A 225,000-nucleotide genomic window follows, 5' to 3' on the forward strand; every position below is an offset into this window, starting at 1 on the left:
GTAGTAGTGAACGCGGGCGTGGTGACTTTGGTTTAACCACTGACAGCGAAGAAGACGATCAGGACAGAGGACAGAAGAACAACGAGTCCCCAACGAGGGGAAAGCAGATCCAGTTAATGACAATGCACTCTGAGTAACGGATCACGCCTCCCGGGTCATCCTGCCTGTTTTCAATTATCAATACGGAGGAGTGGGGAGGAAGAGCCTCGATGCTGCTGGCGTCGGCCTGCCCTCGATTGCCCCTGACCGCTCGTGCGAGTGCTTTATTTTGCTCCGCTGAGTGGAAAAATATCACAGCTGTGCAGAAAATACAAATGCGGCCCACGGTTGTGAGTCACAGGGGGCGTGCATACCTGCCAGAAGACGGTAGATAACAGGGTTTGGTTTGGGAGAAGGAGACCAACAACCTGAAAGAGAGACAACACAATCACAGCAACCGTTTGGCCTCATCAGAAAAGTGGCATCATGTAGAGCAGTGGTCCTACATGATGAGAAAAAAGTCCTGTTACCCTTTATAGTTTAGGCCAGTGTTTCTCAACCGGGGGTCCGCGGACCCCTAGTGGTCCGTGGTGTAATTGCAAGGGGTCCGTGAAAATAAAATATCTTTAAAAAAAAAGATCCTATGACATTTATAGAAATAGGATTATTTTACTCAAATGTGACTGAGACCTTTATCTACCTAAACTATAAAGGGTAACAGGACTTTTTTCTCTAATTGCATCTGTTTCACAAGTGTAATTTGTTGTATTTTAATAAGAGATCTCGCTCCCGTTTGCATTGTTAAAAGTTACTGCATAGAAATTCTGTTTTGTTACATATATCTGAAAGTTACTGAATACATATTCTGTTTTGTTACATATATCTGAAAGTTACTGCATAAGAATTCTGTTTTGTTACATATATCTGAAAGTTACTGCATAAGAATTCTGTTTTGTTACATATATCTGAAAGTTACTGAATACATATTCTGTTTTGTTACACATATCTGAAAGTTACTGAATACATATTCTGTTTTGTTACATATATCTGAAAGTTACTGCATAAGAATTCTGTTTTGTTACATATATCTGAAAGTTACTGCATAAGAATTCTGTTTTGTTAACTATATCTAAGTTACAACTGAAAGCTCTTATTTTTGCCCCAAAGAGTGAATAAATGCTATAATGCAATTTAAAATGAAGTTTCTACTGTTTCTATCAAATTGCAACCCCCCTCCCCCAAGATCAGGTGGAGGGGTCCTCAGGGTAGATCAAAAATACGCAGGGGGTCCAGGACCCCAAAAAGGTTGAGAACCCCTGGTTTAGGTAGATAAAGGTCTCAGTCACATTTGAGTAAAATAATCCTATTTCTATAAATGTCATAGGATCTTTTTTTTTAAAGATATTTTATTTTCACGGACCCCTTGCATTTACACCACGGACCACTAGGGGTCCGCGGACCCCCGGTTGAGAAACACTGATGTAGATCAACTAAGATGTAAATAATTATGAAGGTGGCAGGGGGGTATCTAGGGGTGAAGAAGGTGCTGTTTGTGATGAAGGTGGATGTGAGCTGGCAAGCTTATCCGAGTAATAAGGAGCAAATAGTGCTCGTGCTTCCGGAGAGCTTTGTGTTATTTGCAGGTTTTTCATGTAGTCTCACCACTGGCGTGCCAGTGCTAGCTAAGCTATGAGAGAGCTGCAATCTCCCATCAGCAACACCCTCATCAAACCTGTCACTTTTATTCCATTTATGACAACTCATTTGGGATTAGACATGTTACCATTAACTGTATTCATTTCAGCAAAAAACTGATCTGGGGTAACAACACGTGTTTTGCTATGCTTATTTAGCAATTTCTTAACGTAAGCATGCCAGAGGACGATCCGACTGACCAAGCGAATCTCTCCTCTATGAAAGCTTGGATTTTTTTTCTTTTCATGGGTGTCCAGGTGGGGTGGCGGTCTGTTCCCTCGCCTACCAACGTGGGGATCAGTGGGGATCAAATCCCCGTGTTACCTCCGGCTTGGTTGGGCGTCCCTACAGACACAATTGGCCATGTCTGTGGGTGTGTGTCCTGGTCTGAACTGGCGGCCTGTCCAGGGTGTCTCCCCGCCTGCCGCCCAATGACTGCTGGGATAGGCTCCGGCATCCCCGCCACCCCGACAGCAGGATAAGCGGTTCGGATAATGGCTGGAATGGATGAACGGTAGGTCGCTTAGATCGATAATGACGGTTAAACCTTTCGTCTTTGTGAGCTGGTGAACAAAACCCCTGTTTAACTCTCCCCCCCCCTCTCTCTCTCTCTCGCGTCCTCCCGCTCTCTCCGGTAGCCCGTCTCCCTTCGAGGCGGCCATCGGAGGAGGTGTTTTGATACCGGGCTGAAATACTCCTGTTCCTCCTGAAATACTCCCGGCCCAACAGCGTCGCTCGCTCGCCGCGGGCGACGGGCTTTAATCAGCGCCCAGCTGAGTGTGACCTTTCCCAGGCCTGACACAACCTGAAGGGTGCCGTCGAGCCGTCATGAGCCACCCTGGCGAACGACACCTCCGTGTTGGACCACATAAGTTCTCCTCTAATACCCCCCCCCCACACGGCAGTTCCCCCCCCCCTGCTACTTCACCTGACATGCGAAAGGGCATGATGATCTTCTCCCCGGTGTCAGGGTGGATGATAGCCCGCAATGAAACCCCAATGATCGTAATTACCGAGCAATGAGAACAGGTTTGCGGCTGACGCTGTTCGGTACTTCCCGAGACGGTTTTGCTCAGTGGGTTAAAAAGTGACAGAAACTTTGGTCGTTAACAGAAGCTAGCTAGCACCCGAAGTGCTTGAAAAACGGTCTTGTCGTGGCATCTGGTATAGCGAAAAACATACTCATAGTGTATACACTGATAAGCCAAAACATTATGACCACCTGCCTAATATGCTGCTGGCATGGACTCTACAAGACCCCTGAAGGTGTCCTGTGGTATCTGGCACCAAAACATTAGCAGCAGATCCTTCGAGCCCTGTGAGTTGGGAAATGGAGCCACCGTGGATCCGACTTGTCGGTCCGGCACGTCCCGCAGATGCTCAATTGGGTTGAGATCTGGGGGATTTGTAGGCCAGGGCAACACGTTGAACACCTCATCATGTTCCTCAAACCACTTCCAAACCATGTGTGCAGGGTGGCAGGGCACATCCTGCTGGAGGAGGCCGCTGCCATCGGGGAATACCATTGTCATGAAGGGAAGTACCTGGTCTCCCAACGAGGTTTAGGTAGGCGGCACATGTCAAGTTGACTCCCGCATGAATGTCCATTTCTGCTGCCTCCAACACGTTGACCACGAGAGCTGATTGTTCTCTTACCATCCAATCTACCCAGACCTTGACACGTGCCCTTGTCTGGAGACGACCAACGTCATTTGGTTCGCCTAGTGGGTGGTCATAATGTTTTGGCTCGTCTGTGTAAGTTGAACATTTACCCTCAGATATATTCAATTTGTTGTTAAACTACTCACATTTGATTTTTCACCAACATTTCCCACTTGGCTAGGTGGGACGCTAACGAGCAAATAAAAAGAGGTAGAAATAATAAAAAAAAGACATATCAGAATGTTTTGACTGTATCAAGACCAAGCTTGTATAAGAAAATCTCGAAAAGCGGATCTACGAGTACAACTATCTGCGTATCTAGGAATGTCAAGTACGCAAGGGAAGATATCCCTGGCAACTCCAGGAGGCACAGTAGCAACATACAGGAAGTGACAGGTTGGGACTGCGAGTTCGACAGTGAGATAGTCCACATTTTTTGTATCGTCGTTATCTGATTTATGTGCAGTATGAAACTCAAAATATCCAAAGACAAGGTGTCTCTTCACACACACCTGGTTTCCCCCTAGACAAAATGACACAAAAAACCCCCCGAGACCGGTTAGCCTGCACAGCCGGAGTTTGTCTTTTTCCCTGAGTAGGGACCATGTGTCCGCACTCAAGGCCGCACGGTCCCCAGGGCGATAATTGCCCTTTGCCAAAACTTTCCTGCTGATTTTCAGTTGGCAAATGAGTTCCCTGAAAGGTAATGAGCAGTATTCTGCGGCGGGATCGCCGCCTAATGCTGAGCACAATACAAGGTCATACGGCTCAATTTGTCCCAATTAGTTTGCCATCTGTGAGTGTTGTGTGTCCACGCTAGGCGTGTGTGTGTGTTCACACTCATGTTCATGCTGGTCTCTGCACGTGCACATACATGTGTGTGTGTGTGTGTGCACAAAAGCAAGTGAGTTCATGTTAGAAAAAAAGAGAAAGTGAGCGAGCCTTGTTCCACTCTCATCATTAAGGGCATGTCAGGGCCACGCCTGGCCCGGCAGGGTGCAGCGCAGAGGAGGGTGGGGGGTTCTGACACATGCTCCCTCCAACCCTCTCACAGCTGCCCACCGCCTCCACACCTCCTCGCATCCCAGCAGCCACTGCTGCTATTACTGTCACCAATGAGCTCGCTAACAGCTTCATTACCCATGGCGCCGCGGCGCTGATGACTGCGGTCGCCCCCTGAGCAGATGTACCGGAACAAAACCCAGGAAAGGGAGGAGGAGCCGAGCGGGTGGGGCGGGGCGGGGCGGGGCGGGGGGAGAGATGGGTGTCTTCATTTACGCTCGTCATCTCGTCACACAGGTATCCAGATTGGCTTCTCGGGGCAGATGGACATCAAGTCAAACCCACCGCCCCGGTGCCTTCCTGTACGCCATCAGAATTCCCCTTCCGGGTCGCAGCCCACCAGCGGGGCCGTTAGCTCTCTTTGCTGGGGGGACAACAGGTTTTGGGAGGAGCGAGAGAGAGATGACACGCGTGACTCGGCAAAACACCTCCACTCGGCCGCCACGCAGCCGTGGTGCTTCTCAACACCGCCCCGTCGGTCCCCGTAGTGTCTTAGTTCCCTCACGCCTGGATGGTCGGGCGACTGGCCGACCTCGTGCACTGCTTTAGGTGCGTGGGGCAACCCCCAGATCAGCACGCCGGGCCTCTTCCCTGGTTACCCCCCGCATTCACACGAACGCTCAGATTTGATGTCCCCTCCAAACGGAGCGGTCTGCCTGAGGACCCGGGTCATGCCTCTAAGCGGGCCTCTTCCCAACGCTCACCGAAAGCGCTTCTTCCTCTTTACGACGGCACTGGGCTTGGTCCGGAGCGGCTGGACTTCCCCGCCTTACTCTTGGGTTTCATTTTTACATCCTTTTGCTGTAGTTTTTACTCACGCCCCCCCCCCCTTTTTTTGGTCTCTTTTACGGCTCTTCCTTTGTCTCCGCTTTGCGAAGCGCACTCCGATGCTTTCGGCGTGAAATGTGTCGTAAAGCTAAAGTCTGACGTGGCCTTTCAGCGCAGCCTCTTCTGGATAAGCACGTCCTGAAGGGATAAAGATTACACATCCTTATAATTAGTCCCTCGGCTACAGCGGGGAATATTTAAACACTCGGCTCAGGTGTCCGGGTGGCGTAGCGGGTCTATTCCGTTGGCTACCGACACGAGGGTTCGAATCCCCCATCTTACCTCCGGCTTGGTCGGGCGTCCTCCATCAGCAGGAGGGTTGTGTTCCTGCTCGGCCACCCTGCCACGGCCTACCTGACGCACAACATCACTAGTTACCTTCAAGCTGACTTATGTGACCGAACGCCGGGTACAAGGACTGGCTGGGCCATTACTGGGCCACTCCCCGATGCGGGTTTTTATAAATGTATGAACGAAACGAACAAGATGCCCCAAAAAAAGGTGTCTTTAACAAACCTTCCCCTGGCAAACAAAGGTAGTCCAAAATCAAATAATCAATAATCAAATCAGATGAGGCTTTGTGGTTTTTAGAAGGCTGGGTCTTGTGTGATGATGAAGGCGCCGTACCTCCGTCCCAAAGAGTGTTCTGGGGTCGGTCACATCCAGGAAGAGCCTGAACCGACCAAAGAAGGATTGTTCTGACAGCAAGAGAGAGAGAGAGAGAGAGAGAATAACGGAACATGAGAGAGAGAAATGCGACTCCATCACAAACAGATTCTGAATCTCGGGGCCCTTTTCACACTTGTGTTGCTTCGTCCGGACTTTCAGACTTTCCGGAAAAGTCCGAACCAGACTGCCAGGTGTGAAACCGAAATCCCCCTTCAGTTGGCCTCCTTATTCCCGAGCACGAGGAGGACTTTGGGATATAGGGGGGAGGGGGGGTGACGCGTCACGCGGCCTTCAGTCCCTCCCTCACTTCTACTTAATTGCAGCGACTGCTAACGTGGGTGAAACGCTGGTTGCTGACACCTTGATGTGCCTTGTTTATGTACTATTTAATTAATCTAACTAGTTAATTAAATATTAAATGAATTCTTATTAAAGTTGCTGCAGAAGATGACGGATGCATTGTGCTATTGTTTGAATCTGGCCAATGTCCAACGTCAAGATCATTTTACCTCCCTCCCTGTGTGTGTGTGTGTGTGTGTGTGTTAGCATGCTAGTGTGTGTGCGTGTGTGTGTTAGCATGTTAGTGTGTGTGTTAGTATGTTAGTGTGTGTGTTAGTATGTTAGTGTGTGTGTGTTAGCATGCTAGTGTGTGTGCGTGTGTGTGTTAGTATGTTAGTGTGTGTGTGTTAGTATGTTAGTGTGTGTGCATGTGTGTGTTAGTATGTTAGTGTGTGTGTGTGTGTGTTAGTATGTTAGTGTGTGTGTGTGTTAGTATGTTAGTGTGTGTGCGTGTGTGTGTTAGTATGTTAGTGTGTGTGTGCGTGTGTGTTAGTATGTTAGTGTGTGTGTGTTAGTATGTTAGTGTGTGTGCGTGTGTGTGTTAGTATGTTAGTGTGTGTGTGCGTGTGTGTGTTAGTGTGTTAGTGTGTGTGTGTGTGTTAGTATGTTAGTGTGTGCGTGTGTGTGTGTTAGTATGTTAGTGTGTGTGTGCGTGTGTGTGTTAGTATGTTAGTGTGTGTGTGTGTGTGTGTTAGTATGTTAATGTGTGTGCGTGTGTGTGTTAGTATGTTAGTGTGTGTGTATGTGTATGTGTGTGTGTTAGCATGCTAGTGTGTGTGTGTGTGTGTGTGTGTGTGTGTGTGTGTGTGTGTGTGTGTGTGTGTGTGTGTGTGTGTGTGTGTGTGTGTGTGAGCTGTTAGGACAGGTGACTCCGGCGGACGAGGGGCGCACATCTTCACGCGGAGAGCTCGGACTCCGGAAACGTCAGCGGCTACTTGTGATCTAAAAGCCGTTGAGAAACGGACTCACGTAACCTACAAGGTATTCGGCGAGAAATAAGCAGGTAAACACAAGCCAAGCCCACATCAGAAGTATTTACGAGTCGGGCTCCCGAGTTCTTGGGGGACTGGACTAATGTTTAAACGCGCGAGAGCAAACGCAGCTCCCATCACTTCGTCCTCATGCGTTTAACTGAAACGTGTCAGACGGCTGAGGAAGAGGCGACGAAGGGTGGTAGTTGAAACACACAAATAAACGCTTGTAGAGGATACACTCCGGGTATCTTGAGGGTGACTTCTAGATAACCGCCACCGGTTATAACCGCTGGCACGTTGTAAACAGTCGAAGGAAACAATGTAACCGGTTATTTTCTTGCCCGGTGCGGGATTCGATACGAGGTGTCCCGCATCACAAGGCGACGTCACTGACCGCTCGGCTAAAGCCTTAGACCCGTTAGCTCTTATTAGTAGTTTACAATAATAAACGACCTGGTCGAAACGAGACTTTCCGCACTGATACCTGGGGCATTCTGGCAATCTGCGGAGCGTTATTAACGTGGACGCGGACGCGCAAAACTCTGAACCGCAGACTTTTATTATCCTCCGATAAAGCGGACGGACTCCACGGTAAACGCGCCGCCTTGAACCCGCTTTAAAGTTCCGCGACGTCCCGGCGCGGCGTTGTGTGGGATTTGTCGTTCTTCTGGCGCTTCTCGCCGAGCGGCTCGCTGCTTGAACGCGGCGCAGGCGACTACATTTCCCAGAATCCTAAGCGGCACGTCCGTTTAGTCGCGCTGAGCGGTGGAAGAACTCGCTTGGAGGTGAACCCGCTTACTTCGAGATATCCGACCGATCGATCAGCTCGCGCAGCCCGGCAATAATCTTCGATAACGAGCAATGCTGACGGGGGGGGGGGGGGGGGGGGGGGGGGGGTTGGACGGTTACAGAGTCCTCTAGCGGCAGGCGTGAGTAGTGGCAGGGATTAAACGCAGGCCAAAGGAAAGGTTATTTGTAATGAGGGTATGAAATTACCTCAGCTAGGAAATGAATGAATTGCGCTAACGAGGTTATGATGATGATGGCGCGCGGGGTGCATGCGTTAGACAAGACAGAGAGAGTTCGTTGCAGGTGATGGGGGGGGGAGTTTACTGCATGGACTTGTATTGTGGAGGGCTTATGATGGCACATGGTGATTCTTTTGTATCGTTATTAATGTTATTAAAATAGCTTCATGAGGGCAATTTTCTAAAGCAATGCCCATACGATCTTTATTCAACAGTCTTCCCTTCCAAAACGCGGTACAATCCAGCAAAACATGAAAGGCTGACTGCAAACTCAGCAAGTATTATACGGGCCCATGCAACACACACACACACACACACACACACACACACACACACACACACACACGCACGCACACACACACACACACACACACACACACCGTCAAAGAAATCTACTGCCAGTACAGAAGGTGAGCAGGAAACACAAAATATTCTTTATTAAATATACAAAATTTGTGAAACAGAATTGCATCACGAATTGTAAACTTTCCAGTCTTAAGAACTACCTTATGCACATTCCACCGGCTACACAATCAAGGACAAAATACAATCAAAGTTAAAACTTAAGTTTCAAAATGGAAGACATGGAGAGGATGTTGTTCTGGCGTATGATACGTGCCGAATCACATTTAACACGTCTCTATAAGTCATCTACGCATTTAATAGTGAAATCGCACAGCAAGACTGAGGTGACAAGGCATTTTTTTTTTATTATTATTTTGCATGTATGCTATAAGCTCACTGGCTGACCATCTTCTTTGGGGTGTCAAGGCAGGCCAAGTGTTTAGGTCACAGAGAGCAGTTAGAAAGTGCAGTAAAATGTGAACTAGATAGAACTATACCAATATCAACAAGACTGGTACAGCAGAGATATGGTCTAATGATATAGTAGTGCAAGAACATCCACAAATGCTGTAAAAGTGGCGTCATATCGGAATACTTTACGGTGTATCAAATCTGCTGTGTAGCTCGAGTTTCAAGGCTTGGCTTCGTTTGGCGTTTCACAGGAAATTACTGTAACTGCTCGTTTTCTATTGGTATGCATACACTGTAGTTTTGTGCAATGAGCTAAATAATATTGTAACAGTTTGTGTTTTTTTTTGTAACAAAGCATTAAACAAAAAAAACTCAATTAAACAATGGCTTTTTTTTAAGAACTTGCCCCTAGCCCGAACAAGGAAAATTAAGTGCTATTTAAACGAACCCGACAAACATTGAACATCGTAACAAACAAAAAATAAAAATAAAAATAAGGCAGCATTTGGCATTTCCATACGGCATATATGCTGTAAATACTGTATATATCCCTTTGTAACACGCCTGAAGTACAAGCAATGTGCGTGCTTTAGCAGAAGCAAATGTGACACTCAACATTTGAGGGCAGGGGGCTGAGAAGTCAAGTACCGGCATGTTTTAGGCATTTTCTTAACAGTAAAATTGTGTCAATAATGCACAGAGGGAAGCAGGTAAACGCATAAGTTAAGACAGGCTGCGATGGCTGATCCTGATACTAACCGGATACTGTGTGATACCGTCTCCACCTGATAGCGCCGCCACCCTGACACGTCTCCGCACCACCAATTAAAGAATCACTTAGCTTATGTGACTGAGCAACATGGATCATTTGAAGACATACCCGTGAAGGGAAAAACAAAAAGAAAGAAGCAAAAGATATTCAAGAGCTTGGCGTGCATCAAAAATTAATCCATTTACTTGCTGGATAAGAACACTTTTGAATACTCTTTTATCCTACAATCAGTTCTCAAAACTGTGCACATCACGAGAGTGAGTATTTATACATGTCATTCGACTGGTAGCTTTAAAAATAATAAGTGCACTCAATATTTACGGGGAGGGGTTTGGATGTTTGCAGTCCAAAATGACATAGCCACCAACTGTGGGGAAAAAAACGTCAGCTCTGATTAAATGATCAGCTGAGTGGTAGAACTCATTAATGTGAACACATTGAAGATAGTCAGACCCTCGCCTACAAAAACTAAAACTTCTGAAGATGGAACTGCCCATTTTGAAAAAACGAAACAAAAACAAATATGAATTTCAGCTAATATTTTCTTCATCCCTTAAAGAGGATATGCAGCATTTTGGAGTGAAACCCTATGTGTTTTTGTTGTGATGTGATATGGCGATAAAGTCAAAAGTGAGGTGCAGAAGAGGAGTTAATTTTGTTAATTAACGTTTCAACAATCGAGATCCCCAATAAAATGGAAGCATTTGGGTTTTTGAGCGCTTGGGAGCGGTCAACTCTCTTCCTTACAGAAGCTTTAAACGGACAGGGGCTGACGTGAAAACAACCTGAGGACCCGCTGCGTTTCCTACAGTCACAACCGCATGAAAACGATCCCATCAGCGAGGATGTGTTTCAACACAACAAAGCATGCCAGCTGAAGAACATCGCCTGCATGTCTCTCGGTGCCTAGTTAGTTCTATCAAAAAGGACAGCGTAGCAGTGGAAAGACTAAAGAGCTGTTGTGGAGGTTAAAGTGAACAGATGCATACTGCAATGCAAAAACCCAGTTTGGTCTTTTTTTTTTGTCCCCCCCCCCCCCCAACCCCAACCCCAACCCGCTGCCTCGTTCGTCACTTCAACTTGGAGCGCACTTGCAGCAGAGTGGGTGTCTGCTCCATGATGCGGACGAGGAGTGTGTCAATGTAGTCCTCCAGATCTCTGACTTGTGGCTTCAGCTTCTTTAGTTCCACCTCGCGCTTGGCCAGCAGGACTCTTTGCCGCTCGAACGCGTCTTTCTGCCTCTCGAGCTCCGCCTCCCGCTGCACCAGCAGGGCAACAAGCTCACTGTGGGTCAGGTGGTAGTAAGACCCTGCCCCCTCAGTCAGGGGCTGCACAATGAGGAAGAGAGGGAGAAGATGAGTGAAGCAGAGAAGAAAATGACAGTCGTGCAAATGATGATGATGATGCCCCACTACCTGTAGGAGTCACTATTTGCAATAGTGAGACACATTACTCCTACTTTACTCCCCACCCAGCAGCATTGCCAAATTGTGCTCCCTGCGATGCCCTGTTTGAAACGGGTATCAAGCTGTGAACATCAGTGCTGGGACATTAGGTTATCAGTCCAATGTGCCACCTGAGCACCCTTTGTGCTGCTTTTTGGGGAACAAAGTAATCATTAACAAGTTCTAAAGTGCAAAAAACTGAGTGAATCTAACAATTTCTACAGGACAGTATGTACCACTGACAACTTATTGTAACATACAAATATCTAACTTGGCAATTAAGGAATTAGGGGATGGTAGGTATCTCTCTGTGTGGAGTATAAGAAACAAAAGCCGATAATCACGAATACTAAAAATCTGCAAATGACTGGATTCTTCAATACAGTATTCACATATCGACAAAAGAAACAGGTTAGGGCAAAACAGCATGGCTGTTGTCTGTGGTGATATCTTGGACAACATGTCAACTTTTCTCATAGTTGCAGCACGCTGAGCTAGTTTTTGGTGCAATAAACAAGCTATACAAACAATTATTTCCCAACATTGCATTGATTTTATTTATTTAAATTTTTTTTGGGGGGGGGGGATGTTCCTCTTTTTCTCCCCAATTGTACCTGGCCAATCACCCCGCTCTCCGAGCCGTCCCGGTCGCTACTCCACCCGCTCTGCCAACCCGCGGAGGCCTGCAGACTACCACATGCCTCCTCCGATACACGTGGAGTCGCCAGCCGCTTCTTTTCACCTGACAGTGAGGGGTTTCACCGGGGGGGACGTAGCGCATGGGACAGTCATGCTATTCCCCCCAGTTCCCCCTCGAACAGGCACCCCGACTGACCAGGGGAGGCGCTAATGCAGCGACCAGGACACATACCCACATCCGGCTTCCCACCCGCAGATACGGCCAATTGTGTCTGTAGGGACGCCCGACCAAGCCGGAGGTAACATGGGGATTCAAACCGCTGATCAATGTGTTGGTATGCAACGGACCAGACCACCACACTACCCAGACACCCCAAACAGTGCACTGATTTTATACCATTAGTCAATCTACTTCTGCCACTAGGGGCAATATTTCCTATCCTGATTACTTCGGCTTCAACTGCCTTTCTCAAGTCTTTACAGTACATACTTTTTTACACTGCAACTCCTCACTGAGCTGGCTGCTTCTCCCAGGGCTGATGGTGGACTTGAGCTTCTCCAGCCCACTGGCCAGCACTGACCGGCCCTCCGTTCGTTTCTCCTCAGCCAGCATGGCAGTGGTCAGGGGCTTCACCGGGTGGGGGCTGCATATGGGAAACCAAGAGGTGTTACTAACAGCTGAAGCAGAGGAGCATCAGCAATCCCACTGATATCACAACAACGGCACCGAAATTGACTTGTTTTTCATACTCAAGTCAACCATTGAACCACCTAGAAATAGTTTCACAAATCAAGGGAGAAAGGTGTAAAAGTTCCCTTTCAAAAAAAATGGGTGAAAGTTTTAACGGAATAATGAAACAGAAAAAAAGCTCACGAGTTTGGTACTCTAAACATGTGAATTGTGTTAGGTATGTTAACACCTTAATGTGAGAGGGGAGAACTGGGGAATAGAGTTTATCACCAACACACACAGAAAACGCTTCTCCATTTCTTATACAGAACAGCAGACTAGCTCCTTGTTGAGATGGTCGCTCGGCTGGGCGGTGGCTGTGTGAGAACTTCAGCTGGCTCTGTGGGCAGGCAGATCAGGGAATTGGTTTGTAGGGGGAACAGAGAGAAAGACCGACTGCTAATTGGGCTGAGACCGTTTGCCCGCTGATGGCCACAGAGCCAGGATACACACAGACACCTGCAGTGCAGTGTGATTTACGCCTGTGTGTGTGTGTGTGTGTGTGTGTGTGTGTGTGTGTGTGTGTGTGTGCAGCGTTAAAGAAAGATGATCACCCCATAAAGAAGAAAACCCCTCGAGTTTCAGTGGCACAGAGGAAAGCAGGGGAAGCAGACTGGCAGAAGGAGCCTGAAGAGACAGAAGGAGAGAAAATTCTGGAAGAAGGGAAAAAAAAGTGCTTCCTCTCCATCTTTTCACCGAGCGCTGAGCGTGTGCAACCTCACCTGTTCTGCTGATCGTCCGCCTGCTGTTGTGTCTCCGTGGGCAAAACTGCATGCGATGCATCGGTCTTTGGCTGTGCAGTGCAGAGAGCTGGGGCAGTAGCCAGGGTCGGGCTGGGTGGGGAACTCACCAAGGCAGCATTGGGGAGCAAGCAGGGAGCTAAAGGGGGGCTACTTTCAACAGTTAGCAGAGGAGCAGAGGAGGCTGGAAGAAAAAGATCAGAGCTAGACTGGGCAGAGGGGTCATGCATGACACCTGGGTCACTCCCCAAGGAGGGCATGAGGAGCTCCTTAAAGCTGGTCCTCAGTGCACCCTCAGAGTGGGAGCGGTGTAGTGCAGCATGTTGTGTTGGGCTGTCTGAGAGAGACTTGTCTAACTGAACAAGCCCATCCTCACCAGACCCTTTACAGAGGTTATAGTCTTTTGGATTAAAGCTTATGCAAGAGCCTGTTCGTGCATTGGGAAGTGTTTGTAAACCAACGTAATCCACTATTGAGAAACTTGGCTCAAAAGGTGCTGCCCTGTCCTTCAATAGGCAGACTGCCTCTGGATGGATCAATTCTGACCCTTCTATCTGGTTGATGCCATCATTAGATTGCCCGCATGGATTAATGGGATCTCCTAGGCTCAAAGCAGCACTACACTTAGTATCAACAGCAAACTGAAATTCGCCAGTGTTATCACAAGTCTGTTCCCCACATAGCGTTGAGTTAGCAGAAGGAAGAGCCTCTTCATCTGTCCCTTCTGAAGTGTTGGAGCATTTGGAGGAGAGGTGAGACTGACAGCTTTGATAATACTGTGAGTCAGCACTTAGGTACAGGCTGCAGAGGAAGCTGCTCGGGCTTCGCTGAGACACCACTGTATGCAGCAGGGTATCATCTGGGCTTTGGTCAGGACTGTTCCCAGTAAAACTTGTGTTGAAGGTTTGGCTGAAAAGCCTTTCTGATTTGGGAGATATGTGACCTATTCTATTACTGTCAAGGAGTGACTCAAACTGGGATTGCCTGTCAACAGGCGAGGAACTCATGACACAAAAAGATGGGAGTGTAGAAACTTCTTCAGAGGTAGCTGAAACATAAACTGTCCCAGCGCTGTTATTAGCAGTTATAGTGGAATCATTTACCTCCTCCAGAAAATCCACCACAGACTCTTTGAGATCACAGAGACCCTCTTCTCGCTTCTCAGTATCAGATTGTAAGGAGACTGGGGGGTTTAAATGTTGGTCAGACGACAGTATATCTTGTGTGCTTGATGATCCAATATATGTATTATCAGTTCCCATCTCCTTCATGGTGACCGGGGGCAGCTTTGAAGAAACCACCATCTGCTCGGTTGACAGTACTTCCCACCTCTCAGAAGCTACATCACCTACAGCTGTATCACCAGACCAGTCAATGACCAGTTTCTCAGATTCTGAACCTTTCGGAAATCCTGACTGAGCTGGCTTAGAGGTTTCCTCATGGGCGCCAGGAATATCACCGTCAACACTCTGAGCTCCAGCATGCTGAGATGAAGACACTGAGAACTTCTCCGATTCTGAACAAGGAAATGAACTGGAGGGAGCGCTTTCCTCTGCTGAGTTGCTTACCTCTGAAAAAACAGGATTCACAGAACTGATGAGGTTGTCTCTGTGCTGTGGACATGGAGATGAAGAATTATGGATGTGGCAACAATCATGGTAAGGGGCCTGATGTACATCAGTACTGGCTGCAACATTTGCATTCGTGGAACTGTTAGCCAGCTTACAGTCAACATAAATATTAGGTCCTGAGGTGACAGATGAAAACGGCGTTTTACTGTCACTGTCAACCAATATGTTTGCTGGGATAGAGTCAAGGAACTGTGCAAATGTGGGAAGGTTTGTTGTGACTTCTTCCCCATGGGATAAATTATCTGTGCAAGTATTTGAAATGAAATCTGGAGCTGGGGGATTTTGTGCTTCGCTCAAATTCAGGTTTTGTTTAGTGTCTGTGTTGGATAATCGTGGTATCTCATTAAAACCGTTGTTATTGCTGTCTTCTGGCAGAGGGCAGCTGGACATGTTCTTGCATTCTGAAGAGACGTCATCAGGAGACTGAAGCCTGCCAGCTGCAAACTCCTCAAATGAGTCATCCCACTCTGCATCTGATCCCACAGCCTCGACAGACATGAAAGGGTTGGATGACCGCTTACTAAGAGGCCTCGTTCCCTCCACTGAATGAGGGGGAAGAGGGCAGTGTTTAGTCACATCTCTTTCCTTCATGTGTGTGCCGTCAATGGGGTGCTCCTCTTCCTTAGCTGGCCAGTCTTGGTGCGCCGTGGATTTAGGGGTGCTTGTCTTTGGGAAAAGCCGAGATATAGGGGGTCGGGAACTGGAAAGATAGGGCAGAGGAGGTGGTGAGGGTTTGGGGGCTTCGCTGGTTAGCATGTCCCCATAGAAAGGGTTACGCTGGAGGAAAGGAAAGAAAGGATTACACGGTGATATGGGAGGTGGGGTGGTTTGCGAGTGGTAGAAGGGGTTAGAATGGTGCAGTGAAGAGCCCGAAGAAGCAGGGTCTAGTGGGGTAGTCGGGGAACACCAGCGGTGCTGACTAGGTGGATGGGGTGGGCTGTGAGACTCAGTGCTGGGTGCTAGCTTAGGTGACACCATGGGGCTGTGAAAGGAAGGGAACATGGCCCTTTTGATTAGTTAGGTTTGACCACATAGCTCAACCCAAAGCCCAGGTTTTCATTATTGAATACATTTCCAACCTGTCGTTTTTCATATCTTTTCTCACTAAAAATAACCCCTACATTTTTCCAGGCATTTATAAAGCTTGTAAAATTTTAGGTTTACCCATCTAATATTAATTGTAAAGTCTGTTTTCTTGTGCGGTTACCCTTTTTTTTATTGACATCACATTTATTGTTTAAGTTATTAGTAGTTATCATTTATTCATTTTTATCATATGCTTTTAATTTTCATGAAAATTATTATTATTTTATTAATTATACTTATTAACAACTATGCATATACATGTATTATATTCACTACTGCTGAATTTATTGTTATTCTAAAGGGCTGGTATAATCTCTGAGCTATTTTTTGCATATAAGCAAAATGAAGTTGGCCAAAGCGTCATGCTCTGCTGAAGAAAAGTTATTCCTGTCACAAACCGGCATCTACAACACCCACCCCTGTGACAGTAACATGTTCTGAGAAGGTCAGCAATGCAATGTTCAGCAAGAAAAGTTGATGCTACAGGACACAGTGCTGCTACCACTGCCAACTTGGCATTTTCCCCAAGGTTTTGAAAGTAAGAGAGTGAAGGCTAGGGAAAAAAAAGGCTTGTTATGTATAGCTGATGTCAGTTTAATCAAAATGCGCTGATCAGTTCTCACAAATATTTTGGCTCCACTCAGTGTATGAAAACATTATATGTTGCAAAGCTTCCTGGGTAAATATACCTAATACGATTACTAATACTTATGCTAGTACTTATACTAATATTGAGTCTAATATTTTATCTGTGGAGACCTGATAAAAAAATGTCTCCCCCTTTTTTCTCCCCACTTGTACCCGGCCAATTACCCCACTCTTCCAAGCCATCCCGGTCGCTGCTCCACCCCCTCTGCCGATCCGGGGAGGGTTGCAGACTACCACATGCCTCCTCCGACATATGTGGAGTCGCCAGCCGCTTCTTTTCACCTGACAGTGAGAAGTTTCACCAGGGGGACGTAGAGCATGGGAGGATCATGCTATCCCCCCCAGTTCCTCCTCTCCCCCAAACAGGCGCCCCGACCAACCAGAGGAGGAGCTAGGAGCAGTGACCAGGACACACACCCATATCCGGCTTCCCACCCGCAGACACGGCCAATTATGTCTGTAGGGACGCCCAACCAAGCTGGAGGTAACACAGGGATTCGAAAATTTTGTATCTGCACTTAACGTCTAAACTTAAAATTAAAAGTTTAAATCTAAAGAACCACTGAATTTCTATGACTAGAAAAGCAAGAGCAAGTTCAGCACTACTGGTCACACCACTAAAATAAAGTACCTAGCTATCTTGAGAGTGTGTGTGTATGTGTGTGTGTGTGTGTGTGTGTGTGTGTGTGTGTGTGTGTGTGTGTGTGTGTGTGTGTGTGTGTGTGTGTGTGATAAAAGGGAAAGCAGAAGTGAGGCTATAAGTAAAAAGTACCTAATTTTTTTTTTTTTTAAAAACACATAAATGTTAGTCCAAGACTCACATAAGAACACATACCAACACCCACACCCACATATAAACACACATACCTTTGAGAAAGAAAGCATCATTCAAGCTTACGTCATGCTTTTTAAAATCCTGTTGGGACTGTTAATGAGCTGCAATGTGGAACAAATTGGGATTTAGCTTTAAAAAACTTATTTGACAGGAGCAGCACCCCACCACTATCTGCATTGCAGATAACTGCTGCAATGAGGGCCCGCAAGGCCGAGTCGAGGAAGGATGGGTTCTGTAGATGGACCAGAGATCCAGATCCTTCTGCCTCGAGCAGCCATGATGGTACCAAGGAGGTGGGAAGTAACTAGTTTCACATTCTCCAGTTTTTGTACTCGAGTAGATTTTGTTGAGGGGTAATCTTTTTCTAAGTATTTTTAAAAAACTGTGTTTTTAATATTGTAATATTCTGTAATCTTTGAAAGTGGTTTCTGCTTAAGATTTGTTTTTAGACATCAGAGCACATTGAGATTTGCCATTTACAGTAAAGTAGAAATGTCTTTAAACTGAAAGCTGTGTTGATATGAGCCAACACATTCAGAGAACTAAGGTTTTTTAAGAAACTAAGCCTTCAGTATTTTCATCGTGCTACTCTCTCTTACATATTTCTTTCATTTTTTTGTCAGTCCCCATGCAACTGTTTTATTTCCCTTCATGCATAAAGTTCAAGCAAGGAGGCTAAAAGAAGCGCTGGGGTAAAACGCCTCAGTGCTCTCTCCACCTCCTCTACTTGTACAATATCAGCCTACATAATCAAATTCTTTCATGCCAACGTTTCTGCCAAACACACAGAGTCTAAGTATACGGGCCACAAGCAGCTGAGACACCCAAGCCCGGGTCTAATGATGTGGGTCATTTTAAACAGCACATGCATAATCTGTCAGCTGGCTCATGGCCTGTTGGCTGCTCCTAGCAGTCTAGGGCCCACTGGAAAATGATAATTTATCATCTGTTTAGTGCCGTGAAAAATGAGCGCCTTTTTACAGGGGTTGTCCTTCTGCCTGATCGCCATGTGTTATACGTTTCCTCTCACCTGGGTTTGTTATTGGAGTCCTTTGATCCGAACCATCCTCTGTGTTGTTTGTCCTCAGCAGACAGAGCAAAGGCATGCTCAGACTCAACCTTAGACTGACTCTGCCCCTTCCCCACCAACTCACTCCTTCCATGGGAGAACAAGTTCCTCTTCTGCTTTTTCCCTTGACTCTCTGATGACTCTGACACGGAGGAACCTGGACCTCGCTCTTCTGCTGCCTCGCCCTGCAAGGGGCCACTCTGCTCAAGGGCAGCCACTATGGCTGCCTTCTCTTCCTCGCCAGCCTTGTCGAAAGACCAACGGCGGCCATCTCCTGTGGGGCCCTTGGGGAGCTCCGGGGCCTTTGGCCTGAGGTTCTGCAAGGAAATGGAGAGTGGAAGGGACTTGTGCAGTGGTCCCAGGCCTAACGAACCTGCAGGTTTTCCTGAGCCAGGGTCCTGGGGCTGGACGTTGTACACATAGCTTCCATTAACACACAGCGAGGGCTGAGGCACAGTAATGGTGATCTCCCCTGCCTCCTCGCCAAACTCATACTTTTGGGGAGACAACTTAGGGGACGCAGTCGCCGTGTGATCTGCAAGCGGGTGATAGGAGAGTAAAATTGAAAGAAAGGCGAGAGAGGTGAGAGAGACAGAGAGAGAAACAGTTACAGGTAATCAGTGACTACAGAAAACCAAGTGTATAGTCACTTGTCTGGCGATGTTATCTGTGATGGCTTTGAGCGGATGTTACTCCGGGTGGCACTGGTCAGTCTGAAATGTCTGAAACTGAGTCCTGTTTGAAATGGGTTCCTTTACCCTTCTGTGAAAATGTAATCATTTTAGCACAATGAAACCAAATGCTCTGCCTCTCAAGGCACAGCCGAAAGCTGGGTTAAGTTGCATCTGATCAGAAAGGCCGAATTTCAAACTGTGATGAACATTCATTCATTCATTCTTCAACACTGCTTTAATATTTAACTTTGAGATGGAGTATTTAATGTGGTTGGTGATGCAGAAACTGTGATAAAAAGCAATACTTTTGACTAAAAAAACATGGGTACAGTCCCTTTCCATTTTGCAACCTTAGCCAGACAGAAATCCTATTTACTCACTTATAGCAAACCGAGGGTCACGCGCCAATTTTGCATTTTATTTCACCAACACTTCGATTAAAGTTCCAGTAAATTTTTAGTAAACTTATGAACAAACATTCCTGATAACAGGCTCATGTTTGGCCTGCTGGTCCTACTCACCAGGACTGTTATCTGCTGTCAGGTTACTGCTGTTACTCGGGGAGTTGGAGAGGTCAGAGACCACCACGCTGATGCCCGCCGTAGGGCTGAGGCTGCCGCCCCGCGACGACGACTCGCTGCTCTCTGAGCCCAGCGACGTGCTGGAGCGCGTGTCCGACGACTTCCGCAGCTTCCCTCTTAGGAAAAAGTTCCTCATCTTACTCCGCCGAGCCTCACCGCCCTCGTCGTCCTCGTATTCCTCCTCTCCACCTCCATCACTCGGCAGCCGGTTGCGCATGCGGTAGAGGGCGCCATAGCCTCCCGGCAAGATGGCGGACGACGAGTCCTCGTCACAGGACCGCTTCTTTCCCCTTATACGCTCTTTCAGCTTGCTAAACGTGGAGACGCCTTTGTCCTTCATGACCAGGTCATACATGCTAGCTGTCAGGTTGTTACGGGTGAACTGGACGGTCACCTGAATGTCCCCTCGCTCTTTCTCCTTCTTCCCTGTTTTGGAGTTGAGTTTGTACCACCTACAACAAGAGACGCACCCTCGGTCAGAACAACAGGTGCACTGCAGTACAATTCATACTGTAAGCAAAATAACATAATGAACATAACTGGTTGGCCAGTAACTGATGATCAGGTCTTTGAAACCCCACAAAGGGGCTTTGAGTAATATACCGGTACGCAATATAAAATAAAATGACATGTTTTTTATCTATAGTGTATAGTCCACTGTCTATAGTCTGTCTGAATTGTCCCCTTGCATGACATTTGAGGTCCAGCTGTCCCTGTACAAAGCAAGCTAACATGTAGCTGGGTCACCATGCAAGCTGTCTGCTGCATCAGTGTCACAAAGACAAATTTATGCATACAGTTTGTGTGAGTCCAATTCTGATGTTAATGCGGGTTTCTCTGTTGTTAGTATATTTTTATTTATTGCACAGAAAATCATGAAGGGGCAACAGTGGTGTTGAGGTTGAAGAAGTGGGCTTATAACTTGAAGGTTGCATGTTCGATTCCCTAGAATAACAGAGAAACTTGTGCATCCTCTCTTAATAACTAGCCTTAAGGTATCCTTGGACAAAGCGTTTGAACTTGTCTTGCAGGGATGGGAGTTCTTATTGGGCAGCTCCCCGGTGTGAATATGTTAAAATGTGCAAATGCAGATTAGAGAAAATCTCTTTCCTGGATAGACAAGGTTATCAAAGTCTCCTGGTGGAAGATAATGCCCCCCCCCCTTTTCTCCCCCATTGTATCCAGCCAACTACCCCACTCTTCCAAGCCATCCTGGTCGCTGCTCCACCCCCTCTGCTGATCCGGGGAGGGCTGCAGACTACCACGTGCCTCCTCCGATACATGTGGAGTCGCCAGCCACTTCTTTTCACCTGACAGGGAGGAGTTTCACCAGGGGGACGTAGCACGTGGGAGGATCATGTTATTCCCCCCAGTTCCCCCTCCCCCCTGAATAGACGCCCCGACCAACCAGAGGAGGCGCTAGTGCAGCAACCAGGACACATACCCACATCCGGCTTCCCACCCGTAGACACGGCCAATTGTGTCCGTAGGGACACCCAACCAAGCCGGAGGTAACACGGGGATTCGATCCGCTGATCCCCGTGTTGGTAGGCAACGGAATAGATTGCCACGCCACCCGGACACCTCAGAAGATAATGTTTTATGGATCAAAATCATCCAAGTTAAACACAACAGGTTCAGTAAACAATGCATTTCACCCGGTGAAGCACAAGACCCAAACAGAAACCTGGTATCCCTTGAAAACAAAGCTACAAAAAAACACTATAAATGCATTCCAAAACACTTAACTAAGTGATTAATTAGCGAGTTCTCTGTGTTGAACGGTAACACACATACGCACTACAAACTGGGTCATGTAATAGTGTGACTAGTGTGAATCAGGTTAATCTGTCCTCAGATTTGGGAAGAGTGAATTTGGGTAGAGCGCAAGAGCCAAACAGTTTGTGTGGCTGTTAAGTGTAAGTGTGTGTGTGTGTTGTTTTTGCTGTGAGATACTGGCATGCAATAACAATGGGGTACACAGTGAAGTACACCTCCTCAACTGAACAATGGATGCCCTAATTACAACGTGCTGGGAAAAGTTACCCCAACAGTAAATTCCTTTACAAGCGCAGTCGTACAGGCAAAGAGAGGCAGTTCACAGAAAAGCCTCACATTGCTACCAACGAGTAGAAAAACATCACACTACTTGATCACCCTGTGACTCATGGGAAAATCTCATCTGGTCTGAGATGATTGCTAAAAATGATAAAAACCATAAAAATCCCCCAAGCCTACAAGTGTCTCTCTGACAGGTCACATTGCCACTAGAGAAATAACAGCGTGGGGGAGGCGAGGGCTTGTTGCTGCCAACAGATAACCTTACATGAAAGTGAGACCTGCTCAGCAAAGAGTCCCCACCCGCCTGGCAGGCTTCATTATTTCATTTCCTGTGCCAGTGGGCCTTTTGCACTCACGCCCCAACCACAATTTTGTGCTCGATTGTTGATGTGTACACACTGGAAATTTGAGTTGTCTATGTGGGGAAACAGTTTCATGATTCCCCGAAAGAGCAGTTTTACTCGTGTCACGCCATTCAACAGTCGCCGATGGCTCAATAGCACGCTTAGCCTCCTAATGAAACGATGACCTAGAGAAGATCATCGAAGGCAGAAGGTCACCTTCACAGTCAAGCTGCCCGTAAACCATTACTGAAGAGGGAAGAAAGCCACACACATTTCATAACAGGGCTGCGTATTGGCGAGAATCTGGCGATAAGATACGTATCACGGTACAGGGCTTACGAGTCAATATATCGAAATATATTGCGATACTGCAAGAAAGGTGATATGTTGCGATTTCATGGGCCTGTGTTCTTTGTGCTCATACTACTTCCTGTCTCAGTTTACGTTGTTGTGTTGGGGTGGAAGAGTCAAATGGCTGAAGATAGATTACAACACTGTTGTCTAGTGGTCGTGGGGTTACACACTGCACAAAATGCAGACCACAAACCTTTACATGTAAACAATTAAACATTGATATAGTGGTTTTGAGAATCGATACAGTATCGCAAAAGATAATATCGTGATACTCGAGTGTATCGATATTTTCTTACACCCCTACTTCATAGCAGTTTTTATATTATGTTTTGTGTTGTGAACACTGTTAAAAAGCTGAATGGTGTTATGATTCCTTCAAATTTCACAGCAAAGCTTAACGTATAAACAGAGATTATTGTATTACACACATTGTAGTAGGTTAAAAGGAAGTACTATTTGAACTGAAATAAAGGGCAATTCTGTTAATCTGCAGTTTGAAATTTGCAATAATTGCAAATGCAATTTGTAATCACTCTATAAGGGAGTTTAAAAAACTCAACAAAAAACAATCTCCATTTTGATTTCAGTCTTAATGCACAAATTCAAAAAGGAAACGGAGCTGCTGGATGCAGAGTGACTCAATTTTTTTTACAACACTCATAAAACTAATACTTTGATGTTCAATGAATAGGTGAAAAATGAAATGAAAGCATTGCTCAGGAAATTCGAAACATGCAGTACAGAAGGACAGGAAGTTGAAACATGAAAGGCGATGCTTTAAATGCACCAAGAGGAAATGAGAGTAGATGAAAGCAAACTCACTGATGCGTGACTTGTCACTATTGTCTGCCACACAACCTGCACCGCAACCTTGAAAACCAAAACCTACTGCCTCTTTTTTCCCCAGAAAATTCCCTCAGATGTCTCTGTACTGTACCTATTAGCATGCAAAACCCAGGAAATTAACAATCGATACCAGAAAAATATTCAGAAATATTTGTTTTCTACTCTACCACCAGCTTTTGGCACGTAGACAACCATCATTTGGAGGTTCTGTTCTTTTCAAAATAACCTGACCGAAGAGCGTCCGGGTAGCGTAGCGGTCTATCCCGTTGTCTACCAACACAGGGATTGCTGGTTGAAATCCCTGTGTTACCTCCGGCTTGGTCAGGCGTCCCTACAGACACAATTGGCCATGTCTGCGGGTGGGAAGCTGGATGTGGATATGTGTCGTGGTTGCTGCACTAGTGCCCCCTCCGGTCGGCCGGGGCGCTTGTTCAGGGAGGAGGGGGAACTGGGGGGGAATAGCATGATCCTCGCATGAGCTACGTCCCCCTGGCGAAACTCCTCACTGTCAGGTGAAAAGAAGCGGCTGGCGACTCCACATGTATTGGAGGAGGCACGTGATAGTCTGCAGCCCTCCCTGGATCAGTAGAGGGGGTGGAGCAGTGACTGGGATGGCTCAGAAGAGCAGGGTGATTGCCAAGTACAACTGGGGAGAAAAAGGGGGAAAAATCCCCCCCCAAAAATAAAATAAATAAAATAACCTGACCGGCTAGTAAAATAACGTGCAGCGTATTGGGAAGAAGTGCCCTTTTGCAGTGTCTGCTGCACTACAGCGAAGAAGTGCAGCAGACCGAGGCGTCTTCCAATTCAAAGTCAGTGGCACAGGTTGATGAAATAAGTGATTTAAACATTTGTTTCACCCCGGCTAAACGTTTTACCCCACCAGTAGGACTGCAAAGACTCTTTGGAACATGACTATACCCTCAGTGATGCAATACTTGATTGAAAATAGGTGAAAAGGAGACCTCTTGATTCATTCCTCGTGTCCGTCTATGTTAAGCTAATGTGGCCCCATCTCAGAGCAACAGAAGGTTAAGAACAGATGGGGTCACATATGGGACTAAGTCTCAGACTGACGGCAAAAGGAGCATCACTTAAAGCTGAATAAGGGAATTTCTGCCCAGTAGACGAAGCGGCATGCTGTCTTATTTGACTGAGAGTCCCAAAAATTCTGTTTCATGTCATTTGATGACATAAGAAAATCATGGCTCATGACTCCTAACACTGTGATTTCAATTCAACTGGCGTAGATATAACATACACGTTAGATAAGAGCTAGTCTATGAATACATAAAATGTCCCTTCCTGTGTGCAGTAACGATTTCGTGGAAAAGCACGGGACATGCTCAGCAATCTACAATCAGGCAAACCGGCAAATCCATGTAATAAAGGTTTGTTTCTATTTTCATTGGGGCTTGAGGGAAAATGTTCAACACTTACAGCAATCAAAAGGTAATATTTACCATTAAAACATTTCCTCTTGCAGATTTAATAGATCATGCATTTTACCAAAAAAATCCAACGCAGAATAGAAAAAAGGAATCGGGGCCTTGGTATGGTAAAAATTCCTCTGTGACCAAAGATGCACTGTTTTCGAGTGAAGTGCAAGGAAATAATCAGTAAAATAAGATATAGAGATCTCTTCACTGCAACAACAAAAACAGGCAATTGTATGTCAGAAATAAGAAAAATAATGCAGTCGTTGCACTGCATGTGAGAATTATGTAAGTCTCACCCCGCTGTGACCTCATGTCAAGCCCTGTAAACAGCCAAATAAGTATCCCAGTGAGCACAGCGAGGGGAAAAAATCCTCCTCCGAGAGTAATTTGGAGGAATCCAAACAAAGAGTGGGCGGAGCCCCAAGAACAGGAATGATAATCCTATTTATAACCCAACAGAAACAACAACCGCCCAATTACCCATAAAAAACAAAGACAACAATGGAAATATGTTATAGCGTATGAGCAGACTACAGGAATGACAGTCCTCACTGTAATTTGACAGCAGCAACGAGCGTCTGACTTTTTCACATTCAGCATGGAACCCACAATGGAGACAGGCCTCAGATTGAGCAGCACTCCTATGAAACAGCTGTCGACTGTGTTCACACATAAACCACGGAGGTTTATCTATCCATCCTGACTGAGAAGCACTTGTGTTGTTGTCTTTTAAATTGGTTGTTTTGCCTACACATAAAATCGCTTTGGAGTTTAAAACTTGGAGAAGGGCCATTCAGATTATGCTTATCCATCCAACGTGGTGATCTGAGAGCGTTTCACTTAATGGTAAATTCATCCTATTACTGGATTACCACACTGCCTGTAAACATGCCATTACAAATATACAGGGTATGTCACAACAATCCTTGTGCCATCTTGCATGGAGAGCATTTACACAGGAGCTCAAGCCAGACAACAATCTCGTATATTGGCCCATGTCATGAGCCAGTGAAGTGACCTGTACCTGAATTCTTTTAAACACCGAGCTCTGGGGACATTTCTGACCTTCAAACCAGTTCTTTTAAGCCATCAGATCAACAACAACAGCTTCGGGTGCTGGAAGACAGAGGCGCGAACTCATGTTTACAGCAGCCTCACCCAGTACCGGTGTGGGAAGATGGCGGCATGAATTCACGTTTGCGGCGGCCTCACCCAGTACTGTCTATGCAGTGTCTTTGTCCACGTCTGAGTCTAAGTTGTCTTCGTTTGACAGCTGGGAGAGCTTGGTCTGCTGTGTCTGGTGGGCCCAGGGACCACAGCCCTGCCTGGAGCTGCACCCGAAGAGGAAGCACTGAGGGTGGTCTGACAGAACGCAGAAGCGGGGCAGGCTAAGCTAACTGCTAGCCTATAGAGACCGGCAGTTCCAACAGTCATCCTGGCTGGTGTTCGCTCTCTTGGACAGTGAAAAAAATCTTCTTTTTTTTTTTGGATATGTTGGATATATGTTTTCTAAGTTTTTTTTTTTTTTGTAGTTTGGATATGTGTTTGTCTTTGTGTTACACCGCTGTGGGATGGGGGAAATGAAATGACAAATAAATGTTCCTGATTCCTGAACAAAGATTCGAACAAAATAACAATACAAAAACTTGGAGCAGGCTCTTGCACAAGCATCTCAATTGTTTCAGAGCAGGACTTAAAATTGTACACCGGTTCACCTTAAATGCCTGTTAGGTGTGGAGTCGAGTTTCACACTGATGCTCCAACAATAGTATCAGTCTTCCTGACGTAGCCAAAAACTCCCTGTGGCCAAGGTGGGGTTCACATTCCACACTGTTACACTGGACCGCGGAGGTTCGTGTGTGATTATTCCAATCCTTCCCTTATCACTCACTCCACAGTCGAAGGGCTATAGTTCAGAACAATATTGTGAATGGAAATTTAAGCCATCTGCTTTCAAACGGGATTTGTTATTTAAAGAGAATCTGAAGCAAACGCCATTAAATCGATCGATCCGCTAACCACGTTAGAAGGCTGGTCTTGTCTTGAGAAAGAAACATTTGAGGACACATTCTGCTGACATAATGCATTTATTTATAGAGTTTTCAGTAAGACGTTGCAAAAAAAAAAGTTGCGGGTCTGTTTGTGTGCACCTATGCTCGCTGGTGACTAATTCTGACCCAAATATGGCTTCAAGTGATGAAACCATCGTGTGACCTAAATACAGAAACTGCAACCCCAGACAAAAGTGAACGGCCTACATGTGGAGGGCCACACACCTGCGAGGGGCCAGACAGGACGCCGCCCACGACTGACTAAACTCTTCTACAAAAGTGTAAAGAGGCCACTGAAATGTGACCCCGGCACCCGAGGGTCGAGCTTGATGCCTGATGCTGGAGGTGGAGGCATACTGAGGCAAAACATAATAGAAATGCATTACCCCACATTATTGTAGTGCACCTTGCATAAAAGCTTCCACTAAATGGCAAAAAAAAACTAATGCAAAGACCTTCAACTAAAATCAAAACCAGAATGCTTTTGGCTTGGTCTTAAAAAAAGGAGTAATCTCAGCAAGAGCCTGGGCTTCTGGATGATCCTGCCCCAGGACTGATGGGCAAAAGCTTAACGCTTGGAATCGCACGAGTCTCTAGGAATCTTTTCCCCCACTTTTGTAAACAATCCTGTTCCAGAGCTCTTATCCAATTTCCTATCACCCCAAAACAGGAAATCCCAACACTCCACACCCCACTGCTGTGTGATACAATACCCACCAGCCTCCTCGCTGAGCCACTTAGGAATGGAGAAGGAAAAGAAAAGTCTCCGAGGAGCTGCTGCCTTATTTAAGGGCAACGCTTTTGAGCATGTCTTGTGTGGAAGGACCTGTCCATACAGACACCCATCAAGGAAGGGACGATCTTACCAAACAAGTAGGTTGTCAACCTGCTTTACCCATCATGTGCTCAGACCTTTTCCTAAGGGGTATCGGTGAGCTCATGTGGAATCAGAGGCAGACAGAAGAGGCTGTACGCTTTCAGATGCCATTTCCTTTCAAAAGGATTTTAAAAGCACTTCGAGCACCATTATCAATTTAAAGTCAACAGCTTCCCATCATGCATTTCACCATGGATGTAACATCTGGGGGACAACCAAGAAAGGCACCTCCATAATGTGTGTGTGTGTCTTAGAGTGATACCCCCCTCCTTTTTTTCTGTTTTTCCAGGCTACACGTGCACATTCAACTAAAACATAATAAATGTAGAATTAATTACAAATCTGACTCTTCTTCCTAGGCACAACATTAACGTGAACGCCTGTGCATATCAAATCATTCCGAGTGGTATATTTACACATAGTATCACTTCAATCAGATACTGGCAGAAATATGGGACAATATGCCCCCCACAACCCTAGACCCAACCAACCCATTAACCCACCCCTATAAACCCACACTTCTGAGTCTTAAAATATGAAGGTTTTCACCAGTACTCACATTTTTTAAATAACTACTTCCTTTGGCTTTTTATGACTACATTAATGAAAGGACGTTTGACTGAGGCTTTAAGCTATAAATTGTTGGCTGTTATCGAGTGGGCACCTCCTTTGACGGATTCTCCATTCGATACACCCCTGCAAAACAATCCAGGGGGCTGAAGCCACGTGTTATGATGTTACCGTAGGCCCGAGCACCACCCAGTCTCATAAACCAGCCCGCCAGCACAAACCGCGAAAAGGAATAGAACAGATGAAAAACCACATTCCACATCTGGATACGATAGGGTTTTCCCCACAAAACTGATGTGTCATACAATAAATACTTTTAGACAAGGAGACACTGCAGCTTCAAATGGCACTGACCAGCCCTCCATTACAGCTCACAGCTCATGTTTAGGAGTACCAAAATGGATTTGAAGGAAGTGGGGGGGGGGGGGGCAACTTTTCTGAATGAATAAAGGGGAGTTTAATAGCTGAAAAAAATCTAGCATCTTGAAACATTCTGCAGTGTCACATACCAGTTAAATGCAGTTCAAAATGTATTCAGAAACAGTCACCAAACGAAGCAACAGGCTCATCTCAAGCCAGTTTCCTTGGCCAGCTGCACTGACCATGAGGCAAATCAGTAAAAGTTGGCGAAAGTAGCTCATAGCTCAAGAGTTAAGCATCACGGCTACTATGTTTCCCCGAGATCAAGGCCACGACTGTCCGCTTTGCTTACATTAGAGGCTGCCAGAACAAAACAGTGCAATCAACTTCAAATGAGATCTGCTGGGCCGCATTTACACGAGGCCAACTTGTGTACAATTCAAGGCCAGTTTCTACATTACAGAAGGCCAGCAACTGTAAAACACTGTCCGTGTTTCCAGAGGCTTCTGGGCACTAAGTGAAAAGTGTATCGGGCCAGATGAGACTGTGGCTGCCTTGGTGTGTATCTCTATTTCCAACTCATGAACAGATCTTAATCTAAACTTCCTCATTAAACCACCATCACTTCTGAATTTTATATGAAGTGATCAGTACAAGAGTTACAAACCTATTAAGTGACAGCTAAGGTAGCAAAACAACTTTCACCCTTCCTTTGGGATTGGTGCCTTCATCATTAATTTACCTGTATAAGGAAGGATTCAGATAGCAAAACTGAGCATCTTAACACAGAGACACAGTGACAGAAATTAGCCAACTGAATTTAGGTACTAAACATCACTTTGGGCCTTGGCACCTTTGTGTGACAGTTATGTTGTCCTTAGAGCTACATGTCAGTATGTACTGTTAATATGTCTTCATACCGATGTGATGCCTCAAAGACATGTCCCTGTATATTCAGTGCTATTAATGATGTCCTCACTCTGCAATATCCATCCATCCTTTATCCAAACCGCTTATCCTGCTCTCTGGGCCGCGGGGGATGCTGGAGCCTATCCCAGCAGTCATTGGGCAGCAGGCAAAGAGACACCCTGGACAGGCAGCCAGGACATCACAGGGCCGACACACACGCATTCACACCTAGGGACAATTTAGTACGGCCGATTCACCTGACCTACATGTCTTTGCACTGTGGGAGGAAACCGGAGCACTCGGAGGAAACCCACGCAGACACGGGGAGAACATACAAATTCCACAGAGGACGACCTGGGACGACCCCTAAGGTTGGACTACCCCGTGGCTTGAACCCAGGACCTTTTTGCTGTGAGGCGTCTGCACTAACCACTGCACCACTGCGCCGTCATTCTGCAAAATCAGACTGAGCACTAACATGGGGTTGTTAGTCCTCAGTCTGATTTATGATGGTCAAGGTGTTTATAACTGCCAGCTATAGGCAGCAGCAAAGCTTGCTTTCAGCAAAAGGGTCCGGAAATACATGGTTAAACACACACACACACACACACACACACACACACACACACACACACACACACAATTGTTTTTCTGCATTCAGTGAATCATGGCAATACAGTTCTAAGACCAGCCTCAGTAACATTAACACTTATTATGGGAATCAGGCAAAATAGAAATACTTCAGAGAGGGTGGTGAGTTAGTGAGGGGCAATTACAAATTAGGGCAGTACATCCATCCATTAGCCAAACTGCTTATCCAAATTGGAGTCACGGGATGCTGGAGCCTATCCCAGCAGTCATTGGGCAGCAGGCAGAGCGACACCCTGGACAGGCCGCCAGGCCATCACAGGGCCGAAACATTCACACCTAGGGACAATTTAGTATGGCCGATTCACCTGACCTACATGTCTTCGGACTGTGGGAGGACACCGGAGCACCCGGAGGAAACCCACGGAGACATGGGGAGAACATGCAAACTCCACACAGAGGACGACCCGCAACGTTGGACAACCCCGGGGCTCGAACCCAGGACCTTTTTGCTTTGAGGTGACCGCGCTAACCACTGCGCCACCATGCTGCCCTAAGTACAGTACAGTTAAATAATAATTTCAGTCAGTCATTCATTTTGTATACCAGCTTAATCTGTTGCGGTTTTGTCGGGGTGAGGCACTTTAAAGACAACACTGGAGAACACTGCTCTCTGATGCAGAGTCCCGAACTGACTGCATGTCAGAAAATCTTGGATGACTCTCAAACAAAGTAGCCACTTAGCATTAGTATCTCAATTTGTCCATCTCAAATAAATTTCGTTACTGCTGAAAAATTAGAATTATGCAGATAGCCCACATTCTTTACTCACTGAAGAACAACAAATGGATTTGTTTTGTGAGGATTACACAGCCATGCAGCTACATTAGGTGTGAGTCTGCAGTTCATTCAGGTGGTTGCTCCTATACAAAATAAGTCATGTCAGGATGATAGTACTGGGTAGTAATAAAATCACGGTGAAAGTCATTTATCACCACTACGCTGCAATTATACATAAATAATACCACGATGGAAGAAAATTTAAACCATTGCACTACCATGGCAATGCTCAGTATCAGGGTGGCTTTTGATAACGGAGCGTTATGCAGCTTCCTCCCAGCAGGCCCTGCAGGGGAGTTTACCCAGCGCCCACCTTTCCCGAAATCTGCACCACAGGGGCGGCTCGGCCTGCAACACACATCGAACCTGACGCCTATGTGAGAGGAGGAACGTTCCACCGTATACTCATCTAGAAACCACAGAGCCAAATTTACACAGTTGGAAAATGTTCAACCTAGGTACACAAAATTGTGTTTAATCAAAATGGCACTCTAGTTAACAAAATCATATGAAATGACTGGGCTTCCACTGGGAGCGGCGGTTATTTACTAAGTACATCCATCCATTATCCAAACTGCTTATCCAAACTCTGGTGATCATTCACCAGAGTTGTTAAAGAGGGCTTCACTGACAGAATATGGCAGCAGTGCATGACAATCAAAAAACAAACGACATGCCGACTACAAAAGGCAAGCAAATGACACAAAAATATAATATATCTGCGTGCTGGAGTGATGCTGCATCAGTAGTTACATTTTCTCTATTTTGACCTGAGCTGGCCGTGAAATGCCGCATGTGTGCCTGACAAATAACGGCGTGAAGTCGAAGCATTGCTGAGAAATCTGATGTTACCCAGTTAAGTTGTGACCTCAACCTTTCAGTTTCAGTGTTTGTACGCAGCGAAGCCACTTCTGGGCTAAACTGGCCAGCTCAGAACAAACACTTGAGGGGGAGAAACAAGGTTTCACTGGAAGCTTGGAAAGAAGGGGGCGTTCAAGACCTGCAGCTTTTCACTGTGCTGAAAATGTATGACCTGCAAAACTCTACAACTGGGATGCCTCCATCTTCAGGGACAAGCTTTATGAAGGCGACGTATTCGAAATGGGAACGTGATAAAGCGTCAAGACGAGTCCTCTGTCCTTATCTTCTACATCGATGACCACAGTGCTCGCCATCATGGCAAAACCATGCCGCTGCAATTGAGGTATTCATCTGTACATAGATGGGAAATTCACAGTTATTCAAATGTTGGGTGAATTTCTTTAACCTTGAATTCTTTTTAAAAGGGGCTGAATGACATTCCTAGCAGAGAGCGGATCTCAATCTTTCGGCTTTGTGAATAACAACCCCAAATCAAAGTGAACAGGAAAAGCACATTCAAATAGAAAGCAGCACATTTGCTGACGTCCGACAAAGCACATCTGCTGACAGTCAAGGTTTCCAAATGCCTTCAGCAGATATCAATTAAGGCCATTGCTGCCTAGTTCATTAAGGATTGTGAGTGCAATCCAAGTTTTTAGGAGCACGGGGTTATCACAGGCCTTACAACAATAACAGCAACAACCAGCCAGCACAGCTCCTGTACTTACTGAAGGACGTATATTCACTGTTTCAGTCACCATTCAGCAACCCCTACTGATATTTACCCATCACATTCCATCCATCCATTATCTGAACCGCTTATCCTGCTCTAAGGGTCACGGGGATGCTGGAGCCTATTCCAGCAGTCATTGGGCAGCAGGCGGGGAGACAACCTGGACAGGCCGCCAGGCAATCACAGGGTCGAGACACACACACATACACAAACATTCATAGCTAAGAACAATTTAGTATGGCCGATTCACCTGACCTACATGTCTTTGGACTGTGGGAGGAAACCGGAGCCCCCGGAGGAAACCCACGCAGACACGGGGAAAACATGCAAACTCCACACAGAGGACGACCCGGGACGACTCCCAAGGTTGGACTACCCCAGGACTCGAACCCAGGACCTTCTTGCTGTGAGGCGACCGTGCTAACCACTGCAGCACCGTGCCGCCCAGTACCATCACATTACACTTCAGGAAAACTGAAATATTACACAGAGACCCTTCAATTCCCCATTCTATTGTTTCACATATGCACTGGGAGCCGCTGAGCAAATAATGTGTTTTCGCTCCATACTGTCAAGAACACTGACTGCAAATGAGCGTTTTTTGTTAAACAGCAGTGACATTGGGGAGATGATGGGAGAGTTGTTTAGGACCACAACACTGGTAATGATCAGTGAACCAATTCAGCTCGGTGCTATTTTGTCTTTATAATCTTGATTTTACTGTCTGTTTTATTATGTGTGTGGAATGAAATGATCTTAACAGCCTTTTTTTTTTTTTACCCAAGTGTCGATTCCATCTCTTCTGTTTTTCATTTTACTCCCTCACTTCACTGTGCAAACACCAGGATGTCCTCAAAGACCCCATTATTTCTCCATCCTGGGGCCCATAGAGATGAAATAATATTACCACGCTCTGCTTTGCTTGGCACAATGATGCTGGGAGCAGCCCCACCTCAGTTTCAAATCACCTGAAAGATAAAAAGGTGTCCTGTACGCATGAAATCACTACTGCACCAGTTTACTTAGTCAACATTCGGTCCATCAACTTATCTCCTGACTGGTCTATCAAAAGGTTTTGCATAAATCTATTGACACGATAAACTGTTGTATGATCAAGTGTATGCACAGCACTTCCTCATTTACTTTTTTTTGCCCCCACGAGACACCAACATGAGCGCCCCTAGGTTCTCAATAGCACTCGATACTGTCAGCGACCTTGTCTTAGGCTTCAACACTAGAAAACGCCTCGTCTGTGGGGAATGAGGATTTGCTGGCATAAAGACTTGTATGCTAGATTGTCCTGAATTGTGGGTTGGGTTCTGCTAAGCATTCCTGGCATACCTCAACATTTACTCTTGGGTAAAACGGTCATCTCATGATGGCAGTGGTCTTGAGTTGATTATTGACTTGCCCCAGATTCACTGGATACCACACGGACACACTGAATGTTCCAGAGTTGAGCCCTGCTGACACATCATCACTAACCAACCCCAACCTTCAAATGACCAGTCTCCCACCGGGCTGTCGGGTGGCGACTGGTTCCCCTTTCATCTCGCATTCATGAGTCCATCTTAGGAAAAGCACGGCACGGCGACATTCTAACAACGTGCTGTGAAAGGCCAAGGAGGGAACAGTGAATAGGAGGAATCTTCTCTTTTTTTCCTGTTCAAACTGTTCTGAGTCAACATCATGTCAGGTTGACGAGTTTTCGAGATGAATAATAAGGGGCACGTCTGAGTGAAATGTACAGACACTCATTCACGTACGCTTGAACAACACCCAAGATTTAAAGCAGAGTAAGTGCTCGTTTTTAGCCCATCTGCATCTACTTACATTTTGAAAAAGGTGTATAAAAAGGGGGTGTAGGGGGAAAAGGACCGCAATGGTGGTGTGTGTGTGTGTGTGTGGTGTGTGTGGGGGGGGGGGGGCTGAAAGTGGGAGTCCTGTAGTAAAACACCACGTCCCAACTTCTCAAAAGTAATTTCGTTGGCCAACGCTGGCACGTCACCTTTCTACTTGCCTCATATTTTATTGGTCTAACATGCTGGGCCCCACGCGTCGCCTACATCATGTGCGCCTCAGCAGCTTTGATATGCCTACATTATGTCAGCAATTCAAAGTTGGTTGCTCGTAATGTGTGTTTTCAGCCAGACGCAAGAAAAAGCATAGACCCCCCCCCCTTTAAGTGGCATGTGACGTATCTAGTTTTTCTTCGAATTTGTCATAAGGGCAATCAACATGTTTTCAGCTAGAAAAAAATGTAAAAGGAAAAGTATACGACTCCTTTAACAACTGCGTAGGGTAAAGTTATGCCACATCTAACCATGTGGTCGTCGACGTAACAGCCAAGGGTTGTAAGATGTCATAAAAACGACATGTTATGCTAAAAATACTGTGGGGCTTTTCAGTCATGAAACTGCTAGATAATCCCTTGGAACTGGGACAGAGAATAGCTTAATCCTCCCTTGTACGTCGTGCCTATTGGGGGGGGGGCAATTACAAGAATGGTAATGGAACAAACAAATACACAGCAGACCCTCTCTGAATACACCAAGGTAGTGAAACACGGCGTTCAAATAAGTGAGACGAGGGGGGAGGTGGTCCTCAGTCAGGTCTGTAGTGGGCACTCTCCTGGGTGTCCAACTAGTTTGGTGTATTGGAGAGGAGGGTGTGTCTGCAGAGCCCCGATGCAGCACAACCGACGGGACTGCTGTGTTTATACAACTCCGGCCACATCGGAACTAAGGGAAGAGGCGTTAGAATTTGCGACAGCAGAAACACGTCTTGCGATATGAAGGAAAGACTGAACATGCAGGCTAACCAACACTATGTACGCTATTTATGGCGACGCAGGCCAGAGTTAATGGCACACAAAATAAGCTACAGCTGTAGGGTATACACATACATACACACACGCATACATGCATGCACGCATACATACACACACATACATGCATGCATGCATGCATGCATGCACACATACATACACACACACATACATGCATGCACACATACATACACACACACATACATATGATGAAATCCACCAACGCCAGGATTTGAAGAGCTCTGCGTAAGAGACAGAAGCGGACCTACTCGTTTTTGATGCACATTCTGTCCTGAAAGGCCTTGTCCAGCGGCACCACCGCCTGCCCGAGGAACACATCCAGCCCGATGAGAGCGCGGTGCATCACCGTGAGGACCAGCTCGGTGGTCCCGGGCGGGGGGGCGCCGCGCCCCGCTCCGCTCAGCGCCCCGGGCGGCAACTCGAAGGAGCACTCCTCCCTCCATTCCGGGGAGGTGGTCTTCTCCGCTACGCACGTCGAGTACTTCTCCTTCCCCACCTGGATGATGGTGTAGACGTCGCTGGTGCCGTGCTTGCCCTTGCCGCGTAACCCTCTACCCCGCAGGACCGTCACCTGGACGTGCGTCGGCTCCCACCTCTGGTCGTCCTCCTCCGCCTTTGCCGAGGACATTATCCGGATGAACCCGCCGACGACACGGGGCGGACGGCGCGAGTCGGCGTTGTTGTTGTTGTTGTTGTTGTCGTCGTCGCTACGGTTATTCTTATCAGAAAGAAATAAACCACGGAGAAACCCGCCGGGACGATCTCCTAGAGCGTTCCCTCCCTGGGCGCCGCCGCCTCGGCGTCAAGGCGTCGCGGTGACTCGCACGGCCAACCGTCGGGTGTCACATGACGGCCGCGGGCGGCGTTGCTAAGCTAAGCTAGCGTGCGTTGTGACGCGGAGGGCGCGCGCGGTCGGTCTGCCGCCGGTTGCCGCATACGCGCGCCTGCCTCCGCTTGCGGTCGGGCGAGCGGGACGCACTGCTGTGACGTCACGCCGCCGTCCTCATACTGCAGGATGGAGGGGACACATGGCCTTCAAGGGAGCGGCGAAATGCGAAACGGCCTCATAGGAAGCTCGCGAGGGGCGGATTAAGCGTTATTTGCAGGAGGCAATGCCCTTTAATTCATCCTCATCCCGGGGGGGGGGGAGCCATCCACACTCATCAGAGCACTTTCAACTGCAGTGTTTGGCATTTCTTTTTATTTTTATATGTGGATCCCCGTTGGCTGCTACAGTGGTACCGGCTACTATTCTTGGGGTCCGCAGACATGATAACAGCTAACAAATACAACCCCTCCCCCAAGTCAAGTCAAGTCAAGTCAAGTTTATTTGTATAGCCCAATATCACAAATTACAAATTTGCCTCAAGGGGCTTCACAGCAACCCAACATCCTGTCCTTAGGCCCTCGTATCAAATAAGGAACAACTCCTTAGAAAAAACAAAATTTAACAGGGAGAAAAAATAGAAACCTCAGGAAAAGAAAAGGGCTCTATATTGTCTTCAGCGGTAGGTTTCTTGGGATCAGTGGTTTGAAGAGCCTCAATAGCTATGCTGAGTCAGGAGCTATAATAACCTGAGAGGCATGATTGGAGTAAGTACATCATCAGGGTAAAAGATGGTCAATGTTAGCAAGAGGGGATCCACCGTCCTCGCCCTCAAACATGTGACCAGAGGGTGCGAAGTGTCTATTAAAGGCAGAACAGATCTCAGTATGATCATATCCCCCACGCGGGATAAAATCAACCACATAAGTAAAAGCCACATAAAAAAGAAAAGAAAAAACAAACTGGGCTGATGTAACATCACACACACAATGTAAACCTCTATAAAAAGAACACTATTGTGATCTCTGATATAATTTATTTGTGAATAATTGTGAAAAGATTTGTGATTATTTTTTGATGGTGTGTTTTTGGATTACGTGAGCTGTAATGACGCTTTAATTTCCCTCAGGATCAATAAAATATCTATCTATCTATCTATCTATCTATCTATTGAAACTGTTGGGCTGTTTCCTGATACAGACTTTCCAAACGCAAACAAATAAGCAGCACGCAGCCTCTCATTGACTCGGCCATGACAGTCTGGCATGCACGGCATCGCTATTGGCGGCTTCTCTTAAAGGTCAGTCTCGTGCAAGCCTTTAGCTTTGTGTTGTACTATTTGAAAAAGAAAACGGTGTGAAACACGTGAGTCAGTTTTTCACAGCTGCAATTTTTTGCATGAGAGTTAGCTCTTATACAAGGTCTATCAAGCTCAAATGTACTGATATATTAGACAGAGAGAGAGAGAGAGAGAGAGAGAGAGAGAGAGAGAGAGCGAGAGAGAGAGAGAGAAGAGGAAAAAAAGTAAAAGAAATCTTCCTCTCACCCTTTTTCGGGTGGTGTGTGTCTTCCTCAAGCTCGGGTCCTCTATCAGAGGCCTGGGAGTTTGAGGGTTCTGCACAGTATCTTGGCTGTTCTTAGGACCACACTCTTCTGGACAGTGACCTCAGATGTTGTTCCTCAAATCTGCTGGAGCCACTCTCCCAGTTTGGGGGGGTCACAGCCCCTAGTGCTCCTATTACCACTGGGACTACTGTGAATTTCACCTTCACATCTGATCTAGTTCTTCCCTCAGCCCTTGGTATTTCTCCTTCTCGTGCTCTTTCTTCCGGATGTCGCCGTCGCCCAGGACTGCTGCACCGATCACTACTGCTGTCTTCTGTCCCTTGTCGACCACCACAATGTCTGGCTGGTTAGCCAGCACCTGCTTGTCAGTCTGGAACTGGAAATCCCACAGGATCTTAGCGCTGCCATTCTCAGCCACCTTTGGCAGTGTCACCCATTTGGGCTTAGGGACTTGCAGTCTGTATTCAGTACAGATATTCCTGTACATGACCCCAGCCACTAGGTTATGCCTTTCAGTGTATGCTTTCCCAGCTAGCATTTTACACCCTGCTACTAAGTGTGGACTGTCTCAGGGGCGTCTTTGCACAGCCTGCATCTGGGGTCTTGTCTGGTGTGGTAGACCCCTGCCTCAACTGACCTGGTGCTGAGTGTGTTGCCTCATTTATCACAAACGCTGCCTTCGAAGGGGTCTGAGCATCAGCAGAGATCCCACCCACCCCAGCCATGGACTGTTCTCCCCCCTGCGCTCTGGGAGGCGCTACAGGAGCCTCAGAGCCCGCACTACCAGGCTCAAAAACAGCTTCTTTCCACAAGCTGTTGCCCACCTGAACCTGGCTACCCACTGAATGTCTGTAGATATTTTTAAATATTCTGTACTCCAGCTCTCTTTTAACATATTTTTAGCTTATTTTTAGCTTTTAGCTATTTTTAACATGTGCCTGCACATTGTTTTTAATGACAATAAAATTGAATTGAATTGTGCCGCTATGAGCAGACCACCATCTGTGCTGTCCTTCAGCCCAGCCTTTTCCACCACTGCTAGGATTTCTCGATATCAGCCACGCCTTCTATCTATCGATGGTTTTTGTTTTATAACACAATATTTAAGAAAGTGCTACAATCTCTGTTAACGGACCAGATCCCTTCAGTCAGCCGTATTGAATTTAGATTCTTGAAAATTGTTGCAATGAGCCTTATTTAAAAAACTCTGTCAAAGATTTCATTGCTGTGTGTTTTAATAAAGAAATATGTATTAAAAAAAAAATCCAACAACAGGAGAATTCAACATTTTTTGGTCCATACAGCATGCGCTGAGGAATTTATTGCCTCAGTTGACTACATTTGCGCTCAACACTGATTGGACGGCCACATAAAAACCGGTGAAGTTTCCCTTTAATGTTGACATGGGTCTCCCGGTAGCCTCCCCGACCAGTTTTTTCTTCTTGTCGTCTCGTCAATCTTGGAGGGACATCCTGTTCTAGGTAATGTCACTGTTGTGCCATATTTCCTCCACTAGCCGAGCATCCCATGGTCTATCTAATGCCTTGGGGATTCTTTCGCACCCCTCTCCTGAGCGATACCTTTCAACGATGAGATGCCATTCATGCCGGGTAAGCTCTTTGTGGACCACGGTTTTTGCAATTGGATGCAACCAAGATGTCAGGAAAATGCTACAGGGACAGCTGACCTTTATTTGGGCTTAATCACAAGTCACTTTAATTGATGGCAGGTGTATGTCAACTACTATTCAACATGAGTTTGAATGTGACTGAATGTGACCATTTAAGATGAGTTTGAATATGACTGGTTAATTCTGAACACAGCCCCATCCCCAATTATAAAAGGGTGTGCACATTTATACAACCAGGTTATTCTAAAGTTTTGTTTTCTTCCGTAAAAGGTTTCAGATTTGTATTTTTTTGTTATTTATTTATTTATTTTGTATTTGTCGCATTGTTTTTTCGGCCATGTCCAGCACATTGGGCTACAGCCACTGTAAGACATGGGCTATATAAATAAAGATTGATTGATTTTTACATCGCAATAAATAAATAAATCGATGTTACATCCCATGGAGTCTTAGTTTTCCATGATACTGCCTCTTCTTCTTCTTATATATATGATAAGACACTTCATTGCCATTGTATACATACAACGACATTTCGTTTGGTGACTCTCAGACCAGCTATGACTCTATAATATATATTTTTTTACTTTGTCAGAAGAAACACTCAACGGACAGCCGATGGTTGCTTATGGCATGAAAGAGCTGCCCAGTACAACCAGGTTTATTGTCAGGAGTGGAGATCCTCATTCTGCAGCGTGTTGTGACTACCTGAACCATCCCACCTGTCCACCCCGCAGCCGGCCATGTCTGCAGTCTTTGTTATGTCCCAGCAGGTCTTACAGACCAGTTTCCTGACAAAGCCATCGTTTAAACAATCTAGGAGCCTTGCTCAATGGCATCTCACCAGAGATGTGCAGGCTCTCTTTGGTGCAGGGTAATGAACCATCAACATTTTAGTCTGAAGTCGGCCTCTCATCCTCCATTAAGGCCACCCCCATTGATGTTTAGTACGCACCGACCTGGTGATCTAGATTTGTCTCTCGTGTAAAGACAGACGAAGATATATCCAGTTCACAGTCTTGTCATTTGCCTTTTCAGAGGTTGGGGTCCGCCACAGAGAAGCACCCCTGGAGCAGGTAAGGATTCTGAGTCTTGCTCAAGGACACTTTAAACCATAAAACGGTTGAAAGGAAAAATAAATTCCTATCATGAAACACATTTTTCTGAAAAACGTGCCACAATTATTGGCACTGCTTTATTTAATATTTTGTGCAGCCTCCCTTTGCCACGATAACAGCTCTGAGTTTTCTCCTATAACGCATAATGAGATTGAAGAACACGTGGCAAGGAGTCTGAGACCATTCAGAATCTCTCCAGATCCTTCAGATTCTCAGGTCCTCGCCTGTGGACTGTGCTCTTCAGCTCGTCCAATGGGTTTTCCATGGGGGTTCAGGTTAGGAGACTGGGATGGCCATGGAAAAAACCTTGATTCTGTGGTCAGTGAACCATTTATGTGTCGATTCTGAGGTGCACTTTGGACCATTGTCCTGCAGGAAGATCCAACCAAGGCCCAGTTTGAGCTTCCTGGCAGAGGCAGTCAAGTTCTGATTTTGAGCGGCACGGTTGTCCAGTGGTTAGCAGTATTGCCCACAGCAAGAAGGTCTTGGGTTCGACCCCCAGGCCATCCCAGGTCCTTTCTGTGTGGAGTTTGCATGTTCTCCCCCTATCTGCATGGGATTCCTCCGAGTGCTCTGGTTTCCTCCAACCATCAAAAAGACATGCATGTTAGGGTCAATACTCCTGTCTGTGCCCCTGACCAAGACAATGGAAAGAAATAAGTGGAGTTGGTCCCCGGGCGCTACAGCTGCCCACTGCTCCTAGTTACACAGCTAGGATGGGTTACATGCAGAGAATGAATTTCATTGTATGTATGTACAATGACACATAAAGAGTATTCTGTATTCTTCAGCAGGGCGCAGGCATGCTAACAAGGTAGTTTGAATCTGGCTGTTCTGGTTAAAAGGCAATTTCTCTTACTACTCAGCTACCCCAAATCTCTTATTTGAATAAATCTGAACATTATGGTGGGGGGGGGGGGGCAGGTATGGTTGATATGCACCATGCTACATGGAGCATAACACACAGAGATTTCGCTGTTGCAGAGCAGCTGCAGGATGGAGCAGATGCCAATGCAGGATTTTCAAACGCACGATCCAGTTTTGTCCATTTCCAGCAGTTTGTGCATGCTAAAAAGTTGCCTCGGTAAAATGCATAGCATAAAGTACACAAAGGACATCGACTTTAATGAAATGGAAAACAAGAGTATCCAAGTACATCTATGAGTGTCTTTGTACCTCAGAATATTTACACTGACGAGTAAGAAAATCAATTCAGGAACCACTATGGAAGTACACAACACAATCTGCGTGTAGATTTTTTTTTTTTTGAGGGGCTGAAACTCACTGAAACTCACCCAAAGAGGCTTAAAACCTAGTTTTAAACCTCTTTGGGTGTTTGTTGATGTATTTTAGATTTTGCATTCATCAAACAGTTTTGCCGTCTTGAAATGAAAATAAGCAAGTCTGCAACTCCCACTTCCCCAGCACTTGTCAATACATTTGTGCAGGTAACAAACTGTCTTTGTTCTCCTGGGCCACAGGTTTGTCCTCCACGTTTCAAAGCAAATGAATGATGGTCTGACATGATGGATGAGACTTGGGGGGGGGGGGGAGTTTTGAAATGTTGCAATGTTGGTCTTGATATTGTGAATATATATATACATATATATGTGTGTGTGTGTGTGTGTGTATGCATATATATATTTGTTTTGGGGGGGTTCCCCCCCTTTTCCCTCACTTGTACCCATCCAATTACCCCACTCTTCCGAGCCGTCCTGGTTGCTTCTCCACCCCCCTCTGCCGATCCGGGGGGGGGGGCTGCAGGCTACCACATGTCTCCTCGGACACATGTGGAGTCGCCAGCCACTTCTTTTCACCTGACCGTGAGGAGTTTCACCAGGGGGACGTAGCGCGTGGATCACACTATTCCCCCCGAACAGGCGCCCAGACAGACCAGAGGAGGCGCTAGTGCAGCGACCAGGATACATACCCACATCCGGCTTCCCACCCACAGACATGGCCAATTAAGTTTGCTGGGGCACCTGAACAAGCCGGAGGTAACACGGGGATTTGAACCGGCGATCCCCGTGTTGGTAGGCATGGAATAGACCGCTATGCTACCCGGACGCCCCGATATTGTGCATTTTGATATTGAATTTTTGCAGATATGAACTTGTGTTTGGGTTGAAGAGGTCATGCAGCGGGTTTCTACTGAACAGGATTCACATAAAGACCTGTCATGATATTCAGTCAACCGGACCGGCAGATGTTAATGCTAGAGATTTGTGGCATAGCTTGTTGGTCAACGAGAACATATTTTCACATGCCTGGCTGACGGTCTTGTTATATTCTTTTACGGCACGTCTGTAGTGAAAAATTGAAAAATCTGGATTAAAAACTATGACGTCGAGTTGCCCCCCTCCATTCCCCGCGCCCCTATATAGAAAACTACTTTTGGACCCATTAAGGTTGACAGATGAATGCTTTTCTTTCTTGGGGATAACGATGTGGATCCATTTGGTGGATATTTTGACAGAAGCACTTGAGATTTTCCACTCAGGTAAAGATTGGATAAACAGGCTGGCTCTGAAGTGGAGAAGCATCATGGTCCACTTAACAAATCCTTGTTTCCATGAAATTTAAAGTGCAGTGACTACACTTTCCATCCATATTCGATGATAGCGGCGGTGTGTGTGTGTGTGTGTGGGGGGGGTTGAAGTCTGCAACAGAGGGTGGTCCCCAATCGTCTTGGTTCTCCATGTCATTGGACTCTGGCCACCTCCTGCCAAGGACCGTGTGGTGGCTGCAGGCGTATCAGCCACTCCACGCGCAGGCGTCCTCCCGCAAGGACCTACAATGACGACAGTCATACTCGACCCCGAGTGACCGCTGATGATGATGATGATGTTTTTCTGTCCTCATTAGGACAGCAAAACCTGAAACCACCTACCCTGTGGAGACATTTTATGGGCCCCCATGAGGAAAAGGGCCAATTTTAGGGTTAAGATTTAGGTTTAGGATTAAGGTTAGAATTAGGATTAGGTTAAAGATTAAGGTTAGAATTAGGATTAGGTTAAGGATTAAGGTTAGAATTAGGATACGGTTAAGGTTAGGGTAAGGGTTAAGGTTAGACATGTAGTTATGATGGTAAAGTTTAGGGTTAAGGGCTAGGGAATGAATGTAGTCATTGTGGGGTCCCCACAAGTATGGGGAGACATGGTGTGTGTGTGTGGGGGGGGGGGGCAACTGCCACTTTATACGAGCCAACTCCTGGAGAGTTTCTGTGTTCAGAGGTAGCTGTGGTGGGCAGGTATGTTTGTTGTCTCTGGAATCATTTGTGTGACCAGCTGCATTCAGAATCCAGTCCCACCAGAGCTTTCAATCATTTAATTAATCTATCAACGTTTATATGGAACATGTCCTATTTAGGACAATGCAATGTTAAAAGTGAAATTAAAAGAAGACAAATATTTACAGATACATAGGGAAGGATGAGAGAGCAAGAGAGGGGGGTTGAGTGAGTGAGTATATGTGCATCTGTGTGTGTGTGTGTGTGTGTGTGTACATAAGAGAGGCATGCAGGGTGAATGGTGATGGGCAGCTTCTCTCCCACGTGTTCTTCGCTATTGTTTCAATACACAGTGCAAATACATTAGACCTAACTGGCTACTTTCTCTTTTTGTTCTACCCACCTCTCTCCTGCAGGGTAGGCCGGGTGATGATGTCCGTGTCCAGGGATGTGAGAAAACTGCAAATCTGTCCGCCTACCTGGTGCCTAAAACAGGTAAAAACACAACAGCAACGTCACACCGGAGCTCGGTCTTGCACTGATGGATGGGCATCTTTTAATACCCCAGTAACAGACGGTTACCCTTTGCATCATTCAGGTACTATATGTCAGTGTTTCTCAACCCAGTCCTCAAGGACCCCCTATCCTGTATATTGTCTTTGCAACCCTGAATAGGCACCTGTTTGTAGTTATTCAACCAATCAGCAATGAATTTTGTCAGACGTTGCACACCTTGCATAATGAAGTGCTGCGAGATGATTGGTCGAGTAAGTACAAGCAGGCCTACCTATGCAGGGTTACAATGAAAATCTGCAGGATAGGGGGGGGGGGTCCTTGAGGACTGAGTTGAGAAACACTGGGCTAAGTGACTTTGTTGAGTGTGTATAAGACACGTTTACATGGTTTGTGAAAATTACTCACAGCCGGCGTGCTTTCGCGGAACTTGGAAAATCCGAATATATGGAGAATTATTGTGGTTTTTAATCTAACTGCGCGCCATCTTCTCCCTTCAGTCCGTCAGATCTGAACTTCCTAGGCGAACTCGAGACTTAATTGTTGTTTTTCCGTCGTGTGAACGTGGACTCCGCGGTGGGAAGACTACACTGACACCTGCTGGAGAATATACGTAACTGCAGCCAGGAGGCCGGTTCAGTGGTGGGGCGAGTTTCATTTCAGGCAGTGTTATCGGTCTTCATAACCGACTTAGACTTTTGGTCCCTAAAATGACTCCTCCCCCCCCCCCACAAATCTCTTTCACACAGATAGAGCCGCCTTTCTTACCATTTCTAATACAGCACGAACTTCATGGGCTTGTCTGTCTGCTTGACGCCTCTTGACCCCCCCCCCCACCACCACTATCAAGTCAGGGATAAAACCTATTTTGAAGTCATCAGGGCAATTTACAGGCACTAAACGAGGGAATGAAATCTTTAAAAATATATTTGACAAACTGTTTGTAATCCAATTAAATCTATAGCCCCGCCAATCAAAAGGAGAACGGGGGGGGGGGGAGGCTTTTATAGACGGCTCTGTAAAGACACCGAGCTTAAGCTTAGGACTTGATCAAAGGACATTCCTTATCGGTTCCTCATCTAGTCCTCATCTATTCTCGGTTCAGAGCTGCCAGTCATCGCCTCGTCAGGCCCGAAGATTTAATATGAGATGGCTGAGACCCCAACAGCTGTTACATAACCACGGTTAATCCGCCGTTTAAGATGGAGCACTATGACTGGAACGCACGCGTCTGCACGTATAAACACACGCACACACACACACATAAACATAACCAGACAATAAAGGAAAGCAGCTGCCAGATATAGGGCGCATCACGCGGGGCCAAGAGAAATAGACAGAACCGTCCTGAGGTGGATCCAATTCAAGCACCAGAGTGCAAATGGACTACTTAGAGCCTAAAATGGGTAATTAGATATCTAATCAGAGCTCACATTCTCAACCCCGCTGTACAAAACGAAATGCCTGGCTCCTGCCCCGGTATACATATGTGACGCCCCCATCCACTGCGATTCACACGGGCCTCTGCAGCTGTGACTCTCTTTCCCCGGGCACTCACACCTCCGTCCCAGGGCCCCATCCACGGTATTCAGCGACATATCCACAAGAAGGCACCGATGCCAAGCTGTGTGTTTCTGACGATGAAAATGACTCCTTTGATTTTAATATGCACTCTACTGCAGTATGTGTTGTGAGTTTTATGTTTTCTGTGCAAATCTGTCATTTCTCCTTTCCACATCTAGGCCTACACACTACTCTGTCTGCCATGTTGCCTTGCTTGAAAAAAGCTGTGATGTCTGTGCGCATGTGTGTGGAGGGGTGGGGGTGTTCGATGAACCATGGTACTGGTGTGTGTGCGTGTGTGTGTGTGTGTGTGTGTGTAGGATTGGGGTGAGGGTGTTCTATGAACCATGGTACTGGTGTGTGTGCGTGTGTGTGTGTGTGTGTGTGTGTAGGATTGGGGTGAGGGTGTTCTATGAACCATGGTACTGGTGTGTGTGTGTGTGTGTGTGTGTGTGTGTAGGTTGGGGGGGTGTTCTATGAACCATGGTACTGGTGTGTGTGCATGTGTGTGTGTGTGTGTGTGTGTGTGTGTGTGTGTGTGTGTAGGATGGAGGGGTGTACTGGGGTTTCTGTGTGTGTGTGTGTGTGTGTGTGTGTGTGTGTGTGTGTGTGTGTAGGATGGGTGGGTGGGGGGATGTTCTATGAACCATGGTACTGGGGTTTCTGGGCTTTTGCTCGAATCCAAATATTGAGGCTGTTCAGCACATATCAGGTGTCCCCCCCTGTGCTGGCCCCGAGCCGAAGCTTCCCTAATGAGTTTCTGTCTGGAGGGAAGGGGGATGATCCTCCGGATTTAGCCGAGAGGAGGAGTGGACAATAACAGTGAAATAACCCACAGGTCCCGATTAATCTGCGTATTCAGAAAAATACCAACAACAACAACAACAACAAAAAAGTCGCTTTTGGTTAATGAATAAACACCGCTTGTAAATTAACTTGAATGCCATACTCTGAAGCGGTCTACTGTGTTCTCTGCCTGCCACGTGGCCGGCGTGTTGACGCATGGGTCTGTCCGCATTACGAGGAACGCAACGCGCCGCCATGGGAAGATGGCGGCGCACAAAGATGGCGGCGCACACTCCCGTTTGCGGCGTCTTGGTCCGCGTCTAAGTTTGTGTCATCAAAACAAAACAAAAAAAAAGTTTGTGTCATCGTGTGACGTTTTTATTTTGATCTTCGACGTGTCCTTTTTTTCGTTTAACGGCGAGGAGAGCCGGCGCTGGATCGGCTGAGGGAGCCTGGTCTGCCGCGCCCTGTAGGCCCAAGGACCGCGGCCTTGCCTGGAGCTGCGCCCGAAGAGGAAGCACCGAGGGCGGTCTGACAGGACGCGGAAGCGGGGGCAGGCTAAGCTAACCGGTAGCTCCGGCAGCCATCCTGGCTGGCGTTCCTTCTCCTGGACAGAGGCATTCTTGGACTGTGTTGCACTGAATGGACTGTGCTGTTAACTGTTTGTGTGTTTTGTTTTTGTTTTTGTTTTGTTTATTTTTTTTTGCTTTGTTCTCTCTGTTTTTGCATGTTTTCTGGTGCTGTCGTTTTTGGAAATGTTGACTTTGTGTTTTTATCATTTGTGTTGCAGTGCTGTGGGCTCCCTTACAAATAAAGAGCAGTTTATTCAAGTGTGTTATTAGTATACTTGTCTTAAACTAAAAATCAGCCAGTATGCTTTCACCTGACTGTTTAAGTCCTTATCAGAGATATACTGAACAAAATCATACTTATGTATACTTTGCTTATACTGACAAGTACACGGAAAAGTTTAAGTATTGAAATAGTACACTGACAAGTACACTACTATATAGTATACTAAGTATACTTGAGAAATTTACTCAAGATTACTTGATAAAATTAACTTCAAGTACACTTTTTGTTTGTAAGGGTTGGGTGAAACAAAGTTCTGTTTCTTTTGTGGACACAAGTTACACAATAGAAACGACAATAAATTGTTCCTGATTGATTCTTATTCCAGCTGAGGCCGTCAGCCCATAGTAACACACACGGCTGAGGGGTGTATGGCGATGTGTGTGTGTGTGTGTGTGTGTGTGTGTGTGTGTGTGTGTGTGTGTGTGTGTGTGTGTGTCTGCAGACTCTCCTGTCTAAACAGGGCAGATTAATCCAGCGCCAAGCGGAGCAGCCAGCCGGACACTTGTCCCCAACAGCTGTCAGAGGGAGGCCTGTTTTCCTTTCAGGGCTTAATATGGTCTTGGTTTACCAGCACCAGGGATGTGGACTCTCCTTTGTGACGCTTAACAAGGGACTTACTGGTCTTTGTTCAATTTAGATTTTAATTATCTGCTAAACTGCGGTTGAGGGCCATGTGGGAAAACGCAGCGGTTTGACCCCAGGACATGTCAATCACATACTAACAGGCCGAACATGAGAATATCATGTGTGTGTGTGTGTGTGTGCGCGCGTGTGTGTGTGTGTGACGCCATCTGTTGGTCATCTAATCCAGCCTCAGAACATTACATAGCAGAGAGTTATTCGTCACGTTAAACAAGGCTCATCTTGATAGCTGATTTTATTTGGAAGTGAGACGATTGATTAAAATTTTCCAAATTCACCCGCCGACTGGGCCGACACGTCAGCAGGCCTGGCCTGGTAGCCCCTGAGCCCCTGCTTTCATAAAATGTGGGTTAAGCCAAATTAATTGATCTATCACATTTGGGTGAATGGTAACTCATGAGCGGTGATGATGGTTATCACCATGGAAACCAGGAGGACATTCATCCCTCTTCAACATCGCATCCCTCTGTTCTTCCTCTTCAGCGTCGCGTCCCCCTCTTCTCCCTCTATTCTCCCCTGCTTCATCTGTAAAACACTGGGAGGGCGGAGAGGAAGCTTGTGTTGTGTGTGTGAATATGAAACTCTCCATTCGAGTTTTAAAAAAAACACAAAGCTTAAGAAAACGGGTCCCACCTTACAAAGTTAACAGTAGGCTATTGTATTATTTTATAGATAAAAGAGGAATGAAGTCTTTAGTAGTTAGACTGACTGCCCCTTTATAGATGACGTCACTCAAATGATGATGATGATGATGACACTCTAGATGAAATAATCACACACACACACATGCACACTCGTGCGCACACACACATTATACATTATTTTGGAAGGAAACGGCTCAGTTTTTATTGAAATGGGCTCAGCTAGTTTTGTACTGGTGGTCTGTAGTGGTCCCTATAAGACCCACAGTCATGTCTGTGGCGTGGCACAGGAATCCTGTTAAAGAGCGAGAATGGAAAATTCAAGCACACGCGATGCCAAGCACAGCCTCTCCACCCCCCTGCGGAGGAGCGAGGCGATGCCCTCCCGTTGCCTGAGAGTGTGATGAATATCAAGCGACGGTCAGATGATTTGTCCTTGTGTTTGTCCTGCCCTGATACTTCCTGTCTCAGCGCCATGTCCCGAGCGGCCCCCCGTGAAGAGGCTAATCTGGTCCCAGCGGGGCCCCTGAATGAAGACATTCAGTCACTGCTGAGACCCTCTCAGACGTACGTGCCATTGTCCCTCCCAGCCAGCCTCCACAGCACACAGGCCAGGGGGAGGGGGAGGGGGGGAGACAGAGAGAGGGAGAGAGAGAGAGGGAGGGAGCGCGAGAAAGACAGTGAGAGAGAGAGGGGGGGAGAGACAGACAGACAGACAGACAGACAGACAGACAGACAGACAGACAGACAGAGAGAGAATGAGAGAGACAGACAGACAGACAGACAGACAGACAGACAGACAGACAGACAGACAGACAGACAGAGAATGACAGAGAGAGAGAGAGAGAGAGAGAGAGAGAGAGAGAGAGAGAGAGAGAGAGAGAGAGAGAGAGAGAGAGAGAGAGAGAGAGAGAGAGAGAGAGAGAGAGAGAGAGAGAGAGAGAGAGAGAGAGAGAGAGAGAGAGAGGGAGGGAGCGCGAGAAAGACAGTGAGAGAGAGAGGGGGGAGAGACAGACAGACAGACAGACAGACAGACAGACAGACAGACAGACAGAGAGAGAATGAGAGAGAGAGACAGACAGACAGACAGACAGACAGACAGACAGACAGACAGACAGACAGACAGACAGACAGACAGACAGACAGAGAATGACACAGAGAGAGAGACAGACAGTGAGACAGACAGACAGACAGACAGACAGACAGACAGACAGACAGACAGACAGACAGACAGACAGACAGACAGACAGACAGACAGACAGAGAATGACACAGAGAGAGAGACAGACAGTGAGACAGACAGACAGACAGACAGACAGACAGACAGACAGACAGACAGACAGACAGACAGACAGACAGACAGAGAATGAGACAGAGAGAGAATGAGACAGAGAGAGAATGAGAGAGAGAGACAGAGAGATGGAGAGAGAGAGAGGGGGGGGGAGACAGAAGAGAGAGACAGGGGGGGCAGAAGAGAGAGAGAGAGAGAGCGAGAGAGAGAGTTGTAAGTGGAGGTAGCAGGCTGGGTTGGACAGACCCATGTGGCTTGGTGTTTCTCCGGCTGAGTGATGAGCCCGGGGAGTGGAGAGGTCCTGTGAGCCTGCTGTGCGGGGTTGGCAGGGCAGGGCAGGCCTCATTCCCAGGAGGATCTGCTGCTGTGTCTTTATAAAGTCTGAGGGGTTTCAAAGCCCCGCTCCCGTTGACCCCCCGCAGATGGAGCAAAGAAAGCACCGTGCTACCACTTGTGTGTGTGTGTGTGTGTGTGTGTGTGTGTGTGTGTGTGTGTGTGTGTGTGTGTGTGTGTGTGCGCGTGCGTGTGTGTGTGTGTGTGTGTGTGTGTGTGTGTGTGTGTGTGTGTGTGTGTGTGTGTGTGTGTGTATGAGAATGTGTGACACACTGAAAAACCTTCTAAAAAATGTACTCAGTGCTTCGCCCGGCCCCAACCATTTTTTTTCTTTTCTTCATCGTTTGGCGTCTGGTTGGAGAAGGACGTCACTGATGGATGGGATTTAAACTCAAATGTTTCAACACCGAGTGTGAGGCCCTCCTGGTGACCCACTGCCGTTGCATTCACCTGCACAACTGTTTAGACCGAGAGGTTTTTCAGCTGCGTGGTGAATGAATTTGGCTAATGCTAACTATGCCATAAGCTGTAAGCACAGGAAGTCCTTCAACAGAAGGCAAACGGTCACAAGACTGAGCTCCACTGGAGACTGTTTCAGGGAAGGGGGGGTCACTGGACCTGAAGCTCTACCTTTGAACCAGAAGTGCTCTTTCCAGGCTTTGGATACAAGACCAGACCAGGGTCCTTGAATTATCAACCGCTGTAACACAATACCTCAGATCTACCAGATATGGCGATGCAGTTAACCGGTGTGTTCAGTCAGTCACACAGGACAGAGTCTGCTGGTCGTGTTGTACTTTTCCTGTGACGGACAGCTGGACTAAATGGCAGCACTGTGGCCTGGTGGTTGCTGGTGTTCCCTCACAGCTAGACACCCCTGGCTTCATTCCTCACACGTCTGTGCAGAGTTTGCAGGGCTCTTCTCCCCCGGTTCAAACACCTGCATGTCAACATGAATCGGATACTTAAGCTTCCCATATGCATGAATAAATGTAAATGTGTGTGTGTGTGGGGGGGGGGGCACATGGTGGACTGGTGACCTGTCCAGGGTGTTTCCCTGTATTTTGCCAAATGCTTGGAATGAGCTCTGCTGCAACTCCGAGTCAGAATAAGCAACTATAGAGGATGAATAAATTATATACAAATGTTGTTTAGGCCAATTTGGGAGCAAATCCTTTAACAAGACCAAGAGGAGTCCCAACACCGTCTGGTTTTGCTCTTGCTAAACATTAGTCTATGTCTGTGCACTGCATGCACCTTTGTGCGCCCCCCACCCCAGGTTGGGCCATGAGTAGGATACGGTCCACACACCTCTAATGTGTGGTGTGGATTTCTGGCAAGTTAGGGATTCCAGATCCAACCCTGTCAAAATGTCCAATGGCAAAATGGAGCAACCTTGTCACATACCGTTTCTACTTACATCACTCGATGTAGTCTGAGAGGCCTGAAATGACAACAATTTCCAAGTCTATTAGGGTTGTGAGCACACATTTAGCAACTTGTCGAGAACTAAATCTAAAGCTGTTAAAGTTTTGTGTTTTTTCAGTACATAATACACTGTAATGGATCATCAAGAAAACATGCGTTATGGATCTTGTGTGTAATTCACAGGTTTAGAGCAAGGCACCATTACTGACATGGTTAGTGGCCCATTCTCTGTGTAGCTTTGTGTGTGGTGGTGGTGGTGGTGAGGGGGCTTAATTGATGGGTTAATGAACGTAGGGTGGAGGGGAAGAGGAAGAAGAGGAGGAGTGAAGGCCCGCATCCTGCTATGAGGCCTGAGTCTACATAGTCTAAACTTGTCTGGTTGACCCAAAAGGACAATTCGTGTAATCAGAGACGTGGACGTGTACGCACATCTGTTACGGGGCAGAAGACCATGAGGAAGACCACCACTGCTCAGGAATGACTTATTACCAGTGCTGATGATCCAGCTGCCTTGCTCTTCCCCTCATGAATGGATGGAAGCACAAGCCGAGGGTTTTAATGATGACATTTGTCGACTGGTGCTGGAAAGTCATCGGTCAGGTTTTTAGAATATCAGTAGTTACCTGTTAAAGGAAGTTTTGTCACACCATCATTTATTTTGTCAGGTTATCTGAATTTCATAATGAAGTAATCTGACGATTGAAGCTCAGTTTCGTTTTCAGTAAGTGAAGGTCTCATCTGAAAACCAGGTGTCCATGTATGAACAGCAGTGTTGCTCGGCAGGCCTGTGAGGATGCTACACAGCAGCCTGTCTGTCTGTGCCGGGGCCAAACTCGGGGTGCTGGCCCCCATTGATCCTGTTTACTCGGCTTTAAGGGCAGAGGATCCAGACGTGCCCAGGGAGTCACCGCGGTTCTTACCCGTCACGGTCACCTCTCGGCTGCTGTAGCAAAGCGAAGGTCAGGATTACGGGGGAATGTTTGCTCTCGGGGGCCCCCAGCAAACCACCTTTTTAGCCTTTGTCCTTCATCCCGAGGCCTGCCGGCCTTCAACTCTGCCCTTACTGAGACGGCCACAAAGAGACCGTCCACCCACCCACCCACCCTGTAGACACTCTATGACCGACCTCCAAATGGACACACTGCCCATTGTGATTGATACAGTCACAAGGCCGAGCTGCACAACACAACACAACACAACACAGCACAGCACAGCACAACACAACACAACACAGCACAGCACAACACAACACAACACAACACAACACAGCACAGCACAGCACAGCACAGCACAACACAGCACAGCACAGCACAGCACAACACAGCACAGCACAGCACAGCACAGCACAGCACAAAACAACACAACACAACACAGCACAACACAACACAACACAGCACAGCACAACACAACGCAACACAACACAACACAGCACAAAACAACACAACACAACACAGAACAACACAGCACAACACAGCACAACACAGCACAGCACAGCACAGCACAGCACAGCACAGCACAGCACAGCACAAAACAACACAACACAACACAGCACAGCACAACACAACACAACACAGCACAGCACAACACAACGCAACACAACACAACACAGCACAAAACAACACAACACAACACAGCACAACACAGCACAACACAGCACAACACAGCACAACACAGCACAACACAACACGACAACACAGCACAACACAGTGAAAGCCTCTTGTGTCCTGTGTGAAAGTATCAAGACGTCGTTCGTCCAACACAACGGTGTCGGCGGACTTCGCTGATAGCAGCTGTTAGTAAGACCAGAGTCTTTGTAAGACCAGAGACTTTGTAAGACCAGAGACTTTGTAAGACCAGAGACTTTGTAAGACTAGAGTCGTTATCTGTTGAAGACTTTAAAATCTAACTATTTATTTCCATGTGTGTCTGTAAACACAACTTATGTGTCATTCTTTGTTCCCATGAAAGGACGATGACCACCGGACTGTCCGTCTGAGTCCTCGATACGAAGACTGGACGTGAGGCTGAGCAGGAGGTTTACATTTTACCCCCACGCTAGTAATGATGGTCATCAGGGGTAAAGACTGCTGCATCCCTAGACCCGCGCAGTAAGACCCGCGCTCCGTCCACAGGCCGGGTCTGACCAGCAGCATAAACACGCTGGGTAACGCGTTACATGTCAGATGCCTTAGTCAAGAGGTAACAAGGCACTTACAAGTCATAACTTTTGCATTTGTGGACTATCAAAATTCTTTTAATAGCTTTTAATCATGAGGGTCCTTAGATGCTTTGTGCAGTTTTACGTCTTGCACGCGCCCCCTAGTGGCCGAAAACGTGTTTATGACGCTATTATTAACAATTGTATAGCCTTATTAACACATAATAATGTCAATAAGTATTCCGTAAGCCCTTTCAGGGGCCTTATTAGCTATTAATTAATGTAAAGCATTATTAATTTTTTGATTTCCTTAAGCCCCGTTCGCCCGACGCCATAGGATCGGAGCTTGTCCCTTTTTCTCCAAGGAACAGAGGCCATGACAGCAAAGTACCGTAAAATAACACTGTTACAATTTAATTGGTCATCTGAAGCGTCCAATTCTTGGCGGCCTCGTGGTCGTATGGATGATGACATCATTTCCTGAAGTCCCTCGGTGGGCTTTTAGAAGCAAATTCTCTTCTTATGCAGACTGGTTCTGAGACGTGCCGATGATATTCTCTACTCATGCAAGAATAAAGGCACATTTTATACACAAGGCAGACTCAATGTGCGTCACATAAGAAATAAAAATAAAAATAAAAAAGATACAATTAAAAGATTTAACAATTAATTCATAAAAATACCCCACAGTGGCCCACAGTGGTGGAATGGCCTCCCCACTGATGTCAGGGCAGTGGAGTCGCTGCCCCATCTTTCGACGCAGGTTGAAAACTCACCTCTTTAAGAACTACTACCCTGTTACTTGTTCTTAGTACTTATTGTATCCACTCATTTAAAAAAAACAAAATCTCATTCTTGCACTTTTACTTTAGCACTGGTTTTGCTCTTAGATGCTTGTTTAGACGCCCTTATGACCTCTGATGACTAGTAGTTCTCCTGATTTCCTACGTTAAATGATGCACGTATTGTAAGTCGCTTTGGATAAAAGCGTCGGCTTAAATGACTGTAATGCAATACATTTAGACTGAAGAATAAAAGAATAAAATCAAAATGCAACGCAAGGATTAAAACTTTGCAAAAGTCAAAGTGCAAGGTTTGCAGTTTAGCAGAAACCAATTGTAGACATAAACCTTGTTCACGTGAATGTAGAAGTAGTCGGCGTTGGGGCAAGTCTCAAATCGTCTGGCAGTTTATTCCAGCTATCTGTTGCACAGAAGCTAAAAAGACATCAAAAGTCGTGCATTTTCAGGGCCAACACTACAATAACCAATAAAAAGGTGACACATAAGAAAACGCATACTTCAGTCTAATACATGTGTTTATATTGAGTGAAGCACTAATGGCATAGCTGCATGGGCCTGAGAACAGAACTGCGCCGCGCCAATTCACAGACTTAATAGCAGGGAAATGACAATAAGGGGCAGAAATGAGGTGCGGTGATGGGGCAGACACAATAACACTAATCTGTCCAAGCTAGCCGAAAGTTTATTTGCTGGCTCCCTAATTTGAATCGGGTACTATTTCAGCAAGGGCCGGCCAGTGTCAAAGCCAAAGGCGTGTGTCCGCGTGCATTCATTGACGGGATCCGGGGCTGTTTGTCAACACGGCTCGTGGCAGCCTCGCTAATCTCCACATTCACCGCGTGCGCCCTCGCCTATATAGACCGATTGATAATTGATCTGTGTTCAAACAGGTCCTCTGGGGGCACGCGGTCTGCCTTTGAATGCCAAACGAGTTATTCTCGCTCGTCCTTCGCACGAGCCTATAATCCGATAAACGAATGGGAATGAGTGTCGTCCTCTGCTGATGCCCCCCCTACCCCCCCCCTTCACTTTCCCCCATTGTTTGCTGACCGGGGCCTCAACCGAAAGAGCGCAGTCACCTGCCGAAGCCTGCAGACTTTACCACCCCTGCAAAGGAGAATGTGCACATGTGGAAGCATGCCGCGGAATTAAAACAAAACAAAATAAAAATCACATTCATGCACATTAAAAACTGTAAAACTCAATAAAAAAATGAAGGAAACTCGTTATATTAGGTATTTTCTATCCGGCGTGGTGTCAGTGGGAAATGTTGGGCCGGCGTTTAAACTCCTGCCAACCTTCACGGTGAAGAGGATAGGGCCGCGTGATCGGCCCGCGCCCAAAGCCACGGAATTTTATTTGTAAGGTGCGACACGGGGGGAATGACATTTAACTTGTTATTATTTCCCGGAGAAGATTTATGATAAATTGTCCATTATTTTTCCCTAAAAGTGAAAGATAACGCTGCAGCCATTTGCCCCGGAGCCGGAGTGCCACCACTATGCAAAATGACAGCCAATTATGGGGGCCTAGTTTGGGATAATGACTTTACAATGAATCTTTTGATTGAAATGTAACTGGGTTGGCCCTGGGCAAAGTGCAAAAAAAAATGAATAGAAAAGTTATAGAAACAATGAGCACTATATAACAATGTTCATCTCTCTCTCTCTCTCTCTCGCTCTCTCTCTCTCTCCCCCCTCCACCCAACCCATCCACTCCTCTCCACAAATAGCTATAGGAGAAAGCGAGAGATATGCATATATTGATGAAAAAATTATTAAGTCGCGGAGCGCTCGCAGCAAACATAAATTAGCATATTCAGGGTAAATATGCAGACTATTTACGATAATAAGAGCGGATTATTCAATTCAATGAATGTTAAATAGATGAGGGAATGGCATGTGTCTTATCTAGTCGAGGCCTCTATTCAATTTTAATCGCTTCCCAATTGAACTCTTCATTTTATTCCTGCGCGGTTATTGTTCCCGTTCCAGCCGCGGCGGCGCCCGCGTGTCCGGGGAGATCACCCCCTCCTACTCCTCCTCCTCGGTCACGTGGTCTGAGTGGCTTTCACTTTATTTGCGGCGGAAATGGAGAAAGTCGACGTCACCCTGGGGCCAGCGTGGCGATAAGCCCCTTTTCATTATGCACGCGGGCTGATGGAGAACAAGATTGCGCAAGACTTGTCCGCGTGAAGGCGGGAAACATACAAGCCATCTAGATTAAATAGAAAACCGCTTTCTCTAAAGCACGGGTCGATAAACAAAACACCCGCGCATTTGCTTTCTTATTGTATGCATTAAAACGTCACCTTTAATCACCCCACCCACCCCACCCACCCACCCTCGTGTGTGTGTGCTACCGTGACCTATCCTTCTGCCGTGTATAAGCCTACACGCACAGACACACACACACGCACAAAAACAAACAGACATACAGGAGATCAACAATTCACCTCAGGGTGAAGGTGCCAAAATTTAAAAAAAAAAACAGCCTCTAGGGGGCGACAAAACCGGACGCCAAAAGACTCTTAATTAATCTCCGGTCAAAGTCAACATGCTGTTACATCTAAATTATTTCGTTTTTTTTTATGGATTTTTCACCCCTTTTCTCCCCAATTGTAGCCGGCCAATTACCCCACTCTTCCGAGCCGTCCCGGACGCTGCTCCACCCCCTCTGCCATCCGGGGAGGGCTGCACACTACCACATGCCTCCTCCCATACACTTGGGAATCGCCGGCCGCTTCTTTTCACCTGACAGTGAGGAGTTTCGCCAGGGGGACGTAGCGCGTGGAAAGATCACGCTACCCCCCCCCCCCGATCAGACGCCCCGACCGACTAGAGGGGGCGCTAGTGCAGCGACCAGGACACATACCCACATCCGGCTTCCCACCCGCACACACGGCCAATCGTAGGGACGCCCGACCAAGCCGGAGGTAACACGGGGATTCGAACCGGCGATCCCCGTGTTGGTAGGCAACGGAATAGACCGCAACACTACCCGGTCGCCCCCCATAAAAAGTCACGTCCACAATAATGAGGATGAGGATACTCATCCTCATTATTGTGGACGTGACTTTTCATGTGCACCTTGAAACTTGTCCCCTGTTTGCTGGCAGGTGAACGTTTGTTCGACAGTTCTGTGCAGGTCGTTGACGTTTATCCATGGTAAATCTTGCAAGCATCGTGAAAAATATGTCATTGGCACGCGCCGACAAACAGGAAACTGGTATGACCGCTGCATTAGAAACCGGAAGTCGGTGGGCTGCCGTTCTGCACGGAGCGGATTCAACATGCTGTTACGTCTAAATCATTTCGTTTTGGTGCCAGTGGAAAGCCGTAGAATGTATTTGTACAAACTGGATTTGGACCTGGGGGGACCACCACTGCATCTCCGTACCGAAGAACTGGGACGAAAAAAATGTTCTATTGATTGGCTGTGATTCACGCGCGGGGCATGAGGCTAACAGCAGCGTGGGGATGAGGTGATGGGGATACTTGCTTTGGTATGGGGCCCAAAGCCTCTGCATCATCTGGTGAAGAGCTTTTGTGACTACAGGTGTGTGCTTGAATGTCAGTCTTGATGAAATATATTTTCCCTTTACAGCCCATTAAACAGGCCTAATTACAAAATTCATAATGTATTCAGTTTGTTTGGGGGTTTTTTGTGTGTGTGCAATAACTAGATCAACCAAAATGAGTTGGCCTTTTTTCGAGGTCGCTTGAGGTATGTGTATGCGTGCACCTGGGGGACAGAAAGCTGTTTCGAGACACACAGAGGAACTATGAATATCAATTAATTGCAAAATTCCAGTTTTAATATTTTGAAAACAAATTAACCAGATCCATTCATCGCAACGGTTTTCTCAGTAATGTCATCCTGTTGTGTTATGGGTTGCCAGAACAGAATAGTAACTCCAGTTATATGTAAAATAAATGTTTTACAATAAAGAACCTCATTTTTTGCACCAAAAATATCATAGGATACCACGTAGATTTTACAGATATCTTTGATTTAGTTCCTCAAGGTGGCAAATATCACACTATGCCCTAAACTTATCTTTTATGTACACATCTGGCCTCTACACACACACACACACACACATGAAGAAAATAAAATAAACCTCCCTCTCACCTTTTTTTGGGTGGTGTGTGTTTTCCCTCAAGCTCAGGTCCTCTACCAGAGGCCTGGGAATTTTAGGGTTCTGTACAGTAACTTAGTTGCTCCTAGGACCACATTCTTCTGGGCAGAGACCTCAGATGTTGTTCCTGAAATCTGCTAGAGCCACTCTCTCAGTTTGGGGGTCACAGCCCCTAGTGCCCCTATTACCACTGTGGATTTCGCCTTCTACTATATCCGATCTAGTTCTTCCCTTGGTATTTCTCTAGCTTCTCATGCTCTTTCTTCCTGATGTTGCTGTCACTCGGGATTAGTTCAGGAACCCGCAACTGACGGAATATATATATATAATTTATTTATTTAAATGGGCCTGTGTGACTGCTGGGATGTATTGGCTCCTGTGTGTGTGTTGCACAGGGCGTGTGTGATGCGTCAGTGCAGTAGTGCATGCTACATGCTGCTTCTGCTTGCTACTCTCTGCTCCTGCCGCCGGCTAGCCCTCTTTGCGGGGCTGAAAGAGGTGCCGAGTGCGTAAGTCTCCCCTGCCGGTACATAGCCTCTCTACCGCCAAGAGTCCTGCAGTGCCTCCTCGTGGCCACACACGGTAACTGGGTACCTGGCTAAACTGTAGGTCTAATGTGCAGGCCCATGTGAAGTGGATACGCACTGGCATTGACCAACTACTGTCCCACTGCCTTGTGGGTACGTCTAGGACGACGAAGGCTAGGGGAGCACACCCTGAGAGAAAAGCAACGTGTATGGCGGAGCACGATAGGCGGTCCTCTGACAGACTGGAGCTCCGGCAGCCTCCTGCAGCTGTGGAAGAGTGCTGGTAGTCTTGGGGCCCCCTTGCCACCGGATTCCACCCTCTCACAGTGACGAAGTGCTGCTGGGACATGCGCACCCCCAGCGGCACACTAAATAAGCTCTTTGCGCAGGTTTCCACCTCTGCCTCCGTGAGACCAGAAACCAGAATATGGATCAAAGTCTGGCGGCGATGGGGTGCCTGGAGCAGGTATGAATGTACTGGAAGCTCATAATCAGACTGTCATAATAACCAATGTGTTCTCTGGACACCCACTGATACAGACAAGGAACTCCCAGATAGTGAGAAGAAAAAGGTTTAATAGAGGATGCTGGTCTTGCCGGTCTGAATGGTCTCATGGGCATGTGGAAATCCAAGATGGAGGCTGGGAGTGGGAGAGACACCAGATAGGACGAGGCAGGGTCTAGGGTCAGGACGGCTTGAGACAGAGCAGGACTGGAAGCTGGAGCTGATGGTCACAGCACAGGAAGGGAGGACAAAGAGCACACGGCAGGCACAGAGATAAACGCAAACAAGGCGCCAGTGCAACTATACCACAAAGGTAAGCAGACGATCTGGCGACGAGTGGGAGAATGAACCAGGTTTTATAGACCAGGAGAGTAGGTGGCTGATGAGTCTTGATGGAAGACAGGTGTGCAGGTGATTAGCTCCAGCCCAGCCAACCTCCAGACAGACAGAAGGGGGAGGGACCAGCAGCACAGACAGGAGGAAAACGGAGAAAACACTAGGAACCGTGACAAACCCCTGCGCGCCAGCGGCACAGGGATATTCATGGTCGCCAGCAGCTGGGTTTGAGTGGCAGCTGCCCTCGGCAGACCCCTGTGTGTCTGAGCAGCCCTATTTAGGAGCCACACTGCTCACCCCAACTGGGGAGGGGCCTAGAAAAGGTGGCCTAAACATTGCCCACTCAAAACATCCTGGATAGGCTACCGCACCTGTCAGGACATTCCACTCTGCGGTCGAAATAAACAAAAGAAAATCATTCCATTTAAACTGGCAACATAGAACATAAGAACTCTGCTGGACGTTAATGCCGAAAGACCTCAGCGAAGGACTGCACTCATTGCAGCGGAACTCAACCGCTACAATATTGACATCGCTGCACTCAGCGAAACCAGGTTCCTGGATGAAGGCTCCCTGAAGGAGGACAACTACACCTTGCGGTCCCTGGCTAAACTGTAGGGGACCTCGGAGCCACAGTGGTCCCCAGAGGTCTAATGCGCAGGCCCATGTGAGATGAACAGTGCATCCCTGTACCTTCTTCTGGAAGGGATACCCAGTAGGAGGACAACATCAGCATGGTGTGGGATTTGCAGTAAAAAACAGCCTCCTACCAAGACTCACTGAAACACCGATTGGCATAAGTGAAAGGCTCATGTCACTCAGGATCCCTCTGGCCAAGAAACGCTATGCCACCCTCCTAGGTGCCTATGCACCAACGCTACCATCAGAGGATGACGTAAAGGACCGCTTCTATCAGTCACTAGATGAGGCTCTCCGTCGTATACCCAAGGAGGACAAGATCTTTTGCTGGGCGATTTCAATGCCAGAGTGGGGAAAGACAACAAGGTGTGGAGTGGTGTCATTGGTGGGCATGGCATTTGGAAAGTCAGTGCTAACGGACTGCGCCTGCTAAGCCTCTGTGCTGAGCATGGCTTGACTATCACAGACACCGTCTTCCAATTAAATATAAAAAAATAAGCACAAAACATCCTGGATGCGCCCACGCTCCAAAAATTGGCACCTGTTGGACTACATCATTGTGAGACGCACTGATATAAAAGACGTCTTACTCACTCGTGCAATGAGAGGTACTGAGTGCTGGACAGATCACCAGCTCATCATGACCAGGCGCCAGGTGAAGGTACGCCCTGCTGTTCGTCTCCAGAGGTCAGGAAAGAAGAGGCTTGACTGTACCCGGCTAGAAAAGGCTGGGGTCCAGAACAATCTCCGCCTCTCTCTGGCTGAAAACCCGGAAGACATTGAGCTTCTCTTGAGCACAGATGATTCCATTGATAGGAAATGGTCTTCCAAGAGCTCCAGGCTCTATGAGGCAGTGTCCCAATCCATCGGTTACAAGAGCAGAAAGCACCAGGACTGGTTCAATGACAACACAGGCACAATAACTACCATACTCAAAGGCATGCATAAAGCACACAGTGCTGTCCTCAACAATCCCACATCAGCTACACTGCGGCAACAATGGCACGCATCCAGGACAGAGGTGCAGTCAAAATTGCATGCCCTGCAGAATGAGTGATGTATATCGAAGGCAAATGAAATAAAATCCCATGCCGATAGACATGATATGCACAACTTTTATGATGCAGTGAAAACCATCTACGGCCCAAGAAACTACTCTGTCTCCCCCCTGAAGTCTGATGATGGCCCCGCCCTCATAAAGGATCAGAAACGCATCACAAAAAGATGGGCAGAACATTTTGAGACTCTTTTGAACCAGCCCTCCCCAACAGATCCCTCAATCTTGGATGAACTACCTGTCCGCCCCACCATCCAAGACCTTGACCTTCCATCAACCTTTGAAGAGGTTCATTGTGCAGTTAGGTCACTGAAAAATAACAACACCCCTGGCCCCGACAGTATCCCTGTAGAGGTTTTTAAACAGGGAGGCTACCTCTGCACGCGTGCACTTTTCCTGTTCATCTCACACATATGGAAGAATGAAACTGTCCCTCAGCACATGACAGACAACCTAAAGCAAGCAATTGGCTCCAGCAACCCTGCGACCCTGAGAGCAGCATACCAGCACGCCTCCAGTGTCTCCAGACCTGATCTACTCAAGCCAAAAGAAAGACCTTCAAAAGCAAACCGATTATGTTTCATTACAGAATTTAATCATTGCCACCAACAACTGCACAATATCATCACCAAACACTGGCATATTCTGCAAGCTGGGCCTATGCTTTGTGAACTGACTAAAACGCCTCCCCTCTTCACTTTTCGAAGAGCACCTACCATCAAGGACAGTGCTGTCCACACCTTTCAACCAAACACGCCGCAACGGTCTTGGCTTGACTTAAAGGGCATCCACAGATTTGGGAGACGCAGCCATTGCAATAATACAACAGATGTGAAGTTCTTCACACACCCGCATACTGGGAAAAAGTTCTAGATAAAACAGTTCATTGACTGTATCACCACCTCTGTGGTGTATTTACCTGCCCTTGTGGAAAAGCTTATGTTGGCCAGACAAAACGCTGTCTGAAGCAAAGGGTGTCTGAGCACAAAACAGCTATACGCACCGGCAACGTGGACTATGCAATGGCCAAACATTACCATGAAGCCGGCCTAGGCTCTCCGGCTTCTTTATGCTTTGTTGGACTTGAACAGGTGTCCGCTCCAGTTAGAGGTGGTAATATTGCAAAGCTACTCTCTCAAAGAGAGATGTTTTGGATTTACACGCTAAATAAAATGGCTCCAGCTGGCTTAACTGATGATTTCAGTTTGAAGTGTTTCTTCTAAATGTAATTTAAAACAAAATAACTGTCAATTATTAACTGTATCTCTCAGAGTTAGAAGTGATAGGGGTTATAGCTGCCTTTTTCTCCCTCTTCTTTTTCTTACTTACTCGGGCTGGTTTTCATGGAGAAATGGTTGGAGGCGTGGTTAAGCAGCGTTTATAAGATGACGTCACCGTGAGACGCCGGGGCATCCCCCCGGAGTTGGTTAATGGCGGGAGTTTGCGTAAACGCCTCAGGATACGCCACTTTGAAAACGCTGCGCAGGTTTACACCATTCCAGCTTTGAAAGACTTTGAAGAAAACCGACTTCCTTTTATTTTTGAGGATCCATCCGCCATCAACGTAAACGGAACTAAAATACCAAGACGGTGTCCGCCACTTACGGGAGCCGAGACCCACGCAGCCGAGGCCTTGTCGGAGGGATCTGCTAACTGCCAGCCTGCTACCTCGGTAAGCTAGCCCACCTCCGCTATTTCTCTTGCCTTGGAAATCAGTCCTTCTTGTTTCTTCCCTCGTTTCCATCTTTTCTGCACACTCCAGGTTAGGACTAGTATTACGTGTTTAACCCTTAACCCCTAGACCCGACTAGTCCGCAACACTCAGATTTATTGTATATATTGCATATAGACTCAGCAGCAATGGGAGTAATGGTTGTGATTGACCCTTGAATTGTTGCTTTGTTGCTGGCCACTATTTCCTATGTGGTTTTGGATTGGTTACTTGGCCCCCTAGGGTTGCTGATGGCTACTGCATGCTCTGTAAATTAATAGCAGTAGCCTACTGTGGTTTTTTTGTTTTTTTTTGTATTTCTTCCAATTTTGTCTATACGGTCTGTTTCCCAGGTACCTAATCTTTATTCTGGGATTAATGATTGCTGAATTGGGTGTTGATCTTACCTCAGCAATGTATTAGTATTAACTAAGTTTGAACTGTTTTACCTTTTTATTGGTCTGTCTTGTGACCTTTGCTGATCTGTGTCATGTAACATTTGCATGTGGCCTCACTGGCCTGTCATGTGACCATTTCATGTCCTGTATCATGTGACCACTATGAAGCCCTATATAGATCACATGCCATTAGTTACACTCATGCTCTGATGAAGGCCCTGTAGCAGTAGGCCAAAACGTTAGCATGTTTTGCTGGCCAAAATATATTGGTGAAAATGAGGCACTGTCCCTGTCCTTTTTCAAATTGGCGAGTGCTACCCTACATCCTTGGATGTGGTTTTGAAACCCTAATAACTACCTCATTCCAAATAAAATAAAAGAAGTTCACATAAACGTATTACAAAGATACTACCCTTGCAATAAATTTTTGCATGGATTTAAAGAAGATATTCAGTATGCTCTTTGTGCAAAACAGAAATTTAATCTATTTCTCAGTTATTCTATTAATGTTCTTAGTCTCAAGAGTTCTGGGTTGAAGTTGTTCTGTTGATTTTTCTAAGTTTTAACAGATTGACAGCAATTTTTGAAGACTTGGTCTTGTTTCTGAACTGCAATATCACCCTCTTTAGCTTAATCTTACTAAGAGAGCCATACCATTCATTCATCCATCCATCATCCAAACCGCTTATCCTACTCTCAGGGTCACGGGGATGCTGGAGCCTATCCCAGCAGCCATCGGGCGGCAGGCAGGGAGACACCCTGGACTGGCCGCCAGGCAATCACAGGAGAGAGCCATACCAAGCTGTTAAAATGTAGGTCACTGCTGACTTAACAAAGCAGGTGTAAAATGTATTGAGGGTTGACTAACTGACATTAAGTCTTGTGGGCTTGTTAAGGAAAAACAGCCTTGGTTGACATTTGGCATGCACTTGGTTTCAAAGATCAGTTTGCTGTGTGTCGGTTCTGGTGTGGGAAGATGGCTGCACAAATTCAGGTTTGTGGCGGCCGCTCCCAGTGCTGGTGTCGGAAGATGGCGACGCTAATTCACATTTACGGCGGCCTAACCCAGTACCAACCATGCAGTCTTTGTCCACTTCTGCATCCAAGTTTTGTCTTTGTTTGATGACTGGGAGAGCTGGCGCCGGATCGGCTGGGAGAGCGGGGCAGGCTTAGCTAACTGCTAGCCCATGCAGACCGCCAGTTCTGATAACACCGAGGGCGGTCTGGCGGCATCCTCACCTAGCGTTGACTGTAGTGTTTTTGATGTCATCGTGAGGAGTGTGGGGAGGTGTGTCGAGGGTGTCTGGCTGGGAGGGCTGGCGCTGGATTGGCTGGGAGAGTTTGGTCTGCTTTGTCCAGTGGGCTCGGGGACCATGGCCCCTGCCTGGAGCTGCACCCAAGGAGGAAATGCCAAGGGCATTCTAACAGGATGCGGAAGCGGGGCAGGCTAAGCTAACTGCTAACCCATGCAGACCAGCAGTTCCGACACTCATCCTGGCTGGCGTTCGTTCCCTTGGCCAGTGATTTTTTTGTTTAGTTTTGATATATGTTTTAGTTTGGATATGTGCGTTCTTGTAGTGTTTGGATGTGTTTTTGTCTTGTGTTGCACTGCTGTGGGCTGGGGAAACGGCATTTTGTTTAATTTCACATACGCAAGTGCATGAAGTGAAATGGCAAATAATAAAGAGTTCCTGTGATGGTACCCAGCTCCACTCTCTGTGTTGTTGCTACAACAGTAAGATGTTGTAGATGGGATGGTGCTTCACCAACGTCAGTGACCACGTCCTCTATTTTCTCTGCATTCACATCTAGAAGATTGGCTGAATGCTGTTGACAATGGTTTACAGAAGACTGAAGTGTGTACTCAGAGTTGAAGGTGTCAGAAATCGATATGAGGTGCAGCTCTGGGGGCCAGTGGACCACACATGGCCTCACTACCAAAAAAGAGGGGTAAACTAATCCTAACAGAAATGAAGCCATGAAAACTGGACTAACAGATCCACCTGACCCAAGTTTAAAAGGTAAAAAAAAAAACAGAAATGAAGTCAGTCATGTGTAAGTTATTAGTATTAGTCTCATTTGCTGGCCACAACATGATGACCACCATATTCTGAAACATAATGCATGAAAGAGCATCAACCCCTAGGTGGCGCCATCTGATTAGTTCTGAAAATACATGAATGCAATACCTGCAGCTGTTGTATTCTCCCACAATCAGTAATTGTTTCCTTATCTGGTTTCAAGACGAAATAAGTCGTTGTGTTGTGTACATTTAAACAAGCATCTTAACTGAGAAATAGTTATATTAAGACGTTACTCCATCAAGCATCCATCAAGAAAAATTTATTTTTTTAATTTCCAAATATTTTTTATACTATGTACATTATCACACATGACCAGATTGTAACCAGGTCATGACACACAGCTGAACGTGGTTGCATCAGTTCAGCCAGGGGTGGCGCTGCAGCTCCTCCAAGGAGGCTCGGTCTACGGGACACTTGGATAGACACTTCTGCAGCAAATCCTCACAACCTGGAGAGAAAGACAAGGATCACAACCACATACAGTGTGTGTGTGTGTGTGTGTGTGTGGGTGGGTGTGAGAGAGAGAGAGAGACAGAGAGAGAGAGAGAGAGAGAGAGAGAGAGAGAGAGAGAGAGAGAGAGAGAGAGAGAGAGAGAGAGAGAGAGACCATGTTTGCATGCATCAAGTGTGCACATGTCCATCTTACCTGGGGACAGCTTGGCACTGATGTCAGGTTCCTCAGAGATAATTTCCCTTCTGGTGTTAAATGGGGCCGCGCCACAAAGAATTTCGTACAGCAACACGCCCAGCTGCCACACAGTGCAGGCATCTGCTCTGTAGCAACCACGCGTGAACCACTCTGGTGGAGTGTATAGGGTGGTGCCTACAATACAGAGAGAGAGAGAGGAGAGCGAGAGAATGGTAAGGATAAAGGAGAAAGAGGGCCAAAGTGGGCAGGTCAGGCATTGTGTAACTTTAACAATAAGTACTTCATACTAGTAGTATAATAAGTACTTCATACTAGTAGTATGTGTAGTAGTAGTACTTCATACTTGGACATAGTCCAGCAGAGAAGGCTAAAGACACAGGCAAACATGTGAAACACAACAAAGTGAACTCAGGAAGTTACCGAAGAACCTCCTGTAGAGTCCATTTTTCAGGAGGCAGCCGCAACCGAAGTCGATGAGCCTGAGACGTGGGGTGTCGGTGCCAGTCTCCACCAGGATGTTCTCCAGTTTGAGGTCCCGGTGGAGAACTCCTCTGGCATGAACATCTGCCATCATGCTCACCAGTTGCTTCATGAAGGGCTGAGAAACACAGAGAGAGAGAGGGAAAGAGAGGTAGAAACAAGAAAAGAATGAGAAAGGATATGACATCACTGTCTGGATTAATCTATTGGGGGTACACCCCACAAACACACACCCCAACACCCGCACACATAAGCACATGCTGGCCCATCCATCTGTCTGTCTGTCCATCCATCCTCCATCAACCATCCATCTTTTCACCCACTCACCTTAGCCTCCTCCTCCTGCAGGGAGCCCCCCACAGTCTCGAGGTAGTAGAAGAGGTCAATAGAGGGGACGGGTCTCTCCATCACCAAGACCAGGTCTCGCTCCACCTCAAACCAGTCCACCAGAGTCACGGCTGAATGCTTACCGATGGCTGCTGGTTGACCTCCTGCAAGCACCATCAGCATCACCTCCAGGGGGCAGCGCTGCAGGTTCCCATCAATAATCTGAGAAACACAAAGAGTTGTAATGAGTGTCTGAGGACCACCCATGGATGCCGATGAAAATAAGACAGAAATTAACGGTGAAACAAGGCAGTGAAATGTGACGAGAGCTTGTGGATTTTAGATAGCTTTGGGTAACTAACTAGGCTCACACTAAAAGATGAGGGAAGAGTAATAGAGGTGTTTTGTTTTAAATATGCATCACATACACTGAGCACACGGGCCGCTAATGAAAGAACACAGGTTTGAAATGATGATGTTTCAAGATATGATGAGGACGCGTGAATTTACCATTGGGATCATCCTGGTTGCCTTTTCCAGGGGGATGTGTTTTATTGCCACCTACAGCACACACACACACACACACACACACACAATCTACTGAGGATATGTCCAGCACATACAACGGGGTATGTAGGTCATGTGTTTGATACATGTGGCCTACTGATACTGTAGGATGTGAACGTGAACCTTTAAACATCAGTGAATGCTTCTTATGTTCATTATCAAAGCTGTACTTTGCGTCCGAGCAGCTGGACAATATTGTGTAGCTAGCCTATATTTTGTACGGCAAGAAGGTAGATAACTAGCATGTGCAAGTCTTGCATCTGCATGATGCCATTTTGTGTAAAATGATACTGGGCTCTGTAATAGCTCATCAGCTTACATTATGTTGGCTGTTAAAGCAATGAAGTACTCCTGTCAATTAAGACCACCACCCCCCCGCTCAAAAAAGGACATAGGTTAGAGGTCTTGTGTCCCCACGCCACTGTTTGTAAGTCTTACCTGTAAATTGTCCTCTTTGCGGCGGCCAGCATAGACGGCGCCAAAGCCTCCTTCACCCAACTGCTCCATTTCCTCGTATTTGTCCTCAAAGTCAGCTAAAAAAACACACACACACACACCTGTTTATCTGTCTATCTGTATTTATATGTGTCTGTCTGTCTGTCTGTCTGTCTGTCTGTCTGTCTGTCTGTCTGTCTGTCTGTCTGTCTGTGTTATTGTGTATCAGCTGACCTCTGCTGTATGACTTGGCAGTTCTTTTGGACTTGCAAGGAACGGTGTTATGTGAGCCACCCTCATTTTGATTGTGCTGGCGACTCTTCGAGCAGGTGCGGCTGGCTCTGGGGCTCTGCCTTTGGACCGGGGTATCCTCCTGGAACACAGGGGTACATGAAAAGATGAAAACATGGACATGTCTGACTCTCATTCTTCCTCCATGTACGTGTCCGCATCCTCCTCACCCCCTTGCGCAGCTCTGCTTGAGAGCTGTTTGATGCTGTCCTCCTTCTCTTAGCTCCCTCCTTACTCCCCTCTGAGCTGATCGTCTCTCTTTTCCTCTTTGCTAGGATGGAAGACAGACGGGCTTATTTCTGCTGTGTTGCAGAAATGTTGAGACATCCATACATGTGTATTCTCAGTACACCCAAACAGGGAGTTCACAGGTCTCAGATCAGCAGGAACCATGATGAAAAGGTGTGTATCATCAGCATAACCATGGGTTGCATTACACACCGTGTAATATTTGAGACCTGAACTTTGTCTCAGAGACCAGTGTAGAACCTGGCTAACCCCTGAATTTAGACACCAACTGGCTAACACTGATGTCTTTGCAGCCCTGGGTGATTCCTCATTGGAAGAGGTAGAGCACAGATGTGAGGGGGAAGGGATTACACATAACCATCAGGCTTTGCTGCTGACTGTCAGACAATCTTGAGAGCTAAAATATTACACGGCTGTTTCAGAACAAGTTTGCACGTACGAACGATTGATGAATGAGGCCCGTGTTTTCAAATAACTTTACCAAGTGGAAACATATAAAGTTTAAACCACAAGGGCACAATGATAGGGAGACGTTTCATTTGCATAGCAGTTATAATTACCAGAGGAAAAAGAGGACTTGCAACCTAGCAGGTACAAACTAACAATGTGCTTGAAAGGGCAACCCGCTTCTCAAGCCTCTATGTATCAGGATATTGTGAAAAAACTGTTGTCTGTGCTGCTGGTGGCATGAAAACCAGAATGAAAACTGTTGTATGACAATATATAAATATTGATGCAGTCAGTTACTAAGAAAGGAAAGACTTGAGGCTGACTAATCATGGTAACGTTATGACATTTCTTCTCAAGCAAAGGTTTAATAGCTGAGAAAAGGTTGCAAGAAAGTAGGATTATGTTCATGAGCCCTGCAGATAGAAGGTAGTGGGGCAAGGTGGAGGGCCTAAAATGTGGTCCAGCCTTGTGGAGCAGACTAGAGTTAGGGTTTACCATGATAAAATGTATCATGCAACCCTCAGGAATGCACAGTGTGAAACAAACAGCAATATTCTGCCTAAAGTGCAGGACTTTCCTCTGGGAAAAATGACACATTCTTCACAGTTAGCCATGTTAAAAAACTCTCAGCATTGGTAGTGGAGGGTCCCCCCCCTTTTTTTTTTTTCTCCCCAATTGTACTTGGCCAATTACCCCACTCTTCTGAGCCGTCCATCCCCTCTGCCGATCCGGGGAGGGCTGCAAGACTACCACATGTCTCCTCCAATACATGTGGAGTCGCCAGCCGCTTCTTTTCACCTGACAGTGAGGAGTTTCGCCAGGGGGACATAGCGCGTGGGAGGATCATGCTATTCCCCCCAGTTTCCCCTCGAATAGGCACTTCGACCGATCAGAGGAGGCGCTAGTGCAGCGACCAGGACACATGCCCACATCCGGCTTCCCTCCAGCAGACAAGGCCAATTGTGTCTGTAGGGACGCCCGCGGCCCTGAGAGAGGATAAGCGGTTTGGATGGTGGATGGATGAATGGATGCCCGACCAAGCCTGAGGTAACACGGGGATTCGAACTGGCAATCCCCGTGTTGGTAGGCAACGGACTAGACCGCTTCGCTACCCGGACGCCGGTAATGGAGGGTTGAATAGATTGTCCCTCTGAAGAAAAGAGTTTTCGTTTTGCACTTGAATTTTCCTCTTTTTGTAGATCATCAATGATTATTTTTGAGGTCAAGACGATACAAATGACATGTACAAACACACAACGCTAGTGTGGAACCAACAGATAGTGTTAGATATCCTAACTCTGTCTTAACAAATGCTTTTGAGTCCTTCACATCATTTCATAGTGTGTGACAAATGCATATGGCTTTTAAATTAAACATGGACTCGACATATTGCACAAATTTGTGGACATACTTACAGCTCATGATAATAGCAAAGTGTGTTAGAATATAAGGATGTGAAAATCCGGACTAAAACGAACAAACTGATATAAAATAACTAGAAAGATGTGTTGAAAGGTCTGTTCTCATGGGTTGTTCGCATTCATCTGGATTGACAGGTGGCCGGAACTTGGTAAGTGCATTCCGTCAGCCATTATGATGTCACGGAGTTCCATTTTCTTTCTAGGCTAAAGGTCACGTGTAGCAGCCAGTTTTAAGCAGATAAACAAAATACGGTAATAAATAATCATTATATATTCTGAAATATATTATACTTCTACTACTACTACTACTACTACCACTACTACTACTACTACTACCACTACTTTTGGCTGCTCCCATTAGAGGTCGCCACAGCGGATCATCAGGTATAAAATATATTATATACTACTACTACTACTTTCGGCTGCTCCCGTTAGAGGTCGCCACAGCGGATCATCAGTTATAAAATATATTATACTGAAATATACTAATATATATATTTAAATATATATATATATATATATATATATATGCTGAAATATATTATATTAATGAATTATAATCTGTTATTAAATTGTAATTATAATACTGTCAAATCAGGCTGATGTACTTATACTATTATACTAATACTTTAATACTCATATACTATACCAGACTCACAATCCACTAACAATGCTCTCAAGCTTATCTGTCTTGTCGGCAAATATCACATACATAAGCCTGAAGCGCTTCAGATCACACCCAATATCCGGTTGTTTTGTGTTGAACTACATCTCTTTGACTCTGTTTCTGAGATAACAACGGAGAAAAAAAGCTATTAAGACCTCTCAAATAATAGAGAAAATAAAAATACTTTCTAATAAAAATACATAGATTGCATAATATACATTTAAGCTTCCATCTCCCTCGTACAGTCTGATGTTGTCAGTATTGGTTTTTGTTTTATCTTTTTGTTCTAATATATTTGATATTGATGTCTTATGTATAAATACAAGATGTTAAAATGGTCATTTCTCTACGTGTTAAATTGACAGATGTATTTCTCTGCATATTTGCATATGCCACATATACCACATATACCATATTCTCTGCATGTATCTGCATATACCACACCAAACATGTTGGGTGTGAACACGTGGATCTGAATGATGTTGCTCTTCTAAAAGCAACAAAATAAATAAACGAATTACTTTGTTTAACACGTTACCTTTAAATACGACGACTTAAATCTCGCAGGCATACCATCTCACAGTACTGGAAAATATGAAAGGTGTGACTTTTCTTTCCCTGGTTTGTGTTAGAATGGCATCTCTAAATGCTACCGTTGACCTGATGGAGTCAGTAAATCAACAGACTGCACTGATCACAGATCCACTAGACCAGACCACCAGACACCCGATAGACATCTCCTACTTGAGCATGGCTGATCCAAGCACTACATCTACCTTAAAGTAATGCTACACCCCTGGTTTACACATTAATACCTTTTTAAAGACTGGAGAGTAAAAAGTGGATATGTACTAATCCCTGGTTGAATATTCAGGAAATGGAGGGAAGACCACAATCTGAAATGAGAAAGCTATCCAGACAAGACGCGGAGGAGGAGAATAAAGGGCTGTTTTGTGATGTTTCTGCATCCCTTTTCCACGTTCTCTGAGACAACATTGGCCAGAATCTCAGCCAACTCTAACATTGTCTGGAGAAGAGTCAGTCTGCTGCCCAGGCCTTGGAGTGCTCCCTAGCTGAGCTCGAGAAGGCAGAGGCCGGGTTCCCACCCCTGCAAGCCCTCCAGAGGTACAGCTGAGATGGAAACGAGGGAGATGAGGCTGCCTGGGCTCGGGAGAGAGCTTCCTGGCAGGCAGCAGCGTAGCAGGGGCTGCAGAAAGTACAGGAAGAGGCTGGGAGGGTCGACTGCCTTCTGATAGAAGTGGGGATCACTTTGACCACGAATAACACTCTAGTGACATGCCAGGGTGTAGTGGCGACATTGGTCCAGAGATATCAGGACATAGACAAGGGGCTTGGTAGAAGCAGGAGGGAAGAGGATAAAGAAGAATTTGACCTTCCAGGGAGGGAACATGCATCTCACCAGAAGGAGTCTCACCCCGGGAGAAGGGGCAGATAAAGACTGGGGCTGATTTACTTTGCAGTGAGCAGAGCCAGTCACAGGAGCAGCACATTCAAAGTGGTATAAAGCTGGAGTTAGGTTCAGGGGTTAAAAGGAGTACCAGGAACAAACAGAATGAGAGCGAGGACAAGCAGAATCAGGTGGAGGATCGAAGCCAGAGGGCTCAGACTGAGGGCTCCATGCCCAAAGGCCAGGGAAGAGCAAGACAGAAGGAAGAGGTGGAGGAGAAGAGGAGCCCATCTCAGATGAGCTCGGGCCAGAGAAGCCGGTGGTGTTTCTGGGTGGTGTTGATATATGGCTTTGGCTTTGCATGGGAGAGTTTTAACTTGCACTTGTAGATGAAGCGACCAACCGTGTTAACTGACGATGGTTTTCCCAAGTGCTCCTGAGCCCACGTGGTAATATCCTTTACACAATGATGTCGGTTTTTAATGCAGTGCCGCCTGAGGGGTCGAAGGTCACGGGCATTCAATGTTGGTTTTCGGCCTTGCTGCTTATGTGCAGAGTTTTGTCCAGATTCCCCCGAATCTTGTGATGATATTATGGACTGTAGATGATGAAATCCCTAAATTCCTTGCAATTGTACGTTGAGACACGTTGTTCTTCAACTGTTGGACTATTTGCTCACACAGTTGTTCACAAAGTGGTGAACCTGGCCCCATCCTTGCTTGTGAACGACTGAGCCTTTCGGGGATGCTCCTTTTATACCCAATCATGACACTCACCTGTTTCCAGTTAACCTGTTCACCTGAGGAATGTCCCAAACAGGTGTTTTTTGAGCATTCCTCAACTTTCCCAGTCTTTTGTTGCCCCTGTCCCAGCTTCTTTGGAACGTGTTGCAGGTATCAAATTCAAAATGAGTGAATATTTGCAAAAAACAATAAAGTTTATCTGTTGGAACATTAAATATCTTGTCTTTGTAGTGTATTCAATTGATGGTGTGTGCCTGTGTGCGCGCGTGTGTGTGTGTGTGTGTGTGTATATATATATATATATATATATATATATATATATATATATATATACCCTTTTTTTCTGGGAATGACTGGCCATCGGCGACGTTGGTCCAAAACCCCCTGTCAGATCAAATTTTCACCCCTGGAAGAGATGCAAAAAAGCACTTACAGAGAGGTAAAGGGAGAGCACAGTGTGTTTGTTTGTGTATGTGGACTTGTGAGAGGAAGGAGGTAGAATGGAGAGGGGCATTTGAAGGTTTTCATGATTCCTTTCTTTGATTCGTTTCTCAGGCCTGCTGGTTTATTATAGTGTCTGCACTATCTGTGCTGCATAGTGTTTAAGCCAGTTTTCTCTTCTGTGTGTGTGTTCTTGTGTGTGTTTGATCCCTGTTTGGGCATTGCATGTAGGCTGGATCGGTGTGGTGAACTAGGAGAACTTCTGAAGAGGTTCCAGAGTGTTTGGGTTGAGCTGAACTCTACTTTGCAGAGAGCAGAGTGTACCGTCAGTGAACAAGCCTCGCACATGGCCAGAGGACACCTGCTGACTCCAACCTGCCTGTCTATCTGGAAGACTGGGAGATACTGGCAAGGCTGGGAGAATGGGGAGTGAAGGCGTTATCGCCAATTAAGACACGCGTGGCCTGGTACAGAAATAGCTGACGGAACGAGATTCTTAAAGATATATGTTTCAACGACCACGGCCGCTCACTCTCCTACTCCACAAAAGTTGAGACTCTCAGAGGTGCTGAATATTTTCGAGTCACTCAAGAGGTGGGAGCGGAGGAGAACGGTGCAAGGGAAGATGATGACAGAGAGCTGATGGAGGAGGTGGTGGAGCGAGAAGGAGAGGAGGATGAGATGGCAGCGGAGGACGCGCCCATGGAGGCGGAAGAAACACAGGAGTGTCTGGAAGAGTCAGAGTTAGAGGACAATGAGGAGGAAGAGCGTGAGGGGAAAGGAGGCGATGAAGAGGTCTGAAGAGGAAAGCAAGGATGATGATGAGGAAGATGATGATGAGTACAGGCCAGTGCAGGATGGGAAGATGCTCACGGGCTACCGGGCCCGCACAGAGAAGTACTGGATGGGTCTGGCCCGCACCAGTATGGACCCTGATGGCAAGGACAAGAAGGTGGCTAAGACCGACCTTGCCATGGCTAAAGTTTTCTGTGAAGACCAGCAGCAGGACACTACCACAGCATTCATGTGTGCCTCTATGAGTGCGAATTTGGAGAGAAACTTGAGTGTGTGTGAGTCTGTGGGTGTGTGCATGCATGCGTGCATGTGTCTCTAAAATATTTCTTGTTAGTGATGGACTATATTCCTTTTCCTTTTACACAACCTCTTTGAGCTTTTTTTGGGGTCGTGGGGGGGGGGGGGAGGTAAACCAATAGGATAGTTACTGACCCATCATCCCATGTCCCACACACTGAGTATCAGCTACTGTCTTCTGGTGGGAGCTTCAGAGTCCTTTGTTGCAGATTCAACAGATTTGACAATTCATTTATCCCTGTGTCAATAAAACGTTTAAATAGTGGCTGATAAGATAAGGACGAGGCCAGGATGGAAGTTTTTTTTAAGGGGGGGGTGCAGATTTTTGCTTTTATTGATGTTTGTTTTCCTGTTTGACTATAGGTGCTTTTTAGGAATCTTGCTGTTATGTGTTTACTCACTAACGCATTTGTATGTATGTGTATGTGGGATGTCTATGGCTGCAGCATTAGGGCGGGTCATACTCAGGTGTCAACGTGAATTTGAAGGAAATCCTAACATGTGGGGTGTCTAAATAGTGTTTTTTTAATGGGGAATTCAATTAAGAGTTATTAAGACAAAGCCAAATCAAATTTACAGATTTATTAACAGGGGAACTGCATGTATATCACTGGACACAATTAAAAAGATCAAGCTCCTGACTTCTTGAACTCTGCCAGGTTGCACAAGTCCTACTTTGAGTCATTCTGGGACATCAATCTCCTCCTGGTCTCCTGAGCCCTGATCCTTCCGTCCCTCTTTTCCTGTGAGAAGTACTTAGCAGAAGCCTCAGTCACCATTTTAACAATGCTCTCAATGGTTTGTGTGTGTGTGGCAAGGCCAGTTGAGCACCTCCACGGGGGTGTTGATGAAGTTCTTCACCTCCGAGGTGCTAAGGGAGCGCGTGAGAGGTGGCTCTGACACATCTTCTGACCAGCTGATCAAGTCACCAATGCTGGAAGCATCACAATTGATGTCAGGTGTCCTTCTGGCCCTGACAGAGGAGTCCCCCAGCTAAGTGTCTGGGTCCCCCTCTCCCCTGATGGCCAGGATTCTCTCCACCCCCTCAGTCCTCTCCTTCTGATCCTCAGAGCACAGCAGTGTTTGGAAGATGGCTTCACTGTGGGCATACCAAGCAGATCTTCTCACAGTCCGCATCACAAGATCCAGCACCCCCTTCCTTTGGGACTTGAGGCAGTCCAGCTGAAACAGGATGTGCCTAGGCCCTTCGATCCAGGAGTGCTTGACCTTCACGTTGAACCAACATGGATAATACACTCCAACGATGAATTACACAATGAATTGCACATTCTTCAGGTTCTTTCCTTTAAGTCTGTGCTTTGACACCCAGAGCCTCAGAAGTCTGTTCACTATGGTGAGCCAGCAGCTGTGGTTTACTGGTCTAACCTTGCAGCCTTGCAGGAACCACTCCATCCCTGGCTGCACAGACAATTTTATAGCCATAGTGTTGATCATTTGAGAGATCTTGAATGACCTTTTCAGGAAGCTTGATCCGTGAAGGCCAAACACAGATCAGGTGAAGTTTGGATTGGTATCCAAGTCTGTAGCAGAATCAAGGAGCTTTCCTATTGGCCTGGATACTTTGTTGTCTGGCAGAGTAGGGCCATCAAGGTCGACAATGAGAGGGGAAGTTCACCAGTGAGCAGGTTGCACACCAGCCAGGCCAGCTTTCTCTCCAGGTGCAGCTCCAGCTTACACATTGTGGGTGAAAACCCAGCCAAATGTTCTACTTTGTGGGACAATAAAGCTAATATTGAACCTTGGGGGGAAAAATCGAATATGTGAAGAACAAAAAAAACTACAAAGACCTTAAATATTATATAGGAAGTACATTTTATTTGACCTCTAAAAGGACTCACAATGAATGGTCTTTGGATTCCTCTGGCTTGTACAAATTTGCTTTTTACTGGTTTGCTGTTGTTGTTGTTGTTGTCATCGTTGCCCCCCCCCTTTTTTTCCCCTCTCCAATTGTATCCAACTTATTACCCCACTCTTCCGACCACCCCCTCTGCCGATCCGGGGAGGCCTGCAGACTACCACATGCCTCCTCTGATACATGTGGAGTGGCCAGCCGCTTCTTTTCACCTGACAGTGAGGAGTTTCACCAGGGGACATAAGCGCGTGGGAGGATCACGCTATTCTCCCCAGTTCCCCCTCCCACCGAACAGGTGCCCTGATCGACCAGAGGAGGCGCTAGTGCAGTGACCAGGACACGTACCCACATCTGGCTTCCAACCCGCAGACACGGCCAATTGTGTCTGTAGGGACGCCCGACTAAGCCGGAGGCAACATGGGGATTCGAACCGACGATCCCCGTGTTGGTAGGCAGCGGAATAGACCACCACGCCACCCGGACGCCCCAACATAACCACTTCTTATGTGTTTAAGTGAGATGCTTGTTCATACTGTATTATAAAGCTTCGTGAACCACTTTTTGTCCACTTTGAGTGAAAACAGTTTTGTTATAATGCATATTGTGTTACAGAACTTTATGAGCCGCGCTTCATGACCACACAAGGAAAGTGGCTCATAAAGCTCTGCAACCATCAACTCATGATAGCCTGCGGGGCCAATGTGTTTTATAGACAGCGTCCACAGAATGAGAAGTACAATATAGAAAAGCTCTACAAGTCATAATTACATATCTATAAAACATTATGACATGCTGTATAACCAATTATGAATCACAGTAGGTTGTATAACACAACAGAGACATGGTTATAGTTCAACCCTCACAGAGCAGTATTGCACCGATGAGGTGAGTCGTGTGGGAAATGCTGTCGTGCTATTTCATTGTTTTTCTTTGAAAAATGAACGCTAATGTTGTAACTTTTAACGCACATTGTTTTGCTGCTAATGTGACAACATTGACCAGCGGTTTTGTGTCATTTTGACGGCTAAATAATATTTTTTGTCGAAGTTGTAGAAGTGTAGATATAATGTGTTGCCGCCCTGTATAATGCGACTAAACGTTGTGTGAACTGTTATTTTGGATGTGTAGGAGAGAGACCAAAAATGTGTTAACATTATCTTCTGCAGGTATGTGTTTTCTCTGGTTACTCACTCAGCCCCCATGCACCATTTTAGTTTGCCCAGTACGGGTCACCGTTTGCTACACATAAACACTTTTCCATAATTATGACAAGAAATTAGTTACAATTCAGAAAAGATGTCCTCCTACTAATTTTGCATGGCTCTAAATATGGTTGTATACACTTTGTTGATTTGAATGCATATTGAAATGTCAAGTTAATTAAAGAAATGCATGTAGTTTAAGAAAAATGTAATAAGATAGTGCCATATTGCATTGATGAGGAGCAGAGGTGCAGAAGAGAGACCAAAAAAAATGTGTTATCGTTGTCTTCTGCAGAGCCAATGGATGCTGAGAAACAGTCCTTGAGAGTTGCCTCCTTCTGTGCCCGGTCCACATCCACGATACCGGTGCTGAGACCCGTTTGAAACCGTTACACTGGTGCTGTGACCCTTGGGATCTTCAGACCAGCTTGATGCTCGTCGCCGTGGATGCTGTGCCGCCGTCCTGGAAAAATGAAGGAAAACACTGTGGATTAGGGTATAGTGTTTAAATAACGCTTCTTCAGTGAAATGATAACCATTAACAGCTCGTGTATATGCTCTTTTTTTCATACATGTGCTGACTTGATTTTTATTTTACTTCACGCTGATTCTGTGGAAGAAACAAATATTAATACACAACGCAAGTACATTTAATGATTTAAAGCTAATGCTAAAATGGAAACGAATGAGTTTACGCCTCCCAGTTTTCCAAAAGGTAGGGGTGCTTTGCTCGGTCATATTGCCAACAGTAGGGATGTGGGACATTCAAGGTTCATGAGTAATAACTGTGCAGATACAGGGCTAAGTGAGAACTCGGGTCGTACTCCTGTTAGTGGGTTCATGGGGGGGGGGGGGTCCCCACTCTTCTGCTCCTGGTAGTGATGCCGACGCCATTCGCCATCTTACAGACATGGTAGGGAAGTTAGGCGCTCAAACTGGTGAATCCATTGTAGCAAAGTTAATGTCATCTGGTGTTGTAAATATGAATAGTGACAACCAGACTACTACCACAACCCAAAACACACACTGTGATGTTAACAGACATGATGTTCCACATGTGACTGTCCACGTTAAGTCTGATAAAGTACTCCAGACATTCAGAGGTGACAACACAGACAAACACTCAGGCCAAGACTGGATTGAAATGACTAAAACTTACCCCAGAAAGCAAGAGATCCTGTGTATGACCAAGCAGGAGAGATTATGAGCCATTTAATGGGCAAGGCCAGAGATGTGGTGAAAATTGCCTTACGCAGTGATCCTGCACTTGATGTTGAACAGAAAGCTGAACTGATATACAATGTGCTCCTCCACTGTTTCAGTGAAGCTCCGTCATGTCTCCCCCTTGGAGGCTTTTATGCCACTCTGCCCAAACACAGGGCGAGCCCACTTGATTACTGGATAAGACTGAATAAAGCAGCAGACTTGGCTCTTGAGGGCCAGCACAGACAAGGTAGGTGGACGGAGGACATGAACAATGAAGTGTGTCAAACACTGCCCTGACCCAGAGCTCTCATGCACCCTGAAGTGTAAGCCAATTCATGAGTGGACCTCGTGTGATGTTCAGCTGAGGATGGTGATTATCAGAGAGAGTTGAGGGCTAATGGCAGAGCCACATCGCCACCATCACTCCTGAGCAGCCCAGTCCACCATCAATCAACAAGCCTGGCAGAGTCGGAGCCCTGCCACACTCCCAGTCCCTCACGTCTTTCTCCAAGCTCAGCGTCATGTGTCTCATCCTCCTTGTCCCTCCCTAGCATTTGTCCCATTTCAAGGTGAGTCCCACCGTGCTGCAAGTCATGCCTCTCTACCAGTTGTAGCACAAAATCTCCAGCAGTCAGAAGAAAGACTTCTCACCCGTATGGTCGACATGTTTCAAGAGATGATGGAGAAAATGCAGCAGTGTAATAGTACCTATCCAAGTCGAGGTGGGAGGTTTCAGTGTGCCGCCTGCGAAAGATGTCCCAGAGAGGCAGCTTGTAAAGTGTGTGATGATTCAAGCCAAACACCACCACTTCACGCTGCATGTCGGAGAGACTGTGTTTTACGTGCCTCGCCCCCGGCCACACCAGACGAAGTTGCCATGCCAACAACTCCACCCAGCCCCAGCCTGAGGGAAACTAGCTGACCTGTATTCGGAGGGAGGCAGTACAGGTCGCACCACAAACTCCCAAAATGGTGACATGTCTGATGCTGAATCAGTTTACACATCTGTGAAAGAGTCATGTACGGACTCTAAAGTTGTTTATCAGAATATTCACAGAGTTGGCAGCAGCGACAGTCTTTTCTTCACACCTGTGGTGATGGGTGGGACAGTGACAATGGGTGGCATGTTGGACAGTGGTTCAGTGGCATGCAGTATCAGTGAAACAGCTGAAATGAAACTGAGAGAGGCTGGACTGGTAACTGACCAGAAACGAATTGATATGAATGTTGTCCTTGCTGGATGTGGCGGACTTCGTGTTAAGCCCAAGTGTGCTTTTGGCATGGAGATGGAAGTGTACGGCTGGGAGATGCTGGTTCCCACACTTGTTGTTCCAGGACAGCATGATGAGTTGATACTGAGGACCAATGTTATAAAATACATCCTTTGTCAGTCCGAGCTTTGTGATTCCTATTGGAAGACATTGTTCGGACCCTGTTCAACCAATGACCCAGACACTGAATGCTTCCTGTCCATGCTCTCTGGTCTGGACCCCTGGAGAGGTGAAGGTGTCCCTGATAAGGTCGGTACAGTCAGGTGTAACTCAGCTACCTGTCTCGAGCCTGGTTGTGAGTATCTCATCTGGGGTAAACTGCCCAAAAACACTGCAGTTTCCCCGGGCAGCACAGTCATGACAGAGCCCACATCATCCCGCTCAGCTCCCAGAGGTGTTTTGGTCGCGAAGCTTGTGACATCACTGTGGGGAGACAGGTGGGTCCTACTGAAGCTCATCAATACATCTGACAGGCCTGTGCTGTTGAGGCACAATGCAAAGCTGGCTGATGTCTACTCCTGTGTAGCGCTTGAGGACATGGATGTTGCTGAGAGCCCTGATGTTCCCCTGGCCGGTTACACCCAATCTGCTGTGCCACCTACTGCTGGTGTCAACTCCGTCAAAGACCAGCTCATGTTAGTTGGGCTCAGTACTGTTGACATCGGGTCATGTGACGTGTCAGAGAACTATGAGGAGGTTGGTTGACCTTGTTTTGCAGTACGAGGCTGTCTTTTCACACCGCTATCTTGACTGTGGGGAGGCAAAGGGCTTTGTACACCATATACACCTGTCAGACCACAGACCATTCAGGCTCCCATACTGGAGAGTGCCCCCTGGCCAGTACCAAGAACTGCTCCAAGTACTGAATGTGATGGAGGAAAAGGAGATCATTTGAAAATCAAAAAGTGAAATGCATCCCCATTGGGGCTTGTGTGGGGGAAAAAATGGAGATCAACACATCTGTACAGACTTTCGCTGGTTGAACAAAAGGACCCTGAGGGATGATCATCCCCTTCCCCACCAGGCAGACTGCTTGGCAGCACTAGGAGGCAACTGCCTTTTCAGCATGATGGATGTGACCTCCGGTTATTATAACATGCCACTCCATGAGGGTGACAGGAAGTAGTCTTCCTTCACCACTCCCATGGGCCTATATGAGTATAACCGTCTGCCCCAAGGCCTCTGCAACAGCCCTGGGAGCTTTACGCGTATGATGACCGGTACATTTGGGGACCAAAGCTATCTGAGTCTGCCGTGCAACTTGGATGATCTGCTGGTGTTTGCGCCTGATGAAGAGACTGCCTTGCAGCACCTGGAGATGGTGTTTGATAGGCTGCATGGCCACAGCTTGAAGTTGGCCCCCAAAAGGTGCTTCTTCCTCAGGAGGTCTGTCATGTTTCTTGGCCACATAATAGATGAGAAGGGTGTTTCGACAGATCCCAGAAAGGTTGAGAATATAACAAACATGACAAGCGCTGACCTCATGGAGCCTGATGGTGTGACCCCATCCCAGAAGCGGATAAGATCCTTCCTAGGGATGATAAATTACTATCAATACTTCGTGCCTGGATACTCTGCCACCGCCAAGCCACTACTTGATCTGTTAAAGGGTGAGAAGAGAAAAGGCAAACAACAGAAAAAACAACATTCAAGCAGGAAGTTGTGTGCGTCTGACTGGACACGAGCAGCAAAAGGCTTTTGAAAACCTGAAGGCTTCTCTGGTTCACAGTGTTGTCCTGGCTCATCCAGACTCTTCCCGCCCCTTCATGCTGGCGACTGATGCATCCCTGGATGGCATAGGCGCTGTCCTATCTCAAGTCCAAGAGGGTGAAACACGAGCCAGACCCACTGCCTTCGCCAGCAAGTCATTATCTCAGTCCCGAAAGAACTACCCAGCCCACTGGTTAGAGTTCCTGGCCATGTAGATGCATGTGTTTTACCTATTCTCGCAGTCTGGGGCCTGTCTGTCAGGAAATCAAATAGCCAATTACAGAAAATTCAGCGATAGGCAATTGGAATAAATAGCAACAAAAACAAAATAAGCAACAACAGAAAAACAAACAACATCGGTATCGGCATGGGCTATCGGCCAAATTGTTATTTCAACATTGGTATCAGTATCAGCCCAGATTTTCACAATCAGTGCATCCTCATTCAGACCAAAGCTCAGCTTTCCTCAGGGACGACATGAGACACAATGGACACATAAACCCACGTGAAAACAGCATGGTTGTCTCTTGTCCAGCCATCAGTGAGAAACAGCAGAAACCAGATTTTACCACAACAATATTTATTTTGTTTCTCATCTTACCATGCCCAGTCTTTTTTTGTTTTTTGTTTTTACTGAAAGAAGTAGAACCTGCCATATCCTCGACGTGTAAAGGTGTGATGTCTTCTGCATTACTGCATCCGAGTCTGTCTGTTCCAATGTTGTGCTGGATTGTCAATCGGTTGACTGTAGACTGACCTCTTTCATCGAGAAACTGTATCCAGCCACCGACCAGCTGATGTCTGGGTGTCCTGTGGGTGGCGGGCCGTTCCACATAACACACAGGACACTGCAGAAAGCCAGAAACCCAGCGACAGTTCTTGACACATTCATGTCAGCACATACCATGCTGATCTGCTAAAAGGTACTTTTATCTTCTTTCTTGCCAATCCTTACCCCCCAAAATATATAATCCATATCTCGATTGTCTTAAGCCATAAAAGCCCAATCTTCAACTCATGCTCATCTCTCCATTTACACTTACATCAGCCACTACATGCAATTCAGTAATGTGGCACCTCATCAGATTTATGAAGTCTTTACACAGGCTTTTGAACAGAGAGGGAGTTAATGTATGAAACGCTCCATCTGGTGGATAAAAGTTTGCCTTTTTCCAGTTGGAGCTCTTTTTAGACAAGCCATCCTCTGCTGCCATCTGCTGATATGAGGATGGCCATGGTTTGAAATTAAATTGAACTGCAGTGAAATTGTACTTCGGTGCATTTGAAATAATTCAACTGCCCTGAAATTAAATTCCACTGCATTAGAGTAGAATTTTGCATTGCATTTTGAATAATCATGATGCAGTGAAAATATATGTCACGACAGTGAATTTAAATTCCATGCAGTAGTTTTCTTTTGTGTGTGTGTGTGTGTGAGTGTGTGTGCATGTGTGTGTGTGTGTGTGTGTGTGTGTGTGTGTGTGTGTGTGTGTGTGTGTGTGTGCATGTGTGCGTGTGTCCCTACAGACACAACTGGCCGTGTCTGCGGGTGGGAAGCCAGTTTCTTCTCGGGACAAACGGCATTATCATCGACTCTGAATAATATACTATACTGTTTTATGTATTGTGGCAGTATTGTGCAGTTCCTATCTCCACCGCAGGGTGTCGGTGTTGATGCGGAAATAACGTGTCTTGATAGCTGTTGCAGGCTTTGCCAGCATTAGTTGGACCCCAGTTGGGTCTCCTGATGTTTAATGCAAGTTGCTTCAAAAATAAAACCAAAAAAAAAAGGACATAACTGTCTGCAACAAGTCATGACCCTTACTAAAGGCTGCGGGCTGTAAGATGGTGCATACTATAAAACGCTGCAGCGTTTGTGTGCAACTTATAACCCGGTTTATGAAAGCAGCAAAGACACACGGTGGCCTATTTACTTAAAAGTCCTATTTTAGGAGCTAATCGTGTGGGGTGAGAAACTACAGTTTTCAGATCATTTAAATTGTGCAGTCATGAGAGCGTTCTCACCTTAAAGTGCCGTTGCTTTTCGGAAATCATGGGGAGCCATCTGACCTGCCAACACATCATTATCTGGGTCTGTGGAGCTGCAAGTACTTAATGAGGGTGTTACCTAGACTTGAAATACTGTGGAACAGAATAGAATAGAATAGAATAGAATAGAATAGAGACTCAATTGTCTCCACGTGGAAATTTGGGTTACAGTCCAAACACATGGGGAAATCAAATAAAGAGAAGAAACAGACTAACGAGACAAAACACCAGACAATTCAGTTGTGCAGCATACAATATGCTAAAAAAGAACAAGCAGTATAAGAATGTAAGTCTTGTGTATGGAGATGGCAGTCAGAAAGAGTCCCAGACCAACTGGAGTGCTTCGCTGGCTAGGGATGAGAGACTGTTTGGCTCTGGCTGTGCCATAGGCTGGGGTCTGGAACCAGAGGGACGTGGGGTGAATTCTGCAAATAGTGGGGGACTGGGGTTTTATAGGACTCTGGGTGCTTTCTTTAATATCAGACCCAACTGGCCTGACCCCCCCAGCAGTTTGGTCGATGTGGTGGTGATTTTTCTCAAGTTTTTCCGAACCAGCGAATAATACACAGACTGTTAAACCACTTTCTTAAAAAAGGATTTGGGAGACTGTTAAAAGTTTGCAGTCTATGTTAAAATTTCCCGTTTTTTTTTTTTTTTTAAATGAAGTCCATTCTCTGTCGTCCCTTTTGCATGTGTGATAGCCATTTTATGATTGTATGACCTGTGTGCTCAGATGATCATGTGTTTGCCATATAATGACCTATACCATGTATGGCTTTGGTCTGTATTGCTTAGATGCTTAAAGTCCATGTGTAACAGAACAAAGGTAGTGTAATAAGGCGTCTTCTCCATGTGAACAAATAGAGGCCTATTGTTAGCTGTTGGTTGATAGCGGAGGAATGTATGAGAAACTCACTGAGTGTAGCAAGTCTGTACACACTACTACTGCTACTACTACTACTACTACTACTACTACTTTCGGCTGCTCCCATTAGGGGTCGCCACAGCGGATCATCCGTTTCCATCCCATCCTGTCTTCTGCACCTTCCTCTGTCACACCAGCCACCTGCATGTCTTCCCTCACCACATCCATAAACCTCCTCTTTGGCCTTCCTCTCTTCCTCTTCCCTGGCAGCTCCAGCTTCAGTATCCTTCTCCTAGTATACCCAGCATCTCCCCTCCACACATGTCCAAGCCATCTCAATCTTGCCTCTCTTGCTTTGTATCCAAACCGTCCAACCTGAGCTGTCCCTCTAATATACTCGTTCCTAATCCTGTCCTTCTTCGTCACTCCCAGTGAAAATCTTATCATCTTCAACTCTGCCACCTCCAGCTCCACTGCCTGTCTTTTCATCAGTGCCACTGTCTCCAAACCATATAACATAGCTGGTCTCACAACCATCTTGTAAACCTTCCCTTTAACTCTTGCTGGTACCCTTCTGTCGCAAATCACTCCTGACACTCTTCTCCACCCACTCCACCCTGCCTGCACTCTCTTCTTCACCTCTCTCCTGCACTCCGTTACTTTGGACAGTTGACCCCAATATTTAAACTCCTATGCCTTTGTCACTTCTACTCCTTGCATCCTCACCATTCTGCTGTCCTCCCTCTCATTCACGCATATATATTCTGTCTTGCTCCTACTGACTTTCATTCCTCTTCTCTCCAGTGCATACCTCCACCTCTCCAGGCTCTCCTCAACCTGCACCCTACTCTCGCTACAGATCACAATGTCATCCGCAAACATCATCGTCCATGGAGACTCCTGCCTGATATCGTCCGTCAACCTGTCCATCACCATTGCAAACAAGAAAGGGCTCAGAGCCGATCCTTGATGTAATCCCACCTCCACCTTGAACCCATCTGTCATTCCAACCGCACACCTCACCACTATCACACTTCCCTCATACATATCCTGCACCACCCCTACATACTTCCCTGCAACTCCCGACTTCCTCATACAATACCACACCTCCTCTCTCGGCACCCTGTCGTATGCTTTCTCTAAATCCACAAAGACACAATCTAACTCCTTCTGGCCTTCTCCATACTTCTCAATCAACATTCTCAAAGCAAACATCACATCTGTGGTGCTCTTTCCTGGCATGAAACCATACTGCTGCTCACTAATCGTTACCTCTCCTCTTAACCTAGCTTCTATTACTCTTTCCTATATCTTCATGCTGTGGCTGATCAACTTTATACCCCGGTAGTTAGTACAGTTCTGCACATCACCTTTGTTCTTGAAAATTGGTACCAGTATTCGTCTTCTCCACTCCTCAGGCATCCTCTCACTTTCCAAGATTGTGTTAAAACAATCTAATTAAAAACCCCACTGCCATCTCTCCTAAACACCTCCATGCCTCCACAGGTATAAGTCTGTACATACTAATTGGAGAAACAGCCTTGGTGGGATGTGAGCTGGAAGACATGAGATAAGGAGGAGGAGAACAGACTACTGCCCTATAAGAGAGACTGTTGATTGATCGGCGCGCACTTGTACGGTTGACTTCATGGGTGCCATGCTTGCAAGCATTACTAAAGTGTGACAATACTGCAGGAGACCTTGTCTCGTTCCTCATTTCTTGTCAGAGTGGAATCTGAATGATTGCCATGACGCGTGTAATCTGCACAGTTGTTCCACCGGAGCAGCTGGTCGTATGTAGCCTACTGCAGCGCTGCCTGGATGTCCAACAGCACATTACTCTTGTTATTGTTTGTCATATAGCCTATTGATGCTCTTGGAATGTAGGCTAACTGTAAATCCCCACGAGACTATAGCCTATATTGATCCCTACATTGACGTGGAAAAAAAATTCCAGCAACTAAAAAACACGACAGGAGGGCAGGTAACAAAGCAGTAATAATGGTTTCACACCACTGGCTGTGCTTCTAGTAACACTGATTTGTAAGATGAGTAAAAACTGAAACACACATTGTACAGGATTGTTTATGGAGTAATTGTCTTAACCCAAATGTATAATTTCCCACACACATATATACTACCTATAGCCTATCCAATAATTGCCACGACGTCATCTTGTGCCAGACTCTGGCTTTCTGCCTATAGTTATACGAACAAAGTACTAATACCCCCCCCCCCACCTCTCACACATAATGCCAGGAAAAGGTCTGCCATAAAATATTTGTTATTTTGCAGGAGGGAGTCTGCCCTTTCACTAAAGAGAGCCCCTGTGGTTACGTTGCATGATGTCAAACAAACTAAGCATGACAATTAACACTTTGAGCGTTGACCTTAACGTACAGCTTTCCACGCTGCACTCTGCAGCTACTGCCTTGAATGTTGTGTTCAGTGCTGTTCCACAGGTGTAAAAGGCCACAGGCTGTTTATAAGTCAAGTGGTTTGCACACAAAGGTTGTCGTGGCGACCGTCAGTCTCGCCTCTCAAATCGTCTTGATGCCGTCCTTCTTTACCTTGCACAGCACATTCTGTTTGATGGGGCAACTTGAAAGGACTCGCATGTCACGAGAATGGGTTTTGCTGCTTTAATGCATCGCCAGCCTTCATCAGTTCTCCTGTTTTAAACATTTAAAACGAATAAGAGAAACCCCCTATAGGAATAAAATGACCTTTTTCGTGGACTACCAGGGGGCAACCGATTCACCTTTCCTCAATGTTAATGTCAAACCTTCTGTTTGTTCGGTATATAGGTCCACCCTATAAGAGCTTTTCTGCATCAAGAAACTCGGGACATGAATTTACTATGGCAAGGCCTGCTTTCTAAAGAACACACCCCTGTGGTCTAAAACCCACTTCGTCTTTTTTTTTCCATTCCTGGAATATATCCAAAGGAAGCATTATCAAAGTTCATTTAGTCATACTGGGTTTTTTGTTCATGTTCTCTCTCTCTCCGTCTCCTCTCTTTCTCCTTCTCTCTCTCTCTTCCACAGCCTTGGGGAATGGCAGAGAGCTAACTGAACTGTCTCTGACACAAAAAGGGAGACTGATTCAGCCTATGGAGGACCAAAGAAAACACCCAAGTGGCCATTTGCTCTTGTGCTTCAGAACCTGGTTTGTGCACCACCACCACCACCCCGCCCAATGGTAAAGCCACACGATTACAATGCATGCTCCTTTCACTTTCCATGTTTCCTTTTCCTGTTATAGTTTTCCGACTCCATCGCAGAGCGTGAAGGGGGGATAGTCAGGTGCGCGGGAAGATGGTTTAAGCAGGGGGGCTGCCAACTAAAACGAAAAGTATAGTGGCGAGCCGGCGTGGAAGAATGAGTCGCAGGGGCGGCTCTATGATTTTTCTAAAGCGGGGGCCGTAAAGGGGCCACATTTTACACAGAGGGGCCAAGAATATGTCCAACATCCATGCACCATTCCTTATTCATTAAGCTGTAAATACATTTCACCCATCATTCCCTGTTTGCTGTTGGCTCTATGGCTTTGAGCAAAGAGGCTCGTCGTTGAATATATTTTGCAAACTGTGCCTTGTTCGAGCACACTGTGTATGTCACAAAAGCTTGGAAAATAAGCAAACAGTCTTAATTTTCATATTTATTTCCTTTTAAACTAGGGTGCATAGAAAACATATTAGTAAATGTCTGGAAAGAAGCAAATGAAATAAGACTTACTTAACTCTTACTCAAATTTTGATGCAGGGGCCAATCAGATTTCAGCTGGGGCCCCCTCTGGTCCCGCCCCTGGATCAAGTGGAGAGGTAGAGATCTCTTTGTAGTCGCATCTACCGTGGCCCATACACCGCACGACCCCGGGAGTGCTCTTTCATTCACACCGACCAGAACGGACCAGAACTGATAACAGCGTACCGAGTCCCCCCCCCCCGCCCCGCCCCGCCATGTACCAAGTGGCTTAGTCTGAGATGGACCCTCAAAACGACAACACAAGAGTAACCACAACACGAACACCACGTCGCTAAAAGGCACTTTTAAATCCAACATCAACAGTCCCATCAGCCATTGCGCTCCCCCAGCGCAGAGCCGCCGACACTCAGAGCGACCGCCTCCCCCGGTTGCTACAGTATGACGTCATTGTGTTGTTTGTAAGGTGTGCGTGTGTAGCAGCTTGTACATTCCACGCAGCCCTAGCCCACTGTTTAAAATAAATGTATGTTTTATTTATTTGTTTGTTTGTTTGTTTGCACGTTAGGAAAAGTTAAGCATACTGTTGGGTCTGAGATGTTACACAGCCACCTGCCACTACTGGGGGGGGGCTGCATCCACCACTAGGGGGAGCTGCAGCCCCCCTTCCCGCGCTAATGGTTATAGTTGGGGTGGGGGGGGGGGTTAGGCTAACCCTCCCAACCAACCGCCAAGGGCAGTCAGATTCTGTTTCGAGCTAAATCAAGACTTTCCCTGCAGAATGGGATCACCGTTTGGGTAATGTCACCTGTTCGCATCAAGTGTGTGTGACTGCACAAATAGCTTATAGCCTAGCATAGACGCCGGTCCCGTGGGGGTTCCGGTGCTGGTGTACCCACCACCCACCAGCCAGCTTTGCGGTGTTTTAAAAAGCGTCTTAAGCTTTGGTTAAAATCAGCACAAACGTGCAATCACAAATACATGTCCTTGCTTTAATTTTTTGCACATATTTTAGATTTCGCTCAGAGTTTTTGTTGTACTTTTTTATTCAGAGTGCTTAGTATATGTTTCTTAGCCAGGAGCAGCCTAGGGTTCTGGCTGGGACCAGCCCAGGTGCAACCTGACCGTAGACTTGTGTGTAATTTATATTTCCTGCCATTGAATGGGCCAGGTTGATTTTTATAGCCGTTGACATAGTTGAGGTCAGATTGTTGTTTATTGATGTTTCAGGTCAGATTGCTATTTATATTTATTGTTGCTGAAGAGATGAAATTCATATTCATTATGTTGTTATCATATAGGCCAGATTGCTATTTATACCCACTGATTCAAATAGATCAGATTATATTTATGACTTTTGAGATTGGTTTTCTGATGTATTGTCATGTTTTTATTTTGTCTTGATTGTTCTTTGTCTGCCTGCCCAATAGTTTTCTGATGTGTTGTTATGTTTTTACTTCTGTATTAACTGTCGTTTGTTTGCCTGCCCAGGGACTGCAGATGCAAATTAGCTGCCGGCTAACTCTGGTGCAATTGTAAAACTGTGCGTTGTCCCTGTCAAATACACAATAAACTAAACTAAACTAAATAGGTTGAACAACCAAAATAAATGAATAAATAAGCTTAATAAATATATACAAACTGCATCTTAAAAAAAAACTCCATCTGTTTATTCTACAATTAGGCCTACTGGTGAACATTTCAACCACGAATGGCATTATCCAATTGAAATTGCTACGCTCCTCCTTCGGAAATAGCCTGCAGCCCATGGTGAATGTGAGTCGGTTCTTTTTATTTCCTTCTCTTGCAGCAGGCTGCTGTTCAGCTAGGCAGGTCACGTCATGTGCCAAAATGTGTTTGGCGAATGGACGTTAGCAGTGTATGCATAGTTAAATTGTTTGTGTAGCTATTGCTCTTGGTTGTACTGAAAGATGAAACACACGGTGTAGTGTTTAGTTGTGAATGTGGCCAATGTGTATGTAAATACTGTGTGATGGATACCAAGTTATGGTATTCATATACGTATATAAAGGTTTTGCTTGTTGCTTAGGTATTGCTATCGTTTGTACCAACCCATCCACTGAGGATGCACAAGCCAGTGCATTCTTAGTCCCCATCCCAAGCCCAAATAAATGGGGAGGGTTGTGTCAGGAAGGGCATCCAGTGTAAAACCTTTGCCAAATCAAATACGTAGATCATAAATCAGTTTTCCATTCCGGATCGAGGCCCAGGTTACCAACATAGTAGTAGCATATTGCTATCGATTGTACTATTATCATCATCATCATCGGCAGTCACTCGGGGTCAGGTATGACTGTCCTCCCTCTAGGTCCCTCTGGGTCCTCAGGTGGGCTTAGAGGCCAATTCTGGAGCTGCATAATGGGAGGACGCCTGCACGTGACAGCTTTTTTACATGGAGTGGCTGATGCACCTGCAGCCACCACACAGTCCTTGGCAGGGGGTGGCCAGAGTCCAATGGCATGGAGAACCAAGCTGATTGGGGAGCACCCTCTGTTGCAGCCTTCATCCACCTTCACTACCGTTGTGACCTTCCACCAGTTCCACCAATGAGGTCTTTGTTGGATCACGCTTCGTCTGGAACCTCCCCCTGACCTATCTGCCTTGGGTGACCCTACCAGGAGCTGGATGGCAGTGAGATCACTGGTACATGCAAGCTCCTCCACCACGGCAAGGTGGCTATCCAGGAGAAGTGTACACGTGAGGGTCATAGTGTTATATGTTAACCAACCTTGCCACTCCCTAAAAACACTAAAGCTGTGCAAGGAGAAAGAGGGAATCAAGGAAGATTAAAAGAGAGGAAACGTGATAAATACCTTCAAAAACTGGCATTGCACATTTTCGGCACTTTTTGGCTGGACCGGACCACCGGGTCAGCCCTACAGACACGGATGTCCCTGAGTGATCGTGTTTAGAGTGACTGAGTGAACAAGTTACACAATTGGGCCGCTGGATCAGGTGACCACCGACATCACTGAAGTCACGCGATCGGCCGGCCGACCAACGACGTCGCTGGTAAACACGGAAGTGGGAGTACGCACAGTGGTTCCAGCTCATTCCACATTTATCGCACGCTAACGAACGGAATATATTGCTGCTCATGGATACTACCCAAATGCTCTTTCCGCATCTGGTTACGCGCTGTACCAGTCCAAATAACACCCCAAATAACAATCACTCTGACAAAACACTCAATACAAAACGAGTCTTATACCTAGTTCACACGACACGATCCTAGCTAGCCCTGATTTTCCCACCCCCCCACCAGTTTTTGGAGCTCCCCGACGAAAGCCCCAGAGCCGAGCAAGTCGGCACTTGAGTGCTCTCAGGTGTTAACCGTTCAAAGACGGGAGCCGATAAACTCGCCGATACATTCTCCAATACGAACTTGCCGATACACTCTCCAATACGAACTTGCCGATACACTCTCCGATACGAACTTGCCGATACATTCTCAGATACGAACTTGCCGATACACTCTCCGATACGAACTTGCCAATATATTCTCAGATACGAACTTGCCGATACACTCTCCGATACGAACTTGCCGATACATTCTCAGATACGAACTCGCCGATACACTCTCTGATACGAACTTGCCGATACACTCTCTGATACGAACTTGCCGATACACTCTCCGATACGAACTTGCCGATACACTCTCCGATACGAACTTGCCGATACACTCTCCGATACGAACTTGCCGATACACTCTCCGATACGAACTTGCCGATACACTCTCCGATACGAACTTGCCGATACACTCTCCGATACGAACTTGCCGATACATTCTCCGATACGAACTTGCCGATACACTCTCCGATACGAACTTGCCGATACACTCTCCGATACGAACTTGCCGATACACTCTCCGATACGAACTTGCCGATACACTCTCCGATACGAACTTGCCGATACACTCTCAGATACGAACTTGCCGATACACTCTCCGATACGAACTTGCCGATACAAACTTGCCGATACACTCTCCGATACGAACTTGCCGATACATTCTCAGATACGAACTTGCCGATACACTCTCCGATACGAACTTGCCGATACATTCTCCGATACGAACTTGCCGATACATTCTCAGATACGAACTTGCCAATACACTCTCCGATACGAACTTGCCGATACATTCTCAGATACGAACTTGCCGATACACTCTCCGATACGAACTCGCCGATACACTCTCCGATACGAACTCGCCGATACATTCTCCGATACGAACTTGCCGATACACTCTCCGATACGAACTTGCCGATACATTCTCAGATACGAACTTGCCGATACACTCTCCGATACGAACTTGCCGATACACTCTCAGATACGAACTTGCCGATACACTCTCCGATACGAACTTGCCGATACAAACTTGCCGATACACTCTCCGATACGAACTTGCCGATACATTCTCAGATACGAACTTGCCGATACACTCTCCGATACGAACTTGCCGATACATTCTCCGATACGAACTTGCCGATACATTCTCAGATACGAACTTGCCAATACACTCTCCGATACGAACTTGCCGATACATTCTCAGATACGAACTTGCCGATACACTCTCCGATACGAACTCGCCGATACACTCTCCGATACGAACTCGCCGATACATTCTCCGATACGAACTTGCCGATACACTCTCCGATACGAACTTGCCGATACATTCTCAGATACGAACTTGCCGATACACTCTCCGATACGAACTTGCCGATACATTCTCCGATACGAACTTGCCGATACATTCTCAGATACGAACTTGCCAATACACTCTCCGATACGAACTTGCCGATACATTCTCCGATACGAACTTGCCGATACACTCTCCGATACGAACTTGCCGATACACTCTCCGATACGAACTCGCCGATACATTCTCCGATACGAACTCGCCGATACACTCTCCGATACGAAATTGCCGAAACACTCTCCGATACGAACTTGCCGATACACTCTCCGATACGAACTTGCCGATACATTCTCAGATACGAACTTGCCGATACATTCTCCGATACGAACTCGCCGATACATTCTCCGATACAAACTCGCCGATACATTCTCCGATACGAACTTGCCGATACACTCTCCGATACGAACTTGCCGATACATCGCGGACTCGTCCCAAGTATCTAGTAAGCTCCATATGTGGACCTGTCGGGGAGTCCAAATCCTGTCGTGTGAAACGTGTTGTGAAGGTCAGTGAGGGCGGTGCAGAGCTACAGCCAATGATCATAGTGAAGGCCAGTGAAAGGCTAATGCTTAAATGAATCAGTTTTGTTTACTTTATCAGTATTTGATTTGCTTTTTTATATAGGTGTATTGTTGTTTTTCAATGTTTCCATTGTAGTGAAATTGCCGCACTGTTGATTGACTGTCACACAAGTTCGTATTTATTTTACTGATGTCTTCAGTTACCTTTTCAAAAATTGTTTGCAACAAGGTTCACAAAAAGTAGTGTGTCTGACTGAAACCGTTGCATAACAAAGTATATGCAACTTGTATACAACTTCTATACAGCGCTTGCCAGTCTTTTATAAATCCCAGTCTGCAGAATAATTGGACTCCCCTTGCCTTCACTGGAAGACACCTGCAGGATGCTGCTGCCTCTGCGGAGCCCCGCGGCATCCTGAACCCCTGTCATCCTCTCGTCTCTCTGCTGCCGTCTGGGAGGCACTGCGGGGCCTTAGAGAGCCGCACTTCCAGGCTCAAAAACAGCTTTTACCCCAGAGTCGTCACTGAACCGAACTCCACAAAACACCACCCCCACCCCAGCACCATCATTACACTCCCACCACAGGATTAACAACTGAACAGTATTCCCGCACAATGACTGAATGTGCAGCAACATCCGTAAATATATGTGTATAACGTGCAATCATATTTCTTATAAGGTGCAGTAGCATTTGGTACATTATTATTATTATCGTTGTTATTATTGTTTGTCTGTATGGGCAGGTGTGTGTGTGTGTGTGCATGTGTGTGCGTGTGGGATGTTAAATGAACCGTTTTAGGAGCTGCACAGCACATTTCGTTGTACAGTGCACCATGCCAGTAAAGGCACTCTGTTCTGCAAGTTCTTGCAAAACAGGAAGAGCCCCCGGAGTGCACGCGCCCTCGCGTTTTTTTTGCAGTAGCATGTTGATCTCTGCAACATGCATCTCTCCCTTCATTCTTACTCTGAAGGGTCATTCAAAAGCCTCTCTGCCAATCGATACCTCCCATCACTCCGCTGTGCATCGCATCTTTCTAACCCCGCACTGTGCCGGTGGCTCCGGTCTCCTAGCAACCGGCGCCCTGAGAGGAGTTGACAGCGTTTGAGTGGGCACCCTCACCTCGACGCACTCCGCCACCGCCTCTCTCCCACATCCCCATAACGCTCACACGAGCTTTTCAGGCCGACCCATCTCATCCGAGCCTCACTTTACACGTGATTGCATCCGATCTGTCTTGACCTGTTACCTCCGAGCAACCTCGAGCACTAATTGAATATGTCAGCCACGGTAGGACACGCGCCAGTGGCGGCTGGCCAGGACGGGGCGCTGGGGCGCCGCCCCCCTCTAGTATCAAGAGATGAAAATCAAACATAATTTAGTTGTGTGATGCAAATAATTATGAAATAAAAGTGTTTTCAGTCTGTGAGCGCGTGTCAGCAGCCATTAAATATTGGTTCAAGTGGTGTTTGGTTGGTTTCTGTCTGAATACATATACTTCCTGGGTGAGGGGTGAAGGCCAAGCGATACCTTATGTAAGCCGTCAAACTTGTGGCGAGCAGGTGACCTGAGGCTGCTGTCTGATTGGTTTCTTCAGATTTTCCAGGGGGCGCAGTTCTGTGCGCCCCACACACCCGCTTTTATTGACAGCGAATTGGTATTGTTTTAATTGTTGTTGTTGTTTTTTTTTTAATCTAATGTGATTGGACAAGTCTCGTGGCTGTCAATCGCGTTCACACCCACCACGACGCCTCGTCTCGACTGTCAATCATCCACCGTCTACGACCCCTGATAAAATCTATAGGCTACATTGTCCTTCTTCAGAACTCTGTGACCGCGTGGACATTAAAGCAGCTGTCGGGTGTGCTGCGCCAAGGGAAATCGCGCCCCCCCCCCCACAAATTTTTTTAGCACCAGCCGCCACTGACACGCACTACATGGGAATGCGCGCGTGGCACGGTGGGCAAACCAAGGCCCTGTCTTGAGTGTCGTGAGTGTATAGGCTGGCCGTGCGTTAACCACGCGCTGTTCGAGCAGGTGTTTCATATTCAGACGTGTCGAGGGGTGCGCCACCAAACGCAGCAGGTTCCTCCGAGGCTGTGGATGCGCGCCGCGTCATGGCGCCTTCACATTTAGGCTGGCTGTAGCCCCGAGCCACAGCCATAAAATGACGTGAGTGGCTGAGGACGCTAAATGGCAGCGCTTGAAATAGCGCACCTGCCCTGCCAGCGCGCTCACCCACTTGCCGATACGATCACGACCCCGGTACACGGCTTTCAGCACCGTGTCGTGGACAGCCCCCCCCCCCCCCCGCCGCGTCTCGCCGAGGACGTCTCACCCACCGCGGGGGAAAAGAAGTAAGCGCAACGGGGAAAGAAGAGCTCAAGCCTCGCGCTTTACCTCACGGTCGATCCTGAAGTGATACGGGGGGGAGACAAAACCATGCATACGGAAGGACAGAAGAATGTGTCGTTCTTTGATTTCATCGGGGGGATTCAACTCCTCCACGGGGAGGACACCAAGACGGTCCTCCCGGTCGTCTTGATAGGGATCTGCGTGTCCGGGGCCCTGGGGAATTTGCTGGTTTTGCTGATTTTCCTCCGCGATTTCCGCCACGGACGGGGGTCCGAGATCAAAGCGCTCCTCGCCTCTCTGGCCTCGACGGACTTGCTTATCCTGCTGCTGTGCGCCCCGGTGCGCGCCGTGACATACTACAAGCAGACCTGGACCCTTGGGAGCTTCGTCTGCGCCACGGCGGACTGGTTTCAGCACTCGTGCGTGGTGGCGAAAACTTTGATCCTCGCGGTCACCAGCAAGGCGAAGCACAACTTGGTCCCCAGCGCCGCCAAGGGACCCCTCTTCAGCCCGACGTGGATTCACGGCGCTCTGGCGTTCATCTGGACGGTGTCGATGCTGTTCCCGGTGCCCCAGATGTTATTCGCCGCCCTGCAGCCCAGCGGCCCCGACGCCATCTGCGTGTCCGAGATACCGGCGTGCGCCTCCGATTTCATGGCCCTCTTCTACAAAATCTACCCCGCCGCTACTTTTGCGCTGCCGACCGTCTTCACCCTGGCGTACTACACCCAGACGCTCTACACGGCGGTGAACCACGCGCCCGGCCCCCTGCAGCAGAGCAAGGTCACCCTGCTTTTGCTGTGCGTCAGCGGCGCCAACGCGCTCATGCTGCTGCCCGAATGGGGGACGTTCACTTGGGTGAGACTCGGCTACAGCAAGCCTCCCGTGGGAGTCGTCATCTGCGCACAGGTCCTCCTTTACGCATGCAGCGCCCTCTCCCCGGTCATCTCCATGACCATGTACGACGACGTGCGCCAGGGGGTCGTCGCCCTCTGGCTGATGGCAACCTGCAGGAGCGCCAAGCGCCTCGCCGGCGAGCGGCGTCCCGGCACGGACGGAGTCGCCGAGGAGGAGATCCGAGCCAACTCCACCGCCACCGCCAACAACTCCCAAGACCCGGAGAAGACCTTCCCGGACGTGGAGCACTTTTGGACGGGGCGCAGGGACACGTACGTCGAGGAGAACCAAGACCCGATTCCGTGGGAGAGAGAGGAGAAAATGTTGTAGTGGGAAAACGACTTATTTACACGTGAATGTGTCTTTCTGTGCGGCAAGACGACTTCGACATGTGTGTCCTTCTTTCTCTTTTTTTTTTCCAGTTGCCTCTCGTGTCTTCCGGTTGGCAGGCCCTCCCCTTTTCTGTTGTGAGCGCTACAAAGTAACTCGGCTTGTGTATCATTTCGTGGTGTAGGTAAACGCACATGTCTCTGTAGACTCTGGACACAGTGTCACCACCAGGCTACCTAGCTGTAGATGTCTGTTATCCGGTCACGTGAGCGGAGTTAGGCTCGTGGTCTTTGTAACAACTCGTCTGTGAAAAGTGAAATGTAAATACTCTCCACACGCGACCGTCAACGGGTCCGTCGTGGTTGTGTGTGTGGTGCGTAAATTGGATAATTGGATATTAAAAACGTTCTCAAAAATGGACTGCTCTCTTTCGCGCGCGCGCGCGCGCACACACACACACACACACACACACACTGGAAAGGCCACAAACACACACTGCACCTTCATCACGGATAAAATACGACTCGGTCACCACACTGGAGACGCAACTAATCCAGCTGCTTTGTGAATTTCACGCCAGCAGTCACGTTTCACCGGAAGTCACGGTCTCTCATGAAATAACGTGCGTGCTCAAAATGTCGACCTCATCACTTGCTCCCCACTTTGGCTCACTCCAGTTTGTTAAAGACGTCTCTGCAGCATGTCAGCCGTGCGTCATAACATGCCGGATCGTCTCGGCCCAAAAGCAGCAGCTTTACACAGGATCTGAATGTACTGCTTAGCCTGCTATATTCAGTGTGTCCCCTTTGTGTTGAGTCTGAGTGGAAATCATGTTGAGGTAGAAATTCACCTAAAGCCACCCAGTAGAAATTCACGTCGTTCGGGTTTCGCTCCTGATGGTTGCAAACACCGTGCGGTTCCTTCAGCTGGACTTTCGCGCCCCTGCTGATGAAGCTGTTGCAAGGTCCAAAATAACAGCATCACATCCAGCAGTCTGTATCACAGATGGCTAGGCAAGTCTCCACAGCTCTCAGACACTAAGGCCTTTTCTTTTAATGCATCTGTGTGCCACCAAACCAGGCGGCCTCCCGTGGTCCCCCCAGCCCGGCTCCTCTGACATTTTACTCTGCGGGAGTGCAGAAGAAAGGGCACAGGTCGAAAGTGAAAAGCAGACCTTTAAAGCTCTTCGCTGTGCTCCTGCACATTATTTATTCATAACACGGATCCGCTATCTTACTGGACTGTATTTAAGGGGTCGACAGTGTGTCGTCTCATAGCTTTTCTTCTTGTCTACTTGGTTTCATTATTGTTTTAGCCAATCAGTAAAGATGATTTGACCTTATATTGTCCCTCAGAAAACAGAAAATAGTTATACATAACCAAAGATGGCTATTCTGACGTCACAGTTTTTTGCAGCTAAACTGTAATTTTTTCTAATTTTTTACCCTGCAAACCTTTTAATCTTTTGCAGTGTAAAATGTGTTTTAAATTTTTTTTTTATTTTTTGCAGTGTAAAAAGAGAAATCATTAAAACTGACAAATCAACAACAACAACAGTAATCTCTTGTGTATTTGATGCATTATGTAATATATAATAATAATAATAATAATATATGAATTGGTTGTTTCTACCTGGAGCTGTGCATTACCATGAGTGGAATAAATGATGATGAAATGAAATATAAATAAATGTAGATTAAAGACCGCCATGAATCATATAGGCATCAGAGGGGGTCTTGCTTGTTTTGGAATGAGATTACATTGCACTTGTAATGCTTGGATAAACGCCCGTCAGATCCAGCTCCCGGCGTGGTCTAGGACTCATCCGAGAGTGCGCGGTCTCAGTTTGCGGCTCGGGCGACCCTTGCGAGAGTCGCACGAGGATTAAAGCCGTGCGCGCCCGTTGCGGAGGCTGCAGCAGGCAGTCGGCACAGTGGAGTGCGCTCAGCGGCAGAAGCTCCCCTGTAACCCCGAGCGACGTGTAACCAGCCAACCGTCTCAGCAGCCTCCCTCGAGACCCCCCGCTGCACCGCCCGGCGAAACACTGGGGGGGAGGCGGTGCAGCAAAGACAAAAAGGCCTCACCGAGAGTCTTTCAGGACGAGCATGTGAATGTTCTTAGGAGATGCTCGACGATCTCAGCAGTACGCGGTGATAATAGCTGGGGTGGCCGTTTCTAAGAACTATATCATGTGACCTCTTATGTAACGCTGTGTGTCCAGGTGCCTAGTGCGTTCTGCTTTGTCTGGCCACACAAACACAAGGCTGGCGTCAGAATGATCAGTGCCTGAAGGGAGAAACTCCATAATCCCTAGTTGCGATGTACTGCATCTGACCATGGCATTAGGGATAGTGAAAGGCTAAAAGACTCCCCCCCCCCCACCTCCCTTTAGCTCACGGATAGTTAACACAATATGTCAATGGACTAAGTACCAGCTGTATTATTTATGGAGTCAGGCAGTCCTATGGGACATCAGTTAAGGGTTAAAAATAGGCTGAGACAGCGGCTTCGGCACAATACTAACTAGCTGAACTGTTGACCTTTAACCCTACACCGAGCCCTGCAGCCCATTCTTGGTTTTGTGTGATGTGAAAGAGGAATCAGCTCATTTCTGCGTTCATTCATGAAGTAATGGCGGTAGAACACAGTCTGGTGGACATACAGGCGTAATTTATGGGGGGGTAAGGGGGGCATGTCCCCCTCAATATTTAGAAGAGGTGAATTCCCCCCCCCAAAAATATATTGATAATGTTAACTCCCTTGCCAGAAAAGGTAAAATAACAACACAGACAGTCAAACTACTTAAAATGTCGTTCGTACTTGTTTTCCAACGATTTCATACACCCCTATGCTTGGACCATACCATTTTAACCTTGCCACTGGGATTGCCGACCTCGTTGCTGTCTTGCAGTTGCTCCTGACAACCAGGAGACTGGAGCATGAATGATGGTGTAAGCAAGTGTAAGTAACGTAGCTAGCCAGCTTGCTTGTCTAGCCCAGTACACCGCCCTTTCTTACCTTTGGGGTTTCTGAGTTAGATTTTCTTACGTATTTCCGGATGAATTATAGCCCTATCTAGTTTATAACTTGTGTTTGGGGTTATCAGTTCACACACCCTCACGAACTAGCTAGCTAGCTGGGGCTTGCTAACAGCAGCCCCTAGACGTTTATGTTAGCTTAAATGAACTTGAACTGATCATTTCGGGCACGTGAGATAACATAATAGGTACATCTACAAACCAATTTGTGCCAAGGGTATTGTATTAGTTCAAATGCATCTACTACTTTCATTCACAGAGTCAACATGAGCAAGAGGAAAGTAACAGAAGATATCCGATAGGCTAGCCTATCTGAAAGTTGTTTTTCTTTTACATAAATAAGACATTTCCACTATAAATTGATGTAGAAAAAGAGCAAATAGGTGCATATAAATTCACCAGAATGCAGTGAAATTAAATGTGTGATGCTCAAAATTTCCAAGGGGGAGCACCCCCTGACCCCACCCCCTGACCCCCCGCTAAATGTGTCCCCCCCCCCAATGTCCCAAGTGACGACATCAGTCCCAGTCACGGTCCTACAGTCAGTTAGTCAGTAAACGGTCTCCTGAATCGAACCCCCGAAACAACAACACAATAATAACCACAGTATGAACGCCACATCGTTAAAACACAATTTTAAATCGAACATTAACAGTCCCATCAGCCATTGCGCTCCCCCAACGCAGAACCGCTGGCGGTTAGAGCGACCACCTCCCCAGGTCGCTACAGTATGACGTCATTGTTCGTAAGGCGCGTGTGTAGCGGGGTTTGAATGGGGTGTTTTCTCACTTTATTATTAAACATGTACATCCCACGCAGCCCTACCCACTGTTTAAAATGAAGGTTGTATAACCGGATATTTTCTTGCCCGGTGCGGGATTCGATACGGGATGTACTGCACCACAAGGCGACATCACTAACCGCTTGGCTAAAGGGTCAGATCCCTTAGCTGGGGACTAACGTCTCTTATTAGTAGTTTACAGTATGTTTTGTTTTGTTTTTACATTTACGTTTGGAAACATTAGGCTTAGGTACTGTTGGGTCTAAGATGTTACACAGCCACCTGCCACTACTGTGGGGGGGGGGGGGGCTGCTGCACCTACCGCGCTCATGATCCCAGCACACTCTAGGCAGGAGGCAGCGAGAGCCTTGACAGGTACCAGCACACAGCCACTCACACACAAGTCATACCTATGGATCATCTGTGGAGACTCCTACTCACCCTTATATGTACATGTCCCTGGACTGGGGAGGGGTTCCTGGACTGGGGAGGGGTTCCAGTGCACCCTCAGGAAAGCTACGCATATACAGGAAGTAAATAGTTAGACCTAATTCACTGCTGCGTTGAGAAATGGGAATTTGTGGCGCGTAGCTACACTAATTGTTTCTACATTGCGTAAAGACTTTGCGTGAATTGGGCACCTATGAGAAAAGACAAAACTTGTTCACTTCGGATTAAGAGAGTGGAGGATTTTTCATGGGGCCTCATGCGGACTTGTGCAGCTGGGTTTCGCCACAACACCCACCCCCCTTGCTGTGGCATGTTTACCCTGCTGGATGCTATAGGTATGCACCAGAGATGTGCAATATCATTACTGTCCATTTTAACCTCCTTGGGGTGTCAGATGGGTGGGGTCTACCTGACCAGGAAGACTTAGACTGTGTCAGTCAGGAGTGCAAGTTGCAAATCACTGTCAGGTATACCAAAATGTCTGTAATCCAGACTGCTATAATTGTCTAAACCTGTTAAAACTGTCATCTTATATGCAAGAACTTCCACACATCAGGCAAGAAAGTATTCTGAATATGACCATAAAATAAATTTTAAATACTATTTCACCAAAAGTGTTTTCTGTTCTGAGAAAATGTGTGCCAGAATTACTATTCCAAATCGTTCACGTGGTTGTTATATCCTGCATCATTTGTCATTAGCAGACAATGTGTGTCGGAGTAGGAGAAATCCTGCCCTGCGTGGAAGTTTAACCTGGGATCTTCTGTCGCTGCCTGGCATCTTGTGGCCTTTCTGTCATTTCTGAACTTCTTTATCTGGGTCCTTGAAAGACCCTGCTTGATAATCTCAGACTAGCGAAGTTAGGGCTATCTTTTAAATCGCTTAAAGCACTCGCATTTTTCAGTTGTTACAAGTTTAAATTGCAAGGTCATTTCTTTAAACTCAATGGCCCAATGACTGCTGGGATAGGTTCCAGCATCCCCGTGACCCTGAGAGTAGGATAAGCGGCTTGGATGTTGGATGGATGGATGGATGGATGGATGGATGGATCAGTTGCACTGACATTATGCATGGAAAGACACGTACATGTTCTCTCTACCAACCCATAATCAAGCTCGCGGCTGCTGGAGCCTGTTCCTGCAGGCACTGCACAGAAGTAAGCAGAAACGGAAGTCTCCAGTCCACCACACACACTATTCATAACTTATGATGAACAAGTCTGAGGCTCCAATTCATCTGACATTCATGTCTTCGGAGAGCCCCTCAAGAGGCTGGGACTGAACATGGGACCCTCCTGCTGTGACGTGACCGTGCTGCTGGGATGTGAGAAGTGGCTCGCTGCGTGATCAAATGTAGTTGGTGTGCATAGCGATGCACATAATGGGCATTTTTGAGAAACCTTTTGCTGCACACCAGACCGCTCTCCCCTCATCACATTGGCTCCATCATATGCTTGCACAGTGAGCTTCTCCTCATCACCGTCGGACAAAAAGACTGTTCAGTCTGTCCAGAAGTAGACGTTGCATCAATAACAGGGAGAAATTTTTAAAAAAAACATTCCTGCACTGCATGGTTCGCGTCGACGTGTCTCACCACAAGCACCAGTTGAGACTGTGTTGAAACGTCGGTGGTCTCATCTGCTTGAATGGCTACAAATTTAGCAGCCTCGACCTCCTCCATTATACGTCCCCTGATGACCGCTAGCATGCATTCCACAAGCTCGCTCTGCACAGTCTTCGAAATGCCCTTGAAAACCGTAGCAGTTTTGGAGGTGCTCCTCAAATGCCTCATCTAAAGATGCCACCAAGTCGACCAGGCCACGAGGAATGCCAGGGTTGTTGGAGCCCCGAGCCCTCACTTTCATCTTTGCCTAACTCAAACACTCCGCAACATTTCACGCAATCGATGAGACGGGCTAGGATGTGTCTGTTCTTGCTCACCTCGTCGTTGTGACGACGAACTGCTAGCCCGTAGCTCTCATCTAAGTGAGTGGCGATGTTCACCCTCCCAAACGCTGAAAATTTCAGACAACTGTCCATATGGATCTTCGATGCCTCATGTTTCTTCACCTTTTCAGACAGATGGTGCGTGTCGGTGACTCCTGTAGTTGTCCATGCGGTGGTGTCCGCCGTGCTGCCATCAGGGTGGAACAGTAAACAAAGGTAACAAAATACAGCATTAGCTACTTCCAGTGGCGCCCCCAAGGGGTGGCCAGGGGTGGCCACGGCCACCCTGATACTATCCCTGGCCCCCCCGGCTGCCCCCCCAGCCACGAGTCGCATATGCAGAATATGCTTCGGATTATGCATAATGTGCTTCTATCTGATATTTTACATTAGGTACTGTTCATTTAAATATTTTTCTTAACTCTCATATTGACAGTTTTCAACTAGCCTATACAGTATACTACAACAGCGTCATAGAATTCCCGAAATTCAGTCATGGCTTTTGGTTTTGGTGTGCCACCCCAAGATTTTCAGTGGCCCCATTTGGCCACCCCTATGAAACATTTCTGGGGGCGCCACTGGCTACTTCACAGCCTGCTGGCCAGGTTTTCCGTAAGAATGTTGTTAATGATGTGATAGAGTTGCTCTGAGTCTGAACACTAGTCATGTTGACCTTGAATGTGACTAGATCGAGGTAGCTGCCCTGGCTATCCCCAGGTTACGTATGACGAAAGCACGGTAGTCGAAGCCCTCCCGGAACCCATACAGATTGCATTGTAGAGCCTGTGATTTGAAAAACATTTTTTTTACATGAGAGTCTATCAGAGCAATCTGGGCGATTTTCAACCTGACTGAAATTGCCCAAAAGGGGCGGTACTCCATGGAGCACGACCTTACGCTGATTGGACAATGACATACAGAGGCAGCTCAAACTGTCTAGAACAGTCACAATTACTGTAACACTGTAATAGAATATGATAGAAAAAAAATTCCCTCCTTTTTCCCCTTTGGTGGTGCATCGCCTGATCGCCCTTATGAACAAACCGCCCATGCTCACCTCTCCTCGCTGTCCTAGTCATTCCATTTTGGTGGATTTGGGCTCCGACGCAAGCCTGGTGGATGTTGGGTTCGCTAAGAGACTGGGCTTTGACTCTCTTCCCCTGCCCAAGCCCCTGGAGGCAAGCACTTTGGATGGAAGTCTCCTCTGCAGGAAACCCCACCACACTCGGCCAGTTCAGTTGACTTTCCCTGGCAATCACTGAGCCTTAGTTTCCACCTGTTCCAATCCTCTCAGCATCCACTTATTCTGGGGTACCCTTAGCTAACTCAGCACAACCCTCAGTTTGACTGGGCTTCGGGAAAGGTAACTGCTTGGCGAATGAAGTGTTTAAAGATGTGTTTTCCATCTCATTCCCCCTGGGCTCCATCTCCTCCTGCTGGAGTTTCCTCTGTCTCCTGATTCAGATTTTCCTGACCTCTCCAGAGTTCCCCCCTTGTTACCTCGGCCTCAGGTTTTTAATAAAGCCAGAGCCCCACCTCATTGCATCCTCACCATGCTTATGACTCTGTCCTACCGCCCTGGTTCCAAGGACTTTGTTTGTGGCTAAGTAGCGTTTCTGGTGGCCCACCATGGAGAAAGGAAGTGGGTGAAGTTGCTGCCTGCCCGGTGTGCTCCTGTAACAAGGTCTCTCAACGTTCCCCCTCTGGCCTCTTACGCCTGCTCGCTGTTCCTCAGCATTCTCTAAGGTGGTGCACTTCATTCCTCTGCCAAGGAGACGGCGGAGGTTGTCATGTCCCGTCTTCCCAAGGATGTGTCGGACCAGGGTTCTCAGTTCTGGAAGGCGTTCCTCGCCCTCATTGGTGCCACCGCCAGCCTCTCTGGTTACCATCCCCCGTCAAACTGAGCGCCTCAGTCAGGAGTTGGAGACCGGCCTGCACTGTCTCCTCTCCCAGAGCCCAACTTCCTGGAGCAAACAACTCATCTGGGTCCAGTATGCTCATAATTCTCTGCCTTGCTCTTATACTGGTCTCTTCCCCCCTTTCAGCACGCCTATCAGCCACGCCTGTTCCCAGCCCAGGGGGAGATTAATGTACCCTCTGCTCTGGCCTTTGCTCGCCAGTGACGCCGCACGTGGAGCAGGGCCCGACAGGCGCTTCTCGAGAGTTCGACTCGCTACAAGACTGCGAACCACCGTCGAACTCCCGCTCCTTCTTATCAAGTCTGCCAGTGTGGCTGTCAACCCAGGACCTCCCTCTACATGTGGAATCCCTTAAATTGGCTCCTTGTGTTGTTCTCTTTCCCATCCCGAAGGTGATTAATCCTGTGGCTGTGAGACTCAAGCTCCCCGGGTCTATGAGGGTTCACCCAACCTTTCATGTGGCTAATATCAAACCAGTCAAGGAGAGTCTCCCCCTGCTCATCGATGGAGGTCCGGTTTACACCGTTAGATGGCTATTGGCTATTGCCACGGCCATGGACGCTGCTACCTGGTTGACTGTGAGGGTTATGGTCTTGAAGACTTGGGTATCAGCCAGTAACAGATCCTGACCTCATCCGTGACGTCCACCGATGTCATCCTGACGAGCCTGGGCCGTCAAGTTCCGACCAGTGGTGTGGAAAGAAAAACTTGGACTTCAAGTTATTACTCCACAAAACTGTAACGTCACGCCTCTTGTGTCTAATTAATCACCTGTCCCTGATTTTTGTTATTGGTCTACCCCAGGGGTGGCTAACCATGTGCCATGGAGAGCCATGTGTATGCAGGTTTTCATTCCAGCCAGGCTCCACACCAGGTGATTTCACTGATTAGCAACCCTTCAACCGAAGAGGGAAACTGTATTAGTGAAATCACCTGGTGTGGAGTCGGGTTGGAATGAAAACCTGCATACACATGGCTCTCCATGTCACGTGGTTAGCCATTTTTCTACCTGCCTTGTATGAGTCGTGCGTTTGAGTCTCCTGTCTGTTGGCCCCACCTTTACAAAAACTTGTGATATTCTAAAAATGTCGCCAGCATCGCGTAAATCTTTTCATCCTTAGAAATGTATACATTATTCAGAGATTAATCGTAACTCTAAAGCCCAGCCGGTGCGTTTGTTAAACAGGACCGATCTGGCTGATGGCAGTCATCATCGTCCTCTCGTGTGGTCACTGGACATTTAGTCCATCCCATTGCAGCTGGTTTTCATAGCACTCCACTGAGTTTGATCACTGTTAGAGATGGACGGAAATCCTCTTAATACAGATCACGTGACATGTGTTCATTACGCTTGGAAAAGGAGCTACGTTTAAAAAAAACGTTATTTTGTAACGGCATCTAAACTGTCCTCGTGTGCGTCGCTAAATGAATATATAGTGACACCTGCTGGTGAGAATTGAGAACAGGCCTGGTGTTCTGGGCTCACAGTATGACTTTCACATAAATATCAATCAAACTGCTTTTTTTTTCTCTGCTGGCGTATTTTACACCAGGACTCGACGCAAGGGGATTGTCTACCTCCCTGTTAAATAAATAAATAAGCAACCATCCCCCTCGGGTTAATGGCATCACGTGCATAGTTTAATCAAGGAAGGTTAGAATGTATAAAGAAATCCACCATCGATAATTCCAGCCTATATTAGAGACGCATGCATCAGAGCGAGCGCCAGTAGTATTTAAATACTATTGAATGTTACGTATATGTGACTGTTTTCCATGTATGTGCTTACTTGTTTCAATAGGCCAAGATTACAAAATATTAGAAAAGTGACAGAAATATTCCGGATTATGAATATTAATAGTCTTGATTTGAAATATGCACAAATTGAATTTTAACATGAGAGGAGACACTCAGACATAGTTTGGTGCTCAGCTGGCAGATGTTGTGTTGTGGCCCCTTCATGGCTCCAGCTAAAACCTGCAGTACTTTGTGTAGTCAGTCCTTGTCAGTCAAGTACCGACAAATGCAAGACTTTACGATGCATCGAAACTTTGCCAAAATAATCGATTTAGAATTAAATCGACATTTGAATCGTTACACCCGTAGCCAACAGTGTCTTCCAATACTGTTATAATTTCTACATTATTTGACACGAGCACAAAAATGCACATTTCCACGATACTGGAAACCTCTAACCACTCCAAAGGGCTCTTCTCTGAAGAGGACTTGCTTCTCTACAGGTGGACCGACCATACTTAAATGTCTCTTCACTCACAATTGTGTGATTACCATACAAAGTATCTTTTTTATTCTAAGTCTTTTATTTTTATTTTTGTTTTTCTCTCGCTCCCCTTTTTCTCCCCAATTGCACACTGCCAATTACCCCACTCGTCCGAGCCGTTCCGGTCGCTGCTCCACCCCGTCTGCTGATCCGGGGAGGGCTGCAGACTGCTGCATGTGTAACGGGGGCAGTCCTATGCTGTTCTATGCTGGTCAGCCTGCTGCATGCCCGTCACTCTCATCAGTAGCTCTGCGTTGTGTTCTAGTTGTGTGGGGCCCCAGGTGTTGTGGGGGGCCCTCAGTCTCTCATCATCATCATCATCATCATGATCAAGGAAGGAGCGGGGACACACAGGACTCTATTTGGCCCACCTTGCCATTTATTTTGGTTTCAAACCCTTCGACAACCGTCCAGTCCTCCAGCGGGAGCGGTGTTTCTTACGGACGTGGGGGTCGAAGTTCAACCACTGCCCGGACTCCACTCGTGTGCGTTAGAAGTAGAAACCGTCCACGGGACTCCGATGTAAGAAAGGATAAACAAGTATTTTATCCCACAGCTTGCAGTATCTTCTTACAGGGATACTCAAGGTTACGTTCTCCTCAACCAGCAAAACTGTCCCACGGTAAGAAACACGTGTGGCTCGGCTCGATTGCTGCTTGAGACTCCTCCCACAAAACAAAAATGGCCTCTCCCGCGTTCCCTCTTCCGTGTACCCACAAGACCTCTCTCTTAAAGCGACAGTACACGTATATGACGGTCGTTGTAAAACACATAAAAGTAAATAATGACATAAAATAAAATGTAGTAAACACAAATAACAGCACACAGACAGGATTTGGTGATATTTCATACTCAAACAAAATAAAATAAAAACATTAATTTTAACTTGGTTACATTCACCCCTCCTGAAATTCACCAACATCCTGACAGCAGGATAAAAAGAGAAAGAGGAAAGGAAAAGCCCCTCACTGACTACTGGCACAAGTGAAAAGAAGGACCTAGTCCTCCAGTCAACTTAGGAGCTACCTCGGTTACGAGGTCCAGAAAATAATGAGGTTGATCAAGTCTCAGAATTCTCTTAGATCAATGTGACGCCTGATACGCCACACCATGCACTTGGCCCAAAACAACCTTGTCTGATAGACACCTAATAACTCACATTAAACTAGTTTGAATGACTCCAACCTCCATCAAAGTTCAAACCCTCACACTCCGTAGAAATGGCATCTGAGCCATAGATTCTATTAACCTGTTCACTGACCTCACCACCCTCCCTGTGCGTGTCCTAACCTGACCATCGCTCTCTACTTGTGTGCGTGAGACAGTGCGAGCTGCAACATCTGTATCGAGTGAGGGTGGTGCCCCTGTGTGCGAATCAGTGTGAGATATAACACCAACATCGAGTGAGTGTGATGCCTCTATGTGTGGTGCATGTGTGTTGTGTGGTGCGTGTGTGTTGGGTGGAGACTGAGCAGTGGCCCCCACAGGACTGACTACCAGACTAGACGGAATGAACTCTTCCGCTTCTGCCCACTCAGATCTAGGTGAGTCTCCAAGTGATGAGACTGCTAGCCCCACTGCATCCCCTGAGACCGTCAGGCCATCTGCACTGTCCTCCTCATCGGACCCTGCGCAGTCAAGCAACTGACTGGTTGTACTGGACTTCTCACCCTGATCTAACTCAGGTAGGGGCAAGAAGTTGACCTCCAACAAACGGTTCCTGTGCACCACCCTGGTGTGCCCCTCTGCATCCTGAATCTTGTAGACGTGGATATTGGGGTTGACACCGACAACCGTGTACACTCCGTTCTCCCATTTGTCAGCCAACTTTCTCTTCCCTCGCTCACTCTGGTTCGCAACCAAAACACGATCCCCGACAGACAGGACAGTGCCCTTGGCATGTCTGTTGTACTGTCGCGCCTGATGCTGCTGCTCAGCCGTGGAGTGCTTCTGAGCGATCTCCATTGCACTCCTTAGACAGGAAAGCAGAGACTGAGCATAAGAGTCATAATCAACAACGTGAGGGTCATGCAAAACCTGCCTGAACATAACATCCACCGGCAGTCTTGGGACACGCCCATACATCAGGAAGAAAGGTGCATAACCCGTGGTCTCGTGAACAGTGGCATTGTATGCGAGCGTGAGAGAATGGATCTGCTGAGGCCACTGTTGCTTCTGCTGAAGCGGAAGGGAATGGAGCATATTCCCCATCGTGCGATTAAACCGCTCTGTCCCGCCATTACCCATAGGATGGTAGGCCGTCGTGTGGGACTTCGCTACACCCGCCAACCTGAGAAGCTCTGCAATCAGGTTGCTCTCAAAGTTTGTGCCCTGGTCAGAATGTATTCTCTCCGGAAACCCGTAAACACAGAATACATGATCCCAGAGTTTCTTGGCGACCTGCTTCGCTGTCTGATTGGCGCAGGGGAACGCGTGAGCAAGCTTAGTGAAGTGGTCAGTAACCACTAGGACATCGACCGACCGCTGCTTACTGTCCTCAGCGGACCACAAATCCATACACACAAGCTGCATCGGTGCGGAGGTTTTAATGCTCTCCAGGGGCACGCAAGCAGCTGGCTCTGGGGTCTTCCCAAACACACATCTCCGACAGCATCTGACATATGCTCTGATATCCCTCTCCATGTCAGGCCAATAAAAACGCTGCCTTGCAAGAGAGAGAGTACGGTCCTGGCCCTGATGACCAGCGTGATCGTGGATGCCAGACAGTGCCTTGTCTTTCAGACTCAGAGGTAAAACATACTGAGACCCCCTCTGCTTGGACACTGGGTCCTTTGTCACCCTGTACAAGACACCATCATTGACTTCCAACTTCTCCCACTGTTTCAACAGCCTGAGGACCTTCTGGTCAGCACCATGCCTCTCACGCCTCGATGGCCGCTTCCGAACAGCGACAAAGGGCAACACCTTGGAGATGCAGGGGTCCTGCTCCTGACTCAACCTGAGCTCCTCGGTGGATAACATTGGCAGTGTATCCTGACCACCCGACAGATGCTGAACGTGCTGGACCAAACTGAGTGCTGTGAATACTGATGCATCAGGCCAGTCACATTTGGCTTGACAAAAAGCCCTGACCTCAGCTGCATCACAAGCAAACCCAGATCGCACACTACTCAGTGTTTGGGACTGGCAACTGAGTCTGAAAACATCCTGCACAGAGTCCCCCTCAACCCCGTCGGCTTCCTGAACAAGGGCCGGGCTGGGCTCCCTAAGTAGCCTCTGACTGACGGGCTTGGAAAAAGGGTCGCGACTCAATGCATCCGCCACCACGTTTTTCTTCCCTGGCAGGTGTTTGAGATCGAAGGTGTAAGATGCCAACTTAGACACCCAGCGGATCTCACACGCGTCAAGCTTCGGTTTCGTTAGGAGATAAGTCAGCGGATTATTATCTGTCCAAACGGTGAAGCTTTGACCCTTCAGCCAGTGGCTGAACTTTTCACAAACACTCCACTTCAGCGCCATGAACTCCAGTCTATGAGCTGGATACTTCCGCTGTGAGGCACTGAGGGACTTGCTTGCAAAACCAACAGGTCTGGCCTTGGACTCTCCTCGGGGCACTTGAGACAGCACCGCGCCGAGTCCGTCCAAAGACGCATCGACCGACAAAATGAAAGGCACCTCAAAGTCTGGATGGGCAAGCACCACACACTCCAGTAACATCGTCTTCAACAGATCAAATGCTTCCCCACATTCCACCGTCCAGTCTGCGGAGGTAAGCTTACGGAAGCTGCCATGGGGCTTCTTATCCTTAGCCGACCTCCCCCTCCTCTTTTGTCCAGCTGTAAGGGCGAACAGGGGCTTAGCCACGGAGGAGCAGTTCGGGAGGAAATGCTGGTAGTAAAATACCATACCAAGGAAAGATTTGATCCTACGAACAGAAGGCGTGCACCCATCACCTTCCATGAGATCCTGCACTGTCATGTTGGAGATGACCTCTACTTTGGAGGGATCGACAGACACACCTCCGCCATCAACCACGTGGCCCAAAAACCGCACCCGCTTCTGCAGCAGATGACACTTCTTCGGAGCCAGTTTCAAGTTGTTCTCCCTCAACCTCTGAAACACAGTGCGGAGCCTCGACAGAGCCTCAACCTCTGACGGCGCGAAGACAAGAAGATCATCAAGATAGCACAAAAGCTTCGTGAAGTTCAGATCCCCAAAGATCCCAATCATCATTCTCATGAAGGCTGCAGGGCTATTACAAAGGCCCTGTGGCATGCGATTGTATTCATGCAACCCAAGGGGAGTCGTGAAAGCAGTGTACTTCTTGTCATCTTCATGCATTGGGATGTTGAAGAAGCCAGAGGTGAGGTCCATCGTACTAAAGAGGCAGTTACCACCCAGCGCGGCAAGACAGTCCGACTGGTGTGGCAAGGGATGAGCGTCTTTCAAGGTCCGAGCATTCAGCCATCTGAAATCAGTGCAGATCCGAAGCCCGCCATCCTTCTTCCATACCATAACCAGCGGTGAAGCGTATGCGCTCGAGGACTTCCGGATAATCCCTTTCTCCTCCATATCAGTGAGAACTTGTCTCAACTTCTGATAGTGGGCTGGGGGAACCCTCCTGTAGGGCAAGCGAAAGGGGCGCTCATCCACCAGATGGATGCGATGTGTGTATCCTGTGACCTCGCCACAGTCCAGAGAGTTCCTGGAGAAGATGTCATGGTACTCGGTGAGCAGCTGAGTGAGCTGGGACTTGCATGCCTCACTAACCTGACAGGAGCTGAGGTCAATGTCACTGAGTCCGAGCTCTGACAAACTCCTAGCCGGCTGGACAGGGGGACAGGCACTATCTGTGGCGTTGGACTCATGCCTCCCTGCAACTGATTGCAGTCCCTGGAAAACATTAAAGTCCTCAATCGCCAAGCATGGAAACACATCAGCCAACTTGCAGTTCCTTTTCAGTGTGATGGCTTTGTCAGATGGATTGACAACAGTCATGGGTACCCACCTATCACCCCAGAGCGGTGTGACAAGTCGACCTACGAGGACACTGCGTGGCATGGCCTTGGAGTCTGTCGGCTCCACAACAACAGTGCTTCCAGCTGACATAGGCACCTTAGCAGGAAATCTGCCCCAGACTAAGTGCTCGTGCCTCGGTAAGAGTGTCACGGCCTGGGTGAGCTTAACAGTACCTATCTTCTCAGGAACTGCACCACCCCTCCAGCGCTCTACATTCGTGAACATGGACAAGAACTGTTCAACGTCAGGACTAGACGGATGTTCCTGTCTGGACGCGATGTCCCAGTACTCAGTACCACTCTTGAGTACATGGGCCACATGTTTAATGACGTTTGTGCCGACTATCAGATCATCATGCTGACCGGGCACGACCAGAGTGGGTATGACAAAGGAAACACCATAAAGCTGCATGTTGAGGTCATAAAAACCATCAGGCCTAGTCTCCAGACCACCGCAGCCAATCAAGACAATGTTCTCTTCAGGCTGCTGCTTCTCAGGTAAAACACCCCCAGAGCGGAGCTTCTCTACTGCATTTTCACTGATACTGCATGACATAGAGCCAGTATCCAACATGCCATTAAGCTGCACACTCTGGTTGATAAGAACAGGAGCATAGAACAAGTCACTGAAAGCCTGAATCCTCTGTGTCGCCTGAATGACCATACGCGAACCCTGAGGTGCTTTGGCACACTTGTCTTCATACAAGTGAGCCAGGTCGGAGACATCAGTGAGGGATACATCTACATTACCCACACCATCCCTCTCTAGGTGTGGGTTTAGTAGTTTAACGGACGAGACTGACGACCAGCTCTTCCACCAGGCTGAGAACGGAGCTGGTTGGGCGGCTGAGGGTGAGGACAGTCCCTCTTCCAATGACCAGGAGACAAACAGTTTATACATCGGTTCTCCCGGCTGCAGTGGGAAAATGTGGAGTGATCCGGAGACTTACAAACCCTGCACAACCGCTGCGGTGCGTCTGGCACCCGCCCTGCGGCGCTAGCTGGCGGTTGAGTCCGCGTCGGTGTCTGGACCGCAGCGCTAACTGGAACCTGAGTCTGGAATGTGACCAAACGGTCTAGCAAGCTCGACTATGTGAAGTCACTAAAGTGTTGCTTCAGTACATCAAAAATAATGTGGGGGTTCGCTATGTGGTCGACAGATGTGTTGCGCAGCTTTATCCTCACCACGTCCCTTGCTTTCCCCATAAGCTTAGCTAGAATCTCATGTGACTGCTCACTAACTGGAATGGCTCGCTTCCTCAAATACAAAGTCATAAGGCTCTCCCACTCATGAACTGTAAAATTATCAGAGCTGTCGCCCCTGAAAATAGGAGGCTCCCTAGCGTCTGTCTGCATTACTACTCTAACACTAGGCACTGTCTCCGAACACTGTTCAGCAGACCTAGCACTGTCTGTGTGTTTTTCTAAGCATTTGTGTTTCCTGCAGCTTAGCAGTGATTGACTCTCCTATCTTCTCTGCTAACCGAGTAATGAGCATGGCTAACTCACCCACTGGCTGCTCGCTGTTACCCAGCACAGCCCCTTCGCTGATACCTGGCCTGGCCCGTTCTACGTAGCGTGTGGAGGTGAACTGAGGAGTGCCAAATGTGGTCGGGTCTCTAGGTCCTGGTGCTCTGGTGTCTGGTTCCCCGCCCTCTAAGAGCTGCCCGAAACTCCTACCTACACCTAGCCGTAAACCCCCACCCACATCTAACTGGTACCCCCTCTCCATAGCACACTGGCGATCCAAAAGATCCTGATCAGCAATGTTACCCCCACCTACGTACGAACCCCCCTCTGCCATGTTCCTACCTCTAACACTCAGATAAAATAAAAAATAAAATAAAAAAGTGAAAAGCTCAATTCATTTAAATAATTGAATCTAGAAATCACTAAGAGATTGAAACAATCACACACAATCAACAAATTCACCAATAGATTAATCACATATGCACATATCCAGTAGTTTAGATCAATAGATTATTCACACGAGTCCTTCAATCACATCAACATTAACCTTTTTTTCCTTTTTTTTTTCGTGTGTTTTTCTTCCTTCAGTATATACAAATGTCCTGTTCACAAGTCCAGTCCATGGTAACCACAGCTATGACTGTCCAGTGTCCACACAGCTCAACTCCAGTCCACTGTAACATGAGTGTACAGTCTGTAGAAATACCTGAGGACGTCTGGGGCTTGATGACGACAGCAGCCTCCCGCGGCGAGCAACTGATGTCACTCTCAGGATCCAGGAGGGTCACGGCACCAATGTAACGGGGGCAGTCCTATGCTGTTCTATGCTGGCCAGCCTGCTGCATGCCCGTCACTCTCATCAGTAGCTCTGCGTTGTGTTCTAGTTGTGTGGGGCCCCAGGTGTTGTGGGGGGCCCTCAGTCTCTCATCATCATCATCATCATCATCATCAAGGAAGGAGCGGGGACACACAGGACTCTATTTGGCCCACCTTGCCATTTATTTTGGTTTCAAACCCTTCGACAACCGTCCAGTCCTCCAGCGGGAGCGGTGTTTCTTACGGACGTGGGGGTCGAAGTTCAACCACTGCCCGGACTCCACTCGTGTGCGTTAGAAGTAGAAACCGTCCACGGGACTCCGATGTAAGAAAGGATAAACAAGTATTTTATCCCACAGCTTGCAGTATCTTCTTACAGGGATACTCAAGGTTACGTTCTCCTCAACCAGCAAAACTGTCCCACGGTAAGAAACACGTGTGGCTCGGCTCGATTGCTGCTTGAGACTCCTCCCACAAAACAAAAATGGCCTCTTCCGCGTTCCGTCTTCCGTGTACCCATAAGACCTCTCTCTTAAAGCGACAGTACACGTATATGACGGTCGTTGTAAAACACATAAAAGTAAATAATGACATAAAATAAAATGTAGTAAACACAAATAACAGCACACAGACAGGATTTGGTGATATTTCATACTCAAACAAAATAAAATAAAAACATTAATTTTAACTTGGTTACACATGCCTCCTCCGATACATGTGGAGTCGCCAGCCGCTTCTTTTCACCTGACAGTGAGGAGTTTCACCAGGTAGACGTAGCATGTGGGAGGGTCACGATATTCCCCCCAGTTCCCCCTTCGCCCCTGAACAGGAGCCCCGACCGACCAGAGGAGGCCCCTTCGCAGCGACCAGGACACACACCCACATCCGGCTTCTCACCCGCAGACACGGCCAACTATGTCTTCATTCATCTTTACAGAGCTTCTGGAGCATGCACTGAAACAGAGACTTCATCGCAGCGTGCATATGGATGACCATGTGAGGTCATCAGTTCAATTGAAACCAATTTGAAATCAAATTGTCAATTGAAACCAGATGAGGACCTGGTTTCAATTCTTCACACGGGTCCACTAACTCCAGCTTTGTACCCTCCAGCTTTTTCACGTCTTGTGACTATTTTTGGAGAAAGTAATAGCTTTTTTTAAAAATCTAGTCATCCTCTCAGATGTAACTTATATTTTTATCTTTTATTGAATTGAATGTTTATTGTACACCTGCTTAAGTATTTTATGCACAATATTTTGGTACAAAGATACAGGCTAGCAGCAGTAACTTATCACTCTGTGGCATTCCACCAACCTGATGCTGGCCTTGGAGAATGCCACAACGCTGGAGGAGGAGACACTGTGGGTCCAGAGAGGACCATAAGAAAAGTTCTCAGGTCTAACTGCCAGGTGGGCCACATCCTTATGGTCAGGGTAAGAATTCATAAAACATTCACAGGAAGTCTCCTCCTAGAATCGTTGCCTTAACGTGGTGGAGGGGTTTGTGTGTCCCGGTGATCCTGGGAGCTGTGTTGTCAGGGGCAATAGCCCCTGGTAGGGTCTCCCAAGGCAAATTGGTCCCAGGGGAGGGGCCAGACTAAGAGCGATTCCCAAAAAAAACAATTAATTTACACCAGCAGAGTTACAGCACCTCACCCAGAAAAGGGAAACCGGGGCCCCCTCCTGGAGCCAGACCTGGGAGGGGAGCTTGCCAGCAAGCGTCCGGTGGCTGGGTCTTGGCCCATGGGGCCCGGTCAGGCCCAGTCTGAAAAAACAACATGGAGCCACCACCCCGTGAACCCACCACACGCGGGAATGAGCATCGGGGTAGCGTGCAATGTAGGCTGGGCGGCAGGCAAAGGTGGGGACCGGGGCGTGCCAACTTCCGGCATTGCAGATTGGTCCTTGGGATGTGGAAGGAGGCTCTGACCAATTGTCGAACCTCGGATCCAGGAGGATGCAGATTCCGTCCTGGCCGTGGAACAATGGACCAACTCTTTACCCTTGCGGAAGTGCTCAGGGGAGCATGGGAGTTTGACCAGCCAGTTGACATGTGTTTTGTGGACTTGGAGAAGGCTTACGTCCATGTACCCCGGGGCACTCTGTGGAGGGGACTGCGGGAGTATTGGGTACCGGGGCAGTTGCTACAAGCCATCTGGTCCTTGTATAACCAAAGTGAGAGCTGTGTCCGTGTTCTTGGCACAAAGTCAAACACGTTTTTGGTGGGTATCGGACTCCGCCAAGGTTGTCCCTTGTCTCTGATTCTGTTTGTGATATTCATGGACAGGATCTCAAGGCGTAGCCAAGATGAGGAGTGTGTCTGTTTTGGGAACCTCAGACTTGCATCTCTGCTCTTCACAGATGATGTGGTTTTTGTTGGCTTCATCAGAACGAGACCTCCAGCGCGCACTGGGGCAGTTTATAGCTGAGTGTGAAATGGCTGGGATGAGAGTCAGCACCTCCAAGTCTGAGGCCATGGTTCTCCACCAGAAAATGGTGGATTGCTCCCTCCGGGTTGGGGATGAGTTGCTGCCCCAAGTGAAGGAGCTCAAGTATCTCTGGGTCTTGTTCACGAGTGAGGGTAGGATGGAGCGAGAGATTGACAGATGGATTACAGGAGATAAGAGTATGGAACGAGGTAGTATGAGATCCATAAATCTAACCCTCATAGCACCTGACACTGGGCCGGATCCGCCCACAGTCCGGCAGATCCGCATAGGAATCACATCTGCCCATAGACCCCCCCCCCACCTCTGCACTGATTCTGGTAGATCAATCACATCCACTCCTATACCGCCCCGCACCTCTGGCCAGAGTGTGGCCTACTAACGGATCCGCACCAGTTGCTGTGATACATCCGGCCCGGATCTGGCCCAGTTTAATTTTGCTGTCTGGGAAGCTTGACAGCCAAGGTCAAGCACTGTGCTTCGTCCTCTCTTCCTCAGCACACAAATGATTATGATATTCATTGGTCTCTTCTCCTGGATCGCCACCTTGCCATGGTGGGGAAGCTTGCGTATACCAATGATCCCAAGAGCTATGCCGTCCGGAGCTTGGCTCCTGGTAGGGTCACCCAAGGAGGATAGGTCAAGGGGGAGGTTCCAGACAAAGTGCGATCCAACAAAGACCTAATCGGCGGAACTGGCAGAAGACATCTCCAGGTCACAACATTAGTGAAGGCGGAAGAAGGCTGCAACAAAGGGTGATCCCCAATCATCTTGGTTCTCCATGCAACTGGACTCTGGCCACCCCTTACCAAGGACTGTGTGGTGGCTGCAGGTGCATCAGCCTCTCCACATAAAAAGCTGTCACACACAGGCATCCTAAAGGACAGTCATACTTGAACCCGAATGACCACCGATGATGATTCATTGGTCAGATATACTAGAGCATATATGGTTTTAATAGTTAAGATACATTGGCAAGCTAACTGTATCATCCTGTAGGCCAGTTGATTTTCCGTAAGTGGTGATTTTCCCATCACATTTCCCTCCCTCTTAACCTTAAAATCACCATGAGGTTACAAAATAGACGAGGTAAGGAAACCAGACGAAGCAGCAGGAGGCCTTGACAGAAGGAAGAACAGGGACGATGGGCAGCCACGAGGCCGCAGCAACAGCCAGGATGGAAGGGATGGAGAGGTGACGGAGATGGTGATGATGGTGGGGAAGGGGGTTAAACACCTCGGAGACAGACGCACTCACTCATGCAGGACATTCACACTCAGATACACAACACACGCATACAAAGAATGGAGAGGAAGAAGCAAGCATTGGAGAGGCCGCTGAGAAAAGGATAAAACTAAGAGTCGAGTTAATGGCTAATGGCTGGGAAGGTCCATGGGATGCAGAGGGGGCAGGACCAGGGACAGCAGGGCAGAAAGCAGAGTCAGGCCATCAACCCCAAGAGATAGGGACACACATACTCACACAGACAGAGGAGAGGTTGATAAACACATAAAACAACATGGATCAAACAGGAGATATGAAAGAGAGAGAGACAAATCTGAACCATGGTTTCAAAGAGTCCGTAGGCTCTTAATCTAGGCCAGGTTTGATGAGTCTATAGCAGTTTTTGTTTTGTTTTGTGTGAAAGTCTTAAATCAGAGAGCCTGGAGGCACCTTCTGTCAACCTAGTCCAGGTTTGATGAGTCTGGGGTTTTTTCTTTGTTCGGTTTTTTTTTTCTTCCGGTTTTTCATCATTCGGTTTCTGATCGAGCCGGTACATTTCCCCCCCTTAAATTACGAATCGGAAGCCGATTTCAGTTTCGTTGACCACTCTGGCTTTCCGTTTGTTTGTTTGCTTGTTTGTTTGTTTATCATTGACTAAATCTTTCTGGCTAGATGCGTCTTAATTACATCATTTCTATCTTGCTCTCCTTCGCAGTTCGCGCGAAGGCATTAGATGGAGGACTAGACGGATGTAAAAAACCGGATGACGTCACACCGGCCAGGAAGAGAGGCCGCTTTATCGGGGAGCTCTGGATTACCCTGCGCCCGCCTTGCAACCACGGGACGTTTCTTATTGGCCATCCCTTTGATTGGCGGCGTTCTTCTCCAATGGTGACCGAGGACCCGGCGCTTTGGGCGGGGTCCAGCGGCGCCATAGCGTGGGGCCGGCGACCCCTCGGAGAAGCCGTAGAGCGCTGCCGAGCGAGGTCCGGCGTCCTGAGGAGGTGTGCCGCAGGTCTTCCCAAAACCCCGAAGGTGAACGTTTATACTGTTTAAAGTCTAATTTCTGTTGTGTGTAACAGCTGTATGATGCAGAGTCTCCTTCAGTTTTGTTTTTTTGTAATACAGTCGAGTTGCCAATTGTTAGTGATGAACTAATATGACAGCCGTGACGTTGGCTGGTTCTTTTCAGATTCGCGTGCTTGAATCAACGCGCAGTCCCACGTGCTGTAGACACAGCGTTTGTGAAATATGAAGGAGCGGAGCTTCATGTTGCGCACTCCGTTGTCCTGCCAAGCCACACTTCACTTCCGTCTCGAGTGCAACAAGCTGAAATCTGTCCGCCCCCCCCCCAAAAAAGACAGCTATTATGCAATAAAACGTCGACGCAGACAACGTTTCCTCGTGCCCCCACCACAGGGTGCCTATACCACAACTTCACTGTAATCAGTCGTCTCGTTTTCTGCAAGCTTGTTCAAAGCGGTAGTTCTGACGATTTCCGCCAAAGCATGTGAAATCTGATCTGAGATGTGAAAGCCAGCCGGTCCTCCGAGAAGCTCTGGTTCTCAAGGCCTTGCCAGCTCTGCACAGTCGCCCTTGGTTCAAGGTGCTCTTCTTTTCCACCCCGCCTCACCTGTTCTGTTCATTAACCAACTCGAATCTCTCTGCAGGTGATGCATAAGAGACAAAAATAATGGCTTTCACCGTGGTTATTTTTTCCCGTTCCGTCTGCCAATCGGGCATGGTGATAAGTAGTGTAAACTACTAATAAGACACGTTAGTCCCTATCTAACGGGTCTGACCCTTTGGCCGAGCGGTTAGTGATGTCGCCTTGGGGTGCAATACACCCCGTATCGAATCCCGCACCGGGCAAGAATATAACCGTTTACAGTAGTTTGGATCAGTGTTTCTCTACCGGGGGTCCGCGGACCCCTAGTGGTCCGTGGTGTAATTGCAAGGGGTCCGTGAAAATAAAATGGCTTTTAAAATAAGATCCTATGACATTTATAGAGAGGATTATTTTACTCAGATGTGACTGAGACCTTTATCTACCTAAACTATAAAGGGTAACAGGACTTTTTTCTCTAATTACATCTGTTTCACAAGTGTATTTTAATAAGAGATCTCGCTCCCGTTTGCATTGTTAAAAGTTACTGCGTAAAAATTCTGTTGTTACATATATCTGAAAGTTACTGAATACATATTCTGTTTTGTTACATATATCTGAAAGTTACTGCATAAGAATTCTGTTTTGTTAACTATATCTAAGTTACAACTGAAAGCTCTTATTTTTGCCCCAAAGAGTGAATAAATGCTATAATGCAATTTAAAATGCAGTTTCTACTGTTTCTATCAAATTGCAACCCCCCTCCCCCAAGTTCAGGTGGAGGGGTCCTCAGGGTAGATCAAAAATATGCAGGGGGTCCAGGACCCCAAAAAGGTTGAGAACCACTGGTTTAGATAGTAGGCACTTTATGGCTGTAAGCCACCACTTCAGTCTGATAATGATAGAAAGGTGCTCAGCAAAGGCAACAGACTTTGCTCCTTGTCTACGTTTCAAGTCACTCGTGCCATCGTTTTGAGCCCCTGCAAAGCCAACCAGCCAGTTGACAGCGGGTGTTACAGATTATGGTAAACGTTTAACATGCTCTCCAGTTTGATGCAGGCTGGTGTTGACCAGATACTGTTTTTAACATCCCCCCCACCCCCCCCATTTGACAAAAGATTTTTTTTCACCTGACTGTGTAAGTATAAACAGAGAGAAGGGTTTAAAGTGTATCCAATACAAAGTGGCGTGCCCTAGTTTGCCATTGGACCTTGAAATGCTCCCGCCCGTTGAAATGTCCCAGAGGTGTATCTGGAATAAAATGAGACGCTGGCATTTTTCTATTGCGCGGCTGAACTGCCAAAGCAGCTCCTGATATAAAGTTACCTCAAGAGTCTGGAGGTTATTAATCAGTTACTAGCAAAGATCTGTTGGATTACTTCCTACCCTGGCTTGATTGAATTCCTAACCTTGAAATGTCCCTTGCGTTAACAGAGTCGGGGCTGGGAACATATTCATTAAAACAACTGCGCCCATTTTAGTAAGGCCCCTATGTGGAAAAAGTGGTATTTCTTTTTGGTGTGGCATGTCATCATCTTCAGTTTCACTTTCATTTTCCTCCACAAGGGTAGACCAGGGAAAAAAAATCCCTCATTTTCAGGACTTTGCAGCCATCAAAGATAGAGTTTCATCGTCACATTTTTGCAGCTACTTTAATGAAAGTGTCCTTTTCCAGTTGGCAAATTTAAATGGCGTAAATAGAAAAGTTGTTTGGCATTTCCTGGAATAACATCTCACTGAACTGAATGTAGCCAGGAATGATTTCTGGCCATACTGAAGCCCTTACCAACATTGTAAATATAAAATTTAAAAAAATAAAAATTGTGTAGGTAACTTCTGAATGTCAGAAGAAAGATGTTGAAATATGTCAAAAAATATTCTGTTTGTTTTGGTTTGTGTTCTTGATCTCTTCTCCTTTCACAGATGGCATATGCCAGAGATAAACTATACAATGGCTACGTGCGGCAAAAAATGTCACTGATTGTGAACACTGTGAAAGTGACCCATGTGATGCCGTACCTGCCTTGCTTGACTTCCCATGACAGGGTACGTTTTTTGAGGTTCAACTAGAATTTTTTTCAGAGATCGTTTGGTCTCACATCCTGCCAAGGGTGTCTTCCATTAGCCCAAATTGTAAAGTCACACTTTTGGCCTACTTGGTGGCTGACATGGAAAACACTAAACCCTAGCAAGTCAACCTTTATGAAAAATAAAACCATGTTGAGAGTGCACCTCAGAAAAAGAAGCATTTAGCTGTAACTGCTATTTGCATCGTGTTTAGATATAATGTTTACCACTTTCACTGATGGGTGGATGTATTTGCTACACATTCTATCGTGAACAGGAAGAAATCGAGGCAAAACGAGAAACCAGGGGGAATTTCAATGCAATGCAGCTTCTTCTGGACTGTCTGCAAAGGAGGGAGACCTGGCCAGAGGAGTTCATCAGGGCTCTTGAGGCGTGCGAGCATGACACTCTGGCAGCTGAGATCAGAGCCGAATACAACGCTCTGAGAGGCCTGAGCAGTAAGTTGTCAAGTAAACTGCCAAGTTCACGTCAGTACAGTGGCTCCAATAAAGCAGTGATTCTCAATCTAGTTCTTGGGTACCAGCAGTACTGCTGGTTTTCTATTCTGCTAGGTAGTTAATGACATTCTCTCGTTGTTCCAGTTATTCCAGCCTCCTATTAGAATCAGAATCATGTTTATTGGCCATGTAGGTTTGCACATACATGGAATTTGACTCTGGTTTCGTGGCTCTCTCAGTGTACCTATCTAAATTCATTTCTGATTTCTCCCAATTTAGTGGCCAATCGATCACTATTTTAGTTCAAACACCCACCCTCGTACCGCATGCATTCACCAACTGCGTCTCTCCGGCCGGCAGTCTAGAAGGAGATGCCTCCCCACTCCCCACTCTCTCAGTGTGCTTAACATAGAATGACAACACTACAACACAATTATCTTCAGATATATATACACAAGGATTGACTTATACAGGCGAAATAAGAGGTGATGTGGTGCAGAGAATATATCAGAGATGCTGAAATAGATGTTAGCAGGTTACTTGCATACATGCCTGAGGTAGATGGACATGACAAAGCGTACCAGTATACGTACAATTTACAGTGCAGTATATACAATATGGTTGGCTTTATTGACGGCGTTAAGTGTTCATTTGAATGACAGCCCGCAATCAGGGAGGTTTTAGACCTGGAATATCAGGTAAATAATAATAAACGACCAGGCAGTATATAAAACCAGCAGTAGTAGTGTAATCCAGAGGACTGGACTGAGAACCACATCAAAAGAAGGCATAAGAGATACTTGCATAATAATTGGATAATGCTTTTTTTTGTCTTTATCTTTTCGTACAGCACTGTTCTTAAGTTAAGTGATCCTATTTTCTGCTTTGCCCCAGATCCCAATCCATCCCCCCCTCCATCCGATGTTGTGAGGGTTCATGTCCATCCAGTACCCCCTGCCAGTCAACCTCTTCCTCCTCTAGAAAGTGCTGACAATGAGCAGGCTGCGGCCTCTCCCCCACCAATCGGGTCAGAGCAGGCTCTGTCCCCTCCAGAAGCCCCCGCGCAGGCAGAACCAACCCCAAGCCCCGCCCCCCAACCTGCTGAGGCTGTATTCTCTTCAGAGCCCGACCTCACGACCCCACGATTTTCCCCAGCTGTGGTGGTGCCACACCTTCCAACACCTCCCCCTTCCCCTGAAGCCCCCCACCATCAGGCCACGGCAGCACCACCATCTCACAGAGAAATTCCTGGAGATGGCGAAGTTTCATCAGTTGGCTCTGACATGAGCCCTGAGCCACTACCTGCTGTCGATCAATATGAAACCGCTGCTTCTGTCCAAACAACAACAACCTGGGAGGACGGTGCATCACAGAGTCCAGCTTCAGACTGGATAGACCCGGCTGAGGCGACTCGGTCATCTTCCACATTTTTAACTCCAGAGAAGCTGCCAGTCCAGGACACCGCCCCACCACTGCACAACGTGGCCGCCGATGCCCTGCGGCGTGAAGAAAATTCAGAGTCTGTCATCACCCAGGTAAAAATGTACAAAAATAGCAAAATATTTCTAACCAATACATTTTAAACAAGAATTTTCGGGGGTTTAAAAGCCACCAAATATGAACAAATGATCTATTTCTATGTTTGCAATGTAGATATCTTTTTTGAATATAATGAAAGGAAAAAAAAAACTTAACGGCGGATATGGTTTCACTTGTAGGTCTCTGGATACAGTCAGCAGCCAGAGGCCACAGGCTCCACAACCCCACTACTGGCTGGTATTGACAGTCCAACACCCTCTCTCAGTCATGAGGATGATGTGTGTCTTAGTAAGCCTGGGCTGCTCCTCAGTATCCAACAAAATAATGCCACCCCTACCATTTCTGTACCAGCAGAGGAACCCTACTCTGGTGACAGTGACCGCCTGGAAGTAAGCGACTCTCCGTCAGCGTCACTGCTCCACAATGAGCCTGAGGAGAACTACTATGAGTCAAACTGCCTGAGCTCACTGGGAAGGCAGGAGGTGCTGGTGAACGTAGTTCATGTGGCAGAGGGGCCGTCCATTCAGAACCAAACGGGCCAATCGCCAAGCATGCTGTGGGATGCTGTACATGCATCAAACGGCCTTCCTGCTCATAACCGTGACACCCAGAGCCAGACTGGGGTTGAAAGCGTGCCATCTACATCTCCACAGAAAACCGAGGAGGCCCCTGGAAAAGAAGCCCACCTACCTGAGGAACAACAGGCGCAAATCCTCAATGGTGAAGCTACCAGTGTGCTGACCAAAGAGCCTGCTTCTGTCCTACCCGAGAACTGTCACCCCGCTGAGTCTGGGGTAGTTGAGTTGGCACCAGACCAGGGCCAACAGAATCCAAGGGAGGGGTTATCCAGGTTCATACTGTCACCTAATACAAAGTACTTTCTGACAGCTGCTGGAGTGAGCACCTGTGCACTGTTGGTGGCATGGAAGCTGAAGAATTAAGGGGGGATACAAGGCTCTTAAGGGAAGGGCACTTGTGTTTGAAGGCGTCTCAAAAAGAATCTTAAGAGTATGCTGCCTTATTGAAGTCAAAGGACTGTGGAGGCTCAAATAAGTTGTTCTCTGGGTTTAGATAACTTAACATTTGCTAGAAGACTTTGCCGAACTTTGAATGCTTAATCGGCGCTTTGTCTATTGTTAGCTGATTTTTTTTTCTCTCTGTTCATTAGGGGCTGGCTAAACCCATCCATCCACAAAGACCAAATACTGTAATAGCCCATTTGATTTCAGTTCATTTCAAGAACATTTTCAGTTATAATCTCAGCTCTTATGTACGTACTGCAAGTATGAGGTTTGTTAACACACACAAATACAGTGTACTGATAGCTCTCTCTCTCTCTCTCCTGGGGTAGGCTCCAGCATCCCTGTGACCCCGAGAGCAGGATAAGTGGTTTCCGATAATGGATGGAGATATATATTATATATATAGTGGGGTTTTTTTTTCGGAAACCGTCAATGGTGTTGATAAAAGTGCTCAACAAAGAGGAGCGGAATATTAAGATAGATGTTGTACTGCTATGAATTAAAGTTTTTTTCCTACACACATATACTATACTATATATATATATATATATATATATATATGTACAAAAGTATTGGGACACCTGGCCATTACACCTACAGGAGCTTTTGTGACATCCCATTCTAAATCCATAGGCATTAATATGGAGTCCCCCCCCCCCCCTTTGTTGCTATAATAGCTTACACTCTTCTGGGAAGGCTTTCCACAAGATTTTGGAGTGTGTCTGTGGGAATTTATGCCCATTCGTCCAGATGAGCGTTTGTGAGGTCAGGCACTGATGTTAGACGAGAAGACCTGGCTCACTATCTCCGTTCTAGTTCATCCCAAAGGTGTTCGATGAGGTTGAGGTCAGGGCTCTGCGGGCCGGTCAAGTTCTTCCACACCAAACTCACCCAACTGTGTCTTTAATGGACCTTGCTTTGTGCACAGGGGCACAGTCATGGTGGAACAGAAAAGGGCCCTCCCCAAACTGTTCCCACAAAGTTGGAAGGATAGAATTGTCCAAAATGTCTTGGTACGCTGAAGCATTAAGATTTCCCTTCCCTGGAACTAAGGGGCCTAGCCCAACCCCTGAAAAACAACCCCACACCAATATCCCTCCTCCACCAAACTTTAGAGTTGGCACAATGCAGTCAGGCAGGTAACGTTCTCCTCTCATCTGCCAAACCCAGACTCATCTATCAGACTGCCAGCCAGAGAAGTGTGATTCGTCTCTCCACAGAACACAGTTCCACTGCTCCAGAGTCCAGTGGCAGCGTGCTTTACACCACTCCATCCGACACTTGGCATTGTGCTTGGTGATGTAAGGCTTGCATGCAGCTGCTCGGCCATGGAAACACATTCCATGAAGCTCCCGGCACACAGTTTTTGGCTGATGTGAATGCCAGAGGAAGTTTGGAACTCTGCAGTTATTGAGTCAGCAGAGCGTTTGCAACTTTTACGCACTATGCACCTCAGCACTCGACCCTGCTGTGTGACTTTATGTGGTCTGTGTTGCTGTTCCTTAACACTTCCACTTTTCAATAATACCACTTACAGTTGACCATGGAATATCTAGCAGGGAAGAAATGTCATGAACTGACTTATTGCAAAGGTGGCATCCTATGACATTGCCACACTGGCATTCACTGAGCTCTTCGGAACGACCCGTTCTTTCAGACATGTTTGTAAATGCAGACTGCGTGGCTAGCTGCTGGATTTTATTCACCTGTGGCAATGGGTCTGAATGAAACGTGAATTCAATGATTAAGAGGTGTGTCCCAATACTTTTGTCCATATGATGCATTTTATATATATATATATATATATATATATATATATATATATATATATATATATACTTGTCTGATAAGCAATCTCTTGATTAGGCCCTTGACCTAGTTGCACTCCAATGCACCACAGATAAGTGAATCAAGGCCATGAATTTCATTGATGTGCACCCCAAAAGAATACCTATATCATGATCCATGGTTGTTCTCTTGCTGGGTATATAGTTTTGTAGTGTCCAATGCACTTTCTGTATTTATTTGTATATATTGAATGGCCATGCCCATGCATTTTAATGCATTTTAACAAATATTTGAAAGAGCTGCTTGGTATGAATCGTGACGTTTAATCCACATTTCCAACAGAAGTGGGTTTATAGAATGAATGCTTATTTTGAACATTGTTCTGAAGCCACTCCATCGCACAGTTAAACAGGTATCCCATTTCCTATATTGCGGAAATATCTGTGATAACTGTTGAGCTTTCGTCTAAACCGTTACGGTTTGTGACCGTGATTCTGTGTGCTGATTGAAAACTCGACCAAATAAAATCGGAATAGTCAAAACAAGTCCCGCTATTTAATGTGCCAAATAATAAAGAATAAACCTCGTTTCTAAAAAAAAAAAAAAAACATCCGCTGGCCTCCTCCGGCAGGCCGAGCGCTGCTCCGCGTTCGCGCATATTTTGACTGACAGGCCTTCTCGCAGTGTGATTGGTTGAGGCGTCCATCGTCCGCCACCTCCGTCCCGCCTTCGCGCCGACCCGCGTATGTGAGTGTATATGTGTATGTGTACGCGCCACGCTGACGCCAAACCAAAAAAAATGTCTCCGCCAGCGAATTAAGCCCGCTAATCAAAGCTCGGTCGGTCGGCGTTATGCATGGAGGCTATCGGCGTTTAAGTCTTTAAAAGAGCCCTAAGCTATCGCGTATATGTAGCCGATTGTCCCGTTTCGATGGCGTTCAACGGCCACCAGCCCGGCCAGGATGGAGCCGCCGACGAGGACGAGACGCCCACGAAGCAGCCGCGATCTGCGAGGGAGATGCCCCCTTACCGCGCCGACGACCCGGGCGACGGGACGACCGCGGCCGCCGGAAGCGCGACGCACGACCGACGCAAGTCCAACTCGACGTCGAGGCGTAGGACGGACTCCCTGAAAAAGAGCAGGCCGCGTAGGTTGTACCCATCTGGGGGGCGACGTATATTACCTGGAGTAGAATCCGTTGCACGTTTACAAAAATCAAAAGGCCGTCCCCGCCAAAGACCGTGGATTAAGATGGCATTTTGGAGGGGGTGGGGGGGGGTAAGGATAGCAATGTTTATTATGTAAATAACCTAATATTAACTTGATAAGCCGTCATAACAAACCCCGACGTGATGAAACGAAGCGATATTACGGCACTGGTTTTGCAATGTAATGTGACTGTAAAGGAGCTGTGCGTGCAGTACATAGTCGAGACCTATTTCGCAACAAGATGGCGTTCGTCGTACACGCTGTACTTTTGCTTCCAAGGATGCAGTTGCTTGTCACCTGGCCAGACGTCGAGATATTAGTGCCATTTTCCCTTGCTGCCACACAACACATATTTCTGATGTATCTATTCTTGATTTGACCCAACTGTTTTCGGCTGACATATGAACATGTTAGATGAGCATGACGAACTGTTACTCAAAGGAAGTTGAATCAGTTCGTCTGGATGCAACGTTTATTGACAGATACGTGTCATCAGTCATCTAAGTGACTTCTTCAGTCTAAGCTGACTTGCAGGTGTCCCCACCCTTATAAACAATACAGTGGCATAACGACCGAAACCAAATATCAGTTTCATATGCAAATATGGGCGTGACCATTCACTAGAGTTACAGTGGCCATGTTTACTCTTCACAGAGGATTTGGGAATGTCTGCAAAAGGGCCATCTATGTGAAGAGGGACCGACCGTCCCTGAACCAGGGGGAGGGGGGGAGTAAGAATACATCTCTCGCCATCTTACACCTGTGATTTTAAACATTCCTCAGATCCTCTGTGAATAGTACACATAGCCACTGTAACTCTAGTTAATGGTCACGCCCATATTTGCATATGAAACCGATCATTGGTTTCAGTCGATGTGATGCTTTATTGTTAAACCTGCAGTCAGTTTAGACTGTAGAGGTCACTTAGATGAGTGGTGAAACGTATCTGTCAGTAAACATATCCAGGTGAACTGATTGTTTGATTTTCTTACCTGGATTATTGAGCATGCGTAAAGACAACTAACTGTTACGTCTTACTATCCATCCCGTGTAGCATTCCCCTGGTTTGGGATGGACATCGGAGGCACCCTGGTGAAGCTCGTCTACTTCGAACCAAAGGACATCACGGCGGAGGAGGAGCAGGAGGAGGTGGAGAACCTGAAGAGTATCCGGCGTTACCTGACCTCCAACACGGCGTACGGTAAAACCGGCATCCGAGACGTTCACCTGGAGCTGCCGGAGCTGACGCTGTGCGGCCGGACGGGGAACCTGCATTTCATCCGCTTCCCAACGCATGACCTGCCGGCCTTCCTGCAGATGGGCCGGGACAAACACTTCTCCAGCCTCCATACCACCCTGTGCGCCACCGGAGGGGGAGCGTACAAGTTCGAGTCCGATTTCCGCATGGTGGGTCCGTAGTAGAAGTCAATTTGATCTATTTAGTAATGTTTATTTGTTTGTTCTCTCACAAGTTTAATGTGAACTAGAAAGAGGAGACAAAGTGAGAAAATATAGTTGGAATCTGCTGGGAATTCAGCCCTTTGTTCAAGTCCCACCCTCCTCCCGTGCTTGGTTACTGTTGCTAAGTTAGACAACAGTAGCCTGCAGCCAGTTGCACCAGCAGAGCGTGAGTTCGATCTTTACCTAGTTTGAACATAAATCGGCACTACATTTGAGTTTACGAACAACTCAAAGTTACACTGTTGCACCAAATCAGACAAGTTCAATGTAGACTTAAGTTACATTTTAAAACTTACACCCAACACTAAGTAGGTGCAACGTCTGTTGTAAAAAAAACAAAAAACGTTTATATGGCTCTTCAGTTTGAGCATATGGAAAACCTGTTGTAAAATGAAGAAAATAGAGGGCGTGGTTTGTGTAAGCAACGAGTTCTTCGCGACAGATTAAATCCGCAAGTGCACATGATAAAAAATAAATCCACACAAGAATTAAATATGTGAAGTACTTTGTTGTAACATACCATTAAACTTGCAAAATAGGACCAAAATCACCCAAAACAAATAACAGCTGGTTGGACTCGGCCAATCCCTGATATATTTGTCCAATCGCCCAATCCTGTTGTCTAGCAACCAATTTTAACCGAATTGATGGAGTAACTCACTGAACAACTACCAAAAGAGCCAAGCGGAGTTGTTAACCATAACATTAAAGCTACACAACAACGAAGAAACAATAAGAGGTAAGTTAGCGTTATAACTATGGTATTAACGTTTTTTTTGTTTTTGTTTTTTAATGGTGGACGTCAAAGCTACTTAGTGTTAGGTGTAAGTTTTAATATATAACTTAAGTTTACGTTGATGCCTCCTGGGGGGAGGAGGCATCTGGTTAGGATGCCTCCTGGGCTCCTTCCTTTGGAGGTTTACCGGGCACGGCCAACTGGGAGGAGATCCAAGGGTAGACCCAGAACTCGCTGGAGGGACTACATGTCTAATCTGGCCTGGGAACACCTTGGGATACCCCAGGAGGAGCTGGAGGGCGTTGCTGGGGAGAGGGACGTCTGGAGTGCCCTACTTAGCTTGCTGCCACTGCGACCCGACCCTGGAGAAGCGGCTGATGATGAGATGAGATGAGTTTACGTTGAACGTATGTGATTTGGCCCAATGGTATAACGTTTAGTTGTTCATAAACACGAAAGTAATCCCGTATTCCATTCAAACTAGGTAAAGATTGAATTTACGCTGTGCTGGTGCAACTGGCTGCTGTTGATTTAATTGACTTGGATTTCTCTTAATTCATGCATTCAAAACCTCTTGTCTCTGTAGCAAGAAACATCGCAAGTAAGGCGCAGGGACCCAGTACACATCTGAGCATTATGTGAAATTCAGAAAACTGGTGAAAAATCTTAGATCATTTTTCTGCTGTCTTAACTGTCATGGCTGCCACCTGGCATGCTTGACGGTCTCCCCTCCCGCAGACTTAACTCTCGAATCTATCTTTGACTGCTTATGGAGCCAGGGGTTTTGATTATCTTCTAAATGTTGGCAACAGGGCCTTCAGTATAGTATGGAGCATCATACACATTATAAAATAATCATGGCCACAAACACAGAATCCACGCAAAATGTTAAGACAGACTGAAGAACATTACCAGTGTACATATCAGATGTGTTACCAGTGCAACACAGGATGTTAGCAACACTTGCTTTGTGCACAAGCCCTCTGGTTAGCAGGTCAATAAGGGCTGAACAGTAATTTGGGGGGGGGGGATTACATTGCAATATATATATATTTTTTTTTGTAATTTGTACTGCGATATTAAAAGGAAAGTTATATAATTTTACCAGATAATTTATCACTCTACCAGTGATTCAAGTGATTTTAGAGGTGGAAGCAAGGCAACTGTTCAGTACCCTGGTTGACTCAACATGACACCATTGTCTTAAGTTAATTCTCGCCCATCAGTCCAAGGCTGTCCATGGTCAACGCAATATTCCTTACGCATATTGCTTACCCTTAAAGAAAACATCTCGTCTGAATGAATGAAAGAGGGGTGGTGGTGAAAGGATTCAGTAGGTTACAGGAAGCTTAATCTCACTGTCCTTAACGAGAACAATTGATTGGTCATTCACTGCATGCATGCAAGACCAGTAACCGAGAAGTCATTAAGTTGGATAGACTAAACCGTTTTTCTTCGAGAATGGTAATGAAAAATGCAAACCTTTCTCGTGTTATTTTCTGTCAGAAAGTAAAAATGTTTTTGCGTAACGTGACTGATTACAAGGGCCCAAATTAGCCTTGTATTGCATCCTTTGCAATGTAATAATAATAATTTTATTTATAGAGCACCTTTCTAAAACAATGTTACAAAGTGCTTCACAAAAAAAACCCAGATAAAACCAGACAAGGCAGGAATAAGAGTAAGATCAAATAAGAGTAAAAATAAAAACAGTAAAAATGAAAAAAAATATCAAACGTTTGTAAAAGCTTTCATAAAAAGAAAAGTTTTAAGACGAGATTTAAAAGAAGCTAAAGACTTAATTCGTTTTAGCTCAGCGGGAAGAGCGTTCCATAGGGGGCTCTAACAGCAAAAGCCCAATCACCATTTCTAACCGACCGAGACCTGGGAATAACTAGCAGGGCTCCATCTGCAGACCTTCATGGTCGAGGGGGGACATACCAAGTCAATAAAACACAAATGTATAAAGGAGCAATACCATTTACAGCCTTAAAAGTGAGCAGTAAATTTTTAAGATCAATTCGAAATCTAACAGAGAGCTAGTGTAGGGAGTGATATGACTGTGCCTCCTTGTCCCTGTAATGAGCCGAGCAGTGGCATTTTGTACCAACTGCAGATGGTGGCGTGAGATCTTGCTGATACCAGAATAAAGTGCATTACAGTAGTCAAGCCGAGAAAAGATAAAAGCATGTACAACTTTTTGCAAATCGGCAATTGATATAAATGACCTAATTTTGGAGATTAGCTTGAGTTGGAAAAACATGACTGAACAACATCTTTAATTTTATTGTCAAAACTGAGGTTTGCGTGGGCGCTCTGGTGGCCGAGCAGAATAAACCGCCGTTCTTGCAACCTGCTTGTCATGTGGCTGGGAGGTTCGTATCCCAGACTCGTCTTAACCGGTCACGGCCAGAGCGTCCACGGGGTAAGGCATTCATTAGGCCACCCTTACCCGAGGGATAGTGGGTGTAGATCGGTGTAGTGTTGGGGGACTCGTCATTCTCCAGCGATCCCTCTGGCCCACCCGGGCACCTGCAGCCAAGCAACTGAAAGCATTCTCCGTACGCGGCCTGAAGGAGATGCAATCCATGCGAGACTTCAGCGTGTAAAATAGCGAGAGCAGCCGACACGAGTTTGAAGGAAGCTGGTGTTACGACTATCTCCTTCCTGTGGAAACGTGAGCCAGGGGAGTTATTCGACAAGAGTTCCGGCCATATGACATTGGGTTAATCGGGTGGGATAAGGGGAAAAACTAGAAATAAATAAATAAATAAAAAACTGAGGTTTGCATCAAATATTACCCCAAGCTTCCTAACAGCCTGTTTAAGACTACCTATAACTATAGTGCATGTGTAAATTGCAGTGTCGGTGGTGAAATTATATATCCCTCAGCCTTAGTCCTAATGTTACAGCTCGGACAACCACCAGCTCACCACAAGTACCCATCCCACAAATGGGGTTATGCACCAGTACCCTAAAATAGAAGAAGAGAAGGTCTTTGTTAATCCCTGTTAGAAAATTCATTCTCTGCATTTGACCCATCCTATTACTGTGAGGATAGTCTACTAGGGCATCCGACCTAGACTATTTCTCTAATATTAAGAATCTTCCTGCAACATACCTGAAGTCAAAGAAAGGTAGCTTTCTTTGCTTTCATTTTTGACTTAATCCCTTTCTTTAGTACTTATCCCTGACAGACTTGCAAGCAGTGGTTAGGTTACAATTTGAAGAGGAAATATATGATAGGTGGTTGTTAGGTTGTGTTTTTTGCATGTGATTTTCTCTTAAATGATGATGCTATATGCAGCAATTTGTTAACAAGAAGGGTTGCCGGCTCCTAACTGAAGTTTTATGTAACACTCAGTGTTACTGAAACAGGATGCAGGAACTGAATTATTGGAAGTTTTTATTTAAGGGGAAATGCAACACATTTTCAATTCTTATAAACGTTTCTCCTTCCTTTCCCCCCTTCTCTGATTTCCTGCTTCTCTGTGTGTTCTCCTGACTGCATGTCCTGAATGATGTCACCCTATATCTCCATCTAAAACAAAACAAAAAAAACAATAGATGGCTGATCTGCAGCTTCAGAAGCTGGACGAGCTGGACTGTCTGATTCGGGGAGTGCTGTACATTGACTCGGTGGTTTCCAGCCCTGCAGAGTGCTACTACTTCGAGAACCCCACGGACCCGGTGCACTGCATCCAGAGACAGTACACACTGGAGAACCCTTACCCTCTGCTGCTGGTCAACATAGGGTCTGGGGTCAGCATCCTGGCCGTCTACTCGAAGAACAACTACAAACGAGTCACTGGGACCAGGTATTGGGTAGAGGAAGTGACCTTAAGTCATCCACCTGACACTGTCATTCATTAGCTAAATGTTTTTAGAAGCTGATAACACTTGAATGTTTAATTGGTAACACTTTATATAAGTGCACATAATAAGTCAGGTCAGTTTTATTTATTATAGCCCAATGTCATAAGTTACAGATTTGCCTCAAGAGGCTTTACAGCAACACAACTTCCTGTCCTTAGACCCTTGCATCGGATAAGGGACAGGTCAATAGGTAATAAGGCCCTTATAAGTCCTCATAAAATGTTTATTAGCGTATATGATTATATTATATTAGTTATGTTATATTATAGTTATATAATATATTTATTGTATTAATTATTATTTATGTAAGTATATATTATATATTTATGTCATTGTAAAGCACTTTGAGTGGCTGTTGCAGCTAGAAAAGCGCTATATGAAATGCAACTTTATTGATTGATTGATTGATTGATTGATATTATATATTATTTTTATATTATTATGTTATTTTATATTTTATATATTTATATGATATATGCCTGCAGCCCAATGACTGCTGGGATAGGCTCCAGCCCCGCGACCCTGAGCAGGTTAAGCGGTTTGGATAATGGATGCTGGATGGAGATATATATATATATATATATATATATATAAATATTATTTAGGTTATATTAGTTATGTGTTAAGACTATACAAGTGTTAATTATAGCATCATAAACACGTTTTCAACCACTACGTGACGCTTGGCTCACAGCAAGAAGGTCCTGGGTTAGAGCCCCGGGGTAGTCCAACCTTGGGGGTCATCCCAGGTTGGACACTGTGTGGAGTTTGCATGTTCTCCCCATGTTTGTGTGGGTTTCCTCCGGGTGCTCAAGTTTCCTCCCACAGTCCAAAGACATGTAGGTCAGGTGAATCGGCCGTACTGAATTGTCCATAGGTGTGAATGTGTGTGTGTGTTGACCCTGTGATGGTCTGGGAGCCTGTCCAGAGTGTCTGCCCACCTGCCGCCCAATGACTGCTGGGATAGGCTCCAGCATCCTCTTGACCCTGAGTAAGGATAAGTGGTTTGGATAATGAATGAACACTGCTGGTCTAGCAGTGTGAAGAAAAACCAGTTTCTCCATTTCGCAAACCTAGAAGCATGTTAACATTTTACAAAAGGTCAGTTACCTGTGTGGTGCTGATGACAGCCACAGAGAACAAAGCTCATTGGCTGTTTGTTGTGTGAATTTTAAATTATGGTGCTAAACATCACACAACACAAGTTAGGATTTGAGACTTGATTAAAGCCGTTTGGTTTTGACCAGAGGGCCTACAGGAGAGAAGCCAACAACCTGGCTGACACAGTGGTGCCAACCTCACTCTCAACATCGATAAGTGCAATGCAACAAGTCTTTTGCATGTAAGGGCAGAAACACAAGCAATCTTTCAGAACATTTAGTGAAAGTGCATCAAATAGAGGTGGAGAAATGCACAGTTTTCGACTGCTGAGCTTGTAGTACATCTCTCAGGTATGTTATGCATGCTAGAAGCCTAGAACCCATACATAGTTAACTAAATAATGCAAACATGGGTTAATGATTAAAAGTAACGCCCTGGGGGGCATCCGGGTGGTGTGGTGGTCTATTCCGTTGTGTACCATCACGGGGATTGCCGGTTCGAATCCCCGTGTTACCTCCAGCTTGGTCGGGCGTCCCTACAGACACAATTGGCCGTGTCTGCAAGTGGGAAGCCGGATGTGGGTATGTGTCCTGGTCGCTGCACTAGCGCCTCCTCTGGTTGGTCGGGGTGCCTGTTCGGGTGGGAGGGGGAACTGGGGGGAGTAGTGTGATCCTCCCACATGCTTAAAATAAATGACAAAAAGAACCAAAAAGAGTACTATTTAAGTACCGGGTCGATAAGCAGTATCGGTATGAGTAGTTGTACCGTTAAAATCTTAACGATACCCATCCCTACTTCAGCCTCCTGGGTGGAAAAAGGAGGGGTGAGTGAAGGAGGGAGAGGGGGGATAAGTGCTGGGGTGTGTACATCCTCAAACCGTGCAAAAAAGTCATTGAGCCTGTCGGGGGAGACTAGGGTCCTCATCTGGTGGTGAGGTTGACCCCTTTTTGTGGTTTGTCATTTCTTTCAGGCTTTTCCAGACTCCTCTGGGGTTATTGGTAGTGAATTGTTGTTCCAGTCTTTTGTGTAGCCGGACTTGGCTTTCCTGATTGCAGAGAGCAGTTCATATTTGGCAGACTTATATTTCCCCCTGTCTCCACTTTTAAAGGCAATATTCTTTTCCCCCGTAGTGCAGCTAGTTCTTTTGAGTACCAGGGTTTGCTATTGTACGACACCACGGTTTTGGTCGGGATACACTGATCCACACAAAACCGGATGTATGACATCACTGTGTCTGGATCTGGATACTCGTCGAGGCAGTTACACATGTCTCTGAAGATGTCCCAAACAGTGCATTCAGAGTCACCTCTCAGAGTTTCAATGGCAGTCTGTAGACCATATTTTATGGTGTTTGACTTTGGCATAACAGTTTTGAGTTTTTGTTTGTACACTGGGACAAGGAACAGAATTGCATGGTGGGACTTTCCCAGCAGAGCTCTCGGGAGGACATGGTAAGCTGACATGATTGTTGTATATCAGTGGTCCAATATTTTATCTTCTCTTGTGGGATATGTCAACTGTTGCATGTAGTCAGGGAGTTTGTCAGACAAACTGCAATGGTTGATGTCACCCAGTACTATTATTGTGGATTCTGGGTTTGTTCTTTCAACTGAGGGTATGTGGTGTGATTGTTCACTGGTTGAAGTGTTCGCATTAACTTGCAGTGGGACGTAAACACCAGTTAGCACAATGGATTCAAAATCCCTCGGGAGGTAGGAGGGTCTGCATGTAATAGGAACTGAAGGTCTGGGGAGCAGAACTGTTGTAGTATGGCGGAGTTGGTACACCAGCGCTCATTAATCATAAAACATACTGACCTGTCAGCTCAGTAGATGGTAATACCTGAGGGTGTTACAACCGTATCGGGTGTGTTGATCCAGCCAGGTCACGGGAAGGCAGACGGCAGAGCATTCCTTGTAATTTGGATCAAAAGTAGGAGTTTATCCATTTTATTCCTGAGCGACCTAAGGTTGGAGAGTAACAAAGTCAGCAAAGTTGGTCAGTAGGGCTGCTTTCTGAACCTGTTGATCGTGCTGGTATGTTGTCATCCGATATTTTTTTTTTTTGATTTTGATATACTCTATTGATCCCTGTAGGGAAATTATGCTCTGCATTTAACCTGTCCTAGCTGTGTAGCTAGGAGCAGTGGGTAGCTGCCATGCAGCACCCAGGGACCAACTCCAGTTTGTCTTGCCATGCCTTGGTCAAGGGCACAGACAGGAGTACTAACCCTAACATGCATTTCTTTTCTTTTTATGGTGGGGGAAACCGGAGCACCCGGAGAAAACCCACCACATACATGGGGAGAACATGCAAACTCCATACAGAGGACGACCTGGGATGACTCCCAAGGTTGAACAACCCCGGGGTTCGAACCTAGGACCATATTGCTGTGAGGCGACAGCGCTAACCACAGTGCCACCATGCCGCCACTGTGGCATATTCCTACCTATCAGTAGTATATGCCAGTATAGGCCCATTTACCCAAGCACAGTGTTAGTCTGTAATTCATCAGGGATGGAAAGATGTGGGATAAATAATCTGTACAATTTCTCCCAGATGTTTAATAGATCCAGTCAGTTGTATGGGTGTATACATGTTGATTTCCGTACGAATGACACCAGTAAAAGTGAGACACAGCAACCGAGCTTGTATTTGGATGAGCCCCACGGCCGCCATCTTGCTTGCTTTATTGTATATATTCATTGCTTTGTACATGTTATATTCATTAGTATATTAAGGCCGGGCCTACGCACACAGCACCTTACATGTATATATACTGCACACTAGGGCTGTCGATGAATATTCCAAATTTGAATATATAACCCGAATTTTTAAAACAAAGCACATTAGAGTGTGAAAATTTGTGAAAAAATGCAGCACTACTGCAACTGTCTGCAAATTCTCACTAGGGCCTTGGCCACTGTGCTGAACTGCCACTGCACTGCACTGTGTTTGTGTTTGTTTTGACCTGTCCATCTGTGTTTCTGAGTTTGTGTTTGTATTTGAGTGCCTCCTTCTGCTCTCAGCCTAGGTGGTGGGACCTTCCTGGGCCTTTGTTGCCTCCTGACTGGATGCTCCACTTTCGAAGAGGCGCTGGAGATGGCCTCGCAAGGGGAGAGCACCCGTGTGGACAAACTGGTGCGGGACATCTATGGAGGCGACTATGAAAGGTTCGGGTTGCCAGGCTGGGCGGTAGCCTCAAGGTAGGATTTTTTTTGTCAGTTTTTGTTCAGCTGTTGGTCACAAGACTGTTTTCTTGTCAGCCCCTACACAAAGCAAGTCCCATTTTGTTTTATTTAGCTTTGATCCCAGACCAGAGTTAAGTTTACTCAACTTTTTGCATCAGGCTGAAAATGCTTTTTGAAACCAGGAATATCCTCTTTACACAATATGAACAGGAAAAATTCAAGCGACAGTAGTTGATTGATACCAAACTCCACCTGCCACTCCTTTCATTTTATCAACCAAATGTGACTTAAAGAGCAGAACGTGTTCTAGGGTCCCCATCTAAAGAGAAGTACCTGGTAGAATAGAAAAATGTTACCACAATCTAAATTTGCCGTCATTAAAGTGGCTGCTGGTATTAATTTCCCTACCCTACCCTGAGTGATGGAACATAATTTTACATTGTAGTCCGCTCGAAATGTTGACGCCATCTTTACCTCTACCTAGTTTCGGCAACATGATGTCCAAAGAGAAAAGGGAGGCTGTCTCCAAAGAGGACCTAGCCAGAGCAACGCTTGTCACCATCACCAACAACATCGGCTCCATCACCAGGATGTGTGCTCTCAATGAGGTTAGTCTGAGTGAGGAAGACTCTCCCACCAGTTAGCACTTGTGGAAGTTTGTTGAAGACTAGTTGCAGAGAGCAGTTCTGCTTCAGAAAGTTGTGTTCAGGGAAGGGGAAAAGGCAAATAAGTGTTGACCAGTGAAGTTTTGAGCAGGATTCAAACTTAGGATTTTTTTTAAGTATGTGCATCACCAGCCAGTATGTGCATCACCAGCCAGTCAGACTAGCTTGGTCTAGTCAGAAAGGTATGAACTGAGGAAGCCTCTTGGATGAGAGGCGAAACATCTTCACGGATATATACCAAGTCCAGTTGCACTTGATTCAACTCCTTTGGATATTTAAGTATGTGGTACACAGTTCAACCCAAGAGAGAGGCAGGCCACCATATTAACATGCAGCTCGTGTCCTGAAACCCAAGAGCTAGCCTGATTACATTTACATCTGACATTAAGATACATCGTTGGTATAAACGCTGAAATCTGATGTCTCTTTCCCTTGTAAATTAAGATTGCTGCACACATCATTGTCTTTTGTAATATTATTGTCAACAACTGCCTGACAGCAGAAACATTAAAACCACCTGCCTAATATTGTGTAGGTCCCCCTCATGCCACCAAAACATCTCTGACCCATAGAGGTATGGGCTCCACAAGACCTCTGAAGGTGTTCTGTGGTATCTGGCACCAAGACGTTAGCAGCAGATCCTTTATGTCCCGTAAGTTGGGAAGTGGGGCCTCCATGGATCGGACTTGTTTTTCCAGCACATCCCATGGATGCTCGACTGGATTGAGATCTGGGGAATTGGGAGGCCAAGGCAACACCTTGAACTCTTTGTCATGTTCCTCAAACCATTCCTGAACAAATTTTGCAGTGTGGCAGGGCGCATTATCCTGCTGAAAGAGGCCACTGCCATCATGGAATACTGTTCTATGACGGGGTGTACTTGAGCCGCAGTAATGTTTAGGTAGGTGGTATGTGTCAAAGTAACATCCACATGAATGCCAGGACCCAAGGTTTCCCAGCAAAACGTTGCCAAGAGCATCCCTTTGCCTCCATCACCTTGCCTTCTTCTCATAGTGCATCCCAGTGCCATCACTTCCCCAGATAAACGACGCACACGCACCCGGCCATCTACATGATGTAAAAGAAAACATGATGCATCAGACCAGGCCACCTTCTTCCATTGCTCCTTGGTCCAGTTCTGATACTCACGTGCCCATTATAGGTGCTTTCGACAGTGGACAGAGGTCACCACAGGCACTCTTGACTGGTCTGTAGTTATGCAGCCCCGTACGCAGCAAGCTGCAATGTGCTGTGTTCTGACACTTGTCTATCATAGCCAGCGTTAACTTTTTCAGCAATTTGAGCTACAGTAGCATTTCTGCAGGATTAGACTGGTCAGGCTGGCTTTCGCTCCCCACGCTGATCAATGAGCCTTGGGTGCTCATAACCGTGTCACGGGTTCATGGGTTGTCCTTCCTCGGGCCTGCATACCGGGAACATCCCACAAGACCTGCCGATTTGGAGATGCTCTGACCCAGTCGTCTAGCTATCACAATTTGGCCTTTGTTAAAGTTGCTTACATCCTTGCGCTTACCCATTTTCCTGCTTCCAACACATCAGCTTCAAGAACTGACTGTTGACTTACTGCCTAATATATCCCACCCCCTGACAGCTGCCATTGTGATGAGATAATCAATGTTATTCACTTGTCAGTGGTTTTAATGTTTTGGCTGATGGGTGAATTGTGCTGGATGTAAACAGATTCTGTTAAACTGTAAGGATGATTTCCTGGTCCCATCCACCACCAGGAGGCTCTCCGGATTCAAGCAGTTCAGTTGCCAGTCAAGCGTTTTCAAAGATGCTGTGCTTCAAGTCCAACAATCACTTCTGCTCCAGGGAACCTGCTGTCTGTGTCCTCTCTGCATTCAGCCTCTTTACGGTGCTGCCTTGTGGACTCTTGATCAAGCAGCATTGTACAGGGCTATGAAGGCGGAGAGGAGGTGTGCTGCATTGCTCTATGTATCTCTCTTTAACTGTTATGCCTATGGTTAAAACTAAAAACAGTGGCTAAAGTGCCGGAAAATTTGAAATGAAAATGGATCACTTGACTGAAATTACCTGTCTGTCTGCAGATAGAGGTTAAAATGGCTTTAAGGAGTTTTTCAAAGCATCTCATCAGTACAATGTCATGGCTTTTACATTTTCACAATCTCAAGGTGACATAAACACCCTAATTATTTGTATGTTTCTTTGTTTTTGAAAAGAACATTGAGAGAGTGGTGTTTGTTGGCAACTTCCTAAGGGTGAACACCCTCTCTATGAAGCTCTTGGCCTACGCCATGGATTACTGGTCCAAGGGCCAGCTCAAAGCACTCTTCCTCCGACACGAGGTAAGTACCTCTGTCCCTGTAGATTATGGGGGTGATGATGAAGCGTGGAGTGATTTACTTTGTATTAAATTTCGTGTCTAAATTTAAATTTACAATCCACAAGATCACAACTTGTATTTAACTTACTGTCATCTATGGTGATAAGTAAGGATGGGTACCAAAACCCGGTATTATGGCGGCACGGTGGCCCAGTGCTTAGCGCTGTTGCCTCACAGCAAGAAGGTCCTGGGTTCGAACCCAAGGCCGTCCCAGGTCCTTTCTGTGCGGAGTTTGCATGTTCTCCCTGTGTCTGCGTGGGTTTCCTCTGGGTGCCTCGGTTTCCTCCCACCATCAAAAAAGGCATGCATGTTAGGGTTAATAACTCCTGCCTGTGCCCCTGAGCGAGGCAATGGAAAGAAGAACTGGAGTTGCTGCTTCTATACAATAGGATGGGTTAAATGCAGAGAACAAATTCGCTGTAAGAATACAATTCATTGTAAGAATACAATGACAAAATAAATTGGCTTTCGTCTTCTTCTTAACGCTATCTTGCACCTTTTATCTCACCAACTCCGTTGCTAATTTGCAATAAATTTAAAACATTTTTCTATGATGCATTTTTGCTATTCCCAATCCAGAGGAGATCTCGCTCTCTCGGAGCCTGTCGTATGTGGGAGCCGAGAAACGGGGCCAGCTCCCTGCCTCGCTCTCTCTCTCAGACGCGTGCGCGCGTGCACACAAACACACACAAACACACGCACACACACACAGAGAGCCTGCTCTTAGTGATAATGGTGGTGAGAACTAAGCAGTCAAAAGACTCGGTGCTGACAATACTCATTGCCACAAGTGCAACAAGTCTTTTGCATGTAAGGGCGAAAACACAAGCAGTCTTTCGAAACGTCTAGTGAAAGTGGACGTTTCGAAACATGCACTTTCACTAGATGTGAAATATAGGCAGAGAAATGAAGTTATCAACTGCTTAGCTTGTAGTACATCTCTCATTGCCCCATCCACCACAGTTATGTATGCTAGAAGCCTAGAACCAGAGTTGTAAAACCCAGGTCCAGAAAGTAAATGTCCAAACCATGTATTTACTCCAACCATGTTACTAAACCAGCTGATTTCATTAGCTAGTTTTCCCTACCTAGTTGAGGAATGGTGTTGACTAGAATCTGCTGGTGTAGTGCATGAGTGGAGCAAATACATGGTTTGGACTCTTACTTTCTGAACCTGGTTTTAACACCTCTGCATAGAACCCACACCAAGTTAACTAAATTGTGCAAATGAGGCGTCCGGGTAGTGTGGCGGTCTATTCCGTTGCCTGCCAACACGGGGATTGCCGGTTCAAATCCCCATGTTACCTCCAGCTTGGTCGGGCATCCCTACAGACACAATTGGCCGTGTCTGTGGGTGGGAAGCCGGATGTGAGTATGTGTCCTGGTCGCTGCACTAGCACCTCCTCTGGTCGGTCAGGGCACCTGTTTGGGGGGGGGTCTGGGGGAAACAGTGTGATTCTCTCACGTGCTACGTCCCCCTGGTGAAACTCCTCACTGTCAGGTGGAAAGAAGCGGCTGGCGACTCCACGTGTATCGGAGGAGGCATGGGGTAGTCTGCAGCCCTCCCCGGATCGGCAGAGGGGGTGGAGTAGCGACCGGGACGGCTCGGGAAGAGTGGGATGATTGGCCAAGAACAATTGGGGAGAAAAACGGGGGGAAATCCAAAAAAAATAAAATAAAATTATGCAAACATATAGGTTAGTGATTAAAAGTAAGGCTCTGTCCAGACATGAGAAAATAAAGCAGCCTTGATTCTGTTCTTAAATTGTTTTGTTTATTCTCTTAAAAAAACAAAACAAAACTAAAATAACCAATAAGAGTACCATTAAAATACCGCATCGATAAGCAGTATCAGTAAGAGTAGTACCTAGTGATAAGTGGTAATTGTAGTGGTGTTTCAGTAATCCAATTCACAAATATCTGTTCATCATGGAACATACGCTAGCGCTGTTATGTTAGTGTGTTCCCTACTGCCAAACAGAAAAAAGCATTGCTGAAACCAGGGTTTCAGCTATTGATGTTTTAGCATCTGTTGGACAAGCTACGTGGAAAGTGCAGTGAGCTAAGCTACCAGTTACTCTGCATTAAGTGAAGCTTCGCTACACTGAAGCTACCACCCAGAGAAATGTAGCAAGCTAAGCTACAGCAACATGGCAAAAGTAGTTTACTACATCGAAGCTTTTTTTTTTTTTTTTTTTACATTGAACCAACTTTATGCAAGTCAGTGATCAATAAAACTGTCAGTCAAACAGAGAGGCAGGCAGAACTGTTTCAGTTCAGTTGTGCTGTCTGCTCTCACTGCTCCAAAACCCATTTGGAAACAAACGACAACAACAAAAGTGCTCCACATAATAACAAAAAATAGGTGTCAAGTGTGTGTGTGTGCCGTGTGTGTGCATTTGTGTGTTTGTGTGTGTGTGTGTCTGTATTCCCCTGCAGCAGACAAGTCGCAGGCATCAGCCCACGGGTACGTGATGTCACCTTTATACGGAAGTGCTTCTGTTAGCTACACATACAGGTCCGTGTATGGCGGCGGCGGCGTCACTGATCCTTAGCAGCAGTTTTACTTCGGACGGCAGCAGAAAGCTCCGCTGCGCTTGAGCTTCAGAAATGCTTGGGAAAATGTAGCTTTGTGTGGACGCTACCGCACTACTCGATCAATAAAAGAGCTTCGCTACTGAAAAGCTATTTGATCCAGAAAACGGCGATGCTACCACCATGCTACTGAGAAATGTAGTTAAACTAGTGACGCCATTACTTGTAGCGACGCTGCTGCACAACACTGTCTGTTGGTAGAGCTTTTTACTAATTTGCTCCACCATATCTACTTGCTCACCACAACAACTTTGCTTCTTCTTCAGACTTTTAGCTACCTGGTAATAAGTCCATTAAAATCAAGGTATTCATGATTTGGATGTTCATGGATTAGCTATTATCTGGAATGCCACCATTTTAAAAAGGACAGTAGTTTACATGTTGGCTAGGGCCCATTCCACGCCTGTGGCTGGTTAAACCCTTTCATCTACCAGCCACCGCAGCAGGCACCTGTAACTGGCTGGTCAAAAGACATCATAATGGCTGGTGAATTATGGGATTTACTCTCTTCCATGATCTGTTGACAAGAGTAGTGTCCTAATCCTGATGGGTCACAAATTAGGAAGAAATACTCCTCTGGTCGATCAGGGTGCCTGTTTGGGGGGGGGGGCAGTACAGGGGAATAGCGCGATCCTCCCACATGCTACATCCCCCTGGTGAAACTCTTCACTGTCAGGTGAAAAGAAGTGGCTGGCAACTTCACATGTATCAGAGGAGGCATATGGTAGTCTGCAGCCCTCCCCGGATCGGCAGAGGGGGTGGAGCAGCGACCGGGACAGCTCGTAAGAGTGGGGTGATTGGCCGGATACACTTGGGGAGAAAAAGAAAGGGGGGGGGGTCCAAAAAAAATAGTTTTAATTGTGGCTGTAGGGCATCTAAAGATGTGAGCCAGAAGCAGAGAGCAAGTGAGGGGTTCGGAGCAAGAGGGGCTGACTTTGGTTTAATTGCTTGCAAACAGGCTGACACAGCCTGGTCAGCCAGTCGAATCTTTTGTAAGTGGAAGCTGCACAAGCAGCCAGTTAAAACTTGCTCAAGATTCAACTGTCAGGCTGGTATTGATAGTGTGGCGCACTAGTGATTGGTATTGGTATAAAAATTCAGACTCAATACCTATCAAAAAATCAACATTTATGACAACCCGTGGTTGACTAAACCACTTTTTTTTCTGTCTTTTTTCTAGGGTTACTTCGGAGCTGTTGGAGCCCTGCTTGAGCTTCTGAATCCATCCTAAGTACATCCAAAGACAAGGACTTTGTGCCTGCGGCAGACAAGCAGCACTTAAGACTATTTAAAATCGATATCAGGGCGGGATTTTTGATACTAGAAAGCAGCCAAATCCTTGCCAGTTTTGGCTGTAGCTGGTAAGTTTTTCTACTTTACCAGCAAGGTTAAGGAGGTCTGGCGTTGTCAATAAATTACCATAAACTGAGTTGGTCCATAAAATAGTGAGAGAGCCTGGTGGGTTTTTACACCTGCTCTTGTGCTGAGTGAATGGAGGTTGGATCCCTGCCCTCAGCGAGGCTGTCCAAAGGTCACTGTGGTTGGTCCAAGGTGTTATGAGACATGACTGAGAATGAGTTGGGCAGACTTCCAGTCATGGCAGGATCCTGTCTGATAACCTTCCCAGGGGAATTCGCCATGGTTGCCTGAAATGCAATGGTTTAAGCAGCACTTGTTATCTTATAAGCTTGTGTCATCATCTGCACTCACCTCACAGCAAGTATTGGGACCTGAGCCAAATGATGTTTGCAAATACTTTTTCAGTGTTTCGTTTTGGCTTACTTATGAGGCCAGATTGACAGTACTTATTGAATAGGATGTCAACTGCCAGAAATGAAAGCTAAACACAGTCTGTTCTCTATACTTAAGGTATACAATGTGATCAATATTTCAGAAGACCTGATCAGAAATGTGTTAAAATGAACAGAGAATTATTGTGAAGCCACTTTTCAGTGATCTTTTAGCTGTAGTCTTAACACACTGTCACCATAATAAAGACTTCAAAGAATTGACAATATTTGTCAGACACTGATTTGTAACATAACAGAAACTGTAGAATGGGAGTCACAAAAACTGTTGGTCGGCTTTAATTATTTAACATGCGGCAGCTTTTACCAAATGTCCGTTTCTTTCAGTCTTCACTGTAATTGAAAAGAATATACAGCATTATTACCAAATGGTTTTATATGTGGGGATTGTTTTCGCTTCTATCCAAAGATTGTTTTTGTTGTTGAGGCACCATTCATAACCATTTTTTATGAGTAAAATATATAATTATTCAGTGACCACCCCCCAAGCCAGTGTATTCATAATAATGGATTTGACCTACACAAATTTTAGCTTTCCACATAATAATGGAAAATGTTATCGGTGCATAAAGAGCAGTGTATAACCCCCCCCCCCCTTAAGCTTTTCACTAGGAAGTGGTACATGTAATGGAAGAAGCGTGCTTATTTGAATTTAAGTGTGATATGTAACCACCTCAGACTCCACTTGTCGTTGACTGTCATCTTTTGAAGATTAAGCAAGCACACGTTTCGCTGCAAAGCCTTGGGCCTGTGTGCTCAGCAGCCTGTGCATAGAGAGGTGGGGACACCCTACTAATGCTTGTAGGGACCACGTGGGAGGAACAGTCGCATACCATCAGGTGGCTCTGCACAACCTTTAGAGTCGACATGAATTCAAATGAAGTGCCTCCCTCGGATGCTGGTTTGGAAGGCAATCGTGGTCGTCTTTTAAATAAAGGCATCTGGATTTCTGAAGCCTAGGTCTCTTGCGCATTTTTTTTTTAATTTTTTTTACTTTGCATGATAAAAATTGTTTGTCAATATGAAACAAATCAACATAAATCGTGCTCGCGCCGGCCACGGGGCGTTTTGGAGATCCGGATGAAACAAAAATGCGCCGCGGACGCTGGAGAGGAGGCCGCGCGTAATAACGCGCGGATGAAGGCCAAACCTTCCCCCGCTACGGGAGGAGGGTAAAACCTGTTGCAGAGGCGTCGTGAAAGAGGCAGTGTCTGCAGGGTAAAAAATCCAACCCCCCCCTGGAAAGTCCTGCACGAGTCCGCGAGTCGCCACCTCCTCCTCCACCTCTCCTCCTCCGCCGCCGCCTCCTCTTCCTCTTCCTCTTCTCGCTTAGACCGAGGGCTTGTACAGCTGGCGGTTTGCGCAGAGAGCGCCTGGCGGACGTAATTGGCTCTTAAGGTGGACCGCTGGCCCCGCGGGTTGGACGCGTCTCGTTGGCGCGACTTGGACGTCTTTGCTTCTGCGTTATCTTCGTTTATCTTCGGATAGACGGCGAAGACGGGACCCCGCCGGATCCGGTGCAGCCGTTATAAGCTCGCCAAACTGCCGTTAGAAGGTAGGAAAACGACCTGCCGTCTGCCAGATGGCGACGATGGTTGCTTATTGGGGTGCTGTGTGTGTGTGTGTGTGTGTGTGTGTGTGTGTGCTGCCCGGGACACGTCCGACCGAGGTGGACGCGACTTAAAACTTTTTTCTCTCTTTTTTTTTTTAACGGACTTAAAATTCAAGCTCGAGCTTTATTTGGAACAAAATGGCACACGGCATATCGGACATTATTTTCGATCTTCAGCCGCCTCGCTGAAAAGGTCTTCCTCGTTGGCAACCGCTCGCTATTGTGCCGTTGTTGGTCTGTAGAAACCGTCTGCGATGCTAATACCAGTATATATACAACCAGTATATATACACAACCAGTATATACACAACCAGTATATACAACCAGTATATATACACAACCAGTATATACAACCAGTATATATACACAACCAGTATATATACAACCAGTATATATACAACCAGTATATACACAACCAGTATATATACAACCAGTATATATACACAACCAGTATATACAACCAGTATATATACACAACCAGTATACACAACCAGTATATATACAACCAGTATATATACAACCAGTATACTCGACCAGTATATACACAACCAGTATATATACAACCAGTATATACAACCAGTATATACACAACCAGTATATGTACAACCAGTATATATACAACCAGTATATACACCCAGTATATACACAACCAGTATATATACAACCAGTATATGTACAATCAGTATATACAACCAGTATGTATACAACCAGTGTGTATACAGCCAGTATATACAACCAGTACATATACAACCAGTATATACAACCAGTATATATACAACCAGTATACTCGACCAGTATATACAACCAGTATATATACAACAAGTATATATACAACCAGTATATGCAACCAGTATATACAACCAGTATATATACAACCAGTATATACAACCAGTATATATACAACCAGTATATACAACCAGTATATATACAACCAGTATATATGCAACCAGTATATACAACCAGTATGCTTTATTCACATAGCTGGACCTTCCGATGTAGTATGGTGTATTCAGACTACCGGAGACAAACAGAATGCTTGGAATGTAAGCCAGCATCTCTCGTTTGCCAAATAACGGAGTTGACAAAAGTTAAGAAAGCTTTTCCACGTTCAGAAATGAGCTGTTTTCTGTTGTGCTGTGTGATTCCTTAACGCTGACATTCCGATATGAGACCTGGATCCGTGTGTCTGCCTCCCATCCATCCATTCATCCATCCATCCATCCATTCATTTATCCATCCATCCATCCATCCATCCAGCCATTCATCCATTCATCCATCCATCCATCCATCGATTCAGCACTAAGAATGAACAAATGAGACATTTTGACTTCCACTGATTCGTCTGGTAATACTTTCCTCTCCATAATATTGACTTTTAATTGTGTCGCCATGTTATCTGATGCGTTGTATACGGCTGCTTCAAGTCTTCCACCAAGAAACAAAGGAATTCAAACAAAATGTTCAGCTTTTTTGCTGGAGAAGATTTCATTATTTAAAGCACTGATGTTACCTTTTCATTTCCCTCCCCCCCCCATTCCGTCGTGTTTCATTCAGCAGATCACTAACCACAAAGGTTACTCCGTCACCCACCTCCTTACACTGTGGCAGATGTACTGTGGTCCACGTTAATTTAAATTGTGGAGAGTTCCTTTGAGGACAGCTACAACATGCTGCTAATGCTTTGGTGCTAGATACCACAGGACACCCTCAGGGGTCTTGTACAGTCCATGCCTCAGCAGGTCGGCACTGTTTTGGCGGCACACGGAGGACTAACAGCATAGAATAGAATAGAATAGACTTTTATTTGTCATTTGTATATACAATGAAATTCACTCTCTGCATTTAACCCATCCTAGCTGTGGAGCTAGGAGCGGTTGGCAGCTGCTATGCAGCGCCCGGGGACCAACTCCAGTTCTTCTTTCCGTTGCCTTGCTCAGGGGCACAGACAAGAGTATTAACCCTAACATGCATGCCTTTTGGTGGTGGGAGGAAACCAGAGCACCTGGAGGAAACCCACACAGACACGGGGAGGACATGCAAACTCCACACAGAAAGGACCTGGGACAGCCTGGGGTTCGAACCCAGGACCTTGCTGTGAGGCAAGACGGTCTTAGAAGAAGAAGTTATCAGGCAGGTGGTCATAATGTTTTAGCAGCAGATCCTCCAAGTCCTGTAAATTGCGAGGTGGGGCCACCATGGATTGGACTTCCAATCCACATCCAGTCCAGCACATCCTACAGATGCTGAATCAGATTGAGATCAGGAGAATTTGGAGGCCAGGGCAACACCTTGAACACTTCATCATGTACGTCAAACAGTTGCCAAACAATCAGTGCAATGTTGCAGGGTGCATTATCCTGCTGAAAGAGGCCACCGCCATCAGGGAATATACTATTGCCATGAAGGGGTGTATCTGGTGTGCAACGATGTTTATGTAGGTGGCACATGTCAAATTGACATCCGCATGAATAGGCGAACCCAGGGTTTCCCAGGGGAACGTTGCCCAGAACATCACACTGCTTCCCACTTGTCTTCCCACAGTGCATCCTGGTGCCATCACTTCTCCAGGTAAACAATGTACATGTACATGGCCATCCATGTGATCTAAAAGAAAACAGGACTCATCAGACCAGGTGACTGTCTTCCGCTAATCCAAGGTCCAATTCTGATGCCGACTGTAGGTGTTTTCGATGGTGGACAGGGGTCATCATGGGCACTCTGACCATTCTGCGGCTACCCATACGCAGCAGGGTGCGATGCACTGTGTGTTGTGACATGTCCCTCCTGTAACTAACCATCATTACAATTTTCTGTGACTTGTGTCACAGTAGAGCTTCTGTCAGTTCAGACCAGGTGGGATGGCCTGCGTTGCCCTCACGCATCAGTGAGCCTTGGGTGCCCATCACCCTGTTGCCAGATTGTGGTTTGTCCCTCCTCGGACCACTGTCAGTAGGTACTGACTACTGCTGACCGGGAGCACCCCACAAGCCTTTGCCGTTTCAGAGATGCTCTGACCCAGTCGTCTGGCCATAACAGTTTGGCCCTTGTCAAAGTCGCCCAGGTCTCGACTCCTGCCCATTTCTCCTGCATCCAACACACTGACTATGAGAACTGATTGTTCACTTACCATCTAATCTACCCAGACCTTGACTTGTACCCTTGTTTGGAAATGATCAATGCTATTTGGTTCACCTGGGAGTGGTCATAATGTTTTGGCTCATCTGTGTGTGTGTGTGTGTGTGTGTGTGTGTGTGTGTGTGTGTGTGTGTGTGTGTGTGTGTGTGTGTGTGTGTGTCCCCTGCTCTGTGAAATCGGTCTGAGACGATGCAGTCAGTCTCAAACATGTTTTGGAAAGGGCAACTTCAGTTTGTGGCCTTCGTACAAACAGACCACACTACTGTATTTGTGTCTCCGGAGGAGGGGAAAAAAAAAATCCCTGCTTACTAAAAAGCTCAAGTCTGGAAGAAGGAGCATAGCTGTCAAGTTATCAATAGCAGGTCTATGCACCCACCACTCACCCAATAGAGCCATACTGGAAGGCTGGAGAAAAGCAGATTGGCTCTTTTATGAATTTAAGGATGCCTGGATAGTTCAAGTGCAGCACAGTTGAAATAACACACTGAGAATTCAAAGCAGATAGTGAGCTTCTTGAAGAACTCGCAGCCACTGAGCAGACTTGTTACACATCGTCAGTGTTATTTCAGCGTACCTATGGGTCATGGAAAGCTCGTAAAGAGCCATGGGATCGGAAACTTGCAGGGAATGTATGGAAAAGGATACCTAAATGTGTTGGAAGCTCACTGGAACCTTCTTTTTAACTTCCCTTGTGTGTTCTAGATGTCAACACGTTGGAAAAAAAAGAGCGATTCGAATTGAAGTTTGAATAGTATTTGTTTATATTGTAAAATACAAGCAAAAAACAAACAAAAACAAAAAAAATGGTGTTTTCACCATTGGCACTTCTGCTGAAAACTTCGACGGGCAAAAGTGAACGGAGTAAAATGGTCAACTTCCCAGTGCCAATTCTTTGTGGTCTCTTGATTTTGCTGTCACGAGGGCTGCTATAGTTTTAAATGTCTGCTGCTGTTCTCTCCCTCGTTGGGCCGGAATAAACACTGACCAGATGTTTTGAATCAAACCGCTGCAGAGACCCGCGGCTCATGCAACCACCCTGCCTCTACTTCTGCAGGAATTCAGCCCCGTCGCGATGCAGGCGCTGACTTCTGTGACATGTATTTAAAATGCACCGTCTACCTTCGCTGGTCTGATGGTGGGATATCGCCACCGGTCCATGGCTTATGCATCATGACTATTGCTGAAAGCCAGCCTACTCTACCAGATGTTTTGACAGATGGAAGCTCTTTCGCTGGTCTTAAACCACACTTTTAAATCAGCTGGTAAAAATATCTGGTCAGCTGAAGAATCCAGTATAGCCGTTGTCAGTGGCTGGTTTTCTGGCCTGGTAAGGTTCTCATTCAGACATGGCTTCATGACGCTACGAAATATCAGTAACGACTCCCATTTATTAGATTACCCACAATTCCACACAGTTCTTATTTCAGTAGTTCTGAGGCTCATGAATCCCCCCCTTTAACAATATGGCCCCATGTTGAAGCAGATTCCATGGGAGAGACAACACGTGACTCAAGACTGGGTTTAGACTGATTTAACTGGGTCTGCCCATCTAGGAATCAGGAAATCGCATAGTGAAATCATTTAGTGAAAGGCGGCCGGTGCTTCCAACACTTTGTTCACTCAATATATTAGAAACACATGGAGGGCAAATCTGCACGGCACATCCTACGATGATAATGAGCAAATTACGTTGAAAGCAAAAGTAGTGTGGGGGAACGCGCTCTGGGTTTGTGATGAACTGAAATGACTGGCAGTCTCCTTTAATATTGCATCCGTGGGCTTGACTGGACTGTGTCTGTTCCTCCCCACATCTGCAGCTGAGATGATGGAGAGGTCAAGACGCCCGCAACAGTTGGCTCTCGGCCTTCTGTTCTGGGTTTGGCTGCCTTCCTGCCTCGCACAGACCACACCGTCGACTGCGACCACCACCCCGGCCACCACCCCGGCCACCGCCACGCGCACCCCCCAGCCCCAGAGCGAGCGTCTGAGGTTCAGACTGGCGGGATACCCGCGTAAACACAACGAGGGGCGGATCGAGATTTTCTACAAGGGCGAGTGGGGCACCATCTGTGATGACGACTTCTCCCTGACGAATGCCAACGTGCTCTGCCGCCAACTGGGCTTTGTCTCAGCCACGGGTTGGACCCACAGTGCCAAATACGGCAAGGGCCAAGGCGAGTACAAATGTATTCTGTGCCCTAGATTCTTCTTATGTGTGTAAGACGCCGACGGCTGGCTTCAGCATGCGAGTTTCAGTTGTTCGAGCCTTAAAATATTGAGGTCAGACAAATAGTAAACTCGGGCTCTCTCAGGGGATCTCATTTCCGTTCACCAGTGCTGCTGGTTTCTATTCTAGGCAGTTCATTACATTCACCTGTTGTTCCAATTATTCCAGTCTCCAGCCGGGGGGATTTAGACCTGGAACAACGGATGACTGTAATTTAACTACCTGGCAGAGTAGAAACCAGCAGTACTGGTGGTACCTGAGCACCTGTTTGCGAAACAATTGGCAGTATAATTTGAGATCTGAAATTTCTTTTATTATGAGCAGACCAGAAGTTTTTGCACATATTTTTGGCACTCTTCTGTGGAACATCTGATGAAGGGTGAGATTTTACTACGTTAGGACATTTCAGATTCTGATGAATAAAATGTCAATAGTAGAAACATAAATCTGAATTGACTTTCACTGTGAAAACCATGGAACTTTTTTTTTTAGTATTGAAATAGTAAAAACCAACCTTCTGCTACTCCAATCAGATTAAAAAAATAAAGGTGCTACCATTTAATTAAGAATAATATTAGTAGACTGGTACTGTGACTGCACCTGTCCAAGGGTCTCCTTGCCTTTCCTCCCAATGCCTTCTGGGATAGATCCCCCTGCAACCTTGAATTTGATAAGGTGGGTATAAATGAATGAATGGATGAATGGATAATTTGAGCCCGGTCTGATGAATATCGGCAAGTAATAAAAACAACTTGACACTTACAAAACAAAAACTTCATAATGCTGTCATGTGTTTGACATGTGAGGGCAGCTGATTTCCCGGCCAGCTGAAAACTTTCAGAGATCTGATGTTCTTCCAAAATATAGCAACCGTGAGACTCCCTCCGCCAGTTTCCCAAGGCCAGGGATCACGTTGGACCCGTACTGACTGTCTTTTGTCTTGTGCAGGGAAAATCTGGCTGGACAACGTGCTGTGCAACGGAGGTGAGAAGAGCATCGAGTTGTGTAAGTCTCGCGGCTGGGGCAACAGCGACTGCACTCACGATGAGGATGCAGGGGTGGTGTGCAAGGATGAGCGGATCCCCGGCTTTGTGGACTCCAATGTCATCGATGTAAGCCACCAAAATCCTTTTAACAGACATTTCGGGATTGTGTTGGTCTGTGCGTTTAACACCATTTATCAGCCCCATACCGAGCCACAATCACCTCGCAAATAATCGTAAAAATGCTGCGTTATTTAGGCTAAGACGTTGTTAGAAGCTCGTAAAACCCTTTTTTTGTGTGCGTTTGCCGCCACTTCACACTAACAGGCCTACTAATGCACAGCCTATGGAGTGTGTAAGGTTCGCTCCACATGGGAGGCATTTAATGCACTGCTGCAAGTCTACCTGTAGCCAGTCGTTCATGCCAGACATACGGTGCTGATTAGGTCTATACCATGTGTTCTGCTAAACCGTGTCATACAACAGCTTTTCCAAGTCTGCTGGCTTGGAGTGACATAATGTAAATACAACTATTACTACTACTGCTACTGCTACTACTACTAAACTACTACTACTACTGCTACTGCTACTACTACTGCTACTACTTCTACTACTTCTACTATTACTACTACTGCTACTACTATTACTGCTACTACTGCTACTACTACTACTACTACTACAGCTACTACTATTACTGCTGCTACTGCTGCTGCTGCTACTACTACTACTACTACTACTACTGGTGCTGCTGCTGCTGCTACTGCTACTGCTACTATTACTACTACAGCTACTAGTTTATTTACCATAGCATCTCTGGTTATTACTGGTTTCTAATAATATCAATGATAATAATGAAACCAGTAATGACCAGAGATGTTGTGGTAAATACAAAGGCAGATAAACTCGGATCTTCAGCCAGTTATCAACATTATGCAACCAACTACCAATATGGGTTTTCAGAAAAGCCTCAATTTATTATTTTCCCATAGAAGTACACTGTTCTCTACAACTTACGATTCAGTTTGGTACTATTTAATTTGGTGTGTACTATGAATTTATGCAATGGAGATTCGTGTCAGCCTTAAAAAAGGAAGAAGGTAAAGTACATTCTGCAGATGGGTGAACAGCACCACTGGTACCACTGCTAATGATTATAACAAATTAGGCAAAAGGGACATAATCAGAGTAAGTTGCACTCCTTCTACCCAAAGAGACCTAAACATCTTTCAGTGGTCTACATTCAGAACTAAAGACCATTATTGTATCTTTGCATCCTTGTTGTTCTGTATGTCAGTACTGTGCCTTGTTTACCAAGTGTGCTGTGTTGTGCTCTAGCACAGAACATAGAAGCTCTGTCTGTCTGTATGTCCGTCTGTTGTTTAATAACTATAATCAGAATGTATTCTTCATATGCTACCATGTAGTCAACAGGGTGGTGCTAGCTAACGCTGACAGCTCGTGCCCAACAAACTGACAGCACATTCTATGACAGACTGTTTTTGTGCAGTCGCAGATGTTTGAGAAGTGGGGTCATGACCACAAGGCTGCTGGGTCAGATCCCTGGAACATCTGGCAAAAACCCAGGCTGGGAAAATGCATCCGCAGTGCCGCCCTATCTGTCAACAGCTACTGTCGGTGTGCCTTTGAGCAGGGCATTTGACCGTAAACTGCTCGAGGGGGGGTGTTCATGGGCCGGGAGCAGAATAGTGTCGTTGTACCGGGAAGCTTCCAAGGTATGAAGCTAGCCGTGAAGCAGAGAGAAGCTCAACAAACCCCCTAAACATCAAGTTGAATAAATCTGATAGGGCGGTTCAATTTTACTCTGAAAGATCGTTTGGTGTGATAGGAGTTTTCACCTGTCCGTCATTTTTTCCTTTGTTCTTAGTGGCTCCTCTCTCACGGTGGCCGCTCCGAGGTGAGCGAGGTCTGAATGAGGGGCTCGCCTCTGGGATTTATCTGAACTCTGCATAAAGATTGGAAGGCAATGTGTTTCAAGCAGCCTTAAATCTTAATTCAGGACTGAGACGTGTCTCTCTCGCCACAACGCAGCGTTACATACTTCAAAATGAGAAGGAATTCACAAGATCCGAGTGGGAGTAAAAAAAGAAAAGGGGGGGGGCGTATATGGAACTTCTTTCCCTCTTTGTGCCCCTCCTGTTGTTGCCAGGCAGACTCCGTCAAATGTGGCGTCCAGACTACAATCCCAGACTGCAGCCATCTTTTTTTCTTCCACTCGCCCACAGCTGCAGTGAGTCAGTGCGAAGCCGGCAGTCGGAGATAGTCACGTTTCCCACTTACACGCTGATAGCGAGGGGCTTAGGTTCCCGTGCCCACCATGGCTCTCCATAACGGCCGTGACTCACCGGCTAGCCTGCTCAGCTCATTTCTGCTCTACTCATTCAAGCCTCTCTCACTAGGTGTGCTCACAGAGTCCGATTCCCATCAGCTCAAAAGGGCTTGATTAGTTCGAAATATTTCATTCTTGTGACCATCTGCATACCACAACACATCTGTATGCATATGAGTGTGTGTGCACAAGTACTGTGTGTGTGTGTGTGTGTGTGTGTGCGCGCGCTAGTTGCATTCTGCTGAAGTTCAAAGCCTTTATTAAAGGCAGTCTTTCCTAACTTATTATTAGCAATAATGTGATCTTTGTCAGGTTTATATTTCTTTATTAGTTATCACATTCATATTTCATTATGGATCCAAACCACAGATTATAACAGATCCCCACATTTTAAATACTAAAAGCAAATCTCCCCCCTGCCCTGCCCTGCCCTGCCCTGCCCTGGCCTGGCCTGCCCTGCCCTGCCCTGCCCTGCCTTGCCCTGCGTTGGCCTTGCCTTGCCTTTTTCTCCCCAATTGTACTTGGCCAATTACTCCACTCTTCCCGGTCGCTGCTCCAGCCCCTCCGCCAATCTGGGGAGGGCTACAGACTACCACATGCCTCCTCTGATACATGTGGAGTCGCCGGCTGCTTCTTTTCACCTGACAGTGAGGAGTTTCACCAGGAGATGTAGCACGTGGGAGGATCACGCTATTCCCCCCAGTTCCCCCTCCCCCCCGAACAGGCGCCCTGACCGACCAGAGGAGGCGCTAGTGCAGTGACCAGGACACATACCCACATCTGGCTTCCCACCCGCAGACACAGCCAATTATGTCTGCAGGATGCCCGACCAAGCTGGAGGTAACACGGGGATTCGATCCGGCGATCCCCGTGTTAGGTAGGCAACAGAATAGACCGCTACGCTACCCGGACGCCCACTAAAAGCAAATCTAATCCTCTTGTTGACTGAGTTGTTCTCCTCCCCATCAGGCGAATGTTGTGGAGGAGAACAGCGTCGAGGAGGTGCGCCTGAAGCCCGTGGTCGCCATGGCCAAAAAGAAGATGCCCATCTCGGAGGGCGTGGTGGAGGTGAAGCACAAAGACGGTTGGGTGCAGATCTGCGACCTCGGGTGGACGGTCAAAAACACACGCGTGGTCTGTGGCATGTTGGGATTCCCACACGAGAGGAAGGTCAACAAGAACTTCTACAAGTAAGTGACACTTGTCCCGATGGATGACCTTCCACCACGCAACACACCGATTTCCATTACTGGTTTACGACATGGGGGAAATGCATTAAATGATTTGGAAGGGTGTGGAAAAGTTTGAGAAATGACATTAATGGTATGCTGAATGTTTGAAATAGGATAAAATGAAAGAAAATACCAAAAGGTTGTGAAAAGTCAAGATATTCAACATCACATGGTGCCATAGTGAATTACCAACATAATCAGCCTACTTTGAAACCGAAAGAAAAATAAGGAATAAAATTGCAAGGTCTAATAATTAGGGTACTGAAAGAATAAAATTCAGAACTGAATGATCTATTATATGGCAAAGACCTGTCCTACCAGCAAGACTTTTCACTTGCTGGTAGGTTACTTACAGACGCAAGTTGGTGGTTAGATTCCCATTATAAGAGTGGCTCATGCCATGCATCCCAGTGTTATGGCATTGCATATCATATACATCCCATAGTGTAATATCACTGCATATCATACACATCCCACAGTGTAATATCACTGCATATCATACACATGCCAGTGTTATGGCATTGCATATCATATACATTATCCATTAATCCATTATCCAAGCCATTTATCCCAATTGGGGTCACGGGATGCTGGAGCCTATCCCAGCAGTCACTGGGCGGCAGGCAGGTAGACACCCTGGGCAGGCCGCCAGTCCATCACAGGGCCGACACATTCACACCTGGGGACAATTAAATATGGCAGATTCACCTGACCTACATGTCTTTGGACTGCGGTGTCATATACATTCATATCATATTTGCATATACATCCCATGGTGCTATGGCATTGCATATCATACACATCCCATAGTGTAATGTCATTGCATATCATATTCTTTGGCCTCCACTTCCTGTCTGGCAAGTATGGTGGCAGCATGTCCACCAAAGTGCCAGCAGGCTCTCAAGGCTTTGTTAGGTGAGAGACTGAACATGATAGGGACTGTCAATTTCCATCATGTAAGACTTTCCTTACTGACTGCCAGCAAGGCAGTCTGACACACGTGACCAGAGGGAAAGCACTGGGATGATCCTGTTTGTTTGGCTTCTGTTTTTTTCTGCAAAGGATGTTTTTGTTTTTCTAGGGATCAGTTGCAAAAATAGCCCTTTTTGAGTCAAGTTAGCTTGTGTGTGTGTGTGTGTGTGTGTGTGTGTGTGTGTGTGTGTGTGTGTGTGTGTGTGTGTGTGTTTGTGTGTGTGTGTTTGTTCCTTCGATTTTTGTCACTTAGTGAAGAGAGTTGATGAGCAGATTTTCAGCTGCCAGCAGTAATGGAAGATAACCAACAGGTCTCGTTCACTGGGTTTGAGCATCAGGAGTGCGTTCCTTAGTTGTTAGCTGATGACTGACTCGAGGTTAAAAATATAAGATATGGGCATCCGGGTAGCGGGGCGGTCTATTCTGTTGCCTACCAACACAGGGATCACCGGTTCGAATCCCCGTGTTACCTCCGGCTTGGTCGGGCGTCCCTACAGACACAATTGGCCGTGTCTGCTGGTGGGAAGCCGGATGTGGGTATGTGTCCTGGTTGCTGCACTAGCGCCTCCTCTGGTTGGTCGGGGACCCTGTTCGGGGAGGGGAGAATAGCGTGATCCTCCCATCTACCCACTGCTACCTATTTACCATTCAAATGACTGAATAAAGATTAAACCACATTAGTGCATTCATAGTCAGGCATATCTGACCTCACTGAGGGCATCAACATTGAGATAATAATATAATAATAAATTGTACTGGACGAATAGATTCAATCTGCTTTTTTTCTAATTCGTTGTGTAATTATGAGGTATTTACGTAAAGTCAAACTTTGGGGATTTCATCTCTTCATTCATTTAATTTTTCGAAACTCAGTGAGTTCTGTTTTGTTTTGGGTTTTTTTTTGCTAGAAAACCCTGAGATGTGTTTTGATGTATGATTCAGTGTGACTAGGTGTGCGAGGGCCGTAAATCCGGCAGTGGGCCCTGGGGTCTTAAGTTTCCCCCACCTCGACGTAACCTTTCCAGTATGACCACGCACATTCCAGGCCTCGCTCCAGTAGGAAGGGCTTTGTTTTTTTCCTCCGGTTACGTGCAGATGGTTCACAGTAGTACGAGGGGAAATGTGTGTTTTCTCTCAGTCGTGTGTGAAGGCTGAGGCTCAGAGAAGCTGCGGGCGTGCCAGCAGGGGGATGGTGAGCATTTTCCAAACGCACAGACTACAACAACCTGAGTGTCGCCAACCTGACGGCATCAATAGTCAAATTGTTCTCCGTCGTCAAACTCACAGTAGACACATGGCCCCTTTTTTTTCTAGTAAATCAGACTCTTACTCTTACGAAATATGTCCTTGAAGTTTGACTTTGAGTGACAAGCCCTACAAACGCCAGGAATTCTATATCAAATTAGAATAATTGTCCCCGTCAAAGCTCACCACAAAGGCTTGGGTTTTATATTCCAGTGCTGACAAAAGGTGCAAATCCGACAGACGACCTTGAAAACAACAAATGCGAGCGATTTTGACAGATTTGATAAGATTTTCAGCCGGTATCAGGGGCAGACTGTCAACAAAAAGAAGCCCGGGAATTTGCTGTCAAGCGGCCCCAATGTGATAAACCAAATTCAAACTAACACAACATTATTTTTTTGTTGCTTAGTTCAGATATGTGCGTTAGTTTAGATATAGGTGTTCTTAGTTTGGATATATGTGTTCTTAGTTTAGATATACACTACCGTTCAAAAGTTTGGGATCACCCAAACAATTTTGTGTTTTCCATGAAAAGTCACACTTATTCACCACCATATGTTGTGAAATGAATAGAAAATAGAGTCAAGACATTGACAAGGTTAGAAATAATGATTTGTATTTAAAATAAGATTTTTTTTACATCAAACTTTGCTTTCGTCAAAGAATCCTCCATTTGCAGCAATTACAGCATTGCAGACCTTTGGCATTCTAGCTGTTAATTTGTTGAGGTAATCTGGAGAAATTGCACCCCACGCTTCCAGAAGCAGCTCCCACAAGTTGGATTGGTTGGATGGGCACTTCTTTGAGCAGATTGAGTTTCTGGAGCATCACATTTGTGGGGTCAATTAAACGCTCAAAATGGCCAGAAAAAGAGAACTTTCATCTGAAACTCGACAGTCTATTCTTGTTCTTAGAAATGAAGGCTATTCCATGCGAGAAATTGCTAAGAAATTGAAGATTTCCTACACCGGTGTGTACTACTCCCTTCAGAGGACAGCACAAACAGGCTCTAACCAGAGTAGAAAAAGAAGTGGGAGGCCGCGTTGCACAACTGAGCAAGAAGATAAGTACATTAGAGTCTCTAGTTTGAGAAACAGACGCCTCACAGGTCCCCAACTGGCATCTTCATTAAATAGTACCTGTTAGAGCCTGTTTGTGCTGTCCTCTGAAGGGAGTAGTACACACCGGTGTAGGAAATCTTCAATTTCTTAGCAATTTCTCGCATGGAATAGCCTTCATTTCTAAGAACAAGAATAGACTGTCGAGTTTCAGATGAAAGTTCTCTTTTTCTGGCCATTTTGAGCGTTTAATTGACCCCACAAATGTGATGCTCCAGAAACTCAATCTGCTCAAAGAAGTGCCCATCCAACCAATCCAACTTGTGGGAGCTGCTTCTGGAAGCGTGGGGTGCAATTTCTCCAGATTACCTCAACAAATTAACAGCTAGAATGCCAAAGGTCTGCAATGCTGTAATTGCTGCAAATGGAGGATTCTTTAACGAAAGCAAAGTTTGATGTAAAAAAAATCTTATTTCAAATACAAATCATTATTTCTAACCTTGTCAATGTCTTGACTCTATTTTCTATTCATTTCACAACATATGGTGGTGAATAAGTGTGACTTTTCATGGAAAACACGAAATTGTTTGGGTGATCCCAAACTTTTGAACGGTAGTGTATGTGTGTTCTTAGTTTGGATATATGTGTACTGAGTTGTGGACTGAATTTGGATAAATGTGTTCTTATTTTGGATATGTGTGTTCTTAGATTGGATATATGTGTTCTTGGTTTGGATATATGTGTTCTTAGTTTGGATATGTGTGTTCTTAGTTTGGATATGTGTTCTTAGTTTGGATATGTGTTCTTAGTATGGATATATGTGTTCTTAGTTTGGATATATGCGTTTAGTATGGATATATGTGTTCTTAGTTTGTATATATGTGTTCTTAGTTTGTATATATGTGTTCTTAGTTTGGATTTGTGTGTTCTTAGTTTGGATATATGTGTTCTTATTGTGGATATGTGTGTTCTTAGTTTGGATATATATGTGTTCTTAGTTTGGATATATGTGTTCTTATTGTGGATATGTGCGTTCTTAGTTTGGATATGTGTGTTTAGTTTGTATATATGTGTTCTTAGTTTGGATATGTATGTTTAGTTTGGATATATGTGTTCTTATTGTGGATATGTGTGTTCTTAGTTTGGATATATGTGTTCTTAGTTTGGATATGTATGTTTAGTTTGGATATATGTGTTCTTATTGTGGATATGTGTGTTCTTAGTTTGGATATATGTGTTCTTAGTTTGGATATATGTGTTATTGGTTTGGATATATGTGTTATTGGTTTGGATATGTGTTTAATTTGGCTATATGTGTTCTTAGTTTGGATGTGTTCTTAGTAGTTTGGATATGTGTTCTTAGTTTGGATTTGTGTGTTCTTAGTGTGGATATATGTGTTCTTAATTTGGATATGTGTGTTTAGTTTGTATATATGTGTTCTTAGTTTGGATATATGTGTTCTAGTTTGGATTTACGTGTTGTAGTTTGTAGGTTTTGTTAGTTCTTGTAGTTTTTGAATATGCGTTTTTGTCTTTGTGTTGCACTGCTGTGGGCTGGGGGAAATGATGTTTCATTTCATCTGATCAACGCAAGTACATGAAGTGACATGACAAAGTGTTCCTGATTCCTGATGTATGTTGATCAACGAACCATTAATTAAAAGAAACCACAATTTGTATTGTGTGTGTTAGGCTGATATGTAAAACGATGAAACTAATGTTCCAAGGTTTTCCTCCTCATCTTTGTGTACAGAAAATAAAAATTCAAAGTTGAATTAATGAATTACTTTTAAACTCTATTGTTCAGTGGCCCTGGCTGGTCGTCACGCACAGCCATCTCCATAGAGGTCCCTGCAAAGACTTCCTCAAAACTGTCCCTGTCTGACTCAGGTTCATCTGTTTTTCATAAATACATAAAATAGACATCATTTGGACTGTCTGACATGAGCTTCAAACATCGTTGTATTCATTAAATTCACGATGAATAGTCCAACCTATACATAGACAAATACACACATAGTGTATTATGCAACATTATGCAACATGCCTGAACTTCCTGATGGCCAGTCTATGCCTGGCCGTTAATCAGTCAATGACTTAGATGACCTTGTAAAGGAATGAACCATTGGCTTTGTTGTTGTCTGATATATTTTTCTTGGGTCATGAAGTAACTTTTCCCTTTATACCGCAGCTCATCCGACCTCTTCGGCATTTTCTGGCTTAACCACACGTACAGCCCGCTAAAGACAGTACTATGTTGGAAAATATGGCAGTACTCCTGCCAGGCTAAGAAGGTAAACACTATGCGGGTAAACACTATGCAACTGACACCGTTGTCAGTTGACTGTAAAAATAGTAAAAGATAATTACTATGTGTCAGACTGGTAGCACTGCTATAAAGCTAGCTGAGCTCAAATGGTCTGAATGTATATATTGTAATGACCACGGATGTGTAGCTCGCTAGCCCTTGGCTAACGGGCCGGACGCTTTAGTTAGCGCGGCCGCCTGTGGTCTGGGCTACCTGGGTTCAGTTCCCAGCTGCAGCGGATTTGTAGCTGCCCCCTTAATTCGCTACATTGGCGTCAGAAGTGGGATAGTGAGGCTGAGGCCATCGGAAACGCGTGCACCCAGAGGCGTGAGGGAGTTGCTATGCTGAAGTGCAGGGATGCACTTCCCAAAGGAGGGGGGGGGGGTAGTGTAACGACCACGGATGTGTAGACTCTCTAGACCTTGGTTAACGGGTCAGACCCTGTAGTTGACTGGTTAGTGCAGTCGCCCATGGTCTGGGCTACCCGGGTACGGTTCCTGGCTGCGGCGGATTCCCGGCTGCCCCCCTGAATTCGCTACAATATTGTGTGCCAAGAGAAAGATCATCTATTTCCAGTTTCCCGTTGAGTATTTGTAGATTCCACATAGGTTAATATTTGCCTTTTTACAACTCAACAGCACCTTTTGGGTCAGATGCATGATGTTACAAAATGCATCATAAAACAGAAAACATACCAGAACCACATAATGCTATAGTGTGTGTATACACAGAATTAGTACACTCCCCCACTAACAGGTGCCGGATCATGTGTTATCCATCCATCATGTCTGCCATCCCGCACTGAACATCCATGTCACTCAGGGGTCAGGTTTTGCCATTCACATGACGTATACATCAAGTGTTTTCATGGAGACATGAAGGAAACGGCGTCCAGGCTTCTTAAAAGGATGCCGTGGTGGGAAATAGGAAAGATCTGAAGTAAGAAGGACATTTATTCAGTCATTCTGGGTGGCAGAAAATGTAGTACCAATAACCCCTTTGTTGTTTTTGGCTTACGTGTCTCTATACAGCTACACCACACACAGTCAGCTATGTGTTATTTCAGCTGTCTAATACTAAGACTACTGTAGATGGCCAACACTCAACACTGCTCTGTGTTTTGCATGGTTTTAAACTCTGTAATGCTAACAGACTTAAGTTATTTGCCTGTAGCAGCTTCACAACATGAGCTGTCCAGACTCCAGGAATGTCAAAAATGTAAATCATTAAAAGTTGTTTAACAAATCCTTTTCTGTGTGTGCGTGTGCGTGTGCGTGTGCGTGTGTGTGTGTCCCTTGCAATGTGAAAAAGTTCACAATTGTATGAGGGTCCGTACAAGCCATAATTCATTCTGGCCCTCTCATGTACATACATACATACATACAGTGAAAATGTATTAATGTGTGAGTTTAAATATACAAATATGAGAATAAAAATGTGTGGGTGTAAGAATGAAAATATATGTAATATACATCTAATATGTGTGAAAGGAGAATGCATGTATGTGAGAGGGCCAGAACATATCGCGGCTTGTACAGCCCCGCATAGTGCTGTCAATCAACCTTTCTCTCTCCCCCTCCATTTGACGTCACATGGCCGTTTCACCGTTTCAGAAAGCTCAAAAAGAGAGCAGCAGAGAAAGTGTCCAAGCCAAAGGTTAAAGCGTCATCAGCAGGAAGGTACACTCTACACAGGACAACCCACCGTCTACGTCCTATTCACATCCTCAGTGAATGTAGTATACGTCGTATCTCCGACAGTGGGTTTCCTATAGATGTAGAAAATAACCGTGTAGTATGTAGCAAGTCCTTACATTTCTTTCTAATATTTGATTACTGGTGTATGCAGCATGTGAATGGGTTGTTAATGTTTTGTTTCATCGGGTAAGACTCCGGCTTTTGCGGTTTTATTATCTGCAGTTTCAGCTGTTTTTTGGTTTTTTTTTTTGTAATGTTTGCCTTTGTTTTAGGTTTGTATCTCATTTCCTTTTTTCCATTTTTCTCCTTAAACGCGGCACAGATTGACACCAAATCAGTGGCAAGCACTCGGCAGTTTCTGAGGTTTTGTACCTGCCACTTCTTCCGAAGTGCAACCAAGTACTGTCCAATCAGTACTTGGTTCATTAAACGTGAACACATTGGTCTGCTTGACAATGGCACGGGGATTTTACTGACATAGAGAAAACAGGTCAGGCGTGCTTGTGTGTAATTTGCTAACAGCCTGTCAGCGTGACAGATGTTTGTCAACCTGTGCTGTGTGCGAACGATGAAGGCTGTTTTATTTTCAGGGTTTAATCCAGTCTAATCAAAGGCCGCAGCTGGAATCCTTCTTCTCCGTTACGGCGTACCTTCTGGAGGAGGCCAATAACTTACATCCTGGTCCTCACAGCTTATCTTCTCGCTGTGCACACCAGGTTTGACAGCCACATGAAAACCCGGGCTTTTTTGAAGGTGGATTTATTTCCTTCATCTGTGGTCGACAGCTTATTGGAAAAAATTTGATGTGGTCACTTGAAATGCCCTGATATATAGTACACAAACCCCCAACCAGACTTAGAGGGTTAAAGCTAATACCAGGAAATACCTGATCTACTGTAGTAATTTGGAGCGGCAAGGTGGCCCAGTGGTTAGCGCTGTCGCCTCCCAGCAAGAAGGTCCCGGGTTCGAACCCCGGGGTTGTCCAACCTTTGGGGGGGTCGTCCTCTGTGTGGCGTTTGCATGTTCTCCCTGTGTCTGTGATGGGTTTTCTGCGGGTGCTCTGTTTTCCCCACCATCAAAAGAAACATCTACGTTAGGGTTAGTACTCCTGTCTGTGCCCCTGAGCAAGGCAATGGGAAATGAACTGGAGTTGGTCCCCGGGTGCAGCATGAAGGCGGCGGCCCACTGCTCCGAGCCACACAGATCACAGCTAGGATGGCTTAATGTGCAGTAACTGAATTTCCCCAAGGGGATTAATAAAGGAAACTTAATTAACAATAATTATGAATATTTGCTTCAACTAGCTCAACAACAAGATGGCTGCACTTTGTAGACTTAGAACAACAACAACAACAAAAAAAACGCATTTCTAAATGGTCCCCTGTATTTGAGCTGCTTGAGGGGCAATTTGGTCGTCCCACTCATGAACTTGAACGCCCCCAAACCTGAAAGCAGAATATGGTAAATACAAATGACTGGTCTTCTGTGAAGAATCTCTCAAAAATATCCATCCATCCACCCATTATCTAGTCCCACTAAGTCCGTTTCAGCGTGGCGGGGTACTGGAGTGTGCCCCAGCAGGCGCTGTGAGGACATCCTGGACAGCCACCAGTCCATCACAGAGCCTCCTCAAAGATCTGGAGCCGAGAACTCCTCCCAGGCCTTCATACTGACTTGGAGCCATGTCACCTTCTGGTTATCTGCACTCCAGATATGTCAACGCAAATTTGAGAATTGAAAAATCACAATTAAAATTTGGGTCCTGTATCTAAAAGCATTTAAGAGCCCCCCCCACCCCACCCCCCGAACCGATATTGCTCAGTGTGTTTGATTATATGGCCATTTAACATAATCCTCTGATTATGAGGCCTGCGTCCACATGCATGTCACTGCAACCCACCCAAAAGTGAAAGAAATGCCGTATGGGAACAAAGTCGATGTGCAGCCATGAGGTTCACATCGCATCTCATAGTCGGAGTAACGTAGTTCTGCGCTACTAACCAACACGCTGATGCTTCACGGAGGTGTCAGCTATGAGGCTCTGCTTTTCACGCTGTGTCCAAGTAATGTGTCCCTCTATCACAATAACCGTTTTCTGCGTCTAGTTTGGAATAGCAACCGTATCGTGTCACTTTTCAGCTGAGCATATCCACCTTGTAAAACCTCCAGGTGAAGCCTGTTCAAAACCACCCGTACAGTTTAAAATCACACGGGTGGGTTTCCTCCCAGAGTTCAATACGCTATCTGTCAGTGCGGTTATCGGCCCACAGCACTGATCTATTAAGATTGAAAATAAGTTGTGTTGGAAAGTAGCGCCGGTGTTTGGTGTCCCAAACTAGACAAATGTTTTGGGTTTTTTTAAAAGCAAAACCTCTTTTATCTGCATTTTACCAGCATCACACTTTTCTATTGACAGTAAGATTGCATCGGGTGGGCGTCCGGGTGGCGTGGCGCTCTATTCCGTTGCCTACCAACGTGGGGATCGGCGGTTCGAATCCCCGTCTTACCTCCGGCTTGGTCGGGCGTCCCTACAGACACAATTGGCCGTGTCTGCAGATGGCAAGCCGGATGTGGGTGTGTGTCCTGGTCGCTGCACTAGCGCCTCCTCTGGGCGGTCGGGGAGTCTGTTCAAGGGGGAGGGGGAACTGGGGGTGGAATAGCGTGATCCCCCCCACGTGCTACGTCCCCCTGGTGAAACTCCTCACTGCCAGGTGAAAAGAACCGGCTGGCGACTCCACGTGTATCGGAGGAGGCATGTGGTAGTCTGCTACGCCCCCCACCCCCACCCCTGGATTGGCACATGGGGTGGAGCAGCGACTTGGACGGCTCGGAAGAGAGGGGGAATTGGCCGGATACAACTGGGGAGAAAAACAAGGGTGGGGGGAAAATCTGAAAAAAAAAGAAAAAGATTGCATCGTGTATAGCCTGTCTTGTTTACAAGCTTGTGTAATTTTTGTGTAACTTATACGAATGTTGCATAACCTTCACAGAAAGTTGAATCATTTCATCCGGAGCATGTTTATTGAGACAAACGACCATCCCTGAACCGAGGCAGCGGGGGGGGGGGGGTAAGAGTATATCTGTCACCATCTTACGATGCTGTGATCGCAAGCATTCCCAAATCCTCCGTGAATAGTGCACATGGCCACGGTAACTCTAGTTAATGGCCAGGCCCATATTTGCATATGAGACTGGTCGTTGGTTTCGGTGGTGATGCCACTGTATTGTTTATAAGGGTGGGGACACCTGCAGCCAGTTGAGACCGCAGAGGTCCCTTAGATCAAATGTATCCGTCAGTAAACATTGTATCCAGATGAACTGATTCAACCTTCTGTGGTTTACTCACCTGGATTATTGAGCATGCATCAAGACATCATGTAACCTCCCCCCCCCCCCCCCCTGTTTGTCAGATCATTTTCCCCTTCCTAACTGTACCGTTTACCTTGCAGGCAGTCATCCAAAGCTAAAGCTAACTCTAAGTCTAAACACAGCGAGTCTGGCAAAAGGTAACCTGAGGGGGGGGGGAAGATTTTATTTACTGGATAAACATGGAACAGGCAAACTAACTCATTTTGAAAACAACCACACACATTCTGCTTTCGCGCGCCCCACAGACTACCCGCCATACCAGCTCAACCATAATAATCTGTGCCACGTTAGCCATAACAGGCTTCGGTATGTTTGACTCCGGCTGCTTCCTTCAGCCACGTCCATCATCTCAAAAAGCAAGCCGCGTTAGCCTGACTGACACTGGATTGATGGGTGTTCGATGCAACAACTTGAACTTCAACACTTATTCTCAAAAGCAAGCAGTTTTACTATGTAGCGCAGAAGAACCGTGTGGCCCCGGCTTCGTCATTCATTCATTCATTCATTCATTCATTCATTCATCCATTCATTCATTCATTCATTCATTGGTTTTATTCATTCTGAGCAAGCATGATGAAATACAACCTGTGTGCACGCCTTTTTAGTGAATTTTGCTACATTTAAGAACAATGTTGTGTTGTTTTTTTTCCCAAACATAAGAAATTACTGTTAGAAATGTTCATTCATTCACTCATTCATTCATTCATTCATTCATTCTTGACTCTGCCCACTTGTCTGTGCTTGCTGCAGGCTGTACTCAGAGCGTCAGAAGCATCATTACCACATCCACTCGGTGGCCTGCACAGGCACAGAGGTCCACCTGGCAGCCTGCCCCCTGGAGTTCACCAAGCCCAACGCCACCACCACCTGCCAGGGCGGCATGCCGGCCGTGGTCAGCTGTATAGCAGGGCCGCTGTTCACGCAAAGCAGCAGCTTAAAGAAGAAAATGAAAACTGCGGTAAAGTCTCTCTTTGTGTCAGAGCAGCTTAATGGCAAGGCGTGGCGAGAGAGGGTGAGGAGGTGCTCTAAGTACTGGCGCCATTCTCAGCGTCTTCCTCGCCGTAGCAATAACCAGTATAACCAGTACCACTTTGCTATAAGGCCTATTGATGTGTGATGAATTAGTAATGAGATGTTATAACACGATAAAAAACACTTTGGATTGCCAGGTTGGAAGCCCACTTTTTTTGGGGGGGATTTTTTTCCCCCCCACCTTTTCTCCCCAATTGTACCCATCCAGTTACCCCACTCTTCCGAACCGTCCTGGTCGCTACTCCAAAACCTCTGCTGATCCGGGGAGGGCTGCAGACTACCACATGCCTCCTCCGACGCATGTGGAGTCGCCAGCCGCTTCTTTTCACCTGACAGTGAGGAGTTTCACCAGGGGCACATAGCGCGTGGGAGGCTCATGCTATTCGACCGACCAGAGGAGGCGCTAGTGCCACAACCAGGACACATACCCACAGCCGGCTTCCCACCCGCAGACACGGCCAATTGTGTCTGTAGGGAAGCCTAACCATGCCGGAGGTAACTCAAACCTGTGATCCCCATGCTGGTAGGCCCACATTTTATCAATACGAGACAGTCACCACAGATATTCTCTCATAATCCATGACTGCCGACTCTCATTTGCAGCAAGCAGCATGAACATAAGATGAATTTAAGATGTTGTGCAATGTATTCACACCAGTCACTTTCTACCAGGACCAATGGCAACTATAGTTACAGCGGTTAAGTGAAGGGCTAAGGTTAGATAGTGGTCAGGTTAAGCGTTTAGCGTTGGGTAGCGGTTAGTGGTTCAGCTGGCTTCGTCCGATCACATGGTTTCTGACAGAATGTCTACGAAGACTCTCCCCACATGGGGTACCAACCTGGCAACCCAAGATATTTATTTAGTAATGCAATTTAACATCCTATTGCTGACTTATAGCACATTGATAAATTAGTTATTGACCATTTATAAAGTAATGAGCAACCACTTCTAAACCCTTTATGAAATTAGTTTCATGCTTTCTACCTTGCTTGCTGAGTATATGATACAAGGCAGGTGGAAAGAGGAAGAGGAGGAGGAGGAGAAGTTGAAATGCCAGTTAGCATTACTTGCCTGGTTGGTGCTCTGAAGGCTAATGTTCAACCTTTCGATGGACATGTGATTATTATTTTTCGTCTCTGCTGCTCAGACCAACTTGAGACTGAAGGGCGGTGCCAAGATCGGGGAAGGCCGTGTGGAGGTGCTGAAGGATAATGAGTGGGGGACGGTATGCGATGACCGCTGGAGCCTCCAGTCAGCCAGCGTGGTCTGCAGGGAGCTGGGCTTTGGCAGTGCCAAGGAGGCCCTTACCGGAGCCCGCATGGGACAAGGTCAGGATCAATTAATTATTCTCAGGAACATTCCGGGAATACAATCCAACAGAAAGTGCAGACATCAACAAAGGTAGAGTTCATTTTTTTAGGCGGCACAGGGGCTTAGTGGTTAAGCACCACAGTCTTACAGCAAGATGGCCATGGGTTGAGACCGTCTGTGTTGTGTTTGCATGGCTCTCTCCCGGGTCCTCAGATTTCCTCCCACCATCCAAAGACAAGCATGTTAGGTCTAGTCTCCATGACCCACGTGGGTGTCGAAAGAGAACGAATGTTCATTTTTGTCAACCACCTTGAGAATTTCAAATTACTAGCTAATGTCAAACACCCGGTGTATCGCTCGCATGCGAGCCAAGCTCCAGTATCCTGTGCTGGACAGTGTTTAGAGGCACAACTGATAGTTCTGATTTAATTTAATTTACCAAGTTTCCTTTATTAATCCCCTTGGGGAAATTCAGTCACTGCAAATGAACCCATCCTAGCTGTGATCTGTGTAGCTAGGAGCAGTGGGTTGCCACCTTCATGCTGTGCCGGAGACCAACTCCAGTTCTTTTTTTTCCCCATTGCCTTGCTCAGGGGCACAGACAGGAGTATAAACGCTAACATGCATGTTTATTTTTGATGCTGGGGAAACTGGTGCACCCGGAGAAAAAACCCACCGCGGACACAGCGAGAACATGCAAACTCCACACAGAGGACGACCTGGGATGACCCCCAAAGATGGACAACCCCGGGGTTTGAAACCAGGACCTTCTTGCTGTGAGGCGACAGCGCTAACCACGGAGCCGCCGTGCCGCCCAAGATAGCCAGCTCAAACCTTGAGTATTGTGTTTATTTTTTGTGTTGCGTACTACTGCATGTAACCAGTGGCGATGTCAGTCTGTCAGGGATGTCAGCTCAGGACAGCTGGTTGTTGGCTCACACGTCCACAGCGTCTCAACTCTGTTTGATTCTTAGCTAACTCCTCACCCCCGCTTCTTCATCACCACGAAGCCTTCTTCAGTTCATTCATTCTCCCTGTCTAATTACAGGTACACCTGCAAAAAAACCGAGGCTTATTAAAAGAATGTGGGTGTCCGGGTGGCGTGGCGGTCTATTCTGTTGCCTACCAACAGCTTGGTCGGGCGTCCCTACAGCCACAATTGGCCATGTCTGCGGGTGGGAAGCCGGATGTGGGTATGTGTCCTGGTCGCTGCACTAGCGCCTCCTCTGGTCGGTCTGCGTTCCTGTTCAGGGGGGAGGGGGAACTGGGGGGAATAGCGTGATCCTCCCACGCCCCCCTGGTGAAACTCCTCACTGTCAGGTGAAAAGAAGCGGCTGGCGACTCCACATGTATCAGAGGAGACATGTGGTAGTCTGCAGCCCTCCCCAGACCGGCAGAGGGGGGGGAGCAGCGACTGGGACGGCTCGGAAGAGTGGGGTAGGGTAATTGGCCGGGTACAATTGGGGGAAAAATCCAAAAAAACAAAACAAAACAATGAATGGTGACTAAGTTCTAATCAGTGAAAAACTCCTCGTAGCAGCTTTAGGCAAACCATCTAATGACAATCCCATGATGGAGAACCAGTGGCTCTCATGCGAGAAAAGAGGGGAGGGAATGAAAATAACAATAGAAGATGAGATAGTAAACCCTCCTTGACTGGCGGCCATGTTTCATTCGGGCCTTTCGGGGGGTTCGACCCTCTGGACTCAAGACAACATCAATAAGAAAGAATTTTACTTCGACAGGAATGCAGCCCAAACCTGACTTTATCTGTCTTTGGGGTGTGGTATTCTGCCCTCAGCTGTCCACATAATAGCTGCCTAATCTTCTAGGTCATCTCCTATAGCGCCCCCTGATGGTCTTCCCCTTATACAAAGGGCAAATCCCTGCAAGGATTCCTGACTTGGCCTGTTGTACAAACTGAGAGAACGGAGGACGCCATGTGGGAAAAGAGGAATGAAGAGAGAGAGGATGGAAAATTTTTATCATAAGCACTGATAGTGATGAACAAGATAAACACCCCTCTTACACACACAGACACACAGACACACACACACACACACACACACACACACACTCCTCGTCCAGGGAGACGAGCAGAGAGACACATTTAACAGCACAGCATTGGGAAAAAAAACCTGAGATAAAATGAAAAGTTCACTGAGAATATGGCTTCGCACCCTCTGTTCTCTAGTGTATTAATCCATTCAGTAATACGCACTATTTGCCGAGCGTTTCCCTAAACTGTCGACGAGTTAAGTCTTAATTGCCGTGTAACAGTAGTGTTAGCATCACTAACCCGAGCCGAACCCTTCCTGGAACCATTCACATTTTCCTGCAGATTTTCATTTCAGCTAATTAGAGAGGCCATTTAGGAGAAAAACAGCTCAGACATTTGGCAGCAACCCTCTCACAGCTCAGATTCCTGGGTGGGTGGATGTTGGCTGGACGGGCAGCGGCGGTGGAACAGTAAACCTGAATGAACCAGTAGTCAGTGTGGGTTTTGTGAGTCTCCGTCTGCACAGCTGCTGCTGGTGTATGTCGTTTGAACGTGCCCCTGAGAGGGTGCATGTGTGTCCATATGGAAAGCGGCAAGGAAGCCCAGGGCGTAGATGGGCTGTGCTGCGTTTCAGCGGTCGCAGGCTTTTAACCCTCTCAAAGTCAGGTGTCGTTACTACATGCCCTTGAGCAAGGCATTAAACCGCTTTAAATGATGCTGGATGGGTAGCCGTCAAATGCCTGAAAGCTTTAAAGTTAATCCGTGTGTGTGTGTGTGTGTGTGCATTTGTGTGTGTGTGTGTATGTTTCTCATGCTCACTATGTGTGTGTGTGTGTGTGCGCACTTGTGTGTGTGTGTGCGTTTGTGTGTGTTTGTGTGTGTATGTCTGTGTGCGTTTGTATGTATGTCTTATGCTCACTATGTGTGTGTGTGTGTGTGTGTGTGTGTGTGTGTGTGTGTGTGTGCGTTTGTGTGTGTCTTATGCTCACTATGTGTGTGTGTGTGTGCGTTTGTGTGTGTCTTATGCTCACTATGTGTGTGTGTGTGTGTGTGTGTGTTTGTGTGTGTCTTATGCTCACTATGTATGTGTGTGTGTGTGTGTGTGCACACGCATTTGTGTGTGTGTGTGTGGTGTGTGTGTGTGTGTGTGTGTGTGTGTGTGTGTGTGTGCGTGTGTGTGCGTTTGTGTGCACATGCATTTGTGTGTGTGTGGTGTGTGTGTGTGTGTGTGTGTGTGCTTCTTAGGCTCACTACTCATTCATAAGGTGACGAAGGTCTGTCAGTATTTAGGGAAACTTGTGTGAGATCTGGTCCTCAGAAACAACCAGCCCTTTCAGGCACATTTCTCTGAAATCCCGGGCGGGGGTGGAATGGGATGTCCGTCCTGTTAGTGTGTGTATGTGTGTGTGTGTGTGTGTGTGGGGAGAAGCACCCGCCTTACTCCTCAGCCTTACTCCCCCCCCCCCCCACAGGGGATGTTGGCTGAGGAGGCTCATCACAGAAATCTCTTTGAGGGAGCAACATACCTGCTGAGCACTCAAATGGATGTCAGACCACGACCCCATTGCATTTTCATTCATTTTGGGGTCTGGGAAACAGATGCTGAAGGAATTCCTTTCATGGGAATTCTACCATGCATGTTCTTGTGCCACCGAGTCCTCAGGTAATGGAGGGAAAAACACACAGAGGGAGAGTGAATCCAGTCGCGTTAAACGAATCAAACGTTATTCACAAGGTGAATCAAACACCATCGTACATCAAACGGTAACGCAATGCGCTTTACATGTGGGGTAGTTGGGGGTTGACTGAGGTTATGAATCCTTGTTTGGATTATGGATGAATGAATGAATATATGTGGGGTGCATGTGTGAATGTAGATGGCCAATATTGGAGCTGGTGGGGGTGGGGGGGTCAATATATGTTGCATGAATTTGAACCAGGCTGGCAATAGTCAAGTCAAGTCAGTTTTATTTGTCTAGCCCAGTATCACAAATTACACATTTACAGAATACAACATTGAAAGAGGATGACAGAATTATAATGGAATTATAGAATATATGAAGAATATGGGTGGCACGGTGGCACAGTGGTTAGCGCAGTCACCTCACAGCAAGAAGGTCCTGGGTTCGAGCCCCGGGGTAGTGCAACCTTAGGGGTCATCCCGGGTCGTCCTCTGTGTGGAGTTTGCATGTTCTGCCCGTGTCTGCATGGGTTTTCTCCAGGTGCTCCGGTTTCCTCCCACAGTCCAAAGTCATGTAGGTCAGGTGAAGTGGCCGTACTAAATTGTCCCTAGGTGTGAATGTGTGTGTGTGTGTGTGTTGGCCCTGTGGTGGACTGGCAGTCTGTCCGGAGTGTCTCTCTACCTTCCGGCCATGGACTGCTGGGATAGGCTCCAACATCCCTGTGACCCTGAGTAAAGATAAGCAGCTGGGATAATGGATGGATGGATGAAGAATATGATGAGGAGGATGCCAAGCAGTGTCCAGGCACCGCCCAGGACATGTGCCACATGACCACTATCACCATGTAGACCTTACAGGAGGACAGACTACACATGCACACAGGGGAGACTCACATCACACCATTTACATACGCGGGAGAAGAGACAAGAAAAAAACAAAAAAAACATTAGTCACACATCTGAGAGAAGTATATAGCATTGAAACAGGATAACAAAATTATATGGATTTATAAGATGCATCAAAAGAAAATGTGGTGAGGGGAATCCAAGCAGTGTCCAGATGGCAACCACTATCACCATGAAGACCTGGGAGTAGGCCAGACTGCACGTGCATACAAGGGAGACTCACATCACATCAGTCACATGTACAGAAGAAGAGAAAGGCGAAGACATCATTCAAAGAGAGAGAGAAAAGACACGTGAGAGAAGAAAAGTTTGCAGTAGTCAATACTCTATACTCTATAATCTCATTGGCAGAACAGTGCTTGGTAAATTCATTGAGACAGAAACCGACCCACCATGCATCACAGATTGTGAAGTACTCAACTTCAAGGCAACTAATTGTAGGCTAAGGCAAAAAGCTGATTTATAAAGTTTGGATTTAAAGCACTCAACAGACTCTCACTGTCTGATGGCAGCAGGCAGTTTATTCCACAAGAATGGGGCCCGATAGGAAAAGGTCCTGCCACCAGCTGACTTCTTCTTAACTTTGGGTACACACAGGAGCCCTGTATTTTGACAGTGAAAAGCTCGAGATGGAATGTATGGTTTAAGGAGATCAGGCGGATATGATGGGATTTGGGATTTTATAAGTCAGCAGAAGCACCTTGAAGACTGATCTAACAGTGCTAAGAGGCCAATGAAGGGAGGCAAGAATTGGTGTAATATGGTCAAATTTTCTAGTTTTAGTTAGGATTCTAGCTGCAGCATTTTGAACCATCTGAAGACTTTTAGTACTAGCATGTGGCAGACCTGAAAACAGAACATTACAGTAATCAAGTCTAGGTGAAACAAAGGCATGTGTTAGAGTCTCTGCGTCGGGCATGGACAGGAAAGACTGAATTTTTTTTAAATTTATTTCTGAATTTTCCCCTTTTCTCCAAATTTAGTGGCCAATCGATCCCTATTTTAATTCAAACACCCAACCTAGTACTGCATGCGTTCGCCAACTGCATCTCTCCGGCCAGCAGTCTCGAAGGAGATGCCTCCCCACTTTCGTGACAAGGTGAATCCAGGCCAAACCACTGCTTTTTCACACCCAGAGATGCATTCATGTGACAAACACAAGCAGACTCCACCCCCCTCCCGAAGACAGCATTGCCAATTATTGCTGCTTCATCGAGTCCGGCCATAGTCGGATCTGACAAGACCGAGGCGCGAACCCCGGTCCCCAGTGGGCAACTGCATCGACACAAAGCCGATGCTTAGACCGCTACACCACCGCAGACTAGGAAAGACTGAATTTTAACAATGTTACGTAAGTGGAAAAAAGGCAGTCTTAGTGATTTCTTTAATGTGCTTATCAAAGGAAAGGCTGGGATCAAACATAACACCAAGATTTTTGGCTGCCACACTTTGTGAAATCACAGAGCTGTCGATTGTTATTGTTACTTGATCAAATTGGTGTCTGTGTCTAGCAGAGCCAACGACTAGCATCTCAGTTTTATCCAAACTTAAAAGCAAGAAATTTAGGTACATCCAATTTTCCACAACAGCCAAGCAGGCCTCTAAATTGGTCATTTGAATATGATCATCAGCCCTTATAGGCACATACAGCTGAAAATCATCAGCATAGCAATGGAAATTTATTCCGTGACTGCGCATAATTTGGCCAAGAGGTGAAATATAGAGAGAAAAGTAGAGGGCCAAGAACGGAGCCCTGGGGTATGCCATATTTAATGTCAGAGAATTCTGATATACTGTTATTATAGCAGACACAACGTGTTCTTCCAGTTAGGTAGGACTTAAGCCAAGAGAGAGCTAAGCCAGAGACACCAAAATTACAATTTATTCTGTCCAATAGTATACAGTGATCAGTGGTGTCAAAGGCTGCACTGAGGTCCAGTAATAGAAGCACAGAAGTAGAGTCAGAGTCCATAGCTAGAAGAAGATCATTCACCACTCTGGTCAGAGCAGTTTCAGTGGAGTGACAGGCCCTGAAAGCCGATTGAAAGATAATTTTCTTCTACACGGGTCAAAAGCTGTTGCTACACAATTCTCTCTAGTACTTTAGAAAAGAATGAAAGATTAGAGACTGGTCGATAGTAAGAGACCCTGGATCAAGGTGCGGTTTTTTAAGTGGAGGTTTAACCACAGCGGTCTTAAAATTGCTGGGAACAGTGCCAGTAGTGAGTGATAATGTCTAGGCTTGTAGGTCCCAGAAAAGGCCAGAGGTCTTTAAAAAGTTTTGCTGCTAAAGGGTCAAGTAGGCAAGCAATTGGTTTAGAAGCTGACACGAGCTTGGTCAGGGTATCAAGGGAGATAGTCTCAAAAGCTGTAATAACAGGGACTCGTTATAGATATGAAATTGGTAAGACAGGATATGCAGGAGTAGCTGGAGTTGAATTAATTTTGTTTATGATTTCATCAACCTTATTGCAGAAAAAGTCGAGAAACTCATGGGCCATGAATGGTGAGCAGCTAATAGACTGCTGCTCTGTAGTAAATTTAGATACAGTGTCAAAGAGAAATCTGGGGTTATGTTTATTAATATTGATTAAGCGAGAGAGATAAGCTGCTTTTGCAGCAATACCATGAATGCCCAGCAAGCCTTACCTCAGATAAATAAAGGGTTGAAAATGCATACTCTGCATGATAAGGAACCTAATCCTAAATAAGGTCTGGATGTGAAAACAAGACAAGGCAAGCTGGTGGCATTCTAATCTCAAGTCTGCTGTCTATTTGTCTGTCTGTCTGTCTGTCTGTCTGTCTGTCTGTCTGTCTCTCTGTCTGTCTGTCTGTCTGTCTGTCTGTTTGTCTAGGAATGGGCCCAATCTACATGAATGAGGTGAAGTGTCTAGGTCATGAGCGGTCCATATGGAATTGTCCCTATAAGAACATCACAGCAGAGGACTGTAAGCACATGGAGGATGCCGGCGTGAGGTGCAACATACCCTACATGGGAGTCGAGACCTCGGTCAGAGCCACAAACCTGCTAATTCGAATATCTCATTCATTTAGAGGCAAATGTTTCGTCTATTTTAGTGTTAAGTGGGGAGTGCTAAGTAGTGTTAAAAATTTGAATGTTTTTCAAGGTATTAATTGATTATCTGTGTTTAGGACCATGAAGCTGAACAGATTTGCTCCAGTGAATTCTGTGAATTCTGTTTACTACAAACTGAGGACTGTTATTACAGGATTGAGCTTAGATTGTATCTAATATCCAGATGAAAGTTGGGTAAATTAGTTTGCTGCTTAAGCTTGCTTTGTAGGTTATACTGAGATGAGACTTTAAAGGCTTTTGCAGATCAGGTCCAGGGAGAAATACAGAAATATTAGCTTCTAATTTGATGCACTCTTTTGACTAGCTTAATTGCTGTATTTAAAAAAAACAGAAATTGAACCAGGATTCTAATTAGTAAATCAAGGATCACAACTATGTGTCAGGTTTGCAGCTGGTCAGCAAGCATACATAGATATCCTGTAATCCCCTGATTATTTTTTTTAAGTTATTTAAAAATATTGCATGGGGGTCGTCCGGGTAGCATAGCGGTCTATCCTGTTGCCTACCAACACGGGGACCGCCAGTTCGAATCCCCGCGTTACCTCTAGCTTGGTCGGGCATCCCTACAGACACAATTGGCTGTGTCTGCGGGTGGGAAGCTGGATGTGGGTATGTGTCCTGGTCGCTGCACTAGCGTCTCCTCTGGTCGGTCGGGGTGCCTGTTCAGGGGGGGAGGGGGAACTGGGGGGGAATAGCGTGATCCTCCCACATGCTACATCCCCCCGGTGAAACTCCTCACTGTCAGGTGGCGACTCCACATGTATCGGAGGAGGCATGTGGTAGTCTGCAGCCCTCCCCGGGTCGGCAGAAGGGGTGGAGCAGTGACCAGGATGGCTCGGGAAGAGTGGGGTAATTAGCCGGGTACAACTGGGGAGAGAAAGGGGGGGAAAAAAGAAGAATAAAAACATTATTGGATGGAAAAAAAGCATACTCTGTCTGCAAAAGCCTTGTGATCTGAGAAGTAGCATTGCAGAGTAAGAATGTGCAGCCTTACATCTTACTTTCTCATCTTTTGATTAGGCTTCAGACTAATCAAAGACTGATATAGATATTGTCAAAAGGCATAACTGCAAGCTCTGTTTTTCTTTTTGCTAACTTGAATAGAAAATTGTCCTGGTCCATTACGTAGTGAAAAACAATTCATGGGCCTAAGCCTGTTAAAATGCTACTGTCTGAGCTCGCATACACGGGGGCCGGTAAAGAATTAACTCTCCTTTCTTTGATTTTCTGAAAAATATGTGCTTGCAGCGACATGTCTTTTTAACAACTGCAACAGGCCTTCAGTGAACAGTGTGTCTGGTTGTGGTTTTCCACCAGATCATACTCTTCCTTGTAACTTGAAGATCCACATGGAAAGAGGAGGTGGGGCTGAGAGGTGTTACTACACCAGCAGGGCACATGTTTGTCTCCAGCTTGTGGAGTCCAGGGCAAATCACATATTCTTGCACCGCTAAATAAAGTAAAAACTGAAAATGCTGTACTCTGGTATTTATAGGTTGTCGCTTTGCCAGCCATTTGGACTTTTTAACACGTCTCTGTCTCCGCTGGCAATGCAAAACGAAATTTTACGAGTCAATAAATTTGTAGTGATAAATAAGAAAAACTAAAGGAAAATGTCCACAAGCTGGTAGCAGGCTATATTTGTACCCTCAAAAACTGACCACCCAGCCGGGCCATGTGCATCTAATAAAGTCCGCTTGGTGCTTGCTAACCGCTGTGCCGCACACAGATCCGTATCACAGGAGGACGCACTCGCTACGAGGGCCGCGTGGAGGTGATGGGCACGGACTCCAACGGGACCCGGAGTTGGGGCCTGATCTGTGGAGAGGACTGGGGCACCAAGGAGGCCATGGTGGCCTGCCGGCAGTTGGGCTTGGGCTACGCTAACCATGGCATGAAAGTAGGTTTTTAACCCCACTAAGAGCAGCCTGCTACTAGAGCAAACCGACCCACCTGCCTGTGGTTGAAAAGATCCTTTTGAGCACATACATGAATCTCATATGCGAATCTCATATCCTGACATACTATAACTCGTCAAAGAGATAGAAAACATATATGTTCAAATATGTTCCCTAAAAATAAAGTCTAACATTTTATTAAGGATATTTTTCTATCGATCGATAGTGTTTGAGCTGATACAGTATGTGCATAAACACCAAAAACTTGACTACATATGGCTGATAAATATATTGATTATATTTCATTCACGTTGGTAAAACAATGAAATATATATTTTTAGTATATTTATCAAGGAAATATGGTAGTTGATATCTAATCATTTGGGGATTATACCGGAACATATAGGTTTTATATAGTATGTCAGCATATTAAGACTTCAGTATAGATACCATGTTCGATTTCCAACATGAGAGGACTGTGTCATGATTTGCTCCGTTCCACATGGGCAGACTTGCCGCATCCTCAACCCTTTAATCAAAAGCTCTCTCTGCCGAGAGGAGAAGCCATTCTCAACCACGCCTAGTGATGACCTCACACTGGTCAGAGACCATGTGACGTGCCGCTGTGCTAATAATAAACCCCCCCCCGAGCCCTGCGCTGCTTCTACAACACAACCTGCCACTGCTAGTCCCCTCAGGACTATGAAATACATGAAAAAAAAATCCACCCAGACGGTTCACAGACCGGACAGGAAGAGTGTCCCTCCACCCCCACCCCCACCCCCACCCTGTCCCACAGCTCACTCACATGCAGCAGGGCCTCTCTGCAGATCCGGATAGCGGGCGGCCGGACCACTTATGAGGGCCGGGTGGAGGTTCAGGTTGGGTCCAGGTGGGGCACAGTGTGCAGCACAGGCTGGACCACCAAGGAAGCCATGGTGGTTTGCAGGCAGCTAGGGCTGGGCTACTCCATGCATGCCATCACTGTAAGTAAGCAGCAAAGACATAAACAGAAAGTTTGGTTCAAAAATGACATACTCACCCTGGAGAAACAAAACAACGCTGACTAATGTCAGGCATTTGTTCATAAAAGCATTTCATCACAGAATTAAAGTAAATGAGGATTCTTCTCAAATAACTTAAAACTCCATGTGACGGGCGTCCGGGTGTAGCGTGGCGGTCTATTCCGTTGCCTACCAACACGGGGATCGCCGGTTCGAATCCCCGTGTTACCTCCCGCTTAGTCGGGCGTCCCTACAGACACAATTGGCCGAGTCTGCGGGTGGGAAGCCGGATGTGGGTATGTGTCCTGGTCACTGCACTAGCACCTCCTCCTCTGGTCGGTCGGGGCGCCTGTTCAGGGGGGAGGGGGAACTGGGGGGAATAACGTGATCCTCCCACGCGCTACGTCCCCCCGGTGAAACTCCTCACTGTCAGGTGAAAAATAGCGGCTGGCGACTCCACATGTATCAGAGGAGACGTGTGGTAGTCTGCAGCCCTCCCCGGATCGGCAGGGGGGGTGGAGCAGTGACCAGGACGGCTTGGAGAGCAGGGTGATTGGGCCAAGTACAATTGGGGAGAAAAAGGGGGAAAATTTGTTTAAAAAATTTTAACTTTTAATTGTTATTCATGTTGTAATTGGGCTGTCTGAGATGCAGCGACATATTCAGCTGAACTTGAAACCCTTTGCTATTGCCTATCCTAATCTCTGGTGTACTGGTAAATACATTTACAGGGGAAGTGATGCATTTTACATAACATCCTATTGCCCTTAGTAGAGGCCAGCGGCCCAGTGGATGCTAGTACTAGTTTATCTGATCATTTAAATTTTCATCTTCTTTTGTCAGTGCAGTTTATAAAGAACACAAATAACACAATTTTCTTTCAGAAAATTTTGATTTCCATTCCACCCGTTTGTTGGTCCATTATGCACGCTTGTGTGTTGTCTGATGGTGTCATGAGTGAGGCTGCAGGATGAGATTGCAGTACTGAACTGGGACCAGGGTGCGCCATGGTTAGCTATCACATGGACTTTGAAATCCTTGGCTGGCACGTTGAAAACCCTTTTACAGGCTGTATCGTCTATACTGAAATGAGAAATCTACCTTTTGAAAAGAAAACTTGACAAATAGTCTTCGAGTTTGATGTTATAAAAGTATTTATGTAATAGAATTAAAGTCAAACATGTAGGACTTTTCAAAGGGTAGCATGTGATGCATCATTGGTTGACAAAAGTGAAACTTATACGGATAAGTATGCTAAATAAATGGAATAAAGACACCGTTAATATATGTAGTCTTCAAATGTGCAAAATAAATTGAATAATTCATATATGGCAGCACGGTGGCGCTGTGGTTAGCGTGGTCGCCTCACAGCAAGAAGATCCTGGGTTCAAGCCCCGGGGTAGTCCAACCTTGTGGGTCGTCCTCTGTGTGGAGTTTGAATGTTCTCCCCGTGTCTGTGTGGGTTTCCTCCAGGTGCTCTGGTTTCCTCCCACAGTCCAAACACATGTAGCTCAGGTGAATCGGCCGTACTAAATTGTCCCTTGGTGTGAATGTGTGTGTGTGTGTGTGTGGGCCCTGTGGTGGACTGGTGGCCTGTCCAGGGTGTCTCCCTGCCTGCTGCCCAATGACTGCTGGGATAGGCTCCAGCATCCCCGCCACCCTGAGAGCAGGATACGCGGTCTGGATAATGGATGAATGAATAACTCACATATCTGGAACTTCCAACCGGCCTCCTTTAGCGATGCACCCATATCCCTTTTTCACCGCCGACGCTGATTCCTAGTATGAGACTCTAAGATTTTTTTCCACCGTGACACAAATACAGGCTTCCGTGTGCCAAAATGCAGTAAATCAGCTCATTTTGCTTTCACTTGACGCGCTACTCACGGCTTTTGGCGTGGGATTTTAGTCTCGAGTGAAATCTCTTGACACGATACTTCATTTTAACCTGGCATCGGCCCGATATCCGAAACGAGAACCAGTACCGATGCGTCCCCACGTCTGACGTATTTCTTTGGTATGCACAAGGCGTTGTGTGTAAGGAATGATGGCTGGTGGTCAGCTGGTCTGATGGCCAGAGACTGTCTGGTGTGCTGACATGGAGTCACTGAGCCAGGAGGAAAGTAGAGCCGTCTGCATCACACACTGTCCTCAGCGAAACATAGACATGAGTCATGAGCATCTGGCTTTTTAGGATGTTTTTATACCACTGAATTCTCCGTGGCTCCATTTGTGATGGATTATGTCTAGTGAAAACAAAGATGCAATCCAAAATCTAAAATGCATTCACTTCAATTGTCTAACCAAAACACTGTTTCTTCCTTTGTTTGTGTGTTTCTTCCTTTCTCTCTTTGCATATATGTGTGTGTGTGTGTGTGTGTGAGTTTGCTTTGCTTGGGTGTTTTGTGTGTGTTTTTGCTTGTTTTGGCGTGTTTGTGTGCTGCCACGTGTGTGTGTGTTGTAAGGAAACCTGGTACTGGGACAGCAGCAACGTGACGGAGATGATCCTGAGCGGGGTGAAGTGCAGTGGAAACGAGATGATGCTGAGTCAGTGCCAGCACCACAAAACCGTCACCTGTCAGAGGGCGGCGGCCAAGTTCGCCGCCGGGGTCATCTGTTCCGAAAGTGAGCACATCGGGGAAAAATGCTCATTTTACCAGCACCCGCAAACTATTTGACTTGACTAGAAAGTTAAATAAATAAAGAGACATATTACTTCTTTACATGAGGCTCATAAGAATGTGTCACCCCCAAGTGGAAGCCAGGAGAAGGCGGTGGCGGCGAGTTTGAAGGCGTGACGTTAGCAAGTACTGACCGTAACTAGTACATAACGAATAGCTCAAACTCAGGTTCAGCCATCTTTTTTTTGGGGGGGGGGTTGTGATGGGGAAGTTGCTGAGGAGAGAGAATTGGTGAATATTCATTTCAGATGGAGTTGTGGGGACATGGCCTGCTCAAACACCACTGCAGTTACCACAAGTCACCACAGGGGTCAGTATTGAGGACAAAAACATAAACCCAAGATCTCCAGGATTGTAACTTTAATGATTTTATGAGAAAAAGCCCTGAGTAAAAAACAATAGACAGGCTTTGTCATAGATGGGATTTACACTGGCAGCTCCGGACTGACAATACTAATTCTCCTTTCTGCCAAAACAGCATCCGTGAGGTGTTTCCACATTTATCCAGCTACAAAAGGCCGGCGTCATATAGTTGAAAAGAAATCTGGTTTAACGTGGCAGTTGTGCGTAAATCCATGTGACATAAATCAGTGATCAAGACCGATGATGTGGTCGTTCATCTCTCCAGTCGTAGCAGCATGCACTGTGAAACTCTAAAGGTCGTTCATTGGTCTCTGCGCTGATTCCCTAAAAGTCCCGTGTTTTCTGTATTTGGTCATTAAAGGGACTTTTGTATGTGATGACAGTGAGGATACCGGATGAATTAAACAGGAAAGAATTCAATCTTCAGCATTTCCATTTCGGGGGTTTTGCAGGGAGGTAGTGTCTGGGACATGACGTGAGACAGAGCCAATGTCAGTCAAGCACAGTGATTTTTTTTCCTCTCACTTTGTGTTTCAGCTGCATCTGACCTGGTCCTGAATGCCCCGCTGGTCCAGCAGACGGTCTACATTGAGGACCGGCCGCTGCACATGTTGTACTGCGCTGCCGAGGAGGACTGCCTGTCTAAATCCGCCGCCAGTGCCAACTGGCCCTACGGACACCGACGCCTGCTCCGCTTCTCCTCCCAGATCCACAACATCGGCCGGGCTGACTTCAGACCCAAGGCTGGACGGCACTCCTGGGTCTGGCACGCCTGCCATGGGTAAAGAAAGTGGAGCCCCCCCCCCTTTTTTTTTTTAATAGCTGGAGTTTCCAAAGCTCTGATTGGCAGGAACAGGTACAAAATCCCTGCTACATACTCACTGAATAAAGCTCTGACCGCCTTACTGTCTGTCAACATGTAACCAGCAAACTTTTGTGTCGCTTAAATCTGCAGTCCCTAAGATTTTGTGTTATTTTATCCATTTGAAATGGGAACAGCATTGTACAGAGACCAACCACGGTAAAAATAAGAGCATTATGAAAGCCGACTCGGTAGTCCAGATGACTAAAATTATGATTTATTAATGGAGAAAGGTCACAGATTGCTGCTTGAACAACCAGTTTCTGTTAACCGGCTACATACTATTGCGTTGCAAAACAACACTTAATCAGTCTCAGATGACTCCAAAGCAGTTGTATTTTCTCACTACAGTGATGTCATTGAAAAAAAGGGATAATTCATTCAATTTGGAGGAACAACGCCAAACCGGTTGAACCCTGTTCGCCCGAAGACAGTGTGTATGCAGCGCCATTGCAGTAAAAGCCTGACCCGAACCTTCCACATGTCTCATTATCCAACCACATGCACTCCATTCACTTATATTTATATTTTGAGTTTTTAATCTCCTCTCTTCTGTGTCTTTTCAAATCCCCATGCAGTGACGCTGAACTTTTCCCACATTTCTGTTCACTTGCCCTCCATTACTAACCTTCTGAGTAAGTCAATGGTGATAAAGAGTGGGGGTTTTATCCGCCTTCGGCATTATTCGACTTTTTTGGCTAACTCAGTGGTGATGGAGGAGAAGTATGGATAAAATAAAAAGCACGGACTGCATTTAAGCACATGAACAGCTTCTCGGGGAACCAGCAGCCTCCCACATAATCCTCAGCATCTGGTGAATGGAGGAGATTTGAAGTACATCGCACAGGAATAGATATAAATATGTGATCTTATGAGACTCGGGCTTATTTGAAGAAGGACAGTCACATTAAACCCACCAATCTGAGGTTACTGACTGAAATGACCAAGCTGAATTTGCTTCAACTTACGGTTCTGAACATAAGCATGCATGCAAGCAAATGTCCTAAAGATCATTTCTATTGCGTATCTGTTCAAGACAGTAGCTCATCCACGAATGTCTCAAACCTGAACGCTTTTGTGTTCGCTCATCTTAATCATTAATGTCTGCCAGGACTTTCCCAGGAATAACGACATGACCATAACATTTTACGTCTGCAGTGTAGCAGTCAGATATGGGAGGAGATAGCCAGGAGCAGCTAGCTTTAAAGAGGAAGCACGCTTGTTGTGGCTAACGTGCAGAAATGTTTGTGAAATATCTTAACCGACAGATACAACACCATCAATAGCTAAAACTCCGGTTCAGTCATGTTGTCTTAGTTCAGCATCGATGCCAACGCAATCGCACTGACAGTGCTAAAGTACCACTGCAGTTACCATGTGTCACCACAGGTGTCAGTAATTCAACAAAAATAACAACCCTCAGGAGTGAAACTTTAAGTCTGTGCAGGTATTACCAATTCAACAACACATCTATTTACTGGTACTTAGACATAACATTGTATGCCCAAATCCTGAGCCATGAGTGAATTCCAAGCGCAAAACTCGTCGTTATCCCAATTTGAACAGTAATTCTTGGAAAGCTGCCATGATTCATTTGCATTTTGTCCCTTGGAACTATTTTATGAGTTTGCACGTAACATCTTTTAATCCTGTCTTGGAAGTAAATCTGTCATCCATTCATTGCCATGTTGTTCCTTGTCTGTTCAGCCACTATCACAGCATGGATATCTTCACCCATTATGATCTGCTGAGCGCTAACGGGAGCAAAGTGGCCGAGGGACACAAAGCCAGCTTCTGTCTGGAGGACACAGACTGTGATGAGGGTGAGTCTACAGGCTGCCACAGCAGTGGACGGCGACGCATGACACGGCATGCAGCGCTGTTACCAGATGTGCAGAAAGCGCTTGTGGTTTGTTTTCACCTGGGGGAAGTACTTACTGTCCACTCATCAGCTGCATGGGACAATACAAGTGCTAGGAAGTTTAGGTATAGTAGTATACTGTCATACCTAAACTCCTTTTCAGTTGCCGTTATTGGACAGACAGTGTTTGGGTCCTACGAGGATCTGTATTCGGTCAAACTGACAAACCTCACCCTGACAAAGATCCACTTAGTACTGAGACGTCTGCTTAATAAAGGTCATTTAAGTGTGGGAACTGGTAACTTAACTTTTCTCTTGTGTGACTTAACTCACCCCAGCATCTTCCCCAATTTCCCCATTAGCATGGGGCACATGGACAACTTAGCTGACATTATCCAAATTGTCCCAAGGGTGTTAAACTCCACCCATACAGTGCACCAGGCAGCTTAAATCAAACACTCACAGATCCCTTTTCAAAAGATGCTTCTCTGGTCTTACATTGAATCAGTGCTCTTTTAATTTGCACCCAACCTTTGTGGGTATCTGTCTCAGTAAGTGGCTGTTTTGTCAGTAAGTCTAAGTGGCATGCTAACCTTGTATGGAAATGGTGTGACTAAGAGTTATTTGCAAGCACTATTTCCATGTTGCTCTCCATGACAGAACCAACTCAGTTTGGAAGTCTGCATTATGACTAAAGCTTGTTCCCAGTGCACTAAGGGAAGATTTCCGTCTATGTTGTCCAGGTGTCTCTAAGAGGTATGAGTGCGCCAACTTTGGTGAGCAAGGCATCACCGTGGGATGCTGGGATTTGTACCGCCACGACATCGACTGCCAGTGGATCGACATCACAGACGTCAAGCCTGGAAACTACATCCTACAGGTGAGGAGGAGGCCAGTCAGTAGCGCGTCGGCACCAACACCGCCGCGGTTAAGGCTAAGCAGGCCTGCCCTCATGGTGCTATATGACAAACTACACACATCCGTCAAAAGCCGTTGATGGTAGGCCGTGTACGGCTGTTTACAGCAGCCACAGAGACCAGAGACCAGGTTTATTTCTCAGTGAATCGACTCACCAGATATCTGTCAGGATGTAGAAAGAGTTTGACCAAATATCATAAAAAGCTTTCTAAATGTAAATCTCTGATAGCCACTTCAAGTCTAGATTTGTTAAGGCACTGAGAAACACATTGTGAACCTTTTCTGGTCCAATTCCAACACTTACCAACACTGGATGAATGTGCAAGAAACATCTAACTTACTTGTTTTCTGTCAAACTGAGATGCCTGGCTTGACCACGTACACTAAGATTTTAGAATAAAACATTTCTTTTTTTTGGAGGGGGGGCTTTTTCCCCCATTGTTCCCCAAATTTTCCCCCTTTCTCTCCCCAATTGTACTTGGCCAATTACCCCACTCTTCCGAGCCATCCCATTCGCTGCTCCACCCCCTCTGCCGATCCGGGGAGGGCTGCAGACTACCACAGGCCTCCTCCGATACACGTGGAGTCACCAGCCGCTTCTTTTCACCTGACAGTGAGCAGTTTCGCCAGGGGGACGTAGTGCGTGGGAGGATCACACTATTCCCCCCAGTTCCCCCTCCCCCCCGAACAGGCGCCCCAACCGACAAGAGGAGGCGCTAGTGCAGCGACCAGGACACATACCCACGACCGGCTTCCCACCTAGTTGTGTCTGTAGGGATGCCTGACCAAGCCGGAGGGAACACAGGGATTCGAACTGGCGATCCCCATGTTGGTAGGCAACGGAATAGACTGCCATGCCACCCGGACACCCCCGAATAAGACATTTCTGTCACCCTCCACCCTGATTTTAGAAACACAAACTACTTCTATTCAGTTATATATACGTCCATCTGTCATGTCCGTCTACCTCAGGCATGTATGTAAGTGACCTGCTAACATCTACTTCAGCATCTCTGATATAGTCTCTGCACCACTGCACCTTATCACCTCTTATTTCACCTGTATAAGTCAATCCTTGTGTATATATATCTGAAGATTGTTGTGTTGTAGTGTTGTTAGTCTATGTTAGGTACACCGAGAGAGCCACGAAACCGGAGTCAAATTACGTGCAAACCTACATGGCCAATAAACATGACTCTGATTCTGATATGAACGGTGTAACATGCCATTTGTTTGTTTGTGTTTCCATCCCATACAGATTGTGATAAATCCAAATTTTGAAGTGGCTGAAAGTGACTTCACCAATAACGCCATGAAGTGCAACTGCAAGTATGACGGTCACCGTATCTGGCTCCATAACTGCCATATAGGTAAGCAACCCCTCGGCTGGACCCTCTTCCAGTTTTACCTTTACCGTGTCATGCCATTGCAAACAGTTCACAGGGCTCTTGTGTGAAACTGGGACCCCTGTGGTTCCTGGCCGCCGGTCCGTCTGACCCTGTGTCCCTGAACCGTTCTGCAGGAGACGCCTTCAGCGAGGAGGCCGAGAGACGGTTTGAGAAGTACCCCGGGCAGCTGAACAACCAGATCTCCTAATCACCGCACCAGCGACCCAGCCTCCTCGCACCACGGGGGTCAGTCAGCACGGGCTTTGAACATAGAAACTAAATGTGTCGCTCCCGAGAAGTGAGCCGCCAAACCACCCGGCCAGCTTCCCTTTGTGTATCTGCCCGTCGTTTCCCAGTAGGAGTCATAAAACCCGTCCTAGTATTATTGTCTAACGGCGCGCGTGGCGCGCCTCTGAGTTGTTATACTTGAATATTCGAGTGCTATTCATGTTTTTGTTTTGTTTTTTACTTGTTCAAATTGTGAGCGAACGCTACAGCTTGTTACACAATAGGAATAAACACATTTTTTTTGTTTTTGTATGACTGTTGTCAAACGTACAGCCTGCTAATCGAATGTTCCGGTTCTGAGATGTGAACACACATAGACAGCTCGTATGTCATTTCCATTGTACTCTTTATTCTATTTTTTATAGACACGTTTTATTGTACGAGAGGCGAACAGGTTTAGAACTGCACCCCTGTCCGAGAGGCGAACAGGTTTAGAACTGCACCCCTGTCCGAGAGGCGAACAGGTTTAGAACTGCACCCCTGTCCGAGAGGCGAACAGGTTTAGAACTGCACCCCTGTCCGAGAGGCGAGCAGGTTTAGAACTGCACCCCTGTCCGAGAGGCGAACAGGTTTAGAACTGCACCCCTGTCCGAGAGGCGAACAGGTTTAGAACTGCACCCCTGTCCGAGAGGCGAACAGGTTTAGAACTGCACCCCTGTCTGAGAGGTGAACAGGTTTAGAACTGCACCCCTGTCCGAGAGGTGAACAGGTTTAGAACTGCACCCCTGTCCGAGAGGCGAACAGGTTTAGAACTGCACCCCTGTCTGAGAGGTGAACAGGTTTAGAACTGCACCCCTGTCCGAGAGGTGAACAGGTTTAGAACTGCACCCCTGCCCGAGAGGTGAACAGGTTTAGAACTGCACCCCTGCCCGAGAGGTGAACAGGTTTAGAACTGCACCCCTGACCGAGAGGTGAACAGGTTTAGAACTGCACCCCTGCCCTTGTTGGTACAGTCAGCAGCGGAGCACAGCGGGTGAATTCTCTGGCCGACCATTAACACGAGTTCACACCGGGCGAGCTGAGCGGGACCGGCCCGTTAGCACGGCGTTCCAGCTCTGGACCCCCCCCCCCCCCGCTGCCCAGTCCGTCACGTGGAGGCCACGGAGGAACTCCACGTGGGAGGACTCCGCGCGGAAGGACTCGCGGCGTGCCTGCGCGTGGCAGCGGGAAGACCTGCCTCCACTCACACAATCGTTTATGTTGTAAATGTATTTATTGCCGATATCAGGGTGCTCGAGGACAATAGCGACCGAAGAACGCTTGTCTCCTTCGTCACGATGGTAACAACGTTTGCTCGCCGCCGCCGCCGTCGTGTTCGCGTCCCGTCTGCTCCTGTCGCGCGAGCGCTTTTCCATCTCTGCGAGCTGCCGGCTCCAGGGCCGTGACGTGGACGACTTTGGGCAACAGCGAAACCCCCCAAAACGCCCTCCGGACTTGCTGTATGTATGCCGAGCTTAACCAAATATGCTGCACCAAATAAATAAAACAAGTCAAGAAATAACGTATCGAAATGTTGTTCATTAGAAAGGACATGGGTTGTTTGGAGCCACGATTTGCCCTCAGTGCCATCTACATATCTGATACTGTCACGTGGAAACTTTGGCAGTTGATTTATACTAAAAGTTCGCCAGTTCGAATCCCCCTGTTACCCTCCGGCTTGGTCGGGCGTCCCTACAGGCACAATTGGCCGTGTCTGCGGGTGGGAAGCCGGATGTGGGTATGTGTCCTGGTCGCTGCACTAGCGCCTCCTCCGGTCGGTCGGGGCGCCTGTTCGGAGGGGGAGGGGGAACTGGGGGGAATAGCGTGATCCTACCACGTGCTAGAGAAACTCCTCACTGTCAGGTGAAAAGAAGCGGCTGGCGACTGCACATGTATCGGAGGAGGCATGTGGTAGTCTGCAGCCCTCCCCGGATCGGCAGAGGGGGTGGAGGAGAGATCACCCAGATAGCATCCGGATGTGGGCCACTTCAGGCAGTGATGCAGCAGTGATGACCTTCTTCTGGCCCTGACAAAGTGGATGTGAGCCTGAAGTGGCCCACATGTATAATAGCAAATATGGCCCAAACATGCCAAATCAAATGTGGGCCTTTTTTTTTCGGCAAAGATGTGGTGCTGTTGGCAACATGTAATCTGGATGTGACCCTGAAGTGGCCCGTGTGGTAAATGGTGAATATGGCCCAAATATCACAAAACAAATATGGGCCACCTTTGGCAAATATGTGGCACATACGGCATTGCTATGGCTCGGTTCTGGCCCAGATCTGGCAAACAGGAGCGGACCACCCAAGTGCCATCATTCCACGCGGTTAGATGGGCCGGATGAAGTGTCGGTGTGGGACGGGTCTGGGCCACAGCGGTTTTGCTATCTGGGCAGGATGGCTTGTAAGAGTGGGGGTAATAGTGGAAGAGTGGGACCGGATACAATTGGGAAGAAGAAAAAAAAGGGGGGGGGGTCAAAAAAAAAAAGTATACTAAAAGTATGTGATTCGGTACCATTAGTGCCTTTAGGACCTTACCACAGCACTTCTAAGACAACTTGTTTATTGAACTGGAGGTTGAGACCTGATATGAGCTGCTGCAGATGACCTCTGACCTTTACCGTCCCCACACAGACCCACTTCTTTCAGCCTTCTCTCTCTGTTCCCATCTAAATAAGTGTGTAGGGAAACAGCAGGGTGGTCTTCTCCCGTGTCCGGCTGTAAATGGGACGATCGGCTCAGAGGAGACCAGCGCTTCAATCTGCTGAGGCTGAACAATCCCGTTAACCCCCACTACCGAGACGCCACATACACGCCAGGTGACGTCATCACACAGTGTCCTTACACACGAAACACCTGCTCTTTCGTCACCTATCGATCGCTGTTACCGTGATCCATTATGACTTCACCCTTTTAATATCTACTTTACTCAAGTGGGACTGTTCTGGAAAGTCGAACAAAGAGAACCTGAACAGCGAGGAGATCGTAGGTTCCTTTTATTTTCCATGAAATGAGGCCAGTGAAAATATTTAACAAATCCTTCAATTAAATCAGGTTATCAAATAAATACATGTTATGGGATCTGCGTATTAGATTGTGCATTTTGTATTCCTGACCTTTGCATTAAGCGTCCCGTGTCTTCTGAGATCAACGGTAATCTGCCGTGTGACTTGTTGACATGCAATGACAGAGATTAGAGGATTATAATGGGTTAGCAGCACTTCATCTCACATGAGACACCCAATTCTGACCCCACTTTGAAGAGCCTACCTAAACAATATAGCAAATGCTCACTGTACCATCTAGTGGACAGAAACGGGAACTGCAAGAACGTGTAGCCGTTAACAGTGAAGGTAGTAGCGTGTCTAAATGCTACATGACATAGTATTTTAAAAGAAATGTTTTTCTCAGCCAAGCTATTTAGCCTCTACACTTTTAATGGGTTGACTGACAGGTACTGTCTAATCATGTTTGCCTAAAAAAAGCATACTCGCACACAAGACACACACACACACACAGACACACACACGGCCAGAAAATTGAAATTCTTGACCCAGTGAGAGAAGTACAGCTGCAGTATATGCTACTTTATTTTACACACAGATAGCAGACTCCAGAAATAAAAAAAAATCTGAACCTGGATCCAGGCTCAATCTCAAAAGATGTCTTCTTTTTTCTCTCCATCTTTTGACATAGAGAAAACAGAAAATTAAAAGACACAACATGACTCCACCATTTCTGGGAAAACATTGAAAAGCCTTTACTGATGTCTTAAATCTAGGCCTCTTTATCATTCTGCCTTCAAATGTGTTTATTTTGTGAAGTCTTTCACCAGTTGATTCCTGGTGAAAAAAACAAGCAAATGAATGAGGGAATTGTGTCCTAACGGACCAAAACCACTGGACGGGCATGGATTAATAAGATATTATTCAAAGCACCAACTGTGTTATTGAACTCAATATCAAACACAACGGGTCATCAATTCAGAATGCATACAAAAACCACAATTCATTTGCTGATGTACACACAGTATTCGTCCAAAACCTCTTCTTAGTAGATGGGAATGGTATGTTCTGCCTAACACTTTACAGGATGATGACGGTCCACATCCTGGGTTGACTAACATGAGCCCAGGCCTAATAGAAACACTGGCCACTGTCAGTGATCTGTGCAGTCAACACAAGTCAGCACGATCAGGTCTGGTGCCTGGGGTCGAGAGAGAGCTAGAGAGAAAGGGGGAGCGGGGGAGACTGTGAACTCTGTCAAGTCCTTTGTGTTTGTCTCCAGAGACACAGAAACAGACCGGTCAGTCCATTTCACTGCAGTACTGTCTGCTTGACCACTCTGCCCTCTTTGTCGATGGCAAAGTTGTAGTTCTTCGGGTTGTCCAGGGCCTCCTCGATACGCTGGTCCAAGTTCTCCATAGTGATGAAGTGCTTGGATTCCTCCTGTAAAGCATCAAAAGGAGGTTGGTTAAAGAGCTAGTTTAGCAAAGTTCTTGCTGAACCAGAATCAGGAATCCAGGAGGGATCAAGCTGACTATCAAGATGACAAGTTGGCGCTGGCTGCTGCGGTTTGTTACCGTCATCTAGGAACGAAGTCGAGATGGGGGACAAAAAAAAAACTGTGCTGTTCCCCTCACAGCTGCATCTAAATCTATACATTTTTTACCGATCACTACCTTACCAGCCAAAATAGGTGCTTAAATACATTATGAATTCCAGACTTCAAAAATACAAGCCGAGCGGCTGGTATTTAAAGAACATGTGTTAGTCTCCATTCAAACTATTCCATCCCTGACCTGGACACAAGGTACGACATTTTCAAACCCAAAACCTATTGCCATATATGCTAATTTGGCAAACTTCGTCTACATTTTCTTGAGCGCTCGGTGTGGAATTCAATATGCATCTCCGAATAATGTCCAACAGTTGGTAAGCGACTGATTAAACTACTCAAGCCTCTAATATTCACTATCACTACTACGTGGTACCTGAGCTAGCTAGCAAATCACCTTTCACCTCTGAAATAGCATTAACTAGACTACGACAGAGTAGCTTGTCCTTTGACGAGAGCTTGCGATTTTTCCAAATAACATATAGAAATCAGCTTGCAATTTGTCAAACACATCAAGTTCACATTAAATGGAAGATGTAAATTAGTTAATTTTTTTTCTCAAGGCAAAAAAAAAAACCTCTCTATCTGAATAATACTGGGTCACCTCTTCCAGTATTTGGGTGAAGACGACGAACACGCAACTGAAACAGAAAACTTGGGAAAAACTGTACCTGCAACTCCAAAATTTCCTTCTCTTTTTCTTTGATAAATTCTTGGAACGCCTGTTCTTTTCGCTCTATTTCTTCTTTCTTCTTGGCCTGAGCCTCCTCCATTTCTCTCTGGATCCTCAGTTGTCTGAAAAACAGAGAAATATGACATACACTACCGTTCAAAAGTTTGGGATCACCCAAACAATTTCGTGTTTTCCATGAAAAGTCACACTTATTCACCACCATATGTTGTGAAATGAATAGAAAATAGAGTCAAGACATTGACAAGGTTAGAAATAATGATTTTTATTTGAAATAAGATTTTTTTTACATCAAACTTTGCTTTCGTTAAAGAATCCTCCATTTGCAGCAATTACAGCATTGCAGACCTTTGGCATTCTAGCTGTTAATTTGTTGAGGTAATCTGGAGGAATTGCACCCCACGCTTCCAGAAGCAGCTCCCACAAGTTGGATTGGTTGGATGGGCACTTCTTTGAGCAGATTGAGTTTCTGGAGCATCACATTTGTGGGTTCAATTAAACGCTCAAAATGGCCAGAAAAAGAGAACTTTCATCTGAAACTCGACAGTCTATTCTTGTTCTTAGAAATGAAGGCTATTCCATGCGAGAAATTGCTAAGAAATTGAAGATTTCCTACACCGGTGTGTACTACTCCCTTCAGAGGACAGCACAAACAGGCTCTAACCAGAGTAGAAAAAGAAGTGGGAGGCCGCGTTGCACAACTGAGCAAGAAGATAAGTACATTAGAGTCTCTAGTTTGAGAAACAGACGCCTCACAGGTCCCCAACTGGCATCTTCATTAAATAGTGCCTGTTAGAGCCTGTTTGTGCTGTCCTCTGAAGGGAGTAGTACACACCGGTGTAGGAAATCTTCAATTTCTTAGCAATTTCTCGCATGGAATAGCCTTCATTTCTAAGAACAAGAATAGACTGTCGAGTTTCAGATGAAAGTTCTCTTTTTCTGGCCATTTTGAGCGTTTAATTGACCCCACAAATGTGATGCTCCAGAAACTCAATCTGCTCAAAGAAGTGCCCATCCAACCAATCCCACTTGTGGGAGCTGCTTCTGGAAGCGTGGGGTGCAATTTCTCCAGATTACCTCAACAAATTAACAGCTAGAATGCCAAAGGTCTGCAATGCTGTAATTGCTGCAAATGGAGGATTCTTTGACGAAAGCAAAGTTTGATGTAAAAAAAATCTTATTTCAAATACAAATCATTATTTCTAACCTTGTCAATGTCTTGACTCTATTTTCTATTCATTTCACAACATATGGTGGTGAATAAGTGTGACTTTTCATGGAAAACACAAAATTGTTTGGGTGATCCCAAACTTTTGAACGGTAGTGTATAGATGTGGCAAAAGAAGACACTAGGCACGGTGGGTCCTGGGTTCGAACCCCAGGCCGTCCCAGGTCCTTTCTGTGTGGAGTTTGCATGTTCCCCCCGTGTCTGCGTGGGTTTCCTCCGGGTGCTCCGGTTTCCTCCCGCCATCAAAAAGACATGCATGTTAGGGTTAATACTCCTGTCTGTGCCCCTGAGCAAGGCAATGGAAAGAAGAACTGGAGTTGGTCCCCTGCCCACTGCTCCTATACAATAGGATGGGTTAATCACAGAGAACAAATTCGTTGTAAGAATACAATGAAAAAATAAAGTGGCTTTCTTCTTTCTTTCTTCTAGAAAAGCAATTTTTTGTGGCCTCGTGTCAGCCCATGCTGAGAGGAATTTGACGATGCTTCCCTCGAGGAGGTCACAGTGCAGGGTGACACCCCTGGAGCAGTCTTTAGGGTCCAGAAGCTTGCTCAAAAGTACTTTGACAGTAAGTCTATGTGTATGCCATCATGAGCACCTTAGATGTGGAAGATGTTGCTGAAGTAATAGCAGTAGAAGAAAGAAGAAGAAAGCCACTTTATTTTGTCATTGTACCTTGTACCTTCTCTAGTGGTATTGGCGACAGTACTGAAACCACTGCAGAAATGTCCTTCATCAATGACACACCCCATGTGATAAAACACACAGACCATAGGACACAGAAGAAACTACGATACATCACATTTTGTTAACAAACACATTTTGTTAAAACTGCTGTAACTTCACCTGACTTGGAGCATGCGGAGGTTCTCGGTTTGATTCCAGGCCATGAGGGCGCGATGCTCCTCCGCCTCCTGTCTGGCTCGTTCCTCGGCCATGGAGCCCGTCTCCTGCTCATACCTCTTTCGCAGCATCCCCTCTTTGAACTCCAGTCTGAGGCAAACAGAACAGGGCTCGCTCAGTTACACGACACAACACTGACTTCTCCATAAACCACAGTACTCGCTCTCATCGTCATAAGTACTTTCTCGGTTATCCATAGACAAGGTTAGGGTATGACCTCCATTTATTACTGACACTGGGAGAAGCGTTTTTGTTTTTACGCCTGGATGCGGCAGGCCTGTCAATTACAACTGCAATCGCCTTGCAGAAAGTTTCAAATGAAAATGTCAATGTCTGACGAATTGTGCTTTACAAATGATATATCCAAGGCATAATTCAAATATAGGGATGGTGTAAAGCTGGGAAATGTGGAAGGTTACTACCATGATAATCACAGAGAGATTTAACTGTTTTAAAAATAAAATACCATATTTTACAACCCAGCTGAGGTTCGTCTCACTGAGCTGTTTGGTAATGTACACTATAACATCAAACCAAGACTGCTTTTCAAAACACACTCCTTCAAATACTTCAAACCTCATGTAGTGAGAAATATCAGGTAAATTAGTATTCTCCTAATTATTGATATAAACAACAAAATTGTGTTTCACAATATGCGAATGTCACCACGATATAATGCCATTTCGAGACCATAAACGACAACCTTGCATTATCACCCAGCCCTAGGATTGTGTCTACGTCCACTTCTTCACGCGTTAACTTGTCAGCCAAAGGCATCACCCAATGCACCAGGGTTTCCCCAGCTGCCAGGAATAAAGTACATCTCTTTGTTTTTACTTGGAATGGATTAAGGTGCACATTAGTGTCCAAATAGAGAAGAAAGATGCCAAATGTAATCCCCGGACAGCAAATAAAAATAAAACGGGGAAAGTGTCAGAAAGATTTTGAGGACAGCACAAGCACATATCTACACACAGATACATAACAGGACACACGGACGTCTCACTTGAAATGCGGTGAACATGGCATAGCCTAACACGTTAAGGAGCGTGTGTCTTTTTGAACACGGGGAGGTCCACGTACCGCAGCGCCCTCATGATCAGTTTGTATTCTGCAAATCTCTCATTGATGACCACCATCTCAACCGGATCGACGGGGGGAGGCACTTTGATTCTCCCCTCTTTGGACTTCGCCTTGGGGTCGGTGCGGGACTTTCTGCCCCTTACAGTCTCGAGTAGCACGCCGGCCCGAGGTGCGAGGAGACGGACGGCCGGGACGCTCCTCCCGCTGATAGCTTGAAACATGACGGGAGAGGGTTCGCTACTCGGAAACTCGCGTCTCTGTCATCCGATAGCGCGGTTTACTCAGCTAAGCAAGGATCTGTTGCGTTTCAGGCGCAAAAAAAAAAAAACAACACATAAAAATCGGTTTGTGACTGTAACATTGAACCTAAGGTGGAATAGTCACAAGGCGGCGGCCATGTTGGTGCTCTTTAACCTACCGGAAGTGTTTACAGCTGTGGCTGTACTTGGCCTCTGACGGCTGCCACCTAGCGGCCATTTAAAGAGCGCTCTCTCTTTTTCCCTTCCCTCCATCAGCAGTACGTAAATATGGCTACTGTTGTTGTGTGTATCCCCAACAGAATATGCCCCGATATGTTTGATGGCAAAACACCTTTCTTTTCACCACTTCATGTCTGTGAGTGTGCTCATTCATCCACGCCATGGTTATCCAAAGGAGTTGAATCAAGTGCAACTGGACTTGGTATATATCCGTGGAGACGTTTCGCCTCTCATCCAAGAGGCTTCCTCAGTTGGTGTCTTTCTGACTAGACCAAGCTAGTCTGACTGGCTGGGTATGAGACTCAGATATTTAGCCTCTTTGGAGTCGTTATCAGAGCCATTGATGTCAATGGCTCTTTTGTGTTCCGATGTTTAGCAACGGCAGTCGTTATCAGAGCTATCCCTAACCCTAACACAAAAGAGCCATTGACATCAATAGCTCTGATAACGACTCCAAAGAGGCTAAATATCTGAGTCTCATCACCAGCCAGTCAGACTAGCTTGGTCTAGTCAGAAAGGCACCAACTGAGGAAGCCTCTTGGATGAGAGGCGAAACGTCTTCACGGATATATACCACGTCCAGTTGCACTTGATTCAACTCCTTTGGATAACCATGACCTGGATGAATGAGAACGTTCACAGACGCCATTGTTTTTATACATTCTTTTTTCCCCACCCGCATTCCGGGTAAGACCCGCCCCTACTCTGCCTCTGATTGGCTAACCATAAAAACGGAGGTAACGCGTATTAACCAATCAGAAGCAGAACTCCCGGAATACGAGTGGGAAGAAATAAGGCCGGCTCCTCATGCTGAGGGAAGCCGAAAACCAACCCGAATTTGCCAGGTAAATGGAATTGTGGGATATGATGCTGTGGCTGTCTCCTCTAGGTTGCGCCCCGGACATTTGGGAGGTAATGGAGGATGTTTAGGAGGATGTAAATATAAACAGCATTTTCTCTTTGTCATCCATATTGGGACAGACTGTAATGGTAAATGGTAACACCGATTTTTTTTTACGTTCAAACTGCACCATGACAATTAATTCCAGTCGCAGGTGAAAGCTTGATAATAACCATTTATAGTAATAAATTTACAAAAAAAATCAGATAAAAACTCCTGAATTTCAACATTTAAGATGCATAATTGTTTTAGTACTGTTGCATCAGTGTCCAATGTGTGTGTGTGTGTGTGTGTGTGTGTGTGTGTGTGTGTGTGTGTGTGTGTGTACGTACATATATATATATATATATATATATATATATATATATATATATATATATATATATAGATGCATGTGTTGTTTTGTGAAACATTGCCGTTGTTGCATAAAAGCTTTTCGATAGCAAAGTAATTTTCTTTTTTCTTCTTTTTTTACCAGACCTAATGATCCTTCATATACAGAGCAGGTTTGGTGACCCCCAGCAAAACCATTTAGAGTCCACAAATTGATATCAGAACTTTAAAAAAAAAAATTTGAAGACAGGGTTTTCCATCACCAGTAGGACACAGGCTTTATGGGTGTGAGACAAATGTGTCCTAGATTTGCACAGACCCTTAACGATGAGGACATAACAGAACAGAGTGTCATTGAAGGAACACAAGGACACACTGACTCATTTGCAGTTAAGGTATCTATTTTATTCAGCATGTAGCCCGCTCTTACAGGTAACCCCGAGCATAGAGGTGCACTCTTCGTGTGGTGCCACAGATGAAATGCACCATTCAGATGTAAGATAAGCTAATTTCACTTACTTTCTACCTCCACTGTTTCATGGTGTAAGAGCCTGAATAAGCTTTGCAAAACAGCGCAATCCCTACGCGGGACAGGCCGACAGACAAGGTCGTAAGATTATAAGGAGAAACCAGTAACGGCTGGTCTTCCATGGTATTCCCACATCTAGAAGACTGTTGCAAGGAAAGGAACGTCGTTGTTTAGAAACTCAGATGAACGAATAGACAGTGAGACCAAAGCAGACTCGTTTTAAACCAGCCAAAGCTTACGGTGTCACGACTTATGTGCAAATACCATGGAAGAATAACCAGAAAAAGGAAAGAAATACATTTCCAAAGTTAACCAAACATGTAAGGTTACTGTTTCACTGACTACCACTATTGCTACTGCTACAGAACCAGGGGTACAGGACAATGCATCATCGGTCGGTCGAGTTCCCATCAGCGATGCTGCATGCTTCTTGTTTCGTTTGAAACAGATGAGGTCCAAGCAGCTGAGGATTAAGAGAATCCGGTGTACCAGTCTACAAACAATTGGTCAAATGTTTGTACAAAGGTGGTGGGGGTTCAAAATCCTGTTGCTTGGACCTTGGCAGACACAACAGAGGGGGAACTCGGTCAACAGAGCATCGCTGTCCAGATTAGCTATGCAACTAATGCGGTGCAGCCACTTAGCATTCTGCGGTACGCCGTCGTCTGGCTGTGTGATGTCAGAGCATGTGTAGAAGAAGGGGGACTTCCATGGTGGACCTCTTGTACAGAACAAGGGCGCATTTGCCTTGGGAACAATGGCTTTGGTTCGAGGTTAAGGTCAAAATGGGGGGGGGGGTAAGGGAATGAGATGGTGGGGGTGGGGGGATGGAGGTAAGGGAATGAGATGGTGGGGGTGGGGGTCATGTAAAAATGGCTGAGGCATATTTTGGGGCCTCCAGGGAAGATGGTAAGGGTGAGGAGGCTGAATTTAGGGTGAGGAGGAGGAATTTTGAAGTATGCGGGTTAGCTCCTGGTTACGGCTCAGTTCAGGGCGGGCAGAGAAGGGTAGGCCAGCCGGAACTCTTCCCCCTCCAAGAGTTTCCTGAAAGAGAAAACAAACAAACAAAAAAACTCCACCATGTAGTAAAGCTGAGAGTTTATTTCACTCATTTGTTCATCACAGCGTTGGGTGTTGAGAAAGGGGGACGTGTCCTGGATGGACCACCAGTCCATCACACGTAACCACGCACGCCTACAGGGACATTTCAGAGCTGGGAACGAACCCGGGACCCTTTTGTTTTGAGGCAAACGTGCTAACCACTAAGCCTGCATGTCTCCAGTCATTCACTCAATGAAAACTTGAGTACGGGCGTCCGCGTAGCATAGCGGTCTATTCCTTTGCCTACCAACACAGGGATCGCCGGTTCGAATCCCCTTGTTACCTTCGGCTTGGTCGGGTGTCCCTACAGACATAATGTGGGTATGTGGGTATGTGTCCTGTTCGCTGCACTAGTGCCTCCTCTGGTCACTCGAGGTGCCTGTTTAGAGGGGGAGGGGCTGAGGGGGAATAGTGTGATCCTCCCACGCGCTACGTCCTCCTGGCGAAACTCCTCACTGTCAGGTGAAAAGAAGCGGCTGGTGACTCCACATGTATCGGAGGAGGCATGTGGTAGTCTGCAGCCCTCCCCGGATCGGCAGAGCGGGTGGAGCAGTGACCGGGACGGCTCGAAAGAGTGGGGTAATTGGCCAGGTATAATTGGGGAGAAAAGGGGGGGAGGAAGCTTCAGAACAGAGTAGAAAAACTAAATTGTAAATCAAGATGACAGACGGAAAATAAACAACAGCAGCAGAATTGTTCAAAACAAGTCACAAATGTAGACTTTAAATGGGTTTTCATATCATATCAAGTACTGGCGGTGGATTGGGGGGTCGGTCACAGTTGGCCAGGCCGTACCTGTATGCTGCTATTTCGATGTCGAGGGCCATCTTGACGTTGAGCAGGTCCTGGTACTCCCGCAGGTATCGCGCCATCTCGTGCTTGGCCTCCGCAATGTCTCTCTCCAGCTCGTGTATCCTCACCTGCGACAGGGGACATGAATAACCATGCCGTTTATGGTCAATGGGTACAGGCGCTCGTGCTAAAAATAACAAACACTGCTTAAAAAAGAGGCTGGTGTGCAAATGCATGAAGCACATTTTACTTTTTTTTGGGGGGGGTGGGGGGTGGCTTGCTCTTTGGGGGATTTGTTCTCAAACAAGATAATGACTCCTGCAGAACTGATGATGGCTAAACAAAGCAAAGACTGCAGTTTTTCAGACGTTAGTCTGTCTGCGCCCTCTGTTTGATAAATTGGTTGCATTTCCGCACAGCGAGTCCTGTACGAAGGAAATACTGATTAATGGAAGTTCCTCTTCCCTGGAAAAGAAGCCCTGGCTTTGCAGTTTTTGGTCATTCGCTCGGTTCACAGAAAGTAACCTTGCAGACGTTCACCTCTGCAGCAAGACGTCACGTCCTGCGGAGCGGCGGAGGGGGGGGGGGGCGGGGATCTGTGTGTGTGTGTGTGTGTGTGTGTGTGTGTGCACGTGTGTGTGTGCACGTGTATGTGTGTGTGTCTGTGTGCATGTGTGCGTGTGTGTGTGTGGGAGGGGTGCTGGTGCTGCTGCTGCTGCTGCAGAGAATATTTTACATATCGTCTCCCAGCAGAAGGGGGTCTACTGTGGTTGCAGAAGGCGTCCCACCTCCCCTGATGTTAAACTACACTACGGCGTTGGGAGAGTTTTCCGAACAGTAACTAGTAAATGTTGGCAGTCAGATTCGCCAGAACATCGCCTAGTTTTACTGAGATAAAGTCTAAGTACTAGTCCTCTCTCTGATTTTCCTTGTCTGTTCTCACAGGCCACACAAGTTTGTACAGAGTCACAAATCAATGCACACATATACATACACACACACACACACACACACACACACACACACACACACACACACATATATATACATTGATTCAAAGACTATGGTTGCTTTGGTGTCTCAATGGGTCAGTATATTCAGTATATTAAGGTTCCTGTTACTGTAGCTGAGATGTTAGTAATTGAAGTCCTTCTCCCCACCGTTGCTGCCTCTTGCTCCCTCTCACCTGTCCTACCCCTCAATGCTGCATGCAAGTAAGTAAAGTGCAAAGGCTTCAAAAAATAAATTAAGTTTAGGCTCTCCAAGATTGCCTCCTAAATCAAAGGAGAGTTCCCGTTGTCATTTAATGCGACTACGGATTGGATGTGATTATTCTGACTCCTGCCATCCTCCTATATGTCTGCATGCAGGCCCAAGACCCGGGAATTCACCTGGTACTTTGCCACCTCCTTCCCCTGCATCTCCTCCAGCTCTTCCAGTTGTTTGTTGAGGGAGTTGATGACATTCCGGAGGGCCTCGATCTCTGAGGAGCGCATCTGGAGGAGCCTCCGGTACTCCAGGGTCTCCTCTCGGATGGCGTGGACTGCCTCGTTGTTCTTGCTCGCCATCTCTGCCACGCTCGCGAACTTGCTTTTGTACCACTCCTCGGCGGCCTGCATGTTCTTGTTCGCCAGCCGCTCGTACTGGCCCCGGATGTCGCGGAGAGCTGAGGAGAGGTCCGGCCGGATCACCTCCACATCTACGCTGATGTTGGCCACCTGCAGCTGCCCCTGAAGCTCGGTGAGCTCCTCGGCGAAGACCTTCTTCAAAAATGCCAACTCCTCGGACAGCGAGAGCACACTGGCCTCTGCGTCGCAGTTGGCGAGAGCGGCTCTGTCGGCCTCCTCCCTGGCCCTCTGCAGGGCCTCCTCAGCCTCCGCCCGCAGCTTTGCCTCTTCCTCGCAGCGCTCCCTCAGCTGCTCATGCACATCGTGTAGGTAGTCCCTCTCTGCCTCCATCCGCATCTTCTCGCCACTCTCTGAGTCAATCAGGGCCCTCAGGCTCCGCGCCTCCCCCTCGTAGACCACCTGTAAGCGCGATGGGTCGCTCTGCCGCTTCCTCAGCGCTTCCAGCTCTGCCAGGAGGGCCCGGTTCTGCAGCTCCAGCTGCCTCACCTTGTCGATGTAGGTGGCAAAGCGGTCGTTCAGGTCCACCAGCTGCTCCCTCTCCTGGGAACGCAGGCCCAGCAGCTCTGTATTGAGGGAACTGGCCTGGGCCAGGTCCATTCGCTCGGAGCCGTCCATCAGGGTGGAGGAGGCCAGCCTCAGGACCCTCTTCCCCGACAGAGGCACCCGCGGTGAGGAAGGAAAGAGGGATGAGGACATCGATGACGATTTGGTGGCGGATCTCGTGGAGCTCCTGTAGCTGTCCCAAGGGCGGCGGTAGGAGATGTAGGGATCGTAGCTCATGATGGTTTTTTTTGGTTTGGTGGTGGATTTTCTTTTAAGGAAGGTTGGTGGTGATTTGAAAGGGATGTGAATGATTTTTTTTTTTGTTTCAGAAGGTTTTGTTTTTTTTGTTTTTTTTAAGTCCCCCTTGTTCTGCACACCATCGGTGAGGATGAGCGAGTGGTTTTGCACTGCACCAGCTCAGTGATGCTGCAGATCATCGCCTTTTATAGAGTCAGTACCCCCCACGTCCCCCGACCCACCCCCGCTCTCCAGCATCGCTGGTGTCAGCAGCCCGCTCAGCCAATAGCAGACTGCTGCAGTGAAGTGACGCTAGGTTGGTCTCAGGACTCACGCTCAGCCATGCTGGGGAGACTACATGCGGTAGGGCAATTTAAAAAAAAAAAGACTCTGCCCTGAAAATAGCAAAACAGACAATCATTCCCATCATGCTATCTACATATGAGACGACATTTTGGTTGAATTCAAACCCTCCCCATGTGTTCAGAAGGGGGTTCGAACAAGTCCAGATCTTGACGTCATACGTGAGAATCTTCCGGAGGAAACCATGAAACCATCCGGCAGATGGTTTGGAAATAATGTCTTTATCGTCCAGGGACAGAGAACTGATGATGTTTCAATGGAGACAGGGGAAGTGGTTCTACACACAAGGGGTCCAATACTGCACGCTCAACTGAATAACACAAAATCAGATCGCACTGCACACAAGATAGAGTTCCATGGAAATCTGGAAACTGCACATTTAACAGACAAATGACACTCTGGTTGATATTTCCATCCCCAGATAAAACAAGAAACCAAGAATTTATTTTCCTTAAGCGCACCCCTGTGGTAGCCTGCTCATTTGACTGCTGTCTGAGCAGGCTGCTCTACGGGGCCGTCGCTCGATCCCAGCACCTCGATTCTCTGCAAGAGCACCGTAGTGCCTGTCCCCTGTGTGTGTAACTGGCTGTTGCCATGTTCTTGCTCTGCACAACAAAGTGATGAGTCACAAATGATCCTCAGCTGACAAGAGTGTAGGGGACACCCACACTGGCACCACAGAGGAAGAAACTGCTCCCTGTCTGTTTGCTAACACAGAGGGGGCGAAACCCCTGCTGTACCAGTTTCAGATCTGGGACGAAGAGGGTCTGTAAATACGCATTAAGGTCCACGAAACAAAAAGTATTTAGGTAATGCTCTGCTCCAGAACAACTTTAAAGTGTGTGAGCAGGTGGAGGTTTGGTGGCTTTAGGGGTCAGGGGGTGTTTGTCGGTGATGGACATGGTGACTGGTTTCACTAAAGCTGTGATCCAGGCATCTGTCATCAGAGATTGTAATGTTTCATTCAGCTTGGAGTCCCATTTGGATGGGATTCAATACTACTAGTGCTACTACTACTACTACTACTACTCATAATGATGATGATGGTGGTGGTGGTGGTATGGTGGTACGGTGGTTAGCACAGTCACTTCACAGCAAGTCGACTCAGGGTTTAATTCTGTCCCATCTGTGTGGAGTTTGCATGTTCTCCCTGTTTTTGTGCAGGTTTTCCTCCTGCAATCCAAACACCCTCATGTTAGTTGAACTGGAGTCTCCAAATTGCCCATAGGTCTGAATGGTGCGTGTGATAGTGTGTCCCTGTGAAGGGCTGGCGACCTGTATGTCTCTCTGCTGGGATATACTCCAGCAGCCCCCTGTGACCCCAAAATGGGGGTATAGATAATAATAATAATAATAATAATAATAATAATAATAATAATGATGATAATAATTAGAGGAATAAGGGCGGCACAGTGGTTAGCACTGTCACCTCACAGCAAGAAGGCCCTGGGTTTGAACCCCGGGGTTGTCCAACCTTAGGGTCATCCCAGGTCGTCCTCTGTGTGGAGTTCGCATGTTCTCCCTGTGTCTGTGTAGGTTTCCTCCGGGTGCTACGGTTTCCTCCCACAGTCCACAGACATGTAGGTCAGATGAATCGGCCGTACTGAATTGTCCCTAAGTGTGAATGTGTGTGTGTGTGTGTGTGGGGGGGGGGCTTGTGATGGCCTGGCGGTTTGTCCAGGGTGTCTCCCCACCTGCTGGATAGGCCCCGGCATCCCCACGACCCTGTGCCGGATAAGCGGTTTGGATAATGGATGGATAATAATAATTACAGGAAGAAGGGCGGCACGGTGGCGCAGTGGTTAGCGCTGTCACCTCACAGCAAGAGGGCCCTGGGTTCGAACCCCAGGGTTGTCCAACCTTGGGGGTCATCCCAGGTCGTCCTCTGTGTGGAGTTTGCAGGTTCTCCCTTATCTGTGGTGGGTTTTCTCCGGGTGCTCATGTTTCCCCACCATCAAAAAGACATGCATGTTAGGGTTTATACTCCTGTCTGTGCCCTTGAGCAAGGCAATTGAAAGAAGAACTGGAGTTGGTCCCCGGGTGCAGCACGGTGGCTGCCCACTGCTCCTAGCTACACAGCTAGGATGGGTTAAATGCAGAGGAAGAGTTTCCCTGTGGGAACCATTAAAGTATATCAAAAAAGAAGAAGAAGGATAATAATGTTGTTAGTATTAATAGTTTTTCTTTATACAGCACTTTTCAAACCACTCTTACCACGTGGTTTCATAGTGGCAATGTGGGTAATGTGGTTTGTGTCAAGTTGGTTGGCAAACACGGAGAAGTGCAAGTAGATTATCAAACGCGTTGAGATGCTTAGCTGCAGTTAGAAGCGTGTCAGATGCGGGGTTAAAGGTCGAGGCCCTTCAGACAGGCATGGTGATACAGCGCGACATTAAAAGCATCAGGGTTGGGGGCATTCACATCCTGTAAAGGGGCCCCGAATGCCTTTCAGCGCCCCCTGCCTGTATTTGCTCAAAATACTGTGGCCCTCACTATGTTCTCAAATGTAGCCAACCGGACCCATCTGGTAACTGAAATGATACAAGTATCGACACCGATACCGATACCGATACCGGTGCCGATATCGGCATAAACAGGTGCGGGACAGATAAAAAGCGTGTAAACAAAACACTGAGTTGGTACATTGTGTGAAACGCTCCCATCAACTACCCAAGACCCTCATATCCCTCGAAACGACCCTCAAATAAGTTGATCTCACAAGAAACAAGTCTCTGGGAGCATCACAGGTGATATGAAGACTTCATCTGCCTTGATATTGCAGACCATAAAAGCGTCTACCAACAGCCTCGATCTCTTCCAAAATTGAAGTATTGGTCTATACAAGCAAGAAAACGTTCACATTAAATTGCCGTATTACGGATTTTCCCTGTATTTAGTGAGATTCTCTTTTGTTTGGAGCTAAACGACTGAATCGTCTCATGTATGATGTATAACACACGGATGTGACGGGAGAAGAGCCCATGAAAAGATGGCGTCACTCTGAAGGTACGGTGTCGTTGAGTATGAATACCACCAGGTGGCAGTATTGTAGCGTGAGCCTGACAAGTTTTTTCTTTTTTGAGGGTTCTGGCGAGATTTTCAAGGCAAAATGTATGTTAAATATTTTGAGTCATACATATCCAGTATGCGCATTTCTACTAGCAGTATTTCCGCAATTCAACTGTTATATAATAACATGGGGCATGATAACATGTTAATAACATAATGACATGTTATATAATAACATTATCGCGGGACAGGGTAATGGGCACAGGAATTTCATCTTCCTTGCTGTACGAGTCAGTATCCAACGTCTGACGTAGTCCCATAGCCAAGGCATATGCAAATAACATGTTTTATTAAGAGGCCATATACAATGAATATATTTCTGAGCGTTACATGAGTAAAAAATAAGTACATAAACATTTCTAATGACTTGAAAAGACTTTGGAATGTTAAAATTTCATAGCAAAAGATTTTCACCCCTTCTTCACATTTACAAGAATTGCAAATATACACATTTCAACGGTATTAAGAGTCAGCTGTCTTAGGCTGCAGGCAACTGTGTCATTGAATTAGCTATTTTACATACAAACAATATATAGTTGGGGACATTCTCTGCGAGTGGACTGGACATACTTGCACAAGTGTGTAGCCGGACTGCATTTTAGATCTAAACATCATTGTTCATTTTACATTCAGATGAAATCGGTCCTTTTTTTTTTTTTTGTAAAATTCTATCAAGACAAAAAAATCACATGAAGTATAGAAGACATCCAACATATAAACAATACAGAAACTACTTTCAGGCCAAGTTGTTATTACAAAATGTACTTTGGTAGAAAACAATATCCTCAAAAAACAATGTGCTCGATATAAAGAACTATTTTTTTTAATCATTTTGCAAAGGCCTGTCAAACTTATTACATCCATAAGCCAATGAACTACAGGACTAACATTCGTTTAATATGAGAAATGCTGCATGTTCACTTGCAGTGGCATCTTACACAACAGCCACGGTGGCATGCACAACCTGGACTGTCTCTACTGGTCTGCATTGTGTGACGTGAAGCCATTTCTGGTTCCAGTATAGGAAGGCGGTCCTTTACCTGTACAGTACTTTGGTTCATTTTGGAAAGAGGCGAAACAACGTTTGTGGATCAGTTCCGCAGAATTCAGTTAGGCGCAAATGGTTCAGTGACGTCACGGTGGTAAATAAGAAGGTGGCTAGACTGTGATCGTCAACCAGTGACCGTCATTGGGCAACCAGTGGGCAAGGGTTTCAGGAAAGCATTCACGTATGGATTTTCCCCCAACACTTGGACCAGTCTGGTCCTCTGGATGGATTAATGCAATAAGATTCATTTCAGCCCTGACAAAGGTGGGTGGTCCGCAAGTGTCGGTGCGTTTTGCTTCCATTACGCCACTGGTTCAAGTATAAACCATGTGCCCATACAATACAAACCAAAGCATTTCAAATGGGGGGGGGGAGTGAAATATTGAAAATCAGGTCCATAAAAAAAACCCAACTTGTTAAAACCTCAACGACTCTTCTCTAGACTTGTCATGAATCGGGGGTAACGACAACGAAAACGAGTACTGCCATACAACAACAACAACCAAAAAAAAAGTAATTTTCATACAGTGCAATCTCAAATGGAGGTAAAAAAAGAAAGAAAAAAAAAACAAATTTCAAAGATTCCCTTCGCGTTTAAAAGATCTTCAGCCTCTTGCCGACCGCCCTCGCCCCCTTGACGGCCCGCTGGCTGGACGGGTCTTTGGACAGCGGGCAGTACTTGATGGTGTGCGCGTTGTCTCCGCTGGCGCTGCACAGGGGGCAGGTGTACGCCCGGAGAATGGGACACAGCACCCGGCCGTCCGCCGCCTTCAGGATGTGAGAGCCGTACACCTCCTCCGGCGCTCCGTTATTCCGACAGAAGACGCACACGCGCGGCTCCGGTTTACTCCTCTGGCTCTGCCTGCGCCTCCGCTCCGCCATGGCGAGCAGGTCGAGCCCGCCGAGCGCCCCCCTGCACGCCGACGGCTCCCTCCCGTCCGCCGGCGAGTCGCCGGCGAGGCGCTCGTACGGCCCGAGGAGGGACAGACGCTCCTTCAGATGGAGGATGGAGATCGGGGGGGAGCCGGGAGGTGCGCAGCCGCAGCAGGGGCAGGGGCAGGAGCAGCTGCAGGAGCAGCAGCAGCAGTCCGAGTGTCCGTCGCCGTCTGCGCCGTGCGCCGCCGCAGCGCACGAGCACATCGGGGAGTCGTCCAGCCCCAGCGTCGCCTTCAGGGACTCGGTTATGGAGTTGGGACCGAGTCGGGACGAGGTGGCGATCTTATTCTTGGCGACGAGAGTCGACAAGCCCAGGTAGTCGTTCCAGAAATTGAACGTGTAGTCGTACGGAGACCGCGGGTCCAAGTAGCCGTGATCTAAGAAATCCATCCCGCCGGAGAGTTTCTAGTGTCGACGCAGACGCTGGATCGGGGCTGTTGGTCCGATGTGGTCTTCGGCATGGGTGGAACCGGGGTCGCTGGGTCTCTCCTTTCTGCCGCGCTGCGAGCGGGAGCGCCGCAGATAAGTTCCCCGAGAATCGGGGAGGGGGGCGTGGCCACGGGCAAGCTGCTCCCCCGGCTGTGGGAGGACGTACAGGCAGAACGGGGAATAATGGATCCACTCTTGCTTTGCACAGTACAAAGGCCTCGTTCACACCGGGGCTGATTACGGTTACGGCGACCCGTTATAGCGCCTAATCCGGTCAAGTTCACACTCGCTTGTTAAAGGTGCCATAACGTTCTCCTCCAGCGACCACCATCGGCGACCGGCGGGAATTTCGGCAAACGTTCCCCTGAGCGACGGTGGCTGCCAGACGTCGCACAATTTTGCAAGACACCTAAGGCCCCTCCAGCATCAGTCGCCACATATGTTTCAAGTCAAGTTTAATTGTGTAAATTACTAATAAGACACGTTAGCCCCTAGCTAGCGGGTCTGCCCCTTTAGCCGAGCGGTTAGTGATGCCGCCTTGTGGCGCAGTACACTCCGTATCGAATCCAGCACCGGGCAAGAAAATAACCGGTTACACTTGTGTTGCCCAAAGTGGGAGTCTCGAAGGGCTTTACAGTCAGTAAAACACACAACAATATACGACATATTTCACACCGAAATCAGTTAATTCGAATGGAATCGTCACAATTCGCGTGGTTACCTTCGGTTCAGAGGGTTGGCGCTAGATTTGGATCGGTGGGAGGGTCTCTGCTCCATCCCTTCCGTGACGAAAGCGTTTGCATGCCTCTGATTGGCTAACCTTAACCCCACCCTAACCGTAATCTTAACCAATCACAGGCAGCGTTCACAGCAGAGCGTCCCTCCCACTGAGCCAAGCTAGCGCTAGCCGCTTTGACTCGCGAATTTGCGTTGGCGACCAGCAAAACTGCTTTGGCTTCGTTGCTCTCTCACGGGGCGGTTGTGCACACGGGGGAGGTTTGAAGCTCCGAAGGCAAACTTAACCAAAGGTTAAGGTTAGGGTTAGGTTGACGGTTAGCTATGGGTTAGGTTAAGGTTGGCTATGGGATAAGGGTTAGAAGGGGTTAGGGTTAGCTATGGGTTAGGTTAAGGTTGGCTATGGGTTAGGTTAAGGTTAGCTATGGGTTAAGGTTAAGGTTAGCTATGGGTTAGGGTTAGCTATGGGTTAGGTTAAGGTTGGCTATGGGTTAGGTTAAAGTTGGATATGGGTTAGGTTAAGGTTAGCTTTGGGTTAGTGGGTTAGGTTAAGGTTAGCTAAGGGTTAAGGTTAAGGTTAGCTATGGGTTAGGTTAAGGTTAGCTATGGGTTAAGGCTAAAGTTAGCTATGGGTTAGGTTAAGGTAAGCTTTGGGTTAAGTTTAGGGTTAGCTATGGGTTAGGTTAAGGTTAGCTATGGGTTAAGGCTAAAGTTAGCTATGGGTTAGGTTAAGGTAAGCTATGGGTTAAGGTTAAGGTTAGCTGTGGGTTAGGTTAAGGTTAGCTCTGGGTTAAGGTTAGGGTTAGCTCTGGGTTAAGGTTAATGTTAGCTATGGGTTAAGGTTAAGGTTAGCTATGGGTTAGGTTAAGGTTAGCTATGGGTTAAGGTTAGCTATGGGTTAGGTTAAGGTTGGCTATGGGTTAGGTTAAAGTTGGCTATGGGTTAGGTTAAGGTTAGCTATGGGTTAGTGGGTTAGGTTAAGGTTAGCTAAGGGTTAAGGTTAAGGTTAGCTATGGGTTAGGTTAAGGTTAGTTATGGGTTAAGGTTAAAGTTAGCTATGGGTTAGGTTAAGGTAAGCTTTGGGTTAAGGTTAGAGTTAGCTGTGGGTTAGGTTAAGGTTAGCTCTGGGTTAAGGTTAGGGTTAGGTTAAAATTATGTAAAATTAGGTTAAGTTTAGGCAATTCAATTTCAATTCAATTCAACTTTTATTCCAGACACAACTTAGTCGGAGCCCATATCAAAATAAAAGAAAATAAACAGTACAAGAAAGACACATAAGAACATAATAGTAATAATAATAATAATAATAATAATAACAATAATGATAATAATAATACACGGTTTAAAAAATGTGTCCATCTAATAGTTTTCATAGAGGCTGTTGCGCTAATGTCTCCACATATTTGATGAGAAACGAGTGTAACTCTTACAGGCGGGAGTGTCGGAACAGTTGAGACGCGTATTTTCCAAACACCGCACCTCGTTTGCTTTCAAACCCCAAAACATGCTGCATCAGAAATTGGTGTGCACCAAGGATCGGGTATAGTGTACCCTGTTAAGTGCCAGGAGGACTCCTGTGACTTGTACATCGGGGAAACCAAATAGACGCTGACCAAGAGGATGGCACAACACAGGAGAGCTAACACGTCAGGCCAGGACTCCACGGTCTACACCATCTACAGGCCAGTGGCCACTCTTTCAGGGAGGAGGATGTGCACATCCTTGATAGGGAGGACTGCTGGTTTGAACGGGGAGTCAAAGAGGCCATCTATGTTAAGAGGGAACGACCATCCCTGAACCGAGGGGAGGGGGCGCGCTACGCGTACATCTGTCACCATCTTACAATGCTGTGATTGCTTCCCAATCCTCTGTGAATAGCACACATGGCCATTGTAACTCTGCTTAATGGTCAAGGCAACTTGCATATTGTCGGTTTCAGTCATTATGCTGCTGTATTGTTTAGAACGTTGGGGATCCCCGCAGTCAGTTTAGACTGAAACGTTGTGTCCAGATGAACTTCAACTTTCTGTGAACTCTTTACATGGTTGGTTAAAACTGGCCATCCATCATCCAAACCGCTTACTCTTCTCTCAGCGCCATGGGGATGCTGGAGCCTATCCCAGCAGTCATTGGACAGCAGGCGGGGAGACACCCAGGACAGGCCGCCAGGCCATCACAGGGCCAACACACACACACACACACACACACATTAAAACTACAATAACATTATTCGCCGATTTGTCTAGACGGCGCATAAATGTAAACATGTTTCTTAACAGTGCTTGACAGGTATTCCAGTATTAACAAACATCTGGCTAGCACTGTGATATCCTAGTACACGAAGCAATAACCACACAGCATCATTAAGTTCAATGAAGTTCAAGTTCAATGAATCTGGCAGAAAGCCCTGCGGGCAAACTTCTCCCACGTGCACCAAAATGGAGGAAGGTGTCACTTTAGCAGTGCCATAGCGTCCCATTTTAACCGTGCGATGCCAGAATATAAATATCAACACAGAAGCTACGCAGCATGGTTTGCAGTCAGTTGTGAAATAGGAGTAGGTGGTGTAACTATAACTTAACTGTTTTGTGTTCTTGGTTGCAATCTTACTGTAGTCTGATGTAAATACATATGAACCCCCCCCCCCCAGAAATCCAGCAGAAATGTCAAGTAAAGAGGCCACCATGTTGCAAAACAATTTATCACACATGGCTATATAGCCATAACATGGCCAGCTCAGGGTTTCTGGATCCTGTTTGCCAATCATTCTGGTTTTTAAAAATATTGAATTATATAAGTAGAACCACTGAATAACGTAAGTTGAAATGAGATGTGACAGGGTTATTACATATTTTAATACGGCAAAAATTATTTGGCTTACAACCATGGTGATGGTGTTGCAGGCTACGACAGGACGTGCTGCCGGCAGACGCTGGGGGCCAAATACAGCTTATGCTAAAGCTAACAAGCAAGCAGTTTCTTCATGCAGCTTCAAAACTGATCAAAATCCACCTTAACCAATGTAGAAATGCAGTAGGAGTAATGCTCAACAGCAGGAAGAGTCAATATTAGCACTGGACAGAGTTATAGGCATTTATGTTACACCGCTCTGCATTTTGACGCTGGGCTGAAACATGGGGTTGGGTGTGCCTGATAAGATTAAAGCTGAATGAAATGAAAACTAGCCCGGCCGTGAAAAAGCAGGGCTGTAGATCTGTTTATTTGATCTATCTGAAAAGATCTCAGGAAACTGATTTGCAGTCATTTATTTATTTTCTAATTTTGGTCATTTAAAGGAAATTAGTAAACTTAAGAGATTTGTGTTTTTGCAACAAAATGCTCAATTATATTTGGTCATGTCCCATGGGGTGACGTTGCAGCTTTAGGTGTGATGTAATGTTTTACGCTGGAGGACGGGGACATGAAGCCTCCTGGAGTCTGCTGACTCCTCTCCAGAAACCGCCGCTCTTTCACCCATTAACAAGCCCCCTCTTTAAGGGCAAGCAAAGTGCACATCAGATGCTGTGTTGATCATTAACTGAATGAAATGGTGTCATGTTGCCCTGACAGGAGTAATGAACAACTGTATTTCCCCCTCTGAGATCATCCACACCACTGCCAGACATGGACCTGTTGAAACAGCTGCATATATATATATATATATATATATATATATATATATATATATATATATATATATATATATACACACACACACACACACACACACATACACACACACACATATACATATACATACATACACACACATATACATATATACATACATACATATATATATACATATATATGTATATATGTATATATATATATATATACATACACACATACATACATACATACATACACATACATACATACATACACACACACACACATACACACATATATATACACATATATATACATATGTATACATATACATATATATACATATATACATATACATACACACACACGCACATATATATATATATACATATATATATACATATATATATACATATATATATTCTTTTACTGTAACTTTATTTATTTCCACTGCCGTTGAGTCCTACACCATTGAGATAGATGTTTGACTGACTAAATGTTCCTGATTCGGTCTGAGGACACCATTTTTACAAGGGTGGGGACCGACGATGGCGGCTACACCTTGTTTGTAGTTCATGCTGCCAGACAGAGGGACAGACAGATCAGGGAAGTCGGTTTCAGCTTTGACACTACTCTCCAATCACAATTCTTTACCTCTGTTTTGCCTTTTTTTCTGAGCAGAGGGGGCGAGCTGAGAGAGTTGGAAGATGCCTCCCTGTACTGATGAACCTGTATTGAACCGTACCACATGGAGAGGACGGGTTCAGGCCGCACCTGTTCTCCATCCCTCGGGTCCCGGCCTTTGTGTTTCAGATCCAGCTCTCCTACGCTCCATTGTGTCCTCTCCACAGTGAGCCGTTTAACTTCATCAATATGCATTAAATCAGAGTGTGCCATTTGTGTATGTATGTGTGTGTGTGTGTGTCCGTGTGTCTGTGTGTGTTCTTGTTCATCTATATTTGTGAGGACCAATCGGAGCAAAGTGAGGACCTTTTGGCCGGTCCTCACGTCTTCAACGGTCTATATTTTAGGGTTAGGACTAGGGTTTAGGGTTGGGTTAGGGTTAGGGTTAGAGTTAAGGGTTAAGGTTAGGATTAGGGTAAGGGTTAAGGTTGGACAAGTAGTTGTAATGGTAAAGGACAGGTTTAGGGACCAGAAAGTGAATGTAGTCAATGAAGGTCCTCACTAGTATAGAAAAGCAAGTGTGTGTGTGTGTGTGTGTGTGTGTGTGCTGGTCAGTTAAGGCCGAATAAAGCGGGCTCTCACGGGGAGAGCATGATAACCGACTCCTGGCTCCTGGGACAATGACAGCGTTAATCTTTTCTGCCACACACTCAAGAGAAAATTTAAGGGCGACGGAAAAAAAAACAAAAACAGAGTGAAGGAAAAAGTCTTTCTTTGTTGTCCTTTTTTAAAACGTGAGCTGAGACCCTGGGTGCCGTCACTGGGTTTCAGTTTTTCTATTTCCCGTTCATTAGACGGACTCTTCATATCAGACCAGCCTCTTCATGCTGTCTCCCGGTGAAATTACAACAAGCCGCCAGCCTGCAAACACTGTAAATTCATTTCTTGGGAGACGTCTTCTCTCCCTCCCTCCCTCCCTCTCCCTCCCTCTCTCCCTCTCTCTCCTTTCTGGGTCGTGTTTGTTTTGCTTAATTGGTTTCCAGAGCTTCTTCGGCTAAATCCATCAGCAGAACGCCGGAGGGGAACGCTGACGGCGTGTCTCGTATGTGCTGTGGTGCCGTGGACGGCTCGTCTCCGATGCTGCGGGGTCTGCAAAGGCCCGCGTGTCTGACGAGAGGCCTTCGCCATTGAACCCGGCAAACCGGAGAGAAGACAGGTTTTGTTTTTGTTTTCTTTATGGGAAAGTGACACGTTTTCAAGTGCATTTGTGGATTCGTCCCCCTCGACGTTCGGCTCGACGCGTCAATTCGGGGATGGAGAAGTGCGGCAGTAGACGGAGCGGAAGGAGATCCCGTTAAGTGAGACGGAGTCACCGTACATTACCATCAGAATACACCACATGGTCCATTTTCAAGGTCACCGCCGGCTCCGGATGCACCACGGAAATCACGAGAGAGCGTTTAAAAGATGAATGGCCGCCATCTCACGACAGATAAATTGCACGGGGGACACGGTGACATGTGGCCACATGCGGTTCAGCCGTCTCCATATTACTCTTGTACAGCACATAACAGACAGCAGAGAAGAAAGCACGTGGTAAGTAGAAGATGAAACATGGCTGCGCTTATCTCGTCCCGGACTGAGGTTTGGGGAAAGAAGCGGCTGCTGGGGGATGAGGTTTGTGCTGACAATAAGGCCCCGCATGGGTCACTAATCTGATTATGGGTCAGCTAAGGTGCTTTGGCTGTGTATGTATTTGATGGGACAGTCTGTTTTGCAAACACGGATCAAGTGCATTCTGCTCTTTTTTTCCCCCTCCCTCAAGTGTAAATAATAGCACCATATTAGGAAGGAAATCTTCCATTGCAGTATAAGGCCAACACCCTCAGAGCGATGCCTGCACAGCGACGCCCGCACAGCTATACCCGCACAGCTATACCCGCACAGCTATACCTGTACAGCTATACCCGCACAACTATACCTGCACAGCGATACCTGCACAGCTATACCCATACAGCTATACCTGCACAGCTATACCTGCACAGCTATACCTGCACAGCAATACCTACACAGCTATACCCATACAGCTATACCTGCACAGCTATACCTGCACAGCTATACCTGCATAGCTATACCTGCACAGCTATACCTGCACAGCGATACCCACACAGCTATACCTGCACAGCTATACCTGCACAGCGATACCCACACAGCTATACCTGCACAGCTATACCTGCACAGCTATACCTGCACAGCTATACCTGCACAGCTATCCCTGCACAGCTATACCTGCACAGCTATACCTGCACAGCTATACCTACATAGCTATACCCACACAGCTATACCCGCACAGCGATACCTGCACAGCTATACCTGCACAGCTATACCCACACAGCTATACCTGCACAGCTATACCTGCACAGCTATCCCTGCACTGCTATACTTGCACAGCGAGTACAGAAGAATAATAAACTGGATTTACAGAAGGCTTAACCATCCAGGCAAATGAAAGGTTGCCTCCTCGTCCACAAGACACATTGAAAATGTGATCTTTAATTGATATTGAGCTGGCTTCTGCATACCCCGCTGTCTCAGGGAGGTGTAGCTCAGCTCCACAGGGTTCATGTGTCAATACAATGTCAACTATTTATACTCCACTTTGCATCGGCCATATATTCATAGTGTATTTGAAGCCGCGTACTTCTCCTGATCTGTCTCTGTTCATACGGTCCTTATCACCGCAGTATTCTCTCGGTGGAATGCTGTTAGACCCAGTATTCGCAAATATTTCCCTTCCCTTATCTTGTAAGATAATGCCTCTCATTAATAAAGCCTTCAACCCGCTCGTGCACGCTGCACAGAAGCGAGCGACTGCTCTCTCGGTTCCTGTCCTTCTCCCGCCCGTGTAGACAGACTCGTCTTCCGTAACGCCGTCTTAGGTCGTGTGTGTAGGCTAAATTCTTTATCTGTCAGCTTGCACTGCTAAAATATAAAGTACACAACCTATATATATTCTGATTCAGTCCTCTGACTCTGGCTGTGGAGCGGACTCTGGCTTCTGGATACCGAAGGCTCCCCGTCAGCTTCAGAGGTCCGAGCAGCTGAGGCTGACGGGGATTTGCGAGGGGGCTGAAATGCACCGCCGACACTGCTCCCCCATTCGTCACTGTCAAGTTGAATGGAAAATTAACAAATCCCTTAATTAAAAGACCTCCACTGTGTGTGTGTGGGAGGGGGGGGAGGGGGGTGTTTAGCACGTGCCAGCTGCACTGTTGTATTGTCCTATAGCGACAAAGGCCTGGCACAAGAGGTCCACAACACACACAACCCCCCCCCCCACACACACACACACAGAGCGACCCACCCCCAGCCCTCCTTCAGACCCCTGTTATCCCATCTCTGCATTAATTGCATAAACTGCATAATGTGTTTGGCCAGAGCCGCGGTTCATTCTGGATCAGTGCACCTCCCCAGACACACCGAGCCGGGCCGGGTGTCAGTTGGAGGTTTGATCCCCGACCTCGGCCTTCTCTCTGGGGAGTAGGACTGCATCCCTCTAACGGTCTCTCCATCTGCACGGCTCTCCCCCTCCCACCAACCTCCGGGACAACGACCCCACTCCACCCCGGACACCCCGCCGCCCCCACCCCCGCCCCCACCCCCACCCCCACCCCTGGCTCCCACAGTCGACCCAGACACGTGTCACTGTCCACCAGCGACAAAGGGGAGTGCTCAACAAGCCAAGGTCATCCTGAAATTGGGGGGGTGGGGGGTGGGGTCTCTCTCTCTCTCTCTCTCTCTCTCTCTCTCTCTCTCTCTCTCTCTCTCTCTCTCTCTCTCTCTCCTGGTCTGTCAAGTGACCACCGGTTCTTTGGATACACTTCGCTACGCACCCCCCATCCCCGCTGTACATTATTCAAATTCATATGCAGGCACAAGTAGTGTACCCGGGCTTACACCCTCCTCTCCATGTCCGAGATTTATTTGGATTGGGAAGAAATACTCACCAATGTCCAGAACTATAGGAGGGCCCAGAAACAGCGTACCCCCCCCTTTTTTCTCCCCAGTTGTACTTGGCCAATTACCCCACTCCTCTGAGACATCCTGGTCACCGCTCCACCCCCTCTGCCCCACCCGGGGAAGGCTGCAGACTACCACATGCCTCCTTCCATACATGTGGAGTCGCCAGCCGCTTCTTTTCACCTGACAGTGAGGAGTTTCACCAGGGGGACGTAGCGCGTGGGAGGATCACGCTATTACCCTCCAGTTCCCCCTCACCCCCCCCCCAAACAGGCGCCCCGACTGACCAGAGGAGGCGCTAGTGCAGCGACCAGGACACACATACCCACATCCGGCTTCCCCCCCGCAAACACGGCCAATTGTATCTGTAGGGACGCTTGACCAAGCCGGGGGGGGGGGGGGGGACGCGGGGATTCGAACCAGCGATCCCCGCGTTGGTAGGCAACGGAATAGACCACTATGCTACCCAGACACCCAGACAGCCGTACTCTGATTAAAGGAACTGCAAACTTAAAAAAAACAACAATATACATACACACAGAAAAACACATGTATATGTGGCGGAGGGGTATAGGTGGAGGGGTATAGGTGGTGGGGTATAGGTTGTGAGGTATAGGTGGAGGGATATAGGTGGAGGGGTATAGTTGGAGGGGTATAGGTGGTGGGGTATAAGTGAAGGGGTATAGGTCGTGGGTATAGGTGGAGGGGTATAGGTGGAGGGATATAGGTGGAGGGGTATAATTGGAGGGGTATAGGTGGAGGGGTATAGGCGAAGGGGTATAGGTGGTGGGGTATAGGTGGAGGAGTATAGGTGGAGGGGTATAGGTGGAGGGATATAGGTGGAGGGGTATAATTGGAGGGGTATAGGTGGAGGGGTATAGGCGAAGGGGTATAGGTGGTGGGGTATAGGTAGTGGGGTATAGGTAGTGGGGTATAGGTGGAGGGGTATAGGTGGTGGGGTATAGGTAGTGGGGTATAGGTTGTGGGGTATAGGTGGAGGGGTATAGGTGGAGGGTTCAGATCCTTGTTAGGAACCTCTTTGACCTCTCGTTGCTCTATATCCTGTCTTTCAGATAAGCAACAACAAACCAACAACTCTCGTTCAACATTTAAACTGATCTGAATGCTTTGCAGTAGAACAGGATTAGAATAAAAAGAGGACGAGAACTTTCTCTCGTAGGACAACGACGCCTCAGAGCAGCCGCGCCCTTCTTTTCAGCCCCGCCTTGAAACACATCTTTCCCAGATAGGCCTTTAATGTCCTTTACCCGGCGGCCCATCCGGTCTGCTCGCCCTTCGTATTTAAATTCCTCTGCTCAGCTCGGGATCATTATGTGGCCAAACATTTAAATAGTGATTCTTTTCTTCTTCATCTTCTTCTTCTTCATCTTCTTCTTCTTCTTCTTCTTCTTCTTCTTCTTCTTCTTCTTCTTCTTCTTCTTCTTCTTCTTCTTCTTCTTCTTCTTCTTCTTCTTCTTCCTCCTCTTTGTAATGCTATCAGAAAAGTACTCGGTGAATGAAGTTCATCATTTTCAGACGCAGTTATTTCTGTGCTCCCCGTCTTGATGTTGGCACTTGATGTGGCCAAACTTTCTCATCATGTCGAGGAGGCCGGGAGGGGAGGGGAGGGGAGGGGGGAGGAGGGGGGAGTGTTTGGTGCTGGTTGGGTTGTTGGGGGAATGCGGGGGGGGGGGTGAGTTGCACGGATACGACACTTGTTTAACTTGCCCAGATCTGCAGAGATTAGAGCGGGAAGCGGTCAAAGGGCCTTAGAGTGCACCGGCACAAAGGGGGCAGGGAGGATTAAAGAGGGCTTCAGCCGAGCCCCTCCAGCGCCCTTCATCTCTGGAGGTCCGCAGCGAGAGCACCTTTGTTGGGTTAACTAACGGCACTTCCCATGAACAGAGGAAACGCTCCAATCCCTTTTTAATGATGCAGGGAAAATTCCACTGGCCCCGAGTACGACAAAGCTCCCGAGCTGGGCCATTGTCCAGCGCACCATGTCGAGCTTTTAAAGTGTGCGGCCAGGCGAGAGGGCCCGCCAGGAGCGTTGCAGTCCATATGAAGCAATTTATCTCAATAGCAAAATAAATAAACTGGCCAAAGCGGTGCACATATGTGCATCTCCGCCAAGTGCCGGGGCCGGGGCTTGGATAGCCGCCGAGGCTGGGCGCGTTATACGTAGATGTAGTGTAACTCACCGGCCATGCAGCAGGTTGAATTCCTTCAGCGGACAAAGTTGCTTGGCAACCAGAAGAAACTTGACATATACAGTACTGTATGTATACGCACACAGCGGAAGGGACTGTAAGGGTACTCGAGTCCAGTAGTACTATTTGTACTTTCCCCCCCCTCCGTGATCTGTGGTCCCAATAACACATGTGTGCACTATTCAGCACTCGTTCATCAGTCGTTCGTACGTTCAGATTTGTTCTTACACACCCATGGGACTGTTTTTAGCCCCGAACTTTGCCTCACAGGCCAGTGTAGAACCCGAGTAACCCCTGGACGTGGACACCGGTTGGCTAACGCTGACGTCTCTGCAGGCCTGGGGGATGGCTCGTTGCAAGAAGTAGACAACAGACGCTAGGGGAAAGGAAGTAAACGTAACCATCACGCCTTGCTGCTGACTGTCAGACAATCTGGGGAGCTATGAAAAAAAATCCACGGGTGTGTAAAAACAAATTTGTACGTATTAACGATTAATGAATGAGTCCCTTTGTCTCTGCCCCCTGTCCCCAAGACCACTTTCTATGCATATTCTACTATATCATATAGAATATGCATAGAAACACATTAAAGCATAGTTGTCCATGTTTCGTTCTACTTTTGTGTGTGTGTGTGTGTGTGGGGGGGGGGGCTAAAGAGAGCTCCGCCCCCCTCGCATCAGTATCCAAGACCCGCCCCTGTCTATATGCACTTTGTGATTAAACTGATTCTGAAATCATTTCTGCACAATGCATATTCATGATGCTGGAGTTGCAGCCTTTCCTCGCCGTGCACGTCCCCGCTCGTGGTCCGCCAACGGGCGGCGGGCGCCACCGTGTTCGACCGCAGAGCACCGGATCCCTGCGGCAGATGCGAGCGTCCCTTCTCATATTAGCTCGCCTTTGGCCGTCTCCTGTGATCTTCCAGCTCCGCAGCTGCCATCGAGTCCCAGATCTCACATGCCCCGCTCGGTTTCACCAAACCGAATTAAAAAAGAAACTGAACGCCGCGCACAACCGCCCCTGCACAACGGGTTCACCTACAGCCAGCCGCTTACAGCCCTCGCTGCTGTCAGGGCCCGGCCCGGCCCGGCCCGGCCCTGCAGGATGCTGCTGGGCCCCGGCCACGTGTGAGGCAGACGGGCCTTTTCTGTTTGAAACACTGTTTACGTTTTATGGCTTGTTTCAGCCCACCTAGGGGACGGCTGGGTGGGGCGTCACAACGTGAACGCTGAAAGGTTAAGACAAAGACAAGCACGAGGAAGCGTGTAAACATCCTCACCGCGGTACCGTCGGCTTATCGCACACGGTCCACCACACCCTGATACGGTGAACCGCGGCGAGAAGACATCTTAGAGGGCGGCTCTTGGCCAGTACCTGAGCCCCGGGCCCATCTGCAGAACACACACAGAGCAGTGAACCCCATGTGCAGGTCGCAGGTCGGGACAGGGCCCGGCTGTGTATTGGTCGATACCACACAGGACCACAGATGGGTCCTGGTGCGGCGGAGCCAGCGGCTGGCGCCCGGGCCGGGGCGCTGGAACAGATGGGCCACCCTGAGAGAGGGCTCAGGCTGTCAGGTCCGAAGCAGGCTGATCTTGTTACTGTGGGCCAATACGGGAGTCTGGTTCCATGCACACACACACACAGACACACACACACACACACGCACACAGACACACACACACGCACACACACAGACACACACACACACTGTCAGGGGAGCCCACATTATCCATTATCTTGCTTGGACTGTGATAGGCTGGATTTGCACTGCTGGCTCCGGGAGAAGAAAGACGTTTTCTTCCCCTCCTGTGCGTCGCATGTCACATCCTTTCATTGCCGTCCAAACCAGAAAAATCAGGTTCCGGGTGGGCTTCCCCGTGTTTAGACGACAGCAAATGAAAAGATCACATCTGTGTTGTGTTGCTACCCCAGGTGTTGTACAGAGCTGCGTACCCCAGCCAAGCGGTGCACTCTCAGGTATTCACAAGCCACGGTGCCATTTGGGAAAGGGGGATGGCTGCCAGTGATTTGATGGGGTTTTGTTTTTTTAATCCGTTTCTGAAATGTCACTGTCAAGGTGACCCCCTGAATGAAACCACTCAAACTCTGTGTTTTCCTGAACTTCTCAGCGGCCCGTGGCGGCCCGGCGCTCCGCTCGCCGCCCCCCCCGGGACACAGGCCGTGTGAATATAAAGCGAGGTGGAGCTGGAAGCCCCCCACGAGGGGGACGCACAGCCCACGTCTGTATAATTACAGAGGAAATGCTGGATATATTTTTTTTTTGAGATGCTAGATGTTCTGTCTCACTTGTGTGTCTTTTCTGACACCCAGAATCAGGCTGTCTGTCCACGTGGACTCAAGTCAAGTCCA

At 46.7% G+C, this 225,000-nt stretch overlaps 9 protein-coding genes across 12 annotated transcripts; 4 read left to right on the forward strand and 5 right to left on the reverse strand.

The window, feature by feature from the left end:
• Positions 1–10,827: 10,827 nt before the first annotated feature.
• rab11fip5a (RAB11 family interacting protein 5a (class I)) lies at positions 10,828–36,426 on the reverse strand. The gene is made up of 5 exons (XM_056296237.1): positions 35,772–36,426; positions 19,783–20,294; positions 18,549–19,122; positions 12,339–12,492; positions 10,828–11,092 (listed from the first exon to the last, which is right to left on the reverse strand). The coding sequence occupies exons 1-5, from the start codon at positions 36,149–36,151 to the stop codon at positions 10,835–10,837; spliced, it is 1,878 nt and encodes a 625-aa protein (XP_056152212.1). The 5' UTR covers positions 36,152–36,426; the 3' UTR covers positions 10,828–10,834.
• A 30,229-nt stretch (positions 36,427–66,655) lies between these two features.
• On the reverse strand, positions 66,656–71,169 carry LOC130126071 (serine/threonine-protein kinase pim-2-like). Its single transcript, XM_056295437.1, has 8 exons — positions 71,163–71,169; positions 69,219–69,319; positions 68,992–69,130; positions 68,740–68,855; positions 67,756–67,977; positions 67,369–67,546; positions 66,946–67,122; positions 66,656–66,747 (listed from the first exon to the last, which is right to left on the reverse strand). Exons 1-8 carry the CDS (start codon positions 71,167–71,169, stop codon positions 66,656–66,658), a joined length of 1,032 nt encoding a protein of 343 aa, XP_056151412.1.
• Positions 71,170–97,078: 25,909 nt separating this feature from the next.
• LOC130126072 (G-protein coupled receptor 151) lies at positions 97,079–98,218 on the forward strand. The gene has a single exon (XM_056295438.1). The coding sequence runs from the start codon at positions 97,079–97,081 to the stop codon at positions 98,216–98,218; it is 1,140 nt and encodes a 379-aa protein (XP_056151413.1).
• A 22,314-nt stretch (positions 98,219–120,532) lies between these two features.
• Positions 120,533–128,580, forward strand: mavs (mitochondrial antiviral signaling protein). The gene is made up of 5 exons (XM_056295915.1): positions 120,533–120,607; positions 123,102–123,224; positions 123,523–123,703; positions 124,598–125,238; positions 125,422–128,580. Exons 2-5 carry the CDS (start codon positions 123,102–123,104, stop codon positions 126,181–126,183), a joined length of 1,707 nt encoding a protein of 568 aa, XP_056151890.1. The 5' UTR covers positions 120,533–120,607; the 3' UTR covers positions 126,184–128,580.
• Positions 128,581–128,783: 203 nt separating this feature from the next.
• On the forward strand, positions 128,784–147,852 carry pank2 (pantothenate kinase 2). 2 transcript variants are annotated; one of them, XM_056295559.1, is made up of 7 exons: positions 128,784–129,200; positions 130,317–130,669; positions 135,027–135,277; positions 139,466–139,642; positions 140,112–140,235; positions 142,497–142,622; positions 146,436–147,850. In XM_056295559.1, exons 1-7 carry the CDS (start codon positions 128,984–128,986, stop codon positions 146,484–146,486), a joined length of 1,299 nt encoding a protein of 432 aa, XP_056151534.1. In that variant the 5' UTR covers positions 128,784–128,983; the 3' UTR covers positions 146,487–147,850. The 2 variants fall into 2 exon arrangements, with proteins under 2 accessions (XP_056151534.1, XP_056151535.1); XM_056295560.1 differs by having other exon boundaries at positions 129,089–129,204; positions 146,436–147,852.
• Positions 147,853–148,403: 551 nt separating this feature from the next.
• loxl3b (lysyl oxidase-like 3b) lies at positions 148,404–192,306 on the forward strand. 3 transcript variants are annotated; one of them, XM_056295231.1, is made up of 15 exons: positions 148,404–148,618; positions 153,628–153,984; positions 154,986–155,149; positions 158,337–158,557; positions 169,999–170,206; positions 171,429–171,609; positions 179,034–179,188; positions 181,005–181,175; positions 182,004–182,159; positions 184,643–184,802; positions 185,759–186,002; positions 187,791–187,906; positions 188,688–188,824; positions 190,121–190,232; positions 190,385–192,306. In XM_056295231.1, the coding sequence occupies exons 2-15, from the start codon at positions 153,633–153,635 to the stop codon at positions 190,456–190,458; spliced, it is 2,451 nt and encodes an 816-aa protein (XP_056151206.1). In that variant the 5' UTR covers positions 148,404–148,618; positions 153,628–153,632; the 3' UTR covers positions 190,459–192,306. The 3 variants fall into 3 exon arrangements, with proteins under 3 accessions (XP_056151206.1, XP_056151204.1, XP_056151205.1); XM_056295229.1 differs by lacking the exon at positions 182,004–182,159; XM_056295230.1 differs by lacking the exon at positions 181,005–181,175.
• Positions 192,307–192,980: 674 nt separating this feature from the next.
• On the reverse strand, positions 192,981–199,428 carry mrps26 (mitochondrial ribosomal protein S26). The gene is made up of 4 exons (XM_056295228.1): positions 199,039–199,428; positions 197,899–198,045; positions 195,805–195,928; positions 192,981–194,964 (listed from the first exon to the last, which is right to left on the reverse strand). Exons 1-4 carry the CDS (start codon positions 199,257–199,259, stop codon positions 194,833–194,835), a joined length of 624 nt encoding a protein of 207 aa, XP_056151203.1. The 5' UTR covers positions 199,260–199,428; the 3' UTR covers positions 192,981–194,832.
• Positions 199,429–202,145: 2,717 nt separating this feature from the next.
• si:dkey-33c12.3 (uncharacterized protein LOC335380 homolog) lies at positions 202,146–205,581 on the reverse strand. The gene is made up of 3 exons (XM_056295226.1): positions 204,565–205,581; positions 203,177–203,301; positions 202,146–202,324 (listed from the first exon to the last, which is right to left on the reverse strand). The coding sequence occupies exons 1-3, from the start codon at positions 205,579–205,581 to the stop codon at positions 202,264–202,266; spliced, it is 1,203 nt and encodes a 400-aa protein (XP_056151201.1). The 3' UTR covers positions 202,146–202,263.
• Positions 205,582–210,444: 4,863 nt separating this feature from the next.
• LOC130125887 (nanos homolog 1-like) lies at positions 210,445–211,470 on the reverse strand. Its single transcript, XM_056295227.1, has one exon. The coding sequence runs from the start codon at positions 211,385–211,387 to the stop codon at positions 210,656–210,658; it is 732 nt and encodes a 243-aa protein (XP_056151202.1). The 5' UTR covers positions 211,388–211,470; the 3' UTR covers positions 210,445–210,655.
• Positions 211,471–225,000: the final 13,530 nt, after the last annotated feature.

The sequence above is a fragment of the Lampris incognitus genome, chromosome 16 (assembly GCF_029633865.1).
Source record: "Lampris incognitus isolate fLamInc1 chromosome 16, fLamInc1.hap2, whole genome shotgun sequence".
Lineage (NCBI taxonomy): Eukaryota > Metazoa > Chordata > Actinopteri > Lampriformes > Lampridae > Lampris > Lampris incognitus.

What these genes read in the sequence shown, in the direction of transcription:
- rab11fip5a (XM_056296237.1), bottom strand. Translation starts at nt 36,151, where the DNA reads ATGTCCTCGGCAAAGGCGGAGGAGGACGACCAGAGGTGGGAGCCGACG. An exon ending in AGAATGTGCATCAAAAACGA is followed by an intron (nt 20,295 to 35,771) that starts GTAGGTCCGCTT and finishes CTCTTGTTGTAG; the next exon opens with GTGGTACAAACTCAACTCCA. An exon ending in GACAGCAGATAACAGTCCTG is followed by an intron (nt 19,123 to 19,782) that starts GTGAGTAGGACC and finishes ACCCGCTTGCAG; the next exon opens with ATCACACGGCGACTGCGTCC.
- LOC130126071 (XM_056295437.1), bottom strand. An exon ending in TGCCAAGTCATACAGCAGAG is followed by an intron (nt 68,856 to 68,991) that starts GTCAGCTGATAC and finishes GTGTTTTTTTAG; the next exon opens with CTGACTTTGAGGACAAATAC. An exon ending in CAGTGCCAAGCTGTCCCCAG is followed by an intron (nt 66,748 to 66,945) that starts GTAAGATGGACA and finishes CTTTCTCTCCAG; the next exon opens with GTTGTGAGGATTTGCTGCAG.
- LOC130126072 (XM_056295438.1), top strand. Translation starts at nt 97,079, where the DNA reads ATGCATACGGAAGGACAGAAGAATGTGTCGTTCTTTGATTTCATCGGG.
- mavs (XM_056295915.1), top strand. Translation starts at nt 123,102, where the DNA reads ATGGCATATGCCAGAGATAAACTATACAATGGCTACGTGCGGCAAAAA. An exon ending in GCTTGACTTCCCATGACAGG is followed by an intron (nt 123,225 to 123,522) that starts GTACGTTTTTTG and finishes TATCGTGAACAG; the next exon opens with GAAGAAATCGAGGCAAAACG. An exon ending in CGCTCTGAGAGGCCTGAGCA is followed by an intron (nt 123,704 to 124,597) that starts GTAAGTTGTCAA and finishes GCTTTGCCCCAG; the next exon opens with ATCCCAATCCATCCCCCCCT.
- pank2 (XM_056295559.1), top strand. Translation starts at nt 128,984, where the DNA reads ATGGCGTTCAACGGCCACCAGCCCGGCCAGGATGGAGCCGCCGACGAG. An exon ending in TCGAGTCCGATTTCCGCATG is followed by an intron (nt 130,670 to 135,026) that starts GTGGGTCCGTAG and finishes AAAAAACAATAG; the next exon opens with ATGGCTGATCTGCAGCTTCA. An exon ending in GGATGTGTGCTCTCAATGAG is followed by an intron (nt 140,236 to 142,496) that starts GTTAGTCTGAGT and finishes GTTTTTGAAAAG; the next exon opens with AACATTGAGAGAGTGGTGTT.
- loxl3b (XM_056295231.1), top strand. Translation starts at nt 153,633, where the DNA reads ATGATGGAGAGGTCAAGACGCCCGCAACAGTTGGCTCTCGGCCTTCTG. An exon ending in CAAATACGGCAAGGGCCAAG is followed by an intron (nt 153,985 to 154,985) that starts GCGAGTACAAAT and finishes TGTCTTGTGCAG; the next exon opens with GGAAAATCTGGCTGGACAAC. An exon ending in CTGGAAACTACATCCTACAG is followed by an intron (nt 188,825 to 190,120) that starts GTGAGGAGGAGG and finishes CATCCCATACAG; the next exon opens with ATTGTGATAAATCCAAATTT.
- mrps26 (XM_056295228.1), bottom strand. Translation starts at nt 199,259, where the DNA reads ATGTTTCAAGCTATCAGCGGGAGGAGCGTCCCGGCCGTCCGTCTCCTC. An exon ending in CTCCGCATGCTCCAAGTCAG is followed by an intron (nt 195,929 to 197,898) that starts GTGAAGTTACAG and finishes TCTGTTTTTCAG; the next exon opens with ACAACTGAGGATCCAGAGAG. An exon ending in AGGAAATTTTGGAGTTGCAG is followed by an intron (nt 194,965 to 195,804) that starts GTACAGTTTTTC and finishes GATGCTTTACAG; the next exon opens with GAGGAATCCAAGCACTTCAT.
- si:dkey-33c12.3 (XM_056295226.1), bottom strand. Translation starts at nt 205,581, where the DNA reads ATGAGCTACGATCCCTACATCTCCTACCGCCGCCCTTGGGACAGCTAC. An exon ending in AGGAGGTGGCAAAGTACCAG is followed by an intron (nt 203,302 to 204,564) that starts GTGAATTCCCGG and finishes CCCCTGTCGCAG; the next exon opens with GTGAGGATACACGAGCTGGA. An exon ending in ATCGAAATAGCAGCATACAG is followed by an intron (nt 202,325 to 203,176) that starts GTACGGCCTGGC and finishes TTTCTCTTTCAG; the next exon opens with GAAACTCTTGGAGGGGGAAG.
- LOC130125887 (XM_056295227.1), bottom strand. Translation starts at nt 211,387, where the DNA reads ATGGATTTCTTAGATCACGGCTACTTGGACCCGCGGTCTCCGTACGAC.